The 214,590-nt window shown below is 39.2% G+C and overlaps 3 protein-coding genes across 5 annotated transcripts; all 3 read right to left on the bottom strand.

Moving 5' to 3' along the window:
* Positions 1-8,395: 8,395 nt before the first annotated feature.
* Positions 8,396-153,636, bottom strand: mcc (MCC regulator of WNT signaling pathway). Of its 3 annotated transcripts, XM_059969576.1 has the most exons (19): positions 153,465-153,635; positions 143,420-143,667; positions 141,659-141,870; positions 79,025-79,138; positions 71,089-71,231; positions 68,924-69,066; positions 56,651-56,814; positions 51,422-51,628; positions 46,562-46,708; positions 46,185-46,274; positions 41,171-41,319; positions 37,338-37,478; positions 33,043-33,143; positions 30,384-30,567; positions 29,265-29,499; positions 23,645-23,845; positions 15,768-15,865; positions 12,634-12,756; positions 8,396-11,763 (listed from the first exon to the last, which is right to left on the bottom strand). In XM_059969576.1, exons 1-19 carry the CDS (start codon positions 153,581-153,583, stop codon positions 11,583-11,585), a joined length of 3,000 nt encoding a protein of 999 aa, XP_059825559.1. In that variant the 5' UTR covers positions 153,584-153,635; the 3' UTR covers positions 8,396-11,582. The 3 variants fall into 3 exon arrangements, with proteins under 3 accessions (XP_059825559.1, XP_059825560.1, XP_059825562.1); XM_059969577.1 differs by lacking the exon at positions 46,185-46,274 and having other exon boundaries at positions 153,465-153,636; XM_059969579.1 differs by lacking the exons at positions 141,659-141,870; positions 143,420-143,667; positions 153,465-153,635 and adding an exon at positions 102,072-102,441.
* A 12,702-nt stretch (positions 153,637-166,338) lies between these two features.
* On the bottom strand, positions 166,339-211,893 carry dcp2 (decapping mRNA 2). The gene is made up of 11 exons (XM_059969571.1): positions 211,687-211,893; positions 203,499-203,650; positions 202,927-203,054; positions 192,784-192,882; positions 192,014-192,166; positions 190,845-190,957; positions 190,412-190,522; positions 188,501-188,639; positions 184,911-185,018; positions 170,907-170,958; positions 166,339-170,786 (listed from the first exon to the last, which is right to left on the bottom strand). Exons 1-11 carry the CDS (start codon positions 211,737-211,739, stop codon positions 170,611-170,613), a joined length of 1,284 nt encoding a protein of 427 aa, XP_059825554.1. The 5' UTR covers positions 211,740-211,893; the 3' UTR covers positions 166,339-170,610.
* On the bottom strand, positions 200,448-201,850 carry LOC132393656 (general transcription factor II-I repeat domain-containing protein 2-like). The gene is made up of 2 exons (XM_059969066.1): positions 200,745-201,850; positions 200,448-200,659 (listed from the first exon to the last, which is right to left on the bottom strand). The coding sequence occupies exon 1, from the start codon at positions 201,349-201,351 to the stop codon at positions 200,749-200,751; it is 603 nt and encodes a 200-aa protein (XP_059825049.1). The 5' UTR covers positions 201,352-201,850; the 3' UTR covers positions 200,448-200,659; positions 200,745-200,748.
* Positions 211,894-214,590: the final 2,697 nt, after the last annotated feature.

Here is a 214,590-nt window from a genome sequence, read left to right as displayed (position 1 = left end):
CTTAAAGGTCATCAACATCTTGAAAGACACCCTTTGATCTTCCCAAATCTTGTTGGTCTTCCAGTGCAGTGGGATGTCTTTAAGGGAATGCTGCTGGATGGGATGCTCTAGGGTCTTTCCATGAACACACAGGGCCGTGGAAAGTCCTCAATCATTGAAATGGGGTATCAACTTGGGGGCACATAAATTATCATGGCACTATGACTTACAAAAATAGGCTAAACCTTCTGAATGTGACACTTCTTGTTTTGTGGGAGTGTCAAGGGACAGAAGTGAGTGTTGTTGCTATTACTAAGGAGAAGGTGTTGCAGAAACTGAAAAGTCTTAAGATAGATAAGTCACCTGAACCAAATGGAATACACCCAGGAGTTCTGAAAGAGGTAGCTGAAGAGATTGTGGAGACATCAGTAATGATCTTTCTAGAGTCACTAGATTCTGGAATATTTATGGAGGACTGGACAACCACAAATGTCACTCCTCACTTTAAGATGGGAGGGGGGCAGAAGAAAGGACATTATAGGTCTGATAGCCTTATTGGTGTTGGGAAGATGTTAGAGACCATTATTAAGGATGATGTCTTGGTGTACATGGAGGTGCATGCCAAAGTCAACATGGTTTCTTTAAGGGGAAATGTTGCCTGACAAGTCTGTTGTAATTCTTTGAGGAAATAACCGGCTACACAGACAAAGGAGAGTCAGTGGATGTTTACTTGATTTTCAGAAGGCCTTTGACAAGGTGCCACATGGGAGGCTGCTTAACAAGCTAAGAGCCCATGGTATAACAGTAAAGATACTAGATAGGAAGCAGGAAGCAGAGTGGGAATAAAAGGGGCCTTTTTTAGATGGTTGCCAGTGACAAGTGGCATTCTGCAGGGGTCAGTGTTGGAACAATTCCTTTTCTCATTGTATGTCAATGATTTAGATGACAGTGTTGAAGGCTTTGTGGCCTTTATTGCAAACAATACAAAGGCGGAGGGACAGGTAATTTTGAGGAAGCAAGGAGTCTTAGCCTGGGAAAATGGGCAATATGGAATTTAGCACATGGAAGCATATGGTCATGCACTTTGGTAGAGGGAATAAAGGTGTAAACTATTTTCTAAGTGGAGGGAATATTCAGAAATCAGAGGTGGAAAGGGAGTTGGGAGTCTTCATCCAGGATTCCCTAAAGGTTATTTTGCAGATTGAGTCAGTGATGAGGAAGGCAAATGCGATATTAGCATTCATTTCAAGAGGACTAGAATATAAATGCAAAGAAGTATGGTGAGACTTGAAAAGTCACTGATGAGGCTTCACTTGAGTATCGTCAGCAGTTTTGGGCCACTTATCTAAGAAATAATGTGCTGACTTTGCAGAGGGTTTGAACAAGATTCATGAAAATGATTCTGAATATGAAAGAGTAGAGTTTAATGACTCAGGGCCTGTCCTCACTGGAATTCAGAAGACTGAGAAAGAATCTCATTGAAACATATCGAATGTTGAAAGGCCTCGACAGAGTGGATGTAGACAGGATGTTTCCTATGGTGGGAAAGTTTAAGACCAGAGGATACAGCCTCAGAATAGAGGAATGTCCATTTAAAACTGAGGTGAGGAAGAATTTCTTTAGCCAGAGAGTGGTTAATTTGTGGAATCCTTTGCCACAGGCAGCTGTGGACACTAAGTCATTAGTATATTTAAAGCAGGGGTTGATAGATTCTTGAATAGTCAGGACATAGAGAGATGTCAGGAGATTAGAGCTAGAGGGAAATGGATCAGTCATGATGAAATGGTGGAGCAGACTTGATGGGACAAGTGGCCTAATTCAGCCCCTGTCTTATGAGTGATGAAAGTGAACAACCCATAGCCTTTGCATCCCGTTCCCTAACTGCTGCAGAGAAAAAGTATGCAAATTGACAGGCCTTGAATATAGTTTGATATATACAATTTTTCAAGCAGTACTTGTATGGGAGAGAGTTTATCATTGTTACTGAGCATCAATCACCAGTGTCCATTTTCAATCCACAGAAGGGTGTTCCATTAATGGTAGCAGCACAAGTGCAGAAATGGCCTCTGTTTTTCAGACGACACAATTACAAGGTTGAATTTAAGAGGACAACTGATCAGGGAAATGCTTATGAATTGTCCCATTGACCCTTTCAATAGGAAATATCTGAAAAATGTTACTTAATTGAGTGGAAATGTATTCTATATTGAATTAGAGTTTATAGCTAAGCAGGGAGTATTGTGTGGTTAATATTTCAGTATTATTATAAGTATCTTGTTTAAGCATTCTGTCTTTTACATAATTGTACTTTGATAATAAAATTTACTTTGTGTTTTGAACTTCATTACAGTTTATAATGTAAAAGTATGTGAATGGCAGATGTCATTACACCATATCATAAGTACACGCCTCACTAAAGTAAGAATGAAGTAGACACGTTTTCGGGCACTTGCATTTTTCTTCCAATTAGTTATGGAGTTACAAAACATAACAGCACTTGCTGGAGTTTAGAAGAAAGAGTGGGTGGGGCAGGGGGGGGAATTTCAATGAAAGGCCTAGAGTGGATGTGTCCTATAGTAGGTGAGTCTAGGACCAGAAGACATGGGCTCATAATAGAGGGATGTCCATTTAGAACAGAGGTGAGGAGGAATTTCTTTAGCCAGAGGGTATTGAATCTGTGGAGGTCATTGCCATAGACAGCTGTGGAGGCCAAGCCATTGAGTGTATTTAAAGTGAGGTTCAAAATTAGTCTAGGTTTCAAGGATTACGGGGAAAAGGCAGGATAATAGGGTTGAGATGGATAATGAATCAGCCATGGAATGGCGGAGCACAACTTGATGGCCATCAGATGCTCCTCATATGTTAACCCTTTCATTCCCAGAATCGTTCTCGTTAACTTCTAGACCCTCTCCAATAACAACACATCTTTTCTTAGATACAGGGCCCAAAGCTGCTCACAATACTCCAAATATGAGCTGACCAATGCCTTGTGAAGCCTCAGCATTACATCCTTGCTCTTATATTCTAATCCTCTCAAAATGAATACTAAAATTGCAATAGCCTTCCTTACCACTGACTCAACCTGCAGGTTCTACATGCTGACTTCAAAGTCCCCTTGCACCTCTGATTTTTGAATATTCTTCCCATTTAGAAAAGTGTCTTCATTCCTTCTACCAAAGTGTATGACCATACACTTCCCAACACTATATTCCATCTGTCACTTCTTTACCCATTCTTCCAATCAGTCTAAGTCTTTCTGCAGACTCCCTGCTTCCTTAACACTAACTGCCCCTACACCCATTTTTGTATTGTCTGCAAATTTGGCCACAAAGCCCTCAATTCCATCATTGAAATCATGATATATAATGTGAAAAAAAAGTGGTCCCAACATCGACCCCAGAGGAATACCACATCACCAACAACCAATCAGAAAAGGCCTTTATTCCCACCCCGTCAGTCAGCCAATCCTCTATCCATACTAGCATCTTTCTTGCAATATTTGTATTCTTCTTAAGCAGCCTCATTGGCTTATCCAAGGCCTTCTGAAAATCCAAGTAAACAACATCCACTGACTCTCCTTTGTCTATTCTGCTTGTTATTTTCTTCAAAGATTTGTCAGGCAAGATTCCCCCTTTAGGAAACCATGTAGACTTTGGCTGAATTTGTCATGTGCCTCCAAGTACAGCCAATCCAGAACTGCCTTTCCACAAATGAGCTCAATTACAAGCTACTCTAAAAGAAACCATCTTGTCAACATTCTATGAATTCCCTCTCTTGGGAACCAGCACCAACCCAATTTTCCCAATCTACATGCCCATAACTTCAATCTACATACAGGGAACCAAATTATCAGCAATAGTGTTGAGAATGAATTCAAAGAACAGTGATGAGAAGATTTCCCAGATCAGTACAAGTGAACAGGCTACTGTATTTCTATTGTTAATGCTAACATTAATTAAATAACTGACAAATAAAGAATCTTTAGGGTAGAGAGAGCCTGGTGTAGAATTTAATATAAAAAATAATTTAGTTCTATTGCCATTTTAAATTTGAGTAAAGCAAATGAAATAAATATGTAACAGTTAACTTTTAAAAATTAGTAATAGTTTTCAAGTAACAATTACAAATAAAATCTTAAAAGAAAAATTCAGTGGTGTCTGCATCAAAGGCTACAATGGTGATAACAACATGTAGGCACGTTAGAAAATTGATTAATATAATTTATACTTCACCTACAACCTCAGAATGTGTTATTTCATTAGATGCTGAAAAAGCTTTTGATAGAGTTGAATGGACATACTTATTTAATACCTTGAGAAATTTTAATTTTAGTCCTAATTTTATATCATGGATTAAATTAATATATTATAAACCTGTTGCTTCTGTTCTTACAAATAATTACAGATCCTCTTTTTTTCAATTATCTCGTGGTACGAGACAAGGTTGTCCCTTAAGTCCTTTATTATTTAATATCGCATTAGAACCTCTAGCCATTGCTATTCATGAATCCCCTAATATTTTTGGTATTACTCGTAATGAGAAGTTATACAAGTTATCACTTTATGCTGATGACTTGTTGTTATATATTTCTGATCCTGACAGGTCTATTCCCGCTATTTTATCCTTATTGGTTCAATTTGGTAGTTTTTTCTGGTTATAAACTAAACTTGGATAAGAGTGAATTATTCCCTTTAAATGCGCAAACTTTATTGAATGACAGGATACCATTTAAAGTTGTTACTGATAACTATTTATTTAGGTATAAAAATTACCAAGAAATATAAAGATTTATTCAGATTGAATTTTTTACCTATGCTTCATCAAATTCAACAACTTACTACAAGATGGTCTCCTTTATCCTTATCATTAGTTGGCCGGATTAATGCTATTAAAATGATGATTTTACCGAAATTTTTATATTTATTTCAAGCCTTACCAATTTTTATTCCTAAATCTTTTTTTGATAACATTGATTCAAAAATTTCCTCATTTGTGTGGCAAAATAAAAACCCCAGGTTAAGTAAAAGGCAGTTACAAAAATCTAAAAAAGATGGTGGTTTAGCTTTACCTAACTTTAGATTTTACTATTGGGCGAATAATATTCGAAACTTAATATGTTGAAAATTAGATTTGGATTCACCATTGTGCCCACAGTGGGTAAATTTAGAATGCAATGATGCACAGGGATATTCTCTATTCTCCGTTCTTGGTTCTTCTCTTCCTGCTGATTAAATTAAATTCAATAAACAGATATCCAACCCTATTATCAAACACACATTACGAATCTGGTTTCAATTTCGTAAGTTTTTTACTCTGAAAAACTTTGTTCTTGATAGCCCTATCTTACTTAACTTCTTTTTTAAACCTTCTTTGACAGATCAAGCTTTTAGCATATGGAAAAGGAAAGGTATAATATGTTTTTGTGATTCTTTTTTTGAAGGTAGTTTGATGTCTTTCGACCAACTTTCCAACAAATTTAAGTTACCTAAATCTAATTTTTTTAGATATTTACAAATTAGAAATTTTTTACATAAAGTTCTACCATCCTTCCTTAACTCAACTTTGATAGATTTTTCAGATATGATTTTTACCTTGAATCCTTGTCAGAAGGGATTAGTGGCTCTTATTTATAATATGATTATGAAGATACAACCAGAAATATCAGGTAGAATTAAACAAGAATGGGAAAAAGAACTTCAATATAATATATCAACAGAAAAATGGGGAAAAATTTTACAAATGGTTAATTCTTCTTCTATATGTGCTAAACATGCTTTAATACAATTTAAGGTCGTACATAGAGCCCATATGTCTAAAGATAAGCTTGCTCGATTCTATTCTCATATTAAACCTCAATGTGACAGATGTCATTTAGATGTGGCCTCATTGACCCACATATTTTGGTCATGTCCCACTTTACATAACTATTGGAAGGACATATTTGCTATCATTTCCTCAATTTGGAATATTGATTTACAACCTCATTTTATTACTGCAATTTTTGGTATACCAAATGAGGATGGTAATCGGTTTTCCCCTTCAATTAGACGAATGATCGCCTTTGTAACATTAATGGCCAGAAGGTCTATATTACAAAATTGGAAAGAAGTAAATCCTCCTACCACGTTTCAGTGGTTCTCTCAAACTATTTCTTATTTGAGCTTAGAAAAAATTAGAAGCACTATTTTTGACTCATCAATTAAATTTGAAGAAACTTGGGGACCGTTCATTCGACACTTTCATATGAATTAATTTGGCCTCTTCCAGACCTTTTCTCTTTTTATTCTTGTTCTGGTATGGAGTTCTGGAGTTTTTGATGCTATCATATACATATAAACTGTTATTACTGCCCATGTTAGTTTAGTTTAGGTTTAATTTTTTTTCAATATATATTTTTTTCTTGTATTTTTAAAAAAAATTTTCTTTTTATGATTATTCTTACTTTTTTTCATGTATAATTATAGGCTTGATTGATTAATGTACTATTTTTTTTGCTGATATTTTAATGATATTGTTATCTTATTACTAATTCAACTTCAAGTCTAGTGCACTTATAACCTATTCAATATTATGATATGTTTTTTTTAATATATGAAATTCAATAAAAAGATTGAAAAAGAAAAAAGATTAACTGTATTTATGTTATGTCTGAACTGTTAGCTTATCTTGAGAGCTGAGATTTTACATCAATTTTTCACAGAATTTTTTTTGGGGGGAATGTGTTATTTGCAATGTTATGTTTAAAACCACAGTGTATCTGCAATTCTAAAAAAAGAAAATGTTTTAAGCATTTAAAAAAAAACATGTAGGCACATTACTATACTTCAGAGCCTGTCATCTCTGTTGATGTACCCTAGCACAAAAATGGCCACAATATTGCTGCTGCTGAAAACGAGAGAATTCAAAATGCAAAGCTCTAGTAAGTACCTCACAGACACCCCAATGATCTGAAAGTCAGCTCTCCTGCATAGTTGTTTCCAAATTCCAGCAAGACTGAACCTCACATTAAAATACTTGTTACTAACCATTGCTAACCTTGGGACTTGCACACTTAAATATGCAAATATTTAAATCCTAGACTTGCTGGTATTTAAATATATAAATGCTGTCAGTTTGTAACCTCCATCATTTAAGAGCAAAATCTGGGCTATTAATTTTTTTGTATAATGACTTCCAATTTAATTTTCCTATTGTGGATAATAATATACGTCATCCTGTAGTCTTTCATAATTCTCATCACAATCTGTTTTAAGGCCAGTTTGAGAGCTAACCCGATAATGAAGCATACAATCTGCTGTACAAAATCAAAAGACCCTAACATCTCTGCTTTCTTTATAATCAGCAAGGCTCAAGTTTATAAAGTGCTGACGTTGTGCTATTATATTCCACACAATCTAACACAAAGCCTCAAGTTAAAGATCAAATAAATGCAATTTATAGACATTGTGCCATAGATCACTTTTCTCATGTTGCTTCCCTGGAAGCATATTGCAAAGCATGCTAATTTGACTTTCCTTTGTGCAGTGAAGAAAGCAAGTGTTAAGACTGGCTTTTTCATTTCCATGTACCACTTTGGATTTGTGATCTATTTAAAAATTACAATACATTTAAATAAAAAACATTTTTAATTGAAACAAGCATTTCACAAAATTCAGAGAAGCCACCTTTTTATCCATTAAACCTGAAAAATTTATTTGGTATATTTGTGTCTCAACATAAACATTTGTCAGATAAAACTTCTTTTCTCCCCAATCTTATATTTTTCAACAACATTCATTCATTGTCTATATTTCCTGTAATTCTTAGGGTGGGAGTTACCCTAAGAATTATTGTGACCATATAAAAAAAATGACCAATTACATCTACATTTGATTTTCTAGAAGGAAAATTTGGCAGAGTGTGTGTTGGCAAGAAGAATGGCAGGTTAGTCTGGATGCTTTTTAAGTGAGAGACTGCAGATCTTGGAACCTGCAGAAACAAACAATGTCGGGTTTTGACCTGAATTGTTGCCAATTCCTTTTCCTCTTACAGATGCTACTCAGCCTGCTGACTTCCTTCAGCAGATTGTTTCTTGAACTGAACAAGTGACTTTCTCTGAAATAGTAAACAAACCTCTTCACCCTGGGTCTGGAAATAGACTACGCTAAAACACAAAGCTTCCCAACGTGAACCTGTTTTTATTTTGAATAAGAGTTCAATGAGTGCATGGTCACCATTATTTAGTTATTTTAAAAATGTGTATGTTTTTAATTAACTGAATGCAAATTCACAAAATTCCACAATGGAATCTGAACTCTTGATATCTAGTTCATTTATGCAGGTTTGTAAATCACTTGCCTGGTGCATGTGTTACCATCTCCACTGGTAATCAAGACGTCCAACAGATAATAATAATCAAAACACAATCAAATGTTATTAAAAGTATTTATTCTAGATACAAGTTTTTTTGCAAAATAACAAGTATTATAAATGTCTCTTCATATAAATAAATGCAGAGTTTGTACAATTCTATATAAAACAAATTGTTTTACATTTTACAGGAACTAGGAAAACTAAAAATTATAAACATACAACAGGAGTTATCAACCATCACACCTTCAAAGACTAGAGGTGCTCAAGTTCTCAGAAGTTAATTCAAACAAAATCAAAACAAACTAATATGTTGTACATGCCAGCATTTAGACATTTTACATGTAAATGCAATTAAAATAATTTTGTTACAAAACAATTAAATTAATAAGTCATTCAAATTGTTATACATATTTGACATCCTGACTTATGGCATTCCTTTTATTCTGCCCCATGTCCAGCTCTAAACAAAGTGCCAACCTACTGAACTGGCATAATAACAAAATGCGTAATAAATAAAACCTGGAATGGAATGTATTAATTTACTAGCACATCTCAATCCTCTTACCATTTAGTTTCAGATTTGATGAGGAGTAGACTAGGAATGGATGGTTAGTTATGCAATGTCACTGCAGTGAAACCTGATAAAAGGCAGTAGCACACATTCAATTGATAAAATCAAAGATGGAATTCACTTTGAACTGCCTCATTTTATGGTATCTGATATTACTGGAGAGCAGTAATTGCTTTCTACATGTAACTGAAAAGTTAAATCTGAATTATGAATTTTGCTCAGAATAAATAATTTCTTGTAATGTTAACTCACATTCTATTTTTAGTATAAATAACTGGTTTATTTTGCTGTAATATACAAATAATTAAAATATTTTCTAAAAAAAACAATTTTCAAACACATGAAATCATTCTGGATAATTATTACACAAGTGAAAACAAAAAAAATCGGCGCATGCACTCACCTTGGGGTGATTTTTCAAATAGTGTATTTCATATAACACTGATCATTTAGATTGGTCAATAAGGAAAACAACTAAAACAAATAACTTTTGACCCCATGTTTACAACCTGGACCATTCAACAATCTTTATTTCTAAAATTCCCATTCATCTTGCAGTGATACTAAATTTGCTTTAAATTTCTGAATATATATGTTTATTCTTAAGACAAATAACTCATTGAAAAGGAATCACATATTACTTGCAAAAAGAGAATTACATGTAAAGTATACTTTTAAAATAATTATTGCTTAAATATGATTTAAAATTATATTTTATATCTTATTATTGAAGATAACCTTTTCTCATCTGCACCTCAAAACAAGGTAAGCACACTAGACTGTATTGTGGTGGAGAGATGCATACACAAACTTGTAGTATGTATATATTTTTAAACAGACCTCTGCACTATACTGTGACAATTCATTTCCTAACTTGTCCAAATTGATATTAAAAATGATGTAATATTTGACTGAGTATGATTTGAAGACTGAGATGCTAAAAATTGCTATCCCAAAGTAAAGAAGCTCAAATATCAAAGTTATCAAAGTCATGCAAGTCCTTTCTCACCTTGGATGTTTGATACCAAAAGACACCATCTTCAAACTAGGGTTATGCCCTAATTGGATAATACCAGAGACTGCAAAAGTACACCATCTATAACACATATTGAGAGGTCAAAAATAATAAAATAAATGCAAGTCAATTACTCAGTGAAGGAACTTTACCTCGGAGTGAACTGGTCCTTACATTAGTAATAATGGCATGTAGTGAAACAGCTTTAATATCTTGGAACATAGTTCTAAAAGATAAGCAATTTTGTTCAAAAGTAATTCAAATGCAGCCTGTTTAGGTCACAGCACCTAATATTAGTTAAAAGAAACACTGATCTTCTTCTGGACCAGTGCAACAATCAGGAAGTCTAGAGTTCTTTTGGATTGGATAATTAAATCGCTTGTTTTCTACCTAAAAAAATATCCTGCCAGCTTGAAATTCCATAAAGAGGAGAAGCCTCCTGCAGATGAACCAAATCATATCTTCTTACTTGGCAAGAAAGATTTCTTAATCAGGTGATCAAAGGTAATGGATTAATGTTTAAGAAAACATTGACACAACTAATCCAATGGGATAGAGAAAAAAAAGCTACTTGAAGTCTAGAAATTACCTTTTATAAAGCTGGAAAGAAGGGTCTTGTAGTTATGTAAGTGGTACCCTAAAAGAAAAAAGCCCACTGCTTTTTTCATCTGCATAGTTAAATATACTCATCTTACAAAAAGTTATCAAATTGAAACCTCATTTACATTAATTTTGCATGTGTATTAATCACGCCAATTTGGCCAATTCTGGCCATTTTTGTCAAAGTTTTGAGTTATTTTGATTCAATATTCAAATATCCGAACCTCAAGTCATCTGTGCCCAAGGCAAAATTAATTGTAACAAAAGAATTGCTTGAATAAATTTGAATATAAACAATTGATTGTAACAAATTCAATTGTGTCACTGAAGTAAAGATTAGGGATGATATTGCTATAGTTCATTCTGTAAGTATCTATTGATATTTGCCTAATTAAATATTGCACTGTAGTGTGGTGCATTAAAATCTATTCAAACCTTCAAAGAACTAAATAAATTTGTCTCATAAGGATTAGAACAATTGTTTCAGTTAATTTATCAAATATGTTGTTTAGTATCAATATTAAACTAAACAGTTAGGTAATAGTCTTCACAAGAATTATTTAAAATATGTCAATTTTGCATTTAAAATATAAACCATATTGTATAATGAGGATGGCTTTTTTCTTAAACAGCAGATAATTTTCAAAAAATTAAATGCAACACCGAGAACTGAAAAATCATCAGCAGCAACCACTAAATGCTCAAACTCTCGAGATACAGTTCTTTGCCTAATTGGTACAAGCTGCTGATAAAATAAGCAGCTTTCAAAGAAAATTCTGGACACCCATTTGTCATATTCATACATTAAAATATGCGTGTTTCTACTAAGATGCAAAAGTGTTCTACAGGCACATCTAGGAAGTGATTTATTGGTGTCTGATGCCATGTGTGACATTTTTTGGAAAATTCAGTTTCTCCATAAATATTATGCTGGTGCTTCACATGTGACAGCTGGGTGAATACAGATGTGAAAAAGGTGCCAAATACTACTTCTCTTATCTTCAGGTGTCTTCTGAATTAATGCAGTGGATCACTTACAACATCCCGCTATCTGTACAGTTTTTTTTAAAGTGATGTCTCATTTGTTTGTGGTCTAGAGTTTTCTTCTTCAAGCAGAGCAATTCTTTGCTTTAGCATTCTCACTTGTGTCTCATGTCTCTCCACCATGGCCATCATTTGTGCTTCCAGTTTCTTCAGTTTGTTTTGATGTTTCTTCTTTGCTTTCTCATATGCTGCCACTAAGTTACTGTAAGGGTCAACAATATACACAAGATATGATCAAAACATTGTTAGACTACTAAGATTTGGATATTTGCATAGATTTCACATCACTGTTTTCCACTTGCACACTAGAAGGCAGATTACTTATGTTGCTACATTACAATAAGAGAGAAGCAATAAATCTTGATGTTATGAGTAATTAATTTTAAAAATTATTATTCTTAATGGATTTTTCCAGATGCTGTACTTAAAGAAAAATTGTTGGAAAAGATCTTGAACTCAAGCTATGTCACAGAAGGAAATTGTGCAATTGGGACAGTACAAACAGATACTTAATAAATAATAAATATTTTAAATTACTTTTTTCTTAAATGTATCAAATGGTCAAAGTAATTTAAAAGCAGTGGAATAGCATTTGGAAGCTGTAGGGGGTACAGAACAGGGTCTCAGCCTCAAGATACACTGTCTAAGGTCCAGATGGTGCTCACAGTCTGCTCCACACCATGGGACAGCTATGACAGAGACCTGGATGATGATTGGACCCCCAGGGCCATGGGAGTAGCAGACAGGATGAGTTTAGGGAGCATGCCTCTTCCAGCTTATTGGCTCTATAATTCTCACATCAAGATGTCAAAACTGATCCAGCTCTGAAAATGTACAGAATCTGTGTGGAATAGATTTCTGCAAAATGGAAGAAAGATATGGTAAAAAAAAATGCAATTTGTCAACCCCCATTCATGCTATTCATGATTTCCATTTCTTGATGCGAAAATCAAAAGTCTACAAAGGGAAGTGACCTCTATTACACCCAGTTAGATGACTTTTTTCAATTTAAAATACTTTTTAAAGTAGATTCAAAATAACAAATTTTATATTGTAATTTTAAATCACACACCTGTTAGCTCGTTTGAGATCATTAACGAATTCTGCAGACTGTTGATGTCGCACTTCACTGCTTTTTGTCATTCTTTCTAAAGCAGTTACCAGTTCCTGCACACGAGATTTCAGTTTTTTCTCTCTATATTTGCCAAAGACGATTCAGGATTAAATAAGAGCAAATTTGGTAAAGTAGAAAATAATTCCATCTATCAAACGTAAACTGTTTGTTCCCCAACAGGAAGCCTACTTATTCTTGTACTTCCCTTGACCTCTGGTGTTACTTTTCCTAATGCTATTCTAATTTCCTCTTAAATTGTCTTAAAATGACTTTTAATAATAGGTAGTGAAGAATTCTGCAGATTTTCAGTGTGAAGTTAAATCTGTCATGTGATAGAGCTACAACACAAAAACAAACCTTAAGCTCAACTTGTCCATGCCAATCAAGGTGCCTTGCTGAGCTAGTACCATAGCAGGAAGTAGCATTTGGGCTATATCCCTCCAAACCTCTTCTATCCATAAACCTGACCAAGCATCTTTTAAATGTTGTAATTCTATCTGCCTCTACCACTTCCATTGACAGCTCATTCCATATACCCATACACTGTGTTGTAAACATGGCCTGTTGGTTCCTTATAAATCTTTTTCCTTTCACCTTAAACCTAGGCCCTCTAGTTTTAGCCTCTCTCACCCTAGGGAAGACTACTTTGACCACCCACCTTACCTATACCCCAGGATTTTATAACCTCGATAAGGTCACCCCTTCAATTCATTTTTCCCCAAGGAAAACAGTCCCATCTGATCCACCCTCTCTTTATAATTCAAGCTTTCCAGTCCCAGTAACATCATTGTGCATCTTTTCCGGACATTTCCTTTTTTTTTATTTACAACAATCCAAAATGGCCAAGACTAATATTCGTTTATTTAGAAACCCTGGTAGTTTGAGTATTTTAATTGTGTTTTTTTGTTTAATATGGCAAAAAAAGAGAAAAAAAAAACACAAGAATTGTACATGGATAAACGGGAGAAAATCTGCAGATGCTGGAAATCCAAGCAACACACATAAAATGCTGGAGGAACTCAGCAGGCCAGACAGCCTCTATGGAAAGGGTCAATGTTTCGAGCCAAGACCCTTCATCAGAACTGAAGGATTTTGTGTGTGTTGCTTAGATTTCCAGCATCTGCAGATTTCCTAATCCAAAGTGATTCACACTTTTTCCCTCATATCTTCTTACTTCAAATAATTAACCACCTTTCATACATTCTTTGTGTATCTATATTCTAAATCATTTTAATATAAATTCCTTTTAGTCATAATTTTTTCTGTTCTTCCTAATAAACCACTCAGTTTAAAATCTGTTAAATGCTATTTGTATTTACTTTAGCAGAAACAATACCAGAATCATAGGTCTTTTACTACTTCAAGTCCCAGCTAACATCTGTTAATTAACTTTGGTGGAGACACAAGACTGGTTTCAACTATATACATTGTTCTTTATCTGAAGCAAAGAAAGAAAAACTACCCAAATTTAATCTTTCAGGGATTATATAAATTGCTTTACACATTTTCTTCTCTGCTGTGTACTTGTGCTCTGATTTAATGAATGGTCCAGAATCTTGCCTTCTTCACATTGTAAGAGTATTGGGATCCTTACTCTTTTGACATTGATGATTATTTCTAGTTACACATACTTTCAAAGTTTGCAGACCACAGAAATAAGAAACCAGGAAAGAGAATAATGATTTACTTTGGTGGAATGAATGGGGACACCCGAAAATAACAAGGTGCAAATTTGCTGATGATACTAAGCTGGGTGGCAGTGTGACATATGATGAGGATGTTAGGAGAATTCAGGGTGACTTGGATAGGCTGGGTGAGTGGGCAGATACTTAGCAGATGACGTTTAATGTGAATAAGTGTGAGGTTATCCACTTTGGGAGTAAAAACAGGAAGGCAGATTATTATCTGAACGGTGTAGAGTTAGGTAAGGGAGAAATACAAAGAGATCTAGGAGTCCTTGTTCATCAGTCACTTAAGGTGAATGAGCAAGTGCAGCAGGCAGTGAAGAAGGGAATTATTACAAAGGGAATTGAGTACAAGAGCAAGGAAATCCTCTTGCATTTGTACAGAGCCCTGGTGAGACCACACCTGGAGTATTGTGTACAGTTTTGGTCTCCAGGGTTAAGGAAGGACATCCTGGCTGTAGAGGAAGTGCAGTGTAGATTCACAAGGGATGTCTGGACTGTCTTACGCAGAGAGGTTAGAGAGACTGGGCTTGTACACGCTGGAATTAAGGAGATTGAGAGGGGATCTGATTGAAACATATAAGATTATTAAGGGATTGGACAAGATAGAGGCAGGAAATATGTTCCAGATGCTGGGAGAGTCCAGTACCAGAGGGCATGGTTTGAGAATAAGGGGTAGGTCATTTAGGACAGAGTTAAGAAAAAACTTCTTCTTCCAGAGAGTTGTGGGGGTCTGGAATGCACTGCCTCGGAAGGTAGTGGATAAGTGAAAGGAGGTAGATAGGTATCTTATGGATAGGGGAATCAAGGGATACGGGGACAAGACAGGAACCGGGTATTGATAGTAAATGATCAGCCATGATCTCAGAATGGCGGTGCAGGCTTGAAGGGCCAAATGGTCTACTTCTGCACCTATTGTCTATTATTTTTAAGAGGATCCAAAAACAAGGAAACCCAGAAGAACTCTCACAATCTTTAAAAATGGCACAAAATATAGAGAACATAAGTCCTTTGGCTTTATAGCCAGAAGCATGGATTACAAAAGAAAGGGTCTTCATGTGACAAAGATTTTACTTGTGTATAAATTTTAGCATGCTATTGAAAAATCTAATGTGGATTGCACTTTTGGCCGAAAATCTTGACTTTTCTTTTTCATCATTTATTTCTTTCACTCAATTATTGCATCAAATTAACAAGGGAAGTTAAACAATACAGAATGGTAGGCTAGGAGAAGTCTTGTTTACTAAGTTGTATACAAACTACATGGCAAAGAATACTGGTACTAAAATAATTTAAAATGATATATTTAACTCATGACAAAACTGAGTCATGGCTCATTGTAATATAAGATGTGCACGAAATGTTCAGAATTTCTGAATTAAGGTTTCTTATGAAAACACCACTCACCGTCTCAATCCATTTGTTAGCTCAACTGCAAGCTCACTGTCATTGTATGTTCTGATTTCAGCTAGTGATAAAGCATGTGTTACTTCATCACTACAATCCTGAAATATTAGAAAGAAACAAATTACACAGAAATTATACATCCTCTGGGATATAAATGGAGAATTCATTATGTTGAATATGTATACTTAACTCAACATGCAAGAAATCTACAAAGAAGGGAGAGAACACTCCCCGTGAAAAGATTAACAGGCAATAAAAAGAATATCAAAATGTTTCATTGGCTCTCAATCAATCTACATTGCATCACATTCATAAATATTTTACCATGAAAAAGTGGTGATATTTTGAATACTTTTTACAATTCAATTTTTTTATGAATTAGTATGGCAATCAAGGTTTATACATTTGACTGAATCTTAAGTCAGTTCAAATGAATTATTCCATTTCAAACCTCAGCCATGATTGCTTGATATTGGTTGGGCCACTGATGTAACCCTTGACATGGCAGCTAATGTTGCTGGGATTACTGGCAGTGCTGCATAGATTCCCTGCAGGAATACAAAAATCCTGATACTGCCAGTGAAGTTCTTAGAGCCATTCCTCCACCTAGAATCTAACAATATAGCAGGAAATTGGTGAGATTCTTCAGTATTTACGACATGGGAATCTGCTTTTGGAACTATTCCCAAGCTAGACATAGTGCAGAATTTTTGAGTACATTCATTTGAATAGTGAACTGATGCCTACAGAAAGAATTGGAAGAATAAAAATACCTTTTCCTTTAAACTTCCTGTTTACAATGTTTTAATTATTTGAAGAACTTTCATGAATTTTAAATAAACACAAGAGGTTCTGCATATTCCGGAAATCCAGGGTAAACACACAAAAAATGCTGGAGGAATTCAGCAGGTTAGAAGAAGACTATGGGAGGAATACAGCCAATGTTTCAGGCTGAGACCCTTCATCGACGTGTCTTGGCCCAAAACATCAGCTCTTTATTCCTCTCTGTAGATGCTGCCTGATCTGTTGAGCTCCTCCACCATTTGGTTATTGTTACTATGTATTTTAAATGATATTTAAAAAATGATATCTAAAGTTTAATGACATTTTAATGCCTTTTTTAAAATGTAATTGCATGATAGCATTAAGCAACTCTCAGCTATGGCCAGTATGTTCTAGCCACCAATGCTTCTCAGTTCTGGGTTATGAGCCGCATGGCTTAGATCCAGGATGATCTTGCAATGAAATACTCATAAGGAATTATATCAGCTAAGTTCAGGACAATGAGAATGTGAGCAGTCAATGAGGGCAACAAAATCATCACCAATGCAGGGAGAACCACATCTCCTTCCTTAACAAAAGGCTCGGCAGAGGATGTACTTCTTGCGGCAGTTGGTAAAATTCCACCTTCCCCAGAATATACTGGTGCAATCCTACACTACCATCACAGACAGCATCCTCACGTCAGCCATTAGATTAGATTAGATTTAATTTTATTGTCATTGTGCCGATTACAGATATAAAGCCAATGAAATGCAGTTAGCATCTAACCAGAAATGCAAAGAATAGCAAACACGAGGAAATCTGCAGATGCTGGAAATTCAAACAACAACACACACAAAATGCTGGTGGAACACAGAAGGCCAGGCAGCATCGATAGCGAGAAGCGCTGTTGACGTTTCGGGCCAAGACCCTTTGCGAATAACTGCGAATAAAAAGTAAGTGCTACAGCACACAAATCTAAAAGTACTGAGTCAGTACAATATTAGTGCAATACTGCTTAGCACTGTGACATGAGGTTCAGCAGGGTCACAGCCTCAGGGAAGAAGCTCTTCCTGTGCCTGCTGGTGCGGGAGCAGAGGCTCCTGTCATGCCTGCTGGATGGGAGGAGAGTAAAAAGTCCATGGTTAGGGTGAGATGCTTCCTTGATAATGCTTTTCCCCCTGCCCAGGCAGCGTTTATGGTAGATGTTCATTTGCCACAGTCTACCATCACTGCAGAACTAGTATGTGTCCAAGACTACGAAGCAGGCAGAAAAAAAATCATAGTAGACACCAGCTACCCAGCAAACTACCCTTTCCAAAAGCTCCCTTCTAGAAAGCACTATAGGACTATTAAAACAAAAACTTCACACCATCTTAAAAGTTTGTTCCCTTAGACAGCTAATCTGATCAGCCGTTTAAGTAAGCCACCATCACCCCCTCTATCAGTTACTACACTGTAAACACTTTAAACTACTTTTTATAATGCTGTTGACATTGTAAATAAATGATAGTACTTATGCCCATTTTATTCCATATCCATACTTTAACCTTGAGTTTATTTTTATATAATCCAGACTGACTGGCAGAGGGGGTGGGGTGGCTCTGTTGGTGAGGAATGATATTCAGTCCCTTGCGAGGGGGGACATAGAATCAGGGGATGTAGAGTCAGTATGGATAGAACGGAGAAATTCTAAGGGTAGAAAGACCCTAATGGGAGTTATCTACAGGCCCCCAAACAGCAGTCTGGATGTAAGGTGTAAGTTGAATGAAGAGTTAAAATTGGCATGTCGCAAAGGTAATGATACAGTTGTCATAGGGGATTTCATCATGCAGGTAGACTGGGAGAATCAGAATGGTACTGGAACCCAAGAAAGGGAGTTTGTGGAGTGCCGCCGAGATGGATTCTTAGAACAGCTTGTACTGGAGCCTACCAGGGAGAAGACAATTCTAGATTTAGTGTTGTGCAATGAACCGGATTTGATCAGGGACCTGGAGATAAAGGAACCATTAGGAGGTAGTGACCATAATATGATATGTTTTAACCTACAATTTGAGAAGAAGGGAAAATCGGATGTGTCAGTATTACAGTTGAACAAAGGGAACTATGGAGCTATGAGGGAGGAGCTGGCCAAAGTTCAATGGAACAATACCCTAGCAGGGAAGACAGTGGAACAACAATGGCAGGTATTTCTGGGAATAACGCAGAAGGTGCAGGATCGGTTCATTCCAAAGAGGAGGAAAGATCCTAACGGGAATAAGGGGCAGCCGTGGCTGACGAGGGAAGTAAAGGGCTGTATAAAAATAAAAGAGAAGTATAACCTAGCAAAGATGAGCGGGAAACCAGAGGACTGGGAAGCTTTTAAAGAGCAACAGAAGATAACAAAAAAGGCAATATGCCAAGAAAAAATGAGATACAAAGGTAAACTAGCCAAGAATATAAAGAAGGATAGTAAAAGCTTCTTTAGGTATGTGAATAGCAAAAAAATAGTTAAGACCAAAATTAGACCATTGAAGACAGAAACAGGCGAATTTATTATGGGGAACAAGGAAATGGCAGATGAGTTGAACAAGTACTTTGGATCTGTCTTCACTAGGGAAGACACAAACAATCTCCCAGATGTAATAGTGGTCAAAGGAACTAGGATAAAGGATGAACTGAAGGAAATTTATATTAGGCAAGAAACGGTGTTGGATAGACTGTTGAGTCTGAAGGCTGATAAGTCCCCGGCACCTGATGGTCTGCAACCCAGGGTACTTAAAGAGGTGGCTCTAGAAATCATGGAAGCATTGGTAATCATTTTCCAATGTTCTACAGATTGAGGAACAGTTCCTGCTGATTGGAGGGTGGCTAATATTGTCCCACTTTTCAAGAAAGGAAGGAGAGAGAAAACAGGGAATTATAGACAAGTTAGCCTCACGTTAGTCGTGGGAAAGATGCTGGAGTCAATTATAAAAGATGAAATTACGCCACATTTGGATAGCAGTAGAAGGATCAGTCCAAGTCAGCATGGATTTATGAAGGGAAAATCATGCTTGACTAATCTTCTGGAGTTTTTGAGGATGTAACTATGAAAATGGACAAGGGAGAGCCAGTGGATGTAGTGTACCTGAACTTCCAGAAAGCTTTTAATAAAGTCCCACATAGGAGATTAGTGGACAAAATTAGGGCACATGGTATTGGGGGTAGAGTACTGACATGGATTTAAAATTAGCTGGCTGACAGGAAACAAAGAGTAGCGATTAACAGGACCCTTTCAGAATGGCAGGCTGTGACCAGTGGGGTACCGCAAGGTTCGGTGCTGGGACCGCAGCTGTTTACAATATACATTAATGATTTAGATGAAGGGATTAAAAGTAACATTAGCAAATTTGCTGATGACACAAAGCTGGGTGGCAGTGTGAAATGTCAAGAAGACGTTATGAGAATGCAGGGTGACTTGGACAGGTTGGGTGAGTGGGCAAATGTATGGCAGATGCAGTTTAATGTGGATAAATGTGAGGTTATCCACTTTGGTGGTAAGAACAGGAAGGCAGATAAATGGAGTCAAGTTAGGAAAAAGGGAAGCACAACGAGATCTAGGTGTTCTTGTACATCAGTCAATGAAAGCAAGCATGCAGGTACAGCAGGCAGTGAAGAAAGCTAATGGCATGCTGGCCTTTATAACAAGAGGAATTGAGTTTAGGAGTAAAGAGGTCCTTCTGCAGCTGTACAGGGCCCTGGTGAGACCCCACCTGGAGTATTGTGTGCAGTTTTGGTTTCCAAATTTGAGGAAGGGCATTCTTGCTAATGAGGGAGTGCAGTGTAGGTTCACAAGGTTAATTCCCAGAATGGCGGGACTGTCATATGTTGAAAGATTGGAGCGACTGGGCTTGAATACACTGGAATTTAGAAGGATGAGAGGGGATCTGATTGAGACATATAAGATTATTAAGAGATTGGACACGCTGGAGGCAGGAAGCATGTTCCCACTGATGGGTGAGTCCAGAACTAGAGGCCACAGTTTAAGAATAAGGGGTAGGCCATTTAGAACTGAGATGCAGAAAATCTTTTTCACCCAGAGAGTGGTGGATATGTGGAATGCTCTGCCCCAGAAGGCAGGGGAGGCCAAGTCTCTGGAGGGATATGGGGAGAGGGCAGGAACGGGGTACTGATTGTGTATGATCAGCCATGATCACAGTGAATGGCGGTGCTGGCTAGAAGGGCCGAATGGCCTAATCCTGCACCTATTGTCTATTGTCATGACAACACCCCACAGGAAATTCCTAATACATAGAAATGTATATGGCGAATAAAATTGTACATCAAGGATCAATGTACAAACCCACAATTCCAGAAAAGTTGGGATATTTTCCAAAATGCAATAAAAACAAAAATCTGTGATATGTTAATTCACGTGAACCTTTATTTAACTGACAAAAGTACAAAGAAAAGATTTTCAATAGTTTTACTGACCAACTTAATTGTATTTTGTAAATATACACAAATTTAGAATTTGATGGCTGCAACAAAAGTTGGGACAGAGGCATGTTTACCATTGTGTTACATCACCTTTCCTTTTAATAACACTTCTTAATCGTTTTGGAACTGAGGATACTAATTGTAGTAGATTTGCAATTGGAAATTTTGTCCATTCTTACTTGATATAAGACCTCAGCTGCTCAACAGTCTGTGGTCTCCGTTGTCTGGTTCTCCTCTTCATGATGTGCCATACATTTTCAATAGGAGATAGATCTGGACTGGCAGCAGGCCAGTCAAGCACACGCACTCTGTGTCTACAAAGCCATGCTGTTGTAGCCCGTGCAGAATGTGGTCTGGCATTGTCCTGCTGAAATAAGCATGAACGTCCCAGGAAGAGATGTCGCCTTGATGGCAACATATGTCTCTCTAAAATCCTAATATATGCCTCAGAGTCAATGGTACCTTCACATACATGCAACTCACCCATGCCGTGGGCACTGGTGCACCCCCACACCATCACAGATGCTGGTTTTTCCATCTTTTGCAGATAACAATCAGGATGGTTGTTTTCATCTTTGGCACGGAGAACTTGACGCCCGTTTTCTCCGAAAACTAGCTGAAATGTGGACTCATCTGACCACAGCACACGGTTCCACAGCCTTACGGTCCATCTGAGATGAGCTCGGGCCCAGAGAACTCGCCAGCGTTTCTGCATAGAGTTGATGTATGGCTTCCTCCTTGCGTAATACAGTTTCAAGTTGCATTTCTGGATGCAGCGACCAACTGTGTTAAGTGACAATGGTTTTCCGAAGTACTCCCGAGCCCAGGTGGCTGTAATTGTCACAGTAGCATGATGGCTTCTTAGGCAGTGCCGCCTGAGGGCTCGAAGATCGTGTGCATTCAATAGTGGTTTCTGACCTTACCCCTTACGCACTGAGATGTCTCTGAATTCTTTCACAATATTATGTACTGTAGATGTTGAAAGACCTAAATTCTCTGCAATCTTGCGTTGGGAAATGTTCCTTTTGAACTGACTAACAATTCTCTCATGAATTTTGGCACAAAGGGGTGAGCCACGACCCATCCTTGCTTGCAAGGACTGAGCCTTTGATGGATGCTACTTTTATACCCAGTCATGATACCTCACCTGTTACCAATTAGCCTGCTTAATGTGGAGTCTTCCAAACTGGTGTTACTTCAATATTCAGTGCACTTCTTAATCTTATTTTAACTCTGTCCCAACTTTTGTTAAGTGTGTTGCAGCCATCAAATTCTAAATGTGTGTATATTTACAAAATACAATTAAGTTGGTCAGTAAAAGTATTGAAAATCTTTTCTTTGTACTTTTGTCAGTTAAATAAAGGTTCACATGAATTAACATATCAGATATTTGTTTTTATTGCATTTTGGAAAATATCCCAACTTTTCTGGAAATGGGGTTTGTACATACAAAACAGCAGTGGCTCAAGAACTGAACCCTATGAAATGCAAATGTACATCTACCTAAAATCCTAATAATAGCAATATCTCAAATCTCCAGTTTCTGTTCTGTATCAATTCTCTATTTATGCTGACACTGCCATTGCTTGTGTAAAGGTCAGAAATGCAGCTGGGCTTGAAACTGGATACCACAAATAGATCATGAACAGCAAAGGTTAGGAATTAAGAATGTTTGAAAAAGGAGTAGGCTATTCAATCCTCAGATGATTCCTTTTCAGCTCTATAGTCTCATGTAAGCTTCATTTTCATTCACAACTAGGAGTGTAATAAAGTATGGTGTCAAAGTTACTATAAATACACAGGAAGCAAATAAAGCACCTTTACAGGATCTCTGAATTCAGGACCAATGATTCAACTTACTCCCAGAGGAGATGCACAATTGATCATGCAAAGCATTTCAGCAAGCACAAAACCTGCCAGAGTTTAAAACCAAATCTGAGACAGATGGAGAGAGATTATAAGAGACTATATGAGGGGTGACTAAAACATGTATCTAAGTAGCAAAGATTTTTAAAAAATCTGGGAGCATGGAGCAGATTGTTTGACATCCTTTGAGATATAATTATTTATCTCAAAACTAATTAAGATATTAAAGATTGTGTTACAGCAACAATTAATTACATTTTTATAATACATTTGCTGATGCATTTTTCTTATATTATTTGTGCGTAACTGTCATGTGTCTATATGACAGGAAGTAAAAGAAAGCCTAATGTGAAAAGTAACTTTCAATGGAAGAGAGAAAATGGAAGCACCTTGGAATTATACTTAATAATTACGAGAAAAGGAGAGGTGGGAATTGAGGGAAATATTACAGTGAGCATCAGCAATTCTGATTAAGCTCTCAGTCTCTCATTTTTTCAGTGGGTATTGAATGATCCCCTAGTACAAGATGGAGTTCGACCTCAAAATCTACTTTTTATGAACTTGTAACTATATTGGCTGCCTGCACTGCACTTCCTCTAAAAATATAACACTTTATTCTTCATTCTGTTATTGTTTTCCCTTGTACTAACTCAGTACATTGATGGCATGTAAAACAAACATTTTCCCTGTACATGAGACTATGATAAATCAGTTTACAAATTTACCACATATGTTACATCATGTTTCTTGCACTGAATTTAATGGATAATGGTGAAATTTATTTTTACTTGTTTGTCTTTTCCTCCACTGCTGGTTGAGCTGACAGATCGCATCCGTTGTTCCTTTTGCTCTTCAACCTCTGACTTCAGGTGCTCAATATGCACCAAGTACGCTTGTTCCTGGGCTTCCCGTGTGCTGAGCTTCAGTTCAAGCGCTTTCTTCTCCTTCTCCATTAAATAAAGTTGGGCTTTGAGTTCTGCCATTTCCTCCTTCAGATTACAGAAATATTCAGTTTCAAAAGTTCCAATATTTTTAAATATTATGAAGATATATCAGCAGTTGTAAAATGTATCATTAAGAATTATCAAATTTCAGGTCTACATTATTATCAAATAAAATACTTAATGTCACTAGAGAAAAGAGGCTTTTAAATGGCTAAATAGTGTCCATTGGTACAGGAAATAAAAACCTGCCGAGAGCTTTGGCACCTTCCAATGATCTTGTTCAGCTTTTCCAGGTATAAAGATAGTTATAATAATTTAAGTATGCCTTATATGCAGTCATTTCAAAAGTGATTAAATAAAATTAGCCAATTTGGAAGTTTTAGCAAGATGAACTGCCACTGGTGGCTCCAATGGCATAGACAAAATACTTGGTGCCTCAAATCAGTCAAAACTTGGGGGTTTTGTATTTAATGTATGGAGAGAAATCTGAATATACCAGAAAATATGGTATTACAAGTTTTCTTTACGTACACAAATAAAAATACAATACCATCACAATATTGAATTAGTTTGAGGCTTTAACTTGAGACTGATCAGAATCAAAAAATTACAGTGTAGAATGATGCCATTTGGCCTGCAGTATCAATGACAGTTGAAAAACTATCTGAACAAATTGCATTTCTTGCATATAACCTTGAAGATAAATGCCCTCCCTGCCACATGATACCAATTCCAACCACCAATCTCAACCCGTCTGGCTAAAATATTCTTTCCTCATCTCTTCATCTTTTAATTGTAAATCAAAGCCCTAGTCATTGATTTTTGTTAATGAATAAGTCCTTTCCCTCCACACTAAGTTCCCAAATGTGCACTCATAAATCTTCATTTTGTCAAAGAAACAATTCCAGTCATTTTTTCAAATTAAATATCTACTGCCCTAGCTTATATTTTCAAATTTCTCCTGTAGCCCTCGAGTATCATAATTAATATCCTATTGCCACTATATTTAAGGAAACCAAATGTGGATTGTATGACAATTTTTGCCAATATCTCTATTCTTTAAAAGAAAATCCTGATCTTAGAGATTTCCATTCATTTGTTTTCATTTTATTCAAACTATGGACCAAAGCTTTCTGTCAGGAACAAGCGGCCCATGTTCATTGTGTCCAATGTGGAAAGTACAAATGTTTCTTTGAATATTCCTATCTCAAAGGATTCTGCTATTCTAGGTTTGCTAGACTAGACCTTGACAACTAAATGAAATCAAACACAGTCTACACCATATTCCCAAGCTTAGCCCAACATTAACTGGAATGTTTTTAAACATTTTGACATTCAGAAACACTTGAACCGTTAAAAGTAGAACAAGTAAAAAGATTACTGATTATAAACTTGTAACGCCTTGGAAAAGGTTTCACTGCTAATGTAATGGTTTCTCTGTAGCAGCAGTGTGTCTGGGTTATCACTGGAGATAAAGGAGGCTTTAGAATGTGCAGTGTCCAATGAGGGGAGGTTCTTCTTTCTTGTGTGCTCAAGAACGAGGTATTCATCCACCTTTGTTTGGCGGAATATGGAGAGAGAAGATGCCAGAACAGAGAGGTTGTAGACTGCAGGACTGAGAGGATGTGGAATGAGGTCGGGAGTTGACAATGCCCGGGGTAAATCAATGGAGAACAAACGCTGGGAAAACCGTGAGCTCCAATGTGTACATTAGACTGTTTCATTAAAATGGGCCCTTTTCGTTTTCTTTACTAACCCTCTAGTCAAATTAAGAATTATAAAGCTAAATTGTTTAATTGCATATGGTGTACTGTTTGTTATTCCATGGTACTGATTCGTAACGGGAAAACATCACGCAGCATCCACACAAATGAGACTTCACAAGTTTGGTGGGCCAAAGAGTGTCTTCCCCTAGACTAAAGCTGCTGACCGAACCTAAGGTTACAATTGTCGGGGTATCATTCCGGGATTTATTTTGTTGGATGCTGATGATTTGTCCCGACGTGCACATGAAGGGCTGGATAAGGATGAAGAGTGGGAGAGTGATCCTGTCCTGGCGGTAAAAGCCACGTGTCAGTTTGCCATCATGGTGAAGGTGGACATAAGGCAAGGGCAGGATCAAACGGTAGATCAATTGGGAGCTTCTGCTGACGCCACTCCACAAGCTTACTGTAACCTGACTGCTCTGAAGACAAACCAGTTACTGGAATTGAGTCCTGGGGAAGTAGCAGCTGTTCAGTGAGATGACCCGGGCATCAGTACCATTTTGTCAGCAGTTGAAATGGGAGACATGGCTCAGACGGACAAGACAAAACACACTGCAGTGCCTCCATTACTGAGAGAATGGCCCAGGTTGGAATTGAGGAACCAGATCCTATACCGGATCATGTCACCTCCGGACCGACCTTGGCGTTCCCAGCTGGTTCTGCCTGACAAGTATCGGAGGATTGTGTTGAAGTCACTTCCTGATGATTCTGGACATTTGAGGGTTGAAAAGACCTATGGATTGCTCAGAGACTGATTCTACTGGCCCCAAATGAAGCTGGAGGTCGAGGAATACTGCAAGTCGCATTCGATGCATTTGGCAGAAGACGCTGCCTACGCGGACAGCTCCCTTGTCCCACTTGCAGCGTAAAGGGCCCCTAGACCTGATGTGTATGGATTTCCTGTCAATAGAGCCAGATGCCAGCAACATGGCGAATGTCTTAGTCATCACGGATCACTACACCCAATATGCACAGACTTTCCCCATCAAGGACCAGAGGGCATCCACGGTGACCAAAGTGTCATGGGAAAAGTATTTTGTTTGTTATGGCCTCCCCAGATGGATACACAGTGATCAGGGATGGGATTTCAACAGTAGGCTCATCCATGAGTTACTGGGCATGCTTGGAGTCAAGAAGTTGAGGACCCACTCCCCTTCATCCACAGGGTGATCCCCAGCCCAACAGGTTTAATCAGACCTTGCTAGACATGCTCAGGAGCTTGGAGATCAGCAAGAAGAACAGGTGGAGTCAACATTTTAGACAACTGGTCCACTGTTACAACTGTACCTGAAATGAAGCTACCAGGTACTCACCACATTACCTAATGTTTGGGCACGAGACGAGGTTGCCCATCAACCTTTGTTTTGGGACTGACAAGGGCGACCTACCAGTGAAGACTTACCTGAAGTATGTGTCTGATATGAGAAGGGAGCTGAAAAGCTGGTTTCACAGCTTCAAGCAGGATCAAGGAAATAAGAGGAGGTACGACCAAAAGGTGAGGTTCTCCCAACTCCTGCCGGGAGACTGAGTCCTCATAGGGAATCTGGGGCTACCTGGGAAGCACAAGTTGGCTGACCACTGGGCAGCTATACCCTATGTGTAGGAGTCAGATGCCAAACATACCAGTTTTCTGGGAATGAGCCTGTCAAGATACTCCATCAGAACCACCTTCTACCTCTGGGACAAGAGGTGCAGGTTGACCCAGAGCCCAACCTGGAGCCTACACCTAGTGAGAGGACTCTGTGGCAACACGGGGTGTCTGCAGGACCAACAGCCGGAGAGGTTAAGTCTGGGCCTCATCCTTGGACATGGAGATGTGGTATATGTTGCCTTTTGCTAACTCCCCACTGATTGAGGAAGAGACTCTCAGCCCTTCTCATGCTGAGTCAGGTGAAATCGGGGGGGTGGGGGGGGAGTGCTATTTGTGGACAGCCGGGTTGCAGCAGGACACAAGGGATGAAGCTGGGCTTAGCCAGGGGACATAGGGGTCTGAGTTGCAGGTGGGCCTGAGTGATAGGCTGGGGGAGGACTTGCCGGGTAGACCAGTAGTGTCGGAAAATGAAGAGGTAGATGAGAGGGTACAGAGGTCTCACTGAATCAGGAGACCACAGGATAGGCTGGCACATGCAGCACCAGGGGAACAGAGTATGGCCCCTACCACTTTGGAGAGCTATGTCACTGCCTTTTACACCTGGGTTGGACTTTGTGGTTTGCAGGAAGGGTTAGCAAATTATCTCAAAGAAATGAGGGCATGACTTAATTTGGTGGGGGGAGAGTGTAACACCCTGGGAAAGGTTTCACTGCTAATGTAATGGTATCTCTGTAGCAGCAGTGCGTTTGGGTTATGACTGGAGACAACAGGGGCTTTGGAATGTGTGGCATCCAATGAGGGGAGGTTCTTCTTTTTTTGTGTGCACGAGAGCAAGCTTTTGTTTGGCGGAAGATGGAGAGAAAAGATGCCAGAATGGAGAGATCGTAGACTGCAGGACTGAGTGGGCATGGAATGGGGTTGGGAGTCGACGATGCCTGGGGGAAATCGATGAAGAACAAACGGCCGAGAAAATTGTGAGCTCCAACATGTGCATTAGACTGTTCCATTAAAATGGGTCCTTTTATTTTTGTTTTCTTTACTAACCCTCTAGTTAAGAATTATAAAGCTAAATAATTTAATTGGATATGGTGTATTGTTTGTTATTCCATGGTACTGTTTATAACAGGGAAAACATTACGCAGCATCCACACAAACAAGATATCATAAGTCTGGCAGGCCAGTGAGTGTCTTCTCCTAGACTAATGCCACCGACCCAACCTAGGGTTACAAACTAAATCAATTATACAAGAACAAGTTTGAATAATTATAAAGCATTATTTCAAAAATATTTAGTTACCTAATACTTGCTTCCTCTTAACTGTTCATCTCCATTCCGATAATAAAGTCACTGTTCTTATGCCAGGATCTATAAAAATGTGTCAGGAAATCTGTCCAATGAACCTGTATATGCTAAAGTCCTAAACTTAATAGATTTTGGATGAGAAACCTGCCAATACTTTCCACTTTGGAGTACCCAAGGGCTCCAATGGTGACAGCTTGATTGCTGAGATTACCAGGCAGTTACAGTGAGGAATTGGCACAGAATATGGCAGCCTATTCATTTCAATGGAAATTTTACAACGTTGGGAAAAAATTTTAAGAACTAAGCAAATTATTTTGCTTTTATTTGGTTATTTTGATTGTTGATAATTATTTAAATATTTAGATTTTTTATCACTATACTTTCTCTTATTTTAGAGAGATAAATAATTATAGTATTTGAATGCCACTGAATGTCAGGGATCTTCATGAAAGTTCCAAAATCTTGATAATTTCCACAGACAGAGAGCTAGAAAGTACCTTTGTCTTCAGTTAAAAGTTTCTCAGCCACTTCTTGGTGATTTTCTAACTCACTCACATGACCCATAAACACCACATTAGCCCCTGGTAACATATTAGGTCATTTCCACTCAAATCCAAGATGTTTTTGGCCTTGTACATCTGAGTCAATTTAGTACAGAACAGTTATCCCACAGGCAATGCAGGTGGCAAACCCCAATCAGCAAAATCTAGCTCAATGGAACATTAGCTTCCTAAATTATATTTCAACAACAACTTCTAAATGTCATTAAAACTAAACTTCTCAAAATGTATGATTCTTACTCACCTTCATGGCCATAAGTTCTTGCATTAGAACTGCATTCTCTAAATCAAGTCGTTGGCCATCTCCCCGTGTTTTCACATCGTAACTAAGTGGATCAATATGAACACTTTCTAACTCTAACATAGTTAGCTTGACTGCTGCTTTGTCATTCTTTAACTGTTGAACATAATCCTTCAACCTCTGTTCATCTTCTTTTGTAAATTCTGTATCACAGCTACTAGCAGTTGAACTAGTAGTACTGAAGAGTCAAAAACAATAATGGATCAGTAATATTTTGAAATAAAATTATTCATATACACCACTTCATAAATAGCTCTTTTTCTAAATAAAGAATTAAGACTATCGAACAGTCACCTATTATGATAACATGGACTTTTAACTTCACAATCTACCTTGTTATGGCCTTGCACCTTATTTCTGCCACATTGCACTTTCTCTTGACTGTAACACTTCATTCTGTATTCTGTTATTGCTCTTTTGTACTAACCTCAATGTCATGAAATGATTTGTATGGATGGCATGCAAAAAGTTTTTCCACTGTATCTCCATACGTATGACAATAAACCAATTTACCAAATATTAAATTTTAAGAGCAAACGTTATTGCACAATGCAGTAAACTTTATCTCTGTTAAATTGTATTTTGTGTACAATAAAAATGTAGTTATACTTCCTAACATGTTCATTCTTTTCACAATTCCAGCAATACTTTCCACTTCTAAGGCATGTTTATTTAGGAGGGATATAATGAGTGATTATCATAACTTCTTGTCTTTCATGTATAAATGTTCAAACTTTCAATAAGGCTAAGCAAATCTTATCCAGGGTGATTGGAATCAAATCGCATTTACCCAAATTTTGAATTTAACAAAGCAGTGCAGAGATAAGAAATTGTGTTTATTTAAAATGCTACCCACTTGATCATCATGCTCATTGCAAAATCCAGACATTGCCATGGACTGCATTTATTACAGGGCATTCAGGCATTTGTGGTCCACAGAAATGATTTTATCGATCTCTTCTAACATAAAAATAACTGAACATATCTTTGGAGGAATTACAAATTTTAATTAATAAGAGTCCATATGCAACCAAAGCAAAATTATAAAACTGAACTATTCACCTGGTGTGACTGTGAGACGACAGACTTTCCCAGGGCTGTATGTTACATCCTGTAACAGTGCATGCTCCACCGCAGCTACCATCAAGTTTCATAAGTAGAGCTTTTGCAGCATTTTCTGCTGTTTTCCTGCAGTCATGTGCTCTCTTTAACATCATTGTTTTGTTTTCTTCCCCTTTTTGATCACCTGTGATAACATGATGTTAACATTTTTAATGACATTATGGAGAAAGCATCCAAGTTCCACGCAATTAAGATCAAGACCCAAAAGTAAAATCCTGGATTAAAACTAGAGAATACTGAAACTATTATTTTTGGTCCTTGCCTCCATGCCCACCTTCATCAATAGCAATTGCTTGGAACAATGCAAAACCTTTGCATTGTTGGTGTCATATTTGACCCCACTTTGAATTTTGAGCCAGATGGAGATCATGACTTTCAGATCAATAATGTCCATTTCCAAACATCACCCAGCTCCACCACTGGTCTTTATCTCATCAACTTCTAAAGCTCTTACTGCTTTAAGTATCTATCTTCTAATGTCTTCCTGCCAAACACTCTTACACTTGAAAAAGTTTAATTGCTTTGCCATTGATCATCTGGCTTCCAGCTGTAAATGTCTCAAGACCCAGAATTCTCTCCCTCAATTTATCTGCTTCAGTAATTCACTGTCTCTCTTTAATGCATCCCTTAAACTTACTTGTGTTTTAACAAACTACCTACAGAATCTTAATGTTCCCAGCAGTCAAATATTCTTCAAACACAACACGATGAACAGCCACGAAACATTTTACTATCATTATGTCTCCAGTGAATACATTTGTTGATTAATCTACTGAATGCACAAAACACCTCTAACTAAATTTGTTAAAATTCAAGTTGGCCAGTTAATGAACAGAAGTCAACCTGATAGCATTGTTATAATGCTTGAGAAGCAGTAAAGCACAAAAAAAATACCACTTTTTCTTAACTGGTCTGGCTCCAACTGATCTCAAGTGTCAAAAGCATTTTGGATCTTAGGACACATTAATCCAGTAACTATTTCAGCAAAATTGTGCAAAGGGTGAATTCTATTTTGTATTTGAGCAATATTTTTGCTGAAGGTATTAGGTGAGGGAAATTTGGTACATTTAATTGTAAAAGCACCTCTCCATCTCATCTTTCTCCTCTTTCATCAACTACCATATCCTCAAACATCACTTAGTGATTCACATTTTAAGACATTAGGCCAGCTGATTAGACCAGCATTTAAAAAGCCATTTCCCAGTTAATTGCTGGCATGGAGTACTTCACTTGTCAAGTTGCAAATGGAATTGAATATTGTGCAACCATCAGTAAAAATTTCAACTTGTGACCTTTGACATAAATGCCATTACAAAAAAAGCACAACTGTGCCTCTATTCCTTCGAAATTTGCGAAGATTTGGCATGAAATCTAAAACTTTAACAAACTTCTAAAGATGTGTGGGGGAAGAGTATATTGACTAGTTGAATCACGAATCATGGTTGAATTCCTGGTATGGAAACACCAAGGCTCTTCAACATAAAATCCTACAGTTATTATTGGATACAGCCCAGTCTATCATGTGTAAAGCCCTCCCCCACCACTGAGCATTACAGGAAAGCAGCATCCATGATCAAAGGCCCCCAAAATCCAGGCACGCTCTCTTCTTGCTGTTGCCATAAGGAAGAAGGTACAGGAGCCTCAGGATCCACACCACCAGGTTCAGGAACAGTTATTACCCCTCAACCATCAGATTCTTGAACCAGAGAAGACAACTTCACTCACCCCATCACTGAACTGTTCCCGCAGCCTTTGGATTCACTTTCAAGGATTCTGCACCTCACATTCTCAATTCGTATTGGTTATTTATTTATTATTATTATCATTTTCTTTTTGTACTTGCACAGCTGTTTGCACACTGATTGTCCGTCTTGTTGGGTGCGGTCCAGATTCTATTGTGATTCTGGATTTACTGTGCATGCCCGCAAGAAATTGAATCTCAGGGTTGTACAATGTGACATATATGTACTTTGATAATAAATTTACTTTGAACTTTGATCTGTGAAGGAACAGCCGAAAACAGGAAATTATATCATGTGCCTGGGACCTTTGATCTCCAGCTACTACCATAACTATCTTCCTTTAAGCATGACTTCAAACAGTGATGTTTTCCCCTTGATACACATCAGCCTCAGTTTCATCACAGAATATCTCGATGCCACATTCAATCAAATGTTGCCTCCCCAAGTACATTCTGTGTTTTTCCTATTTCCATTGCTGAGACAGCTGAGGGAGAACAGTTGATGTTTTTAAATCAGATGGTTTCCTTATCTGTGCTTGACTTGATACGGGAGACTTCATTTTACCCAAGATGAATGTTGAAGATGTCCAGGCTGCTCCCTCATTTGTACACCTCTTAGATACCATTTATGGTGAGTCAGTGAAGCTAACTGAGTAAGGTTTAGTTCTATTTGTATAACTAAGTGAGGCTGTTCAATTTGACTATGTGAAGTTGGCTGGATTTGGCCACATCCAAATTCAATGATAAGTTGTTGCTGAGTGCACACAATGCAGGGACATAAAAAATGTGACAAGAAAGCAATGATAATCAATACATTATAAGTTTAACTTTAATAAATGAATATATTTTTGTACTCACCAACTGATCCAACACCTGCAGCCTTGAATTGGCCCAAAATGAGTCCTTGTTCACTCTCTGCTAGTGCCAATAATAATTCATATGCTTCTATGCACTGTTCACTTAGAATACAAGCAAATTAGGTGAAAATAAGTAACTACATTTAATAACTTGAAGTTATGCTAACATTATATGTTGAAAAAGACTTGCAACATAAACATATGGACAATTAAAACAGGAAGTACATCCATAAATGTGTATTTGATGTTATTTTTGATAAACATTGAATTGTGTGTAGTTTGCTATAATAAACTGTATAAATACTGTATGAATCAAGATTATTTAGTATCATTTCCAGTACACATGTACAGAAGTATGAAATAACTGTTACTTCTGATCCAATGCAACACAAAGAAACAAGATAAAGACACAATAGTAATAATACATATAAACATGTAAGACAGCTATATATTAATTTTATGTCCATAAAGTGATGCTAGGCACATAAGGTTGGGAGCATGGAGGGGTGGAGATATCATCAGCCACACTGCTTGCACAAATATATGTAGTATATATTTGGTATATGGAAAGGGATAAAATCAGACAAAATGATAAAGTGCTTAACTGGGGAAGGGCTAACTTTGAAGGGATGAGGCAGGAACTAGCGAGAGTAAATTGGAAACAGATGTTCAAAGGGGAAAGCACAGAAGTAATGTGGGAGAAGTTTAGGGACCGCTTGAGCTGGGTTCAGGATAGGTTTGTCCCACTGAGGCAAGAAAAAAATGGTAGGAAAAGGGAACTGTGGCTGACAAAACATGTGAGGCAACTCGTCAAGAGGAAAAAGGAAGCATATGTTAGATATAAGAAGCAGGAAGTAGGAGGGGCTCATGAGAAATATAGGGTAGCCAGAAAGGAGCTAAAGAAAGGAGAGCTCGAAGGGGGCATGAGAAGGCCTTGGTATGTAGGATTAAGGAGAACCCCAAGGCGTTCTATGTGTATGTGAAGAACAGGAGGTTGACGAGAACAAAGGTGGGACCGCTAAAGGATAAAGAGGGCAACATGTGCCTGGAGGCGGAGGAGGTTGTGGAGGTCCTAAATGAATACTTTGCTTCAGCATTCACAAGTGAAAAGGATCTTGATCAGGGTAAGGTCGAAATAGAACAGGCCTGTGTGCTGGACAATGTGGAGATTACGGAAGAAGTGCTGGATCTTCTTAAAAACATCAAGATTGATAAATCCCCAGTGCCGGATATGATACACTCCAGGTTGTTGTGGGAATTGAGAGGAGAGATCACTGGAGCATTAGCTATGATCTTTGGCTACAGGGGAAGTGCCGGAGGACTAGAGAATGCAAATGTAGTTCCTTTGTTTAAAAAATGTAATAGGGAGAAACCTGGGAACTATAGACTGGTGAGACTTACAATGGTGGTCTGCGAACTACTGAAAAGGATTCTTAAGGATAGGATCTACGAGCATTTGGAGAAGTACAGTCCACTCATGGAGAGTCAACATGGCTTTGTGAAGGGAAGAACATGCCTCATGAGCCTGCTTGAGTTTTTTGAAGAGGTAACAAAAGAAATTGATGAGGGGAGGGCAGTGGATGTGGTCTACACGGACTTTAGCAAGGCATTTGACAAGGTCCCTCACGAGAGACTCATCCAGAAAGTCATGAGGCATGAGATAAGTGGAACCTAGACTGTTTGGATAAAAAATTGGCTTAAAGGAAGAAAGCAGAGGGTAGTTGTGGAAGGAAAGTATTCTGTCTGGAGGTCGGTGACTAGTGGAGTGCTGCAGGGATCTGTCCTGGGACCCCTGCAATTTGTGATTTTTATAAAATGACCTGGATGCAGAGGCGGAAGGATGGGTGAGTAAGTTTGCGGATGACACGAAGATTGGAGGAGTTGTGGATGGAGATGCAGGTTGTCGAAGATTACAAGAGGATATAGACAGGCTGCAGAGTTGAGCAGAAAAATGGCAGATGGAGTTCAATCCAGATAAGTGTGAGGTGATGCATTTTGGAAGGACAAACCAGAAGGCTGAGTACAGGGCTAATGGTCGGTTACTTAAGAGTGTGGATGAACAGAGGGACCTTAGGGTTCAAATCCATACATTCCTCAAGGTCACTGCGCAGGTTGATAGGGTAGTTAAGAAGGTCTATGGGATGCTAGGCTTCATTAGCAGGGGGATTGAGTTCAAGAGTAGAGAGGTCATGTTGCAACTCTACAAATCTCTGGTGAGACTGCACTTAGAGTATTGTGTTCAATTCTGGTCACCTCATTAAAGAAAGGATGTGGAAGCTATGGAGAAGCTGCAGAGGAGATTTACCAGGATGTTGCCTGGTTTGGAGAACAAATCATATGAAGCAAGGTTAGCAGAGCTGGGACTTTTCTCTTTGGAGCGTAGAAGAATGAAAGGGGACTTGATAGAGGCCTACAAGATTATGAGAGGCATAGATAGGGTGGATAGGCAGTACCTGTTTCCCAGGGCACCAATAGCAAACACCAGAGGACATATGTACAAAATTAAGGGAGTGAAGTTTAGGGGAAACATCAGGGGTAAGTTTTTTTTTAAAAAAAGGGTTGAGAATGTCTGGAATGATTTGCCAGGGATGGTGGTGGAGGCTAAAACATTAGGGGTATTTAAGAGCCTCTTGGACAGGCACATGGATGAAATTAAAATAGAGGGTTATGGTGTAGTGTGAGTTTAGTACTTTTTTTTAAAAAAGGATTATATGGGTCGGCACAACATGGAGGGCTGAGGGGCCTGTACTGTGCTGTAATGTTCTATGGTTCTATATTTTATAGCTTTCAACTTCCATTGGTAATTGTTACAACGAGCTCAATTTTGCAAGGAAATGCCAGTTTTCCAACACAGCTAATTCTATTTCCCTTGTATAGTAAGTGACAGGAAATTTGGGAGTTCCTTAGCATAAATGCTTGAATGCAGAAATCCTAAATTTCTCATATACTTCATTAGGAGCTTGAAGAGATTTGGCATGTCAACAAATACATTCAAAAACTTCTTTAGATGTGCTCGTGGAGAGCATTCTGACAGGCTACATCACTCTCTGGTAATTGTATGGCTACTGCACAGGACCAAATGAAGCTTCAGAGGTTAGTAAATCTAGTCAGCTCCATCTTGGGTACTAGCCTACAGAGTATCCAGGACATCTCAGGGAGCGGTGTCTCAGAAAGGCAGCATCCATTATTAAGGACCTCCAGCACCCAGGGCATGCACTTTTCACACTGTTACCAGCAGGTAGGAAGTACAGAAGCTGAAGGCACACACTCAGTGATCCAAGAACAGCTTCTTCCCCTCTGCCATCTGATTCTTAAATGGACATTGAACCCACGAACACTACCTCACTTTTTTAGTATATATTATTTCTGTTTTTTGCATGATTTTATTCTATTCAATATATGTATATGGCAATTAATTGATTTATTTATCATTATTTTTATTATTTTTCACCTCTTCTTCTATATTATGTATTGCATTGAACTGCTGCTACTACATTAACAAATTTCACGACACATGCCGGTGATAATAAACCTGATTCTGATTCTAAACAGAGCCACCTGCTTAGATTTTTTTTTAAACCTATGTACAGACAAAACTCTAGCAATAAACATCTGCCTCTCTATTTTAAACAGATTCTCCAAACTTACACAGGAGAATCCAAACATTATTTGATGCCGGGATTTCTCTTCCACTGAGATCAGTGTCTTGGGAGCTGACTTAGCCTGACTGTGAATGTCTCATGGTTAGAATTTGCAATTACTGCCAACCACAGTACAGCTATATGTGCACCAGTCTTCATGCCCAGATTTCAAATTGTTGATTCAAAGGCACACTTTAGAATTTGATAGTGCGTAAAGCATAGTTAGGTTCCACCCAAGACTTTGAGCCTCAGACACAAAAAAATTTGGGGTGAAAAGGGATAGGTTGTGGGAAAGAGAAGAGGATGGTCTTGATATCCCACTTGTATACCATTGTAGCACTCTTGTGTTTGCATTATGATTTCTTGATTTATCTATTTTAATTATAGTAGCTTTCTATTTTAAAGTGATTGATTGAAGTCTCATAGTTATAATGCTGAAAAAAAAATCTATTTTCTGGGTTGATTAGGAGTGGCTCTGTGAACTTATGTAATGGGTGGGTATCTTTCTGATTATTTATATTATCTCATGATGTGCAGTACAAACATCCAGAAAGGGAAGTCACAATAGCTTTTAAAGAATTTAAAAAAAAGAATTGGGTAAAATATTTTTACAGCTAGGAGCATCAAAAACCCAATTTGTAATTGTTACGCTTACCTGTATTGCAGTGCAAGTCTTAATGCTGTACTATTGGATTCATATTTACCAACCAGCATACTCATTCTTTCAGCATTGCTCTTGCATTCTTCCAAAGTAATGGTTAAAAGGTCATTTTGTGATTTTAAATGTTCAATACGACTGAAAGGTAAAAACATTATGAACTGTATCAATTAATGTTTAATTTAAACTATTAAAAGGATAACAGAAATGGGGTCATTGTTCCAAGTATTACAACATACAATTAACACAAATTTGGAATAAGAATAGACCACAGACCTTTTACCCTGTTGTGCCATTTTATAAAATCATGGCTGATCAGATTATAATCCCAACTGCACATTTCCATCTACCTCTGGTAATACACAACCTTATCAAACTGCCAAATTGAACCATAAAAATCAAAAAGTTTTATTTACATCTCCCATTGACTGTCAGAAATGGGTGACATCTTACGTTTAAACAGTGACTACAGGCTCTGGATTCTTCTGCAAGAGAAATCATCCTCAACTCCTTCCACCCAGTCAAAACTCTCAAGGTTTGTGTGTTTCAATCAAGATAGTCCTGGCTTTTCTAAACTGCAGTAGCTAGAAGATTAGCCTTTTCAAACTTTCAGCACAAGACAAGCTGCCTAATTCAGCTGTGATCTTTGTAAACCGCCTCCAAATTGAACATAGAACATAGACATCTACAGCACATCATAGGCCCTTCAGCCCACAATATTGTGCCAACCATGTAACCTACTGTAGAAACTGCCTAGAGTTTCTCTACTGCAAAGCCCTCTATTTTTCTAAGCTCCATGTACCAATCTAAGAGCCTCTTAAAAGACCTTATTGTATTTGCCTCCACTACCATCGCCAGCAGCACATTTCATACACCCACCACTCTATGTGAAAAACTTAACTCTAACATCCCCTCTGTACCTACTTCCAAGCACCTTAAAACTATACCCCCTCTTGTTAGCCATTTCCGTCCTGGGGGAGGGAGCCTCTGGCTATCCATGGCTTTCATCATCTTGTACACCTCTAACAGGTCATCTCATTCTCCATTGCTCCAAGGAGAAAAAGCCAAGTTCACTCAACTTTCCAAAGAATTACCTTCAAAATGTACACAATACTCTATATGTCAATGTGTAAATGCCCTACATAATTGGAGCATTGCCATCTTTTTCTATCCAGTTCATCCTGCAATAAACAAAAACCTCTGTTAACTTAAGAGTTACTTGTTATATCTGCATAAAAGCCTTCTGGAAATCACTCTGCAGAACTTCTAGCAATCTACTGTCTCTCACCATTTCTATAATACATTTTACTTTATTTTTCCTGCCAAAATGAGTGATGTCACATTATCCCACTGGTTCTCTGGTAGTTCTTTGCCCACTAATTTACCTCATCTATGTCCCTTTATCACCTCTTTCTCTCCTAACAGCTTATTTTCCTACCTAATAATAAAAGGTAAGGATAAAAGCATGAAGATAAAATCTTAAAATGATTGAACATGCCGTTGAATCAGTTTTCCCCCATACAAGATATTTGAATGAACTGCCCAAACAGCTCTATTCCTAAAATATTATCCTGCAGCCTTGCATATGCTCGTCATACATGTTTAAGTGTCTTTTAAAAATTTCCTATGGAACCTAGTGCATCATTTGTGGAAAGTGGTACTTTATTTTACCTTTACACTCTGACCCTTAAATAAAACCAAAGACCTCTGCTTACAAACCAACCAGCGGAAGCATCTTCTCCCTATATTTTCTGACAAAACCAATCATCAAATTAGGTTTTCATTAAACCTTAAATGGCTCGCCAGGCACAAAAGAGCATTCACCACTAATTTGAATGATAATTGTCCATCCATAATCTTTCTTCCCAATCCATCACTGGAACAGCAGTAGGTGGTTTATCATTCAAATCTGTTCACCAATTTATTGAGATTGCCATTTTCTGCCAAATTATATCAATACAGCTTGATTCCTTAAAGTTGTAAAAACCAAGGGAGGTAGTGGGGATAAGCTGCAACTACCTATTAAATGTCCCCAATGGCATGTGTCTCAAAAAGCCTCTGACAACCCAAGTCCAGCTCCTGACCTTCACACGTGGCTTAGCTACTGAGCCTGGTGGTACAGTTTCTACTGATGGGAGAAGGGGCAAAGGTGGGTTACTGATACCTTAAAAGCAGTCGTTTCAGGCAGATGGGGTTCGTCAGCTGTGGTTGGCAGCTCATCTAGGAGAAAGAAAGCTCTGATCTCAAACCCCTGCTGCATTACGGCTATACCCATTCGTGAGGAAGGCTTCAGGAGTAAACCTCGAGGAAATATATAAGTTGAATTCAACGTTGACTGGCAACTCTTGTGGTGTCACTGGTGTCAAACTGTATTGATCTCTCCAATTCCTTTGGATTCATCGACTGCATGAAAAGGGGGAACTTGCTGTACGGCCAATAGCTTGTTCTCCATACCCTACTCCCCTGGTTTGCACATTGGCTTGGTTATCACATAATGGTTTGTGTAGGATGAAATATCCATGGTCGACCCTGACCAATAGAAGACCTCATATCTCAATACACCTACTTTTACACTATATATCTTTTAATATCATAGCTGACAATTATTTTTTAACTTAAGATGGATAGATTTAATAAATGAACAAGCATCAAATTCCTTTTGTGAAAATGGTTTCCAAATTCCTACCACTTTTGCATACAGAAGTGCTTTCTAACTTCATTCCTGAAAGGCTTAACTCTATTTGTTACCCAGTTTTATAAGTTTCAGGAAAAATTATCACAGTTTTAGTGAACTCTCCTTATTTCTCCATGGAGTCCCAATATTGTTCTGGTAGATTTAGATTGCTTTCTCTACAAGGCCAGTATGTTTTTCCTGTGAGATGCCATGAACAAATCTTAGTAATTTGTATGATCTAACCAAGGCTGTGTATAAACTTTACAAAATCTCTACCATTTTTATTCTAGTCTTCCAGATTATACAGAGAGAAGCAGTATCCCAACAATCTTTTTTTTAGTTATTTTCTATCTCTGCCCATAACATTTTATGTATCCACTTAAATATACCATCAAGGTTGCAGATTACCCAATCTATTCTAGACTACAACCCAATGGTACAAAGTCTGCCCCAGTAATGTACACCAAATGTTATGAACATTAAATTTTCAAATTCAGGTACCTACATTTCCTATGCCTAATCCCTCACCCAATGCACTCCTTCATCCCCACCATCCCTGCTTTATCTGATTTCACTTATAATCATCTTTATTTATCTGATTACAGTATCTACAGACACTTACCTCCATTGTCTTCCAAACTCTGTTTCTATGCACCCTCTGCTCTCCCAACACTTCTCTCCATCTGCCCAAGATCTCCTTCCTCACCTGGTTCAATCTATTGTCTACTTTTATATCTTTATACTAGCCATCTCCCCTCTATGCTTTCCACTCTGACACAGGGTTTCGACCCAAAGTATTCACTTTTCCTTTGCTTCTATTGATGCTGCTTGACTTACTGAGTTCCTCGAACAATTTGCTTCTTCTTCCAGTTTCCATCAACTACAGACTCTGGTGTAATTAAGTACAAGACTTGTCTCAGTTTGCCATCAAAAACCGCTAAAGATTGTCATCCATCTTGCTCTTTGCTTAGGAGAAAATAAAAAGTTCTGCCCAAATAATTATCAGGGCTTCATATATGAAGTTGCATTTGGAATGGATACTTGCTATCTCTTTGTGCTGTAGCAAAGTGACATAGTATTAAGGTATGCCACTGGCATAACTCTTATTTTTAAGTCCCTGTTCGTCCTAAAATTAATACTGTAACAAACATTTTACCTGTTCAGCCTTTCTGTTTCCACCTCAAATTCACGGATTTTGCTTTCAGAAATAGCCGATCCATGAGAATAGAGTGTTTGAAATATTTCTTGAATATTGGAGCAGTCTTGCAAAGAATGGGCTAGATGCTCTGCTACACTACTGGACACCTGTTTAAATGAAAGAAATTAAACTTACATGGTGCTTGTGAAGTGTACCATTGTGTGGCAGTGAATGAAACCTCCGCTTATGGTTGCAGGCAGAGCACTCTGATTAAAAGAATAGTTTACCAGACTGGCAAAAAAATTACTCACAACCTATGTTCCCTCTAACCTGTGTGCGGGCACACACGTTTTTCAACTAGCGCACAAAGGAAATTAATGTGCGCGCAAAAGGTTAGTTACCTAAAATAATGTAGTAATTAATAATACTTATTGAAGATAATCTTTTAGCTAAATATTTCTGTTAACTAGTTAGTCAGTTTTTCAAATACCATAATGCACGTCACTAATTTACGTCACCTCACCTTTCCTGTTCCAGTTTGTACAGCTGCATCATGGCAGCTGCCATCTTTGGCAGACAGTGTTCACATCGTAAAGTTTACAAAGGTCTGTTTCAAATCCTGTAGATAGCTTACTAAGTTTTTATTGAAAAAAATATTGATTCACTACATTGAATTCACAAGAAGCGAAGGGCGTGAAGCACAAAAGAACTGCAAATTTGTCTAAAGTTGAATGGCTTAACAAAATAGTAGAAACTGCTACACCAAAAGCTCATGAGGTCATGAACATTCAGATACGAGAAATATTTATGTATGATTCGGAAACTGGAGTTATCTGTTTGTATTGTCATGATGCGAAAGTTGCTGGAGAATTTACTAGTGGAAAGAAGTGGAATGGTATTTTGAAACTTGACTTTTTGAAGCGTCATCTGGCAAGTAAATCGCATTTGGACAGTGTACAAAAGCTCAGGCAACAGAACCCATCATTACCTGTTACAGGAGTGCAACGCATGTTATGGCTGAATGCAGATGAACAAGAGCAAAAACGATCAAACCCAGAGGAGATCAAAGTTCGACAGTGTGTTGTTAGCTGTTAAAATGACTAACTCTACATTCAGTTCAACACATTAATGAACATATGGAAAAGTTATGTTCAATTCCCAGACAGCTGGTGAAGCAAAAATTACGCGTTTGAATTTCTGAAGACTATCAACTATATTGTTCAGAAAGACATGTTTGAAGAAATAGCATCAGCAGATCTTCACACGTTAACAGTTGAAGAAACCACAGACATATCTGTTAACAAATGTCTCAGCCTTTACTTCAAATTCAGATCTAAAGATTGTACTGTTTATAAAATGTTTTTTGGCGGAATAGTTCAGCAGCAGGCGTGTGATGCTTCTTCTATTGTTTCAGCGATAAAGCAGTTTAATGAAGAGAAGAAACTTGACCTCCATAAAATGGTGATGTTTATGTCTGATAGAACATCAGTAATGTTGGGCAGAGTTAGTTGGACACACTTAGTTCAGCAACACTGTGTAGCACACCATGAAGATCTGGGAATGAGAATCAAAAGCTATCAATTGGATGGAAGTTCGATTAGTCTAGACGGAGTTTACAAAGAATGGGTAAATGCCAAAGACAGGAGAGAGAAAAAATAACTGAGAGACTTAAAAATGTATGTAATTTTGTTGTTATTCTGTGCAGTTTTAAGTCAAATATTTTGTAAACCTACATAAACTGTGCCATGTGTGCATTCAGTGCACACGTACTTTTGTCACAGGAAAAAAATTTACACAACATAAGACTTTTGTGCACATTGACTTCTAAAAATTAGAGGGAACATTGCTCACAACAACATTCTGCCTCCTAATGGAATATCTAATAATAGTAATGACCACAATAAGACTGGAAGGAATTGGAGAAAGGTTGAAAAAGTAAAAGCAAGTTGGATGCATTGAGTTAACAATCTGGCTTCTTCCCCTTCGCAAAAGGCAAAAGAAAGTGAATACCTTTATACAATGGGCAACATGTCCACATTATATCAATATTCATTTGTAGTTTTGCTGGTCAATCTCATGGCAATACATAAAGAAATAAAATTGATTTGTTTTTCAGATCCAGTATGGCAAGAAGAATAATGAACCTATGAAAAAGGAATTAAGTGATGGCAGAGGAAGAAGAAGGAATAAGCTGGAGCATGTGGAAAGAAGGATGCAGCTGAAGGAAAAAACAAGTCAGGTTAATGTGAAAGTTTTAAGAGAAACCTGCAGGTGGTTACCTTTCAATCCATCCATTACCATTGCCTTTCATCATGGTTCAAGAACGCCTCCCCCTCCCTCTTCACCATTTCCCATCCCCTGTCTCATGTTATTTCCTTGCCCGCCCATCACCTCCCTCTGGTGCTCCTCCCCTCCCCCTTTTTTTTCTTTCTTCCATGGTCTCTGTCTCTTTCACCAATCAACTTCCTAGCTCTTTGCTTTATCCCTTCCCCTCCAAGTTTCACCTATCGCCTGGTGTTTCTCTCCCCCTTTCCCCATCCTTTCAAACCTACTCCTCAGCTTTATTTCCTCCAGTCCTGCCAAAGGATTTCAGCCCGAAATATTGACTGTACTTTTTTTCCATAGATGCTGCCTGGTCTGCTGAGTTCCTCCAGCATTTTATGTGGATTGTAGATTTGGGAGATGTTTTTGAAGTAGCCTTGAGAAGTAAATGTTGTAACTTTTGTAGATAGTGTATACTGCAGCTGAGATACAATACTGGTGAAAAGCATGAACATTACAGGGTCAAGCAAATGGAAACATAATGTGGTTCATGGGGTTGCAGTTATTAGATTGCTTTGTCCTGAATAGTAATAAAGCTTCTTAAAGTTTTGGAAGCAGACAAAACTGGAGTACATTCCCACATATTGTTAGCTTGTGACTTGTAGTTAGAGGAAAGGCTGTGGGAAGTGAAGAGGTGAGTTAATTACTGAGGAATATCAAGCCTCTGACCTGCACTTGCAGACACAGTATTACTGTGGCCAATCCAGCTACAATTCTAGTCAGCATTATCCACAAAATGTTGCATCTGAGAGAGTCAACAATTTAATACTATTGAACACTAATGCTAAGTGGTTAGGTGCTCCTTTATCTGAATGAGAATTCCTTGCACAGTGCAAGTATTGCTAATTATCAGCTCATGCCTGAATATTATCTAGGTTTCTTTGCAGGCTGACATGGTCTGCTTTGTTCCTTTAGGGATTGTGGAGAGAAAAACAGACATCTTATGATGGAAGTTCATTGATGAAGCAGCTAAAGATAGTTGGGCCAAGAGCAGCATTTGGTCATCCAGTCCATGCCATACCCACACTTACTTTGCTGTAACCTATTCTCTTTCACATGCTCATTAACTCCTTCCAGTTCTCTTGCCGAACACCTACACAAGAGGCAACTTTTGGTAGCAGAGTATCCACAGGATGAGAGGGAGAATGTGCAAACTCAACACAGAGGGACCCTGAAGCTGCACTACTCTGCCATCCTCTGAGGTACTCCTGCAGTGTTGTTCTGGGGATCATACTTTGTGCAACCAATAAACGTTTTCCTTTGCGGCATTTAAAGGCTGAAGATAAATCATGGATAGGACCTCAAATTGTGCAGTATATCTCATTAACTGTCTAAGCATCCCAATGAGAATGAGGACGAGGAAAGCAGCTCAGTGCGGAGAGTGGGTACGGAGTTAAAACGTGTCTCTGGTGTCATATGGAAATGTATAACTGACATCAGATTATGTTTATCCATGAAATTTTCCTTCATATGGATTATGGCCTATGGACTCTCAATGTTGAACTATTTTAATTTTTTTAAATTTAGAGGTATAGCACAGTAACAGGCCCTTCCGGATCAATGAGCCTGCATCGCCCAGTTACACCATGTGACCAATTAACTTATTAGCCTGTACATCTTTGGAATGTAGGAGTAAATCAGACTGGTCATGGAGAGAATGTACAACTCCTTACAGACAGTGGTGGGAATTGAACCCAGGTTGCTGGTGCTGTAATAGCATTACACTACCATGAGATATAACATTTATTCATATATTTTTCTTGTGAAACAATGGTCAGCATCTTCAGGTGAAAATGGGAGAAAATAAGAGGAATCAAAACTACAGTATATATTTACTTTAACAGAGTCCAGCTCAGAGATAAAATTGCAAATTGGATATGTAATCAGCCAATCTAAATTGCTGTACGTTTAGGCCCACATAACTAAACCCTAAATTTTGATTTTCTTACAAAAAAAAAAGAATACTAGAGGGAAGTGATCCCACTGCACTGCTTCTATTTCTCCATGAATTATGATCTTATCATAGCAAAATTATGAAAACAATTTTAGGAAGATTTTGATCATAATCACTATTTCATAACCCTGCTACACATTTCCTTTGCATTCCAAGATGTCTATTCTAAACTCTTTTTCCCCACATTTCTCCTGCTATTACACTGACTTACCAGTTTTGACTACATTCATTGTGCTTAGAATTTAAACATTTTATACAGGCTGTCACTAAATAACGAATGGGTTTAATTTTTTTTTGAAAGATGTCCATAGTTAGAAAGTACACAAAAATAATCACTCTACATGGTACCCATACCTCCAGCATATTTAAATGATCGGCAGCAAAAGTACATAAGGTCAATAGGAATAATAACTAAAAGTTGTGGGAGGAGGAAAGAGGGAGGGAGACTGAATTTAATATTATGGGAGCTCGTGTAGGCATTCATAACCTGGGGAGAGCCTGTATTAAAGATTCATAAGATGTTACTCAATTTCTGGTCTTCATTACATCTTGAAGTTAGCAAACTGCATAACTGCAAATCATGGTAATTATGAACAGTGGAAAGTAAGAAGTTGATTTTATTTTGTTGCCTGGTAGACAGAAAGATAAGCAGTTAATTAGTATATTGGTGATGGTGGTTAAAAGGTAAAATGGAAAATTAGTAAGTGATCAGCTCATTTTAGATGAACCATCATTTCTGAAGTTTTAAATACTTACTCCAATACTACTGATCTCTGATCCCAGAACTGGTCGATCTGAAGATGAAGATTCAGACCTAGTCTTAGACAACTTTACTCGTTCAGCAACCTATCAATTAGGGAAGGACTGTCAGAATTAGTAGTTGCCCTTCACACAATGTAAAAGCTCAGCATATTACAAAATCAGCCATTGATAAACACTTCATTCTTTAATTCTACATAATGGTCAACAAGTCAACAACATTGCCTTTCTCCACGTCCTCTATGGGTACTCTAAGACTTTGAGCTTCAAAAAAAAAATTAATCCTTCAAAGGTAACTTCAAAGTTTGTGCAGAGCAACCAAACGACAGTAGCTGATTCATAATGTGGTGGAGAACAAGGCCATAAAAACTCACCTTCGCAATGGGGATGTCATTACTGCTACTACTGGTGCTGAGTTCACCAGTACTGGGGTTGACCGGTCGACTGGTTGCAGCCAGCCGACTTGGACTAGCTGGGCCAGATGCTTGCAAGCTTTGTAAACGTGTCTGGAGCTCTCTAACCTAAATTAGAAACAAAACTTGTGTAAATTTGCAATATTAATATTTTACAATAGCAATAAACAATAAAGATAGATATATACTTTATTGATCCCAAAGGAAATTACAATATAGTGTCAAAGTGGCACAGATATACAAATATCAAAAGAAAAATAAGAATAAAAAATAAGTTACCTCAAACTGTCTAACAGGAGGGGGTTATCACTTCCCCAGCTATAGGTTGCTCATGATAGAGCCTAATGGACGAGGATAAGAATATAGCACTCTTTAAAACAGTGCAGCTTTCTTAATCTATGACTAAAAGTGATCCTCTGTTCAGCCAAAGGTGGCATGCAGAGGGTAAAAAATATTGTTCAGAATTACCAGGATTTTCCATAGGATCCTTTGCCCTACCACAGTCCAAGTGTCCAGTTTAACTCCTATAACAGAGCCAGACTTCCTAATCAGTTTAACCTGTGTTGATGCTATTGCCCCAGCACACCACCACATACAATTTTGTATGATAGAACATATGAAGGAGAAGCCTACATACTCCAAGAGATCTCACTCTCCTCAGGAAATAGAGGAGACTCTGGCCCTTCTTGTACACAGCCTCTGTGTTGGTGCTCTACACATCTGTCATCCAGGTTCACCCCCAAGTATCTGTAGGTCCTCCTCACATCCATGCCCTCACCATCAATAGTAACAGGAAGCAGAGCAGGATTAGTCTTCCTAAAGTCCATCACCATCTCCTCTGACTTACTGACGTTGAGCTGCAGATGACTCAGCTTGCACCATTTGACAAAGTAGTCCGCCAGGGCCTTGTATTTATTCTCCCATCCTCCCTTTATACACCCAACTATTGCTGAGATATTAGAGAATTTCTACAGATGACATGACTCAGAGTTGTATCTAAAGTCTGAGGTATCAGGGTAAACAGGAAGGGAGCCAGTACAAGGTGGTCCTCAATTTCAATTCCTCAGAGTAATATATGCATTTCTTGAGGATCTTTCCCCCAGGAACTCTGTGTCAAGAATAATCATATGTCCCTCCAAGCCACTGGAGATCATGACTGATTACTGGCCTCAACTATACTTTCCAACCTAACCTCTACAAATTCCACATCTCAATATGATTGTCTTGAATGTTCTTAAAGATTGCACTTAGAGCTCTCAGCAATAGAGAATTCTAAAAATAGACTGTCTTCCAAGGATAATGCTTTACACATTAAGCCTAAATGGGTGATCACATATCCTGTTCTATATTCACACACCAAAGTAAACATTCTCACTACAAGCTTACACAAGTTTGTTTCATGTCTCATTCATCTAAAATCCTTAAGTGTATAGACCTAATGTTCTCTTCGTAAGAAATCCTTTTATCCTAGAAATTAATCTACCGAATCTTCCCCATACTACCTCCAATGCCAAGTATATCTGTCCTGAAAGAGGTTAAATCTGAATGCTAAACGCAAGAGGTTCCGCAGATGCTGGAAATCCAGATTAACACACACAAAATGCTGGAGAATCTCAGCAGGTCAAGCAGCATCTATAGAGGTCAATGTTTCTGGCAAAGAACATAGAATAGTATAGCACAGTACAGGCCCTTCAGCAAATAATGCTGTGCCGACCCTTACACCCTGCCTCCCATATAACCCTTCAACTTAAATTCCTCCATATACCTGTCTAGTAGTCTCTTAATTTTCACTAGTGTATCTGCCTCCACCACTGACTCAGGCAGAGCATTCCACGCACCAACCACTCTCTGAGTAGAAAACCTTCCTCTAATATCCCCCTTGAACTTCTTTCCCCTTACCTTAAAGCCAAGTCCTCGTGTACTGAGCAGTGGTGCCCTGGGGAAGAGGCGCTGGCTGTCCACTCTGTCTATTCCTCTTAATATCTTGTACACCTCTATCATGTCTCCTCTCATCCTCCTTCTCTCCAGAGAGTAAAGTCCTAGCTCCCTTAATCTCTGATCATAATGTATACTCTCTAAACCAGGCAGCATCCTGTTATATCTCCACTGTACCCTTTCCAATGCTTCCACATCCTTCCTATAGTGAGGCGATCAAAACTGGACACAGTACTCCAAGGCCTAACCAGAGTTTTATACAGCTGCATCATTACCTCGCAACTCTTAAACTCTATCCCTCGACTTATGAAAGCTAACACGACATAAGCTTTCTTAACTACCCTATCTACCTGTGAGGCAACTTTCAGGGATCTATGGACATGCACCTCCAGATCCCTCTGCTCCTCCATACTTCCAAGTATCCTGCCATTTACTTTGTACTCTGCCTTGGAGTTTGTCCTTCCAAAGTGTACCACCTCACACCTCTCTGGGTTAAACTCCATCTGCCACTTCTTAGCCCACTTCTGCATCCTATCAATGTCTCTCTGCTATCTTGGACAATCCTCTACACTATCCACAACACCACTAACCTTTGTGTCGTCTGCAAACTTGCCAACCCACCCTTCTACCCCCACATCCAGGTCGTTAATAAAAATCACGAAAAGTAGAGATCCCAGAACCGAATCCTTGTGGGACACCACTAGTCACAACCCTCCAATCCGAATGTACCATGATCCTCCACCATGACCCTCTGCTTTCTGCAGGAAAGCCAATTCTGAATTCACCTGGCCAAACTTCCCCGGATCCCATGCCTTCTGACTTTCTGAATAAGCCTACCGTGGATCACATCCACTGCACTACCCTCATCTATATGCCTGGTCACCTGCTCAAAGAACTCTATCAGACTTGTTAGACACAATCTGCCCTTCACAAAGCCATGCGGACTGTCCCTGATCAGACCATGATTCTCTAAAAGCCCGTAGATTCTACCTCTAAGAATCTTTTCCAACAGCTTTCCCACCACTGACATAAGGTTCACTGGTCTATAATTAACCAGACTATCCCTACTACCTTTTTTGAACAAGGGGACAACATTCGCCTCCCTCCAATCCTCCGGTACCATTCCTGTGGACAACGAGGACATAAAGATCTTAGCCAGAGGCTCAGTAATCTCTTCCCTCACTTCGTGGAGCAGCCTGGGGAATACACTGTCAGGCCCCAGGGACTTATCTGTGCTAATGTATTTTAACAACAACACCTCCTCTCCCTTAATATCAACATGCTCCAGAACATTAACCTCACTCATATTGTCCTCACCATCATCAAGTTCCCTCTCACTGGTGAATACTGAAGAGCAGTATTCATTGAGGACCTCGCTCACTTCCACAGCCTCCAGGTACAACTATATTTCAGATATGTGCTAACCTATAAAGTTTCAGCAAGAGCTGCTTACTCTTGCATTCTATTTCCATTGCAATGAAGTTCAATATTCCATTCCTAATTACATGCTGCAACTGCTTGTTTGTTGAATACAGAAAACCAGATCTCTCAGAGCATTGCCGTCTATTGGTCTCGCACAATTCAAATATTCAACTTTTCTATTCTGCTGAAGTGCACAACCTCCTTATAATGTTTCATGTGCCACCATTTTGTAGAGTCAGTTTGCATTCTGTATCTTGCTCACATTCATATTTTCTGACCAAGTGCCCAACCCAAATTTGCAATTTACACAAGAATGTGTTGATTTTAGTCCTGAACAAGGGTCTCAGCTGAAACGTCAACTGTTTATTCATTTCCATAGTCTCCAGTTTTGCTAAGTTCCTGCAGCATTTTGTGCGTGCTGCTCTGGATTTCCAGCATCTGCGGAATCTCTTGTGTTACTGATTTTGTTCTGTGTACACAAAGAATTGCACAAACTTAAGGGTCAAGATTATTTATTGGAAGTATTCGGCTATTAAACAGAGGTCCTACTAATAGTTTATAATCCTTTGCTGAACAACATCCAGCCTCAAATCTTAAATTTGCTTTATCCTGATTAGTGGTTTAAATATTCAGAGAGGGAAATTAGGGTTCAATCCTCAAAGTTCCTTAATTGAAGCAATATCACAGTTTAACCATTAGGTAGATGTGCAAGTATAAGGATTAATTCTGGGAGGGTGTATGGCCATGAGTGCTTACAAAATGAGAAAACAGAAAATATGAGTCAAACATTGCAAGAAATATATGAAATAGGTTAGGAAGATAACAAAGTACTAAAATATCACAAATAATTTACTGTTTATTCAAAAGAATTGAACATTAACAAAATTAAGCAACAGCATCAGATAGGAACACAAGAAATAGGAGAAGGATCACTTAAGAAGAAAAAGAGCCTGCTCTGCCATTCAAAATCTCAGCTACTCTTCTACCACAGCATGACTTCCTACAAGTTCCTCACCTCCTTTTATTCATTACCTAAGATCTATTGATCTCTGATTTGAATGTATTCAATGACTGAACTGCTACAGAGCAGAAGGATGAAAAATAAATCAAAGATTTCCCATGCTGTGGGTGAAAAAATTTCTGCTAGTCTCATTCCAAAATGACTTACTCCTTATTCTAGGTTCCTCAACCAGTATACCTTCTTTGCATCCATCCCATCCAGAACTAGAATTCTGGAAGCTTCAGCGAGGAGCATTCAGAAACTGACAAAGGATTAAAAAGGATGAAACTCAGTCTTGGGAGCTCTGTTAAATATTCCAAGAAAGTCCAAAAAGAGAGAATGATACTCAGAAGAGCAGGACAATCTTGAAAGTAAAAATTGAAATGATCAAAATTAAGAAACCTGAACCAACAGCTTTCCTGTTAAGTCCATATTGCAGATTTTTAAGTAGAATATGTACTTGCCCTCCGACGCAACCGATCTCTTTCCTCACGAATAGCATTCATGGTGGCCCTTGTTCTATTCAGATCTTCCTCCTTGCCACACAGCATAGCAGTGAGGCTTTCATTTTCTTCCCGAAGAGTTGCTAATTCCTTTTCCCATCGAGATCTCTCTTCAGCAAGAGTTGGGTAGAAATCACGTCCAAGTACTCCTTCAATTTCTTCTACAGTCTATTAAAAATATTCATCAAAGTTATAGCAATGACCACATGGCACCATTCAAGTGTTTTGCTGTAGTTACTATTATATGTATTATTACCATGCACACTGTTTACTCTGTTAACTTAATGTGAGCAAGGAATTTCATTGCATCCAGATATATATGACAATAAACTAACTACAGTAAGTTATATTAAGCAAATTTCAGGTTCTGGAAATAGACAGATCTCTAACTTACAGTATTTAAAAGTCAAGTGATAATGTGTATGGGCTGATTGATGAGAAGGAAATTAAGAAAAATCCCAGTTTCCCTTCAAAACAAATACGGTGGATGGAAAATATTCTTATATGCTTAGGATATCAGTTTTACACTATTCTGAATGACAAGATTTCTGATTGTCTCATTACATAGTTGCATTTGACTGGATTACATATTAGCACTGAGTGAATCAAGAATCTCTCTAACGCTCAAGTATGGCACTAACAAGTCAAAATGGTACTAAATTGGTGAATAATTTCATTTAGCAATCCAGTCCATCCTAAATTTCAGCTAAACTTTTGAAAAAAAAACGTTTTAAAGAATGCATCTACCAACATGTCAAGATTCACAAAACCTACATGCATTTTTACTGTAACATTAAATGGTAGGAGATATTTTATGCATAGATAAACCACAAAAAAAAAGAGATGAAATGCCAGTTAATTTGCAGCATTGTCAGTATTGGTTGAAAGAGAAATGCTTGTCAGAATTGCAAACAACGTCTAGTTTTTTTTAAAAATTGTGATTGTTGCTATATGATTTAGATGAGGGCATTGAAAACTATATCAGCAAGTTTGCTGACGATACTAAACTGGGTAGCAGTGTGACATGCGAAGAGGACGTTAGGAGAATACAGGGAGACTTGGATAGGCTGAGTGAGTGGGCAGATACTTGGCAGATGTCATTCAATGTGAATAAATGTGAAGTTATCCACTTTGGAAGCAGGAACAAGAGGGCAGAGTATTGTCTGAACGGTGTCGAGTTAGGTAAGGGAGAAATGCAAAGAGACCTAGAAGTCCTAGTTCACCAGTCAATGAAGGTGAATGAGCAAGTGCAACAGGCAGTGAAGAGGGCAAATGGAATGTTGGCCTTTGTTACAAGGGGAATTGAATACAAGAGCAAGGATGTTCTTTTGCATTTGTACAGGGCCCTGGTGAGACCACACCTGGAATATTGTGTACAGTTTTGGTCTCCAGGTTTAAGGAAGGACATTCTGGCAATTGAGGAAGTGCAGCGTAGATTCACTAGGTTGATTCCTGGGATGGCAGGGCTGTCTTACGCAGAGAGATTGGAGAGATTGGGCTTGTACACGCTGGAATTGAGGAGATTGAGAGGGGATCTGATTGAAACGTTTAAGATAATTAAAGGATTTGATAGGATTGAGGCAGGAAATATGTTCCAGATGTTGGGAGAGTCCAGTACCAGAGGGCATGGATTGAGAATAAGAGGTCAGTTATTTAAAACAGAGTTGAGGAAGAGTTTCTTCTCCCAGAGAGTTGTGGAGGTGTGGAATGCACTGCCTCGGAAGACGGTGGAGGCCAATTCTCTGGATGCTTTCAAGAAGGAGCTGGATAGATATCTGATGGATAGGGGAATCAAGGGATATGGGGTCAAGGCAGGGACTGGGTATTGATAGTGAATGATCAGCCATGATCTCAGAATGGCGGTGCAGACTCGAGGGGCCGAATGGTCTACTTCTGCACCTATTGTCTATAAGCATAGGCACTGGAAAAATGGACCATACACGAGGACCTCAAATTGGCAAAGCAGTTCCTGTACTGGCCAACTGGATACTGCTGTAACAACATTGCTTCATCATTATTCCTCGGGTGTTACTCTGCTACCAAACTTTAACAGCTTTTGATTTTTTTCCCAATTGAACATAATAGACAGCCTCATTTCAGACATCACCCAATATTTTTCATGTGTGATATGTTAACCATTGACAAAGATAAAATGGAGAATAGACATAAAAGATGAGTTAAAGCTCAGTAAGTCCTCAAAATATCTTTGCCTTGATGTTAATATTTTACTGGAAGTCATTGGGACTCGAGGGAAGGGAGTGCAGCAAAAGCAGATTAAGGAAGAGACTAGAACAATATATTACTGTTCTCAACTCTTTCAACCAAAAGGCAATTCCTCAACCATTTAGGTATATTTTTGGAGGTGTGGTTATTAATGCAATTACATTACCGAGTGGTGACCATTACAGAGACTTGGATGACTTAGTGACAGAAATGGTTACTTCAGGTGCCGGGTTTTACATGTTTCAGAAAGGACAGGGAGGGAGGCAAAAGAGGTGGGGGCGCGGCACAGTTGATCAGAGATAGTGTCACGGCTGCAGAAAAGGTGGATGCCATGGAGGGATTGTCGTCAGTTTCTGTGGTTGGAGGTTAGGAACAGGAAGGGGTCAGTAACTTTACTGAGTGTTTTTTATAGGTCGCCCAATAGCAACAGGGATATCAAGGAGCAGATAGCGAAACAGATCCTGGAAAGGTGTAATAACAACAGAGTTATCGTGATGGGAGATTTTTAATTTCCCCAATACTGATTGGCATCTCCCTAGAGCAAGGGATTTAGATGGGGTGGAGTTTGTTAGGTGTGTTCAGCAAGTTTCTTGACACAATATGTAGATAAGCCTACAAAAGGAGAGACTGTAATTGATTTGGTATTGGGAAATGAACCTGCTCAGGTGTCAGATCTCACAGCGGGAGAGCATTTTGGAGATAGTGATCATAATTCTATCTCCTTTACAATAGCATTGGAGAGAGATAGGAACAGACAAGTTAGAAAAGTGTTTAATTTGAGTAAGGGGAATTATGAGGCAAGAAATTAGAAGCTTAAATTGGGAACAGATGTTCTCAGGGAAAAGTACAGAAGAAATGTGGCACGTGTTCAGGGAACAATTGTGTGAAGTTCTGTATATGTACGTTCCAATGAGACAGGGAAGTTATGGTAGGGTACAGGAACCGTGGTGTACAAAGGCTGTAATAAATCTAGTCAAGAAGAAAAGGTTACAAAAGGTACAGAGAGCCAGGTAATGTTAGGGATCTAGAAGATTATAAGACCAGCAGGAAAGAGCTTAAAAAGGAAATTAGGAGAGCCAGAAGGGGCCATGAGAAGGGGCAGGATTAAGGAAAACCCCACAGCATTCTACAAGTATGTGAAGAGCAAGAGGATAAAACATGAAAGAATAGGATCTATCAAGAGTGACAGTGGGGAAAGTGTGTATGGAACCGGAGGAAATAGCAGGGGTACTTAATGAATACTTTACTTCAGTATTCACTATGGAAAAGGATCTTGGTGATTGTAGTGATGACTTGCAGCAGACTGAAAAGCTTGAGCATGTAGATATTAAGAAAGAGGATGTGCTGGAGCTTTTGGAAAGCATCAAGTTGGATAAGTCGCCGGGACCGGATGAGATGTACCCAGGCTACTGTGGGAGGTGAGGGAGGAGATTGATGAGCCTCTGGCTATGATCTTTGAATCATCAATGGGGATGGGAGAAGTTCCGGAGGATTGGAGGGTTGCGGATGTTGTTCCTTTATTAAAGCAAGGGAGTAGAGATAGCCCAGGAAGTTATAGACCAGTGAGTCTTACTTTAGTAGTTGGTAAGTTGAAGGAGAAGATCCTGAGAGGCAGGATTTATGAACATTTGGAGAGGTATAATATGATTAGGAATAGTCAGCATGGCTTTATCAAGGGCAGGTCATGCCTTACAAGCCTGATTGAATTTTTTGAGGATGTGACTAAACATATTGATGAAGGAAGAGCAGTAGATGTAGTGTATATGGATTTCAGCAAGGCATTTGATAAGGTACCCCATGCAAGGCTTATTGAGAAAGTAAGGAGGCATGAGATCCTAGGGAACATTACTTTGTGGATCCAGAACTGGCTTGCCCACAGAAGGCAAAGTGTGATTGTAGATGAGTCATATTCTGCATGGAGGTCGGTGACCAGTGGTGTGCCTCAGGGATCTGTTCTGGGACCCTTACTCTTCGTGATTTTTATAAAAAACCTGGATGAGGAAGTGGAGGGATGGGTTAGTAAGTTTGCTGATGACACAAAGGTTGGAGGTGTTGTGGATAGTGTGGAGGGCTGTCAGAGGTTACAGCGGGACATTGATGGGATGCAAAACTGGGCTGAGAAGTGGCAGACACAATTCAACCCAGATAAATATGAAGTAGTTCATTTTGGTAAGGTTAAATAAAATGGCAGAATATAGTATTAATGGTAAGACTCTTGGCAGTGTGGAGTATCAGAGGGATCTTGGGGTCCGAGTCCATAGGACAGTCAAAGCAGCTGCACAGGTTGACACTGTGGTTAAGAAGGCATACGGTGCATTGGCCTTCATTAATCATGGAATTGAATTTAGGAGCCGAGACGTAATGTTGCAGCTCTATAGGAACCTGGTCAGACCCCACTTGGCGTACTGCGCTCAGTTCTGGCCGCCTCACTACAGGAAGGATGTGAAAGCCATAGAAAGGGTACAGAGAAGATTTACAAGGATGTTGCCTGGATTGGGGAGCATGCCTTATGAAAACAGGTTGAGTGAACTCAGCCTTTTTTCCTTGGAGCAAAGGAGGATGAGAGGTGACCTGATAGAGGTGTACAAGATGATGAGAAGCATTGATCATGTGGGTAGTCAGAGGCTTTTTCCCAGGGCTGAAATGGTTGCCACAAGAGGACACAGGTTTAAGGTGCTGTGGAGTAGGTACAGAGGTGATGTCAGGGGTAAGTTTTTTTACTCAGAGTGGTGAGTGCGTGGAATGGGCTGCCGGCAACGGTGGTGGAGGCGGATACAATACGGTCTTTTAAGAGACTTTTAGATAGGTACATAGAGGGCTATAGGGAAGTCTAGTAATTTCTAAGGCAGGGACATGTTCCGCACAGCTTTGAGGGCCAAAGAGCCTGGAATGTGCTGTAGATTTTATATGTTTTCTATGTAGATAGATAAAAGCCACACTGCAGGTAAACTCAAGGTAAATGAATACCTTTATAGCTAGGTCACAATGCTCACTGGCAGTAGTGAGTTGCTCTATATGTCTGTCTACTTCTGCTACTGAAAGACTGCAGCTGCTCTTCTTCCTTCCACAAACTACATTTTCCAGCCCAGTCAGCACCCTCTGGAGCTCTGAATTGAGGTCACTACAGGTATCTAAAACAAAAGAAAAACATTCACTTCATTATAACAGCTGATAAAAAAAAGACACTCTTTGTGTGCAGCTCCTTTGCACTATATTACTTCCACAAAACAAAATTCACAACATTGAAAATCAGTGAAAAAACACCTGATTCTAATAGCTATAAAATTACTTGAATGTTATGCAAAGTATTCGCAATTTTGTTATTTTGTAGAACCAAAATGAAGCAGTCCTTGACATTCAGTGCATAGATTCAGATTTGTAAAGTAGTTATGAACTGATAAATATTCTTTCATCAGTTAGTGGAAGTAGAAGCAACAATACATCAAGCTGTTTATAAAAAGGCAAACACTGTAAAAATCATTTCAAAAATATCTGGAAATGAGAAACAAATGTGATAAGATTAGGAAGATCAACCAAGAAGTTAACACTAAAGTTAGGCTCTCACTTTGGAGACCCAAAAGAAAGGAGTCTGGATTCTCATGTTTACTTTCGGCTTGCTTTAACTGATTGATATCAGATCACAGCAATAGAATACAGATAAAACTGTCATTCACTGTACTCAACTCTGTATGGCCCAGTGATTACATGGGTAGATGTGAGCACGTCTGATATTTCTGGAAAGACAGAAAAAATTCTGGAAATGCTCAAGTGATTACACAGTATCGCTGGATGGAGATGCACCTACCTTTTCTATTCAATTATGGTCATTAATCTGAAATGTTAACTCTGCCTCACCATGAATAAAGGGTGACATCTACAATGTATTACTTCTAAAAGACAAATTTAATTTCAAATGTAAGTTTAGCCAATTAATCAACAAGTGTTAATTTATATAGCACCTTTTATTTCTATGTAATGCCTCAAATGGTTTTTTAAAATACAAGAAATTTTAGATGAATACAAGATGAATTTCTTTGCCTATTTTAGCAGTTAAATCTGGAGAGATTTTATTTTTCCAGCCAGAAAAAATCAAAGCCATTTCCACCATTAAAGCTCATTAATAGATAAAATATAGTACACTTATTCTCCCAGATCTGTATACAAGATAATTAATCGATAGCAACCAAAGATTTCCAAAGACTATTCCAATTGCCATTCTACAGAAGCCACTCTATTCATTGTTCTCTAATGTCTATTTGATTATCACAGATGTAGTCTGTGGAAGTGGAAGTAACAGCTAAAAGGAACATATCTGTTGCAGTTGCCCATAAACCTGCAAATCCCTTATAGGTTTCAGAAACTTTCAAGGTGCTACCATTAAGGCATTTGTGAACTAAGTCAAGCAGCTGCCACATTCTCCTTGAGGCTCCGGCATAAGACCTTTAGTATAACTGAAAGAATTGAGGAGAATTATACTGAAGCTCTTAGAGGAACATGCTTTAAGTTATAGCCTTCTCTTCAGCCGCTGCTGGACTACTTTTTAAAATTCTGTCTAAGAGTGGATATCACTGGCCAGGCCAGCATTCTCTGCTCACTCTTAAATGCCCAAGATGCCCAATTGCCATCATATCTGCTGCAGTCCATTTGGTGAACATACTCCCATGGTGATTAGGTGAATTTTATGATTTTGACCAACCATGAGGAAATGGTAATATAATTTGATGTCAGAAAGGTGCTTTACATGAGTTGCTAACAGTTCTATTTGTATTTATCTTGTTTCAGAAGTAACAAGGACCTACAGATGCAGAGAATCTTATAAAAGTTACACAGCAGACTGCACTGGTTCTTATGTGTGTGGGAGGATTCTTAAAATTGTGTACGGTGATAGCCCTTTCCTACTAACTTCCCAATTCTCTTTATCCCTTGAGTTCTGTACATTATCTAATGCCACCTCCTTATCAATACTTTGTTTAAGCAGAAAGTATTTATATTGATGTATAGAAAGAAGAATTATCTTCTCTCTAGGCAAGTAGTGGGTAATTAAAGATTAGGACATGATCATGTATTAGGGTCATACGTGGTCTTTTCTTTGTGTTCTTTTTCATAGTTAATTATTTCACCTCAAATGCTGTAATGGATTTGGTCAAAAACTGGCACTTGTAAATAGTATGCTCAGAAATTAAACAGCATATGTCTATGTGTTCATTGCTTAACAAAGATGCCATGAAAACAGAGCAAGTGCTCAATCATTAACACAGCACCAGCAATTTGCCAACCTGATTACCTCCCACCAAAACCAGCAGTTCAGGATACAAAGAAAGAAATTAAAGAATCATAAAAAAACAAGGTGCCACTTAGTCCATTCAATCAAGAGCAACTGTGCTGGTCCCACTCTGCTGTTCTGACACTTACACCTTTCGGCCTGGTCTAGAATGCAAATGATCATTCTTAATCTTAAACTTCTCTTCCCTGTTGCTGCTGCTGTCTCCCTCCTTCTTGAATTCATGTCATGACTTGACCTCTGCCACCACCAGATAAGCTATGCCAGCTTCTTGCCGTTTCAGTCAGGTAGGACATGTAGAAGCCAGGGTCCCACATCTATTTCCCTTCAACCATTCGGTTCTTGAACCAAATGGCAAAACCCTCATCACTACAGTTTAACAGCACTAAGATCACTTGGATCACTTTACACTAAAAGCAAAATTATTTTTTCAAAGTTCAAAGTAAATTTATTATCAAAGTACATACTGTATATATGTCACCATATTCAACATTAAGATTCACTTTCTTATGGCCATTCACAAATACAAAGAAACAAAAAATAATAATAGTCATTACACAGTGAATGGTAGGGATCTGGGAATACAGGTACATAATTCATTGGAAGTGGCATTATAGGTAGACAGGGTCATAAAGAAAGCTTTTGCACATTGGCCTTCATAAATCAATGTACTGAGCACAGAAGATGGGATGTTATGTTGAAGTTGTATAAGGCGTTGGTGAGGACTAATTTGGGGTATTGTGTGCAGTTTTGGTCACCTACCTACAGGAAAGATATATACAAGGTTGAAAGAGTGCACAGAAAATTTACAAGGATGTTGGACCTGAGTTATAAGGAAAGATTGAATAGTTCATTCTTTAGAACAAATAATATTCTTTAGAACAAAGAAAATTGAGAGGAGATTTGATGGAGGTATACAAAATTATGAGGGGTATTGATAGGGTAAATACAAGCAGGCTTTTTCCACTGAGGTTGGGTGAGTCTACAACCAGAGTTAGTGGCTTAAGGGTGGAAGGTGAAAAGTTTAAGGGGAACATGAGGGGAGACTTCTTCACTCAGAGGGTCATGACAGTGTGGAATGAGTTGCCAGCACAAGTGGTCCATGTGAGCTTGATTTCAATGTTTAAGAGAAGCTTGGATAGTGCAGATATGGAGGGCTATGATCCAGGTGCAGGTTGCTGGGAGTGGGCAGCTTAAATGTTTTCGACATGGACGAGATGGGATGGCCTGTTTCTGTGCTGTACTTCTCTGTGAATAATAATCAATAAGTAAGCAATAAATATCAAGAGAATGAGATGAAGAGTCATTGAAAGTGAGTCCGTAGGTTTTGGGCACAGTTCGGTGTCAGGGTGAGTGAAGTTATCTCCTCTAGTTCAAGAGCCTGGTGGTTGAAGGGTAATAACTGTTCCTAAACCTGGTAGCACAGATCCTGAGGCTCCTGAACCTCCTTCCTGATGACAGCAGCAAGTAGAAGGCGTGGTCTTGATATGGCAGCCCTTAAAGATGGATGCAATTTTCCTATTTTTCATACTAATAGTGCTCTGTTCTGTAAAAACTCAGATAATTTATGTTTATGTTTTACTTGTGAATGCTGCTAACTTAATGTTATGTGCCTGTGATATGCTGCAAATAAGTTTTTTTTCCCACACTTGTGCATACACGTACTTGTCCATATAACAAAAACTCAACATTGACTTTAAGTTCATCTGCCACAAAAGCCAACATACTTGGAGACACAAGAGACTGCTAATGCTGTAACCTAGAGTAAAGAACCAACTGCTGGAGAAACTCCTTGTTGCAACTAAATACTTACTTTCACAAACTAGTGTACAAGGACATTAGAGTCTCGTAGCACCTCCCCCTTTGCTAACCTATCCTTATTTGGATAATAATATTTCAGAAGCAAAGTGAATAATTTCATAATTATCCTTGATATACTCCATCTGTCATGAATTTGGTCCATTGCTCGACTTGTCTAAATTATATTGGAGCTTCTTTATATCGTTTCCCATTTTGTGTTGTCTGCAAACTTGAGATTTATACATTATGATCCCACATCCGGTTATGTTATGCCCCCTTGCATTCCTCAGGAAGGTCTTTGATCGCTGTCATTGCTCTAAGGTAATAAATGAGCAGATGGCAACTAGCTCCCGCTTTCCTCTGGATAATATTCCTAGTTGTCAGACTGATGTCACATTTGAAAGTCATAATGAAAAGCCTGATGAGGCATGCAGTGCACTTTTAGAGGATAATCTGGGGAAGGAGCTTTTATTCCTTCAGCATCTGCTACATTAACTGTAAAGTGGAGGATCAATTGTCATCTTACAAGCTGTGCTCCAACTTGCTTTCCCACCTTTCAGCAAATTTAGCAATTGCATCTTGGTGCCGTTATTTATGTCATTTACATAATTTGCAATATGTTCAGGCCCCTGGTCCTTTGCCTGTGGCAAACCACTTGCTACATTCTTCCAGCTGATAAAAACCAATTTATCTCTACTGTTTCATTGGTAACCGATTTTCTATCTATAAGGTTACCATATGCCATGAGTTGTTAATTTCTGTAATAATCTCTAATCTGTCAAATTATCAAATACCTTCTGGTATTCCAATTGTAGGAAATACAAGAGACATCAAAAGCAGGAACAATTTGGTTCCTCAAGGTTGTTAAAGCCAGGGATAGTAATGAGGACAAGCTCCCTCTACCTACCAATGGCCTCTAACAAACAAGTCCAGCTCCTGGATAAGCTTCACATGTGGCTTATCTCCTAAGCCCACGGGAAGCCTTTCTACTGACAGGAGAAAGGGCAAAGGCAGGTTACCAGTGCCTTAAAATCAGTCGCTTCAGGCAGATGTGGCTCATCAGCCATGGTTGGCAGCTCAACTAGAAGAAGGAAAAATTTGATCTCAAACCTCTGCTTCCTTGTGGTTATACCCACTCATGCGGAAGGCTTTAGGAGTAAAGCCAGAGGAATAAATCCTTAAGGCAGTCCTACGTTGAGTTCAACACTGACTGGCAACTCCTGCAATGCTGCTGGTACCAAATTGTATGGTTTTCTGCCATTCCTTTTGGTTCATTGAATCCATAGTGAGGGGGAGTTTGCTACATAGACAACAGCTTGCCCTCCATATCGTACTGCCCAGGCTTAAGTATCTAGGCAGCTAGAATGCAACATCCACAGTCTCACTCACTCAAAAGCAGAAATAATGGAATAACCTGGGCTTTTTCTCCCTTACGGATAAGGTTCTTTTCTAAAATTTCCTTCTGTGCCCATTCCGAAGGGGAAGATTTCAGGGGAACTGCCCTTTGATTCACTTCTCCATTTTCAAATACCAACTGCAGTCTTTTACACACCATTTCCACAACTACCAATTTGTTCTTACAATTAATAACCACCCTCTCTCGTGAAAATTTATATCTGGTCCTCTTTAAAACCACTGCACTACTGTTTCTCACTACAACTGTAAGTTCCACTCCTGTAAGTCCAAGATATAATTTAATATAAAGGCAAACTCGATCCATCCACAACAAGCAGTATTTCCCAACTGCCAACCATTTAAATTCTAATCCTTATACCAACATGTTGGTCCACAGCATCCTCTACTGCCAGGATGAGGCAACTCTTGGGTTGGAGAACCAGTACCCCATTTTCCGTTTGGGTAGGTTCCAACCTAATGGTATGAACATCAATTCCTCTAATTTCTTTTAATTTCTCCACCTTCCCTTCAAATTTGCCCCTTTACAAAAGTAAAAATGATCCCCTAAATTCCTGTTGCTGACTCATATCCATCTCTCTTTCTTCTCCAACGTCTTCAGATATGCCATCTTTTACCAAATAGTTAGCAACTGCTTCCTTAAATGGGTTTGTTACAGATTTGCTTGCATCCAAATTAGAAATTGGATTGGAAATTTAACATGATTTTGTAATTAAGGAAACACTTCTCTCTTTGCCAGCCCAACAAACTATTGAACTTATTCATCTTTTGGCTTGAATCAATTCTCATAGCACATTCTTGTCTGACATGCAAACAGCTTAGTTAAAATGTAATTTTTTCCCCTCAACTGCTCCCCACCTCCCACTGAGCTACCTAGAAAAAAGGGAGAAATAAAACATTAACTATATTCATTTGATTAATGGTCCAAGTAATATCTAGCACCTTTGTTTAATTTTTATAAAAATATGTCCAAGTTTTCCTTTTCCTCCTGACGTGTTGTTTTTAAAACTTAAAATTACAGTGTATTCCAGTTAAATGGGCCATTGGTTAATCAGGGCAGCTGTTTATTTGGGACAACTCTTAAAGAACAAAGATTAATTTGAGAAAATAGTCAGGATTCCCTTAATTTATTTGGGACACTACACCACTTAATTGAGGTAGGAAACTGTGGCCGAACTGTTTCTAAATAGCATCAGATGTGTACTCTTGTATGGCTGCTAGACACTGCACCGTGCTTACAGCGATGTTTTTAAATAGCGTCAGTTATGTTTCTTTGTGTTCAAACAAGTGATTTTTGTCACTAATAGTTGGCGAGAAAAAAACAGCAAAATAATTCAGAACTGTTTTGTTCACCACGCTTACAAGCACTCAGGCTTGGAGATGCCAGAAATGGCCAGGCGTGAAAATGAAGTAATTTCACCACTGCGACAAGTTAGCAAATACGAAGGTATCAACATCATCCTGAATGAAACTGAAGATTTGGAGGCTGCAATTGTCTAGTTCCCAACCTGGGGCCCACAGTCCCCTCAGTTAATGGTATGGCTCCATGGCATAAAAAAGGTTGGGAAACCCTGGTCCAAAGGGTTGAATGAAGGCAGTCCATTATCTGCACTATGTGCCTGCACTGATTTTGTTCAGTTACTGTCAATCAAAGGAACACGGCAGATGAGTTCCTCCATTAATAACTATTAGGAACTAATTTACAGTTTTACAGTACTGTGAAGGTATTGATAGTAATTTGTTCTATATTTTATTTAAATGCATAAAGTGTTACTCAGTTAAAAGGTACTTTGTCTTTTTCATACCTTTTAACTATTTCTATGTAATTCCAGCTAACTGGAGCAGCCATTTACTTGGGTGAAAACGTACTGGTCCCAATGCGTCCCAATTAACCAGAATCCACTGTACTTCCTTTTCCAAGAGTCACCATCTCCTTTTGAATTGTGCAATCACTTATATCCCATATTGACCATTCAAACCTACACTCTCTTATCCCAGCCTATCAAGACAATGCTATTACAGCTCACTTTGTCTACACTCCCAATAAACCTGAATTTTTATCCAAAATCTCTTCACTTTTGACCAGCCCCTTTGATCTCTTCTTGCTTGGTGATGTAATCCACATCAGTCTTGCTACATTGTACTATACACATGTTAATCAAAATTTTATGTGAACGAGAACAGTTGAAAGTTGATTTATTATCCAAGTATGTATACTACATACAACCTTGAGATTCATCTCTTTGCATTCAGCCACAAAACAAAGAAACCCAATAGAACTCATTAAAAAAAGATTGTCAGACACCCAAAGTGCAAAGAATAAAAGAAACAAAATAACATTCAGAACTGATGTACACAAAGGTGATTCAAGAAGCCAGTTGCAGCCAATGCAACAGCCATTAGTTGCAGGTCACAGCCTCAGTTCAGCGCAGTGAGCTGAACACCAGTACATCCCTCACCTCTAGACCCGACACCCTGACCTTTTCAATCAGGCCCGTTGCTTAAATCAGCCAAACAGCAGGTTGCTTCTCACTCTCGGACCCGGGCCCAACCACCTCAATTCGGCCTGTACCTGACTTTTCCAATCTGGCCCATCAACTCAAGTTCCTCACTCTCACACCCAGCCCCCATCACCTTGACTCTGCTTCGCCTTGGATCTGCCACTTTGAATCAGTAATGATGAAACATTGACTTGTTCCCCGTTCTGAGGCACGGGTCCCATTGCCTTGATTCAACCCGTATATGCCATACCACGACCGTCCTGCACCTTCAGTTCACACCACAAAAATGCTATGTCATATAGGCGGTTTAAAAGCTCAACTCCAAAAGGCAAGTTACAGTCTATTGATTGCAGTGATCATTTGAGGAAAAAGTGTGATTAATAAAGGAGTTTGCAGTTTCGTTTGCTGCCAGCAAGTCATCGATGAGCCTCACTGGCGCCATCTTAAACCAGATTTGCAACTACGCCTCAACCTATACCCCAAGACCTGTACGTCATTCTTCATTGTCACCATCAACAATGTGCTCTTCAGTACCTCAAATATGCCATGCTTTGTGTCCTGCTGATCACTAGTATTTAATTCAAATGATCGCAATTTATTATTAGCATTCACATTAAATGGTAGTAACTGAATTTAGCCTGACCAATTTCAGTTTTATCTGTATGTGATTCATTTATATTATCTACTGCCTAAAAACGGTATTTCTGTCCTTATTTTTCCAACTCTTCATTAATGCTCAAATAACTCTAGTTCCAGGGTTCAACTTTAAAAGAAAACAACAATCAACAGGGATATTGGTAAACTGTGAGATTTTATTCATACATTGGTGCAATGCTAAGTTATATCTTCAGATCACAGTATGGTCCACATTATGAGTCAAGCAAATGTGTTAGCACAGACTTTCAAATTCAGTTATACTTTATCCAGGATTTGGCAGACATTAGAGAAACTCATCCGGCACAAGGGCAGGTCAGAACCATATGCAATGACTGATCTTTTGACTATCAAAGCACAAGTGAGGAACTCAAAGGAGCATTCCTAGCTTGCCTGGATAAGTTGAACTCCAACAATACACAAGGAGCTCAGCAACTTTAATATAAAAACATGACATTTTGTTAACATTTACAACTAACCAACTAACTAACATACTACCACCTACTCAATTTTCTCCACCAGGCCTACCTTCCTCTCTAGGACACCACATCTTATCCATGGTTGCAAACCTACTACTGACAGAAAGCTAGAAATGCTACAATCAGAGCTTAAATATTTTATAAGATTATGATAGATTACTGATGTTGTAAGCATTAGAATTTCAACATAGAGCTAAATTTCATTGAAGCTGCTGCATTCTAAGGTGATCACTTCTTTCCACGATAAATTGCTTCCACTTCCTGAAGCACTTAGCACTTTAGGTAAGCCCAGAATACACTTCCTCTTATCAGGTTCCACAGGATGAAAGAATTCCAGATGCAAGTTTGAGTGTGAACACAAGACCAAAACCATGGACCTCAGCTTAAATAAGGACTATTATAGCAGCATGAAGGTAGGTAGAAGGGAGGATAAAAAACCTTAGAGACATTTAACAGATGACCAGTAATAGACATTTAAACAGCTGATCCACAACACTCATTAGATGTTATCCCAACCAGAAATAAGGAATTACCGTAGAGCGCACCTGATTAAAAGCCGCACGCTCTAATTTTAGAAAGAAAATCAATTTTGTACTTGTACAAGCCGCACCGGATTTTAAGCTGCAGGTGTCCCACGTTGTAATATGAGATATTTACACAGAAAGATATTACATGTGAGGATTTTTTAACTTTTAATTAAATCCGTATGGTAACATAAACAAATACATATTGCAAATGCTTTTTTTTCGAACAGTGCCTGTAACACAGCTACTTTTAAATATACCTACGTATCGGTAACACACAAATTACGTTGCGTATACTTTTTTACTGAACAGTGCACGAACAACATTCCAATATCTCCTAACGACTGGTAAAAAAATATATATACTGCAGCCTACCAGGAAAAGTTATTGATCGCCTTTAACTTAAAAGCTGCATCATATGCTTTTCTTCGAGTGTTTTCCATGTTGATGAGGGTGAGTACAAATGACTGATTTACAATCATTAAATTGTGAAAGTGCGCTTGATTTATCGTACAATTTCATTGGACCTCTGTGAACTACTCATCAATTTTATTGGCCTTGCTATGATCCCAGCCCCCTCCTTTGTGAGAATCGCAAGAGCACCCGTCGAAGGGGGGGGTGGGGGTCAGTAGACCCAGTCGGAGAGAGAGAGAGACGGGCTGTTACGAATCCCGTAACTGGAGAACTTACCAGCAAAGATAGAGAGGTCCGTTGAAGTCTGATGTCACTATTTTCAAACGTTTTTATTGATAAAGGGACACAAAAGTAGGGTTAATACAAACATTCAGAGACAATAGTCGCTGTTGTTATTCTGTATCCCTGGTGGGACCTGCAATTTGACACGTTTCTCTCTCTCTCTCTCTCTCTCTCTCTCTCTCCGACTGGGTCTACTGACCCCCCCACCCACCTTTCGACGGGTGCTCTTGCGATTCTCACAAAGGAGGGGGCTGGGATCATAACAATACAAATTGCACGTTCCACCCGGGATACAGAATAAGGTGACAGCGACTATTGTCTCATGGAGACCACGTGAAAAGCCCTCGGGCAAGGTGGGCTGGTTGAGAGAGAGAGAGACTGCATCATCCCAACCTGACTGACTCCTGCGACCCCGTGAGGAAGTATAAAGGAGAGTCTCAGGGGGACAGCCCTTCAGACGCACCAAGAAGACACGAGAGGGTGGTCCCGCAGCAGCGGGATGCCATTCTGAAGGAAGCCACGTGCGTTAGATTCCGGGATTGGAATTTGTGGCTGGAATCACAGAAAACCGCTTTTAACTAACATCGGGGAGAGGAAACCAACGCTCCCCCGATTTCACGGAAGATTCATCAAGACTCGGCAAGTTCTTTCTCTTCTCCCCCAATCTCTCTCTCTCGGTCACCCCACGTGAAACCCAGCGATTTTCAAAGGGCTGAGGCCTGCAGACTTTCAGAGTGACTTTTATATTTCCAGCGGACAATCTATTAACCCCTAGACAACAGCAGAGCTCACTTAATGATGAGTATTACTATACCCACGCTTTAGATTAAGTGTTGACGATGTGCACTATCTAAATGTATGTATTAACCCTACTTTTGTGTCCCTTTATAAATAAAACGTTTGAAAATAATGACATCAGACTTCAACGGACCTCTCTATCTTTGCTGGTAAGTTCTCCAGTTACGGGATTCATAACAGTCTACTGTTACGAGGCAAAATGTTTTTGGCGGCATGAAAAAAAACATGCATTAGCCGCACCGTAGTATAGGCCGCAGTGTTGGTGCAGTGTTCAAAGCGTGGGAAAAAAGTAGCGGCTTATAGTCCGGAATTTACGGTAATAAGAATGAGGAACAACGTTAAATTAAAAACTAGAGCATGCAAGGTGGCAAGGACTGGTGGAAGACAAGAGGTCTGACAAGATTTTAGGATTTAGCAGCAAAAGACTAAAAAACTCAGGAAAAAAATTGATTTGAGAGAGAAATATTGTACTCGACAGTAAAAGAAGCAATGGGCATTTCTGCAGATATACAAATAGGAAGAAGGTGATTTAGGTAAGTGTGAGACCTCTAAAGGAGAAGGCCAGTGATTTAATTAATTAATAACAAGAAATAATGAAACAGCAGATATGTTATATCAAATTTCTTCAGTGTACATCATATAGGACTGTAAATGTTGCTTAATTAACTGAAAGGCGAATTTCTTATGTCTTGCAATGTATCTTCATTTCTTCTCTCCCCCCCCCCCCCCCCAGAATCTGTCAGAATTCTATCCTCTCTTTTCCAAGGAGTTAAAATCATCATATTTATTATAAATAAGACATTAAAATTACTTTATGGTATAAAGGATATAATCTAACAATACAAAATAAAAAATTAAATTGAAGTTTGGCAAACATGAAGATCAGATAACATCTGTGGAAAAGCAAACAGCTCGTGTCAGATGAATAACCTTTCATTAAAGCAGACGTGGCCAGGCTTGCTGAGCGCTTGCAGTATTTTCTGTTTTTATTTCACATTATAAACATCTACAGTTTAAATAAGCATTCTACCCTTTAAGAAAACACTGATTGGTTATACCAGGCAATACATTATTTGGTGTTAGGATCATCTTACCTATATCTGCAGAGACCATCATCGACTGGTTCTCAGGCCCCGAAACAGAAGTCTGATCCTGATCCATACTTCTGGAATCTTCGTTTGCCTCGTGTTGGCTATGGCTAAGATCTGATCGCAAATCTGAACATTCATCTTCTTCTCTGTGGGAAAACACAAAATAGTTAGGCTTATTAATATGGAAAGAGCCAAATTTAGTTCCTAGACATAAAATATTAATTGAAATATTACAGTGAAAAGTCAAAATGCTAGTGGTGAAAGAATAATTCGACATGCACTTCAGCAACAAGGAAGTAATATAAAAATGTCCATATATATTTCAGTAGATGTAGCAATTAATGAACTAAAGCAAAAAATTACCATTTGAAAAAACAGCTCATTTTTTCAAAGCTTTAAGGCAAAAAGTGAAGTGGTTATAAATATGAAATAAAAGCTAAAAGGCTCAAAATCTTAAATTAGCCAAGCCAGTTTGATAAGTTTTTCCAATATTTACATTAACTACAAAATTTGACTCCATTAAATTTAGAGCTCATTATTGTCATTCCTTACTTTGTGCTGGCAGAACGATATCCATTGAAATTTAGTTCTTGATTAAGAAATTTTGCTTAAACCTATTATATAAATGCAATTACATTAATCATTCCAAATGCTCAAGGGTTATTCATGTTATCTTCTAATAATCAAAATATATACATTTGGACAGATTTTAGTACCCATTTGCTTTGCATGTACAGTATTTTTTTTCCATTCAACTGGCTCCAATTGAGATTTATTTACCCAAATATTTGAAAATTGGAGCACTAATTTTTGAAATGCTTTTTATGACTTTAATAGTAAACAAGGTTATTTTATTTAGTGTTGTTATTTAATTGACATTTATGTACACAAATGCAAAGTTAATTTTAACATGTTAATTTATTAAAAGAGTAAAATATTTGCACTACAGTCTCTGGTTATAAATGAGGTGCCACACTACCTACTAACCCTCATACTGGCAGAAGAACCTTGTGTGGATCCCCATGCAAGAACTTGCTTCCCCAAGCCTCAACAATATGAATCTTCTTATGTTAATACTTGGGGGTTGGGGAGTGGTGAAGGCAAGGAGAGAAAGAGATGCTGGGGAGAACTGGCCCCGTCACCAAACCTGTTGGAAAAGCAAAGCCCAGCCTGAATTAGTCTGCTATCAAATCAGTTAAAAATTCATTGGTCTATAGCAGGTGTCCAAATATTTGAATACAGAAATCGCATTGCATACAGCTCAAAACTGGCCATCTTTCTTTTCCATTCACAGTCCTGATTCAAGATCATGTGCTTCACCATCCCTTGCTCCACAGGTCCTACTTGACCCACTGAGTTCTTTCAGCAATTTTTTGCTTCAGACATGGTCATTATAAAACCAGGTGACTGCGTAATCGATTTATTGATTTTATTTAGAAATGCAGTACAGAACAAGCCCTTCTGGCCCAACAAGCCACTCCGCCTAGCAACCCAGCCTAATCACAGGAAAATTTACAATGACCTATTAATCTACTAACTGTTACGTCTTTGGACTGTGGGAGAAAACTGGAGCACAAGGAGAAAACCAGTGCACGAGGAGAAAACCCACACGCTCACAGACAGAATGTATAAACACTTTACAGACAGCACCAGAATTGAACCCCCAAATGATGGACATGTGATGGCACACATCAACTCCAGCCTCCCAGACATCTTCAACCTATCATCGAAACAAGTCCACAGATGCATCACGGGTTTGCATGGCAACTGCTCTGCCCATGACCACAACAAACTGCAAAGAATTGTGATTACAGCTCAAGGAAATAATACCAAGAATGATGTTCTATGCAAGTCAATGATATTTCTGTGCCATCAGAGGAAGCAGAGCCTCCAACAAGTAAAAATGCTTTGTTTGTCAACTTAAGTTTCATAAACATAACTGTATAGCCTCCAAACAACCAGCTAATAAAATTCAAAATCAGGATATCACATATTTGAGGTACACGACTTGTTATTCAATAATCTTCATGGCATCATAGCTCTAGAATGTAACTAGAATGACAGCACCGACTCAGTAAAAATAGAACAATATACTTAGGCTTTTTATATCACAAAACTCTGAAAGCAAATTAAAAACATTATTAATATGATATTTTGACACAGTTTACCTTATTGTTGTTCCCTGCAGCCTGTCAATCTTCTTATTTAGCTCTGCAATTATACTATGGAGTTCAGTAATGCGTTCTTCATAGCGTAGTGTTGTCCTTTCCTGGGTATCTTCGTGTTCTCTCATCATATGAGATTGCTCACACTGAAAAGACAATACATAAAGTGAAAAAAGTTCCATAAAGATTGCCCTTTTCTGCTATACTAAATAATTTCTGAGGTCAACTTTCCGATTGACTAATCTTCAGTCGTGGCTCTTCCAACCCGCAGTCAGAAAACAACTATCTAAAAAGATTTTGGTTGATAAATACTGGTCCATAAACATTGGTTTGCAATTCAGTTTTGTAATTTGCCTCTATACAAATCCATTGTTATTCTAAATTTGCCTCTCACGTATATGTAATTAATCCAATAGCCCTATTTAAAAGTAACATTTATCATGAACTACTTATGGGACATTGCCACCAGAGATGCCTAATTAATAACCATAATTATATTTCAAGAAGAATTTAATACAATGGAGTACTTTTGGAATGTAAAGGGTAGATTTGAAATATGAAATTTTGCTCCACTTGCTACTGAGTCATACTTAACAAGATTGTCAAGTAAATCTAAAATATTTTATCTCATCTTCATTTAGAGTGTCTTTAATATAGATGAACTATCAAGTAGTAAAGAAATAAAACAAACCACAATGTCATGCTAAAAGATGGCAAAACATACAATTAAAATGATGAATTGTTACTTTTGTTTAAATCAGAATCAGGTTTCATATCACTGGTATATGTCATGAAATTTATTGTTTTGCAGCAGTACATTACAATACAATAAAACTATAAATTACAATAAGAAAAGTGTCTATCAAAAAACTTATTTCAAAAAAATGTCAATGGGGAAGAAGCTCTTCCTAAAGCATTGCGTGTGTGTCTTCAAGCTCCTGTACCTCCTCCTTGATGGCAGCAAAGACAAGAGGGCATGTCCTGGGTGATGGGGCCCTTGATGATGCCTTTTTGAAGCTGTTCTCAATGCTGGGGGAGCTAGTGCCTATGACAGAGCTGGCTGAGTTTGCAATTTTCTGGAGCCTCTTCCATTCCTGCACAATCGCTCCTCCATATCAAACAGTGATGCAACCCATTAGAATGCCTTCCACAGTACATCTGTAGAAATTAATGAGTCTTTGGTGTCATACCACGTCTCCTCAAACTCCTAATTAAACATAGCTGCTGCCATACCTTCTTTGTAATTGCATCAATATTAGACTTAGGAGAGATCTTCAAAAATGTTCATATCCATAAACTTAAAGCTGCCCACCCTTTCCCTTTGCTGAACCCTCAATGAAAACTGGTGTGTGTTCCCTCAGCTTCCCCTTCCTGATGTCCACAATCAATTCCTTGGCCTTAATTACATTGCGTGCAAGGTTATTGCTACACCACTCAACCAACTTGCTCCGAAACGCCACCTCGTCACCATCTGAAATTCTGCTAACAATAGTTGTGTCACCACCAAATTTATAGATGGCCTTTGAGCTGCACCTAGCCACACAATAGTGGGTGCAGAGAGATTAGAGCAGTGGGCTAAGCACACATCTTTGAGGTGCACCAATGTTGATAGTCAGCGAAGAGAAAATGTTATTTCTGATCCACAATGACTGAGGTCTCCCGATGAAGAAGTCAAGGATCCAGTTGAACAGGGAGGCACAGAGGCCTGGGTTTTGGAGTTGTTGATTCATACTAAAGGTATGATGATGTTGAATGCTGAGCTGTAATCAACAAACAGCAGCCTGGTGTAGATGTTGCTATTGTTCAGGTGATCCAAGGCTGAGTGCAGAGCCAGTGAGACTGCATCCGCTGTAGACTTATTGTAGTTACAGGCCAATTGCAGCAAGTCCAGGTCCTTGCTTAGGCAGGAGTTGATTCTGGCCACGTTCAACCTCTCAAAGCACTTCATCATATTAAATGTGAGCACAACTGGGTGATAGTCATTGCTCTGCTTGGGTACTGGTATAACTGTTGCCCTGTTGAAACAGGTGGAAAATTCCAGTTACCATAGTGAGAGATTGAAGATGAACTTGAACACCGCCGTCAGTGGGTGAGCACAGGTTTTCAGTGCCGTACCAGGTACATTATCAGAGCCTGATGCCTTGTGAGGGTTCTGACATCAGCCTCCAAGACAGAGATCATCAGGTCACCAGCTGCTGTAGGGATTCACACAAGTGTAGTTTTATTCTCCCTTTCAAAGTGTACGTAGAAGATGTTGAGTTCATCTAGGAGTGAAGCTTCATAGACATTCATGATGTTAGGTTTTGCATTGGAGGAAGCAATGGCCTACAAACCCTGCCAGAGCTGACGTGCATTAAATTCTTTCTCTAACTTCAATTGGAAGAGTTATACCTGAATTTCTTATACAGTTCTGGAACACCGGTCTAGAATGTCACAGATCTAGACCTCAGCAGGCTAGGAATCTCCTGTTCATCTACGATTTATAGTTTGAGTACATGCAGTATATTTTTAAGAACATAAGAAATAGGAGCAGGAGTAGGCAATCTGGCCTGTCGAGCCTGTTCTGCCATTCAAAAAGATCATAGCTGATCTGGCCATGGACTCATCTCCACCTACCTGCCTTTTCCTCATAATCCTCAATTCCCCTACTATGCAAAAATCTTGTCTTAAATTTATCTACTGAAGTAGCCTCTACTGCTTCACTGGGCAGAGAATTCTACAGATTCACCACTCTCTGGGAAAAGCAGTCCTCATCAACATCCTACATCTAGTCCCCCGGATCTTGAGGCTATATCCCCTAGTTCTAGTCTCACCTACCTGTGGAAACAACTTTCCTGCCTCTATCTTATCTATCCTTCTCATAATTTTACATGTTTCTATAAGATCTCCTCTCATTCTTCTGAATTCCAGTGAGTACAGTCCCAGGTCCCCCTCATAGTCTAACCCCCTCATCTCCGGAATCAACCTGGTGAACCTCCTCTGCTCTGCCTCCAAAGCTAGTATATCCTTCTTCAAGTAAGGAGACCAGAATTGCATGCAGTACTCCAAGTGTGGTCTCACCAGTACCCTGTACAGTTGCAGCATAGCCTCCCTGCTCTTAAATTCAATCCCTCCAGCAATGAAGGCCAACATTCCATTTGCCTTCTTGATAGCCTGCTGTATCTGCAAACCAACCTTTTGTGATTCATGCATAATCACTCCCAAGTCCCTCTGTACAGTAGCATGCTACAATTTTTTCCCATTTAAATAATAATCTGCTCTTTCATTTTTTACTTCCAAAGTGGATGACCTCGCATTTACCAACATTGTACTTCATCTACCAGACCCTTGCGCACTCACTTAACCTATCTATATCCCTCTGCAGACTCTCCATATCTTCTGCATAATTTGCTTTTCCACTCAATTTAGTATCAACAGCAAACCTTAGATCCACTACACTTGGTCCCCCTTCCAGATCGTTAATGTATATCTGGAACAACTGCGGGCCCAGCATCAACCCTTGCAGCACACCGCTCACCACTGATTGCCAATCAGAATAACACCCACGTATCTAAACTCTCCACTTTCTATTAGGTAATCAATCCTCTATCTATGCTAATATATCACCCCCAACTCTATGCATTCTTATCTTATGGATAAACATTTTACGTGGCATCTTATCAAATGCCTTCTGGAAATCCAAGTAAGTAACATCCATCTATTCCCCTCTATCCACAAAAAACTCCAGTAAGTTTGTCAAACAGGACCTGCCTTTGCTGAATCCATGTTGCATCTGCCTGATGGATCCATTTTTTTTTCAAATGCCTCACTATTTCTTCTTTAACGATGGTTTCAAGCATTTTCCCATTACAAATGTTAAACTAACTGACCTATGGTTACCTGCCTTTTGTCTACATCCTATTTTGAACAGCAGTGTGACATTCGCCACCTTCCAATCTGCCAGGACCTGCCTAATATCCAGAGAATTTTGATAAAAGCCTCTACTATAACTTCTGCCATTTCTTTCAGTACCCTAAGATGCATTCTGTCAGGACCTGGGGACTTATCTATCGTCAGGCCCATAAGTTTGCTCAGCACTATCTCTTTACTGATAGCTATTGTATTCAGGTATCGAAGGACAATACTCACACCACACAGGTCATAATGAAGTCAGTGTCAACTGTGGTGTACTCATTCAGTTTTGAAGATGAATCCCTTAATTCTTGTCCAGTCCACCAACTCAAAGCAGTCCTGTATGTATTCCTCTGTCTCCCTTGACCATACCTCCTTTGTCCTCACCTCCAGTGCTGTGTTCTGTGTGCACCAGGTGTGGGAGGCATGATAAATATTCTAGAGGGTGATATAACAGTGGTCAGGTTTGTTCCACAGTTGATATGCTGGTGGTAATTATTCAGCGACTTCTTCAAGTTGGCCTGGTTGAAATCCCCCGCAATGATTGAGAAAGCAACAGGGTGTGTTGTTTCACGTCTGCTGATCATGGTGTCTAGATCTTCCATTGCCTGCATGACATCAGAGATAGAATGTACAACACAACCAGGAAGATGGCAGAAAACTCTGTTGGCAGATAAAATTGACACTTGACTACTTGCTGCTCCAGGTTGTTTGAGCAGGATTGAGAACCACCATGTCTATGCACCACGATGAGTTATTCATGAAACCTACACTCCCTCCTCTACCTTTAAAACAGTCAGCTATCCTGTCTTTTCTGTGAACAGTGAAGCTTTTGGGTTGCAGTGCTGCATCTGAAATGGCAGGGGTTAGCCAGTTTCCGTAAACCAAATTCCACAGCAGATCCTGATGTCCCTCTGATTCTGCAATCTTGCTCTGCGGTCCTCAATTTTATTTTGCAGAGACTGTACATTCAATAGCAAAAAGTTGAGACTGGGTCTTTGGCATCTGCATTTCAATCATATCTACAGACCACCTGCCCATTTTCCACACTTTTGTTTTCTTTAAGGGGAACTGCACTCACAACCCAGGTGTTTGTCGACCATAGTCCACCCATTTTAAGGATGAATAGATATGTTAAATGTCTTAAAACAATATTGCTAACTGCAGTTCTGTTATGACAGTACGGTTGTGACTGTGAAGTAGTCCTAAACGGGAATATTTGATCATTCCCATCAGAGCAGCATGCAAAGCATCACCAGTTATTGGCGCCATCATAAGTCTGCAAGAACTGAGGAAAATGAAGTTAGCAAATTCTGAAGTGATAGAGTCAATTTAAGAAAAAATAACTAATTAGTCTTCTACTCAGCACCTTCCATCTTTGGAAGTCACAATGGCAGAGAATGAAAGTAATTAAAAAGGCAACATACTGATGGAAGCAACTAAAAGTACTGAACAATATTCAATCTGCAATAAATCTTACTCTCTGTAATGGGGAGAAAATAGCTTATGGCATTTGAAGTTGTAGTACACATAACCTATGCCCATATATATCTGCAAATAGAATGTAAAATTGGCATTGTCTGGCGGTCTATATGACTGTTGCCTTTACTATTAATTGACATCAGAAGGCCTGAAAAGGTGCAAGTCAAACATGCAATCAGCCTACAGTACTTAAAAGTAAGGTAAATTCTACAAGTAGCAAAAGTTATTTGAAAACTAAATTGGTGCCAATGTATTTTTAGAACTGGCTGCACACACAAGCTTCAAGATTTTCCAGAGAGTGTAATGGATGTTTTGGTACACAACGGCAGGCAACATTACAGAATAACAGGAGGACAAATGCACCTACTCTTATCATCAATAGCTTCTTATTTCCAATATTTCAGGTACATAATTACTCATGTTTTTCCAAGCAATGGAAAACAAAACTTTGGTTAAGCTTGTAATGGGAGTCAACAGATTATCCCATATTTTGGAGAACTGGAGTCGACTTGGAAGGTGGTTAAGCAGCAGGCAGAAACACAAGAAAAGCCAGAACTGAGCAGCATGAGGGTTGCAGTCAGAAATGATAGAGCATCTGTCAACTCACCAGAAGATGCAAGAATGAGTTGAGGTTGCACACTACCCCAACGCATTCAAGTCTAAGCAGACAGGGCAAGAGACATATTGAATGAGCTTATCTAAGTAAATGCTTGATGAATTTCACAAAATCTGACAGAAAATCCATGTTCCTTGTCAAGAACTCTGGAGAAATTAACATTAACTTGCATAGGTCCTCATACAGATTTCTGGAGTGAATCATATTCAAAGGAATAAAGCTTCTGTATGGTGTAACCACAAATGGCATACACTACGACTTCTATGGGTCTCAGTACTGCTTTGGAATTTTACCTGATTCCCGCCATGGTTGTCACCATCAGTTCAAAGGTCACGGTAGTTTATCAATAGTTTCCAAACAAATAGGCAAACTCAAAATGCTACCATAAGAAAATGGCATTGCCTCCATAGAATGTGAACCTGCTTTAATGTCAAGTGATAGCATTCCTGGTACCACGTTTATCAGTCGTGGAAATAAAAACAGAAAATCCTAGGAACAGTAGGCAAGCCAGATAGCATCTGAAGAGAACAGTTTTATCAGCATTGACAAAAATTAGAAATGGAGTTAAATTTAAATTAAAGCAAAAGGAAGGGACAAAATTGGACAGAAGGTATTTGACAGAGTAGAGATAAGGAGACAGAATGGCACAGTCCTGGTGCTTGCCACAAGGAAGACTCTCAAATTATTTCTGGGGCTGATGCAAACTGCAGATAACAAATGAAATTGAAAGTACTAGCTAGGAGAGGCAAAAAGCAGAATGGAAATATTACCATATCCTGAACATTATCTATACTCCAATTATCATTAAAACACAGTTTGCTCAAAGCACTGCTGATCACAAGAGCTTTTCACTGAAGTTTGTTTCAGCATTTCACAGAATACAACAGTGTCCATACTTCAAACATACATCAATAATTGTCATGCACTTAGGGCAGTGTTGCAGCTAGTAAAGATCCTGTCTCTTTGAATTCTGATGCTGTGTGAAGGTTACATGTTCATCCTCTGTATTTCCCATGGATGCTCTGGTTTCCATGCACATCCCAAAAATATGCCAGTTGATAGGCCAGTGGACACGATAAATTGCCTCCAATCATGAGTGGGGGAAATTAATGACAAATGGGGAGAACATATTTGAGGGAAAATGAGATAGTTCTTTGAGTCAGCATAGACTAGAGAGTCTGAAATAGTCTGTAATATCAAATGGAAATATAGACATAAAGAAGCCATGAAACCAGAATATTATATAACTAATTTTCTTTTTCATTGTAGACCCTTATGGTAGGGGTACTTGATTCCAGGCCAAATACAGGTGATACAGAAAATTGCTGCAGATTTAAGTTATCTATTCTGCCAAGAATACAAACATTCATCTACATGATGCACAGTATATATAGCCTTTAATTAAACACCATCTACAAGAAGGGAAATCCCTTCCAATTTATATAAATGGTCATACTCAGCACTAGTGGGATGTCCTTCATTTTTAACATATGTTCAGTTGCATAAAGATAGCAACAGACATATGAAGAAATCATTTTAATTTGAATCTTAATCTGGTTTCTTTTCATATTCCAGGCCAAGAATATGTAAAGAATGCATGGTACCTAACACATGTCCATTCAAATAAATTTTGATTCAAGTCTTAGGTGCTATTTCCCACCAATAAGACAACGTATAGGACCTAAAAATATGATGCCATAGATTCAATTTTATTCATTGTACTGAGATACTTGCTGAACACCCTTCATAACATAGAAATAGTCTTGAATTTAAAGCGAGTGCTCATTATTTCATGAAGATAAATGTATATAATTTGTAATAAACTACTTTCATTTCCAAAATCACATTTCTCATTAATCATTGCATTATGGACCCTGTAATTTATTGAACAATTTATGCTGTTATTGTCAACATTACAGCATATAATCCATAATTTTGTTCTCATCTTACCTGAGATTTAGCCAGCTTCTTTTCTAACAAGTCTCTCTCCCGCTCTGTGTGCTGAAGTCTTTTATTCAGATCAACTATATCTGTCTTTAATGATGCCAGAGCTGCCAAGTGTAACTGGTGAAAGAAAAAGCAGCTTTACCAAAGAGTAAATGAAAATCAAAAATAACTCGTGGTTCAAAATCTGAAATGAAGACAGAAAATGCTGTAATCAGTCTGAGGGCAGGCAACAGCTATAAAAGCAGAAAGACTTAACATTAACAGTTTTTTTTTCCTTCCACATATGCCTCTGGACCTACAAACTTAAGTTAAAAGGAATATAATTCTGTTTGAAAGGGTTTTACTGTCAAATTTTACTTATTGGCACATGGGCTATTCCATTACACATCTTTTCCTATATAGCCTCTACACAGTTTGAAATATTGGCTTAAAAAATTACATTTTCCATCTTTTGTGGCTGAAAGTCAATACCACATAGATCCAGAAAATGTTATTGACTTCACTTAATCTTTGATTGATCAATATTTTAGAGAATAGTAGAGTCATCAAGTCATACATCAGAGAAATGGCCTTTCTTTCTACCACATCCATGTCGATCTTAAAGTACTCACCTATACTAGCCTCATTTACCAACACTGGATTTGTTGCCTTTGATACCTCACGGATTCAGGTGCTTATCTACATATTCTGGAATTTCTGCCTTCATAACTAACTCTTCACAGTATACAAATATGGCAGTTCTGTCTCTATCCTGTTCCCCCCAATCTGGAACATCCAATGGTCAAGTGCACTCCATTCTACCTGCCAAGGGAGTTCTTTGCAGTCATGCTGGTAGTGGTATACATTCCACCCTGGCAGATGTCAAGCTGATCCTGGAGTAACTGTGCACCGAGACCAACAGTTATGAGACAGTGCATCTTTATGTCTTCCTGATCATCGTGTGTGATTGCAGGAAGCCCAGGCCAATTTGAAAAAGTCTAATGGACAATGACGTTAGCTCACCTGCAGAACTAGAAGAGCCAACACATACACTGTTACACCACCATTAAAAATGCTTACTGCACCATCCCACACCCTCACTTTAGCAAGTCCATTTACTTAACTGTGCTTCTACTCCCAGGATATAGATGGGGGCTGGGGATTGTAGTGAGAGCAGCAAAGTTATGGTCATTAGAGGCAGAGAAGCATTTACAAGACTGCTTTGAATCAGTGGACTTGACCATATTCATGGATTCATCTTCAGATCGGAAAGAAAACACCACAGCTATCACTGATATCATCAAGGTCTGTGTGGTTAAGTGTTTGCCTGCAGGAGCCTACCGAGTCTTCTCAAACCAGAAACTCTGGGTGAACTAGGGGATTTGCAATCTGCTGAGATGGATCTGTGGCACTCAAGAGCAATCCAGAATCCTATAAGAAGTCTAGCTACAACCTGCAGAAGGTCAATCTAAGAGTGAAAAGGCAACTCCGAGTAAAGCTAGAGACAGAGACTTACACCTGTGGCACTTTCTATCAACATAAATAGCAGAGATGTTTTATTCCCTGATTAGCTCAATGTCTTTAATATTTTGAAAGGAAGACTGACTGTACACCTAATTGAATCCCCATAGCATTTGGTGATCCTGTGATCTCTGTCTTGGAGGCCAATGTCAGAACATCCTTCAAGAAGGTAAACCCTGATGGTGTACCTGGCTGGGTACTGAAAGTCTGTACCGACCAACTGGCTGGCATGTTCAAGAAAATCTTTAATCTCTCACTGCAGTGGTCGAGGGTCCCACCTACTTCTAAAGGACAATATCCTACTCAAGCCCTAGAAGCGCAGGGTGAGCTACCTCAATAACTATCACCCAGAAGCACTCATATTTACCATAATGAAGAGTTTGAGAAGTTGGTGATGGCTAGAATTAACTCCTGCCTGAGCAAGGATATGGACCCGCTGCAATTTGGCTATCACTGAAACAAGTCTACAGTGGACACAATCACACTGGCTCTCCGCTCTGCTTTGGGACATCTGCACAATTACAAGACACGCCAGGCTACTGTCTATTGATTATAGCTTAGCACCAATAACCCAACTCCAAAACTTGCACTTCTATATCTCCCTCTACAACTGGATCCTTTACTTCCTTATTGGGAACCAAAGTCAATGGGGAAAATAACATTTCCTCCTCTGATTATCAACACAGATACGCCTCAATAATGCATGCTTAACCCACCATTCTTCTCTCTCTACATTCATGGCGGTGTGGCTAAACACAACTCCAATTCCATCTATAAATTCGCTAATGACAGCATTGTTGGTGGTAGAATCTTAAACAGTGATGAGGGACCTTACAGGAGTGAGATAAATTGCTTGGTTGAGTGGTGTTGCAACCACAACATCACACCCAAGGAACTGATTTTCGAAGCGAAAAGTCAGAACAACACATACCAGACCTCATTTAGGGGTCAGTGGTGGAAAGGGGAGCAGCTTCAAGATCCTGGGTATCAAAATCTCAGAAGATCCATCTTGGACCAAACACATCAACACAACTCAAAAAAAAAGGCATAGAAGTGACTCTACTTTGTTAGGAGTTTAAGGACTTATGTCAGCATGGACTCTTGCAAATTTCCATACAGCCTCAAATGCACTGGATCACAAGAAGTTGCAAAGGGTTCCATCACGTCTACAACCCTCCCCACCACTAACAGCATATTCAAGAGGCAGTGCATCATTAAAGACACTCACCATCCAGGAATGTCCTCGACTCATTACTACTATAAGAAAGGAGGTACAGGAACCTGAAGACCCATAGTTAACAATTTAAGAATAGCTCTTCTGATCTTTGAATGGTCCAAGAACCCATGCACACTATCTCATTATTCCTTATTTTGCACTATATTTTTGTATTCTGCAGATCATGTATTCAAAATGTACTGCTGCTGCAAAACAACAAATTTCATGTCACATGTCAGTGATAATAAATATAATTCTTATTCTCCTCTACTGTCCTCTCAGACAGTGTGCTCCACATTGCAAACTACACTCTGGGTGAAAAAAATATTTCCTTAGACTTATTGAACTTCCTACCTTGCATCTTAAACCCCTAATTTTGGAACACTATGACTAAATTACTTCCAAGTATTTTAAAGCCAAACAAGTTAAAAGAAAATTTGAGCAATGTTTCTCAAATAACTTAAAGAAAAAAGACCAGTATTTGTTCAGTCAAATATAATTAACTAGTCTTTATATTTAAAGTCAGAAAGAAAAAAAGAAAAACAAATTTTGAATTTTGCATTTACTACTTTTTTAATACCAGATCATACTATTAACTGCGTGTTATTAAAGAGAACACAAAACAATTTTAACTGACAATCAGATGTAATTGATACAGTAGTGTATTATCTTTATTGCTCTATAGTTCATCATCTAAATTGAGAGCTTTACTTTATACACCATATTCACTGCATGCTGAATTGCCAAGAAGCAACTGAACCCCTTGAACAGCTCTAAGCCATCTAATGACAGCATGTGCACAGTGTCATACAAGATATTATTTGATTTTTATTATAAAACATGGCTAATAAAACTGGAATACTACATTCACCTAGCAGACACAGAAATACAGTTGCCTATTCATTGCCTATTCACTCCACCGCAAACCTCCCCCCCACTCCCGGAAGTTTTCATGCTTTCTTGTTTTACAACATTCAAATATAGTGGATTGACTTTTTAATACTAATCAACAGAAGAGACTCTTTTGTCAAAGCGAAAGCAAATTTCTACAAATTGGTCTAAATTTATTACTATTATTAAACAAAATAATTGATTGCCTATTCACTCACACCTTTCTTTTTCAATTTTTTTTTATTAATTTTCACATAGAAGAATACAGAGTACATGAAGATATATATTATGAATCAAAAAAGATAGAATAGTACTGAATACATTATATTTAAATCACACTTGCAATCGCAGTACCCTATATTCATAATCAAACACGTACATTTATTAAATTGTAATTTCAATTGTAATAATTTTATTATAAAAAAAGAATCTAAGCCCACTACCAAGATCGAAGTTGTTTGGTAAAGAAAGAAAGACAGAAAAAAATCCTTATCACATAGTGATTTATGTTATTAGCCAACATCTGTACTTTAACACCAAATCAAAGGTTTTGAAAGTAGTTCAAAAATGGTCCCCACAATGTTTGAAAGTTTTGGTTAGAATCAGAAATTGAACAACGGATCTTCTCTAAATTTAAGCATGACATAACATCACGTAACCATTGAGCATGAGTAGGCGGAGCAACATCCTTCCATTTAAGCAACACCACCCTCCTAGCTATAAGAGAAATAAAAGCCGATATATGCAAATCAGATGTCTGCAAAGTTATACCTTTTTTTCCAACGATACCAAACAAGGCAGTCAAAGGGTTAGGCTTAAAATTCACTTTAAAAAGTACAGAAAAAGTTTGGAATACTTCCTTCCAGTATTTTTCAAGACTCGGACACTTCCAAAACATATGGATTAGTGAAGCCTCTCCACTGTTACATCTATCACAATAGGGAGATATATACAGATAAAAACAAAGATAGCTTGTCTTTGGACATGTGGGCCCTGTGGACCACTTTAAATTGTAGGAGGGAGTGGCGAGCACATACTGATGAAGTGTTAACCAATTTAAAAATTTCATTCCAAGTCCCCTCAGAAATTGAAATCTGTAAATCTTGTTCCCAGGCATTTTTAGTTTTGTCTAAAGGAGCCTCTCTTATTCCCAACAACATACCATAATTATTGGATATTGAACCATTATGAAAAGATTTCAAATTAGAAATTACATCTAATAAGTTCTTATCAGGACTCATAGGAAATGAATGTAATGGAGATCGCAGAAAGTCTCTAATTCGTAAATATCGAAAAAAGTGGGTTTTTGGTAAGCTATATTTAGCTGATAGTTGCTCAAACAATAAGTGACTTCCTCCAACAAACAGATCCTGGAAGCATTTAATACCCAATCACCCAACTTTTCCCCTTCAATAATCTGGTATCAATTAATACTAAGCTTGCTTTTAAAATTATAAAAAAAATCAATTTACCTATTTGGGTGTAACAATTACTAAGAATTATAAACACCAACTTAAAGAAAATTTTCTTACCTTATTGAATTATGTGAAAAGGGCACTATCAAACTGGTCACCCCTCTCTCTATCGTTGATTGGTAGAATTAACTCTATTAAAATGAATATCCTGCCTAAATTAATATACCCTTTTCAGGTCTTACCCGTTTTTATCCCTAAGTCCTTTTTTGATTCTCTTGATACAATTCTATCTTTGCATATATGGAAAAACAAACATTCTCGATTAAATAAAGTTCACTTTCAAAAAGTTAAAAAGAATGGAGATTTAGCTTTACCAAATTTTCGGTGGACAGTCAATATATGAAATCTTACGTTTTGGTCATATTACATTAACCGTGAGGACTGTCCAGTATGGGTCTCTTTAGAAGCTAACTCTGTTAAAAAAAAATTCTATTATTTCTCTTCCTGGATCCTCACTTCCTTTATCTTTAAATAAACTAACTGACAACTAACTGATAATTAAACATACTTTGAGGATCTGGTTACGATTTAGAAAATACTTTGGTTTATTGAGATTTTGTCTTTCTGGTCCCATTTTTTCTAATTTTTTTTTAAACCTTCTATGACCAATGTAGTTTTTTTTTAACTCATACCTTTCAAGTCAATATATAATAGATGCATCTTTGGCAGCAATTACAGCCTTCAGCCTGTGTGGATAGGTTTCTATCAGCTTTGCACATCTGGACACTGGAATTTTTCCCCATTCTTCTTTACAAACTTTACGGCATGGACTAGAAGGGCTGAGATGGCCTGTTTCTGTGCTGTAATTGTTATATGGTTACAAACTGCTCAAGCTCTGTCAGATTGCATGGGGATTGTGAGTGAACAGCCTTCTTCAATTACAGCCACAAATTCTCAATTGGATTGAGGTCTGGACTCTGACTTAACCACTCTAAGACATTGATTATGTTGTTTTTTTAAGCTATTCCAATGTAGTTTTGGCTTCTTGCTTGGGTCTTGCTCTAAAACAAATCTTCTCCCAAGTCGCAGTCCTCTTGTGGACTGTATCAGGTTTTCCTCCAAGATTCCCCTGTATTTTGCTGCATTCATTTTACCCTCTACCTTCACTAGTCTTCCAGGGCCTGCGCTACAGTGAAGAATCCCCACAACATGATGCAGCCACCACTATGCTTCACGGTAGGAATTGTTTGTTTTTAATAATGAGCAGTATTTGGCTTACACTAAACATAGCACTTAGTCTGATGGCCACAAGGCTCAACTTTGGTTTAATCAGACCACAGAACCTTTGTCCAGCTGACTTCAGAGTCTCCCATATGCCTTCTGGCAAACTCTAGGTGAGATTTCTTGTTTTTTTTCAACAGTGGCTTTCTCTTTGCCACTCTCCCATAAAGCTGCGACTGGTGAAGCATCCAGGCAACAGATATTGTATGTGCAGTATCTCCCTTCTCATCCATTGAAGCTTGTAACTCCCCCAGAGTTGTCACTGGTCTCTTGGTGGCCTCCCACACTAGTCCCCTCCTTGGAAACCTATGATGGAGGATGATGAGCTTGTCCAAATCTAGACTTTTCAGTCTGTACACAAAAGAATTTTTGCATGACCCTTCTTGCACGTCGACTCAGTTTATCAGGATGGCCAGCTGTAGACAGATTTACAACTGTGCCATATTTTTTCCATTTCTTGATGATTAACTTAACTATACTTCAAGGGATATTCAATGACTTAGAAATTTTCTTGTAGCCATCTCCTGACATGCTTTTCAATAGCCTTTTTGTGATGTTCTTTCGTTTTCATGGTGTCATTTTTGCCAGGATACTGACTCACCAGCAGTTGGACCTTCCGGGTACAGGTGTACCTTTACTACAATCAATTGAAACACCTTGACTGCACACAGGTGACCTTAATTTAACTAATAATGTGAATTCTAAAACCAATTGGCTGCACCAGTGATGATTTTATGTGTCATATTAAAGTGGGTCAATGTTTATGCAATCAATTATTATGTGTTTTCGATTTGGAATTAATTTAGATCACTTTGTAGAGATCTCTTTTCACTTTGACATGAACGAGCCATTTTCTGTTGATCAGTGTCAAAAAAGCCAAATTTCCACTGCGATTCAATGTTCTAAAACAATAAAACATGAAAACTTATGGGAGGGGTGGGGAGGGGATACTTCTATACACTGTATTTTAACTGCTGTCTAAAAATGCTGATATAAGTTTTGAATACTGCTGTTGGTTTTTAGAGACAAGCACAATGTCTTGAATTGATTCATACAGTCGGCCCTCCTTATCCATGAATTCAACCAACCGCCAATTGAGAAAACCCAGAAGTGCTCTTCCAGCACTTGCTGTTCGATCATGTACAGACTTTTTTGTCCTGTCATTATTCCCTAAGCAACACAGTATAACAACTATTTTACATAGCATTTACGTTGTATTAGGTATTATAAGTAATCTAGAAATGACTTAAAGTATATGGGAGGATGTGCGTAGGTTAACGTGGATCAGGATCGAAAAAAAACGGAAGCTCTCTTACTAAGTAAGTTGGAACAGGTACATCAGGTATTGTTTAGCGTCAGTTAGTCAAACATTTGTCTTAGTATATAGTATATATTTTACCTTTCTATGCATATAAAACACTTAAGAAACGTATGTTTCAGCACCGGGCTTGGGGAAGTTCCCGAGTTCGATCCAGTGACAGACCACTCCCAAGTGTGCTGTCCATCTGTGCCAGGTTGATGTAGAGGATCAAAAATCCAAAACCCCAAAACCCAATAATTAAACCACTGTGTTGCTTAGTAATAATTGTAGCTTTCAACGGGGCAGGGCCCTTCTCACTTTATCCTTTAAAATTGTTCCAATCATTGACCGACTGTAGCCTAATGCTTTTCCAGTGACTGATGGCATTTCACCTCTTTCTGATCACTTTATTATTTCCACTTTATTTTCAATCATGATTATTTTTGTGAACAGAAACACTGCAGATTCAGAGCCCCACCGCTGGGTCCTAAGGTCCACCGCATTAAGACAGACTGAATAAGGGCTTGAGCATCTGTGTTTTTTGGTATCCGTGAAGAGTCCCAGAATGAATCCCTCACAGATAAGGAGGGCCAACTGTATATTGTGTTACAACCTCGGGCCAGGACAAAATGTAGCAATTAGGTGATGTTAAAATTTGGTAATATTTGAACCACAACCACTTTAAGAGTGATATGTTCTGTGCTTACTTTTACATTGAGGCAGCACAGTAACGTAGTGGTTAGCACAAGGCTTTACAGTACCAGTGTTCAATTCCTGCCACGGCCTGTAAGGAGATTTTATATGCTCCCTGTGACCACATGGGTTTCGTCCTGCTGCTCCAGTTTCCTCCCACACTTTGAGAACGTATCAGTAGGTAGGTTAATTGGTTATTGTAAATTCTCCTGTAATAGGGGTAGGATTAAATTGGGGGATTGCTGGGCTGTGCAACTCGAAGGGCATACTCTGTGTTGTAGGTTGAAGCAAGAAAGGGCGCAAATCTTATATAAGATTAAATAACTAGAATGAACTACATCTTTAGTGTAGTGAAGCACCCCAAGTTCATAAGTGTGAAACAAAATTTTATAGAGCAGAATAAAACATGTGATCAAATATCAAAGCAATGTAGTGGATTTTAAGGAATATCCAATAAAGTAGTAATCACATGAATCAGCTCAGGAAATGAATTCCAGAGATTAATATCTTGGTAGCTGAAGATATGGTTGCCAGTAGCATAGAGATGAAAATCAAGAATACAAAAGCAAAAATGTAAGACTGAAATTTTTCAGAAGCTGGAAAAGATTAGAGAGTGAGCAGGGCAAAGCAAGGCATTCCAATACAGCAAGCCATTGCTGCTCAGCTAAAATAAATACAAAGGATGAACATGAATTGATACACTGGAGCATGTAGAAAAAAAGTTTGAAATGAATTAACATTTACAGGGGTGGCAAGGTCAACCAGGAAACTACTGAAAGAAATTAAAGATCAAGAGTTTATATTTGAAATGAGTACACATGAATGTACAATTTCAGACGGGAAATTTAGAAGAATATGTAGTCACAACTAGATTTCCCAATACATTGTTCATAAACAAAGATTTGCAATGTTATGGAAATAAGATCTTTAATTTACTTAAACACTAACAAAGCTATTGATGCCTGCTATCCAAACCAATGAAATTCATTTTCCCTCTTACCATTGGTGCTTTGGATTATCAACTTTGATGTAATTTCACATACCTCAAAATGGTTTCCCTTTCCACAGTGTGTGATAGAATCAGAGGGGCAAGAGGGGGAGGTGTTGCATTGTTTGTCAGAGAAAATATTACAGCAGTGCTTTGACAGGATAGATTAGAGGGCTCATCTAGGGAGATTATTTAGGTGGAATTGAGGAATGGGAAAGGTGCAGTAACACTTATAGGTGTATATTATAGACCACCTAGTGAGAATTGGAGGAGCAAATTTGTAAGGAGATAGCAGATATTTGTAGTAAGCACAAGGCTGAGATTGTGAGAGATTTTAATTTTCCACACATAGACTGGGAAACCCATTCTGTAAAAGGGCTGGATGGTTTGGAGTTTGTAAAATGTGTGCAGGATAGTTTTTTGCAGCAATACATAAAGGTACCAACTAGAGAAGGGGCAGTGTTGGATCTTCTGTTAGAGAATGAGATAGGTCAGGTAACAGAGGTATGTGTTGGGGAGCATTTCAAGTCCAGTGATCACAATAACATTAGTTTCAATATAATTATGGAGAAGGATTGGACTGGACCCAGGGTTGAGATTTTTGATTGGAGATAGGCTAACTTTGAGGAGATGCAAAAGGATTTAGAAGGAGTGGATTGGGACAATTTGTTTTATGGGAAGGATATAATAGAGAAATGGAGGTCATTTAAAGGTGAAATTTTGAGGGGTACAGAATCTTTATGTTCCTGTTAGGTTGAAAGGAAAGGTTAGAAGTTTGAGAGAGCCATGGTTTTCAAGGGATATTGGAAACTTGGTTCGGAAAAAGAGAGAGCTCTACAATAAATATAAGCAGCATGGAGTAAATGGGGTGCTCGAGGAAAATAAAGAATGTAAAAAGAAACTTAAGAAAGAAATTAGAAAAGCTAAAAGATCAGGTTGCTTTGGCAAGTAAGGTGAAAATAAATCCAAAGGGTTTCTACAGTTATATTAACAGCAAAAGGATAGTGAGGTATAAAATTGGTCCCTTAGAGAATCAGAGTGGACAGCTATGTGTGGAGCCAAAAGAGTTGGGGGAGATTTTGAACAATTTCTTTTCATCGGTATTCACTAAGGAGAAGGATATTGAATTGTGTAAGGTAAGCGAAACAAGTAGGGTAATTATGGAAACTATGATGATTAAAGAGGAGGAAGTACTGGCGCTTTTAAAGAATATAAATGTGGATAAGTCTCCAGGTCCTGACAGGATATTCCCTAAGACCTTGAGGGAAGTTAGTGTAGAAATAGCAGGGGCTCTGACAAAGATATTTCAAATGTCATTAGAAACGGGGATGGTGCCGGAGGATTGGCGTATTGCTCATGTGGTTCCATTGTTTAAAAAGGGTTCTAAGAGTAAACATAGCAATTATCGGCCTGTAAGTTTGACATCAGTGGTGGGTAAATTAATGGAAAGTATTCTTAGAGATGGTATATATAATTATCTAGATAGACAGGGTCTGATTAGGAGCAGTCAACATGGATTTGTGGAAGGTCATGTTTGACAAATTTTATTGAATTTTTTTTGAAGAGGTCACTAGGAAAGTTGACGAGGGTAAAGCAGTGGATGTTGTCTATATGCACTTCAGTAAGGCCTTTGACAAGGTTCCACATAGAAGGTTAGTTAGGAAGGTTCAATCGTTAGGTATTAATATTGAAGTAGTAGATGGATTCAACAGTGCCTGGATGGGAGACGCCAGAGAGTAGTGGTGGATAAGTGTTTGTCAGGTTGTAGGCCAGAGACTAGTGGTGTACCTCAGGGATCTGAACTGGGTCCAATGTTGTTTGTCATATACGTCAATAATCTGGATGACGGGCTGGTAAATTGGATTAGTAAGTATGCAGATGATATTAAGATAGGTGGCGTTGTGGATAATGAAGTAGTTTTCAAAGCTTGCAGAGAGATTTAGGCCAGTTAGAAGAGTGGGCTGAAAGATGGCAGATGGAGTTTAATGCTGATAAGTGTGAGGTGCTACATTTTGGTAGGACTAATCAAAATAGGACATACATGGTAAATGGTAGGGCATTGAGGAATGCAGCAGAACAGAGTGATCTAGGAATAATGGTGCATAGTTCCCTGAAGATGGAATCTCAGCTTTTGGTATGCTGGCCTTCATAAATCAGAGCATTGAGTATAGGAGTTGGGATGTAATGTTAAAATTGTACAAGGCATTGGTGAGGCCAAATGTGGAGTATTGTGTACAGTTCTGGTCACGGAATTATAGGAAAGATGTCAACAAATTAGAGAGAGTACTGAGAAGATTTACTAGAATGTTACCTGGGTTTCAGCACGTAAGTTACAGGGAAAGGTTGAACAAGTTAGGTCTTTATTCTTTGGAGCGTAGAAGGTTGAGGAGGGACTTGATAGAGGTATTTAAAATTATGAGGGGGATAGATAGAGTTGACATGGATGGGCTTTTTCCATTGAGAGTAGGGGAGATTCAAACAAGGGGACATGAGTTGAGAGTTGAGGGGCAAAAGTTTAGGGGTAACACAAGGGGGAACTTCGTTACTCAGAGAGTGGTAGCTGTGTAGAACGAGCTTCCAGTAGAAGTGGTAGCGGCAGGTTCGATTTTGTCATTTAAAATAAAAATTGGATCGGCATATGGACAGGAAAGGAATGGAGGGTTATGGGCTGAGTGCAGGTAGGTGGGACTAGGTGAAAGTAAGCGTTCGGCACAGACTAGAAGGGCCGAGATGGCCTGTTTCTGTGCTGTAATTGTTATATGGTTATGTGCTTATAGTGCATTTTTAAATTTCCAAGTGTTTTTTAATGCACAAGCAAGATAGATAGAACTAAGAAGACCCCAATACTTGTTAAAATCTCAATCCCTCCTGCTCTTGTACAGACATTGATCTATTTTCAGCTTTCTAATCTTGTTTCAGAATTCCAGCATCTGTATTTTCCCCATTGATAAGTTACAGCCACCACAGAGGTCATATCCTTGGAATTGAGCAGCTCTTGAGAGAATGAATGGGGATTGCCTCTCTTGGATCAGCCTAAAAATAGAAGTGATTCTAGCTTTTGCAGCATTGGTAACAGTCATTTACTGAGAGAAGAGTGAGAAGAGGACCAGGAGTAGTGATAGAAATAAAAGTTATCTGATTTGTTATCACCCTATGAGGTTAACCATAGATTTGACAGAAAAGAAAATCAAAAGGCTGAATAGAAAACATGGCTCAGTAACATCTTTGTGGATTGAACTACGCATGCCCAACATCTTTTGTAATGTATTTGGAATCTGTATAGACCCTTAATTTGATGTTTTAGGATTAGGTGGATACCTATTTGCTGGTTTGTTTGTTAGTTGTATAACACACACACACACACACACACACACACACACACACTATAAAAATATAATTATCAGCAACTTAACTGAGATTGCAAAATTTAAATTTACTGTTTTTTACATTTCAAACCAAGAACAAATAGCCAAGAAGCACAGTTGTTTTGAAATGCACTTAAAAATAGATTGGCAAAAATACACTGAATAAAATGTACTTTTTTAAAGTTCATTCAATACAAACCAGAACTGGTAAGAACACATTAATACCCCTTTTCTCTGTATACTCTTACTGCCACTTAATAAAAAACACATCCAATGCCCTAGCTCTTCAAATAATAAAATCTTGCAGAGTATTTTATCGGCATGACTGACAGAATGATACTTGTGCATTCTGGCACATGCTGTCTCTCAAAAGTTCACAAACTAAATACAACTCAGAGAAAGCTCTGGGCAAAAGATCAAATCAAGACCAAGAATCTGGGAATAACTGAAATAGCAAATGTTAAAATTTAGAAAGTTGTGACATATCCATGAAGATAATCCATTAGTAAATGTCCAAATGCTGTAGCATGCACACTTCTGAGTTTATGAAAAAGAAATGACACACTTGAAATATCAGTAGGGAAAATAAAACAGAGCAATTCATTCTACGAGAGATAGCCAGGTTGAGCAATCATGAACCAGTTAAGTACTGGCAATTGCATACAACACAGTCTATGATAGGAAAACATAAAACCTTTCACACTGCACCACTACAGAGATAACTAGTACTTTATCATTGCCAACCAAATTATGAACTTTAAAATAAATAAATAATTTGAACTGTGCTCTACTAATATTTTGGTCATGAATTAAAACTTGGGAAAAATATATACTTCAGTGCACTTTAAACACAAAATAACTCCATATGTATTTAAAATCAGCTTGTAAAAAATGAAAGAAGCTTTCTCCAAAAATTCAGAAATGTGCAAGCTTGAAATCGAGAATTTCTGGGAACGTAATAGCCTTAGTTGAGAAGGATAAAGCCCAGACATTTATGAAATTGCACTATTAGTATTTAATATAGAGAGCTCCATTATTTTATATCATTGACAACCTCAGTTGCCACCTTTCTATTTACAGCTAATTGGATGTTCTTTTTATAAAGCCCTGAAGTTTATTGATAATGTCACATAATTTTGACAAAAAAAAATCAATAAACATACCTTTCTTCTACACAATGTGCTCTCACCAACTTCTCCTTTTGCAGATAACGTGCTCATAAATTGATGTCAGGAGAGCAGGCTTAGTGATGTAATAAATCTCAATACAGCTATGCACTAAGCAGTTCTGAACGTCTGCTCTGCTAGTGATCACAATAATTACTAACCACAGATTCTTACTTGTCCTGTAATTCTTGAGGCCAGTTTTAAAAGTCTGAATAGCAATAAGCATACCTGCAGTCTTCCCTGCAAGATGAATACAACTGTGCATGTTCATCTGGAAAAGGAATGCGGGAATTGAGATCAAACCGTGCCCTTGACAGACATCAAATTAAAAGCTGGCAGACATATACTGCACAATTTGTTAAGACTTTTCTGAAGACCTGGTGCACAGAGGCTTTCAATTTTAATGCATTTTTCTGATACGAATTCAATTAATTGAAAACACTGGTAACTAAAATATATCAATTGCCACATAATCGATAATTAAACAATAGATCTTTTTCTACTCAGAAAAAAACAAAGGACTTTCACATTGATGTTAAACAGCAGGAAAAATTGAGGAAAAATTAAAATGGTAGAAGAACTTATCTAATCAAACAGTATCTGTGTTGGCAAGGGATGGTTGACATTTCAGACTGGAAGTCTCAGAATGCAAAGGGAAGACAGCAAGTAAATGTAAGTGAAAGGGAGGGATGAGACAGAGACTGGTCAATGATTGAATGGAACCAGATGATAAGAGTGGATCCACATAAAGAATGATGAGCACATTGAACTGGGGAAGGGGGATGAGAAAGATGAGCCAAGGAAGAAACCCATATGGATTTGTATGTGGCAATGGACAGATAGAACCAGATGGGGGAGAGTAACAAGTCTTAGTAATGAGAGAATAGGGAGTGGGAAACGGGAGCAGAAGCTCACTCCTTCCTTGTTTCCATCTACTGGTTATCTACCTTCTATTCTCAGTCCTGGTGAATAGTGTTAATGTAAAATATCAACCAAAAATTTACCTCCACAAATGCTGAATAACCGAGTTCAATTTCACTGATTCATAACTATCCAGCACAGAGGAAACAGGTTCTTTGGCCCAACTCCTACATGTCCACCAACATGCCCATATGAACAAACTCCATTTGTCTTCATTAGGCCAAGTTCCCTCTAAACTGTTCCTATCCATGTACTCATCCAAATTTTTTTCTTAAGTCATAACTGTACCTGCCTCTAACAATTCCTCTGACAGCTCATTCCATATACTCAACAACCTATGACAACTTATCCCTTAAGTCTTTTTTAAATCCTTCCCCTCTCACCTTCAACAGAAACTTTAAAAGTATTATCTTCCTCTACCCTGGGAAAAAGACCATCTATTTACTCTAACTACACCATTCAGTATTTTTTAAACCTTTATAAGATCATTCCATAACTTCCTTTGTTCTAAGAAAAACAGATCCAGCCTATTCAATCTCTCCTTTTTACTCAAGTCCTCCAATCTATACAACATCCTTGTGATTATTTTTTGTCTGCACCCTCTCTCTGCAATTCCTACAGTATGGCCAGCAGAACCATGCACAATACTCTTAAGTGTGGTCTAACCAACAATGTATACAATTGTAACACGAAATCCCAACTCTTGTACAAAATACCACAGACATGAAGGCAAGCATGCTATACGTCTTCTTCAAGGCAAATTTATTATCAATGTACATACATGTCACCATATACTACCCTAAAATTCATTTTCTTGAAGGCATTCACAATCAAAACAACAGAATCAATGAAAAGCTGCAACGAAGTTGGACAAACAACCAATTCCCAAGAGACAAGCTGTGCAAATACAAAAAAGAAAAACAAAATAATAAAGAGATAAATAAATAAACAATAGATAAATAAATAGATCAACAAAGAAACACATACATACATAGTAGTGAGGACACAAGTTGTAGAGTACTTGATAGTGAGTCCATAGCTTGTATAAACATTTCAGTGTTGGGGTGAGTGAAGTTATCCACTCTTGTTCAGGAATCTGGTGGTTGAGGGGTAATAACTGTTCCTGAACCTGATGGCAGTAGTGAGGAGAGCATTGCCACCCTATCTGCCCTTTTATTGCCACTTCCAGGTAACAATGTACTTGATTCTTGGTTTTCTCTGTTCAAGAACACTCCACTCAGCCCTGCCGGTCACAAAGTTTACCCGGCCTCATCTTAACTTTTCAAAATATAGCACTTTGCACTTGTCCTAGCTAATTTATATTTGATATTCCAATGCCAACTTCTCCAGCTTTAACCTTAAGACAGTTTTCTTCACTGTCCACTATAATATCAATCATGGTATCATCAACAAATTTACAAGCCATGTCATTCGCATTCTCACCCAAATTATTTATACATTTGGCAAACAACATCACTCAGCCCAGACATTCTCTCTTCTACCCCTTTCTATACCACCAAGCTCAAGGACAGCTTCTATCTTGCTGTTACAAGATTAATGAATATGATAAAATAGCCTCTTGACCTCATCATCTACATGGTTATGACTATGCACCGTACTATCTGACTGCATTGTGTAACTGTAACACTTATTTTGAAATCTATTATTGTTTTCTCTTTTATACTACCTTAATGTAGGATGAGATGAAATTATCTGTATGGATAGCATGCAAAACAAGGTTTTTTTTAATAACTGTACACTGTATATAGAACAATAACAAAACAATGTATACTTAGCTTTAGACAAATTCTTTACTGCAAAGACAAACACTTGCAGCTTGCACAGTATACTACCAATAATAGCTCAAGATGATCAATCTTATTCAAACTTTTAGCTTCCCTTTGTTCTCAAAATCCCTGGGTTTCCTATTTTGAGTATTAATCCTAGGTTATCACTATTCTTATACGTTCCACGATCCAATAATAAGTTAAAACCTGTTTCCAAGATTCATCTTCCTCTTATTCATTCTGTTCTCCTTCAATGAGGAAGTAGCACAGGTTTCCAGTTCAGCCCAATCCATTTCATCCAAGTTCATCCCATTGCAATGGACAATTTGCTATTACCAACCTCCATTTGGATTAAATTGGTTTTATTTGTCACACGTACATCAAAACATACAGAGAAATGCATTGTTTGTGTCAACAACCACAGTTCGAGAAGTGTTGGAGCACCCCATAAGTGTCACCACGCTGCCAATGTCAACATAGTAAATCCACAATTTACTAACCAGACCTGCACATCTTTGGATGTGGGAGGAAACCGGCGCACCTACAGGAAACCTACACAGTCATGGGGAGAATGTACAAAATCCTCAGACAGCAGCAGGAACTGAACGCCAATCCTAAAGCTGGTGCTGTAAAGAGTTATGCTAACTGCTAATACTACTGTGCCACCCTCATTTTCTACTTCATCAAGTGTTTAGCATCCTATATATTGGTACTAAGCCAATCTTGTATAGAACAGGATGGAATTGCTTCTTACAGTTTTCTCACATGGGGCTTGTAACTAATTTTCATCACACAGGTATTTCATAATCTTAAAACTATGCCTCTACCTTATAACAATTAGCTCTTCTGTCTGTCATTGAGGCCTTGAATGCCAGAGATGGTTCATTGCTTCTTATCTATTGCAACCAAATGACCACTGTCCTGTTGTTTTCAATTTATTAGGGCTCTAGGACAAGTACTAGCAAAGCCAAAGCAATTCCCCAAAGAAAACAAGGAGGATGAGAAAACGTTACTTTGCAGCATTGCTCCTTTATCTTATGAAAGTCTGGTTTAGTCTTTAGTTATGTCTATTTTACAGTTTAATAGTCAATGACAACTTCTTAATTCATAACTCTGAGATCAATATCAGATTTATTTTTTCCAATTAAGTTGTTATCGATCTCCATATATTTTCTTAGCATTCACAGAGAACTTCACAGGTCATTAATTCATTGTATGGCAATCTCTGAGTGCTGATTCAAACTGAAAACACAGTACATCCTCTGCCCAAGATCTTTTTAAACCCTTAGTGTCATTAGCAAATTCAACAAGCAGCATTCATCTTAAGCTAATAAAACCTTCCCAAAATTTCAGGAATTTTGGAAAACACAATCAACAGATTAGCTCATTCACTTATTTTAAGACCCTAGTATGAAGTCCATCAGTACTCAGTGATTTGTCCACATGACGATAAAACAACTTGCTAAATAACACTTCCTTGGTGATAATAATTTTACTGAGATCCTCCCTTTTAATTCCTAATTTAAGCTATTTCAGAGCTGTTACCTGTATCCTCTATAATGGAGTTTCATGCAAAATACCCATTTAATTTATTTGCCATCTCCATATTTTCTTCTTATTGAAAGAATTCCCCATACTCACTTTCTATTAGATCAACTCTTTTTAAATACTAATAGGAAATCTTAATCTGTTTTCATATTTCATGCACCACAGAAACAGCGCCTTTAGCTGATCAGGTCTACGTGGATCATCAAGCACCCATCTACTCTAATCCTACACTAAGTCTGTTATATTCTCCCCATAATACATTAACTTCCCCTCATTCTTCCATTCATCTATACAGTCGAGGTAATTTCAGTAACCGATTAACCTACATGGCTTTGGGATGAGAGGGGAAAACCATACTTCACAGTGTGAACATACAAATTCCAAACAGACTGCTCTAGAGGTCAGGATTGAACAGAAGTTACTGGAAATACAAGGCAGTCCTGCTGCGGTTGCCTGTATCATCCTTTATTTAATTCTTTATCTTTCCTTTTAAATTCTTTAAATAAGTTTTCTAGTTAAAATTCTGTAATTTTTCCTTTCAGCTTCCCCCTTTCTTAATTCTTTATTTTTTAAAAAAATGGCTTTCCCCTTACTATCTTTGTTATTCTTTGCTTTTATAATAGTCTATCGAACCTTCTGACTTACGACCTGTGCATGCTTTTTCTGCAAGTTTGATACAATTTTGTTTTAGTCAACCAATGATGGTGGTCCATCCCCTGTATTTTTATTTTTTTGTTGGAATATATCCACATGGTGTATTTCAAAAGATCATCTAAGATGTCTCCCACTGTTTTTCAATTGACCAGTCCCATAACCCAATTTGTCAGTTCACTTTTGCAGGTCTGCTTTCATACTTCCATAACTTCTTTTAAGTTTAAAACATTCGTTTATGACCCAACTACATATCATCAAATTATTAATCTGGGCATCTATTTATCAATCTATTACCATAAACTATGAGCCATTGCACCCAAGGGTAGCTTGTCCACACAGTCTAATTCCTCAGGCATATACATGCTCCTGACATACGTTCTAAGTTGAATTATCAAACTACCAACATTAGATGATAGTTATCTAAATTAGGTTGAAATTAAACACCCATCGCTACTGGGAGAAACATCGAGCAAAACCATTTGGTAAATGCTGTGCCATTTACCACATTATTTCATTACACTTAAGAGATTAGAAATTTTTTTGCTTGAGATCATTATCTAAGCCTCAATGCAATTTTATATTTTCATTTCATCCTGTAAAAAATAAGCAGTAGAAGCTGGAAAAGCTGTATAAAAACTGTAGAAATACTCTTATCGGGTAGCATTGTCCCTCATTTGAATAATGATGCAATGAAATCACTGCACATGAATTTATTTATGTAATGAAACAAAGCTCATCCAGAACTTGCAGATAAATTTTCTTTTCACTTCAAAATCACATGCAAAAACTATTTCTGTGATGAAAAGGGTAAAAGTATTCATAATAATATTAAAACTGAATACACATACACAGTACTATAAATTCACTCCAAACAAGGAAAGAAACAAGAGGGGAAAGGGAAGAAAATGAGACACAGCCCCATTCCCAAAAGTATATGGAGTTGGGTTGAATCTCTTTCACGTCCCCTTAAGCAGCCAACTTTCTTTAATGGGTTGTGCCTCTTTTCAAAAACAGATGGAAATATTTCAGCATCGCACAGGGAAAGAACATCATTGCCAAATGTTCGCTGCAGATGATTACTTTCATTATTTACTCAGAAAATTTGGCTGATATTCATTCTATTAACTTAATAGAGTCCTCTTTACAGCATCAATTTATTTCACACAGCTCAGAAGAAATACAAAGGTGAAATCTGAGAACTGTGAAGTATTTTAGCACATTATTCCAATGAAAACATGAAATACAAAGTATTAGAGAACTATTCAGTGACATCAAGTGATATTTCCCTAATAATGCCTATTCATAATTATACATCTTTTTGAAGATCTGGCAATTGGCAAGATCGGCATTTATTGCCAACCTAATTATCAATTTGGAATTCAAAAGAAAATAAAACAGTCCAAACTTGAATGCAGCAAGTATGGCACAACAGTAAGGTATGGGTGGATAAGGTAATACACAAGTGCTAAGCAAAGTCCATTTCCAACAAGAGAGAATTTAACCATCTACCTCTGATGTACCAACTCAAAGTCACCCAGCAAATAATGCCTTGGACAAAACTCAACTGGACCAGTAAAATGAGTGCCGTGCCCACAAAAGCAAGTCAGAAGCTGACCATGCTGAGTAAGTGACTCATTTCATGACAACTCAAAGGCTTTCAAACATCAACAAAGCACAAGTAAAAAGTATTGCAAAATAAGATCCGGTTACTTGGACATTACTTCCAACACTCAGAAAACAAATCCAGGACAAAACAACAACCTGACTGTTAATCTATCCACTATCCTAAACATTTCCCATATCAGAAGCACACCAAGGTTGCTATGCACACCATGTATACTGAAGTTACTCATTTTAGCTAATCTAGCACTATTTGCCAAACAAAGAACCTCCACAAAAGAGGACAAAGGCAGCAAGTAAAAGGGAACACTTCCAAGCTGTGTTTTTATAATTTATCTCTTTTATTGAGATACAGTGCAGAATAGGCCCTTCTGACCCTTCAAGACATGCCACCCAGCAATCCCCCAATTTACCCCTAGCCTAATCAGGGGACAATTTACAATGACCAAATAACCTACCAACTGGTACATCTTTCCTCCAAGAGTACCGCAGCCTTTTCATAAGGTTTGGTGGCTTGCATGTCTCCAGAGAGCTATGCTGGCAAGAGTCTGGGCTTTGTGCTTTGACTCCCAGTAAGGTCAACCATGCCAAACAGGTCAAAGGGTAGAGGCCAAATTAAGAGTGGGCTGCCAGTCCTCCAGGTTTGGGGATCAGCAATGAAGAATCCTATGTCTGTGTGCAATGGTATTCCTAAGTTCCCACCTGAGATTTGCATGACTGATATAGTGAAACCTGACAGAAAGCTACTGGCATGATTAAGGAAGCCCTGAACACCGCCAACCCTGAACCACACCTGGGGCACAATAGAGAAGATGGCCAAGGACAGAGAGAGATGGAGGACTATTGTTGCTACCCTAAATGCCAACAGCATAACAGGTACATCTTTGGATTGTAGGCACCCAGAGGAAACTCAAATGGTAAAGAGAGCTTCAAAGTGTTCATTAGGAACTTACTTACCTCCTCTACCTTCATGAATGTTATTTTTTTCAGTCACTAATTGCCTTACTTTTTCCCCTGATTATCCTCCTGGTCTTATGCACTTATACATCGGCTCTTTGATTCTATTGTTTTCTTCTCTGCATTTTAATATAAGCTCTTCTTACTTTCATAGCTTTGCTTTTAATTTCAGTCCAATACTTTTGATACTGTTTTAGGTTACACATGACCCTAACATGAAAGCATATTCATCATCAATGAGTCTAAATCCTGGAACTCACCACACAACTGCATTGTGGGAGTTCTTCTATAAAATAATTGCATGGTTCAAGATAATTGCGAAATTAATGTAGCAACACCAATGGCTAAAGCAAAAGGTTTCCAAAATGGTATTACAAAAAATTTTGACTAAAGCTCCACTGCTCTCTAGGTGAAGAATCCCAGATATTCACCAACAACTGGGTGAAGAAAGTTAAATCTCATCTCAGTTTTGCTGTCCCAAGGCCAACTTGCACAAAATCAGTCCCTCCTTAAATGTGAGGGCCTCCATGCCCCCAGGGCATTCCAGGAGTAAAACATTCAAATCCTTAATTATTAAAATATTTAAACAACTTTATTTCGAAAGCTTTAAATAGTTTTAAAATGCATATTGCCCATAATGATTTTTAAAATGTAAATGAAAACTGATCTAGATTCTTTGAGTCTGTTCTTCTCCATCAAACAGAGGGAGGAAATATTACCACACCTGGTATAACACAGTACTGGTTGTTTGTGTACACCCAATCAGAAGTGAAGGAGCTGGTGCAAACTTCACATCCCATCAGGAGTTAAAATTCACAAATGAGAAAACACCAGTAATATGACGTCCAGTTGACAGAGCATTTAGAACTTCAACATTCATGCAAGCATGTGCCATAATCCCAAACTGGGAGGCACCTATCCAGGGAAATACCAATATATACCTATAGAACTGCTGCACTTTTTTCACAAAACTGAGGAGATTAACATGTCAGAAGAATCAACGTGTTATATTTGGGAATCCATTAGAAATTGAATCCTGCTTATGTCAAAAAAACAGGAAGTTAGCCTGTTTAAAAAGACTAATATATGAGGTCAATTAAATCTCCATCACCCCCAAATGCAAACACACAAAGACATAATTAAAACTCCATGCTGGAAATAATTCTACTAAATGAACACTGAACTCACAGCATAACATCAAATTCTACCTCTGAGACAATGTCCTTACCGCAGCAAAATTTAAATATTTGTCGTGGAGGAGGATTGCTGATAAAACATAAAGAAACGACTTCCAGTTAGTCTTTCATTACAGCATTAAACTCCCAAACAGCCTTTACTTCCTGACCCTGCCCCCAGTTAGGAAAACAATCAAATCCATCCTGACATCTGGAATATCACTGTCTGCCAAACGGAAGAGAGAATGAAGACTAAAGCTGCTGTCAGTATTTGTAATTTACTGCAGATTTTCATTTTAAGCTTTTCAATTATTGTATAATGAACAATGGATTTTGAACTTTAACCAGTGTAACCATTCGATGCAAAAGGAGCCTCTTTCAAAATACCACGTATCCTACACAAATTTCTCAAAGCGATTTATATTCCTGACAAATCTAAACAAATAGCCTGCTAAAGGCAAAAGTATTCATATCATTTCCTGATGAATGCTTTAGAAGTCCAAAAACATAGTACACTGTCCATTAAAGTTTCATCTACCCCACAATCCTGTTCCCTAGTTATACAGCTCTCACCTCATTTTTCTCTGCCGTTGAATTAGTTCCACGTTTAACTTCAACTCCGGAGTCCATAATGCTGACTTTTGGCATGCAGAATTGCAATTTCCCAGAATTTAAGTCATATATATAGTGCAAATGCTTCCAGCTTCTTCTGTCTGCCACATTCCAGCAAAGCCAGCCATTTTCAGCCCAAAACGGACTCGCAGCCTGAATTAATGATGCAAGCCTGCTGACATTCTCTGCAAGCCAAACACCTTCCACTTAAAAAATAATTCAATGTAAAGTAACATATTGTCAGCATGTGATAACACAGGGTGAACAATTAATAATATGACGGTTAAAATTTTGCCCAGAAGTTGCCCAGCCCTGCTGTTATGCTCTCTTAGAAGACAAGTCAGTGCTACAGTACCTCCCCCACAGTTTATGCTGCTGTTTAGCAGCTAGATTGAAGGCACCTCCCAGAGGAACTGAAAGTACTGCCTTTCTGGTGGGGTTGTCATGCATAGAGCAGTAAAGCAGCAAGCCATCCATCTCCTTCATCGAAAGAAAGGTTTGTTTACAGAAATTAGATTTCTACTGCATTTAATTCAGGACTGTAGTTATTAAGCACTGCAAATCAAGGTGCTTTATAAATTAAATCAAGCTGTTCCCTGTCTGCTATGGTGCATACAAGCCAGACTGTGTGGCAGAATCTTAATCAGTAATGGATGCAGTTTTGTTTTAAATTTCAATCTCCTAAATTTTCTGCCAATCTAAACCTACAGATTTTCCTTTTATATAATATTTATAAATCATTCATTATAAGTCTCATTTTATTCTCAAAAAATACTTCCCACATTAAAAATATTATCATGGGTACCAATACTGAACATTTCTGCAATGACTTAGCACATTCTCTCACACATGCATTAACCAAACTATAATGACTTCCATTTATATAGCACCCTATACATTGCAAAATTGTACCAAAGTGCTTTAGAGAGTACCAACTTCCAAAAGAAAAACTGACAGTGCCTAAGATAGAAGGGTATGAAAATCTAAATCCTGATAGTTGAGATAGGCTTTATGATGAGAGCCTTACAGGACAAAAGAAAGGTAGGGAGATGGAAAGGTTTTAGTAAGGAATTCCAAAGCTTTGGATCAGGCCACATTACAGTTGGCCCTCCTTATCCACGAATTCAACCAACGGCGAATTAAGAAAACCCAGAAGTGCTCTTCCAGGACTTGCTGTTCAAGCATGTACAGACTTTTTTTTCTTGTCATTATTCCCTAAATAATGCAGTATAACAACTACTTTACATAGCATTTACATTGTATTAGGTATTATAAGTAATCTAGAGATGATTTAAAGTATATGGGAGGATATGTGTGGGTTATCGTGGATCAGGATTGGAAAAAATCGGAAGTTGTCTTACGAAGTAATTCGGAACAGGTACATCCGGTATTATTTCGCGTCAGTTAGTCAAATGTTTGTCTTAGTATATAGTATATATTTTACCATTCTGTGCATATAAAACACTTAAGAACATATGTTTCAGCGCCAGGTTCAGGAACGGAAGTTCCCAGATTCGATCCAGTAACAGACCGCTATCGAGTGTGCTCTGCATTCGTGCTGGGTTGATGTGAAAGATCAAAAACTCAAAACCCCAAAACCCAATAATTAAACCACTGCGTTGCTTAATAATAATTGTAGCTTTCATTGTAGTAGGGCCTTTCTCACTTTATCCTTAAAATTGTTCCGATCATTAACCGATGTAGCCTAACACTTTTACAATGACCGGCGGCGTTTCACCTCTTTCCGATCGCTTTATTATTTCCACTTTATTTTCAATCGTGATCATGATTATTTTCGTGAACAGTAACACTACAGATTCAGAGCTCCACCGCCAGGTCTTAATGTCCACCGCAGTGAGACACGTTAAATAAGGTCTGGGGTTCCGCTGGGTCCTAAGGTCCACCGTATTGAGACAGGTTGAATAAGGGACTTGAGCATCTGCATTTTTTGGTATCCGTGAGGGGTCTCGGAACCAATCCTTTGCGGATAAGGAGGGCCCACTGTAAATCACATCAAGTAAGGCAATTAAATTCAGAGACAGAGAAGACTTGAGAATAAAGAAGTGTCTATGTCAGGAAGAGTAACAAGAGTTGAGAAAGGAACAGGCTGAACAGGGAGAGGTTTGAAAGGATGAAAGTGTTCAAGTCAAGACATTGTAAGTCAGCAAACACAAGGTGTGTGAATTAGATTTTACAGCCGTTGAGGGACAGACAGCAGGCTTTTCAATTACTTCACATTTATGAAGGGTGAACTGTAAGGTATATTCTAAGGCATTCATATACTGACAACTGCATTGCTGCTGCTTCCTACTCACACAGAACTCAAAAATTTCATTAATTTTGCTGCCAATTTTCACTTTCACAAGGATCACCTCAGATTTTTCACTTGCTATCCCTTTCCAGATCTCCCCAACAGAGAACGAAGTCACCACAAACATCTATGCTCACAAACTCCCATAGATATCTTGACTATACTACCTCCAATACTGCCCCTCTAAGGGCTCCATTTCATTCTCCCAGTCCCTTTATTTGAATTGCATTTGCTCTGATGAGACTTTACAAAAGGGTGCCTCTGAAACATCATCATGATCACATCCCATCTATTTCCCCACACCTTTGCTCCGACCCACTCTCAGAGAGCACAGAGCAAAGACCAAGTACCCCATGAGCTTTACCTTCCACCCACCAGCCTCTGCCTTTCTCAATTCCCACCAATTTCAACAAGATACTACCAACAGACAGACCTTCCTTTCCTTCTATACTCAGCAATATGAAGAGACTGTTCCATGCACAATTTCCTGTTCTACTCATCATCCCCATCAAACACACTTAGGGAACTGCAAAAGATGCAATATCTATTCTTTCACTGCTTCACTTTCTACCATTAATGGTTCTGAACAGTCCTTCAGAAGAAAACGTGCTCTGCTCTCATTTTTTCTAATATAGTGTACTGCATTCAGTACCCATGATAAAATCCCCCTTACATCAGAAAGGAAACACACATTAGGTGGCTGCTTTGTGAAGCCCCCGGGTTCAATTTGAAACGTCAACCCCAAAGCTTCCTGTTGCAAACTGCAATCTATCAATTTGTGGTCTTCTATAATGTTTAAATTTCAGGTCAAGGAACAGCATCTCATTTTCCATCTTGAGCATGTGGCAACCTTCCAATCTCAATATGAAACTCTACAACTTTCAGATAATTTATTTCTTTCGTCTGCGTCAGAACTGCGCATTTCTATTTTAAGTTATCCACGTGTGATAATGGTTCTTTAACCTCTCATGAACATGCCCTGGGCATGCCCTACACCCTGCACATCAACACCTTTTACAGTCTTTTGCTTGCATACTTCCTTTTAAACAGCCTCATTAATCCATCCAGTGGATGACCTCTACATATTATTACTACAGCAGCTCTAGTTTCATCCTATCATAGAGTGCCTATAAAAAGTATTCACACCCCTTGGAAGTTTTCATGTTTTATTGCTTTACAGCATTGAATCACAGTGGATTTAATTTGGCTTTTTTTGACACTGATCAACAGAAAAAGATACTTTTGTGTCAAAATGAAAACAGATCTCTACAAAGTGATCCAAATTAATTACAAATATAAAAGACAAAATAATTGATCGCGTAAGTATTCACCTCCTTTAATATGGCAGACCAAATCATCACTGGTGCAGCCTATTGTACCAAATCCAAAGAACTTTCTACAGGGGTACAATTGAGAGCATTCTGACTGGCTGCATCACTGCCTGATACAAGAACTGTACCTCCCTTAATCGCAGGATTGTGCAGAGTGTGGTGCAGACAGCCCAGCACATCTGTAGTTGTGAACTTCCCGTGATTCAGGACATTTACAAAGACAGGTGTGAGAAAAGGGCCCAAAGGATCATTGGGGACCCAAGTTACCCCAACCACAAACTGTTCCAGCTGCTACCATCCGGGAAACGTACCGCAGAATAAAAGCCAGGACCAACAGGCTCCAGGACAGTTCCTTCCACCAGGCCGTTAGACTGATTGACTCATGCTGATCTGAATGTATTTCTATGTTACAATGACTGTTCTATTTATTATAAATTACTATGATTGCACATTGAACATTTAGACAGAGACGTAACGTAAAGATTTTTACTCATGTATGTGAAGGATGTAAGAAATAAAGTCAATTCAATTCAATATTGGTTTTAGAAGTCACATAATTAGTTAAATGGAGATCACTGTGTGCATTCAAGATGTTTCAATTGATTGTAGTACAAATACACTTTTATCTGGAAGATCCAACTGCTGGTGAGTCACATTCATATGCCCTTATTTCAAATATACACTCTTGATCTTTAAGTTAGTTCAGTGGTTTCCTGGTTGAACTTGCCACTCCTATAAATGTTGATTCATTTCAAAAAAAATTTCTATATGCTCCAGTGTATCAATTCATGTTCATCCATTGTATTTATTTTAGCTGACCAGCAATGGCTTGCTGTATTGGAATGCCTTGCTTTGCCCTGCTCTCTCTCTAATCTTTTCCAGCTTCTGAAAAATTTCACTCTTACATTTTTGGTCACTTTTGCATTCTTGATTTTCATCTCTATGTTATTGGCAACCATATCTTCAGCTACCTAGATGTTAATCTCTGGAATTCATTTCCTGAGCTGATTCATGAGATTACTACTTTATTGGATATTCCTTAAAATCCACTACATTGCTTTGATATTTGATCACATGTTTTAATGCTGCTCTATAAAATGTTGTTTCACACTTATCTTATAAATTTGGGGTGCTTCACTACACTAAAGATGTAATTCATTATAATTATTTAATCTTGTCATATAAGATTTGTGCCCTTTCTTGCTTTGACCTACAATGCAGAGTAGGCCCTTCCAGCTGCACAGCCCAGCAATCCCCCAATTTAATCCTACCCCTACTACAAGACAATTTCCAACTGACACGTCTTCGGAGAGTGGGAGGTAACCAGAGCAGCAGGAGGAAACCCACATGGTCACAGAGAGCATATAAAAACTCCTTACAGGCAGTGGCATGAATTGAACAGTGCTACAGTGGCAGGAACTGTAAAGCTTTGTGCTAACCACTATGCTACCGTGCTGCCTCAATGTAAAACTAAGCACAGAACATATCACTTCTAAAGTGGTTGTGGTTCAAATACAGGTGGCCCCCATTTTTCGAACATTCGCCTTATGACAGCTCGCTGTTACGAAAGACCTACATTAGTTAGCTGTTTTCACTAGCCAAAGAGTGTTTTCACTTTTACAAAAAAAGGCAGCGCACGCCCCGAGCAGCCAAGCTCCTCCCTGGGAATTGCATTCTGGCCACCACAGCGTAAACACGTGCCTGTGAGCATCTGTGCTTTATCTCGATTTATGTTGTGCATCTGTTAGTGACATGAGTTCCAAGGTATCGGAAAAGCCTAAGAGAGCTCATAAGGGTGTTACACAGCGTAAAACTAGACATAATTAAGCGTTTTGATTGTGGTAAACGAAGTAAGGACATTGTCCATACGTTGAACTTGCCTGCATCCGCCATTCGCACTATTTACACGCAAAGAGAAAGAATCTTGAAAGCTGCCGAATTTAGTGTTGGTTCTGCTTGTAGCAAAGTGGTCTCTTTTAGTCGGCATCCAATAATGGATAAAATGAAAAGTCTATTGCTTGAGTAGATGGATGGGAGTACAAAGTGTGGCGTTGCATTAGGCTATCTTATAGTTAAGGAGAAATCAGTCAGTCTTATTAATAAGCTGAAACAGAAAGCAATGGACGACGGTGATGAAAGTGTTGCAACAATTCAGCCTAACACACCATCATCAGTGTGCTCGCTGTCTTCCCGATTCTAGTAAGTGAAACTGCACTCTACATACATTATTTCTACTTTATATAGACTGTGTATTTTTATGTGTTATAGAACCACAGAACCATAGAATATTACAGCACAGAAACCGGCCTTTTGGCCCTTCTTGGCTGTGCCAAACCAATTTTCTGCCTAGTCCCACTGATCTGCACTTATTTGGTATGATTTGGCACCTTCATAGCTTAAAGGTTACTGGACAGAGTGCTTCCTCTAAGAGCGCTTCCGCTGAGAGCACTTGTGTGAGATTTTCACTACGCTAAACAGTGCTGCAGTGATTGCAGAAAAGTATTTCTACTTTATATAGGCTGTGTATTTATCATATCATTCCTGCTTTTACTATATGTTACTGTTATTTTAGGTTTTATGTTTTATTTGACATGATTTTAGGTTATTTTTTGGGTCTGGGAACACTCACAAATTTTTCCCATATAAATAAATGGTAATTGTTTATCCACTTTACAACATTCTGGCTTACTAACCATTTCATAGGAACGCTCTACCTTCAGATAGCGGGGAAAACCTGTAATCCCAAATCTAACATCACCTAATTACTACATTCTATCCTGGCCTGCCCCCCACTCCAGGAAGTATTCACCCACTTTAATATAACACACCAAGTCATCACTGGTGCAGCTGATTGGTTTTAGAATTCACATAATTAGTTAAATTAAGGTCACCTGTGTGCAGTCAAGGTGTTTTAATTGATTGTAGTAAAAACACTTCTGTAGCAGGAAGGTCCAACTGCTGGTGAGTCAGTATCCTGGCAAAAATGACTCCACAAAAAGGTTATTGAAAAGCACAAGTCAGGAGATGGATAGAAGAAAATTTCCAAATCATTGAATATCCTCTAAAGTACAGTTGTTAATCATCAAGAAATGGAAAGAATTTGGCACAGCTGTAAATCTGCCTACAGCAGGCTGTCCTCAAAAACTGAATGACCATGCAAGAAGGGGACAAGTGACCAAGAGGCCCACTGCAACTCTGGAGGAGTTACAAACTTTAATGGCTGAGATGGGAGAGACTGCACATACAACTACTGTTGTCCAGGTGTTTCACCAGTTGCAGCTTTATGGGAGAGTGGCAAAGAGAAAGCCACTGTTTAAAAAAAAAACTCACATGAGATCTCAGCTAGTTTGCCAGAAGGATTGTAGGAAACTCTGAAGTCATCTGGAAGAAGGTTCTATCATCTAATTAAAACAAATTTGAACTTTTTGGCTATTAGACTAAACACTGTTTAGCCACCGCACATAATCAAAAACACACCATTCGTACCACAAAGCAGGGTGGTGGCTGCATCATGCTGTGGGGATGCTTCACTGCAGCAGGCCCTGGAAGGCTTGTGAAGATAGAGGGTAAAATGAATGCAGCAAAATAAAGGGAATTCCTGGAGGAAAATCTGATGCAGTCTGCAAGAGAACTGCAACCTGGGAGAAGATTGGTTTCCCAGCAAGACAATGACCCCAAGCATAAAGTCAAAGCTACACAGGAATGGCTTACAGACAAAATTAATGTCCTAGAATGGCCAAGTCAGAGTTAAGACTTCAACCCAATTGAGAATTTATAGTTGGACTTGAAAAAGGTTGTTCACTCACAATCCACATGCAATCTGACAGAGCTTGAGCAGTTTTGTAAACAAGAATGAGGAAAAATTGTGCAAAGCTGATAGTAGATGCACCTTTGGCAGCAATTACAGCAATTGAGTCTGTGTGGATAGATCTCAAAATACTGACTTGAAGGTGGTGAATACTTATGCAATCAATTACTTTGTGCTTTATATTTATAATTAATTTAGATCACTTTGTAGAGATCTGTTTTCACTTTGACATGAAAGAGTCTTTCTCTGTTGATTAGTGTAAAAAAAGTCAAATTAAATTCACTTTGATTCAAAGTTGTAAAACAATACGTAACACCCTGGTTAAGATTTTTACTGTTATGCTGTAGGCATTTCATTTTAGTAGTTCTGTACGAGCAGTCTGTTTTGCTTTTAGCCTGTTTCTGTTTGAGCTAAGGGGCTTTGTTGTTCATCTTAGGAATGTAGTGTCAGCCAATCAGGGTGGTGGAATTAGGAGGAGGTTTCAGAGAACGCTGGGTGGGTGGGGGTAGCTATTGTGAGGAACACTGGTGGGAGCCAAGGTCTTTTTCAGCGGGAGCTGAAAAAAAATCAGGACGGAAGATGGCTGAGGATGCCATCCTTATTGCACAAGGTGCTTTCTGCAGATGAATGGCTTCAATGAGCAAGGACCAATACTCTTGTGGAAGAGCCTGTTTGTTCGAGATGGATTTTCAGCGACATTCAGAAAGTGGTGTGCTTTCACGCAGACCAAGGGTCCAGCATGTGAGTTACAGACAAGATAAACTAACTTGTGTGCACATATGACTGTTTAATCATAATGGGCCCTTTCTGTTTCTTTCCTTCTTTACTTTAATAACTCTTTGGTTAAGTTAACATTCATAAATAAGCTTTCTTTATAATTGCTTGCAGTGTACGATCTGTTATTTCTTACCAATGGGTAATTGCGAGGGGGGACACTAAATTACACAGCATTCACACAGAAGTTTGGGTTGGCAATCCATCCAAAGTCATAACATCCTAGTCATACGGAGCCTGAGAAGGGTGATTTCCTCACTGTAGAGTCCAGTGGCCGTTAGCAAGGGGCTAATGAGCTGCATTTCCAGAGATGCCCAGTAAAACGGAGTTTTTCAAATAAAGCAATGGAAACTTCTGGGGGGGGGGGGGGGAGAAGAATAATTTTTATAGACACTGTAATTCCTTTGACCTATTCATGCTAAACCCCAACCAATATACAGCTTAAAGCTAAGTGGTGTTCTCTTTCCCAGCCCTGACAAATGATTTTCAATCTGAAATAATAACAGTTTCTACTATCAAAGTTGTTGCCTTGCATTTTCTGTTTTACAGTACATCTGATAACGAAGACTCAAAGTTTATCTACCACTAAATCTTTCATCTAGACAAGCTTAAAGTCAGATGAATCTAGTGTGTATACAAATTCAATGAAGGATCGAAGTGTCACTAACACTGCAAAATGTCTGCTACCATGAAGAATGACGGAATATGAACTAGAGACTGAATAGAGTAAAATTCTATTCCTTTATATTTGCACATTGAGCAATACAACCAATTCAAATAAGAGGAGGTGTTACAACAGGTGGAAGAGAGGTAAAGCCGGATGTCATCAGGAGTCAAACACCGTTCTTTCCCATCTGAAGAGAGATCATGCAGTTGAAAAGTAGGGAGAGGGTTAAGAGATAGGACCGGGACTATATTGACATTTAAAACCAGAGGAAACCCTGAGGACACAGAAAGAGAGTTCATTACTGGTGTTCAAATTGATGAGTGCTTTTTCGCCCAACTGGCAGAGTGTAAACAGCCAAAAGGAGAAGATTATGATCAACTGTATTGAAGGCTGCAGGCAGGTTACATTAATTACAGTCACATTCATCATCAGTGACTCACTGCTATTTTGGTACCATTATAAAAGTGGAAACCTGGTCAGAAGAATTCATATTGTTAAGTACGACGATCACAAATTTGGCTCAAGAATGTAAAAGTGATCTGAAACGGTAATGTACATTTTGCAAGGTTGGAAAAATGTAACTTCTTTTTGTAAATTGGGTGGTGACCACAACAGATTTGAAAGTGGGGGGGGGGGGGAAGATAGGTGGTTTCACATGAGAAAATCAGCAGATAATGGAAATCAAAGCAAAACACACAAAATGCTGGAGGATTCGGCAGGCCAGGCAGCAATGGAAGAGTAAACTGTTGACTTTTTGGTCTGAGACCCTTCATCAGGACTGTTTCTTCATCAGACGGCGTGGTTTGTAGTTTCAAGTCAAGGGAACAAGAGACAGCTTTCACAGGTTGTGGTTCAATTCTTAAGGAGATTAGATGAAGATAGGAGTTTGCAATTGGAGCTAGGATAAACAAAGATATACAATTTGAAGGGCTGTATTACAATTTTCCACCCCAACACAATTTTTCCCAAGGTAAAGTTTACCTTGACTAATATCAAATAGTTATATTACCAAGATAATTATTTTAAAAACTTATCTCACTGAAATGGGAAATGCTAGTTCAACCATGAAATTTTTGAAAACGGGGCAATTTGCAAGTATAACCATCATTTTTTGTTACAGCTAAAAACCAGTAATGCACAGCAAATACTTCAGGTATTTCATCACAGAACCAAATTCTATGAACCCTATTAAATAGCACTGAATGAGTAACAAGCCTACTCCCTGAAATGAACAAGTACATCCATTAATAAACTCAACAACAGGAAATGATATGGTTTCCAGTACTGATTTAATTCTTAATCTCATCCCAGGTGATGAATTAAGAATTTAATCATTTGGAAATGAAGAACACATGTGCTAATGTAAAAGCTGATAATGATATTGCAAACACAAACTATCTCAAGATTATCTAGACAATCTAGACAAAATTTAAGTACACTATGCCTCAATAAGATTCTTAATTCTTAATTAAATTCTTAATTAACTGCTAACAATTAGGCATACAGAAGACAGTTATTTTATGTTAGAGGAGTATTTTGTTAGTTGATATGTCTACTTTATTCCAATGTATTAGTACAACTGCATGAGAAGGTTTAGCAGTCATGTACATTTTGTTTTGGATATTTCAGCACAATTTTATGAACCTTATTTATTTTATTTAGAAATACAGTGTGGAACAGGCCCTTCTGGCCCAACAAGCTGCACTGCCCATCAACCCATAAACTTGACACTACCTTAATCACAGGACAATTTACAATGACCAATTAACCTACCAACCAGTATGTCCTTGGAGCACCTAGGCTACGTCCACACTAGACCGGATAAATCCATAATCGAAGCTTTTTCTCTTCGTTTTGACCCTCCGTCCGCACTGAAAAAGCGTTTTCCTCCCCTGAAAACAGAGCTTTTCTAAAACACTCTCCAGAGTGTAAATCTAAAAATGCTGATTGGGCGGTGCAGTGAGTATGGGGTAACCGAAGCTTTTTAAAAAGGCTGTTATGACGTGCCAAAACAGATGGTGGCGGCAGCACAGCATTTCATTGTTTTCTTGAACGCAACCTCTAACACCACAACAACAATGGCAGACAGCTTCAGGAGACTATCCCTGAGCAGAATGTTACTACAGCTTTACAATATGACAAGAGAATTTCAACCCCCCACACAACCTAACCATTTCAGAAAGACGGCAACGAGACTGAAGCCAGAAGAGTTAGAAAGGTACTCACCAAATACTTTGACCCATAACTTACTGGATAAATAAGTATACTCATCTTGCCCTGTTTTCTGTCCTTGCTTTTATGAAGGTGGTTTACCTATTTATGCAAGTACTTCTCTGACAATAGATGTGTAACAGCCTAATGTAATATTTTATGGAAATACAAGATAACACTGATGCAGACATGTTTTATACATTTAACAAGGTGCTTTATTAATGTATTGCTTGTGCAAACATTCAACAGATGCAATTGTCACTACTTCCAAAATGTCATTTTTAAGTAGTAATTTATGTTTGGCATAGCTGTGAAAATGTTAAGGCCAAAAAAGGAAAATTGTAAGATTCACTTTTACTCAGGTAAAAATAAAATCACTTTTGCCCAGTAACTTGTTTTATTGCACATGTTAAATACAGCAAAATAATACAGAAAGACATGGAAAAAGTAAAGGCAAACAAATGAGGTAACAGCAAATTTCACTTTTGCCCAGTGACAAACCTTATTGCATTTAGTTATAGCTGTCGTCCCTTTCATCGGTGAAGAGACTATGGCTGTAGGAAATGTTTCCAGGGTGACCCCTCTTGTGAGAGTGGGGAAGATGTTGGTGGGGCCACCCGGGGTCTGTGTGTCTGTATGTGTGACTATTGTAGTGGCTGTGAGGCTGGTATTGTGGCAGTGAAAAGTACTGGTGGGGAGCCATCATATTCCTCATCATTGCAAATCCCTCTGCAACAGATTTAGTCAGTTTTTCCAATGTTTATCGTCAGCCAGGTCATACTGTCCATGAGCTCCCTGTCTGTTGTCTCCATACACTCCAGCATTTTTTTTTTAGTTTTAAGTCCTCCAGCACGAGAGCCAACGAGAGTCTGTCATTTGGCAATTTCCTTTTAAGTTTTTCTAATCTGTAACTGGACAAACATGCACCCAGTCTTTCACGGTGAGATCTGACACCAAATATGTCACTTGTTTTCTGTAGATGTGTCCTGCGCATGCCCAGTAGGAGGAGATTCACCCAAATACCCGTTTAAATGTGGACAGAGGTATTTTCAAAAACGCCTGGTGTGGACACCTATCGTTTTTATGCAAAACCAGCATTTTCAAAATTATTTGGTCTAGTGTGGACATAGCCCGAGAGGAAACCCACACTGTAAAAGTCAAGCTAATTGCTGTGATACTGCGGTGCCCCATTGGACCAGTTGTGGAAATTGGACCTAGGAAAAAGCAGCATAAATCCAGGGCACTGGAAAGTAACTGATATTGTACCTCTTTTTCAAGAGGAGAAATAGGGATAATCTAGGAAATTACATGTTAGTGAGCATCACAGCAATGGCAAGTAAACAACTGAAGAGGATTTAGCCATGTTTGGAAAAACATTGCCTAAGGACAATCACCATGGCTTTGTGCAGGACAGGCTATGTCTTACAAATTTGATTGAGCTTTTTCTTAAAAGGAAAGGGAAGTGACCAAGGTGAGTGACGAGGGTTATTAGATATTGACTACATATTCTTTACTAAAGCATTTCACAGTATCTCGCAAGGAAGGTTAACCAGGAAGATTAAAATGCATAAAATCTACAGTGACTTTATAGAAAAGAGAAAATCTGCAGATGCTGGGGTGTGACAGTTGGCAGAGGAGTACGAGGGGCAAGGCAGGAGGGAGGGGGAAATGGTCAGGTGCAGACACACTCAGTCCTGAGACACCAGGCAGGGTTATTTGATTCTAAACAATTGGTTTATTGATCACTACAGAATGTCTAACATGAGGAAATCTGCAGATGCTGGAGATACAAAGCAACACACACAAAATGCTGGAGGAATTCAGCATTCTGCATGGAAAAGAGTAAACAGTTGATGTTTCAAGCTGAGACCCTTCTTTAGGACTGTGTGCAATGCTAATTACCCCATTATATCGGGGATGTAGAGGCTTTAGAAAGAGTACAGAAGAGATTTGCCAGGATTAGGGTGTATGAGCTACAAACAGAAGTTGGACAAATTTGGATTGTTTACTCTTGAGCATCAGAGGGTAAGGGGAGATCTGATAGAAATGTATAAAATTGTGGGAAGCAATAGCAGGATAAATTCTTTTCTTCAGAGTAAAACTGTGAAAAAAAGAGGACATACAACTTAAGGTGAAAGTTTAAAGGAGATGTGCAGGGCACGTTTCTTCATTCCTTTCCGTCTTCCACACACACACACACGCACAGCATTAGGTGCCTAGAACAACCTGTTAGGAGTAATGGTAGAAGCCGATACAATAGTGGATTTCAAGAGGCTTTTAGAGAGGCATATGAATATGCATGTAATGGAAGAATGTGGATCACGTGCATGCCAGAAGAAGTTTAGTTTAATTTGGCGTTGTGCTCTGCAAATAGTGTGGGCCAAAGGGCCAGTTCCTTTGCTGTAACTTTTATTTTCTATTCTTCTTCCATTTGGTCTACAAGTTTTTCTTTGCTACAGACCAAATTAATTGTAGCCCATAGCAAAAACTGTAATCTATTAAAACCAAAGATGCTAAAATTATAAACACAAGAGATTCTGCAGATGCTAGAAATCCAAAGCAACACACACAAAATGCTGGAGGAACTCAGCGGGTCATACAGTATCTATTGAAATGATAAGCAGTCAACATTTTGAACTAAGGGACTAGAATTCTTAAATTATGTTGCCAAAATAGCTATCAATTTCATTATTACCCTAAATGGCATTATACATTAGAAAGTCTGATTTTGAAGGATTATCCAGGATTAAGTTATTGAAATTTCTACAATGAATGACTTCTTAAGTATTTTGATGTCACAATTCAGCAGAAAACATCCAAATTGGTCAGAAAACTAACCAGAGGGCATTGGTTAAGCTCTTTCTACTTCAAAACATAGTTAAACAGAGGTGAAAGTTCTATTAAATTTGCAACATGTTTTGATAAATTAATTTATGCTGGATTTAAGAAATATCAAATGGAGTTCTATAACACCAATGCATGTTACTAATTTATATAAACAATACCATAATTTCTAATTATTTTCTACAAGACCAGCAACATTCATTAAGTATCATTATTTAAACTCAATATAATTTTCTTCAGTTAAAAGAAGTCATTGGTTTACAAACTGATAAATCTAATTACTGCATTACAGTTGCAGAGGCTTTGGAGAGGATGTATGAGAAGTTTACAGTTTGTTATCTGGTTTAGAGGGCATAGCTATGAGGAGGTTGGACAAATTTGGATTGTTTTCTCCAGAGTTTCAGAGGCTGAGAGATGGCCTGACTGTAATATACAAAATTATGGGAGGCATAGAGAGAGACGTTTCCCCCAGAATGGAAATGCCAATTAGCAGAGGACATAAGCATAACTTAAGATAGAGTAAGCTGAAAGAAAATTTGTGAGGCAAGTTTTCTTTTACACAAGAGTAGCAGATGTCTGGAATGAGCTCTGAGGGGAAGTGGTAGAAGCAGATATGATAACAACATGAATAGGGTGAGGAAGGAGAAATATACACTATGTGCACACAGACAGCGTTTAGTTTAAATTGGCATCATAGTTGGCACAGACATTGCTGTGTTGTTCTATGTTAAGGACAGAGGAATGACATTTATCTAAAATACAGCAGCATAGCTCAGTTGGCTTTTGGTGGAGAGGGGTTGACTGCTTTTAACATCGGGTCCCAATGGCATTCACAGTAAGCACTATAAACCAATAAGCTGGTTCCAGATTACAAGCTTTAGTTCAAAGCTGAATTATTTTTGCAAAAATAAACGTATTCCCACACTACCCATGTTGTTTAAAACTGGTGGGCTAAGTACAGGTATTTTATGCCTAACTACTGCAAGCTGCTTCCAGTGGTTGCAAGAATCACTGCAAACTCACCCAATAGCTTTCATCATCCTGTTACCCTGTAAAAACAATGCAATAAACTGGGCTCCACTGCTCTTAGCTGCTAATCTGGATCCATACAAATCATATTAAAAATAATACAACTTGAATTTTGCAGTAAAATCTCAATGAAATTCCAGCATCCATTGACATCAAACCATTTAAATGAAAGAAAGTTCCACATTTCTGTACACACTCCTACAAACATAGTTCTTAACCATGATGAGCTGTGGGAGGTTGTTCTGGTACCAGCAAAGGAAAAGTAAATCCTGGGGGAGGAACAACTTCCCTATTGATTGCAATGGAAGTGCAGTGCTGTAAAGAACCAAACAGGGTGGTACAGCTGCGTAGCAGTTACCACAATGCTTTAAAGGACTAACTTTATAAGACTGGGCTTGCATTCCTACTGCTGTCTGCAAGGATCTTGTACATTCTCCCCATATGGGTTTTCTCCAGGTGCTCAGATTCCCTCTCACATTACTTTTTCAATATTTTTATTAATTTCTACATAGAGGATTACAGAGTACAAGATAAAATAATACCAAATACATTATATTTGAATCACACTTGCAATCTCATTACCCTATATTCATATAAATTAAATCGTAATATTGAAATGTGATCATTTTATTATACAAAAAAAATCTAAGCCCACTACCAAGATCAAAGCTGTTTGGTAAAGAAAGAAAAAAGGAAAAATCCTTATCATATCGTGAAATATGTTATTAACTAACATCTGTACCTCAACAGTAAATCAAAGGTTATGAAAATAGCTCAGAAATTGTCCCCACAATGATTGAAAGTCTTGACTAGATTCAGAAATTGAACAACGGATCTTCTCTAAATTTAAGCATGACATAACATCACGTAACCATTGAGTGGGAGTAGGAGGACAACATCCATTTAAGCAAGAGCACCCTCCTAGCTATAAGAGAAATAAAAGTCAAAATGTGCAAATCAGATGTCTCCAAATCTAAATTAATAATCTCTGGGAACAAGGTTTACAAACATCAATTACTGAGGAAACTTGGAATGAAGTTTTTAAATTGGTTAACACTTCATCATTATGTGCCCACCACTCCCTCCTACAATTTAAAGTGGTCCATACGGCACACATGACCAAGGATAAGCTATCTTGTTTTTATTCAGACGTATCTCCCTATTGTGATAGATGTAACAATGGAGAAGCTTCACTAATTCAAATGCTTTGGACATGCCCGAGTCCTGAAAAATACTGGAAGGAAGTATCCCAAACTTTCTCCGTACTTTTCAAAGTAAATTTTAAGCCTAACCCTTTGACTGCCTTATTCAGTATTATTGGAGGAAAGGGTATTATTTTGGAGACATCCTCTCACATTTCTAAGATTGCTCTAATCCCAATCAAATTCTATTGCACAGGGCCAGATCAAAACACAAGGAATAGCAGCAATTGATGGAAGCAACTTATTTGCCATAAAATTACCAACTACAAGTTATAAGCCCAATCAGACACAGGAACAAATCATGTCCTTTGGCCATTTAAGATGCGACAGGGAATAATAATTAGGTCTGTTTTCCCTAAACAAAGATCGGTTATCCTACAAACAAGTAGAAGACCATAATCCATTTTAAGGAAAATAGTCTGTAAAAGTTTTCCAGCAAAGTGAAATCCAGAAGGTAGACATTAGCTATATTCCTTTTAAACTCCTTGACTGGAAAATTTAGAGTGAATGTCACTCCACTCTTCAAGAAGGGAAAGAGGCAGAAAAAAGAAAATTATAGGCAGTTAGGCAGTTCGTCTGAATTCACTGGTTGAGAAGTTGTTGGAGTCAATTGTTAAGGATGAGGTCTCAAGGTACTTGGAGGCACATAATAAAATAGGCCATAGTCAGCATGGTTTCCTCAAGGGAAAATCTTGCCTGACAAATCTGTTGGAATTCTTTGAAGAAATAACAAGCAGGATAAACAAAGGAGAATCAGTTGATGTTGTGTACTTGGATTTTCAGAAGGCCTTTGACAAGATGCTACACATGATGCTGCTTAACAAGGTATTACAGGAAAGATTTTAACATGGATAAACCAGTGGCTGATTGGCAGGAGACAAAAAGTGGGAATAAAGGGAGCCTTGTCTAGCTGGCTGGTGATGTTCTACAGACGTCTGTGTTGGGACCAATTCTTTTTACGTTATATGTCAATGATTTGAATGATGAATTGATGGCTTTGTTGCAAAATTTGCAGACAATATGAAGATAGGTGGAGGGCTTTGAGGAATACAGAGGGACTTAGATGATTAGGAGAAAGGGCAAAGAAATGGCAGATGGAATACAGTGTCAGGAAGTGTATGGTCATGCACTTTGGTAGAGGAAATTAAAGGGCTGACTATTTCCTAAATGGAAAGAAAATACAAAAAAACTGAGGTCCAAAGGAACTTGGGAACCCTGTGCAGGATTCCCTAGGAGTTAATTTGCAGGTTGAGTCTTTGGTGAGGAAGGCAAATGTTTTGAGGAGGACTAGAATATAAAGTCTCAACATTGCATCATTGCTTTTATAAAGTATTGGTGAGGCCTCACTTGGAGAATCGTGAGCAGGTTTGGGCCCCTCATCTTAGAAAAGATGTGCTGGAACTGGACAGCATTCAAAGGAGGTTCATAAATATGCTTCCAGGATTGAATGGCTTGTCATATGTATGAAGAATGCTTAATGGCTCTGGATCTGTAATCATTAGAAACCAAAAGAATGAGGGGGATGACCTCATTGAAACCTATCAAATGGTGAAAGGCCTGGAAAGAGTGAATGGGGAGAGGATGATTCCAATGGTGGGAGAGTCTAAGACCAGAGGACACACCCTCAGAATAGAGGGGCATCCTGTTAGAAATGAGGAGGAATTTCTTTAGCCAAAGAACAGTGAATCTGAGGAATTCTTTGCCACAGGCAGCTGTGGAGGCCAAGTCTTTATGCATATTTAAGGCAGAGGTTGAAAGATTTTTGATTAGTTAAGGCATGAAGGAATATGGGGAGAAGGCAGGAGATTGGGGCAGAGAGAAAAATTGGATTAGCCATGATGAAACAGCGGAGCAGACTTGATGGGTCATCTGGCCTAATTCCTTCAATATATTTTTTAAAAACTTCTGCTCCTATATCTTATGGTCTTGATTGAACATTTTGCAAGGTCTCTAACAAGCATCCTGTGGATTGACCAAAATTGTACAGATTATTCATGTGAAATCACAGCAAGGACAAATTAATGGTTTCTCTCAAATTACTGATTGAGAGGGTGAATAAGGCATTCAGCTTCAGTCAAGACATTACGATGTAATGTTGCAAACTGTACAAGTTATTGGTGAGACCATACCTGAGGTACCGAGCACTGCTCTGGTCACACAGGTATAGAAAGTACGCAATGCATCTGAAAAGGGTCAGAAAAGATTCACAAGGCTGTTACTGGGCCTGGAGTGTACAAGGAGAGACTGGATGCACTGGAACCTTTTTGCCAGGGAGACTGAGTCGAGGGAGGTGACCTTACAAAAAAATATCAAATCATGGGACACGTGAATAAGGTGGATGGTGATGCCTTCTTCTCGCCCATCCCCCAGGATAGTGGAGTCCAGATTTAAAACAAAGATTTAAGTTGAGATGGAAAATATTTTATAAGGGCCCCAAGGGGGTATACATTGAACCATCTTGCCAGAGGAAGCTTAGAGGTAGGTACAAGCTCAATGATTAAAAGACATTTATACAGGTGCAGTTAGAAGAAGTTTATAGGTATATAGGCCAAATACAGGCAAATAGGGTTAGTTGGGTTTGTCATTTGAATCAGCACGGACATTGCGCTGAAGAGCCTGATTCCATTCTGTATAACTGTGACTAAAATTTTATACTGAACTGTGCTGAGATTAAGTCATAATCTTCTGTTTCTAATTAAAAGTTGTAAAAAAATGGAGAAAAGGTTCATATACATTAATATCCAAATCAATATCGTTACCAGCAAATCTCAGTTCAGAACTTTGCATAGTTGATGGTATCTTTTACTAGGCTAAAACTGCCTGGACCATCTGTGGCATGAAGGAAGATCCTAAACTAGCGGTACACTAAGCACACAACAACCACTCACGCAATATCTGAAACTTCAAGAGGATCTTGCTACTATCATTCCAAGATTGTTCAGACACAAGATTTGTGGTGTTCCAGTGATTATGCCTGGAAATCTGCTCACTGATCTGGCACTGGTATAGTGACTCCATTCATATTAACACACAGGAATGCAATTTACATGTTTGGGTGGGGGGGAATAAATTGCTTTAATTTAAAAGCATTCATATATTACTTTTTAAATTCTTGAACAAAATTCATTTTTACTAGCAGTGAATATTTTTAAATTTGAATGCTACAAAAATCCTCATTTAGTCTGTGGATAACTTGCAAGTCTAGGTATGTTGCACAACTAACAGTTAAGGCTGCTATTTATGCTGGATAGAGCCTCACTGATGAGGAGGTAGCTTCGATGACTAAGTCATCTCAGCAAGCCAGTGCTGACTGAGGCATGCATGGCGAGTGAACATGTTGTTGTTCTTCACTGTCCTAATTAAAATGAAAGTGAGGTTCACAATGGATTTTTTTTTTCTCATTTGAAGCTATGCTAGAAATAAGCACACATATCATCTTCCACATCACAACTATTAAATGCACAAACTCAATAATGAAAGTACACGTTATTAATTTGCTACAAGAATTCTTGCTTTCAATTATCAAGGATTAATTATCACTTCTCAATTATTAATTATCACCCTACCAATTGTTAAATTATCACCTGAGTATACTGGACATTGTACAGGGAATCAAGCCTGACCAGGTGACTGACGCTTCACTGAGTGAGCTTACTGGAAACAAACATGACTCCTTAAGTTTTAAGATGGTTGTAAGGACAAGTCAAAAGAAAGCATTAAATTGATGCAGGGCAAATTACAGTATTATTAGCTAGGAAGAGTAAATTGGGAGCAGCTGTTACTGGGTAAGTCCACATCTAACATGTGGGAGTCATTTAAACAACAGCTGACCGGAGTTCAGAACAGACACGTTCTAGTGAGGAGAGAGAACAAATATGGCATGTACTGGAACCTTGGATAAAGATGCTGTAAATTCAGTCTAAAAGGAAAAATAAGCTTATAGAGTGGATTCCAGCTAATTGGGCCATCGGTTAATCAGGGTAGAATCAGAATCAGGTTTATTATAACCAGCATCTATCGTGAAATTTATTAACTTATTTGGGACAACTCTTAAAGAACAAAAACTAATGGAGAAAATAGCTGGGATTCTCTATTTATTTGGGACGGGAGACTTGCTGAACAGTTTATAACTAGCATCAGTTGCATACACCTGTGTAGCCATTAATTACCAACACCATACTTAAAACAAGCTGTTTTTAAATAGCTTCAGTTGGCATGTGTTTTTTTTTTCAAAATCCCGTGATTTTGTCACTGATAGTTGGTGAGAAATAAGCAGCAAGACAATTTGGAACTACTTGGCTCACCACAGTTTCAAGCTTGGACAGGATTGGACATGCCAGAAATGACCAGGTATGAAAATGAGACAATTTCAGTACTTCAAAAAGTTAGGAACTATAATGGATTAAGGTATCAGCAATCATCTTGAATATTATAATAAAAATGGATATATATTTGGAGTATGCAATCGTTAAAAGCCCTGTCTGAAGGCAGCCCATATCTACACTAGGTGACTGCACTGATTTTGTTCATTTACTGTCAAAAGAACACAGCAACCTTTTCTGGATGAATTGCTCTGTCAGAAACTACTGGGAACTAATACCACAGTGTTATAATACTGTGCAGGTATTGGTAATTGTAATGGGCTGGGTTGATCAGACCAAAACTATTTGAGTGTCCAGGAGATGTGGTATTAAGTGTACAAGCACAACAACATAACTTTAGCTAATTTATTATAAAATGGAAAACACAAATAAATCTCACAACATACTAGGTAGCAAGTCACAAATATTTCCACAAAGATTTCAAGGCTCATGATTCTTAGTCACTACTTGATTGTTGCTGTTGTCAGGGGGACTCCGAATTCTGACTCATTTGTAAAACCACCTTGGATAATTAGCACCGATTGCAATTTCCAGCTCTCAGACGAAGCCCAACGAAACTAGGAAAAGGCACCCAAAAATACAAGTTTCACAAAAATAGAGCAACCATAAGGCAAGCTCTTTGATCTTTTGTCTCAACACTGCCGGTCTTTTTTCAAACACATCCTGTGTCCATTAATGCCAATTTCATAAATCAATTAGACACTGCAATTGTCAATCTTCATCCATTAGTCCACCAATGTTTTGGACACAACAATCCTTTGGACTTGCAAAAGAACACTAATATTACTTGCAAGCAGTAAGTTCCAATCCCAAAAAAATCAATTAAGCCAACTTGACAGATATTCGCATTTTAATGGTGCCTGCAACCAAGAAAGAATCAGCTGCTATCAGCAAACATTAGACATTTATAGATTTGTACAATATATAAACATTACTAACAGACATGCAGATCCCACATTCTAAGAATTTAAAAAGTTAAATTGTCTCATTCATTTGAATGCTCTGACAATTCAATGTTTTACAAAATTTAATGTGTTCTGATTTGTTCTGCATTTCATCTAAATACATAAATTGTTACTCAGTAAACAGTAGCGTCTTTTTTAATAACTTTGTAACTACCTCCACTATTTAATTAACGTCCCAATTAACCAGAATCTGTTATACAGGCAGTCCCTGGGTTACGTACGAGTTCCGTTCCTGAGTCCGTCTTTAAGTTGGATTTGTACGTACGTTGGAACAAGTGCAGCCGGTATTATTTAGCGTCAGTTAGTCAAACGTTTGTCTTAGGTATATAGTATATATTTTACCTTTCTATGCATATAAAACACTTAAGAAACATATGTGTTCCAATAATTAAACCACTGCATTGCTTAGTAATAATTGTAGCTTTCATCAGGGCAGGGCCTTTCACATGCTCCATTATTCTCATTTTATCTCTTATCCTTCAAAATTGTTCCAATCATCAACCGACTGTAGCCTAACGCTTTTCCAATGACCGATGGCATTTCACCTCTTTCCAAACACTTTATTATTTCCACTTTATTTTCAATCGCGATCGCTTCCCGTCAATGGAACAGAAACACGGCAGGCGGCAGGTCCTGAGCTCCGCCAGCTCCCGAGGTCTGCTGGGTCCTGGACCACCGCACTGAATTCCCTGGGTCCTAAGGACCATCGCTCTGACACAGGTTAAATGGGTCAAGTGGGGGCTGTGCTGGGTTTGGGTATTCTGCTTGGGAATTTAAACTGAAAGTGGCAGTGCTTTTTACGAGTTCGAGTTGCGAGCTCGACATCAACCCGGCATGGATGGTACGGGAGTCACTGGATCGACATCAACCCGGCGCGCTTGAGCGGGAGTGGTCTGACTCGAGCCTGGCGCTGATTTCACTGTGCCACCAGCCAACTGGAACGGGGTGGGGGGGGCAGGGTCAGGGTGACTCTTGCTAAGAAAAATTTAAGCGAAATACAAAGTTACACACTGAACACTGTGTCAACGGCAACAACTTAAAATGGCGGATGGCGTCGCGATCCGACATAAAATGGCAGACTGCGTCGCAATCTGTCTTAAAATGGCAGACGGTGTTCTCCTTTCTCAGTTCATAAGTACGAGTTGTCCGTAAGTCAGATGTTCGTAACTCGGGGACTACCTGTATAAGGTTTAAGGCGCAGAAACAGGCTTTTGACGAATATGAAAAAAAAAGCCAGAAAGAACTCAAGCAAGGAATTTGGAGAGCCAAAAGGGGAAATGAAATTTCCGTAACAAATAGGATTAAAAACAAGAGGGTAAATAGGAAAAGGGTAGCACCACTCAAGTATAATGAGGGATTTATGCTAGGGAGTGAGAGAATGTTGAAATACTAAATAAGCAGTTGGCATCGACGATTCAACTCACTAACGTACGATTGCCAGAAACTAGGTTAGATTACAGTCGGCCCTCCTTATCCGCAGGGGATTAGTTCCAGGACACCCCACGGATACCAAAAAAACGCAGATGCTCAAGTCCCTTATTTAACATGTCTCAGTGCAGTGGACATTCAGACCTGACGGTGAAGCTCTGAATCCGCAGTGTTTCTGTTCACAAAAATAATCACGATCACGATTGAAAATAAGGTAGAAGTAATAAAGCGATCGGAAAGAGACAAAACACCTTCGGTCATTGGAAAAGCATTAGGCTACAGTTGGTCAACGATTGGAACAATTTTAATGGAGCATGTGAAAGGCCCTGCCCTGATGAAATCTACAATTATTACTAAGCAACGCAGTGGTTTAATTATTAGAATACGTATGTTTCTTAAGTGTTTTATATGCATAGAAAGGTAAAATATGTACTATATACTAAGAAAAATATTTGATTAACTGACGCTAAATAACACCGGATGAACCTGTTCCGACTTCAAATCCGACTTAAAGACGGACTCAGGAACTGAACTCATTCATAACCTGGGGACTGCCTGTACTTTTAAGTCATTTCTAAATTACTTATAATACCTAATACAATGTAAATACTATGTAAATAGTTGTTATACTGTATTGTTTAGGGAATAATGACAAGAAAATATAGTCTGTACATGCTCAAACAATTAGTGCTGGAGAGAGAACTTCCAGGTTTTCCCGATCCGCGGTTGGTTGAATCCACACATGCGGAATCTGCGGATAAGGAGGGCCGACTGTATCTGTATCTGAACCAGTGCAAGATGTAAGACTGCTGCACACTCATCCTGACATGAGATCTGGCTCTAAGACACCATTCCAGACTTGGCCATCCAGCTAGAAGACCTAATCTCCTTTTGGGTGGACAAAAATGCTGCAGTCTCTGGCAAGACTTGCAGAGGAGCTCTGTTTTTATGTCAATAAGAACAAGTATGTAAATGCCTATGTAAACCAGTATGTTTGCCAGTTCATCTAGATCAGAGTATATACCGTTTGTAAACTCTAAGGATAGGTTTGACAAGCTTGGATGTTTTCTTTGCATCAGAGACAGCAGGGAGACATTACAGAAGTTCAGGTATAGATAGGGTAGACAGCCACAATCTCCTCAACCCCCCCCCCCCCAAGTAGAAATGTCAAGTATTGGAGGACATGTATTTAAGGCAAAAGGCAAAAAGTTTAAAGGAAATGCTCAAGGCAAGTTTAATTCCCACATCCACCCATCCCAACAGAGTGGTAGGTACCTTGAATTGAATTACAGGTATGATAATAGTGTTCAAGAGGCTTTTAGATACACACATGAATATGCAGGATATGGACAGATATACATTATGTACAGGCAGTAGGGATTAGTTTAATTATCATGGTAGGCACAGACACGATGGGCCCAAAGGACTGTTCCTGTTCTGTACTGTTCTAAGTAATGTTATCACCCTTGAAACAAAAGTCATTTTAACCAAGTCCTAAACTTCTTAATTTGTTTAAAAAATGCATACATTTATATTTTGCACCTGATAAAAATTTGCATCACATTATAAGAATTGCAAACTACATACAAGTCATCTGAATCAGGGTTTTCATAACAGAATGGAAGTCCACTGAAGTTAGCATACTTAACACATATACTAAACACACTTGGTTTTAAGGCTTTCCAGTTTACTCGTAAATGTTTATGAAATTTATCTGGGTGGATCCACTAACAGTCTGAATCTTTTCCTGTCATTGTTTCAAAAATTAAAAGTTAACTATTTAAAATCTGTATTCTAATCATTCAGTAACTGTGTGAATTTATTATAGTCTGGTTCTCCACAAGGGTAGAACAATTAGATACAACTGTTAACTCAAATGAATCTATTCTGACCATGTAAACATGACCTGAACAAACATGTAGTTCAAAGCATTCATCTGGATGCAGAATATTACAGTGCAGTAAAAGGTCATTCAGCCTATCTTCCAACCTGACTGAAAAGCAATTATATAATCTAAATTAATTTACATGCATAAAGAAAAAGTGAAAACATGTTATTCTTTGTTATTCCAAGCAGCATGTTCAAATTCTATCAAATAATTTTAAAAATAAAGTCTTTCTACAGTATCTAAAGGGAAAGACAAGTTTCCATTTGTTGCACCTTTCAGAACCTCAAGACACTTCAGAATCATTGCTGTAAAACAAGTTGACAGCGAGCAGGCACCCATATATAGCAATGATATCAGATATTTTGTTTAAAACAGAAATGATAAAAATTGAGAGATAAACATTAGCTCCTACCATTTCCCTTTGGAAAGATGGGAGGAATATTGCTAGATGGAATTTAATCACAGTGAGCGATGCATTTTGGGAAGTCACTTGGGGGTAGAATATCAATAGTAAATAGTAGGACACCAAGGAATGCTGACAAACTAGGGCTCAAGTCCAATGCAGGGTGGTAAAGAAGGAATATTGCCTGTTTGCTTTCATAAACTGAAGCCTGGAATACAAGAGTTGCAACTTCTTGTTGTAAATTTACAAAATACTAGTTAGTCAGCACTTGGAGTTCCAGTCACTACACTATAGGGAAAATGTAAGAGAGTGCAGAGGGGAGTATAGAAAGAAAATTCACCAGGATATTGCTTGGATAAGAGGATTTTAATTATAGCAAGAGACTGGATAGCAAGTGTTTGTTTTCCCTGGAGCAGAGGTGGTGAAGGAGAGTAGATAGTGAAAACCTTTTTCTCATGGTAAAGGTATCAAAATCAGATGCCATACATTTAAGGTAAGAAGGAGTTCTGAAGGGTATCTGGAGCTTTTGTTTTTTTTTCCCTACCCTTAACCCCCCACCCCCCCCCCCACTCCACACTGCCAGGAAAAGTAGTGGAATCAAATTTGGTCACTATGCTTAGGAGATATTAAGACAGGCACTTAACAAGTAAGGAATAGAAATAAATGTGTCTGATGTGGGCAAATGGGATTAGTGTAAAATGGCAAAAACAGCAGTGGTAGGTCATTGGACCTACAGTACTTCTGTTCAGCACTACGACTGACAAGGTTAACACTACAAAAGAAAGATGGCACCTATAACAACAGAGAACTTTGTGCTAGAAATTGAACCACCACCAATGAAATCACAATCTTTCAACAGAGTACCAAAACTGTGCACAGAACTCTAGATGAGGTCAAATATATGCCTTGCAGAATTGCTTTAAGACTTCTCTTCCTTTGCATTTCAACTCAACACCCCCCCAACCCCTTCCTGAAACAGGGCCAAAATTCGATCAACTTTCCCTGTACAATGATGCCCTTCTACGTATCATGTTTCCATAATTCATAGATCAGAACCTCTAGATCTGTTTTTATGCAGCTTTCTGCACTATTTTTCCATTTAAATATTATATCAAAATTATTGATTGGTCAGGGATATGGGAAGAAGGCAGGAGATTGGGGCTGATAGGAAAATTAGATCAGCCATGATCAAATGACAAAGCAGACTCGATGGGCCAAATGGCCTAATTCTGCTCCTATATCTTATAGTCTTTACTTTGGCCCATCCTGACAAAATGAATAACTATATTTTCCAACATCAGGTTCTGGCAATTGTTTTTTGCCTACTCATTTATTAATCTCTCTAAACTAGCCATATTCCCCTCACAAGTTGCCTTCTTACCTAGTTCATGCATTCACAGATTTAGCTACCACATACTCACATCTTTCCTTAACTCAACAATACATGTTGTAATCAATTTGAATCCCACCGCTGATCCCTCCAGCACCCCAGAGTGTCCAGCTGAAAACCACCTTAACCTACTCACCATTTCCTGTTAGATAATCTTCTTTCCATGCCAATGTATTGCTTTCAACACCACGGACTCTTAGCTGGTGATTTTGCTTTTAGTGAGGTACCTCAGCAAATTACTCCAGAAGTCATAATACATTCCCTGTGATAAATTCTAATTAAGATTGCCTCAAACAACTAGAAATTTGTAAGACACACTTTCCTCTTCATGAGGCCATATTAACTCTGCTTTATTAGATTTTTCAGATGTGTTATGGTCACAAATTTACTATCCTCTATTGACCAGAATATAATGACTTTTAGAAGATTACAACAAATTTCCACTATCTCAGTAACCATTTCCTTCAGAAGCCCAGGATACAAATCATCTAGACTAAGGAACTCGTTAAGCTTAGCTCTATTAGCTTGCCTAACATTACTAATCAGACCAGATGGAAAACACGAGGAAGTCTGCAGATGCTGGAAATTCAAGCAACACACACAAAATGCTGGTGGAACGCAGCAGGCTAAGCAGCATCTATATTTCTCACGCTTTGAATTTTTTCAATGATTTTAAGTTCCCTGGCCCCCACCACCTTATTTTCACCATGGATGTCCAGTCCCTATATACCTCCATCCCCCACCAGGAAGGTCTCAAAGCTCTTCGCTTCTTTTTGGATTCCAGACCTAACCAATTCCCCTCTACCACCACTCTCCTCCGTCTAGCGGAATTAGTTCTTACTCTCAATAATTTTTCCTTTGACTCCTCCCACTTCCTCCAAACGAAAGGTGTAGCCATGGGAACCCACATGGGTCCCAGTTATGCCTGCTTTTTTGTTGGCTTTGTGGAACAATCCATGTTCCAAGCCTATACAGATATCCGTCCCCCTCTTTTCCTTCGCTACATTGATGGCTACACTGGCACTGCCTCCTGCACACATGCTGAGCTCATTGACTTCATTAACTTTGCCTCCAACTTTCACCCTGCCCTCAAATTTACCTGGTCTATCTCCATCTCTGGAGACGGCCTATCTACTGATATCTACTATAAGCCTACAGACTCTCACAGCTACCTGGACTATTCCTCTTCCCACCCTGTCTCTTGCAAAAATGCTATCCCCTTCTCACAATTCCTCCGTCTCCGCCACATCTGCTCTCAGGATGAGGCTTTTCATTCCAGGACGAAGGAGATGTCTTCCTTTTTTAATCAAAGGGGCTTCCCTTCTTCCACCATCGACTCTGCTCTCAAACGCATCTCTCCCATTTCCACATCTGCTCTCACCCCATCCACCCACCACCCCACTCGGGATAAGGTCCCTCTTGTCCTCACCTACCACCCCACCAGCCTCCGGATTCAATGTATAATTCTCCATAACTTCTGCCACCTCCAATGGGATCCCACTACCAAGCACATCTTTCCCTCCACCCCCCCCCCCCACTTTCTGCTTTCTGCAGGAATCACTCCCTATGCAACTCCCTTGTCCATTCATCCCTCCCCACCCATCTCCCTCCTGGCACTTATCCTTGCAAGCAGAACAAGTGTTACACCTGCCCTTACACTTCCTCCCTCACCACCATTCAGGGCCCCAGACAGTCCTTCCAGGTGAGGCGACACTTCACCTGTGAATCGGCTGGTGTGGTATACTGCGTCTGGTGCTCCCGGTGTGGCCTTTTATATATTGCTGAGACCCAACACAGACTGGGAGACCATTTTGCTGAACACCTACACTCTGTCCGCCAGAGAAAGAAGGATCTCCCAGTGGCCACACATTTTAATTCCACGTCCCATTCTCATTCTGATATGTCTATCCATGGCCACCTCTACTGTCAAGATGAAGCCACACTCAGATTGGAGGAACAACACCTTATATACCGGCTGGGTAGCCTCCAACCTGATGGCATGAACACTGACTTGTCTAACTTCCATTAATGCCCCTCCTCCCCTTCTTACCCCATCTCTGACATATTTAGTTTTTTTCTTCCCCTCCCTTTTTTTCTTTCTCTCTCTGCCCATCACTCTGCCTGTTCTCCATCTCCCTCTGGTGCTCCCCTCCCCCTTTCTTTCTCCCTAGGCCTCCCGTCCCATGATCCTTTCCCTTCTCTTGCTCTGTATCCCTTTTGCCAATCACCTTTCTGGTTCTCAGCTTCATCACACCCCCTCCGGTCTTCTCCTATCATTTTGCATTTTCCCCTCCCACTCCTACTTTCAAATCTCTTACTATCTTTCCTTTCAGTTAGTCCTGATGAAGGGTCTCGGCCCGAAACGTTGACAGCGCCTCTCCCTATAGATGCTGCCTGGCCTGCTGCGTTCCACCAGCAAAATGGAAAAGCAAATCAGGATGCTACAGAGGAAACATTTGTTTCTGAATGTTGAAAGGGATGGGGAAGGCATATCTGATGATTCCACTGGTACTGGTGAAAATTACAAGGATGGTTTCACATGAGGACTGCTGAAATGTCGACAGTTTATTGCCCTCCATAAATGCTGTCTGACCTGCTGAGTTCCTCCAGCATTTTATGTACTGTTCAAGATTCCTTGCATCTTCAGAATCTCTCATTTTTATATTGTTGATAATAAACCTGACTTTGATTCCTTTTCCACTACCTAAGGATGCAAACTATCATTCCAGGTTAAAAAAAAGCAATCCACTTGTATTACTTCCACCTTAATACATAAGAAAAAACAAACTGATGTCACCTGCCTGCTTTGGAGAATATTTCTATTCAGTCTACATAGGCAATCCTGTACTTGCAGGTGCCCGTCACTTATTTCAAAATATACTTTATTCAAAAAATTCAAGTACATTATTACAGAATATTCAAGAAAACATTTCAAATCCCCAATGCAAAGTTATCACGGACTAATTCACATGTTCAGATCAGTTGTGTTGTCACAGTGCTCCACCTGCAGGGTTGCTAAAGATATTGCACAACTTTAGAACCTTCAGCAAACTTGCAGGTACAGTAACAACTCTCTTCCAAATTTCAAAATTACACTGATGTAGTTAATGTACCACAACTGCTGATAGTTACTGATGTGTGTTGAAATCATTGGGATCACTTTTTGGTAGGTGGGATCTCTATGAAGAGGACTGACTATACCTAAATTGAAAGGGGATCAATACTCTTGCAGGAAGATTTGTTCACACTACTTGAAAGGGTTTAAACTAACTTGGTGGCTTGGAGGTGGTGAGGAGTAGTAGAGGTAAGAGGTGTGAATAGTACAAGATGAAAAGGAGACTGATGCAGAGAATCTAGAGGGCAGAACAGACAGGCAAGTTAGAGAAAATGGGAGGGCTGCCAGGCTCAACTGCATTTAGTTTAATATGTGAAGCTTCTCAAGTAAATCAGCTGAGCTTAGAACATGATTGATAGATGGAAAGCTGGGTAGAGTGTTGGCAAATGGAATTCAATTCAAATGTGAAGAATGCAGTTTCAAAAGTCAAACGGGCAAGATAACAACAGAGTCCTAAGTAACGTTGAACAGAGAAATCTTGAGGTTCAAGTCCATGCTTCACTGATCTTGACAACACAGCTAGAAAAGTCAGTGAAAGTTATGGAGTCATCTTGTCGATCTTTTTGAAATAGTTGAGATAAAATGGAGCCATTAGAAAAACTGACTGGAGCATCTAGAACTGGGGAATTGTGTGGATGGCTTAAATTTAAGATGAGGCCATTCAACAGTGAAATTTGTAAAATGGTCTATATCCAGAAGATAGCATAAATAAAGAACTTTGAAGCCCAGACAAGTAGTAGTTTTAATATAAAATTGTGGTTTTTGGCAAAGAATTGTTTAATAGCTAGAGCTAAAGAAATACTAGGCATAGAGAGTTGCACCATATCTCATCTACAATCTCAAAAAAAAATCTGATAGGCTAAATAATCAACTTGTGTTCCTTTGTTTGAAAAGTGTACATTGAAGAGATGGACGAGGATGCCTATGGAATCTGTAAGTACACTAGGTGAAAAAAAATTATTTAAGATAATCTAATGATTTAACAACAATTTATAATTTTATACATTCATGGCTGCAGTGCCTTTAAAGTGTAGAATGCAAACGATGCAATTTTTTAGTAATGTGGGCTGATCAAATACATGTTCTGACTATCTTTTAAAATAATTAAAAGTAATTAAAATACCTTGTTAAAATAGTGACATCAGAACTAAATTGCACACAGTACAAGGTAGTTTGAGAAGAAGCCTAAAACATTTGTAGAACTACAACTGTAGTGAACTATACTATACCCCATATCCTCCGTTTACCATAAATTGGGAAAAAAGAAACATCTGACAGATGTAGATATGTACTCAATAGAGGAAATGGCAAAACACGACCAGTATTTTTCCTAAATATGAGGAAATCTGCAGATGCTGGAAATCCAAAGTAACACACACAAAATGCTGGAGGAATTCAGCAGGTCAGGCAGCATTTACAGAAAAGAGTAAACAGTCAACATTTCAGGCCAAGACCCTTTTTCAGGACTGAGTATTTTTCCTCACCTCTCTTTACCTTCCCTTCCTAACTACACAAACTTTTACCATAGTTCTGAACACAAAACGAGCATACAATCAGAAAAAGGTCTCCACTCAACAACATATCAATCAACACTGCCATTATTTGCCTATATAACACTGTCATTATGTGTAGTATATTGGACTAGAATTTTCAGTCATTTTGGACAGAAAAGAATTTAGAGAATATGCCCGGATGATTGAAGTTCCGTACGAGCTGCCAGCTTTGCAGATCATGCTAACCCAAAGTCAAATTATGGGTTCCTATCTTCCTATATGACCTTCAGACAGGATTAAGACAATCCCTCATAGAACCGGAATTACGGTCATAGTATTGCTTCACAAAAAATACCACAAAAAATATTGCCTTAAATTTACTGCAAGCAGTCTGTCACCTGTATTCACTATTTGCCTGAATATAGCTTAAACAATTCCAGGGGACTGATTGGAATAAAACGAAGTATCAAGTGCCAAAGTAGCAGCAGAGTAATGATGTCCTGTAAGACAAGCAACACCCATTAAAGTCTTTTCCTGAAAGTCTTAATAGTCTGTAAAACTGCAGTCCACTGGCCTTGGCGTGTTCAAGATGGTATGTGAAATATATTTTTAAATAATTATTTAAAATAATATCAACTAAAACAAATAACATTGCATGTAATTTCAAATGATTAAAATGTGGAATTTTAAGAACCCCTTCCTTTATTCCTTACGGTCATATAATGGCCATTGAAACCTAGTGGAGGATCCAAACACAGATTCCCCAACATATGTTGAATGCAGCAAGATACTGATAATGCCAACACTTAAGTAGGTCACAAAATTTTTTTTTTCATATACTAAGAACATGCAAGTTGGTCTTTCCCCAAGTTAGAATTCTTAAGATGTTGCATATGAGCACAAGTATGTGGTGTTACCAGTAGGCCACTCAGCACCTGCTCTGCCATTTTGTAAGATCATTACTAATCTAACCATTCCCATCCATCCTTAGTACCTGTCTACCCCTTTGCTGGTCATAAACCCATCTGATAAAAACTTTGTGGGACTGGTTCCACTATTCCATGACAAAATGAATCTTTGCAACACACCATTCTTCCCATTTGTCAATCAAAATGAAGGACCCATTTAAGCCTAACTTTGCTTTATTTTAACCAAACAATTTATTATCTACAGCATGAGTTTTTATTTTCTGCTATTACTTTTATTGTAACATCTAATCAAATGCTTTCGTAAAGCATTAGTACATTCATCCACTCATTCTCCTTTATACACAGCACATTATTTCTTAAACACTCCAAAACACAAAACTATGCTGACTTTGCCTTGATATTTATCATCATTAACAATTCTGTTAATAACATCTTTAATGATATGAGACTGCTTGTTATGAGTAAAGAAGGGCAGCCAAATATAAAGTGAAGGGCAAGATAGAGGCTTATGGACAACATTAGATCAAATTACAAGGAGCTGATAATTGAACATAAAAAGTAAGTTTAGAAAGTAATCAAATCCAGAATGGGAATGACAAAAAATATGAAGTGGTACAGCCTATATGGGAGCAAGTAGGTGCAGGCGTAAGGATATGGGAAAAATTTGATTCCCCTAATTGTTCTCTACAACTTTGCACCGGTAACACCTCGGCCATTTCATTTCGTGGAACACTCAAGTGCTCAAAAGACAATTCAAATTTCACAGAAATTAGAATGTATCAAAGATTTCTATACAGATTTAGGCTGGCTGAGATATAGCACATTGAGAACTTTTTTTTAGTACATTGAGAAACTGTTCTGTGAAATGTAATGAAATAAAATGACCAGTGAAGAGCTGAAACAGCCAAAGATTAAAGAAAATCAAAAAGGAAACAAATACTTAATGAACAAAACTTAAACACATTAGGATAAAAAGTACAATAATAAAGCACATTAGGTTATAAAAATACTAGCTGTAGAAGATTCATCTATAGAACATGCTGTGATTTTGAGAAAATGTCACAAAAGATCTGAATTTCAGAGGAAAAATGCATCTAGTCAAGAAATGGGTGGTTTAGTTGATACTATTTGAAACAAAGAAATATGCCACTAAATTGTTACAGCAGGTTGCCAGCATGTGCACAAAACCAGGAGCCCCAAATCTCAGTGGAAACTGCTCGTCGAGCCTAATTTTAATGGCCGTCGTGGCCCATCAAGTCTAAAGAGTGAGCTCGCCACTTTGTTCTGCTTCACCGTGGACCAGCTGACTCGCTAGCAACAGCCTGCAGGGAAGACTGGAGAGCGAATGGGAGGCAAACACAGACCCAGGGAGGAACAACAAACAGGTCCTGAAACAACCACAAAATGACCTTTCAAAATCAATACAAAACCTGTGTTCATTGCAGATTGCTGCTGAGAAATCCAGAAAAAGTTTAACAGTGACCCAAATTCACAGATTATGAGCAACCCAATGTACTGCAGATTTTTACGTTTATAAAATGGGCATTTTGCTCAATTTCAACTTATCAGCCTAGTGGTTTACATAAGCTAGGAAATACTTTCACCCAGATCCAACAAGCTTTCTCAGAAATTCATTCAAAAACATATTGGCAAATAACTAAGTGAAGTACAAGAATGAAAGAAATTAGAGATGTAGGTAAAACAAATTAAAAGCAGCTGCAAGGCAACAACAAACAACAGTAAACAAATCGCAGAAAATAAATAGTGAACATGTAGTTGAAAATCCTGAACGTATGCAGAATTGAGAAGAGTGTAAAAGCAAGTTGCAATAAATATTTGAAATAAAGTGGTTCAACCACAATTGGAATGTTGTACCCAGATCTGCTGACTGCACTTTAGGAATGGTGTGAAGGCTTTATAGAGGGTGTGGAAAATATTTGCTCTGATGGTTCCTGGGATAGTTTATTGCAAGGAACGTTCAGAGAACTGTGATTGATCTCTTGAGACAGAAAAGATATGAAAGGGATTATCATAAAAAAAGCTTATCAAATACATTTTGGAAATCTTAGGACTTCCAAACACTGGTTCCCATTTATCCAAAGCACAAGTTATTTCTTCAAAAAAATTCAAAATATGATTTGGAGAAATATTCACATTGGTAAAACAGTCAAAAATTAGAGGAGATAGGCGACTGACAAAGCAATGTCAATATGATGTCCGGTACTGGTTATTTGACTAGACTAGCTGCTAGATTTTTTAATGATCCAGGGGCATGAGTTGAAATCCCATAATGAGGAAGGTGAACTCAAACAGTTAAAACAAAACCAGCTGGTTTCCATAAAGCTGGTCTCCATAGCAGTAACATGGAAAGTACTGCATTACCACAAAACCATTAGGTGATTGGAAGAAAATCTGTCAATTGGCCTCCCAGCCTAACTGTGATTTTTGATCCATCGGTGCAGTTGATTTTTAAATGTCTTTCCCAACAATGACCACAGCAAAATCTTCTGTAAAACAATGCATTTACCCCATGCAGGCCCAATCTATCAGACAAAGACAGGCTCCTGTCATAACATTTTCAGATTTCCTTCTCAAATCCAACCTAATAGCAACTGCCCTCCAGCTATTATATCCCACAGTTCAGTAACTACTCTGAAAATGCAAGTTTAAACTTGCATAAAGAAATACTTTATACAAGAGCTTTGGTATCGAGCAGGAACCAATGACACTCTACCATCCACATAAATAAATAGATCCTACTAAAATTACTATTACGCATAATGAATATCAAGATATATTTGTTTCAGAAACTGTGTATAATTATATTATCTACATTATGGGCGGCCAATTGGCCCAACTAGTCTATGTGAACTCTCATGTATTTCCATTTCCCAAATAACTTTTCTCTTTCACATCACTATCTTTAGGAAATTTACAAAAGCCATTTAACCTCTCAGCTATCATATTTTTGGGATGTGGGATAAAACTCAAGTCAACAGGGAAAACTTACATGGTCAGAGGGGAAAACATAGATGCTCTAAACAGCCAATGTCTAAGATCAGGTTTAAATTCAAGAGACTGGAAATGTAATGTAGTGGGACCGTTGCATGAAGGTGCAACTACAGAATAAACTATTTCTGGAAATTCTGTTTGTACATGGTTCTTGAAGGAGTATGTATTAAGTTTAAAGATGGGCAGTTTAATTATGTAGGGCTTGATGCTTACACAGATTGTAATTGTTGTAATGTTTTCCTTGGTTCCCATTTGATGATAATGCTCCCGTAAAATACATTTTCTTCTTTCGATTATCTAATATGAACTGAGTTCACCTCATATTCTTAATTATTACTGAAACTTAACTCATAACAAATTAGAACCAGGCATATCACTCAAGCAGTTCAACTTTTTCAATCAAAGACCATTTGTATTTTGGAAGATAACATAAAAATAATATGGGAAACAGTCTGACATTAGGATGAAGGACAGCATCATACATGAAACTACAATTCAATAAGGGTAATCAAACTTAAATTCAATAGGTATAGGCCTTGTTCACCTAATCTTTCTTTTTTGAGAAACATATTATCCTAAGATTCAATTAAGCAAACCTCTGGTACAATTCTTTCTTTACACTTACATAATATTCTACAAGTAAACAGATCAAACTTGTACTTATTCTGACTGCAGTTTCTTGGGGGTTCTGTGTAATGGAGCAAAACTTCTTGTATACAAATCCTCCTACAATAAAGGCCATAATGCAGTTTTCCATATTAAATGTCTATTGTATCTGCATGTTAATTTTGTGATTTGTGTACAAGGGCTCCCATGTCCTTACTTTCAACATTTAAAAGTAACACCATCTTGGTTTACTACCAGTGGCAGACCTCATATTTTTCTACATATTATATCTTGCTATTCACCTAACCCATATTTATTTCCTTGAAATATCTCTGAAACTTCTTCAGAGGCCACACTATCACCCAGTTTTATAAAATAAGGAACACTAAATTTGTTTTTACACTTTATCCCCTCATCCAAACCACAAAAATCAATCAAACACATCAGGGGGGATCCCATTACATCACTACATCATCTCTTTAACCATTGCCTCCCAACCAGATATGACCAATGAATCCTAATTTTGTTTTTTTTGCTGTTAACCAAACTTCAGTCATTGCCAGAATATCACCTCAAATCAATATGTGCTTTAATTTTGTTTAATAATCTCAAATGGCACCTCATGAAGACCTAATGGAAGTCCAAGTACACCACACATTCAATTCGATCAGAGCCAATCCATACGCCATCCTATTTTGCAACAATAGATCTATGACCACTGAAACACAAAAAAATTTCAATACTGATGAACAATTTATTTATTTATTACAACATCACGTGCCCTTTGGAAGAAAGAGTTTCACATTTCTACAACACTGAACTTGTTGATTAATATTGACACCCAATCTTCTAAAGCCTTAGATAATTTTTTTATATCGGTCCGCGAATTACTTCAATTGTTTTGTCCTTTAAATCCTTCCCTCAAATAAATCCAGTTAAATATTTAAGTTTGAATAGCCAGAGAGAGAGCTTAATTAAACATGACTATGGGAATTCTATTTAATTTCATCAAAAGAATTTTGGTTTTCATTCTAAGTTAAATAAGATAATTTTGGTCAACTTTGCACTCATTTTAGAATAAATCCAATCTCTTTGAGGTGACAACTCTGACCGGTAAGAAAAAAAATGCACTTTTGCATGTTCTTTACCTTAGCAATAATGATACTCCACTTTCTCTGGCCCGCAATGTGCAGTTGCAAAGGTAGCAAAAGGTATTTCCCCTCAGTGGAATTGACAACATTCAAAACATCCACACTGCATAGACTAATGCAGAAATTCTCATCCGCTCTTGGCAATTCATCTCTCTTCTACCGGCTGTACTGCTTCACAGCTTTTTTCAGCGCAAAGGAAAAACAATGAAGTGACAAATTTCAAATACTGTATTTGTAAACTAATTTTGATGGCTGATGTCCTGAAAACAATCAGACTACTACACAAAGTAAAACAGTTTTTAATAGCATACTAAACCATGAGTATTGCTTAGCAGTCATTCAGGCTCCAAAAATGCTATTTATCCAAAAGAGAGTAATCAAGTACAAGATTATTTCAAAATGGATTCAAAAGTTATATTTTAAAACATGCATGATCTTTATCTTCTTTTGAATATGTTCTAAATATTATTTAGTGCTCCAAAATGTTTTAAAAAGTTGCTTTTCAAATAACATAAGAGACCCAATCAGTCCTTAAGAAAGCTGTCATTCAGTATGACTGATCCAACATCGGCCGCAGCACCACCCATCTTCTCTATCTCCATACCCTTCAGTTCCCTTGTTTTGTGTGCATGAAAGAGAGAGATTTGAATGTACTTAATGAACCCCCCCCCCCCCCACCTCCACAGTAGAGAAGGCTAAAGATTCACAATCCTGAAAATGAATTCCTCCTCATCTCTGTATGAAACTTTTGATTCAGAACAGAAATAGGATCTTTGGCCCAACTTGTTCATGCCAAGCAAAATACCCTTCTACAGTAATCCCATTTTCCTGTATTTGGCCTACTGCTCTCTAAACGTTTCCAATCAGAAATCTATCCAAATGTTTGTAAATATTGTAATTGTTCTCACATCTACCACTTCCTCTGAAGGTGTCCTGGATGATGGCGAGACAAGACTAGTCCCCATGATGGAGCTGGCTGAGTTTACAACTTTCTACAGCTTTTTCCAATCCTTTGCAGTGGCCTCTCCATACAAGACAGTGATGTGACCAGTTAGAATGCTGTTCATGGTACATCTGTAGAAATTTGCTTGTGTCTTTGGTGACTGACCAAATCTCCTCAAACTCCTAATGAAATATAGCCACTGTTGTGCTTCTTTGAAATTGCATCAAAGAAATTGTTGGGCTCAGGATAGATCCTCAGAGGTGTTGACACCAGGAACTTGAACTGCTCACTCTTTACACTTCTGATCCTTCAATGAGGACTAGAGTGTGTTCCCTCGACTTCCCCTTCCTGAAGTTCAATCAATTCCTTGCTCTTACTAATGTTGATTGTGAGGTGTTGTTGCTACACCACTCAACCATTTGATCTATCTCACTTCTGTACGCCGCCTCATCACAATCTGAAATTCTGCCAACAGTTGCATTGTTGGCAAATATATAGATACAAACAAGTGCCTGAGAATAACCAACATCAGATAAGTGGAGGGCAATTATTCAAGGATCATAAGTCATTGTGTAACTTTGAAATCAGGGGCAAGAAAACAAATATGATCAATACCCCAGTGGATAGCTTGATTTTTAAAAAAAATATTTGATACTGAAAACAGAAATTAAATTCCCCATTTCTTAGCTGTAAAAAGTAAAAAAAAACTGCATAAAGAGGACAAAACAGAAAATTTGCAGGCACATTTCTTCAAATAATTACTGAAGAAAATAAAGAATAAGATATCGTACACTGATCAACAGCTTTATAAAAATAAAAGCTGAAAACTAAAAACACTGATGGCAATCCTATGCAACAGAAAATACAATACACTGCCACCAGCCCCACAAGTCTTGTCTGGCTCCTAGCCATATTAGGTGCCCAGTATAGGCTTGTCCACAGTTCTTGAGATTCCCCACAACAACCTAGCTCAGAAAATGACTTATAACATCACCATGGAAGCAAATGAACCCTAAATGTAGCATTGTGGAGAATGCAGTTGAAGACTTGGGAAAATCAAGAGCTATGCAAGGCTACAAGAGAGCGGAATTGAGACCAAAATCAAATGAGCGTTAATCCTAGTGAATGGCAGAGCAGACAAGATGGATTATCTAGACAATTCCTCCTCTTGCATTTATATAAACTTGACTTAAATTAGTTATACACATAGGATGTATTTGATACATTTAAGTTAGAGAAATGACAAGTAGAGTTTGTGTTTTGCCATCATCATGACTTTGATTCAAACTTTGAGTAAGGAAATCATTTCAAGGCCCAACTCCCAATCATCATCAGCACTCTTCTTTTTCACGTCCATGCTCTTAAAAAAAACTGTATCAACTACAAAACACAGGCAAGAACTTCAGTAGCTAGTGTCAAAAAAATCACACCAAAGCAAACATCAGATGTCACCAGGAATGCCAATTGTTGCAAATGTCTGCATAATGGAATATTCAACAAGAATCAGGAACAAATGGTTGTCTAAAAATATTTTATATAATACTGTATACTCTCACCAGGTTTATTATGAGCAAACCTTATGCACTTAAATCACATTCTTATTTACTTGGATAACTTATTTTATAGATGGAATGAGAAAGATTCACATAAGGAGAGCAGCACTCACTGTGTTGGCTAACTCCAAGTAACCACCACTCATTGGCTGGCTCAAGCTTGAAGCCTGTGCTAAGAGTTTTTGTAAAACAACTTGCTGATCCAGGTTAACGCCACCATATTCTAATAGTTTCTGAACGGTTGGATGAGTACTTAGTTCTGGGCTCTGAAGATCCCGAGCTCCAGAATCGTACTCCCAGCTTTCTCTGGCTCCTGACATTGCACCTGGATAGAAACAAAGAAGTGACTTAGAAGGCAGAAATGCACCTGAGCAGTTCTTAAACAATGTAATGGCATGTTTACTATAGTTATCAGATACTGAGTTTAGTTCTGAAATACCAACTTACTAGCTGCATTGAAATGTACATTTGGATGGAAAGAGTATTTAAAGGAGCTGGGAAGGTGAGTCGCTGAGGAAAGGATTTGTATATTATTACATTGAGCAATCAGGCAGAGAACATAATATCTATTAGGTGGAGAAGTGGCTATCTGATTAGAAGAGTGTAAAACAAAGCAACCAATAATGCTCAGTGAGGTATAAATGCTGGGGCATTTGGATAAGACTAAAGTTGTGAGTTATTGTAAGAGTAGTATGAATTTTGAAGAAGTTGTGGAGAAAGAATGAAATTTCCTAAGAATGCTTTATGAACAAGCAACAGTGAACTATTTTCAACAAAGCACCATGTGCAGTAAAGACAGGATGAAAAAGTAACTTCCTTACAAAGCATATAGCTACAAGGTCATCCTACACACTTCTATTCAAAAGGATAAACATTTCAAGTTTCACAAGTCTTTCCACATAAAAATCTGATTCAAGATAGTCTATTGCATTTTAATTATACCAGTATTTGGAACAAAATATTATCCTGGGGCTCAGTAATCAAAAAGGATTCATGACATATGATCTACTGTACTGCTTAACCACAATGACCTGGAAGTGGTACAAGAATTAAACAATTTATTTTTGAATGCTTCTACAGCAGCAAATTACAAAGAGCAGAAACTACTAAAGTCCTAGGATTCAATGACAGTAAAGAACAAAGTGGTCCATATTAGTTAATAAGAAGAAATTAATAAGACTATTAATCTCTGGTCCACACTGCAAGGATCTAAAAAATGGTAGAACAGAAGGGTGATGCATTTCCTAAATCATCCCAAATTCTAAAATCAACTTCATGGACTGAAAAGGTTCGAATAAAAACTCAATTTTCAAGCAAAAGGGGGAAATAGAATTATAGGAAAATTTGTCTAATATTAACAGAGACAATTAAGGAATCCATAAAACAAGATTATGGTAACCATGCATATGGAAAAGAGATGTGAAAATTATTATGCAGAGTAAACATTGTTTTACCTGGTGAGCAAAATTTACAGTGCTAGATAAAGAAACATAATCATCCTCTAACAGCCCCATTACTCAAGACTCACATACCATAGCTTTATCTTTATCTATCTCTCCAATCACCTTCTGTCATTAAAATTAGATCTTCACCTTTCTTTCCCTGTTCCAACAAGAGTCTCAAACTGAAATGCTGTTTATTTTTCCACCTGTTGTCTGTACTGAGCATTTCCAGCATTTGCTGTATTTTATTTCAAGACCCAGCTGTTTCTAAAATGGCCTAGCTCCCCATTCAATCCTAACAAAAGACATGCCCAACATTCCACCTCCCCAAAGAAATGAATAAACTCCAATTATAAATTCTGTAAAATATTATGTTTTGTCACAATAAAGAACACCACCAAAAATGTTTTTCCCATTGTCCTATTTACTTACCAAGACTGTTATCACTGCTGGTTGGCCATGAAGCGATTCGATCACGTAATTTTCTTTTTTTGCAACATTCATCTGACTTAACTGAAAGTTCTCCTTCTTCTTTTCTTATTTCAGACACCAACTGCATACGACAACGTGCAAAATCCTCAAAGGAAATCTTGCCATTCTCATCTGCTCCCAATTGATGCATAATCTCTGCAACTGACTCTTCCATGTTTAGTTGTCGACACACCATAAGCAAATCATTCCTGAAGAGAGTTAAACAAAGATCACTACATTTATAGAAACACGATACCTTGGCGTGGCAAAATTAAAGCGTTTTATTGACTATATGTTTAATAAATGGTACTAAGCTATTTTTTCCTGTGTTACAGTAATATTTAACTCAAGGTTTTTTGTTTGCAAATATTATAAAGTCTGCCAAAGATGCCTCAATTTTAAAATGTAGGTACATATAAAGGAAGCATTATTTCACAAGTCTTATTTTGGAAACAAGCCCAGAATCAAATCTGTCTGCTCAAGCATATCATCTGAATGTTAATTTCCCAGTGAAACTTTAAGCATTCAAAAAGATAAAAATTTGATGATTGAAAATAACTATATTTAAAATCATCAACCACAAAATGGTCTTAAATGCAACTTGAAAAAATCTGTTTCTTATAAAGACCTTCTGGTTTTCATTATCTTTCAGTACTTAAAAAAGTACAATATTTGAAGAGGGCAAAACTAAATAAAAAGAATAACCAACATTTTAATACTCCACAACAGAACAGTAGGTACTGAGGCCTAACAGCTAACAAAAAAAAAGTTTTGAGGAATCAGTCTGAGAGGCATATGACAAGGAGCTCATTAAAATTGCAATCAGAATCCAGTTGATTATCACTGATAGGAATTTTACTATGTTTCCAAAAATAAGTAAATAATACAAAAGAGGAATAGTGAGGTAATACTCATGGACCGTTCGGAAATCTGATGGTGGAGGGAAAAATGGTGTTCCTAAAATGTTGAGCATGGGTCTTCACACTTATATATATCCTCCCCAGTGGTAGTATTGAGAAGCGGGTATGTCCCAGATGGGAAGGTTCATTAATGATAGATGTCATCATTTTGAGGCATCATCTTTGGAAGATCTGGGACCAACATATTGATGCAATTACAAAGAAAGCAGGACAGTGCTTACATGTCATTTTGAGTTTAAGGTCACTTGGTATGTTATTAAAGACTCTCACAAACTTCTACAGATGTAGAAAAGAGATTGGTTAAGGCTAGAATTTACTCCTGTCTCAGCAAGGACCTGGAACCATTGCAATTTGCCTATCGCCACAATAGGCCTACGGCAGATATAATCTCATTAGCTCTTCATGCAGTTCTGGATCACCTGAACAAATTAAGAACCTAGTTCAGGGTGCTGATTGTTGACTATAGTTCAGCATTTAACACACATCATTCCCACAATTCTGATGGACAAGCTCCAGGACCTGGGCCTCTGTCCCCATCCCACCACCCCGCAACTGGATCTTTTACTCCCTAACCAGAAGACCACAGTTATGTATGGATCAGAAATATACCTCCACCTCGCTGACAATCACCACTGGCACACCTCAAGGATGTGTGCTTAGACCACTACTGGGTGGAAAAGCACAGGTCAAATGTCATCTATAAATTTGCTGACAATACAACAATTATTGACAGAATTTCAGCTGGTGACAAGGGCATAGATGAGCAAGATATTTTAGCTAGTTGAGTGATGTCACAGCAAAAACCTTGCACTCAACGTCAGCATGTCCAAAGAACCGACTGTGGACTTCAGAAAGGTTAGGACAAGGGAACACATACCAGTCCTCAGAGGAATCATCGATGCAGCTACAAAGAAGGCACAACAGTGACTATGTTTCATTAGGAGTTTGAGAAAATTGTCAATAGAGACACTCACAAATTTCTACAGATGTACCATGGAGAGCATTCAATTGGTTGCACCACTGTCTGGTATGGGGGGGGGGGGAGGGGGGTTGCTACAGCACAGAATCAAAAAATACCACAAATTGCATGACATACGCCAGTGATATTACACCTGGTTCTGATGTACCATGGAGTACATTTTAACTGATTGCATCACTGTCTGGTATGGAGGGGCCACTACACAGGATAGGAAAATAGGGGCAGAAAGTTGTAAACTCAGCCAGCACCATCATGGTCACTAGCCTCCACACATTGAGGACATCTTCAAAAGGCAAAGACACAAAAAGGTGGCATCCACCATTACAAAACCCCCATCATCTAGCACATGCCCACTTCTCATTGCTATCATTAAGGAGATACAGGAGCCTGAAGACACACGCTCAATGATTCAGGAACAGGTTCTTCCCCTCTCCTATCAGATTTCCGAATGGACAATGAGCCCATGAACACTACCTCACTAGTTTTTTTTCCTCTTTTTGCACTATTCATTTAATTTTTTAGAACATTTTTCATTGTAATTTATAGAATTTTTACATTGCATACTGAACTCAAGGGGTGACAATATTCTTGCGGGCCAATTCTTGTTAGAGTTGTTGGGGAGGGTTTAAACTAGCTTGGCTGGGTTCGGGAATCACAGTGACAGAGTAGAAGATGGGGCAGTTACATAAAAGTTGATGCAGCATGTAAAGAAACTGTGAGGAAAGAAAACAAGTGGAAAGAGCATAATTGCAGTCAGTTGGAAAGGCTGACATGTATCTGTTTTAATGCACAAATTATCAGGAACAAGGGTGACAAACTTACAGCATAAATCAGTACATAGAACTATGACTTTGTGGCCATTACAAGGGCAGGACTAGCTGCTGGATGCTGTGGGATGTAGACATTTCAAAAGGGGCAGGGAGGGAGGTAAAAGATGGGAGAGTGGCATTGCTAATCAGGGAAAGAATCACAGCTTCAGAAAGAGAGGATGTTGTGAAGGGATTGCCTACTGAGTCAGTGTGGGTGGAAGTCAGAAACAGGAAGGGTGCGATCACTCTACTGGGAGTATTCCGTAGGCACCCCAATAGCAACAGAAACAGTGAGGTGCCGATCAGGAGAAATTTTTTTAGAAAGTTATGAAAATAATAACAGGGTTGCTGTCATGGGTGACATCAACATTCCAGGCACCTCCTGAGTATGAAAGGTTTAGATGGGGCAGAATTGATTATATGTGCCCAGGAAGAATTCCTGACGCAGAATGTAGACAAGCCAATGAAGGAAATGCTATATTGCATATGGAACCAGGCAATGAACCAGGTCAGGTGTCAGTTCTCTTGGTGGGTGAGATTTCGGTGACAGAGACCTCATCTTCCTGATATTTAGCATAGCCTTGGAGAGAAATAGGACCAGACGGTATGGAAAAGTATTTAATTAAGGGAGAGGAAATTATGATACTGTTATGATTGAACTCTTTGAGGAAATGAGAAAACAAATTGATGATGGCAGATAAGTGGATGTGATGTATATGGATTTTAGTAAGCATTTGACAAGGTTCCCTATGGTAGGCTCATTCAGAAAGTCAGGAGGAAAGGGATCCATGGAAATTTGGTTGTGTGGATTCAAATTGGCTTGACCACAGAAGTCAGATAGTGGTAGATGTTATGTATGTATTCTGCCTATTTTAAGATATTTGGAGGAAAAGAACAGGAGGGATGTCAGAGGTAGTAGTTTTTTTTTTACACACAAAGAAGGGGTGTCTAGAACACACTACCAAGGATGTGTAACACAAGGTGTTAGAGACTAACACGAGGAAATCTGCAGATGCTGAAAATTCAAGCAACACACACAAAATGCTGGTGGAATGCAGCAGGCCAGGCAGCATCTATAAGGAGAAGCGCTGTCGACGTTGCGGGCCGAGACCCTTTGTCAGAACTAACTGAAAAGAAAGATAGTAAGAGATTTGAAAGTAGGAGGGGGAGGGGAAAATGCAAAATGATAGGAGAAGACCAGAGGGGGTGGGGTGAAGCTGAGAGCCGGGAAGGTGATTGGCAAAAGGGATATAGAGCTGGAGAAGGGAAAGGATCATGGGACGGGAGGCCTAGGGAGAAAGAAAGGGGGAGGGGAGCACCAGGTGGAGAACAGGCAGGGTGATGGGCAGAGAGAGAAAAAAAACTAAATATATCAGGGATGGGGTAAGAAGGGGAGGGGCATTAACGGAAGTTAGAGAAGTCAATGTTCATGCCATCAGATTGGAGGCTACCCAGCCGGTGTATATAAGGTGTCGTTCCTCCAACCTGAGTGTGGCTTCATCTTGACGGTAGAGGAGGCCATGGATAGACATAGCAGAATGGGAATGAGACATGGAATTAAAATGTGTGGCCACTGGGAGATCCTGCTTTCTTAGGCGGACAGAGTGTAGGTGTTCAGCGAAACAGTCTCCCAGTCTGCGTCGGGCCTCACCAATACATAAAAGGTCACACCGGGAGCACCGGACGCAGTATACCACACCAGCCGACTCACAGGTGAAGTGTCGCCTCACCTGGAAGGACTGTCTGGGGCCCTGAACGGTGGTGAGGGAGGAAGTGTAAGGGCATGTGTAGCACTTGTCCCGCTTGCAAGGGTAAGTGCCAGGAGGGAGATCGGTGGGAAGGGATGGGGGGTACGAGTGGACAAGGGAGTAGCGCAGGGAGCGATCCCTACGGAAAGCAGAAAGGCGGGGAGGGAAAGGTGTGCTTGGTAGTGGAATCCCTTGGAGGTGGTAGTAGAGGCTGATAAATTAGGGCATTTAAAAGACTCTTAGAGGCACACGGATAGAAGAAAAATGGAGGGCTATGCTGTTAGCTTGATATTAGAATAAGGTAACGGGTTAGCACATCATGGGCCCAAGGGTCTGTACTGTTTTATTTTCTATGATGTTCCTTCCAGCTAGGTAATGCTTATGCATGAGCAAAAGTAGGGCAGAAATATGTTTTAAGAAATATTCACAGCCGTGACAAGGGCAGCATGAAACAAGGATCATTAAAAAGGGCAACTTTAAGTACCTCATATATGCAAATAGTAAAAGGGAGAAAAGAATGCATGTGGACAACAGTTTTGAAAGATAAAAACACAATAATCCATAAGACATAGGAGCAGTTAGGTCATTCAGCCCATCCATACTGCTCCACCATTTTAAAGAGGCCAATTTATTATCCCACTCAACCCCATTCTCCTGCCTGCTCTGCATAACCTTTGACACTCTGACTAATCAAGAACCTATCAACCCATGCTTTATACTCAACGGTTTGCCCTCCACAGTTGCCTGTGGCAATTAATTCCACAGAGTCACCATCCTTGAGCTAAATAGATTCCTCATCATCTTTGTTCCGGGGCTGTGCTCTCTAGTCCTTGACTCCTCCACTGTAGGAAACATCCTCTCCTTGTCCACTCTATCCAGACCTTTCAATATTTGGTAGGTTTCAATGAGATTCCACCTCATTCTTCTAAACACTGGTGAGTACAGGCCCAGAGTCACTATATGCTCATTTTCTCATGAACCTCCTCTAGACCCTCTCCCAATGCCAGCACATCCTGGGATGGGAGATTTCAATTGCCCTAAATGTGATTTAGGTATAGTCAATGTAATTCCCCTGAAATGCACACTTAAAATTACAATACATAAGGATGTCATTCATAGATCAGACCCAATCACAATTCCCGACCTCCAAAGAAGCATTTTATAAGCCAATAGCCAAAAAGCCCAAAAAAAGAGATGAGGGGTGGGGTATAATTCTGGATTTAGTCTTAAGGAATGAAATAGGTTAGGTGAGCAGAGCTCAGTGACATTATGACTGTTAGATTTAGGATTGTTACAATTAAGGACAAAGATAAAATGAGTAAGTTCATTTCTGAGGCAAGCCTTTTAGAAGAGTGAAAACTGCCTTTACAATAATGCACAATAAACGCTACCCAAACATAGAAGGAAGAGATTTAAAGGGCTTAGTCTAACTGTAATCATACAAATATAGAAGCAAGAGAAAATCTGTAGATGCTGGAAATCCAAGCACCTATGGAAAAAAATGCAGTCAAAAACATCGACTGTATATTTTTTAATAGATGAATCCTGGCCTGCTGAGTTCTGCCAGCATTTTGTGGGTGTTCACAAGACAAAGGAGCAGAAGTAGGCCATTCGGCCCAACAAGTCCGCTCCGCCACTCCACCATGAGCTAAACTATTCTCCCGTCTAGTTCCAATTTCCGGCTTTTTTCCCATATCCCTTGATACCCTGATGAATCAGATACCTGTCAATCTCCTCCTTAAAAACCTTTAATGATTGGGCCTCCACAGTTGTATGTGGCAATGAATTCCATAAATCCATGACCCTCTGACTAAAAAAATTTCTCCTCATCTCTGTTTTAAATGGGTACCCTCTAATTCTAAGACTGTGACCGCTTGTCTTGGACTCACCCATCAAGGGAAACAGCCTTTCTACATCTACTCTGTCCAACCCTTTCAACATTCGATATGTTTCTATGAGATCCCCTCTCATTCTTCTAAACTCTAATGAATACAATCCAAGAGCCGATAAATGCTCTTCATATGTTAGTCCCTGTATTCCAGGAATCATCCTAGTGAATCTTCTCTGAACTCTCTCCAACATCAGCACATCCTTTCTAAGATAGGGGGCCCAAAACTGCACACAGTATTCCAGTGTTGCTCATACAAATATACAGTGGATCTCCAAATCTGTAGGACTGTGAATAACAAGGTGCAAGGAAGATACGGCCATAAAGGGAAGCTTACATCCAATATCAAGAGTTTAATACTACAGAAAGCAAAGAAGAATATAGAAAGTGAAGAGTGAAATTAAAAATGAAGTTGGGAAGGAAACTAAAAAAGTTACTTGTGGGGGAAAAAAATTAATGAAATCCACAAATAGTATGAAGTGTATATAGTATGTACTGGGGAAGACCATAGAAGTGACTAAAGTTGGTAAGCTGTATGAAGATGCAGAGAATGTAAGTAAGAATTTTAAAGAATGTTTTGTGCTTGGCTTTACAAAAGAGAGGGATATGGATGAGGTTGAAATTAATGTGATATATTGGACAAGGCAAATATAATAAAAGGGTGGGGGCTAATAGTTTAGTTTCTTCAAAATTATGTAAGTGGCAAGTCCAGATAAAACACCTGTTTAACATTTTTTTAAAAAGGAAGGGAAATGATTGTGGCAATTCTACCACAATTTCACTTAAGTACAGGAAGAATTTTGTCAATGCTGTACTGTTGCTTGAAATAAAACTAATGACTAACAAGATTGACAGCACTTATCAACTATCTTCAAAATCTGGACCTGTATCTCAAACTGCAACTGGATCTTTGACTTCCTCATTGGTAAACTAGTCAGTGGGGATAAGTAATCCTGCCAGTCATTACAGGTACAACTCAAAGATGCACACTTCACCCACTGCTCTACTCTCTCTACACTCATGACTGTGTGGCTTGGCACAGCTCACATGGCATCTATAAATTCACTAGTGACATCACTGTTGTTGATGCAATCTCAAATGATGAGGAGGTGGCATACAGAAGTGAGATCAATTGGTTGAGCTCTGTCACAACAGCCTCAAAATGTCAGCAAAATCACGTAATTGCGGACTTTGAGAATGGGGAGTCAGAACACAAACCAGCCTTCAATGAGAAGTCAGCAGTGAAAAGGGTGTTTAGCTTCAAGTTTCAGGATATTGAGGAAGTCCCGCATGGGAGGCTGGTCAAAGAGATTCAGTCAGTTGACATTCATAGTGAGGTAGTAAATTGGATTCAACATTGGCTTCACGGAAGAAACCAGAGTGGTAGATGGTTGCTTCTCTATATGGAGGCCTGTGACCAGTGGTGTAGTACACTGAGATTGGTCTGTTCTCTTTTGTCAAATATATCAATGATAATCTGGTAAACTGAACCATCAAATTTGCAGACAACACCAAAATTGGGTACATAGAGTACAGTGAGAAAAGCTATCAAAGCTTGCAGTGGGATCTGGGTCAGATGAAAAAGTTGGCTGAAAAATGGCAGATGGGATTTAATGCAGACAAATCTGATGTATTGCACTTTAGTAGCATAGACCATGGTGGGACAATCAGTGAATGATAGGACACTTATGAGCATAGTAGAACAGAGAGATTTAAGAATATAGATCCATTATTCCTTGAAAGTAGTATCATAGCAGATACAGTCTTTTGGTACACTGGGTTTCATAAATTATAGTACAAGTCTAGAAGCTGGGATGTTATGCTGAAATTGTAGATTTTTTTAAATTCAGAAATAAGAACTTTTTTATCTAAAGATTTTTAAGACTTCAGTAAGGCCAGATTTGGAGTATTGTGTGCAGATCACCTACCTATGGGAAAGACAAGAGTACAAAGTAAAATAAAATATTAAAGTGTACTGTGAAAGAGTACAGAGAAAAATTGTGAAGATGTCATCAGGTCTTGAGGACCTGAATTACAGGTTTTTCAGGTTAGAGCAGTTTTTTTGGTGAGCATAGGAGAAAAGGGGAGATTTGATAAAGGTACACAAAATTATGATGAATATAGATAGGGAAATGCAAACAGACTTCTTCCATATGTACTTAAGAGGAACACAAAGGGAAATTTCTTCACTCAGAGGGTGATGCAGGTGTAGAAAGACCTGCCAGTGGAAGCAGTGATGTAGGATCAACTGCAACATTTAAGAGAAGTTCTGATAAGTAAGTGGATGGGGGAAGGGACTAGGCAGAATAACAGTTCAGCAGCAATCCACAGATTACCACCCTTGAGGTCCTGCTTTTCAGCTTCCTAAATTCTCTCTTCAGGATTTTAACCCTTTTCCTACCTATGTTGTTGAGAATATGTACTATGAATTCTGGCTGCTCACCCTCTCCTTTAAGAATGTTGTGGACCCGATTCAAGATGTCCCTGACCCTGACACTTGGGAGGTAAGATTGTCTGGGAGTCTTGAATCTCTTACGTATTCCACTATCTGTTGAATTCTCTATTATCACCGCCGCTCTTTTCTCTTCCCCCTTCCCTTGAGCCACAGAGCTGCACTCAATGCCAGTTCCTATGTTTTAGCATTTTTGTAAACCATGTAACAATATCATAACTAAAGGATTGTGCAGAAGCACTAATTAATGCTAGTTATTAAACTGCTTTCCCATATCTTTCTGCCAGTATTCAATCAACTGGGCTTCTGTCCCATTTCTTTGAGAATTCGTTCTGTTTTAGTCAGTGAATTGCTGAGTATTAATATGTACACTGCTTTCCACCACTAGTGTGCTGAATGTATTCACCTGTAAAGTTTTACAATAAAGCCTTCAAACAATTATATTATTTTGAAAGTCTATTATGTACACAGGCGTACTTCAGCGGCGCTTTGATTCAATTACTTTCCAAACTTCAAATTTTACTTTATCCTGTTGTGTAATTGGTCTCAATGCTCCAATTTTAGTATCACGTAAGAGTACTCATTCTCCAAACACATCTCCAAACACACAACGATTTTACATTAAATGAAAGCTAAACTGACTTTTTCAGCTACGTTTTAAATTGTAAAAGGCTTGATCACAGAGGTTTTAAAACTTCAAAAACATGAAAACCGTGTAAAACTCTAAATGCTTGTATTCGCTCTAGTTTCAACGCTGTCTCTGCGGCCGTTTTGGTCACCGAGATTATCTTAGAAACCTGCAAAAGTGCATTTAAACAGTGCAAATGGATCTCCGCCTTTATAAACTGTAGTCTCTTAAGAATGCACAGCTTTCGCCTTTGAACAACTTGCATATTTGTTTTCATGTCACTTGTACATAAAGCAGTGGAAGTTCATGATTTGATATGGTTGGAAGTTGTGCAGCGACTCAACCTCTTAAAATCACATTGACTTCTGAAAAGTTTCTTCGCCCCTCCCCCAACTAGTGTCACAAATGTGATTTAAACTTTATCTGTGAGGTACTAAAGTAACACCGATTCCTCCAACAAGCTTTTAAACTATTGTTTGCAGCAACTAAGTATAATCAGTTCTTTCTCTTTCATCCCTTAAAACCTAAAACATTCCTCCCCTTCTCCCTCCCGGTGGCAGATGGAGGAAATCTGTTCCCTACCTGCTGATGTAGCCATCGCCATCTCCATCACAGGTCTGGAAAAGGCGTTTCATCCTCTCCTCCTCCCCGGTGCTCGAAGTGTCACTGCTGCCGCTACTCGCGCTCATCACCGCCGCCATCTTCTCCTCACCCAGCCCCTAAACTTACAACGTCACGGCAAGCGCGTGCCCGCGCGAGGCCGGAGCTCCGAGCGGCAGCCGCGCGCGCCGGCCGCCGCCCCCCTCCCCCGCCCTCTCGGAGCCGCCGCGGGTGGGGGTGGGGGGCCGGCGGCGGACTGCGCGTGCCCACGCGCGCGAGCCGTTTGCCCAGAGGGGCGGCGGGGACGGTCAGTGCGCGAGACAAACTTGGCAATTGAAAAGGTTTGCTGCTTTTTCCAGTTATCACCAGGCAAGGATTGACTTAAGGTCCTTGGAACAAAATTATTTTCTTCTTCCACACAAAATGCTGGAGGGACTCAACAGGTTAAGCAGCATTTATGGAGGGAGAACAACAGCTGACGTTTCGGGCTGAGACCCTTCAGCAGGACTGGAAGAGGGGTAGTAGGGGGGCAGAGGCCAGATTAAAACAAACTTGGGAGAAGTGGGGAGAGTAGAAGCTAGTGGGTGAGTGGATGATGAAAGGGAATGATGTGAGGAGCTGCCAGGTGGTAGATGGAGGAGTTAAAGGCTGAAGGAAGAAAGGACTTGACAGGAGAGGATATAAATGGAAGGGACGGGGAACCAGAGAGAGATCATGAGGGCAGGGGAGGGAAAGAAAGGGGTTGAAAGGGCCACCAACTGGGTAAAAACAAGGAAACTAAGGGAGTGATTGCTGGATGCTTATGCTGTCAGCCTGAAAACTACCAGAATGGAATGGGAGGTTGGTGTTCCTCTAATCTGTGTGGCATTGGAGGAGGTCGTGAACAGCGGTGTCAGTGTGCGGATGAGAAGTGGAATTGAAATGGGAGATAGTAGCTGTTGCGCGATAAAGCAGTTCCCCCCCGATCTCCATCAGGTCGCACCAACTGGGAGCAATGGATGTAATCATTGACACCAGCAGACCCGCAGGCGAAGCTCTACCTCGCCTGGAACGAAGTATTTAGGGCCCTGAATGGTGGCGAGGCAAGAGTTGTGGTAACTGACGGTGGGGGGGGGGGGGGGGATAGCAGCGAGTGGACAGGAGAGTCGTGTAGAAAGCGAGCTCTGGGGAAAGCAGGAGGCCAGGGAAAGGGAATGATGTTCCTAATGATGCGGTACCGTCGGAACGGCGGACGTTGAGGATGATGTGTTAGATGCGGAGGCTCGTAGGATGATAGGTGAGGACGAAGGAAATCTATCCCTGTTACATTGAGAGGGGTAAGGTGAACGCAGAAATGAAGATACAAGTGAGGGCAGCATCAGTAATAGTGGAAGGAAACCCCCCCCCCCCCCATTTTCTGTGGGGGGAAAAAAGATATCTCAGATTCAGATTTGTCACATGCATAACCAAAACATGCAGTGAAATATGTAACTTGTATTAATAGCTAGCACACTGAATGTTGTGCTGGGGGCTGCCCACAAGTGGCAGCGCACATTCCGGCGCCAGTATTAGCAAACCCATCATGTTCCATAGAACGACCTGATCAACAACTACAAGACAAGCCCTTTTCCCATTCATTCAACCCCCCCCCCACCCCCATTACGGTACGTCACCATATACAGGGGATACGGGCTATCGGTTAATCTGGACAGCTGCTTAATTTGGACAATTTTTGAAGAACAAAAATCGAGAAAGTAGTTGGGATTCCCTTCATCTATTTGGGACATGAAACGGTTGCCAGACAGTTTCTAACTAGCGTCAGTCCATTGTGTGACCATTAGACACCACACCATGCTTTCAACGAAGTTTTTAAATATGCTTGTGATATGTTATCCGTTTGGACCGATGGACGCCAATTCAAAACGCAGTTTTCTTTTATCATTTTCTGGGGGGTTTTTTTGATGAATTTCAGACCATTGTCAAGATGCCACGAAAAAATTTGACACTAGCCAGAAAAAAATACCATACTGAACTAATTTAAAAGCTATCTGCCTAACATCGATGATTCATCATCACGTGGCAAAGATAACTAGAGTGCCGAAATCTACAATTGCCCGCTTGATGTGTCCGCCAGATAAACTACGAGAAGAACGTGCATTACACAAGCGACAACAGGGAACATCCCAAAAAACAAAAGCATGAAGCTAAGGATCCAGGTGTTGAAGAGGACTTAATTCAGTGTTTTCTTTTACATTGTAACTGGACAAGGAGTTCATGTCAGTGGACCAACATTAAAGGCAAACAAATCAGAGGAGCTTGGTCAAGAAGATTTTAAGGCAACAGATGGTCATTTGTCTCGATGGAAATGATGGCACCACAAAAAAATTAAGAAAGCATGCAGAGAGAAAGAGTGTTGATGCTGTAAGTGCAAAAACATGGAAATCTATAAAACTTGCTTCGAAAGTTTTGTGTAGATGTTATCTGTAATGCTGATGAGTCAGGTCCATTTTCTTTACGCCACAACTACTGGTTCCCTTGGCTACAAACACGCAACACTGTCAGGTTCAAAGAAAGCAATGGATCGATTATCTTCACTAGATGTCTGCACTAATTTTATTCATTTACAGTACTGAATTCCTCTGTTCAAATTTTAGGAACTAACACAGTTTTATAGTACTGTAGTAGTATTGCTAGTGTTCTACTTTTCTGTATTTTATTTAAATACGTAGTTTGTTACACAGTTACACAGTAGATTACACAGTAGATTGTCTTGTTCATACCTTTTTAACTATTTCCATGAAACTGGCTAATTGGGTCAAAATGTTTTAGTCCAGTTGTGCCCTTATTAACCAGAATCCACTGTATTACCTTGAAATGGTTTTTTGCAAGCATTTACAGGAAAATAAAGACATAGTATTGAATTTATGAAAAACTATGCATAAACAAAGACTAACAACCAATGTGCAAAAGGTGACAAATTGTGCAAATATATATAAAATGCTGAGAGTTGCAGAATCCTTGAAAGAGTCTGTATATTGTGGAATTTGTTCAGCATTGAGGTGAGTGAAATTATCCACTCCAGTTCAGGAGCCTGATGGTTGTAGGGTAGCAACTGTTCCTGAACTTGGTGTGGGAACTAAGACTCCTGTACCTCTTTCCAATGGTATTAGAGAGCAAACAGTATGGCCTGGATTGTGATGATGGATGCCTGTGACAGTGCTCCTTGTAAGTGTTCTCGATGGTGAGAAGGATTTGCCTGCAATGGCCTGGGCTGTATCCACCACTCTCTGTAGGTTTTTCCATTCATGGCATTGGTGTTTCTAGTTTAGCCATAATGAAATTAGTTCGGATGCTCCTCACTGTGCATCTATAGAAGTATGTCAAAGTTTTAGATGACATGCCAACTTCTAAGAAAGTAGAGGCGTTGCTGTGCTTTCTTTGTAAGGGCACTTAAGTGCTGGTCCCAGGACAGATCTTGCCAAATGATAACACCAAAGATTTTTTTTAAGTTTCTGACCCTCTCCATCCTCAATCCTGTAATATGGACTGGCTCATGGACCTGCGGCTTCCTCCTCCTATAGTCGGTAATCAGCTCTTTGGTTTTGCTGATGCTGAGTGAAAGTCTGTTGTGCCATCAGTCAACCAGATTTTCAATCTCCCTGCTATATGCTAATACATCACCATTTTTTGTCATCAGAAAACTTACATATGGCATTGGAGCTGTACTTAACCAAACAATCACAGGTATAAAGTAGGTAGAACAGAGAGCTAAGCACACAACTTTATGGTGTACCTATTGTAGATGAATTGTTGTTGCCAATCCATACAGACTAGGTATAGTAAGTGAGAAAATAGAGGATCCAGTTGCAGAGGGTAGTATCAAAGCCCATGTCTTGGAGTTTAGTGATTAATTTCAAGAGGAAGCTAGTGTTGAAATGCACACTGACAGGCTGATCACAGGTTTGACTTCTAGACTCATACAGATCTCCAATTCTAGTGACCGCAGTCCTTGTGACCCCCTTGGACCTTGGAAGGCCTGACACAGTGGAGGAACTATGAGAAGGGGATGACATTCTTGCATTTACTGTGGTGAAAAGAAGTCAAGATAACTGTGAGTCAATGCATTTGTAAAATATGTTGATAGGTAATCATCTCCAGAGATACAGAGAGATCAAGGGGTGAGGTATCGAGGAAGGAGTAAATTTCCACCTGTCTTCTCCATCTTCTGAACTTACCGACCAGCTTGAGCTACATCACTCTGACTATTTTTTTAATTCTTGTTTCAGTCCCCTTCCTTTTCAGTCCTAATTGAGAGTCTTGGCCCAAAACGTCAGCTGTTCATGTCTGTCTGACCTGAATTCCTCCAGCATTTTGGTGGTTGCTTAAGATGGTCAGCATCTGCAGAATCTGTTTTATTTTCATTTTTGCACTACCTTTCTTTGGCAGATTGTTTTGAGTTTGGACAATTAGCAAATACAATTTTTGTTCTACATTCTGAAGTGAACCCCACCCCCATCCCCAAACCATTTGTGTGAATTTTATAATTCAATGTGAATCAATGTGAATTTTTTTAATGTTTCAAGAAATGATGTACATTAGAAAAAGAGGTTGTTGACATTTCCAGCAAATGAAGAGCAGCACTCAGCTATTGAGCATTCTTTTACCCAACCTAATCTACTATAGTAATCTCACATCTCTTGCTTATTAAAGTTCAATATATTTCTTCCTTAAAATAATCAAAAATTGATTTCACTGGCATTTAAAAATCAGAATCAGAATCAGACTTTAATCGCCAAGTACCTGTACATATACAAGGAATTTACTTCCAGCAGATGTTGTCTCTCTGCTCATAACAGATGATAAATATAAATGAAAATATATATTATACATACAAGTAGTGCAATCCAAGTAATAGTTAGCCGACAGATTCCAAATACATATAACTCAGAAAAAAAATGCCCCCGTTTAGGTGGCATTTCTCATGAACTCACAGTTCAAGATACTCATTTGAGGGAATATATCAATATCAAATTTAACAAGACCCTTGAAGATCATGTAGGTTTGTATCAAAAGCCCTGTATCCCTTCTAAACTCCAATGATACAAGGCTAGCTCGTTCAACCTTTCCTCAAAAGGATTTGCCAATTTCAAGTCTGGCATCTGGCTAATTTGTTAGTCCGGAATATGAGCTGGAATCCAGAGTAGAAGTGGGGTGTGCAGCTACGGTTAATTCCAAAATAATAAAGTCATAATAAAGGGTAGATTTGCACTAGAACTAAAAGTCTAGTTTTCTGCTTTCTTTAAATTCACCAGGTTCACTAGAAAATTAAAATATTGTAAGACCTAAATCGAGTGGACATGGAGAGGAAATTTCCAATAGTAGAAGAGTCTAGGACCAAAGGGCACAACCTCAGACTATAAGGATGTCCTTTTAAAACAGAGATGAGGAGGAATTAATTTAACCAGAGGGTGGTGAATTTGTGGAATCCATTGCCATAGACAGCTGTGGAGGGCAAGTCATTGGGTATATTTAAAGCAGAGGCTGATAATTTCTTGATAGTAAAGGTGTCAAAGGTTATGGAGAGAAGACAGGAGCATGGGGTTGAGAGAAATAAATCAGCCATGATCAAATAGCAGAGCAGACTCGATGGATTGAAAGACCCAATTCTGCTCCTACGTCTTATGGTCATTTAACATGTAAAAATTATAAATTAAGTGTGCTTGGGTACTTATTGAGCTCATATCTAACAGTCCAGAAAATCTGGTACAACTAAAGTTATTGGAATTTTATTACAGCAGCTGAATAAACTTTCACTGAGCTGCTTCCAATGCATTAACACCCCTCCTTAAATTAGGAGCCTACACCATAATACAAGTGATCTCACCTGTTACACATTTTTTTCTGTCCTCAACCTTCTGTTACTTCATGAATTAATAGAAACCTGATGTTCAAATATCATTTAATCTTTCTCCAGGCTTCTTTCAAAACTACTTATAACAATGTATATCTTGAAGTTGCTGCAAAGGCAAGGTTGACAGCAAGGAGGAAAGTATTAGCTTGCAGAAAGATAAAAGGCCCTTTGTTCGATGATAGAAACTCTATCTAGGCCTTTCAGTATTTGGTAGGTGTCAATAGAATTCCCTCATTCTTCTCAACTCCAGCAAGTACAGGATTAAGAACAATCTAATGTTCCTCACACTTAAAACTTTTCATTCTGAGATAATTCTTGTAAATCTCCACTGCACTCTCTCCAAGCCAGCACATCCTTTCTTAGATATGGAGCCCCAAAATGCTCACAATAGCCCTATAAAATCTAAGCATTACACTTTTTCTTTTATATTCCAGTTCTCTAGAAATGAATGTTAATATTGCCTTTGCCTTCCTTACCACTGACTCAGCCTGCAAGTTAACCTTTAGGGAATCCTGCATTAGTACTCCCAAGTCCAGGGGTCGGCAACCCGCGGCTCCGGAGCCACATGCGACTCTTTCATCTCTGTGCTGCGGCTCCCTGTGTCTTTGGAAAATAAATGATGAGTATTTAATTAAAATGTATTTTATGTTAGTTTTTGAAATGTAATTGTAAATTTGAAGATTATGGTGATCTTGTACAATCTAAATAAAACGTGTTTTTTGTCGCTATTAATATACGTCACCACTGCCAATGCCTGACACCCGCCAGAGCGCGATTTCTTTAATTTTTCGATCCAAGGTAGGCTAACTATGGAAAATTCTAAAAAAAAGAAAAGTGACTGAAGAAAACAGAACGTTTAATGATACGTGGGCAGATTCATTTGCTTTCCCTGCTGACGAGACTGGTTTACCGGTATGCTTAATATGCAATGAGAAACTAGCAAACAACAAAAAGTCAAAAGTCGCAAGACATTTCCAGAATAAACACGCAGCCTTTGCTCAAAAATATCCAGATGGAGATGAGAGAAAAAAAGCCGTTTCGGAACTGATGCGGAAGGTTGATCTGAGCAAAAATCATTTCAAGAAGTGGATGAAGTCTGGAAAATCAACGACATATGCTAGTTTTGTTGCCGCTCAGGATATAGTCAGGTACGGGAAGCAGTTTACAGATGGTGAATATATAAAAGAATTTTTCATTAAGATTTCAGAACATCTATTCATGGACTTTAAAAACAAGAGTGAAATTGTGCAGAAAATCAGGGATATGCCCCTCTCTGCAAAGACTGTCAAAGACAGAACCATAAAAATGGCAGAAGACATCACAAGACAGCAAATTAAAGACATCAATTCAGCTGTGGCCTACTCAATTGCCTGTGACGAGTCTAAAGACAAAGGTGATATTGAACAAATAGCGTTTGTAAACTCTGCCGGACCACAGGAAGAAATGATTGAGTTGATACCTCTAAAAGGCCAAACATGGGGGGAGGACATCTGTGAGGCTGTCTTGAATTGTTTAAGAGCCAAAGTAATAAAGACCATCCACCTGGTGTCAGTAGCTACTGATGGGGCACCAAGTATGACAGGAGCGCACAAGGGATTTGTGGCTTTACTGCAGAAGTCGCTGGACAGAAAGCTGCTGACTTTTCACTGCATCTTGCATCAAGAGGCACTGTGCGCTCAAACATTTCCTCCGGAATGCACAGAAGTAATGGATGTTGTCATTCAGATTGTCAATAAAATAATGGCAAAAAGTTTAAATCACCGTCAATTCCGTTTGTTACTGGACGAGCTGGAAAGCGCATATTCTGATCTCCTGCTGCACAACAAAGTCCAGTGGCTGTCAAGAGGGGAGGTGCTGAAACGCTTTGTCGCGTGTCTGGAAGAAGTGAAAACTTTCCTGGGCAGCAAAGGGCTCACCTTTCCTGAGCTGGAACAGCCAGAGTGGCTGTAAAAGCTACACGTCATGGTAGACATGACAGCGCGCCTGAACACAGCTCTTCAGGGGAAAGGACGCACAGTCCTGCACATGTTGGAGGATGTTTTGGCATTCGAGCGCAAGTTGACAGTGCTTGCCAGAGATTTACAGAAAGGCACATTGTCTCACTTCCCCAATTTGAGAGAGTTCAAACAAGCTCACAACATGATAAATTCGGAGTATTTACATTCTGCAATCATCGCAATGCAAACATCGTTTGGGAAACGCTTCTGTGAGTTCAGAGAGGAAAAAAACATATTATCCTTCCCGGTCACTTCCCTAAGCATCGATCCATCCCTACTGAATACGACTGCATTGGCAGGTGTGAGTCAACCTGATCTTGAGATGGAACTGGCCGACATAGCTGACAAAGACATATGGGTGTCCAAGTTTAGATGCTTGACAGCAGACCTTGAAGATGTTGCCCGTCAGAAGGCCGTTCTTGCTCAGAATCACAAATGGAGTGATATTGAAAACCTCCCCAAACCAGACAAACTTGTGTTTGAAACATAGAATGCTATCCCTGACATTTATGTAAACATTAAAAAGTATGCGCTTGGAGTCCTGTCAATCTTTGGATCCACATATGTATGTGAGCAGGTGTTCTCCAACATGAACTTTATTAAAAACAAACATCGCGCACGCCTCACAGATAACAGCTTGCAATCCTGTGTAAAGATGAAGGTGACGTCATCCAGCCCGGATGTGCAGACGCTGTGCGCTGAGGTCCAGGAGCAGAAATCCCATTAACCAAGTATGATAAATATTTTAATTGCCTATTATTTTACGTATATTCAAATTATTTCATTGTTCAGTGAAATAGTACTTTTATTTTTCAGGTTGACAGCTGGCTGACGTTATTTTTGGTTTGCTGCTGGCGGACAATTTAAGTTTGGCGTTTTTCATAAATACAAGGACTCAAATAGACATTGAGTATTTTACTTAAAAGTAACCTTCAACCCAACGTCTTTTGTTCAGAGTTCAAAAAGTTTTTGTTGCATGCAGAAATGTAATTTCGTTTTCTCTGCAGGAGTTCATCGATTTCATAAATGCAACACATTATAGTTTGTTTATACATAGCATAAAGGCAAAAAAAACGTTGTATGCAGTGTTATTACATTTTAAATGTCAAACAGGTTTTGTGGCTCCCAGTGTTTTCTTTTCTGTGGGAAACGGGTCCAAATGGCTCTTTCAGTGGTAAAGGTAGCCGACCCCTGTCCAAGTCCCTTTGCACCTCCGATTTCTGAATTCAGCCCTTGTTTAGAAAATAGTCTATACCTTTATTCTGTCTACTAAAGTCCATGACCACAATCTCTATTTTTCTTCAAGTATCATGTTCTCTCTGCTATAGCGGATAGATCTCTTGATCACAACAGCTCAGTTTCCTACTTTAGCACATCTTCAACATTCAATGGATCATCCATATAATTTCCACTGCTGTAATGGTCAGGTTCACTCTGCCATCTCCAGCAATCAGACCTGTTCCCAGTACATCTTGTTATGTAACTGCAGGATATGCAACACTTGTCCTTTCAGCTCTTTTCCTTCAACCCTTCATGGATTTAAATGAAGCAGCTATTCACATATCCGGATGCAAGATACTGCAAATATTGGAAATCTGGAGTCACACCAAGGAGCTGGAGAAATTCACTGGGCCAAGCTGCATCTGTGGAGGGAAATGGACTGTTAACATTTCTGGTTGAGACCCTTCATCAGGACTAGTTCATCAGCAGTCTTAATGAAGGATAAAGACCCAAATACCAACTGTCCATTTACCTCTATAGATTTCCCCAAAAATGGAATTATTAGCTAGAATATTTCTAAAAAGTCAATATGCTAATCTAGTACAGTAATTTTTTTAAAAATTCTGATCCAGCACTTAAACTTACTGAATCTCAATAGAATAATTGGGTCTTGCAAGTGAAAGGGCAATATTGAAACTGTAAAGTTATGACATATTTCTTCCCCTCTGATTCCCCAAAATGCAAAAGTAGTCACAGGTCTATTGGTAAATAGTACTTTATTTAAAAAAACATACACATTAGTACAAAATTTTAGTGCTTTATGGATATTTTTATATATAACTTCTACAAGATCTACCATATTGTTTAAATACATATCAGCTGTAGTTCAGATTTCTCAAAGTTCAAAATAGGAAAAACAAATAATCGACAAATAATTTAAAAGTTCAGTACTTTCATTAATATCCGAAGTACAAAAACTTGAAGGAAAAACCCATCAATATTAACAGTTATTATCCATTGTTAAAAACATCAAGTTTTTAAAATAGAAAAATGGTACTATAGGAGACAATTTGATTTACTCTGAACAAGTAAAATTGATGCATACAATTGTGCAATAGTACAATTTCTCATCACAACCATTAATTGTGAAAACACCGCTATGCCATTTCAAGATCTATCTAATGTCTATTAAGTTATTTTATCATAGGGGAATGAACAACATGAACTAATCTTACACACCACAACTCAATAGTTTAAACATGCAACATGAAAAGGGAAGCTAAAACACATTCACAGTACCAGCTACTTATTTGATGTACAATAGGACTAGTGTAAAATTAAATCCAAATCTAATAAATAATGAACTTCCAGCTGATAATCATTTTGATTATATTTTCCCCTTTACTGTGCTAAACCCAAAATAAATTCTGACCTATAGATTGAGGTATTTACAAACTTCTGCCAGAAGGTGGCTTACTCGTGCACAAATCATCTGAAATGCAAGTAATTTCCTCAAGAATAATTAATTTAAATATAGTATCATTATCCTCAAAAGGTCCACTTCATAATGACTTAAGATATTTGTGCATCACGATTCTCCACTGCAAATACCTATTGATTTCTATCATGACAGACATTTGATATTTCAGAATACATTGTGTTCATTCCTAAGTAAAATTATTGAATGTCATTGTCAATTGATATTTTGCATGGCATTCTAAACTCAAAGTGACTGCAAAGAAACACTTATGCATCATCAATGAAAAATACCCTACTAATTTATCAGCAAATCAATATTTTTAAATTATTTTTTAAACTTCAATCACTTGAAAATTATCTTATTAAAATTAGGAAGGGTTCATGTTACAAATATCAGTACACTTAAAAATGAGGCAGACAAGTTCGAAAGCTTTGAATTTCTGCTGGCTGACGAAGTTTTACAAAATTCTACAGTATCATCCATCTATGAATCAAATTCTAGTTTTTTTCATGTTTTCTTACAAATGCAACTAAAATCAAAACATTTGCAAACATCATTTTGGATCTACAGAAAGCAAATGGAGAGAAGATGTAAATTAAACATGTAGCATGAAAAGCAATTTGAATGGACACAGCAGTCCTCTACAGGCACATTAGCCATTATGGAATATTTTAAAGCCATAACAAACTTTATTTTTGTCCCAAATAATGCAGTAATTAAATAGATGTAAACAAGTGTATAATTAGAAAAGCCACTGTATTTATCTGGTTCAGATAGTAGATTGATTACTCTGCTTAATAGCCTATCCCAAATTGCATTCTTTTTTCAATATTACTTAAATTACAGAAGCAATCTACAGCAGTCATTATTTTTACCCATTAACTTATGTTTATAATGAAAGCACATACACTTGAAAAAGCAAATTTAGAACCTGTCTTCTAATCAAATATGGTTCTTAATTGTAACTTGATAAGGTGAACCTTGTATCATTTACAGCAAGTTGTACTTCATCCCCATAAGACAATATAACTGATTTCATTTAACCAAAGCCACTTTGTTTTATAAAGAGAGCTTTACTGCGTTCCAATACCATGTTTAAAAACGTACAAGACTACCTTACATTTGGAGAATATTGCTAATCTAGAATGAAATAGAAAATGCTGGAATTATCATCGGATAGCATCAAGCAAGAGAGAGACACACAATTAAAGTTTCATCAGAAAAAGATTACCATACAGAAGCTTTATTCAGGTACCATCTCTACAGATGTTGCCCAATCTACTGAATCTTTCCAATATAGTTTAGTTTATCTTTCTAGATTTCCACCATGTCCAGTATTTTAATCTTGGTGTCCAAGGCCAGTAAAATACCAAATCAGCTTGACTAGCAGATTTTCTGGACTATTGAATGTTATTCATATCCTAACACTTTTAATAAACATTTATGTGACACAGTATTATAACAAATTTCGCTGTAAATCCAATGAGTTTAAAGGGAACATGATCCCATTAAGTTGAATGAGAACAGAGGATCCAAGGCTACTGTGGGTTTGAAAGAGAGTGTGGGAAACCACATCAAATCACTGGCATTTCCAAAAAGATGATCACACACTTTTAATCTGAATATTTCTGTACTTATATTGAAGTTACATCAAGATCTTAGCAGAGCAAGGGAAGTATTCCTGCAGTATATTCACTGCATCAAGAATGATGCAGAAATACATTGCAGTGCTGCACAAATGCTTAATGAACATGTTAAAGTTTACAGAAGTAAATTTCCGGTAGACACTTTACTGCATATTTGCATTTTGATAGCCTTATAAAATGTTACACATTTAATATTAAGACCTATAAAAAGTTGCTCTTTAATTAGGATAGTATTTGCCTTCTGACCGTTAATGAAGACAATTAGATGTCAAACTGTCCTTCTTAGCTAATATTTTAGCAAAATCACCTACAAAATAATCGCTTTATATTTAAAAGGATTCTCTACAAGTGACTAAAACTGAAAGTACTCTATCATAACAAATTAAATAAAAACTAGCATACATTTTCTTCACAAAATAGGGGAAAGCTATGACCCCCTATCATTTTCACTGGCTCCAAGATAGATGAAAAACTGTTTCACACAAAGTGTCACATTCAAACTGATGTTTGGTTTGTTAGTTAGACATCAGATATAGCTCAATTGTTCTGTGCTCACACAAATCTGCTGAATCTTAGGAAGTGATTAGGGAATAGAGTTTTAACAGGGAATAAAAATGAAGGCTTTAGTCTTCCAATATTTTATTTGTTGTAATTTCTGCCCAGTCCAATACAAATGTGAGAGAAATGAGATGTCGTATCAGAAATGGTCAATTTCTGAGACTGGGTGATGCAGCAAATCCTTAAAAGCAATGAGGTCATCCAATTAGGTGGTCAGATTACTTATCCACATCACGTGGGGCTTGGAGCAATATATTTCATTTGCATTTCAGTGTTAGATTTACATTTTAATTGCCACCATAAACAACGCCAGGAACAAATATAATGGTACAAACTGCAGAGCAGAATTTCTAAAATCGTCCAAATTATATCATTATACAAGGAATATTTTCAACACACCAGGGTGTCACAACAACTTTACACTTTCTGTAAAACCCAATGTTACTGTTTGTCAATTATGTGATTTTATCTTTACTCATAGTTGCAACAAGGTAATAAACAAACATGGTACTAGAAATTAACTAAATCATTCAAAAAGTATTACTACACATCTGTCAATTAATTATATCACACATCATGTGTTGAAAATATCTACACTATAAATCTGTTCCACTGCTAATCATACCCATCACAAAAAGGTAACATAATTTCTCTTAATATCAGCATCTTCTCTCATTTTCTAAATAGTTAGCACTTTAAGGAAACATTTCCAACATTGAAATTCAGTCCTTCCTGTCACATTTCTAGTTTTTCAGATGTATGAAGGACATTTACTTCAAAATCTTTCTGAAGTGTAAAACAAATCGATAATTCAATAATCAGGTTTTCCTATGGCTTCCTGATACCACATTTATTGAACCTACGAGTGGTTTGGTTGTATATTTACACCCTACCCTAACTTAGACTGGCCCTCCACTTGCTTCCCAATGCTATTTGTCAAGATCAGTGAAACCAATATAACAAAATGCAGACCATTAAGCCAATCAAGTTTTTAGGATTTCTGCAGTATTTTAAGATTCCAATAATCTGGCATCCTCTGTATTTTGGTATTATAACATTGTTAGTTATTATTCACACATTTTTTAAGGAAACATGAACTTTTCCAGTGAATTTACTGAGTTTAAAGGGAGTGGGAAACAACCTGGTGAGTTTCACCTTGTAGGTCCCCAGACCTCAGGCCAAGTACCACTAGCAGCCTAGCACTTGGCCACTACTCTTAATCCGAGCTCCAGCAACCCCCAGCTGAGCCTACAATCTGATCTTCCCTTTGGACTCCTAGTGCTCCCAACTATAGTTTCCAAATTTCAGTGGATAACAAGAGCTTTGTATACAAAGAGCAAGCTGGATGTTCATTCATTGGGATTTTTAGATACTAGATTATTAGAGTTTCAAGAGTGTATCAGAGTCACAATAGATACAGTTTCTAATCACCAAACTGGCCATGCCCCATTGTCAAGTTAATCCATATTAAATTTACAAGGAAGGTTTAAAACTTAAAATGGTTCTTCTTGGTGTAAGAGACAAGAGGCACACTATACTTTTGAAAATTTATCATTAATTTCTAAGAATCTACAACTGTATGACTAGCAAATAGTTCAGATTTTAAATTATTTTCAATTGTTTAATCAAAAATTACATTTGATGTTGCAGTGTTCACCAAGCTTGACAACTAGCTTGTAGACATTTCATCACCAGTCAAGGTGACATTCTCAGTGCGCAGTTGTTGGGTGTTTCTCTCTGGGAGTCTCAGACTTTTATAGGCCTCCATTCGCTTGTCTCGGTCCTGATTGGCTACCTCTTCAGTTGACCATTGGTTCACATTTCCTTGGCACTTAAGGGCCTGTGGATGACATCTATTTCGATATGTTTGTTTATGGAGTTATCAGAAAAGAATCACACCTCTAAAAATTCTCGTGCCTGCTTTGGATTTGCTTGCACCAGAACCTCTGCGGTGTCCCTAGTTAAAGTGGTGTTTTTTTCAGTCTTCGTGTACCAAGATCAGCGACAGGAGATTGTGTATACAAAACCATACCACCTTTTTGTATTCCCTTAAATTAACTGTGTGGCAAAGTGGTGTACATGATCACCTGTGGAAATTGCAACAAGTACTATGATGGCTACACAGGATATAAACTCTCAACTCGTTTATGGGAACACAAAGTGGCTGTATGGAGACAATATCCACCATCACTGATCTTGGTACATAAAGACCAAAAAGGACACCACTTTAACTGGGACACTGTGGAGGTTCTCGCTTAGCAAACATGAAGAAGACACAATAATTTTTATAAGTGTAGTTCTCTTCAGATAATTCCGTAAACAAACATATCGAAATAGATGCCATATACAAACCCCAAAGAGCCAAAGAAAAGCAATAGAATTCAAAGGTCAACTGAAAGGGTATCCAATCAGGACAGAGACAAATGAACAGAGGCCTACATAAACACAAGCACTCCCAGAGAGAAACACCAAGAACTGCGCACTGAGGATGCCGACTCAACGTGATGAAACATACAGAAGCTAACTGCCAAGCTTGGTGGACACTGCAACATCAAACACCTGAACCAGAGCCACAAATATTCACCACCATCCTAGACAGAAATTATAAAAGACTCAACCACACAAATTCACAGCAAATTTTGCCTTTTGCCCTATGCAAATGAAAGAGAAAATCAGCACAAGGTGCAAGTGGCATCCATAATTATTAATAGCACTAAACACTATCAGAATGTAATACACATAGTCAGTTTTAAAATAAATTCCAACCCAAGGAACCTATTTGTATGTAAATAGGTTTTATTTTTTTTAAAGCTAAAAATCTCAATTCTAAAATCTACATCTATTGTCAAAATTCTCCCACAGAATGAAAATGGAATAAACAAATGTATACATTATTACAATAATACTATCGAAGTTTTAAAATCCTGTGTTCACAGAATATAATAAAAAATTTATAAAATACTAATAAAAAGGGATACATATTGTACCAGAGTACCATCATAATTTATTTGATTACTTCTGTACTATCCAAATACTTTCTATGTCATACAGATTACTTGTATGACAAATTGAGTAATCTTAAAACTTGAAATATTAAAGTACTTTATATTAAACTATTTATATGACAAATACTAGTTTTGCAGTGTACAACTGATGTCATTAAAATCATGATGTTATGCTGCTCGAGATTTTTTTTTTCTGCATTAGGACAACAGTCACAATTGCATGTTTTATCTCCATAAAATAGGTGAACTGACTAGAAAAACTTGAAATAATTTCTCAGAAGTATGTTCTTCATCTCACTAAGCTTATTTCCACATTGAATAGCTAACTATTGTGGTAAATTCTTGCCCATTAGTTATCAAGGCTAATGAAATTTTGGCCATAAATTATCAGTTTACATCACCAAGGTATTTCAATATTCTTACAAACACATCTAGACAGATGGTTTTCTTAAAAAAAAAATTAACAATAGCCACTTGAATCAATGGGTTTTAATAATCAAGTTACCTCTTAAAATATTTTCCAAATTGGAGGTTTTAATTCACTACTCAATTGACCTTTGAGTGATAGAGAGGAAAAGGCTACATTCTCATCTCTTGGTCTATTTTAAAATCAGTAGTGAGTGTCTCATTCGCATCACTAATTTTTGTGGTATTAATGTATGAAAAAAGAGGAATATTCTTAAAACAGCACCAAAAGCTGCAGAATAAATTGAGAAATCTGTCAATGCTACTGGATCTGGGAACAACTGGAGTGAACAGTCTTTAAAATGGAAACAGTTGAACACTATGTAACTATGCGGACAATAAAGATGATTCTGTTTGCCGACTAGGGCAATAGAAATGATACAAAGGTACATCTGGGAACAAAACTAATACCCAGTATCTGGGACCATGTGTGAATATCACCAAAACTGAAACTCATTAAACTGCATAAATAAAATTATCCACAACAATCCCGTCTTTCAAAATCTCCACTTGAAAAACAGATATCCGTCAGTGCTTTCAATTGAAGAGTAGTCCAAATGGAAAGAGCATGGTAGAATATAGGGCAGGAATGTGAACAAAGGAAAGACTAGTTAAATATTCGTTCTCCTGTTCTGAACTGTTGAAAGAACCACCTGAGAAAATTTATGGCCAATTCCAAATACTGAAAAGGTAATAGTGTAAAAACGCTAAATCGTTTTAAACATGACAATATGTTAATTTATATTTTTTTTAAATCTCTAAAATCCTTAGGGACCTTTCACACCAAGCATGAAAGCCGGTCTTCAATGATCTTGTACCCATGTTCCATCCAATCTTCTAATCCTTTCACAAAGACCAACATTCAGTCATAAGTCAAAGCACTTCATTATTGCATCTCGATCAAACTTGAAGCTGAGAAAGGCATTTGATGAAAAGTTAAAATCAGAGTGCCCATTGCAGGAATCAGAGAGATCAGAGCCTGATCTGCATGTACCAGAATATTCCATGAGCTGATCTGAGCTGCAAAGTTCACAAACTGCACCTAAGTAGGAAATTAAAGATTAAAACTGATTAAACATTTACAATATGAAAGGTTTCAAATTCAAGTTCTACATCTAGTAGTACATACTTGTAATACTGCAAAAGAATTACACAATCTTACCCATTCCAAAATTGTCCTGCAGTCGTCTTGGCTGAAGTTTTTTATCAGATTTCTGAAAAAGATTTTTGAAAGAAGCAGATGGTCATTAAGATATTTTGCAAAAGATGCTTTAAAATGTAATACAAGGAAGTAGTTGATTGGGGTAGGAATACAAGTGGCTTGCCTGCTCCAGGAATACAAAGCAAAAAAAGGTTAAATGCCTAAATAAATCAATGTAAACCATTATTGAATCTTCTTTTGCAGTCAGAACAGAAAATCTGGAACACGATTGTTGAATTTTATTTAAACAATTGCGAAGTCAAAGAATATATTTATCTTAAGTTGGTACTTAGGCTACATATTTAACTTGTATTCTTTTTAAAATCTTCATTGTATGGATTGCCATCCAAATGTAGCTTGCAATGGGTTGTAGTCCATGAGCCAGTAGGGTTGGTCAGTACCATCTGAGGAGAATAAATAAGTGATTTTTGGTAAGGTATATATCTCTAGAGTTAGAAAATATGTGATAGCATTGCACCAGTGGTAGCTTTATGTGTGCTATCATTCATTTTATAACGCTACCCTAAAATAAGCATTTCTGAAAAGTGGCCAATATAAAGTACTGTACCAATGTGCTACACACAGTGCTGAATTAACGACACGCAGTCGGTAAGTTGTTTCGAGACTAGTTTATTCAAACTTCGCGGTGCTGGCATTTAATCCCTAGTGCCTGCTCTCTCCCGGCGGAAATGACGTCAGAGGTGCATTACCAAAGTCTCTCCCCACGTGCTGACTATTTGTGAGCCGGTTCGCCTGCGCAGAAAGTGGGTCGCCACATAAACCACCCCCCCCCCCCCAAACCGGCGATACACCCCACAATGTCCTCAGTCTGGGTTGGACTCTGTTTGGGAGGTCTGCCTCTGCGCCACGGTGCTTGAACCACGACCGGCTGCGCCAAGTCCACTTGGGCTGGTTTGAGTCGGTCCACCGTAAAAACCTCCTCTTGCCCCCCAATGTCCAGAACGTACGTGGACCCGTTGTTGTTGATCACCCTGAACGGCCCCTCATACGGCTGCTGTAGCGGCGCCCGGTGTCCGCCCCTTCGTACAAACACAAACTTACAGTTTTGCAGTTCTTTGGCTGCATGAGTCAGGGTCAGTCCGTGCTGTGAAGTTGGTACAGGTTGCCGAGCCTTTTGAGTAGTCTGTCCAGGACTGCTGCGGGTTCTTCCTCTTGCCCCCTTGGGGCTGGTATGAACTCTCCCAGGAAGTCCAGGGGTGCGCCGTACACCAACTCGGCCGACGAGGTGTGCAGATCCTCTTTGGGCGCTGTACGAATTCCAAGAAGGACCCAGGGAAGCTCATCCACCCAGTTAGGTTCTCTCAGATGGGCCATAAGAGCCGACTTCAAGTGACGGTGGAAGCGTTCCACCAGTCCGTTCAACTGTGGGTGGTAGGCAGTTGTGTGGTGCAGCTGCGTTCCCAACAGGCTGACCACAGCTGACCACAGGCTGGAGGTGAACTGGGCGCTTCTGTCAGAGGTAATGTGAGCTGGTATCCCGAAGCGTGCTACCCAGGTTGCGATCAGTGCTCAGGCGCAGGAATCGGCAGATGTGTCGGTGAGTGGGACCGCCTCTGGCCACCTCGCGAACCGGTCTACCACCGTTAGGAGGTACCGTGCTCCTCGGGACAATGGTAGGGGGCCCACAATATCCACGTGAATGTGGTCGAACCTCCGGTGGGTGGGTTCAAACTGCTGTGGTGGGGCTTTAGTGTGCCGCTGCACCTTGGCCGTATGGCACTGCATACACGTTCTGGCCCATCCACTGATCTGCTTGCGAAGTCCGTGCCACGCGAACTTGCTGGAAACCAGCCGGACAGTTGTCCTGATAGATGGGTGTGCCAAACTGTGTATGGAGTCGAAAACCCACCGCCTCCAGGCTGCCAGGACGATGGTAGCCAAGTCGCACAGGAGGATCCTATCACCTGGGCCTACGAGAAAGTCCTGCAGCTGCAAACCCGAGACTGCGGTCCTGTAGCTGGGCATCTCGTCATCTGCCTGTTGCGCCTCCGCCAGTGCTGCATAGTCCACCCCCAGGGACAGGGCCTGGACAGCTGGTCTGGAGAGTGCGTCCGCCACAATGTTGTCCTTTCCCGAGACATGCTGGATGTCCGTCGTGTACTCCGAGATGTAGGACAGATGTCGCTGCTGGCGAGCCAACCAGGGATCAGACACCTTCGTGAACGCGAAGGTCAACGGTTTGTGGTCCGTGAATGTGGCGAACAGCCTGCCTTCTAAGAAGTACCTGAAATGCTGGATCGCCAGGTATAGCGCCAACAGTTCCCGGTCGAAAGCTCTGTATTTGAGCTCGGGTGGTCGCAGGTGTTTGCTGAAAAACGCCAAGGGTTGCCAGCGACCCTCAATGAGTTGTTCCAGCACCCCACCGACCGCTGTGTTAATTGTGTCCACTGTGAGGGCGGTAGGGACGTCCGTTCTGGGGTGTACTAGTATCGCGGCATTTGCCAAGGCTTCTTTGGTTTTAATGAAAGCGGCGGCAGACTCCTCATCCCAGGTAATGTCCTTGCCCTTACCCAACATCAGGGCGAACAGGGGACGCATGATTCAGGCAGCTGAAGGGAGGAAACGGTGGTAGAAATTTACCATACCCACGAATTCCTGAAGGCCTTTAATTGTGTTGGGTCAGGGGAACTGGCAAACTGCGTCTACCTTAGCAGGCAGAGGGATTGCCCCGGCTTTAGTAATCCTGTGGCCCAGGAAGTCAATGGTGTCGAGCCCGAACTGGCATTTGGCCGGGTTGATCGTCAGGCCGCATTCACTCAATCGGGCGTAGAGTTGACGGAGGTGGGACAGATGCTCCTGACGACTGCTGCTGGCTATGAGGATGTCGTCCAAATAGATGAAAGCGAAGTCCAGGTCACATCCCACCACATCCATTAACCGCTGAAACATCTGTGCGGCATTCTTCAAGCCGAACGGCATGCAGAGGAACTCGAAAAGGCCAAAAGGGGTGATGAGTGCCATTTTGGGGACATCGTCCGGATGCATCGGGATTTGATGGTATCCCCGGACGAGGTCCACCTTGGAGAAGATCCGTGCGCCGTGCAGGTTTGCTGCAAAATCCTGAATGTGTGGCACAGGGTAGCGGTCCAGTGTCGTAGCCTTGTTCAGCCTGTGGTAGTCACCGCATGGTCTCCAGCCCCTTGTTGCTTTGGGCACCATGTGCAGGGGGGAGGCCCAAGGGCTGTCAGACTGCTGTGTGATCCCCAATTCCTCCATCCGCTTGAATTTATCCTTCGCCAGACTGAGCTTTTCCGGGGGGAGCCTTCATGCGCGGGCGTGGAGGGGAGGTCCCTGGGTTGGAATGTGGCGCTGTATCCCATGTCTGGGCATGGCTGCCATGAACTGCAGTGTCAGAATCGATGGGAAGCCCGCCAGGAATCTGGTGAATTTGTTGTCCGACAGCTTGATGGAGTCCAGGTGTGGGGCCGGCAACTTGGCTTCACCCAGGGAGAATGTCTGGAAAGTCTCGGCATGTATCAGTCGTCCCTTGCAAGTCGACCAGCAGGCTGTGAGCTCGCAAGAAGTCCACCCCCAGGAGTGGTTGGGCCACCGCGGCCAGTGTGAAGTCCCACATGAACCGGCTGGCACCGAACTGCAGCTTCACTGTGTGGGTGCCGTAGGCCCGTATCGTGCTGCCGTTTGCGGCCCTCAGGGTGGGTCCTGGCTTCCTGTTGCGGGTGTCGTACCCCATCGGGGGCAAAGCGCTGATCTCCGCTCCGGTGTCGACCAAGAAGCGGCGTCCTGACTGTTTGTCCCAGACGTACAAGAGACCGTCCTGGTGGCCAGCCGCCATAGTCATTAGCGGCAGCTGGTCCTGGCCCTGGCAGGGCGGGTGACAGCGGCGGGCTTTTGTACCCCACCACTGGTGGTAGAAACACCACTGTTCACTGGCCTCCTCACTCCTGTCTCGGCGTTGTGTGCGCTCCCCTGCCGGGCCTGGTCTGGTCTGCTGTTGGGCCCATGGCCTGGTAATCTGACCGACGGAAACCATGCTCTCCCTCTCCGCTTTCCACAGCACATCTGCCCGGGCCGCCACCTTCTGGGTGTCGCTGAAATCTGTGTCGGCCAGCAGCAGATGTATGTCCTTGGGCAGTTGCTCCAGGAACGCTTGCTCGAAAATGAGGCAGGGCTTGTGTCCATCAGCCAAGGACAGCATCTCGTTCATCAATGCTGATGGCAGACTGCCTCTTAAACCGTCCAGGTGAAGCAGGCGGACACCCCACTCACGCCGTGAGAGGCCAAAGGTCCCAATGAGCAGCGCTTCGAATGCTTCATATTTGCGTCCTTCCGGGGGCAACTGTATGAAATCCACAACCTGGGTGGCCGTCTCCTGGTCAAGGGCGCTCACCACATGGTAGTAACGCGTGGAATCAGAGGGTATCTGCCAAATCTGGAACTGGGCTTCTGCTTGGCTAAACCACACGCGTGGTCGCAGCGTCCAGAAAGTCGGCAGTTGTAGCGAAACTGCGTGAACAGATGAAGAGTCGGTCATCTTTGGTCCAAATCCCGTTTGGACCGTCGGGATCACCAATGCAGCGATGTGCTACACACAGCACTGAAATAACGACACGCAGTTGGTAAGTCATTTCGAGACTAGTTTATTCAAACTTCGCGGTGCTGGTATTTCAATCCCTAGCTCCCGCCTTCTCCCGGCGGAAATGACGTCAGAGGTGCATTACCAAAGTCTCTCCCCGCGTGCTGGCTATTTGTGAGCCGGTTCGCCTGTGCAACAAGTGGGTCGCCACAGTACAACATATACGTTCAACTTAGTGGTATTTTGTCATCAGTGAACCTTCAACATTGAAATTTGTCACAATGATAGCTGAGTTCAAGCACTTTTCAACAAATGTTGTTATAAAATTCTACATTGAAAACTATGTAATTGGTGGCACTCGCAGTACAGTGCCCAATTTCAGTACAGTGAAACATTTCATTTTTTGAAAAATATTTGTGTGTTGTTTATTTTGGAAAAGTTAATAAAAACCCTAGGACACATATAATTACATGGATTTGTAGAGAATTTATTCAGGAATTCAAATAAGTAATCACTTTTTGTATATATTCCATATTAACATCAGTACAGCAGAAAATGTTACCCCACCCCCCAAAAGGTAAAAAAAAAACTCATTTGGAGAGACTTCTGGAGTTTCATCAATGTCCTGATATTTTCCTTTTCCATATTGTGGTATCAAATCAAAACATTTTTAAGGTTTTGTCATAGCATTACAAAACATTACAAATACAAAGCATTACAAAACATAGAATTACAGTACAATAATTCAAATGTGAGGTACCGACACGGCCGTAACCTAGGCCCCATTTGGTTGCAAAATGAATATACTTAATCAAAGACTGCTTTCCATACTTTGTTTTCCATACTTTCATAATCTATTAATAATCATAATAAGTTTCCAAGTCTTCCACATCTTCATCAGAACTTTCCACACACTCTAAGGTGGATGCCTGGTTCTCACAGTCTGCCAATCTACACATGTCAGTACACCTAAGGCCATTTGCAACACACATACATCCTGGGAGTGAACATTTTTGTGGACAGTTACAGGCCAATAGATCCAGGACAGCATCGGGTGCTGGCTGGCCTTCCATCCAGTGCACCACCAACTGTTCAGCTTCCTCTTCTCTCTCCATCTTCCATCCTCTGCCAACAGGGCTTGGCACTTGTGGGTCCTTCTCCAAACATCTTCTCCATATACCAGCTTGGTAGTTGGCTCGCTGTGCATGTTTTGTTAAGCAGTCCTTGCATGGTGGGAGTTGATGACTTTCGATTTCACCTTTTTTGGCACAGAAAATGTGATACCTGAGCTCATTGACCTTGGTGGTCAATGCTTTTGGGGCATACAGGAGACATGTAAATGCCTCCAGTTTGTCCAGCAGTTCTGGGGAGAGGTCCCATTCCTGACCCAACTCTAAGAATGTGTCCTGAGTTTCCCTGTTGTTGGTCAGAAGTTTTAGGGCACTTGTCTTCCCTTTGCCTGCAAAAGCACTTACAATGTCACATCCTGTATATGTGTGCAACCCAATGAGAGCCCTACAGACCTCTTATGCCAACAGTGGCAGCAACCCTCCTGATGTCTACAAGCCTTGTACGGGTTCTAGTGCCACACTTCTGGAACAATGGGGCCTCAATCTTGTCACAAAATGCTAAAGACATCTGTGTCTTCTGAGCAGATCACTACAGATTGGTATCCCTCTCTTGTGGCATGGGCAGCATGGAGAAGTAGGCAGCCATCTGCTTCTTCTTGTTGACACTGAAGAGCTGACAACTCCTCACTGTCTTTCACTATTCTTGATAGAGTTCTCCTTGTATGTGTCAAACACATCTACTCTGCTACCCTGACTGCCTTCTCTCAGAGCCATACCCAAAATTGTTGTGGCAACATCTCTGAAAGTAACTTGATCACCTTTCACTCTTTGGACCAAGTTCATTCCATCAACCGCTGTAGCAGAATTTCCTGGGAGTTGCTCTTCTACTGCTACATTTTTCTGCAAGATTATGGCTAAAGTAGCTTTATTTGTCTTTCTCAGCAATCCTTCTGGTGTGGACAGGGCCCAGGGCAATGGGGATGAGAAAGGATATCCTCCATACATAGACTGCACCCTTGTGCCATCACTATGATGCATCCAAACAAAGACTTATCTGCTTTCAAGATGATCGCCCTCCCATTTGATTTCTCTTCTCTCTTCTTACACATATAACTGAATGTTCTCAGCTTGTTGGTTTTCATTGGGTCATTGAACTTCTTTGCTGGTGAGTCTTCCTCTAGTCTCTCATCCTTGAAGGTTGCATAGCATTACTCACCAATCTCATATGCCTTCATCAGGTCGGAGGCAATGTCCTTGGGGGTTGCCTTTGCCATAGAGATGCTAATAAGGTCCCACTTCTCTGCAAATGGGCTAACCACTGCTGAAACTGCTTCCTCATCTTTCTGGATTCTTGGCCACTGTAGCTCTGCATGCCAAAGTTTTGATTTGTTGCCTTGCACCATCTCCCTTAACTGTCCCAGGTATGCACTGCGATGCTCAGCTGTAATGTAGTAACGCTTGATAGCTCCAGCATTCAGGCTGAACCGTGATGTCCCTCCCGGAGTCTGTGTGTCTTTGTTCACTGTGGCTTCAATAGCCTGGTCCACAGGGATCTGCCCAAAAGGGTTGTTAATTGACAGCTGCACTGACAATTGGCCTGTCTTGAAGGCCTCATACACAGAAGGATTCTTCTCTGGGAGGTTCATTATCTGAGGAAAGTAAGGGGACAGGTACCTGGCATAATTCATCTTATCAAAGGCAAAACACCATGGGATCATGGTTCTTATAGCATGGAGGTGCAACTCCCAGTCCACCTCACGAGTGTCAATGTACATCATACATGTCAATGCATGATATCCAGAATGCGGATAGATCTCCATTGCTGTGATGGAGATGTTCCAGAAATTCTGTCCACAGGGTTATCAGCTCAGCACAGAGTGGACTTTGCAGCAGATTGTTCAACTTCTGTTGGTTCAAGTCACTGGCCATGTTGTTCACATGGTCTAAGAATGATTTGAGGAAGCTACCACCTCTGCAATGCTGTCATATATTTTCTAGCACTGGGGGTGTATACCTTGCCAAAAAAATCACAGTAAGCCCAGGTGCTACTGGTGGCCCAAATTTGGGATTCTGGCTCACAGACTATTAAAATAGCACAATGCTTTACAGCACCAGTGACCCGAGTTCAACTCATTCTCCCTGTGACCACATGGGTTTCCTTTGGCTGCTCCGGTTTCCTCCCACAGTCCAAAAGACATACTGGTCAGTAGGTTAATTGGTTATAGTACATTGTCCTGTGATTAGGCTAGGGATAAACATGGGGTTGCTGTGTGGCCTACTCCATGCTGTATCTCAAATAGGTTAGATAAATAAGATTGACATTAGTGCAACTTAATTACACAGTAACATTAAAGGACTCAAACAGAAGGTAAGTGTACTTTTTTTTTGTTTTAACATCAGATATCTGAATAAATGTAGCAGCCACGGACAGGGTAGCACAAACCTCTCTAATTGCCCTATAGAAAGTGGTGGTGAGCTGCCATCTTCAACCACCGCAGACTTTCAGGTGTGAATATATCCACATTGCTATTAGGGAATGAGCTCCATGATTCTGACCCAGCAGCAGTGAAGAAACAGCAATACATTCACAAATCAAGTTAGCATGTGGCTTGGAGGGCACCTTCCACCCTGGTGGCGCTCCCTCTTTTTTGCCCTAGTTTCTCCAGCTGATAGAAGTCATGATGCTATCATTTTAACTACACTGAGCAGCTCTGCAGTTGTGGATGGCTTGGAGAGGAACTTGCAGGTCATGGTATTTACATAGTGAGCTCACTTTGACCTTCATGGTGGTAAATGTCATGATTTACAAACTGTCGTCTAAAGCAGCCTTGCCAAGTTGCTGCTGTGTGTTTTGCAGATATTACATGCCAAGGCTAAACTATAAACTTGCAGGAAGGAGCTCAAGAATTAAATTAGGAGAGTCATGAGAAGGCCTTGGCGAGCAGGATTAAGGAAAACCCCAAGGTATTTTACAAGTACGTGAAGAGCAAGAGGATAAGATGTGAGAGAATAGGACCAATCAGGTGTGACAGCGGAAAAGTGTGTATGGAACCAGAGGAGATAGCTGAAGTACTTAATGAATACTTTGTTTCAGTATTCACTATGGAAAAGGACCTTTGCGATTGTAGGGATGACTTAAACGGATTGAAAAGCTTGAGCATATAGACATTAAGAAAGATGATGTGCAAGAGCTTTTGGAAAGTTGAAAAAGTCTCCCGGACTGGATGAGATGTACCCCAGGCTACTATGGGAGGCAAGGGAGGAGATTGCTTAGCCTCTGGCAATGATCTTTGCATCATCAATGGGGATAGGAGAGGTTCCAGAGGATTGGAGAGTTGCAGACGTTGTTCCCTTATTCAAGAAAGGGAGTAGAGATAGCCCAGAAAATTATAGACCAGTGAATCTTACTTCAGTAGTTGGTAAGTTGATGGAAGAGATCCTGAGAAGCAGGATTTATGAACATTTGGAGAGGCATAATATGATTAGGAATAATCAGCATGGTTTTGTCAAAGACAGTTTGAATTTTCTGAGGATGTGACTAAACACATTGCTGAAGGTAGAACAGTAGATGTAGTGTATATGGATTTCAGCAAGGCATTTGATAGGGTATCCCATGCAAGGCTTATTGAGAAAGTAAGGAGGCATGGAATCCAAGGGGACCTTGCTTTGTGGATCCAGAATTGGTTTGCCCACAGAAGACAAAGAGTGGTTGTAGAAGGGTCATTTTCTGCACGGAGGTCGGTGACCAGTGATGTGCCTCAGGGATCTGTTCTGGCACCCCTACTTTATGTGATTTTTATATGACCTGGATGCGGAAGTGGAGGGATGGGTTAGTAAATTAGCTGATGACACAAAGTTTGGGGGTGTTGTGGATAGTGTGGAGTGCTGTCAAAGGTTACAGTGGGACATCAATCAACAGGATGCAAAACTGGGCAGAGAAGTGGCCGATGGAGTTCAAACCAGATGTGTGTGAGGTGGTTCATTTTGGTAAGTCAAAAAAAATGGCAGAATATAGTTTTAATGGTAAGACTCTCGGCAGTGTGGAGGATTAGAGGGATCTTGGGGTCCAAGTCCATAGGACACTCAAAAGCAGCTGCGCAGGTTGACTCTGGTTAAGAAGGCATACGATGCATTGGCCTTCTTCAACCATAGGATTGTTTAAGAGCCGAGAGGTGATGCTACAGCTATATAAGACCCTGATCAGACCTCACTTAGAGTACTGTGCTCAGTTCTGGTCACCTCACTACAGGAAAGATGTGGAAACCATAGAAAGGGTGCAGAGGAGATTTACAAGGATGTTGCCTGGATTGGGGAGCATGCCTTATGAGAATAGGTTGAGTGAACTCAGCCTTTTCTCCTTGGAGCAGCGAAGGATGAGAGGCGACCTGATAAGAGGTGTATAAGATGATGAGAGGCGTTGATTGTCAGAAGCTTTTTCCCCAGGGCTGAAATGGCTAACAAGAGAGGGTACAGTTTTGAGGTGCTTGGAAGTAGGTAGAGAGAAGATGTCAGGAGTAAGTTTTTTTTTAAGAAAATGCAGAGTGGTGAGTGCGTGGAATGGGCTGTCGACAACATTATTGGAGGCAGATACAACAGGGTCTTAAGAGACTCCTGGATAAGTACATGGAGCTTAGAAAAATAGAGGGCTATGTGTAACCCTAGGTAATTTCTAAAGTAAGTTCATATTTGATACAGCATTGTGGGTCAAAGGGCCTGTAACGTGCTGTAGGTTTTCGATGTTTTATAATAGTAATGAAGTGAGTTAATATTTAGAGTAGGGGCAATTAGGGAGTCAAAGAAAATATTGCTTGTTGCAGGGTATCAAGGCTCTGACAAGTTCTTTTAGCTGGGGGCTGCCCTCACTGCTTAAGCCTCTGACAAATATTGCTTCTCATCAACAGTAAACTCCAGGAAAATTAAATTAAGCAGTTTGATGACGGTAATTCCTTCAAACATCAAAATGTTAGAATGTTTCTGTTGCAAATGACATTGTCCAGTACAAGAGGAAGCAAATGAGATCAGTACTTAAAAAAAAAATCCTTTCCATATCCTGATGCTTTAGGGTTTCTGGACTTCCATAACCTGTACATTCGCTAGTTTCTTTCCCCTCCCTTGTATCAACACTGATGCTTTACTCATTTTATTTCATTGCTCTCAGTGCAGACTATTCCAGTGGATTTAACTCATCAGGGAGTGGTGATCCTGTCCTCTTGTAGAATGGTAATGTTAATTAATTTCCATATCTACAAACCCTCCAGTTGCAGCTGAATGATTAGATAGGTATTAATTGGTCTGTTTAAGAAATTATTGAAAATGACAATCCAGTTAATATTTAGAACCAGGCTTTTGGGCTGACAGCAGCAAGTTTTTGATAATTAAAATTACGAATGCCCTCTTAGTGTAGGCGTTGATTTCCCCCACCCCATGAACCCAACTCACATAAGATTCTCTTCTAACAGATAACTCTGGAAGAAAACTATTGTTACAACCTTCACCATCCCAAGAAGGTGGCTTCCTCTGAAACCTTGTTTTCTAAACTTTTACTTTGATATTTTCTTTTCTGAGAAACGAGCACAATACACTTTATCATAGGAAACTACCTCTTCCAGGATATTTTCTTTCCTAAGAACTTGCCACTCTTCCCACTCTTGTAAGTAGTTGCATTTCCTTTTAATTTAATCACTGAACATCAAGTCTCACCTTTGGCAAATAGAAAACATGTAATATAACTTTCCAATCTACTGGGCTCCCATTTGCTTCAAATCTTCTTCAATCATGGTGCCAAAAGGGCAGTTGCAGAAAGTTTCCACACTTCAATGGCCTGCTCTGGGTTTAGTTCAGAGATAGTTTTACTTTGGACATCTTGGAACAAATAAATCTTCATTTTCCATCTACAAGTTGTATCAGGCATTCTGCCAGGATCTCCTTTGTTGCAATAGTTACCTTAACTGCATTTGGCAGGCTTATAGTGGGTCAATCTACTTTTTTTAAGACAAAGCCAAAAGAAGAACAGAACAGAATAGCTGAGAGTAGGGTGGTGGTGGTGGTAGAGGGCAGCAGATAAAAACAGTATGGACAAGCAGCAAACAATGTTTTTAATTATTTGGCTTTCATTTTAAAAATTAACAGTACCAGTGAGGTTTTTTTTTTGCACTCAGTTTCATTCATGAGCTTTTCAAAAAATGAAGCAGTCAGGGCTCACTCACTGAATGACCTAAGCAACATTCCAACATTTGGGAATGAATTGCATTAACATTTAACTACTAGTTTTGGATATTAGACAATAACTATTAGATATTAGACAACTGGTATGTTGCAAGAAATGTCCTGCCATATCAGAAACTAAATCTTAGCTATCTATGAGACAAATTGCCTGCAGTCTTTGCATTTGCAGAATGCTCTATCAACAAATGAAATGAAAAATTTAAAGAACTGCAGATACTGATATAACAGAAATGCTAAAAGCACTCAACAGATCAAGCAAGATCAGTGGAAAGAGTAAACAGAATTAATGTTTCAGGTCAAAGAGTCAGAATCAGGACTTTTAATGAAGAATAAACAACATTAACAATTCGGTATACAAACCAAAATAGCACATTCAAGTACTATTTTTTAAAATGCTTTGCAGTATTCTACCAATTTACTAGAAGTGACCCAAAATGTGTATCTTTAATAAAGTTATTCCCCTGAGTTTCTTAAGAATAAATACCTTTATGTTCAAAAACAAATGGAATAAATTTCTTCCACAATTACAAACCCCATTTCCAGAAAAGTTGGGATATTTTCCAATTTAACTGACAAAAGTACAAAGAAAAGATTTTCAATAGTTTTACTGTCCAACTTAATTGTATTTTGTCAATATACACTAATTTAGAATTTGATGGCTGCAAAACACTCAACAGAAGTTAGGACAGAGTTAAAATAAGATTGAAAAGTGCACAGAATATTCAAGTAACACTGGTTTGGAAGACTCCACATTAAGCAGGCTAATTGGTAGCAGGTGAGTTATCATGACTGGGTATAAAAGTAGCGTCCATCAAAGGCTCTGTCTTTGCAAGCAAGGATGGGTCGTGGCTCACCCCTTTGTGCCAAAATTCAGGAGATAATTGTTAGTCAGTTCAAAAGGAACATTTCCCAACACAAAATTGCAGAGTTTAGGTCTTTCAACATCTACAGTACATAATATTGTGAAAAGATTCAGAGAATTCAGAGACATCTCAGTGCGTAAAGGGCAAGGTCGGAAACTACTGTTGAATGCGCGTGATCTTCGAGCCCTCAGGCGGCACTGCCTAAGAAACCGTCATGCTACTGTCACAATTATAACCACCTGGGCTTGGGAGTACTTCGGAAAACCGTTGTCACTTAACACAGTCCGTTGCTGCATCCAGAAATGCAATGAAACTGTATTACGCAAGGAGGAAGCCATACATCAATTCTATGCAGAAACGCCGGCGAGTTCTCTGGGCCTGAGCTCATCTCAGATGGACCGAAAGACTGTGGAACCGTGTGCTGTGGTCAGATGAGTCCACATTTCAGCTAGTTTTTGGAAAAAACAGGCGTCAAGTTCTCCGTGCCAAAGATGAAAAGGACCATCCTGATTATTATCAGCGAAAGGTGCAAAAGCCAGCATCTGTGATGGTATGGGGGTGCATCAGTGCCCACAGCATGGGTGAGTTGCATGTATGTGAAGGTACCATTGACTCTGAGGTGTATATTAGGATTTTAGAGAGATATATGTCGCCATCAAGGCGACGTCTCTTCCTGGGACGTCCATGCTTATGTCAGCAGGATAATACCAGACCACATTCTGCACGGGCTACAACAGCGTGGCTTTGTAGACACAGAGTGCGTGTGCTTGACTGGCCTGCTGCCAGTCCAGATCTATCTCCTATTGAAAATGTATGGCGCATCATGAAGAGGAGAATCAGACAACGGAGACCACGGACTGTTAAGCAGCTTAAGTCTTATATCAAGCAAGAATGGACAAAATTTCCAATTGCAAATCTACTACAATTAGTATCCTCAGTTCCAAAACGACTAAAAAGTGTTATTATAAGGAAAGGTGATGTAACACAATGGTAAACATGCCTCTGTCCCAACTTTTGTTGAGTGTGTTGCAGCCATCAAATTCTAAATTTGTGTATATTTATAAAATACAATTAAGTTGGTCAGTAAAACTATTGAAAATCTTTTCTTTATACTTTTGTCAGTTAAATAAAGGTTCATGTGAATTAACATATCACAGATTTTTGTTTTATTGCATTTTGGAAAATATCCCAACTTTTCTGGAAATGGGGTTTGTATTTACATTTCACTTGATAAATAGCAAAAAAAACTCACCAATATTTGATATTGTTTGGCCTGCTGATTGTTTATTCCATTGGACTTCTTTTTCTGGTTTGGAGTGTCTTGGTGCTGTTTCCTGCCATTACCTCTGATGTTATGTGACTAACATAAAAATTAAGAAAATTAATATAAAATATATTCCTCGTTTATAGGGTATTAAAACAGAATTTACACTTCTCAGAGATACTTAGTGTGTGCTTCAAATAATTGTCAAATTTAAAGACTCAATAGGTAAAATTTCATGGTATGGTTAATGACATAGCTGTTCTCATTAAGTTGAAAGGATATCCTGCTTTAGGGAAAAATCAGATACCAGAAAATGGTTTAGCAATAAATGCCATCTAACCAAGAATCATTACTGAGGTTGTACAATTATTGTGAAATTGTTTCAAATATAATACTTCTGGAGCCAACTGCATTTCGCAAAGGTTCCTGCAACTGAAAGCTAGTTAACTAGTCTCATTTTTTGAAGATATAAGCAGGTTAATAACAATAGGCTAATTTGAACAACATCAGCAAACAGCTAAGCCCCTCCTCCCCCGAGAGATGAATATGAAGATGGAGGCTGTGGTGGGGAGTAGTTTAAGGATATTGGTCACTGATTGGTTTAATCACTGATCACCAGTGATGAACCATGGGAATCATTGTTATGACAATTCACACAAAATGCTGGAGGAACTCAGCAGACAAGGCAGCATCTAAGGAAAAGAATAAACAGTTCATGTTTTGAGCTGAGGCCCTTCATCGGCACTGGAAAGGAAGTGGGGTGGGGGGGAAGAAGTCAGATTAAGAAGGTGGGGAGATCTCTCTGTCTCCATCTCTGGAGACAGTCTATCAACTGATTTTTTTTCATAAACCCACTGACTCTCACAGCAATCTGGGCTACACCTCTTCCCACCCTCTCACTTGTAAAAATGCCATTCCCTTCTGGTCTCAGGATGAGGTTTTTCATTCCAGAACTAATGAGACATTCACCTTCTTCAAAAACAAAAAAGGCTTTCCTTCCTCTACATCAACCTTCTTTTTCTAACTCCCTCCCCGCTTCCTTTGTAGTCCTGATGAAAGGTCTCAGCCCGAAAAGTCGACTGTTTTCTCTTTTGTATAGATGCTGTCTGGCTTGCTGAGTTCCTCCAGAATTTGTGTGTGTTGCTTTGGATTTCCAGCTTCTGCAGATTTTCTTGTGTTTGTTATTATTGCAATTACTCTTTTCTAATCATATCCATGTTACAAATGGAGGCAAACTTTCAGTAAACACTAAGATTTTGGCCACAGTCAAGACAGAGGATGATGCCCATGTGCTCCGGGAGTATCTGATATATAAAGAAAATGAACTCATAACCAGCAAATGATGTTATTTAATAATATATAACACTTTGCACGTCGTAAAGATTTAATAACGAATACAAATGAAAAAACACTAAAGAAGGAAGAATGAGATCTGACTTTTTGCTTCAAGAGGATTCATGAAAAATAAGTTGAAGTACTAATTGGAGGAAATAAAAGGGGTGGGATGCATAGTGCAATTGATCATACTATTTGATCTGACAAAAAAAAACCAAATCAGGTAAATTTTGATGATGGTGGTATTATTAGGGCTTAGGAAAAGATGTATTCAATATATCACAGGTAATAAATTGGACCTGAGATTCTGGAGTATTACACTTGGAAAAGCATAATACAAGGAGTGATTCGATTATAGTTTATAAGAGTAAACCAGATTTAAGTGCTGTTTGAATGGACAGTTTGTTTCAAGTGTAAAGGGGGTTTCTTTTTTTTTCTTTGTTACTGTTGGGAAAGGGTTTCCTTTTGTTAACTAGCAGGAATGCTAATTTACTGATAACGAGAATGGTATTCCTTTGTAAACCAAATGGGGATTAATGTTCTTTCTTCTGAGTCTGTAAGCTTTTGTTGATGGGCTTTTGGGCAGATCGGCGCGAGGGGGTTGAGAGAGGACGCAATGCTCTAAGCTGGGCGAGGATCGGACCCCAAAGGGGGGTCCGAGGCCGGGAGATTCTCCGAGGAGGGGGAGGGGATGAAGCTAGATGTGCTTGGTTGACCACTCGGAGGGTCCTGAGCTGTTTGGAGAGTCGAGGAGTTCGGAGGGTCCTGAGCTGCGAGTCGAGGAGTTCGGAGGGGATCGAATGGTGGCCAGAAGACTTCAGTAATTGAGCTCCAACGGCTGTGCACGAAGTGGTTTGGACTTTGATAAGTTTGGCGCCTTTTCTTTAATTTTCTCTTCATATATACTGTATCGTTATTAATCACTTAGTTATAGTAACCTTTATAAATTGTACTCATTTAATCGCATATGGTGTACTGTCTGTTTGTGGGCGAGGTGGGGACATCACACAGCATCCACACCAGCTGATTACCCAGTTTGGCGGGGCCGAAGGCTGCTCCCCTAGACGAAACGAGCTGAGCCAGCCTGAGGCGACCCGGGGGTTACACAAGTGAATAGGCAACAAAAGGCCAAGATGTGAGGAAGTGGTTCTTTTCTTAGATATCAGTGTATCTTTGAACAAACAAGGTAAATGTCAATACTTGAGAGCTGAACCTCTAACTGCAGAGACATTGTATAGAAGGTGAATTATGCAGAGAATTACAAATACTACTTGGACCCTGATAAATTTTGGCTACCTTAAGTAGTACAGGGATTTCCCAAGATGATCCATGTCTTTAAATCGTACTCAGTAGATCACGTGGAGTGGAACATGCATGTATTGTGAAGTACAAGATATTACAATTATATGGGACAGTCTGGTAAACCATTAGGGCCTTTTCCCATTTGGCATTGTTTCTACGCTCATAATTAGCACATAAAAATGATAATGAACTTCAATGGATGGTATCATGGCAATATTTTTGAAAGCTGCTTCAGTTGTCATCATTGTTCACCAATTGACATATAATCATTTGATCATTAAAGTTTTTGCATTTTAGTGCTCTGAATTTCAAATGCTCTTAATGAGAAAGAAGCAATTATTCTCTGTGCCTTTACACAATCTTCTCTGTATCAATGATGCTGAGATGGAGAAGGTTGGGAGCTTCAAGTTCCCAAGAGTAAACTATTTGTCTTGGTCCTACTGTGTTTTCACTCTGGCCAAGAAAGTACACTCCAGTTCCTTTACTTACTCTGAAGGCTAAGGAAATTGAGCACATCCCCAGTTAACACTCACTCATTTTTAAAGAAGCAGAATTGAAAGCATCCTATCTAGATGCATCAAGTATTCATTTGGGGAAAAAAAACCTATTTACAGGAATAGCTGACAGTGATTGCAAGAATCCATGATAAGATCTTAAGACATAGAATCAAAATTAGGTCATTCAGCCCACTGAGTCTACTCCACCAATCCATCATGACTGATTTATTATCTTTATTATCCCTCTTAATCCTATTCTCCTGCCTTCTCTCCATAACATACAAAACCATAAGACATGAGAGCAAGAATTATGCTAGATTAGACTATCCAAGATTATCTGGCTGTAAAACTACAGCTTTTTGCTACATAATCACCAAGAAGCTTTGTTTTTCTCATGGACTAATGTTACCAGAAATTCTCTAAAGTTAATAATTAGTCTCTTACCTTACTCTTCATTGTCTCCAAAGGGTCACACTGATTGGTTTGACTGAATGCCTTCTGCTGTGGTCTGTGTTTAGCTGAACATGCCCATTGTTCTCCTGTAAATCTATCAACTAACTGCTGATTCTGTCGAACTCTTGATCTAGCAAACATAAATTTACGTAGATTTTATGGAACACCTACTTGATAAAGATAGCATGGTTGTTCAACGTTAGCATATTTTAACATACTAGTCTGCTGAAATGGGGAGTCCCTTCACAAACACATGTAGCTAACATTTCAGTTAATCACTGCCAACTTCTCAAGTGTTTTGTCAGAAGTACTTTTACAATTGAGTGAAACTGATATTATCCTTCCTTTTGTGGCAAATTAACAATATCATGTCTCAATTGAAAGTGCAGGCAGTTCTATGTATTGGCAATAGCTCTCTTCGAAGTACCTCAAAAATATTAAGTCTTCTATATAAAATTCCAATAAAAATATCACCATACTATTCAAACTGTACTTTGTTCACTACAAAGTGAATCCATGCCACTTGATTCAAGGAACAACTGCTGACTTGCACACTACAGGTTCTACAATGAGATACAAATAAGATTATTTGTTTTAATGATGTTGGTAAAGAATATGCATGAATGAACACCCTTCTTATTTTACATCCAACAGCCAGTTAAGGAAATTGTAATGCCTATCAAAGACTAAAATATTTCTAGGTAGAGTGAAGAATGTGAGTGAAGTTCTTAGTTTGCATTTGTCTATACAAGGACATAATGCCAACCTTGCAATTGAGAAGGATAATATAGGTGAAGTATTTAAGAGGATAGACAGTGAAAAATTACTAAAAGGTCTGGTAAACTGTCAAGCACAGCTGTAGATCATCTGGGCTATTAATGTAACAAGGGAAGAAATTGCACAAGTTCTGACCATAATGTTTCATTTCTCCTAACTTCATGAACAGTGCTACAAGATTGAAGGACTACTAATTTTATGTCAAAGAGGAAGAAAGAATTAACAGTAGTTACAGGGCAGTTAATTTAACCAGCAATGAGCAAATTAATGGAGTCAAATCCACATGACGGTTTGAATCTCAGGGGCTGTCATCATGGGTTTATTGAGGGCAATTCCTGTTTGACGAATTGGATTGATTATATTTTGGAGTGGTAACAAGGAGAACCAAAGGAGGCAGTTTGTTTGAGGGGTTTACATAGCAAAACATTGATCAAGGTACCCACTTTGCAGTGGTCAAAATATAAAGCCAAAAGCAGAACGTGCACCTAGCCCACTGCTCTACTCTCTCTATATACCCATGACTGTGTGGCTTGGCATAGTTTAAATTTGCTGATGATACAACCACTGTTGGCAGAAGTTCAGATGGTGACGAAAGGGTGTACAGAAGTGAGATATACCAGGTAGTTGAGTGGTGTTGCACCAACAACTTTGCACTCAATGTTAACAAGACCAAAGAGCTGATTGTGGACTTCAGAAAGGGTAAGACAAGGGAACACAAACCAATTCTCAGAGGGATCAGAATTGAAGAAAGTGAGCAATTTCAAGTTCTTGGGTGTCGATATCTCTGAGGACCTAATCTGGACACAACATATTGATGCAGTTATAAAGGACCCAGAAACACTAACTTACTACTTTTTATTTCTGAATTTCGCACTATTTAATAGCGATACATATACTTAATGTAATTCAGGTTTTATCTCTGTATTTATCATGTACTTCATTGTACTGCTGCTGTGAAGTTAACAAATTCCATGACATATGCTGGTGACAGTAAACTTGCTTCTGATTATGAAATGAATAATGAACTGAATATGAAATTGGCTTAGTGATAGAAAGTAAAGGGTATAGATTATAGGAGTGTTTGTGATAGGAATGGGGACTAGGGTTCATTTCTGTGACACTCACCTTGCATTTATCCTTTCAAATAAAGTTTTAGATGGCGTTGTGCTATTCGATACAAGTCCATCACTATCTGAAGAATCTGCATAGTTTTTTGATATCCAATCTCTTAGTGGCCTATAGAAACAACAAGCTTACTTAAAATATACAAGATGATAATAGAAGTTATGTCTAAATGTTACACTAGAGGAAAATAAAGGCCTATACCAACAAGATTTATTAAACTTAGAAATTAACAGAATACTATTATAAGTGAACCAATTAGCACTAATTTGGTGTAGCATAATCATCGACTAATCTTCAGATCCAATAGTAAAAATGGGATTTTAACTTCTGGATTTACACTCTCTACCTCAAACAGTATCCATCTTCAACTTGCAACAAAAATCATAAATTATCTTTTGAAGGAATAAAGAGGGTGTTATGAATTCAATCTTACCTTATAAATGGAATAGCCATGAAAAACTTATTGGGTCCTAAACCCAGTTTTGACTTGGGAGTCATGTCATTCTTATGAGATGGCAACTTCTCAATAGAGAACCATTCAATATTCTAAAACAAAGAGGCACAATTTTAAAAACTTGAAACACTTCCACCTACAGAATAACACCTTATTACCTCATAATACAGGTTAGTTGGATTGCACAGAAAGAGGCAGAGCTAAAACAAAGGTATAGTTTATTATGCTTGGAGATATCCAAAACAGATGAATTGAGTACATATGGAGCACAAAGACACATTGGCCCAAAGGTGGTCACTTTAAATGAGGCAACAGTCAGAAAAGAATGCAAGTCAGGAAGCTCAATCACTGTGCAAGATGAAGTAAAAAATGTGGTGAAATATGAAACACAGATGAGCATTTTAAAAATGGCACACAACGGATGTTATGGTAGGTATGAGATTTCAGAGTGAAGAAATTACTTATAAATTCAAACTTCTACAAAGGCCCATACAGGGAAGTCAAAAGAGAAGTCTTTGAAAACATGGAAATTTGGGGTAAATTATGAAAAAGTAATACACGGGATAAAAGTAAAAAAGTAGTGATTTTGGTAATCGAGCACAAGTAGCAAAGAAAGTTTGGCATGAAATGCATTTCCAAAAGCTTGCATAATTTTTGAATAAATAATTTTCATGACGTAGACTGTTACCTACACTTTGTAGGTTATGAACGCCCGACTTATGTGAGTGTCCAGTTGCGAATAAGTTCCCTAACATAATAACATTCAAACCCAAATCACATACAAAAAATTATTTCCTACAAATGGCAAAAGTAGTTCCCCCCCACCCTCCACTTTTAGTAATTATTCTTTCTTACAAGTCTTAGATATGTCATTTATTATAATACCATAGAAGAATATTTACCACAGTCTGATTTTTTTCTACCTTCTGACTTATAGAGAGAATTAGGTCATTAATATCTGTGAAAACAGAACCCATTCATAACATGGGGCCAATATGGATATCAACCATACACAATATGATCTAATCTGGGTTACAAATGATGTAAACAATAATAGATATGTAGATAACATTTTACAAACTATACAACAAATAAGCAATTGACTTATAAGACTGCTAGCCAGGCTTCAATTTTCAAGTTTCAAATACCCTTATTTCTCTTCTTGTTTTAGGGTTAAATTTTGTATCCTTTGGAACACCTGGTATTATGTATAATCGAGCTAACTGATCATTGATTCTTTGTTCAATGTAGTCATCTTTACAAATGCGATCTCTTATGTCAAATCCTGTTTCTTCCAGAACCTAAAAGCAACATATAATACCGACAGTCAAATATGAAATTAAATGCACAAATTTAGTCATATGCCGTATAACAGATTTTCATTAGTAGTTATCATTAAATCCATCAGAATAAGGCAACAAATTAGAATATTTTTCCTGGTTGGTCTCCTATCCTCTGAAAAAGCTGATTTACATTTAGCTCATACTTTTTAAAGTTGGTATTGCTTTATGAAAAAAACACTTCAAGAATTATTTCCTTGGAGCTACAAACCTGGATCAGAAATTAGGTTTGCAGCCAAATGAACTGAAGGCAAAATATAATTTTTAACAGCTTCAGAATGCAGAGCAAAAACTTGCAATGTCACAGACTGAATCTGTTCTTAATCTTTTGGGACAGTTAACAATGTGTAATGCCCATATTCCAGATAGAGTAACTCAAGATTCATTTATCAACAAATTCTCATTCAAATGGCATCCAAAATTATTTTAGAAGTATTTTAACATAACTCTTCTGCACAATCATTTTTAAATATTACTTGGGAGAAGTAATTAGTTGCCAATTTTTTAAACAATAATCACAATATATTTGCCCTACATTTTACAATATCCAGAATAAGATTTTTAAAAACATGTCCTACCTCTCTCACAGCACAGTCATGTGGAGCCTCCTCTTTGTTCACCTTACCCTTTGGAAAGCCCCATCCAGATTTTGCCAAATAACCCTGAACAAGAAGGACCTACATTTAAAGAAACAGGATCAAAACTAAGTTTTATGCATTTATTAACTTATTTTATTAACGTTGGAGAAGGTGGACAAAGGAAAACCGTAAAATATGTTAACATATCAGCTCTTAACACATACCAAACCAAACTAATGTATTCAGAATGTCCTCTATGCCATATATATTTGTTGGATATAAATTTTCCAACGAATCTTATTATATTGAGGGGTCTAGGAGACAAAAATATATCACAGCAATACACATTCCCACAAAACAAACTAATAACCATTCAGTGAGAAATTGCAAGCAATAAATTATGACCATTACTGGTATTTTAGAACTGAGCTGTGAATAAATTAAAAAACTCAATCTACAGGCAAGTGCCATTCATTGATATTTTTCCCTTTGCCATCTTAACTGGAATGCCATTTGGCCAAGGTAACCTCTCCCCTCCCCATTGTTAAAATATGCACACATAAAATATGAACTGAATTACATTAAATCCTCTATCTCCTGACATCATCCGTGGAATAGTATAATGGCAGGAATGGAGTTAGCAACACTGAGGAATGGGGAGGGGGGGTGAAGGGAGGTGAAAAAATTGATAGCTTTATGGCTAAAGCAGATATCTAGAATGTAGAGCTAGCTAATACTAATAATCTGTTCATTACTTAAATCTATTTAGTCCTTTCCCTCAATCTATTGCCTCTTAACTTTCTCTTTTCCTAATATTTACTGATTTATTATAAGCTAGTACTAATTCTGCTTTGCTCACTGGTTTTAATAAGGTATTACAAATCAAAGTTATACAACACAGAAACCCCAACTTAACCATGCCAACCAAGATCATCTAGCCAAGTCAGTACCATTAAGCTTTTCACTCAATGTACTGTTCAAACGTCTTTTAACATTGTAACTTCACCCAATTCTACAGCTTCCTCCAATGGCTTATTTCATATAACCACAACCCTGTGTGTGAAGAGGTGTCCCTGTCACCTGTCTATAACCACTTCAGTGCTGTATAAAAATAGACTGTGACTATCCACCTTCATAATTTTACGTACTTCTATAAAGTCATTCCACTATACTCCAGGAAAAATGTCCCAGCTCATCCAGCCTCTCCTTATAATCCGAGCCTTCCAGTTCCAGTAACTATTCTGCACTCTCTCCATCTTAATGACATCTTTCTGATAGCTGGCAAACCAGAAGTGCACACCAAATCCCAAGTGTGCTTTTGCAATGAATTGTATAGTTACAATGTGACATCCCAATTCCTGTACTCATTATCCTGACCTTCTCCAGCCTATATACCTGTGAAGCTACTTTCAGGGATTTATGTACTATATCTCTAGGTCTCTGCATTCAGCAACAATCTCCGGAGACTTATCATTTATTATGTAAAAACTGCCCTAGTTTAACTTTCCTAAATGCAACACCTCGCACTTGTCCAAGATAAGCTCCATCTGCCATTTCTTGGCCCAACTCCCAAGATAATCTAGACCGGGGGTCGGCAACCTGCGGCTCCCGAGCCATTTGTGGCTCTTTCACCTCTGTGCTGCGGCTCCCTGTGGCTTTGGGAAATAATTGGTCAGTATTTAATTAAAATGTATTTTATGTTAGTTTGTTAGCTTTTGAAATGTAATTATGGTGATCTTGTACAACCTAAGTGTAGCGACACATTTCCTGCCACATCCGAAACGGCTCACAATTAGCCAGCATTCCGGCTAAGGGAGATAGCCTACGGGGGTTTGTGAGTACGCGTCTTTTGCAGCATCTGCATCCATGGGGGCTGGGTTGAGGGAGGCTTAAAAGCAAGGCTGTTTAGTTCGAATAAAGCTATCTTTGACTGCAGTTTACTGACACCGCTACAACGTGTTTTTATCGCTGGCTGTCCAGACGGAAGGTGCTGAAACGCTTTGTCGCGTGTCTGGAAGAAGTGAAAACTTTCCTGGGCAGCAAAGGGCTCACCTTTCCTGAGCTGGAACAGCCAGAGTGGCTGGAAAAGCTACACTTCATGGTAGACATGACAGCGCACCTGAACACGCTGAACACAGCTCTTCAGGGGAAAGGACGTACAGCCCTGCACATGTTGGAGGATGTTTTGGCATTCGAGCGCAAGTTGACAGTGCTTGCCAGAGATTTACAGAAAGGCACTTTGTCTCACTTCCCCAATTTGAGAGAGTTCAAACAAGGTCACGACATGATAATTTCGGAGTATTTACATTCTGCAATCATCGCAATGCAAACATCGTTTGGGAAACGCTTCTGTGAGTTCAGAGAGGAAAAAAACACATTATCCTTCCCGGTCACTCCCTTAAGCATCGATCCTTCCCTACTGAATACGACTGCATCGGCAGGTGTGAGTCAACCTGATCTTGAGATGGAACTGGCCGACATAGCCGACAAAGACATATGGGTGTCCAAGTTTAGACGCTTGACAGCAGACCTTGAAGATGTTGCCCGTCAGAAGGCCGTTCTTGCTCAGAAACACAAATGGAGTGATATTGAAAACCTCACAGATGACAGCTTGCGATCCTGTGTAAAGATGAAGGTGACATCATACAGCCCTGATGTGCAGACGCTGTGCGCTGAGGTCCAGGAGCAGAAATCCCATTAACCAAGTATGATAAATATTTTAATTGCCTATTATTTTACTTATATTCATATTTTTTCATTGTTCAGTGAAATAGTCCTTTCATTTTTCAGGATGACAGCTGGCTGACGTTATTTTTGGTTTGCTGCTGGCGGAAAATTTAAGTTCGGCGTTTTTCATAAATACAAGGACTCAAATAGACATTGAATATTTTACTTAAAAGTAACTTTCAACCCAACGTCTTTTTTTCGGAGTTCAAAATGTTTTTGTTGCATGCAGAAATGTAATTTCGTTTTCTCTGCAGGAGTTCATCAATTTCATAAATGCAACACATTATAGTTTGTTTATACATAGCATAAAGGCAAAAAAAACGTTGTATGCAGTGTTATTTCATTTTAAATGTCAAACGGGTTTTGCGGCTCCCAGTGTTTTCTTTTCTGTGGGAAACGGGTCCAAGTGGCTCTTTCAGTGGTAAAGGTTGCTGACCCCTGATCTAGACCCTATTTAATCTTAGACAACCTTCACTGACCACTATACCACCTATTTTGGTTTCATCTGCAAATCTAGAACCCATGCAAACAATACTGTCATCTAAATTGCAAATGTAGATAGGCCCAACACGGATCCCTGTGGCACACCACTGTTTATAGACCCCTTATCTGAATAACAACCATACACTATCACTCTTCAGACAAGCCAATTTTGGATACAGTTTTGTATTCTATGTGATCTAAACTTCCAGATCAGCCTGCCATGTAGAACTTTGTCAAAGGTCTTGCTAAACTCCATAGATAACAACTACCATCTTGTTATCATTGTCTTTGTCACCTCTTCAAAAACTCAAATTTGTTAAGGCACCATTTTCCACACTCAAAGCCATGCTGACTATCCCTTATTAGTCCTTGCTTTTCCAAATGCTAGCAAATCCTGTTCCTCAGAATTAGACAACATTAGCATCACCCATAGAACAATACAGCACAGTACAGGCCATTTGGTCCACAATACTGTACCGACCCTTAAACCCTGCCTTCCTTATAACCCTCCACCTTAAATTCCTCCATATACCTGTCTAGTAGTCTCTTAAATTTCACTAGTGTATCTGCCTCCACCACTGACTCAGGCAATGCATTCCACACACCAACCACTCTCTGAGTAAAAAACCTTCCTCTAATATCCCCCTTGAACTGTCCACCCGTTACCTTAAAGCCATGTCCTCTTGTATTGAGCAGTGGTGCCCTGCAGAAGAGGCACTGGCTGTCCATTCTATCTATTCCTCTTAATATCTTGTACACCTCTATCATGTGTCCTCTCATCCTCCTTCTCTCCAGAAAGTAAAGCCGTAGCTCCCTTAATCTCTAATCATAATGTACACTCTCTAAACCAGGCAGCATCCTGTTAAATCTCCTCTGTGCTCTTTCCAATGCTTCCACATCCTTCCTATAGTGAGGCAACCAGAACTGGACACAGTACTCCAAGTGTGGCCTAACCAGAGTTTTATAGAGCTGCATCATTACCCTGTGACTCTTAAACTCTATCCCTCGACTTATGAAAGCTAACACTCCATAAGCTTTCTTAACTACCCTGTCTACCTGTAAAGCAACTTTCAGGGATCTGTGGACACGTACCCCCAGATCCTTCTGCTCCTCCACACTACCAAGTATCCTGTCATTTACTTTGTACTCTGCCTTGGAGTTTGTCCTTCCAAAGTGTACCATCTCACGCTTCTCCGGGTTGAACTCCATCTGCCACTTCAGCATCCTATCAATGTCTCTCTGCAATCTTAAGACAATCCTCTACACTATCCACAACACCACCAACCTTTGTGTCATCTGCAAACTTGCCAACCCACCCTTCCACCCCCACATCCAAGTCATTAATAAAAATCACAAAAAGTAGAGGTCTCAGAACTAATCCTTGTGGGACACCACTAGTCATGACCCTCCAATCCGAATGTACCCTCTCCATCACCACCCTCTGCTTTCTGCAAGCAAGCCAATTCTAAATCCACCTGGCCAAACTTCCCTGGATCCCATGCCTTCTGACTTTCTGAATAAGCCTACTGCGTGGAACCTTGTCAAATGCCTTACTAAAATCCAAGTAGGTCACATCCACTGCACTACCCTCATCTATATGCCTGGTCACCTCCTCAAAGAACTCTATCAGGCTTGTTAGACACGATCTGCCCTTCACAAAGCCACGCTGACTGTCCCTGATCAGACCATGATTCTCTAAACGCCCATAGATTCTGTCTCTAAGAATCTTTTCCAACAGCTTTCCCACCACAGACGTAAGGCTCACTGGTCTATAATTACCCAGACTATCCCTACTAACTTTTTTTGGAACAAGGGGACAACATTCACCTCCCTCCAATCCTCTGGTACCATTCCCGAGGACAACGAGGACATATAAAGATCCTAGCCAGAGGCTCAGCAATCTCTTCCCTTGCCTCATGGAGCAGCCTGGGGAACATTCCATCAGGCACCGGGGACTTATCCGTCCTAATATATTTTAACAACTCCAACACCTCTTCTGTCTCAATGTCAACATGCTCCAGAACAACAACCTCACTCATATTGTCCTCACAGTCATCAAGTTCCCTCTCATTGAGGACCTCACTCACTTCCACAGCCTCCAGGCACATCTTCCCACCTTTATCTCTAATCGGTCCTTTCTTCACTCCTGTCAACCTTTTGTTCTTCACATAATTGAAGAATGCCTTGGGGTTTTCCTTTACCCTACTCGCCAAGGCCCTCTCATGCCCCCTTCTTGCTCTCCTCAGCCCCTTCTTAAGCTCCTTTCTTGCTACCCTATATTCCTCAATAGACTCATCTGATCCTTCCTTCCTAAACCTCACGTATGCTGCCTTCTTCCATCTGACTATTCTCCACCTCACTTGTCACCCATGGTTCCTTCACCCTACCATTCCTTATCTTCCTCACCGGGACAAATTTACCCCTAACATCCTGCAAGAGATCCCTAAACATCGACCACATGTCCATAGTACATTTCCCTGCAAAAACATCATTCCAATTCACACTGGCAAGTTCTAGCCTTATAGCCTCATAATTTGCCCTTCCCCAAGTAAAAATGTTCCTCTCTGATTCTATCCTTTTCCATGATAATGTTAAAGGCCAGGGAGCAGCGGTCACTGTCCCCACAGATGCTCACCCACTGAGAGATCTATGACCTGACCCGGTTCGTTAGCTAATACTAGATCTAGTATGGCATTCCCCCTAGTCAGCCTGTCAACATACTGTGCCAGGAATCCATCCTGGAAGCACTTAACAAACTCTGCCCCGTCTAAACCATTGGAACTAATCAGGTGCCAATCAATATTAGGGAAGTTAAAGTCACCCATGATAACAACCCTGTTATTTTTTGCACCTTTCCAAAATCTGCCTCCCAATCTGTTCCTCAGTACCCACTTCTCTCATACATCATTGGTGGCTAAAGTTGATACAAATATCTCTGCTAAGGTCCTTCCAATCTCGTCCCTAAATTTCTAATTTCCTAGGATACACTTTATCAGACCCCAGGGATCTATCCATCTTAGTATGCCTTAAGATTGTGACATTCCAAAAAAAAAGTGGGATCTCTCTTTTTGAATTATGCAGTAAAACTGCAGGCAATCTCCATGTTACAGCCTTTCAGATAATAAAATTCACCAATTTACATTCACAACTCACTCTCCAAAAACTTCAGAGAGAATAAAACTCAATCTTGAAGAATTTGTGAAGATATCTATATATTATATAGATATTATATGGTTCTTTTGGGTAGATGGAGCTCGTCAGTCCGGGAAGGCAGTCCATCTAAGAGAGGGAAAACTCTGATTTCAAACCTCCGCTGCCTTGTGGCCATACCCGCTTATGGGAGTAAACCCTGAAGACAAATCCGGAGCTGCAGTCCCAAAGACAGTCCGATGTTGCCTTCAACCTCGCTCTGTCAACTCTTATGACGTCACTGGTGCCAAGCTGTATTGGCCCTTGCCCTTCCTTTGGACAACATTGGTGGCATGGAGGGGGAGACCTGCTGCTTGGGCAACTGCCAGTCTTCCATACAACCTTGCCCATGCCTGCACCCTAGAGAGGACACCTGCAAGTCTTTCCAGGCGCAGATCCATGGTCTCGCGAGACTAACGGATGGCATCCATATGGTCCTGCATTGGGCTCACTGATTCCTGGACTCTACACTCACTTGAAACTCATAGGGTTCATTAGAAAACTTCTTACTCCTTAGTATCTTAAAAAAAAAGTGAATTAAAAGCATTTTGAAATGTTGAATGGAATAATGTACAACAGTCAGTAAAAAATTGTCTAGGAAATGGGCACAGCAAATTCAGAGAATATTAGGCTACAGAATCTGCATCCAATGTACAAGCCAGGACAGCCCTGATGATCTTTGAAAAGAACAATGCCAGGAGCATGGCCGAGCCATCTTTTAAAATCTTGCCTTTCCCTTCCTAAACTCCAGATCAGGAATCCCATTCAAATTAATGAGTATACAAAATGCTAAGGCAAGTTTATAAAGTACACTTGGGATGGTGTTCATAGCATCAAGCATGCTACTTTAGAACTGATAGTGTATAATAGAACTTAGCACAGTACAGACCCTTCAGCCCATGATGTTGTGCAATAACTTTTAACCTCCTCCAAGATCAATTAAACCCTTCACATTCCATAGATCCCCCCCCCCATTTTGCTTTCATCCATGTGCCCATTTAAGTTTCTTAAATATCCGTAATGTATATCATCCATGGCAGCATGTTCCAAGCACCCACTGCTCTCCATGTAAAAAACTTTCTGACATTCCCTAGACCAGGGGTCAGCAACCTTTACCACTGAAAGAGCCACTTGGACCCGTTTCCCACAGAAAAGAAAACACTGGGAGCCGCAAAACCCGTTTGACATTTAAAATGAAATAACACTGCATACAACGTTTTTTTTGCCTTTATGCTATGTATAAACAAACTATAATGTGTTGCATTTATGAAATTGATGAACTCCTGCAGAGAAAACGAAATTACATTTCTGCATGCAACAAAAACATTTTGAACTCCGAAAAAAAGACGTTGGGTTGAAAGTTACTTTTAAGTAAAATATTCAATGTCTATTTGAGTCCTTCTTGTATTTATGAAAAACGCCGAACTTAAATTTTCCGCCAGCAGCAAACCAAAAATAACGTCAGCCAGCTGTCATCCTGAAAAATGAAAAGACTATTTCACTGAACAATGAAAAAATATGAATATAAGTAAAATAATAGGCAATTAAAATATTTATCATACTTGGTTAATGGGATTTCTGCTCCTGGACCTCAGCGCACAGCGTCTGCACATCAGGGCTGTATGATGTCACCTTCATCTTTACACAGGATTGCAAGCTGTCATCTGTGAGGTTTTCAATATCACTCCATTTGTGTTTCTGAGCAAGAACGGCCTTCTGACGGGCAACATCTTCAAGGTCTGCTGTCAAGCGTCTAAACTTGGACACCCATATGTCTTTGTCGGCTATGTCGGCCAGTTCCATCTCAAGATCAGGTTGACTCACACCTGCCAATGCAGTCGTATTCAGTAGGGAAGGATCGATGCTTAAGGGAGTGACCGGGAAGGATAATGTGTTTTTTTCCTCTCTGAACTCACAGAAGCGTTTCCCAAACGATGTTTGCATTGCGATGATTGCAGAATGTAAATACTCCGAAATTATCATGTCGTGACCTTGTTTGAACTCTCTCAAATTGGGGAAGTGAGACAAAGTGCCTTTCTGTAAATCTCTGGCAAGCACTGTCAACTTGCGCTCGAATGCCAAAACATCCTCCAACATGTGCAGGGCTGTACGTCCTTTCCCCTGAAGAGCTGTGTTCAGCGTGTTCAGGTGCGCTGTCATGTCTACCATGAAGTGTAGCTTTTCCAGCCACTCTGGCTGTTCCAGCTCAGGAAAGGTGAGCCCTTTGCTGCCCAGGAAAGTTTTCACTTCTTCCAGACACGCGACAAAGCGTTTCAGCACCTTCCGTCTGGACAGCCAGCGATAAAAACACGTTGTAGCGGTGTCAGTAAACTGCAGTCAAAGATAGCTTTATTCGAACTAAACAGCCTTGCTTTTAAGCCTCCCTCAACCCAGCCCCCATGGACGCAGATGCTGCAAAAGACGCGTACTCACAAACCCCCGTAGGCTATCTCCCTTAGCCGGAATGCTGGCTAATTGTGAGCCGTTTCGGATGTGGCAGGAAATGTGTCGCTACACTTAGGTTGTACAAGATCACCATAATTACATTTCAAAAGCTAACAAACTAACATAAAATACATTTTAATTAAATACTGACCAATTATTTCCCAAAGCCACAGGGAGCCGCAGCACAGAGGTGAAAGAGCCACAAATGGCTCGGGAGCCGCAGGTTGCCGACCCCCGCCCTAGACCTTCTGCCAATCACCTTAAAACTATGGACTCCAGTATATTAAAGGGCTACTTTTACCCAGGTAAAAAGACTGGCTGTCCACTCTGTCTATGCCTCTTACCATCTTGTAAATCTGTATAAAGTCTCTTATCCAACATCATTCCAAATGAAAATCCCTATTTCTACACATCTTCAAAAGGCATGCTCTCTAATCTAGGCAGCATCCTGGTATATCTCCTCTGCACCCACTCTAAATGCTGAGGAATGGCAGTATAATCCAGCTTCATAAATATCTGTTAATCAGCTCACCCCAAACTTACACATATGGGCCTCATACATCTGGAATATAACTACTTACCAGTGACTGAACTCCAACCTTTGCCTTCAGAACCCTGACTTGCAACTGAGATAATCAGCCCTAATCTGTCATGGGAAACTCTGCCGGCTACTTGTCTGACCGAAAATTAAGGTTCATATTTCTTTCCGAAGCATTAAAGTACTGTGTGCCATTCTGGTCACCTCACTACAGGAAGGATGTGGATACCATAGAGAGAGCACAAAGGAGATTTACAAGGATGTTGCATGGATTGGAGGGTGTACCTTATGAGAATAGGTTGAGTGTTCTTGGCCTTTTCTCTTTGGAGTGACGGAGGATGAGAGGTGAACTGATAGAGGTGTATAAAATGATGAGAGGCATTGATTGTGTGGATATTCAGAGATTTTCCCCCCAGGGCTGCAATGGCTAACATGGGGTGGGGGGGGGGGCATAGCTTTAAAGTGCTTGGAAATAGGTACCAAGGGGCTGTCGGGGGTAAGTTTTTCACACAGAGAGTGGAGGGTGCATGGAACGCACTGTAGCCAACAGTGGTGGAAGCAGATACAATGGGGTCTTTTAAGAGCCTCTTAGATAGGTACATAAAGCTTAGAAAAATAGAGGGCTATGCACTAGGGAAATTCTAGGCAGTTTCTAGAGTAGGTTACATGGTTGGCACAACATTGTGGGCCAAAGGGCCTGTAATGTGCTGTAAATTTCTATGTAAAGCTTATGTTAGTTACTCCATTGTCATTCTACTTACATTTTCCAGTGTCTCATCTAGTATAATTGCACCATATGTTGGAACTCCCATCTTGTATTCCTTCCATTCATCTAAAATCTTTTCCACATCATCTCCTTTCCGAAGTAAAAATGAACAGTGGTTGAAGAGTGCAATAGGAGTTAAGGTACAAAACAACAATTTGGTTACATGGCCTTCCTCCTGGCAGATAGTTATGCCACCCCAGTTGAATTTGAATCCAGGCAGTGCAAAACTCCAGATACTAATTTGAAAGATTCCCAACTAGGATTCCAAGAGTCTGACTGAAAAAGAAATTAATATACAAGCATCACGTGAGGGGCAATTCCATAAGTTTGAAGCTCCAAAAACAAAAAAAGTGCAATGAAAATTAACTGGACTCTCAATTTTAATGAGATGCAGCAAAGAATAAAATACATTACTCAAAAAATTAGGAAGAATAGGATAGAAAAGTGCAAAAAATTAATGTTCAAATGACAAACTAGATGATTATCAAACATTCCAAAATCTTACTACACATCTGATACATCTTTCAGTTATTAACAAATATAGCTCATTTAAAGACAAAAGGATATCAGATTTGGCAAAATCTCTTATCCCACACTGAGGCAATCCTGGTGTGTTCTGCAAGTAGAAGTCCAAGTAAAACCAATGGGCCAGCTCAATCTGAAAGCAGACTCTGATTGCATTGTCCCTTTCTTCACTTGGAATATGCAGAATGAATCGGCTGTTCAACAGATCAGTGGCATGTTTATAATTGTCAACTGCTAACATCACTGTGCTTTACAAAATAACTCAAAAGTTTCCACTACAGTGGACATTGCGTTAAACTGCAACACCTTGAAAATGTTCAGGTTATATAAGCAAATTGGAACAGATCTTCACAGTCATATACTTATGTTTTTACATCTGATATTACTTGTATGGTTCAACGTAACAGCAATGGTAGTCATTCTGTATGTATGTAAACACACTCAGTGGCCACTTTATTAGGTACACTTGTATACAAATATAATACAAATATCTGATCAGTCAATCATCTGGCAGCAAATTAATGCATAAAAGCATGCAGACATGGTCAAGAGGTTCAGATGTTGTTAGGACCAAACACCAGATTGGAAAAGAAATGTGATCTAAGTATGACGTGGAATGATTGCTCGGGCCGGATGGGGTGTTTCGTGCATCTCAGAAACTGCTGTATGAAATCCCAGATCAGCAGTCTCTTGTTTACAAAGAATGGTGCGAAAAGCAAAAAAATATCCAGAGAGTGGCCGTTCTGTGGACGAAAATGCCTTGTTGATGAGAGAGGTCAGAGCAGAATGACCAGACTGGTTCAAGTTCATAGGTAGGTGACAGTAACCCTAATAAGTGAGGGAGGAGATTGTTGAGCCTCTGGGAATGATCTTTGCATCATCAATGAGGACAGGAGAGGTTCCAGAGGATTGGAGGGTTGCAAATGTTGTTCCCTTATTCAAGAAAGGGAGTAGGGATAGCCTATGAAATTATAGGCCAATGAGTCTTACTTCAGTGGTTGATGGAGAAGATTGATGGAGAAGATCTTGAAAGGCAGGTCATGCCTTACGAGCCTGACTGAATTTTTTGAGGATGTGACTAAACACGTTGATGAAGGTAGAGCCGTTGATGTAGCATATATAGATTTTAGCAAGGCTTATTGAGAAAGCAAGGAGGCATGGGATCAAAGGGGATATTGCTTTGTGGATCCAGAAAACGCTTGCCCACATAAGGCAAAGAGTGATTGTAGATGGGTCATATTCTGCATGGAGGCCAGTGACCAGTGGTGTGCCTCAGGGATCTGTTCTGGGACCCCTGCTCTTTGTGATTTTTATAAATGACCTGGATGAAGAAGTGGAGGGATGGGTTAGTAAATTTGCTGATGACACAAAGGTTGGGATGTTGTGGATAGTGTGGAGGGCTGTCAGAGATTACAGCGGGACATCGATAGGATGCAAAACTGGGCTGAGAAGTGGTAGATGGAAGTTCAACCCAGATAAATGTGAGGTGGTTCATTTTGGTAGGTCAAATAAGATGGCAGATTATAGTATTAATGGTAAGACTCTTGGCAGTATGGAAGATGAGAGAGATCTTGAAGTCCGAGTCCATAGGACACTCAAAGCTGCTGTGCAGGTTGACTCCGTTTAAGAAGGTATATGGTGCATTGGCCTTCATCAACCGTGGGATTGAGTTTAAGAGCCAAGAGGTAATGTTGCAGCTATATCGGACCCTGGTCAGACCCCACTTGGGAGTACTGCGCTCAGTTCTGGTCACCTCACTACAGGAAGGATGTGGAAACCATAGAAAGGGTGCAGAGGAGATTTACAAGGATATTGAACGGATTGGGGAACATGTCTTATGACAATATGTTGAGTGAACTCGGCCTTTTCTCCTTGGGACAACAGAGGATGAGAGGTGACCTGATAGAGGTGTATAAGATAATGAGAGGCTTTGATCATGTGGATAGTCTGAGGCTTTTTTCCGGGACTGAAATGGCTAGCATGAGAGGGCGCAGTTTTAAGGTGCTTGGAAGTAGGTACAGAGATGTCAGGGGCAAGTTTCTTTTACGCAGAGAGTGGTGAGTGCATGGAATGGGCTGGTGGCGGTGGAGGCTGGACAGGTACATGGAGCTCAGAAAAATAAGGGGCTATGGGTAAAACCTAGATAGTTCTAAGATACAGCTTTGTGGGCCGAAGGGCCTGTATTGTGCTGTAGGTTTTCTATGTTTCTATAACCAGACATTACAATAGTGGTGTGCAGAAGAGCATCTCTGAATGCATAACACATCAAACCCTGAAATGAATGGACTCTAGCAGCAGAAAGCCACACAGCATTCCACTCCTGTACCTAATAAAATGGTCACTGAGCACATATTAAAAATAAGTGAATTTTAGCAGATGTTGTTACCTTGAACCTGGGGTTTATATAGTTAGTACTGACTGCCTCTCAAAAGGCAAGGTATACAGTGAAAACTGCAATGCAGTAGACTCCCAGACCCTATTAATATCATTCCAAATTTGCTTATAGCATTGCAAATACAAAACAAGAAAAAGCACAAACATATCTACAATCATCACTTGAAAGAACTTTCAAGATTGCCTTTATGATGGAACAGATATTACAACATTGGAGCAAGTTCTTCAGCCCACAATGTCTGTCAAATATGATACATATCAAAACAAATCCAATACACCTACACATGGTCTATTAATCCTTCCCCTCCATGTACATGCACCTCTTAAACATTGCAATCATATCTGCTTACATCACCAGCATTCCAGGAACCTATCACTCTGTGTAAAAAAAACTATTTACCTCATTCATCTGCTCTAAAAGCTTGTCCCCTCTCACCTTAAAGCCATATCTTTTTGCAGTTGACATTTCTACCATGGGGAACAAAAAAGGCTCTCATCACCTACCCCTTACCATAAATCTGTATCTTCTAGTTTTATCTACCTCTAATTGGTAATAGTTTCTTGCACTCTGGCCTGTTTATACTCCTAGTTATATATACCTCAACGGGACTATTTTCAACCTCCACTTAGAATCAGATTTAATATTACCAGCATATGTTGTGAAATTTGTTAACTTTGCGGCAGCAGTACAATGCAATACGTGATGTAGGAAAAAAATGAATTACCGTATATTAAATAATTAATTTAAAATAAGTAGTACAAAAACAGAAATAAAATTTAAAAAGTAGCGAGGCAGTATTCATGGGTTCAGTGTCTATTTAGAAATTGGATGGCAAAGGGGAAGAAGCTGTTCCTGAATCGCTGAGTGCGTGCCTCCTTCCTGATGGTAACAATAAGAGAACGGGAACAATAGGAAACAGACCTAGCCTCTCAAGTCTCTCCTTATAACTAAAATGCCCCATCCCAGGCAACATCCTGGTGAATGCCCTCTGCTCTCCAGTTCAATTCCCAACACTGTCTGTAAGAAATTTGTATGTTCTCCCCATAACCATGTGGATTGTTAGGGTTAGTGTGTTGTGAGCATGCTATGTTGACACCGAAAGCCTTGCAACACTTGCAGACTGCCCAACAGAATCGCCACTGATCTGATTTAACGCAACAATGCATTTCACTGTATATTTCAATGTACGTGACAAAAAAGCTAATTTTTAAAAGATCAATCCAACCCTTCCCTCCAACAGAGCCTTCCATTTTCAATTCATCCATGTGCCTATCTAAGAGTCTCTTAAATGTCCATAATGGCAATGACAATCCCATGTGCCTTAATCATATATCTGCCTACATTGCTACCTTCAAGAATACTTGAAGCTGCATATCAAGGTCCTTTCATGCTATCAACAATCTCTCCAACCTTCAGCAAAAAACAAACTGCTGGAGGAACACTGCAGGTCAGGCAGCATCTCTGGAGATAAACGAATGGTTGATATTTCAGATTGAGACTAACACATCCATGCCAACCAGTGGAGAATCATCGAATCTGATCTCCCTGCATTTGGATATAGCCTCCCATGTCTAGTTTACACCTGGGTCCTGATGAAGGATCTCAATCCTCCAGAGATGCTACCTGACCTGCTGAGTTCTTCCGGCAGGGATTTTAAATCCAGATTAGAGCAACCACAGACTCCTGTGCTTTCACGAGTCTTCATATCATTTTGAAACTTGCCGATCATGCTTCCTACATCTACATCTAAATCATTCACATAATACAAATAGCACAAATCCCAGTACCGCTTCCAGTGGAACATTAGTTACAGGCATCCAATCAGAAAAACAACATTAAACCAAAGGAAAAAATCTGAGCTTTGCTGCACACTGCCTATCCCCACCAAATTCATGAACATCATCTTTTGTAATTGATCATCTGCAAACAATGTGATTTCTAAGTACTGGTGAGTTGTGATCTAAGAAATGGCAACAGTGACTCAGTGAATTGTCCAAACCTGTTTTAAGGATGGGTAAGTAGACACCATGATTATATGAAACCAGATTTTACACAAAACTCACTTCATTAGTATTGTATCTGTTAAGAAGGCACAGTCTACAAAATTAATTGCAGAATACCTACATCCTTATAAACAAAAAAAACAAAGGATTGCAAAAAGAATAGCCTGCATCTCAAGAGAATCTGTGACAGTATCGATAATGCAGCATCAAGTGGCACTGGACTGACTGGCAGGAGAATGTCCATCAATGAGCTGGGCAGTGGCCACACTTCCTTCTGGAAATGGCCAGCAGAGAACCACAAAAGAATCCATCCATATGGATTTGTCATCTCCTGAAACAATGCCTGATCTTGTGAGCCTAAAGGAACACTCATGAAAGGATAACATTTCAGTTCAAAGGCCCTTCATCAGAACTGGGAAAGAAGGATTAGTGTTGGACAAACTAATATCTCGATAGGAATAGGTGAGAGATGCCATGGGGATAAAATGTTGAAACAGTTATTTAATTAATAGGTTGGTGATAGTTTCCAGTTAGATGGTAGCACAGCAGCTTCTCTTAGTCCAAACAATGGTGTAAATGTTTGTCTTCTTATGATTGCAAGATACTGCTGGGTATTAAGAACACCAAGTACTGCAGATCTACCCCACTGGTGATGGTGAGTTGCTGGATAGCAGTGGAGCTGGACTTGTTGCATACTGTCATCACCTGCTACAGCCATCCAGGGAAGAAGGCAACAAACAGTGCAAATGATTGTCTTCGACATTTTTCTTGTGATCGCAAGACCCTGTTCAACATTGATAATGTAGAATACTAAAAGTCCAATTCATTAGTTCATTGGAAACACCAACAGCAGGGGAACTGTGTGGCCTCAGTTGTTGTGCAGTCTAGGCCTTCCACCACTCTCCAGCAACTCACTAGCAGGGTAGACAATCATCTGCTGCAGCTGCCCAGGGAAAGGGGTGCCGGAGGTGGTGAGGGTGACAGCAGAGGAGCACGGACATACTGGAGTCCATGCTGAGCTGGTGACCGGCCCCTCCTGTCAATGCTGCCCTTCAGTATTCGCTCAGTGGAAGACAAGTTGGATTGTGTTTGTCTGTAGCTACACTAGCCCATGATGAGGAACTGCTATATGCTTTTTCTTGCAGGAACATGGCTCCAGGACAACATCCTACCACCATCAATCTTCAGGTCATGCCACACAGGAGCTGAGGCTACAATTCTTTTTGTGACTGTATGATTTTCTGCTATTGCAACCATAAGTGCTATGTGCTGTATGTGACTGCATTTTGCATTTTGGCCCCACAGGAATGCTGTTTTGTTTGGCTGTATACACATGTATGGCTCTTGACAATTAAACATGAATCAGAATCAGGTTTATTATCACTGGCATGTGACATGAAATTTGTTAACTTAGCTGTAGCAGTTCAATGCAATACATAACCTAGCAGAGAAAAATAAATAAAATAAAAACTAATAATATATTAACAAGTGAATCAATTATGTATATTGAATAATTTTTTAAAACAGAAATACCGTATATTAAGAAAAAGTGAGGTGGAGTCCAAAGATTCAATGTCCATTTAGGAATCAGATGGCAGAGGGGAAGAAGCTGTTCCTGAATTGCTGAGTGTGTGCCTTCAGGCTTCTGTACCTCCTACCTGATTGTAACAGAGAGAAAAGGCCATGCCCTGGATGCTAGAGACAACGCTCCCTGAAGATGTCCTGGGTACTTTGTAGGCTAGTACCCATGATGGAGGTGACTTAATTTATGACCTTCTGCAGCTTCTTCCAGTCCTGTGCAGTAGCCCCCCGCCATACCAGACAGTGATGCAGCCTATCAGAACGCTCTCCACGGTACAACTATAGAAGTTTTAGAGTATATTTGTTGACATGCCAAATCTCTTCAAACTCCTGTCTTGCCTTCTTTATAACTGCATTGATATGTTGGGATCAGGTTAGATCCTCAGAGATCTTGACACCCAGGACCTCGAAGCTTCTCACCCTCTCCACTTCTGATCCCTCTATGAGGATTGGTATGTGTTCCTTCCCGAAGTCCTCTTTCATCTTATTGATGTTGAGTGCCAGGTTGTTGCTGCAGCACCACTCCACTAGTTGACATATCTCACTCCCGTATGCCCTCTTGTTGCCACCTGAGATTCTACCAACAATGGATGTATTGTCAGCAAATTTATAGATGGTATTTGAGCTATACCTAGCCACACAGTCATGTGTATATAGAGAGTAGAGCAGTGGGCTAAGCACACTCCTGAGATGCACCAGTGTTGATCATCAGCAAAGAGGATATGTTATCACCAATCCACACAGATTGTTGTCTTCCAGTTAGGAAGTTGAGGATCCAATTGCAGTGGGAGGTACAGAGGCCCAGGTTCTGCAACTTCTCAATCAGGATTGTGGGAATGATGGCATTAAATGCTGAGCTACAGTCGATGAACAGCATCCTGACGTAGGTGGTTGTATCGTCCAGGTAGTCTAAAGCCATGTGGAGAGCTATTGAAATTGTGTCTGCTGTTGACCAATGATGGCAATAGGCAAATTGCAATGGGTCCAGGTCCTTCCTGAGGCAGGAGTTCTATCTAATCATGAACAAGCTCTCAAAGCATTTCATCACTGTCGATGTGAATGCTACCGGGCGATAGTCATTAAGGCAGCCCACATTATTCTTCTTAGGCACTGGTATAATTGTTGCCTTTTTGAAGCAAGTGGGAACTTCTGCCCATAGCAGTGAGAGTTTGAAAATGTCCTTGAATACTCCCACTAGTTGGTTGGCACAGGTTTTCAGAGCCTTACCAGGGACTCCATCAGTACCTTCTGCCTTGCGAGGGTACATGCTCTTTAAAGACAGTCTAACATCGGCCTCTGATACATCTGATTATGAAATCTTGCTGAAGATGAAGGGAATTGCAAGAGAATCTATGTGGAGGTGGAAAATGAGGACCATGGAAACCTTCCTTTCTCTGGCTTGGAGTGGTCAAGATGACTGAGGGAATTAGATAAAGTACAAAAAAGGGCTGAATCAACTGTGGTAGCAGAGAAGCTGCATTTAATAGAATAATATCTCAGAGTAATCTGTATGGAAAATCTCGTCAGGGTAGAAATGATGGAGAAACTAGTGTAGAATATAACTTAAACACACTGACCGCATGTATCCTAAAATACTAGTACAACCCCTAACGTCAAAAATGGCCACAATAAATAGACTTAAGATCAAATAAATACACAAAAGATCATACAGTGACACATTCAAATAAGTTAGTTATTTCCTGCTTAAGGAGGTTTTCATTTCATTAACACTACACTTCACTGTGAAACAATACATTAAAGACTGCAGCTATACAAGAGGCAATAAAAGTGATCACCCAGTTGTACACCACTCTGTGAAGAATAAAACTTATTCGCTTAATTTCCTCTAAAATCATTTGCGGTGTTTTTTTTTAAAAAATGGATAAGGTTTCAGAATTAAAAGTATTTAAAAATTAAATCCCACACTTTCTTCAGTTTGCTTTTTAAAAATAAAAACGCCAACTACGGATACCGTGAATTTATACGAAAAGAATTACAAAATAGCTTCCCTTTTTACAATAACTGAGAGAATGCGTTCTCTCCCTTCCTATTTGTGTAAAATAAAATCCAAAAGATCCCAAAGTCTTATATCTTTAAATTGGATTCAATTCTAACTTTGGCCCTCATTAGGCGGGCTCTCAATCCGAGTGCATTTCCTCCTCCCAGGCCCTCACTTCCTTTTCCTCTCACATCTCAGGGCCAGGAAAATACCCCGGCTGGGAGATTGACACATCGCTTCTTGTATGCTGACCTGCACAAGTCGTCCAGTACTCCGGTTGGAATCTCCACTCTCTTACCCTCCATACCACACACATACCGCGACCACTACCCCGCTACACGAAGACCGCGTCTCCTCTTCCGGGAACCCAGAAAAAATCTTCAGCTCCATTCGACCCGGCCTTTGTGACGTCACTGTTGATTGACAGGGACTCAGAGCGGAGCTTGCCAGAACAAACCTATCGGCAAAGAGAAGCGGAATTGTCGGCAGTCAGGAAAGGCAACGGATGTCACGATTTGTTTTGGAACATCCACGTTGAACCAAAGTATTTGGGTTACTTTTACTTTAATCAATGATCCAACTCCACCCATCGTAGACAAAAGATTCTGCAGTTGCTGGAAAGCCAGAGCAACACACATGAAATATCTTCTTGGTTCCGAACGTCGACTGCCTATTCCTTTCCATAGATGCTGCCTGACGTGCAGAGTTCCTCCATCATTTTCTGTGTGTTGTTCAGGACATCTTAGATTGGAAATGATCTTGTCACTGTAAACAGGCAACTTGCCTAAGTGGTTGTTTTAAGTGTTGGAGTATTCTTCCCCAAACTACTCTACTTGGAATCCTTCACAGTGAACAGAGGGCATAAGTGATGAAAATTTCTGGAATTTGCACACTGATTTCACATAAGCTTACCTTTTTTTATAAAGCAGTAGATGACTCCTCTGCTTAAATACTATGTCCAGTTTTGTGTGCACTGATGCCTCGTGGTTGTTGACTGCTGAATGTGTTCCCATAGAGTAATCTTATGGCTGCAGAGAGTTGTGCAGCAAGAACAGAGGGGAAAACAACAACCTGATCACATTTAAGAGAGAGAACATAAGACAGCTATCCAGTGAAAGGAGCTTGGAAACCTTTGCTTCGCCCAACTCATACATACTGCTTACCATCTGTCCATATTTGGCCCATATCACTCTAAATCATTCCTATTCATCCACTTAGCTAAACATGTTTCAAAGTACCTGCCTTAACCACTTTCCCTGGCTATTCATTCTATGTACGTACCACCCTCTAATCTTAAAACTATGCCCTTTCGCTTTTAGTTCGCCTCCACTGGGGAGAAAGGGCAAATGCTTTCACCTTATTTGTACTCCTATTGATTATATTACACCTCAGTAAGGTCAGCTACAAAGAAAGTGCAATGCAGGCAAGCAATAGAGTGGAAAGTATCAATAGGTTTGTAAAATCAAGAGTCCATTGAATCATACCAGGGAACCATTCATTAGTCTTATAACAATGGGTTAGGAGTTTTCTCTGAGCCTGGTGGTAAAAACTTCCAGTCTTTTGTTTCTTCTGTCCAAAGGAGGAAGGGAGCAGAGAGAATATCTGGGGGTGGCTGGGGCCTTTGATTATGCTAGCTGATAGAATCCATGGAGGGAAGGTTGGTTTCTGTGTTGTGCTGAGTTGTGTCCACAAATCTCTGTAGTTTCCTTCAGTCATGTATAGAGCATACCAACTTGTGAAGCATCCAGATTGGATGCTTTAGACAGCGCATCAATAAAATTGGTAAGAGGCATGCCAAATTTCCTCAGCCTCCTGAGGAAGTAGAGGTGTTGGTGGGACCCCAGTGCAGCTTAGGGTTAAGCATTTTTTTATCATTCCAATGGTTTTCTCACTTTCCTCCCCCAATATTGTACCCCACATCCAACAAGCTTTTAGCTAATGTGGGCTAAATACAGTTCATTATAAAGCTACTGAGCACAGACAATCTGCGGGGGGGGGGGGGGGGTTAGGATTCACTGCATTGAACAACATCCGTGGGAAGAGGACGGGTGTGGGGGTGGTGGAGGAAGTGCAAATATTTTAGTTGAAATCTTGCATCAGAACTGTGTGGAAAATGGAAATAGTGTAAAGAGGAGAGGGGGACTGGTGAGTCCAGCCAGTGGGTGATTGGTAAACCAAGGAAATATGAATAACGCTGGCCAGATGGAGTCAGATGGGGAAGGAGGGACAGACAGAGTTGAGCGACAGAAGAATGTGTAAATATACGGAGGGAGATACAAGCAAAGCTAGATGAAGCCGGGTGGGCATGGGAGAGGAAAATGGGGATGGAGGGGTTGGGTGGGGGTAGCTGCTGGAGAATGATAGACAGGAATACAAAAGCTACCACAAGAAGCTGGAATGTGGGAAGTGAGGAAAGTGACCATTGGAAGAGATACAGGACAAATGGAACCAGAAGGCAGAGGGTGGATTTCTGGGAGGTAAAATAGGGAGGTGGTGTGTGAATGGAGACAGAAGGAGAAGGGGGATGATATTGGATGATGAAGAGCTAGAGGTGTTGATATGGGAAGAGGGATGCAGGTAAGACAAGATATGGATCAGAAAGCTGGGGGAAGGTGGGAGTAGGTAGAGTTTACTTGAAATTGTAAACTTCAATATTCATACTATTGGATTGATTGATTTATTTAGACATACAGCATGGTAACTGGCCCTTCTGACTTGTGGACTACCAGGATTGTGGACCAGCCAGTGGATTATGTAGTGTAGTTTTTGGCCTTCAGTGGGAAGGGGAAGGTAGGTTTAGCATACAACCCAAAGTTTGGGATGGCTGTTGCCAGTGGTATGTGGGCTCTCTGTAAACTGGTCACCCAGTCTGCACTCAGTCTCTCCAATGTAGTGGAGGCCATATTTAGAGCGCCGGATCCTGTAGAGGAAGTTCAAAGGGTTGTTAATGTATAGTAGTGAGGGAGGAGGTGCAGACACGTGTTGAAGCTGTTACCAGGGCACAGGGGTGGGGAAGATTGAGCTGACCAGAAACATGGAGGGTGTGCACCCTGAGGAAGGTGGAAAGAAATTGGGAGGAAGCAATATGGCTAGTGTTTGGATCTCCTTCCTGCTGGTGGAAATTGAACTTGCAGAACAGCCTCACAAATCACAACA

Source organism: Hypanus sabinus, chromosome 5 (genome assembly GCF_030144855.1).
Source record: "Hypanus sabinus isolate sHypSab1 chromosome 5, sHypSab1.hap1, whole genome shotgun sequence".
NCBI lineage: Eukaryota > Metazoa > Chordata > Chondrichthyes > Myliobatiformes > Dasyatidae > Hypanus > Hypanus sabinus.
Note: the sequence above shows the minus strand (reverse complement) of the source record. Positions and strands in the feature narration are given on the sequence as shown.

Coding starts and splice junctions, on each gene's coding strand:
- LOC132393656 (XM_059969066.1), bottom strand. CDS start 201,351: ATGGTAGACATGACAGCGCACCTGAACACGCTGAACACAGCTCTTCAG.
- dcp2 (XM_059969571.1), bottom strand. CDS start 211,739: ATGGAGGGTAAGAGAGTGGAGATTCCAACCGGAGTACTGGACGACTTG. Junction 190,958..192,013: donor AAACAAGAAGAGAAATAAGG/GTATTTGAAACT, acceptor TCTTTGTTTTAG/AATATTGAATGGTTCTCTAT. Junction 188,640..190,411: donor TTTGAAAGGATAAATGCAAG/GTGAGTGTCACA, acceptor TATGTTTGCTAG/ATCAAGAGTTCGACAGAATC.
- mcc (XM_059969576.1), bottom strand. CDS start 153,583: ATGGCGGCGGTGATGAGCGCGAGTAGCGGCAGCAGTGACACTTCGAGC. Junction 79,139..141,658: donor ACTTGGAGTTAGCCAACACA/GTGAGTGCTGCT, acceptor TTCTTTCACCAG/TTACACTTGGCAGCTCTGGC. Junction 46,709..51,421: donor GAGATCGGTTGCGTCGGAGG/GCAAGTACATAT, acceptor TTTCTAATTTAG/GTTAGAGAGCTCCAGACACG.